This window comes from Equus caballus, chromosome 3 (assembly GCF_041296265.1).
Source record: "Equus caballus isolate H_3958 breed thoroughbred chromosome 3, TB-T2T, whole genome shotgun sequence".
Lineage (NCBI taxonomy): Eukaryota > Metazoa > Chordata > Mammalia > Perissodactyla > Equidae > Equus > Equus caballus.
The window spans coordinates 41,260,029-41,548,386 of record NC_091686.1 but is presented as its reverse complement, the minus strand read 5'-3'; the positions used below and the strand labels follow the sequence as shown (position 1 = coordinate 41,548,386).

The window sequence follows — 288,358 nt, the reverse complement described above, 5'->3', positions numbered from 1 at the left end:
TCCTGGAGGACATTATGCTAAGTGAAATAAACCAGCCACAGAAGAACAAGTAAGTACATTATTCCACTTACATGAGTTATCTAAAATAGTCAAACTCATAGAAGCAGAGAGAAGAATGGTAGTTGCCAGAGGTTGGGGGAGGGGGAAATTGGAGCTGTTATTCAATAGGTGTAAAGTTTTCGTTACGCAAGATGAAGACGTTCTAGAGATTTGCTCTACAACATGGCGACCATGGTTAACAATACTGTATTGTACACACGACAATTTATTAAGTAGATAGATCTCATATTAACTGTTGTTGCTACAATAAGAAAATTACACAATTGGGTACTAGCTAAACTTCAATAAGTATCTAAATTGATGTCCACAGCTCCAATAAATTTTCTTCCAACAAAATGCTCAAGAAACATCATTAAAAATAACTTTTAAGGGTACTCTTCCACTCGGTCTAAATTAGGACATTCATGAGTTAATGATAATTCATTTGTAGATTTTCCAAAATGGCATTTTGAGGTATGTTTTCCTTATGCTGATTATCATAAGATAAAGATTTTCTATAGGCAAACTACTGTTTAAGTACTTTATATACATTAAATAAAAACTATCATGAAGTAGATACTATTATAAGGCCAGTTTCAAAAGTGAAGGAACTGATGCACAGAGGGGTTAAGCAGCTTGCCCGAGGTTACATTGCTAAGACACAGAAGATCCACACAGTGTGGCTTCAAATTCTGTATTATTTAAAATTATGTTACATTGCCTCTGCCATTATATTTTGAAATATAACTCTTGCTGTCACTTCCTCAACAGTTAGCTAGTATCCTACTCTTCATAACCACCCAAAATTTTAGGGTATTATGGTTATACTTCTCCGGAAATGTAGTGCAACATGCAGCTCAGTCTAAACAAAACATTCAAAATCTCATCTCCTGAGAATGATTACTTATTCAGGTATGATGCATGACAAAATTGAGAAAATGAAACATGAGAAGATATTTTGAGAGAACTTCTGAAAAGAAGTTTCCTCAGTTTTTAAGAGTTTCCCAAAGCAAAACTGTATTTCTTCCCTTAGTAAGATTGCCAGATTTAGGAAGTAAAATACAGGATGACCAGTTAAATTTGAATTTTAGATAAACAATGAATAATTTTTCATAAGACATACTTATACCAAAAAAAAATGCTGTTTATCAGAAATTCAAATTTAACTGGGTGCTCTGAATTTCATCTGGCAATCTTACTCTTTAGTTCATTACAGAATAATGAAGATCTGGGAACTCTTGGCAGACATCTTGTAATCATAACGGTAAGTCAGTCTTCAGACGAAATGTCAGCTAGTAAAAGAGAGAGATGGAAACAAACAAGATAACAATGACATACTTTAACTGTTGAAACAAAACAAGCCCGAAGCCAACCTTACTTCATATTTTTCACTAACATGGCCAATATATTCCATTAGTGTTTTAGCTAGGCTAACTTGAGCACTATGTTACTATAATAAAATATACCTACTGTGATACACACAAAAGAATTATCATGGATTGTGATTGATCTAATACAGTTGTTCTGTTCTCCTGAACATGCTTCAGCTAGTCAAAGTTTACACTCTCCATACATGCAAAGAGAAGTGACTTGGGATCTACAGGCAGGTTACATCATATAATATAATTCCTTTGCTTTATTTGGCTCCTAAAACTTGAAAGTTCAAGACAGAAGGCCAAAGGCGTAATAAGAACTCTATTTTATACCATGCAGGGAACATCACTAATCAGTACCAAGGCCAGCAATATTCAAACATCATATCTTGATGTTAGAATAGTGTACAATTTGTTCCATCACTGCACATGACTGATGTTGTGTTTTGGTTGTTGTCATTGCTCTTTCCCTCAAATCACCTCTTGGCTCTGTATCTCTATGTTGTGTTAGATCTATTATTCAACTGCTATCTTTATTATCAGCTCATTATCTCACTGATGGCGTGATGTTTCCCTGGTGACGCTGGAATGGGTCTGCATAAAGATGTTCACACACTTGGGTTTTGGTTAGAATTAGAAAAACTTGACACCAGTATCCCCCCGAAACAGTGATAACCACTCTTTTATATGTGTGAGATGTGTTTCAGTGGAGGAATGTTAGAGATAATAGAGATGACTACTTAGTAATAAGTAGCTTGAGTAAGGAAACTCGGGTGAATATTTATTTTATTCAAATAGCCAGCTTTGTCTTTATATATTTTCAAAGTAGACAGCATAAAAAAAGACTAGCAAAAAAGTGTAACCAATCACATATCTTTTCTTCAAATGCAATCCTATTTTTCTCTTGTATTTACTAATACATATATATATATGTATATAGATATGTATATTGTCCCACTATCAGCCCATTTATTATCTTTCCCCTATAGGAATTCATATCTCATTGTCTTTCCCCTATAGGAATTCATATTAGTTGGCTGTTTTCAGGAACACTTCTCTAAAACTAGATTTAAACCCTGACAATCTCCTCTACTCTATATCGAAAAATGTTTTCTAGTTGCTCGCTTTTCTTGACCTAAAAATCAAATTTTATTTTGAACTTGTTATCACTCAATACTGACTTATTCCTAGGTTATTTTCGTAGTATTTGTATTTTCCTCTTCAGCTTCTCCTTTACGTTAGTGAACATATATTCACCAAATGCTTATATATCTGGTTACTCTTTCAATTGTGAAAAATAACATATTTCCATGGACTTTCTTTACACAGAATCTGAAAAGAATTCTTGTACATTTGTGGTAGATTTTATTATTCTTTTTTTCCTCTCATAAGAGTATATGTAATCAGTATTAAGGTACATCAAATAATCCAAAACCTGAGATTAAATGGTTAGTAAATATACTTGAGCTAGACAAGCACAGAGCTATTGCCAACAAAAAGAACATAGTAAAATCCAATTCAGTTCTTAGAAGCAATACAAATGAGCATTTTATAAGGGTAAATAGATAATGAGATGTACCCATATATTCATTTTTTAAAATTTTCCTACAAAGGAAACTTACTAACATTAAATGTGTACCCCAGAGTACTGTGTGCATATGTATGTAGGCATCCACATACACACTATGCACCACACACCTACACACACATATATATGCGTACATACACACTTTATATATATACCTAACAGACAAATATATATATGTACACATGAATGAAAATATATACATATAAATTTATTATTATTATTATTGAGGCAGATGTGCTAACATCTGCTACTAATCCTCCTCTTTTTGCTGATGAAGACTGGCCCTGAGCTAACATCCATGCCCATCTTCTTCTACTTTATATGTGGGACGCCTACCACAGCGTGGCTTGCCAAGCACTGCCACGTCCACACCCAGGATCCCAACCGGTGAACCCCGGGCCGCCAAAGCGGAACGTGTGAACTTCACCGCTGTGCCATCAGGTCTGTCCTATATATCTAAATTTGATGCATAGTATTATGTTGAAAATTATTAACCTAGCATCAATTTTATCATGAGAAAGGTGTTGAAAGCAACATTTTATTGGAAACTAGTTGAAAAATTATGAAAACTTCAGGAAGAATTGCCACTGCAATGATGAAAATGATGACCTTTAAGATTCATTTAAAAGAACAGCCTTAGTTTAGGCTTGTTTGAAATATATATATATATATATATATATATATATATATATATATATCAGAAAGGGCATATTGTTTGGTGAGATATTCTTCAGTGATATCTGCTTTTTTTCAGAGGAAAAATGTTAAATAGACTCTAATTCATAAAGACAAAACTGTGTCATGGGAATTAGGAATATTTATCTTGCTGCTCCCCATATGAACTTTCTGAATATTCCAGGAAGACAGAAACTTTTAGAAAGAAGAATGACAACTAAAAATAAAACAAATTAATATATATGTGTGTTAATATATATTATATATATATGTACATATAAAGTAGGTAAGAAAAGGATGAATAAACCATTAATATATGTCAAAGAGAGAACACTGCCTTAAAGATCTTGCCACAAAGGAAGTATGGCTGCATATTATTGTGAATTTAAAAAAAATAATAATGAAGCAATTATCTTTATAGAAGCGAATGAGTGGCTCACAGAAAAAATCTAGGAAAGGAATAACAAAATGAAATAGAATAATTCAAGAACAAATGTTGAAGAGTAAAATAAGGCCATCACAGAAAGGAAGGTCAAATCAGAAGTATGAGTAACAGAATAATCACTAATGAAAATAAGGCAAGTGCTTGAATAGTAGAGCCAAGGAAAGCATACACAATTAAGGTGAAATGAACAAAATATTAACATGAGTAGAAAGAAAATGGTAAACTGGCAAAGGGATATCAGCATGCACATTATTGGCACCTTTTAAGGAAAGAACTGTAATAATTAAACCAAAAATATAACCAGATATAAAAATCTAAGAAGCCTGAATTAAAAAGTTGAAAATGCACAATGTGTTCCAAGAAAAATAGAGGAGCAACTTCTATGAAAATTAAATATTTATGCATCTTTCATTCCGTCAATTCTTTTCTTAAGAACTGTCTGCTGGAAATAAAACGAGTATATATAAAGATAGATGATAAGTATATTTTTGAAATATTGGAGTCAAAGTGACTAGAATCAAAGTGACTATTAATCAATAAGGAATAGCACAAATTTTTGTGTTTCAAATATTTGAAAATGATAAATTAGCTCTACACCAGATAACGCTTAGAGATCTTCACCAGATATTGCTGAAGGGGAAAAGCTTGATTTAAAATAGTTTGTAATATCTTATTTTTATAGAAGTAACAATAAACTAAGAAATGAACATGCTCTATATGTGTAGGATTTTTCCCCTTTACTCTTCCCTCTGTTTTGTATATTTTCTAGAATAAACCTCTACTTTTGATAAAGATAAAAAGTTATTTTTGAAAATATAATAACTTCCAATTTTGTGCATGCATACACATTTATAGAGAAATATACTAAGCAATTTTCTTTGTATTATTAAATATATCTACTTTTAGCAAGAAATTCGAGTTCTTTTCTTAAAATTTCTCTTTAAAAAATAAAAATTCTAAGAAGTACTGCATTGAGGAAATATATTCTCTGAAGGCAGAGATCCAAATTTGGATAATCCCTCAGTGTATGATAGGGAACTTTTACTACTTATTCTCAACACTAAACAGTTTCTACTCATTAATAAAGTGAAATTGAAAGTTATTCCAGTACTTCGTGAAAGTACAAGTAATGTATAAGCAAAAGAGGAGAATAAAAATTTGGAAAAATCATTTAATATCAGTAATACCAGATTAATCTGGTTTTAATTTTTTAAAACCTTTCTGATGTTAAAAGACAGTTAAATAGAAGCTGCAATCTTTTCAGAAAGATTCAGAGTTAATGGTATTCTGAGGTACACCTGTTGGGATGAACAAGGCTTTTTAGTGGAGGTGATATCCTAAAGTTGAAAGTCTGCATTTGACTTCAGTTCACCTTTCATTATTTTCTCCCTAGTTACTTTTTAACTAACCTAATGAAACAATCTATAAACAAGGAGCATTTATAAAGCATGGGTAATTAACATAGGTCATGAGTTAATAGCAAGAAATAACCATCATTTAAATATTTACTTCTGTTGTAAAGGCAGGAAGATCAGGGAAATGAAAATCAAAACTACACTAAGATATCACCTTACACCTGTTAGAATATCCAAAACCAAGAGTGACAAATGTTGGAGAGGCTGTGGAGAAAAAGGAACCCTCATATACTGTTGGTGGGAATGCAAACTGGTGCAGCCACTATGGAAAACATTATGGAGATTTCTCAAAAAGTTAAGAATAGAAATAATTTATGACCCAGCCATGCCACTCCTGGGTATCTATCCAAAGAACTTGAAATCAGCAATTCCAAAAGTCCCATTCACCCCTATGTTCACCGCAGCATTATTCACAATAGCCAAGTCATGGAACCAACCTAAGTGCCAAGCAACTGATGGTTGGATAAAGAAGATATGATATGAGATATATATATATATATATATATACAATGGAATACTACTCAGCCATAAAAAAGAACAAAGTCGTCCCATTCACAACAACATGGATAGACCTTGAGGGTATTATGTGGAGTGAAATAAGCCAGACAGAGAAGGACGAACTCTGTATGACTCCACTCATAGGTGGTAGTTAACATAAAGACAAAGAGAACTGATCGGTGGTTACCAGGGGAAAGTGGGGTGGGGGGAGGGCACTAAGGGTGAAGTGGTGTACCTACAACATGACTAACAATAATGCACAACTGAAATTTCACAAGGTTGTTAACTATCATAATCTTAATTAAAAAAGTTAGGAATCATTACTCTGGTCATTTTCCTCATTTTATAAATGACTCACAGGGGCCACACCCATGGCCGAGTGGTTGAAGTTCCACGTGCTCTGCTTCAGCAACCCAGGCTCAGGGGTTTGGATGCTGGGTGTAGACCCACACCACTCGTCAGCCATGCTGTGGTGGTGACCCACATACGAAATAGAGGAAGACTGGCACAGATGTTAGCTCAGGGCTAATATTCCTCAAGCAAAAAGAGGAAGATTGGCAGCAGATGTTAGATTAGGGTGAATCTTCCTTGGCAAAAAAGAAATTAAAAAAAAGACCCATTTATAGTGTATCTACAAGCACATATATGAGATGGATCCCTGTCCTCACCCTCACTAGAGTCCTTTGCAAGAAGCTGGCAAGAAACTTGGTTTCCTGCCAAATGTGCCGTGATTAGGATAAAAATAAAACACAGGAGACAGCAGAGCACAGGTAACTGGAAGGCTGACAGTTTTGTTTTCGTTTTTAGGCAAGAAAAACTATTTAAAGATGAAGAAATAGGGCAGAAAAAAATCCACTGACATGCTCCTATGAAAGAAACAGGATGACCTTCTAAAAGAAAACAATGTGTAGGTCAATGTTGCCTGACACCTAAGACTGTTTTCCCTTAAAAATAATCTTTGGGGTCCATTGCCAGTAACATGGGGGCCAAAATCACCTGCAGGTCCTCCCACAGGGTGACACACTTAGAAATAAGGATTAAAAAACAGCAGCCTGTTAAACATACAGCTGAGTTTGCAAGTAACTGAAGAAACTCCTAGGGGTCCACGCCCAGAGCATTTAGCGGAGGTGGAGTTCAGCAGCTCTGAGGCTGTGCCGCGGTGGCTTGGTCATCTCCCTAGTGAGGTGCTTAGGTTCTGGTGGCCACGTGCAGGCAGGAGACAGAGACTTGGACCTCAGTAGGGCTGGGGGTTTGGAATCAAGACACCTGCAGAAAGTCGGAGCCTTCACAGGCCCACAGCTTCAGTGAGGGCGAGATAGAGGAGAACCGGCTCAGGAGCGTGGAGACAACCTGGGCCTGGGGAGTCGGAGGGAAAGGTCCCCCATGAGGACGGGGAGCTCCAAGCCTGCTTGCACGCGGGCCTGGGCCTCAGGATGTGTCTCTCCTGCAAGGTCCAGTGATCCTCCAGGTCAAAGTCAGCATGAAGGACCCCTCGCTGTTGGTCTCCCTCGAATCCCGCCAGAAGCAACAAAGATGGCTCCAGAGAGACATCTTTCCCATAGGATCCCCACAGGCAAAGCCGCCCTGAGCACGATGCACAAGAAAAACTCACAGAGCACACGACAGCGCCACCACAAGCCCCTGTGAGAACCAGCAGCCGCATTCGACGCCAGCCCTTCAGAAGGTGGAATCACCTGACACACAGGCTAAAACGGCCTTGTTAAAATGATTAAAGGTGTGGTGAAAACAGGAGGAAAGAACAGACTTTTGTTTTTAAAAAGACCAAGTAGTTTTGAAAGAGAATTCCAGAAATAAAAAAATGCTTAATATTAAAAACTCAATGGACAGGTTAAACCTCAGATTGAGCACACCTAAGGAGAAAAGTGGTGAAATGGAATATGGACACAGAACACAGCACAGAGAGAGAAACAGAAATAGGAAAGAGAGGGAAAGAGACACAGAGAGCTAAGGGAAAAAAGTCACCTTCACAGAAGCAGTGGGGAGAGTGTTCCCAGACAGATGGAGTGTGATGCGAATGCTCAGCTCAGGAAGTGACTCCTGAGCAGGAAGAACACAGCTGCCTTCACACCCAAGGCACTTAGGTGAGTCACCAGAACACCAGCACAAGTGATCACAGCGAGAACACAGCATCTCCTATGTGCTCAACGCTTTACTCAAAGATCATCCTTTTAATATATTGGCCTATTTCCTTCCAGTCTTTCATCTATGCATGTTTAGTACACATACAAAAATTTCAGGGGAAAATCAGATTGATACAGTACATATAATTTTGTATGTACTTTTTTTACTCAGCGTTTTCCCATGAGCATTTTCACAGGTCATTACGCAGCAGCAGCGGAACTGCATCAATAACAGCGAAGACTTGAGTTGTGGTTACGAACGTGGGATGTGAAGTCAAGTGTTCTGTGTCTGAGTCCCAGCTCACGACTCACCAGTTGTGTGACCTTGGGTAAGTTACTCGTCCTCTCTCTGCTCCCATTTTCTCATCTGTAAGTTAGTGTGAGTTGCTATTTACTAAGCTATCTGCCAGGCACTGTGCTAAAAACTTGAATAATCCCATTTGATTTTCACAAAACCCCTATGGATTACATGTGTTATTGGCCTTATTTTACAGACAAGAGAACTGGGCCTTAGAAAGAATGTGAAGTGATTTGCCCCAAATCACACGGTCACTGATGGTGCTTCGACTTGAATGCAGATGTGTCTGCAAAACCTGCGCCCTTGATGCCACACTCTTCTTCCATATGTTTGAAGAGGCTCAGAGTACGCACAGACCGTAAAGCTGATGACAAGAGGCCCCGAGTGCTGCATGTCTCCAATTATTTCCTATCACACACAGCCCAGGAAGAATGTCTTTGCCCATCAAACTCTGTGTGCACCTCAGGTTGTGCGTGCAGGGTGGTTACTCTGAAGTGGACTCACTGAGTTGAAAGGTGTGAACATTTCAAGGCTCTTAATCCATGCTGGCACACTGCTTTCCAGAAGCGACGAAACCATTTACAAACCCAGTGGCAGTTTAGGAGCATAAAACTGATTTATTCTGTTATTCACCTATTTAAATGCTTTGCCCAAGTTTCTTTAGATGTTCATTTGTCTAATTTGTATGTTGTATAGTTATATATTATGTTACATTATACATTATGGTATATGTATTATATGTTATGTGTGCATGTATGCATATATGTTATATATAATATATTAAGTTCTCTATTATGTTTTATATAGTTATATAGTATACGTATTAGCCAGTTTTATCAGGAACATGTTTAATAAACTTTGATTTTAGAACAGCTCTGGAGTTGCAGGAAAGTTGGGAGATAGTAGAGAGAGCTGTCACATGCCCCACACCCAGTTTCCCCGCTGTGAACACCTTCCGTGGGATGGCACATTTGCCGATATTAATGAACCAGTACTGACGCCCTATTTCGAGCTACAGTCCACACGTCACTCTATTTCCTTGTTCCCACCTATGGCCTTCACTGTCCCAGGGTCCCACCCCGGATGCCGCCACACGGTTAGCCACCAGGGCTCTCTGGGCTCCTCTGGCTGAGGCAGGTTTTGCCTAGCATTCATTTTTGCAAATCTTTCTTCCAATTTATAATTTCCCTTTCTCATTTGTGTGTGCTGTTTCCTGATGTATATGAAAAATAAACTCTATATTCAAATGGATCAGTCTTTTGTTCTGTGGTATCTTCTGCTGGATTTATTCTTAGAACGTTCTTCCCTACATCAGAATGGCAGAAATGTTTACCTATAGAGATTCTCACTGTTTCACGTTTTCACTTTTTATGTATATCTAATTCACCAAACCATATGGGATTTATTTTGGAATATGGTATGAGGGGGGTCTGATTTGCTCTTTTCCAAATAGTTACCATTCCTCTGAGCACCACCTCTTACAGAGTCCTTCCTTTGCCCCTTGATGTGTGACCCTCTGTTCCCTGTGAACGTTTGCTTCTGGGCTGCCCGCTCTTTCCCACGGCTATGCCAACCAGGCACCCCAGTGTGCTCAGGACTGTGTCAGTTTTAGCGCTGGCAGACCCGGTCCTGGGCACCCTCAGTCCCGGGCAAACTGGGACAGTTGGTCACCCACCCACGACCCAGCCTTGCACCACTGCCATGCTGTCCTGCTTACTGTTGTACGCCTTTTGTGGTCCCCCAAAGTGGGCTGTTTCTCTTCCATGAAATACAGAATATTTCACCAAATTGCAACATAAAAATCCTATGGGAACTGCAATACAGGGAAAAATAATTTGAGAGCAGACAGTGTTGCAGTATTGAGTCTCCTCCTGGGAACACGCAATGCCTCTGTCCAGCCTTCTTTATGTTTCTCAGTAAGACGCAAAGTTCTCTATATACAGGCCTCTACATCCACCTCATTCCCGGGCAAGCTAAAAGTTTACACTGCTATATTAAATGGCAACTTTTCCCCCATATTTGCTAAATAATTTTTAAAATATTCCATGTATATTCACACAGTTTTTCCTAGATGCACCAGTGTGAATATGCGCGTGCTTTATTGATCAACCACAGCCTTTTTTTCTTTTGCTTTTTGCTGGGTTACCCTAAGTCTTCTCCACTTCTACCCCCGCCCCACATCTCAACAAGCTAGTACGTATCTTTTTATTTTCCCCATACGTAGATACGCCTAGATAGACAGATGGATAGATAGGTAGATACATAAAGTAGGTATGTTTTTTGGATCATTGACTGTTTGGAAAAATGAGATGATATTACATGCATCTTTCAAATCTTTAATGCATCTCACCCGATTGCTTACCATGGCTGTAATGCTAAATATTTCTCCCATCAATGTGCCTGTACGGGAAAAACACTCTTCCTCCCGGGTGCCTCCTGACTCTCACACCACTGCCACACAGCACTCCTGACACCAGATGTGAGGGTGCTCCACACACCAAGCCATCCTCCGACCCCAGCTGGGTGTCCCACAATTCAACTCTGTTCTAACGCTGACTACTCAGAGTGGGCACCACAGCTCACAAGTTAAGGGCTAAGTCCCACGAGACCATCCTCACTGCAGATGCTAGTTGAAAAGGCCCAGGTTGTCACCTGCACTTCTGACTGACCAGCTATCAACTGGGGTACCCATGACCCCCTCCCTGAGTGTGACAATTTGCTAGAATGGCTCACAGAACTCAGGGAACACTTACATTGACGGGTTTATTAAAGGACATTATAAAGGATGTGAATAAAGAGCCAAATGAAGACATATATAGGGCGAGGTCAGGAAGGGCCTTGAGCATAGGAGCTTCTGTCCCTGTGGGTTTGGGATGTGCCACCCTCCTAGCATGTGAATGTGTTCACCAACTCAGAAGCTCTCCAAACCCTGTACTACTGGGATTTTTATGGAGGCTTCATCACATAGGCCTGATGGACACTACTTCCATTTCCTGCCCCTCTGCCCTTCCTGGAGGATGGGGTTGGACTGAAAGTGCCTAACTTCTAATCACCCCTTGGTCTTTCTGGTGATGAGCTCAGATCCTGAAGTTATTCAGGAGCCCACAAAGAGTCACCTCGTTAGAACAAATGATGCTGTTACCACCCAGGACATTACAAAGGATTCAGGATCTCCATGTCAGGAACCAGGCTCAAAGAACAAACACTAGAACAGACAATGCTACTGGTGCTTCTATCGTTTAGGAGAGCACAAGGGTTTGAGGAACTCTGTGCCAGGAACTGGGAGCAGAGGCCAAAATAGATATTTCCTATTATTTCAGAGTACTTTTTCCCCACACACCCAGCAGCAATAAATTTTGCCAGCAAGAGTCCATCATAAAAGATTTCCTGGATAAAATATGGTGCATTGGAGCAATGGAACCCCATGCAGCTGTCAAAGGAAATGAGGAAGGTTTCCATGTATTGCTACAGGCTGATCTCCAGGACATACCAGGACGGGAATGAGCAAGGTTCAGGACAGTGTTACAGGAGGTACTTTTCACGAAAGAAAAGGGGAAAATAAGACCAGATATAACTACTTGTTTATGTTTTCAAAATAAACAATGGCAGTAGGAACTAAGACCTAATAAAAATGGTTACCTCTAAGAAGAAGGAACAGGACGTTGGGGGTCAGGAGGGGAAGGTAGACTTCTCCGAATGTGTTTCATCATTTTCACTTTGGAATTATGTAATTTTTTTCACAATTATAAAAATTACACCAAAAATTCCTAAGACATGAAAAACAATAAAAACAACAAATGACTCCTAAACATACATCAGCTGTTGACAGGAGCAGCACAGAGAATTATTCCATGTTTCTTTAAGGCACAGTAATTGCACAAAACTGGTAGGAGACACCCCAAAGACAAAAGGAATCCAAAAGAAATTGTAAATGACATTCGATAATCATATTTGTTAATAATAATACTGGAATTGTTATTTTTAAGCTGTAAGATATATGTTGTAGAATAAAGTAAAGAAATAATTCTATCAATGTTATTAGCAACTGAGATTTCAGCATAAAAGAAATATGAATATAAAATTAAGGAAGTTGAGGGGCCGGCTCCGTGGCCGAGTGGTTAAGTTTGCGCGCTCCTCCGCGGAGGCCCAGGGTTCGGATCCTGGGCACCGCCATGGCACTGCTCATCAGGCCACGTTGAGGCGGCGCCCCACGTCCCACAACTAGAAGGACCTGCAACTAAGATACACAACTATGTACAGGGGGAGTTTGGGGAGATAAAGCAGAAAAAAGAAAAAAAAAAGATTGGCAACAGTTGTTAGCCCAGGTGCCAATCCTTAAAAAAAAAAAAAAAATTAAGGAAGTTGAGTACAAACCCTATAATCTTAATGTTGAACTGGAAATATCAGAATAAACTGATTTATATTTCTCTTTCTAAAAATACACTTTTAATGTTTATAGTTGAATAAGTCTCTCCTCTTTTCTGGAGCTTCTGGGTACTCGGTCTTCCCTAGAAAGAGTTCCTCTAGCCCTGCGCTGTACCCACTCTACCAGACTTGCCATGTTGACCATTTCACTTTGATATTCAGGATTAAGCAGGCTGAACTGAGTTCTCAAAATTGTGTGAGATAAGAATCCACTTTTCTTTTCTTCCAAATGGACAGTCCATTGTGCCAGTACCAACAATGACACATCTACGCTTTTCCTGCTGAACCGATCCATTGCCTTGCTCACACGTGAACTTTCACACATCCTAGGAACTCACTCTGGATGCTGTTCTGTTACACTGATCGAGTTGTCTAACCTTATATTCATATTCTGTCACCTTGATCACACTGGCTTCAGAGCATCCCGTGACACCTAGCGAGGCAAGGTATTTCTCAGAGTTCTTATTTTTCAGACTTTTCTTGACTACTCATTTGACCCAATTCCCACTCAAAAAATTTCACAAGGATTCTAACCAGAATTACATTACATTTATTTGTTAATTCTGGGAGAATTGGTATTTTTATGATATTAAGACTGCTCATTAAAGAACACTGCATGATCTTTTTCATGAGTTCACGAAGTTGTTTTATATTTATAAAATTTTTATAATGGTGGTTTATAGTTTTCTTCATATAGGTCCTGTGTCTTTCTGGTTAAATTTATTCAAAGTATTTTATGTTATTTTTACATTTTTTTTCCAGCTTTCCTAGGGTACACTTGACTAAACAAATTGTATATATATAAATATGGTGTAAGATGCAATGTTTGATATATGTATACTTTGTGAAATTATTACCACAATCAAGGTAATTAACATATCCACACCTCCCACAGTTATGATTTTTTTGTGCTGAGAACACTGAAGATTAACTATCAGCAAATTTCAAGAACACAATTCAGTATCCTGAGCTGCAGTCACCATGCTGGGCATTAGATCTCCAGCACGTGTTCATCCTACAGCCCAGGAGCTTTGTATCCTTTGACCCACATCTTCCCATTTCCCGCCAACCCCACTAGAGCCAGGGAACCACCACTCCACTCTGCTTTTATGAGTATGACTATTTTAGATTCCACACATTAAGTGAAATCAGGCAGTATATCTATTTCTGTGTCTGGCTTATGAGTTGTTTTTTCAGCTCTTGTAAATGTAATGATTGTCTCATTTCCCTTTCTAGGTGTATACAGCTATAACACAGATAATTAGTCGTTGTGTGTTTATCTTGGATCCAAATTTGCTCATTCATTAGAGATTTTTGTTACTAAAATCTCCTGGGTTGTTACGTATATAAACATATGTTAAGCAAAAGAGATGGATCATTTAATCTCATCTTTCATACTATATATACAGATATTCTTCTCTGACTTCATTCTCTAGAACAGCATGGCCCATGGAGTTTTCTCTGATGATGGAAACGTTCTATAGCTGTGCTAACACAGTAGCCACTAGGCACACGTAGCTGTAGAGCACTATCAATGTGCCTAGTGAGGGGCCACCCGGTGGTGCAGCGGTTAAGTGGACACGTTTTGCTTCAGCAGCCCGGGGTTCACCAGTTCACATTCCTGCTGCGGACGTGGCACCGCATGGCAAGCCATGCTGTGGTAGGCGTTCCACATAGAAAGTAGAGGAAGATGGGCACGGATGTTAGCTCAGGGCCAGTCTTCCTCAGCAAGAAGAGGAGGATTGGCAGCAGGTGTTAGCTCAGGGCTGATCTTCCTCAAAAAAGAAAAAGAAAAATTAAAAAAATAAATGTGCCTAGTGAGACTGAGAAACATTTTGAATTTTATTGAAGTTCAATTCCTTTACATGTAAACAGCCACATGTGACTAATAGCTACCCTAATGCACAGCACAGATCTAGAATATCTGAAACAATGTCAAATAATAATGAAATCGTAGGAACGTCTATATAGCCCCGGCTTTTAATCAAAATAGTTTGAGTCTTTTGCTACTTAGCGTACTCTTTGCTGTCAGTTTTTGGTAAACAGACTATCATATGTAGGCATTTTTTTCTATTTCTGTGTTACTTAGACTTTCTATTAAAAATTCTGGCTGAAGTTTAGCAAATTACTTTTCACTATTTATTTATGTGATTGTGGGACTTTCTCCCTCATTTTGGTGATATAATGGACTATGATGACAGATTTTTGAATATCTGACTAGTGCCAGTGCTGAAATAAGCCATATTTGGTCATAGTCTAACTTGTTTGTATGTGATTTGAAAGTAAAAATTATAAGGTGACTTTTAACTGGAAATTATGTTCCAGCTTCTTCAGCAGCACCTGACTCTTTCCGTTTCTTCCCCATCAGTGACAAGGGAGGACTCTGCCCTCCCTGTTGGGCAGAGACCACCCTCACTGCAGAGTCAAGAACATCACGATGTGGCCGCCTTCCCAGCATAACCAGTTCCTCATTCCGAAAGGAGGAAGGTATTTTCTCCCACTTAGTGGGTTGTCTTTTCATTTTGTTCGTGGTTTCCTTTGCCTCGTGGAAGCTTTTTAGTCTAACGTAGTCGCATTTGTTTCTTCTTTCTTTTGTCTCCCTTCCCTGAGTAGACATGGTATTCAAAAAGATACTGTTAAGACTGATGTCAAAGAGTGTACTGCTTCTGTTTTCTTCTAACGTTTTTATGGTTTCATGCCTTACATTCAAGTCTTTAATCCACTTTGGGTTGAGTTTTGTGTTTGGTGTAAGATAATGGTCTACTTTCACTCTTTGGTACGTGGCTGTCCAGTTTTCCCAACACCATTTCCAGAAGAGACTTTCCTTTCTCCGTTGAATGTTCTCGGCTCCATTGTTGACCACTGTCTATCCAAAGATGTGTGGTTTTATTTCCGGGCTTTCAGTTCTGCTCCATTGACCTGTGTGTCTGACACTGTACCACTGCCATGCTGTTTTGATTACTGTAGCTTTGTAGTATATTTCCAAGTCAGGGACCGTGATACCTCCAGCTTTGCTCTTTTTCCTCAGGATTACTTTGATTATTTGGGGTCTTTTGTTGTTCCATATAAATTCTATGATTCTTTGTTCTACATCTTGAAGAATGTCATTGGGATTCTGATTGGGATTGCACTCAATGTGAAGATTGCTTTTAGGTCATATGGACATTTTAACTATCTTTAGTCTTCCAATTGAGGAGCATAAAATGTCTTTCTGTTTCTTTAAGTCTTCTTTGATTTCTTTTAATAATTCCTTACATTTTTCAGTGTATAGGTCTTTCACCTCCTTGGTTAAATTAATTCCTAGGTATGTTATTCCTTTGGTTGAGACTGTAAATGGGATTCTATTCTTCATTTCTCTTTCTGCTAGTTCATTACTAATGCACAGAAATGCAACTGATTTCTGTATCTTGCTTTTGTATTTTGACTGTGCAACTTTGCTGTACTTTTCGATTATTTCTAATAGTTTTTCTCGGATTATTTAGGGTTTTCTATATATACAATTGTGTGAACAGACATTTGTTCAGAGAAGATATACAGGTGCCCGAGAGCCACATGAAAACGTGTTCAACATCACTAATTATTAGGGAAGTGCAAATCAACACTGCAATGAGATATCAATTCACACACATCAGAATGGCTATAATTAACAAGACAAGAAATAACAAATCTTGTTATTTGTTGAGAGGATGTGGAGAAAAGAGAACCCTCATACACTGCTAGTGGGAATGCAAACTCATGAAGCTACTATGGAAAACAGGATGAAGATTTCTCAAAAGATTAGAAATAGAAATACCATATGATCCAGCTATCCTGCTACTGGGTAGCAATCCAAAGATCAAGAAACCAACAATGGAAAGAAATGTATGCACCCCTGTATTCATTGCAGCATTATTCCCCACAGCCAAGATATGGAAGTAACCCAAATACCCATCAGCGGAAGAATGAATAAAGAAGATGTTGTACGTATATACAATAGAACACTACCCTCCCATAAAAATAGACAATTTGTGCCATTTATAACAGCATGGATGGACATTGAGGGTATTATGCTAAGCAAAATAAGCCAGACAGAGAGAGATGAACACCATATGATTCACTCATATGTGGAAGATAAACAGAACACATGGAGAAGGAGAAGAGATTAGTGGTTACCAGAGGGGAAGGGGGTGTGGGAAGGGCCAAAGAGATAAAGTGACACAAATGCACAGTGATGGATACAAACTAGACTATTGCTGGGGAACATGACTCAGTCTGTACAGAAACTAATTCCTGATGATAAACACCTGAACTTTACACAATGTTATAAGCCAATATGACTCATTAAAATAATTAAACTTTTTTTTAAAAATTAAGAAGATTAATGGGTGGAACAAACAAAAGGTAAATAAACCAAGAGCCCCTTCTCTAGACTTAGGCCAGGCAGTTCTTGTAAAAATGCTTAGGAGGACCAAGTTAACTACAATTTCCATGTGCCACAGACACTTTTTTCTAGGGTTTCAATACAAATAAAAATGGCTAATTAGTTCAATTCTACCTGGTAAATCCTAGGAATAAAGTAAGGAGCAGCAAAGTGCATGTAGAACATGTAAATTAAAGTAAAGAAAAATTTATTTCCTCTTTATTGCACAGGTACCAATTTAAGCAATGTTAGATGGCAGGCATTATATACGGGCAAATATTCATTGAAATATATAGTATTTTCCAAACACTCTAAAAAGTAAAATATCTCCTAAATAAAGAAAGAGGTCAGGGAAATAAAAGAACATTCTCAGCAGAAGTAAAACACTATCACCTAGAACTAATTTGGGAGTATCCACATTAGAAACAGGAATGAGGAAGATAAAAGAAAACTTAGGACGATACTAACAGGGGTCCCAGATAAAGCATCTTCGCGCTGCGTACCTGACTCACACTCAGTCCACCCAGGGCTTGTGAGGACAAAGGCACAGGCTAAAAAACCGGCAGCCTCTCCATTTCCTATGGCAAAGAAGACACGAAGTCCATGGATAAGTGAGGGAGGCGACTATAGACAAAACCTGGCGTGTCTGTAATATTCTTTACATTGACTATGCTTCTGAAAGTTCAGTCCAACCCATGTGAAGAATCAGAGCTCTTAAATAGAAACACGTGCTGCATAAACCCTGCATCACCTGGACCAGGCAGACAGATTTTGGGGCCTACCCGCCCTGCCCATCTCCTTGCCAATCAATTGTGCATAAAGCCTTTCTTCTTTCAAAGACCAGTGTGCCACAGTGTCAGCTTCTGTGCACAATGGATGGTGAGCCCTTGATTGGTAACTCTTTGCCTTACAAAACTTGAATAATATTATCTCACTTTGCTGGGTGAATTTGTCACGGACTAATTGCCCCAAGGAACTCAAGGGCGGGTTTGGAAGCATTTAACTATTTTCACAAATTATTTTTTCCCTTTGTTATGTTAAGGACATGCAATCACCAACCACCCTGAACCAGCTGAAGCCTCACCAGAAGAGCTAGCTTCTGACCTCTGCCTTATTTTGAATGCTGGGATCTCTCCAGGAGGAGGTTAGGCCTCATTGATACAGAAGCATGTGTTCCAACTGAGCCTGAGCAAGCGAATACCCACCCCTCCCTTTTGAATATTCATCTCCCACCTGAAATAGATGTCCCTGCTTTCCTTTGTTCCCAGACGCCATGACTTTGGAAATGATTCCACATGGCCTCCTGTTTGCTGCAAATATACTTTGTGAGACAACTACTTCCGGTGGAGAGTCTGATCTAACTCGCCAGGAGGGAACTCACTTTGGTTTCAGTAACAGATTGCCAATGTTGTTGCTAATTTTTCTATTTGGTTGTTTCTCTTTTTCTTACTCTTTAGGTACATCGCAGGGATTGACTCTTTTGGTGTCATTTGTTTCAAATATTCTTTCTCAATTTATCATGCGTATTCTGACTTTACTCACGGTTTTATGATATTTTGACATTCTTTAAAACTATTTTGCATTGGGGCCGGCCTGGTGGTGCAGCGATTAAGTTCACACGTTCCGCTTCAGTGGTCCTGGGTTCACCGGTTTGGATCCCGGGTGTGGACAAGGCACTGCTTGGCAAGCCATGCTGTGGTGGGCGTCCCACACATAAAGTAGAGGAAGATGGGCACGGATGTTAGCTCAGGGCTAGTCTTCCTAAAAGAAAAAAAAATTTTGTATTATCCATTATGTCTATCTATCTATGGCTTCTGGGTTTCCTGTCTTTCTTTAAATCATTTCCCCTTAGCCATACGTATATCCCAAACTTTCTTCTAAAATTTATTTTTTGTCTTTGCTGATTATACTGTGTAATACATGTCTGATCAATATCTGATTTAATTCCATGTGCAAACTCCATTTTGAATACCAGAAATCTTGTGTTTTGTTTGATGTTTGTTGTTTTTTAAATTATCATAACACCCAACCACCATTGCCAAAGTCAGTGATTATTGTTCCAGAAAGTGCTGATGTCTCCTTTATTATGGTTATCTGTATGCATGCCTCTTTCCTCTACTGGAATGTAAGCCCCTTGAGGACGGTTTCTTGCCATTTATTTTAATGTCCCTGTACTGGTCCTGAGCTTGTTTGCCCTCAGGCCCGTTTCTCCTCTCTCTCACCCCCAGACTGAGAAGCTGCTGTAAGAGGGCTGATGTCTGCGGCCTGCATCTCCTCTGCTTCCCTATCATCTGCCTCCAGCTGGGTTCAATTAATAGGAGGCACTAGGAGGAGACTGAAGAGTGGGAGGAAGGGAGAAGCCAGGGCATGCCTCCTCCTTCTCTGAGGCATCCAGCATCTCTGGAGACAGCTAACTCTCCTCCATGACCCCAGTTCCGTAACCCTGGCCACCAAGCTCCTATATGATCACCACCTCCCTTTGTACCCTCGGATGGTAGTGGCTTCCTGGTGTTGCTAATCTCTGGTTAGCATCCCTGTCCTCTCTTTGGCTTCTCAGCTTTCCCATCGTCTAAGTAAACCAGTTCCCTGCTTGAAATTTCCTATATTGATTCAGCCCTGATACACTCTCCAACAGTATTTAATCTTATGCCCTGATCAGAGGAAAATCTCAAATAAATATTTTTTTAGTGATGAGTATCATGATGGCCTTCCACACCTTAGCACAATTACTGGGAACTGCTCATTCTTAGCTATTCAATACCATATGCAATAGCATTAGCCAAGCATTGTTAATTATCTGGCAACCATCACCTCCAAAACTACATCATCCGGTTTCCCCATCACCACAGCAATGGTACTATCCTCATTAACAGATTCTGTACGTTCTGGATTCAGTTCAGAATTTCTCTGTCCTTCATTGCCATTCAACACCATCTTTTCACCTAGGATTCTACTAAATGGATTGGTTATTAAAATCTTTTTTCTTTGGGCCTCCATGGTCTCTACTACCCAAACCGAACCGTCAATATTTATTACGTGACTGAGCGAGTACCTATTGAGAGCCCAATATCTACCAAGCACTCTGCAAAGCAGAAGCTAGAAGATCACCAAGATATAGCCTTTCTGGGATCTTAATAAGTTGGCAATTATAATGCAATACACACTCTGTATAATCGCTTCCCCTTAAGTAAGGGCAGGATTTGAGAATATGGTGGGATAGTTACTCCCTTGACTGGGTTACATTTTATGTCAAAGGTAGTGGGTAATCACGCCCGTGATTATGTAATGTTGCATAAGACGATGTTCTTAGCAGACTGAGAGGAGACATTCTCCTGCTGGTCTTGAAGAAGCAAATTGCCATGTTGTAGAGAGGGCCATTGGCAAGGACCTGGGTTGAGAGTGGGCCCCAGCCAGCAGCTATTAAGAAAACAGCTGCAAGAAAATAAATTCTGCCAACAACCTAAGGGAGCTTGGAAGCTTAACTATCCCTAGTCGAACCTCCAGATGAGGACACAGATGTCCAAGATCTTGATCTTGGCTTTAGATCCTGAGCAGAGCATCCGGGACTCTCGACCCACAGAAACTGTGAGAAAATAAATTCTGTTGTTTCAAGCTGCTATGTTTCTTACACAGCAATAGACAAAGAAAACAAATAACCTCTGACAGGGGTTGACAGAGGATATTATTAGTACACACAGAGAAAGACCTAACCCAGCCTATGGTCAGGGATGACTTCCTAAGAAAGGCCTAAAGCTGAGACCTGAACACTCTGCCTGTGTTAGTCAAGGCAGCAGGAGGGGAGGGGGGAGAGGAGGGATAGAGAGATACTCCAGATAGAAAATCCCACAAGAGTGTGTGTGTGTTCGTGTGTGTGTGTGTGTGAGAGAGAGAGAGAAAGGAGAGAGAGAGAAACACAGATGACAAACTCCTCCTCTTTAGATCTCTAGTAGTGTGCTAATTTCCGCTGGCTTTAAGCCATACTTAAACCATATCCTTTAGGATGAAGGCTTCTCCTCCGTCCAACCACTCTCACTTCACCCTATATTTTAGCCAACAACTTCCACTTGTATTAGGAAAGATCTGTTTTTCTTACTTTGCAACTCCTATCCCAGAAATTTTGCCATAAATGTCCTAGCTACAGACAGCAGCTTCTTTGACTCACAAGAGGTCTTCGCCATCTGTTTCTCACAATAACTGTTCCATCATCTCCCGGACACTGCCCTAAGGTACATCCTTTTGGTCTCTACCCAGAATCCCACCCCTCACCCACAACAGCACAATTGTATAATGACTATGTGCGCACCTGTTCATGGTATCCTGGCTAGCTTGTCCCCTCCTTGGCCTCTCGAGGGCTTGGACCACGTCCATTTTACATTCTGTCTCATTTTAGTGTCTATCACATCATAAACACCTGCTGACTGACTGCTCCATTTTCTTACAAGCAAGGCTTAGTGACATCTGAGCTAATCGAAGCACAAAGAAACCTCTCTCACCCCCAGCCCCCAGACCACCTTTCAGATCTTCTCTCCTCATGGGATATTGTGGGGTTTGGAGAGATGGACAATGGGCTAGAAATTTCATTTTTGTCTTTGTTCAAATGTATGCATAGCTAAGTTTTTTGAGTGTGTATTAGGTGTCCGGCATTGTGTAAAGCTCTTTACATGGATTATCTCATCCCATGCTGCAGACATATGTGGTAATATATTCCCCATTATACAGATGAGGAAACTAAAGCTTAGAGAGATGCAGGGAGTAGCAGAGCACGGACACCAGCCCCAGCGCTGTGTGTCCAGGGCCCAGGTTCTCAATCACTACAGCACGGTGGCTTTCAGGTCCAACCTGGGTCTTACTCCATCCAGGAAGTCCCCCTTGACCACAGATGCAACCAAACAATGTTGGGCCTGGGAAGCTGTCTCCTCCTTGGGGGGTTTTACACTCTGGCACAGAGCTGGCATGTGAGTTGAGACTGCTTCGATTTAATGACATTCTGCCACCACCAACTTTGTGATCTTAATCCCTCAGCCTAAATTACTTCACCTGTAAAATGGGGATAATAACAACTACCTCATAGGGTAGCCACAAGAATTGAATAAGATAATGCACATAAAGTATTTATTCCCAGCATTAGCAGCTAGTAAGCACTCAAGAAAAATGTGATTACTATTATTCTGATCCTCAAGGAGGTAAAGCAGGTGCATACACTTAGGATAATGCACTTCCTACTAATGAAAGAGCAAAACTGCTGGGCACTAAGACGATAAACATCAGATATGTTGAAAGTTGAAATGTCTCTTTAAAACATTATTTTCACAATACTTTTTTTTTTTTGTTGGTGAGGTAGATTGGCCCTGAGCTAACATCTGTTGCCAATCTTCTTCTTTTTGCTCGAGGAAGACTGTCCCTGAGCTACCATGTGTGCTAGTCTTCCTCTATTTAGTATGTGGGATGCTGCCAAAGATGGCTTGATGAGCAGTGTGTAGGTCCATGCCTGGGATCCGAACCTGTAAAGCCCAGGCTGCCAAAGCGGAGCGTGCAGACTTACACACTAAGCCACCAGGCCAGTGCCTCATGGTACCATTCAAATTATGTATAATAAGCAGAAGGAGAGGGACTGTAAATGAGTGTTTTTACCTTTGTGATTATTTTTTCCAACTTTTAAAAATTTTATTGAGGTCATAATAGTTTATAACGTTGTGAAATTTCAGTTTTATATTATTGTTTGTCAGTCACCATATATATGTACCCCTTTCCCCTTACGCCCACCCCCAACGCCCTTCCTCTCTGGTAACCACTAATCAGTTCTCTTTGTCCATGTGTTTATCTTCCACATATGAATGAAGTCACATGGCATTTGTCTTTCTGTCTGAGTTATTTCGCTTAACATAACACCCTCAAGGTCCATCCATGTTGTTGTAAATGGGACCATTTTGTCTTTTTTTATGGCTGAGTAGTATTGAATTGTATATATATATACACCCACACCCCACATCTTCTTTATACATTCATCAGTTGATGGGTACTTGGGTTGCTTCCACATCTTGGCTATTGTGAATCATGCTGCAATGAACATAGGGGTGCACAAGTCTCTTTGAATTGTTGATTTCAAGTTCTTTGGATAAATACCCAGGAGTGGGATAGCTGGGTCATGTAGTATTTCTATTTTTAATTTTTTGAGAAATCTCCATACTGTTTTCCTTAGTGGCTGCACCAGTTTGCATTCCCATCAGCAGTGTATGAGAGTTCCCTTTTCTCCACAGCCTCTCCAACATTTGTTATTTTTTTGTCTTGGTAATTATAGCCTTTCTAATAGGTGTAAGGTGATATCTCATTCTAGTTTTGATTTGTGTTTCCCTGATTAGTGTTGTTGAACATCTTTTCATGGGCCTGTTGGCCATCCATATACCTTCCTTAGAGCAATATCTATTCATATCCTCTGCCCATTTTTAGATCAGGTTGTTTGCTTTTTTGTTGTTGAGTTGTATGAGTACTTTATATATTTTGGAGATTAACCCCCTGTCAGATATATGATTTGCAAGTATTTTACGCCAGTTGGTAGGTTGCCTTTTCGTTTTGTTCCTTGCAGAAGCTCTTTAGTCTGATGAAGTCCCATTTGTTTATTTTTGCTTTTGTTTCCCTTGCTCAGGTAGACACGGGATTTGAAAAGATCCCTCTAAAAGCAATGTCAAAGAGCGTACTCCCTGTATTTTCTTCTAGGATTTGTATGGTTTCACATCTTACCTTCAAGTCTTTGATCCATTTTGATGGATCCATTGTTAATTTTTGTGTATGGTGAAAGATAATGGTCTGCTTTCACTGTTTTGAATGTGGCTGTGCAGTTTTCCCAAAACAATTTGTTGAAGAGACTTTCCTTCCTCCATTGTATGTTCTTGGGTCCTTTGTTGAAGGTTAGCTGTGCGTAGATTGCATTGTTTTATTTCTGGGCTTTCAATTCTGTTCCATTGATCTGTGTGTCTGTTTTTGTATTAGTACCATGCTGTTTTGATTACCATAGCTTTGTAGTGTATTTTGAAGTCAGGGATTGTGATGCCTCCAGTTTTGTTCTTTTTTCTTGGGATTACTTTTAGCTACATGGGATCTTTTGTTACCCCATATGAATTTTAGGATTCTTTATTCTATTTCTGTGAAGAATGTCATTGGGATCAGATTAAGATTGCATTACATTGTAGATTGTTTTAGGTAATATGGACATTTTAACTATCTTTATTCTTCCAACCCATGTGCATCGAATATCTTTCCATTTCTTTATGTCATCAGTGATTTCTTTCAATAATGTCTTACAGTTTTCATTGCACAGGTCTTTCACCTTCTTGGTTAAATTTATTCCTAGATATTTTATTCTTTTGGTTGAAATTGTAAATGGGATTCTCTTCTTGAGTTCTCTTTCTGTTAGCTCATTATTAAAGTATAGAAATGCAGCTGATTTTTATAAGTTGATTTTGTATCCTTCAACTTTGCTGCAGTTGTTGATCATTTCTATTAGTTTTCTGACAAATTCTTTAGGGTTTTTCTATGTATAAAATCATATCATCTGCAAATAGTGAGGGTTTCACTTCTTCCTTGCCGATTCCTTTTATTTATTTTTCTTGCCTAATTGCTCTGGCCAAAACCTCCAGTATTATGTTGAATATGAGTGGTGAGAGTGGGCACCCTTGTCTTGTTCCTGTTCTCAGAGGGATGGCCCCTTTGAGTATGACGTTGGCTGTGGGTTTATCATATATGGCCTTTATTACATTGAGCGACTTTCCTTCTATACCCATTTTATACAGAGTTTTTGTCATAAATGGATGTTCGATCTTGTCAAATGCTTTCTCTGTATCTGTTGACATGATCATGTGGTTTTCATTCCTCGTTTTGTTAATGTGTGTATCACATCGATTGATTTTGCAGATGTTGAACCATCCCTGCATTCGTGGTATAAAGCCCACTTGATCACAGTGTATGATCCTGTTGATATATTTCTGTATGCAAGTTGGCAATATTTTGTTGAGGGTTTTTGCATCTATGTTCATCAGCAATATTGGCCTGTAATTTTCCTTCTTTGCGTTGTCCTTGTCTGGCTTTGTGATCAGGGTGATGCTGGCCTTATAGAATCTGTTAGGAAGTGTTCCGTCTTCTTCAATTTTTTGGAATAGTTTGAGAAGGATAAGTATTAAATCTTCTTTGAATGCTTGTTAGAATTCTCCAGAGCAGCCTTCTTGTCTTGGGCTTTTGTTTTTTGGGAGGTTTTTGATTACTGTTTCAATCTCTTTACTTGTGATTGGTCTATTCAGGTTCTCTATTTCTTCTTGATTCAGTTTTGGGAGATTGTATGAGTCTAAGAATTTATCTAATTCTTCTAGATTGTCCAATTTGTTGGCGTGTAGTTTTTCATAGTATGATCTTATAATCCTTTCTATTTCTGTGGTATCTGTTGTAATTTCTCCTCTTTCATTTCTAATTTTATTTATTTGAGCCTTCTCTCTTTTTTTCTTATTGAGCCTGGCTAAGGGTTTGTCAATTTTATTTATCTCCTACATGAACCAGCTCTTTGTTTCATTGATCCTTTCTACTGGTTCTTATTTTTCAATTTCATTTATTTCTGCTCTAATTATTATTTCTGCTCTTCTGCTGACTTTCAGCTTTGCTTGTTCTTCTTTTTCTAATTCCATTAAGTGTAGCTTAAGATTGCACACTTGAGATTTTTCTTATTTGTTTAGGTGGGCCTCTATTGATATGAATTTCCCTCTTAGGACCACTTTTGCTGTATCCCATCTGAGTTCCTATGGTATATTTTCATTTTCATTTGTCTCCAGATATTTTTCGATTTCTGCACTAATTTCTGGAGTGATCCATTGGTTGTTCAGTAGCATGTTGTTTAGTCTCCACGTATTTGTCATTTTCCCAGCTTTTTTCTTCTGGTTGATTGTTAGCTTCATAGCATTATGGTCAGAAAAGATGCATGATACGATTTCAATCTTCCTAAATTTATTAACGCTTGCCTTGTTTCCCAACATATGGTCTATCCTTGAGAATGTTCTATGTGCACTTGAGAAGAATGTGTATTCTGCTGGTTTTGGATGGAGTGTTCTGTATATATCTATTAAGTCCAACTGGTCTAGTTTTTTTATTTAATTCCACTTTTTCCTTGTTGATTTTCTGTCTGGGTGATTTATCTATTGATGTAAGTGGGGAGTTAAAGTCCCCTACTATTATTGTATTGCTGTTAATATCTCCCTTTAGGTCTATTACTAGTTACTTTATGTACTTTGGTGCCCGTGTTACATGCATATATATTTATAAGTGTTATGCCCTCTTGGTGGAGTGTCCCTTTTATCATTATACACTGCACCTTTTTGTCTCTCATTGCCTTTTATATCTTGAAGTCTACTTTGTCAGAAATAAATATGGCAACACTTACTTTCTTTTGTTTGCCATTAGCTTGGAGTATCATCTTCCATCCCTTCACTCTGAGCCTGTGTTTGTCTTTAGAGCTGAGGTGTGTTTCCTGGAGGCAGCATATTTTTGGCCCTTGTTTTTTCATCCATCTAGCTACTCTGTGTTTTGAGTGGAGAATTCAATCCATTTACATTTAGAGTGATTAGTGATATATGACTGCTTAATGCTGCCATTGTATCACTCATTTTCTGGTTGTTCTGTATTTCCCTTGTTTCATGTCCTGTGTATTTCAGACTACCAATTCAGTTTGGTAGTTCTCTATGATGGTTTTCTCAGTTTTCTATTTATTTATCATTGTGTCTCTGTTCCTATTATTTGTTTAGTGGTTACCTTAGGGTTTGTATAAAAAATCTTGTAGATGAGGTAGTCCATTTTCTGATAACCTCTTATTTACTTAGTCTAAGCCCATTCCATCCCTCTCTTATCCTTCTAAGTTGTTGTTGTCACAATTTATTCCATCTTGTGTTGTGAGTTTGTGGTTAAAACAATGAGATTATATTTATTTTTGATGTTTGCCTTCCCTTTACCCTTAATGTTATAATTAAGTGTTGCTAATCTGTTCTGATAGAGAGCTGCAATTTCCTGATTTTGTCTACCTATTTATCTCCTTGCTCAATGCTTTGTAAACTATTTCTTTTTTTTTCAGATATGAGGTTGTCCTTGATCAATTCTTGTAGGTAGGGGTCTTGTGGCAATGAACTCCTTCAGCTTTTCTTATTTGGGAAAGTTTTTATTTCTCTGTCATATCTGAAAGATATTTTTACTGGATAGAGCATTCTTGGCTGAAAGTTTTTGTCTTTCAGAATTTTGAATATATCATTCCACTCTCTCTTAGGCTGTAAGGTTTCTGCTGAGAAATCCACTGAAAGTCTGATGGGGGTTCCTCTGTAAGTTATTTTCCTGTGCATTGCTGCCTTCGGTATTTTTTCTTTGTCAACTTTTGCCAGTTTTACTACTATATGCCTTGGAGAAGACCTTTTTACATTGATGTAATTAGGAGTTATATTAGCTTCTTTTACTTGTATTTCCAGCTCCTTCTCCAGGTTTGGGAAGTTCTCAGCTAGTATTTCTTTGAACAAGCTTTCTGCTCCAACTAGCCCCCTACCTTCTCCCTCTGGAATACCTATAATCCTTATGTTGCATTTCCTAACTGAGGTATTTCTCAGAGAATTTCTTCATTTCTTTTTAGTCTTAGTCCTCACTGTTCCTCCATCTGAAGCATTTTTATATATCTGTCCATCAGACTGCTAATTCTGTCCTCCATAATTTCAGCTCTGTTATTCAGGGACTCTGGATTTTTCTTTATCTCATCCACTGTGGTTTTCATCTTCAATGTTTCTGATTGGTTTTTCTTCATAGTTTTGATTTCTTTTGTGGAGAATTTTCTCTGTTCATTAATTTTGTTCCTGATTTCATTGAACTGTCTATCTGTATTTTGTTGTAAATGGCTGAGTTTTTTTTTTTATTATTATTATAGCTATATTGAATTCTCTGTCATTTAGATTGTAAATTTCTGTGCCTTCAGGGTTGATTTCTGGGTTCTTGTCATTTTCCTCCTGGTCTGCAGTATTAACATATTTCGTCAGACTATTTGATGGCATGGATTTGTGCCTTCGCATAGTGATAGTATCTGGTTGCAGCTTCCACCTGCTGCCACTGTGGTGGGTGGTCAGGAGCTGTGTATTCTGAGCTCACTGTGATCCCTGGTGTCTGTGCCTGTCCTTAGAATCTATTCTGACAGGGCCCGTCTGCAATTTCTAGCTAGCTCGCTGATAGCTGATGCGTTTCTAACATATGTGTGGGTGCTCTGGCTGACTACTTGAGCTGGAGTGCCAGGCAGAGGGAGGGGCTCTTTCTTTTGTTCATGATCCCTGGGGCATTCTCACTCTGCCCTTGCTATTTGCTCTCCTAGGGTGCTGTCTTGATGGAGACACCCCTGCAATAGATTAGCCACCTCTGTGTGGGGCTTTCCCATGGGCTGTGAGGAAATTTGGAGAACAAGGGTGTTCCCATGGGGAGCTTCCCTTCCCCTCTCTTTTCTCAGAGCCTCATGTGATTCCATGCCCTGGATCACTGCCATTGGGGGAGGGAGAGGAGATCCCCTTATCTCCTTCCACTTCTTCTTAGGGTGTCCTGCACCTCCACCTTCAGACATATGGCCACATGGGTCTCTCAGACCTCTTTTATGTTGTGTGAATATCCTCTGTTGGTTTGTGAATGTCCTTTTCATTGTATCTTGGGGGGAGAGTCTAAGGGAAGAGCTCACTCCACCTTGATGCTGACGTCACTCATTGCCACAGTTTTACACCTACAAAAGCTGATCAGTCCTCCTTGGGATTCCTCTACTGGAGAAGGACAGAGAGAATTCAGAAACCACCCTCATCTGCTGTTCAGGAGCTATAGGCCTGAGATCACTGTAATGGCTGTTCATCATGCTATGGGCTTCCACTACCAGTGCTATCAGTTCAGGTTGGGCTCTGGGTTAACACCATTGTCCAGAGCCCAGCCTGCAGGCATTCTGTGCCTAATACATCCAAAAATCACCTTTGTGGTTTTTAATGGTGAATTTTAACATTGTTGTAAACTAGGAAATACTTCATCTGATTCCTAAATCCCCAATTAACTTTGTGATAAGGTAAGGAGGATGATATTCAACAGAGAGGCTCAGAGCAGCTACTCACTCAATACATCAGAGAGAGTGCAGTATGCTCAAGACAGGAGTCGAAATGGCTCTTTCAATATTTTCAATGTAGCTAATGAAGGACAAACCTCAGAATGTTCAGAGCTCCAGAACTTTTCAGATAAACACTGGAAATAGTGAGTATAATTCACGTCAGAGATTGATTTACTCAAATATACTCCATACAAAAATGGAGAGAAAATTTCAGCATTTTAATCTTTTCTAAATATGGTCTCCTTGAAATGCAGTGGGAAAGGTCTCATCTGCAAGCCAAGAGATGTGGGCTCCAGTGCTGGCTCTACTTAACTAGCTGTGTGGCCTTGGCAAGCTGCAGTGTCTCACTGGGCTTAGCATCCTTATCTTCACAAATGAGCAGTTGGGGAGCCCGACTGGAGGACCCCACAAGTTCCTTCCAGCTCTAATATCCAATGGAATAAATGACTTGGCATCTTCTATTTATTTTTGGTATCTTTTATTTTTAAAGCGGATAATCACCTTTGAAAGCATACACTTTAAATAAAACATGGATTTAAGGCATCTTGGAAAGGCATCTTGATGGCCACTGGCTGGAGGAAAACACACAGCAATTAGCAGCTGGAGTCAATGCAAAATTAATTCATGTAGCAAGAGTATTAAAATATTTTCTTAGGCATAAAAATGAAACTTTCAAGATTATCATTTTTAAAATCATAACTTTCAAAATGTACACAGTTAGTAGCCATGTGAAAAAATAAAGCACAGCATTATAAACAAAATGTATTTTACATGTAAACCTCAATTATAGAAAGCAAAGCCTTCCTATGAATTATTTTCAAACATTCAAATTAGGTTTTAATTCATAACAGCCAAAATTTCCAACCAACTGTATATTTGTATTATACTAGTATATGTGAATTAGTGCACATAGGCTTAGTGAATTTCAAAGCATTATACATTTATTTAAAGTAGGCTTCAGGGGCTGGCCAGGTGGTGTAGTGATTAAGTTCACACACTCCACTTGGGCAGCCTGGTGTTCACAGGTTCGGATCCCGCACAAGGACCTACACACTGCTCATCAAGCTCTGCTGTGGCGGTGTCCCACATACAAAATAGAGGAAGATTGGTGTGGATGTTAGCTCAGCAGTAATCTTCCTCAAGCAAAAAGAAGAAGATTGGCAACAGATGTTAGCTCAGGAACAATCTTCCTCACCAAAAAAAAAGAAAAAGAAAGAAACTAAAGTAGGCTTCAGTATAATTGTACTTCCGTGACTCATCTGTACATTTTTGCTTCAGGGAGCTGAGGAACCCAGGGACATGGCACCTCTTGGCAAGCCATGCTGTGGTGGGTGTCCTGCATATAAATAGAGGAAGATGGGCATGCATGTTAGCTCAGGGCCAGTCTTCCTCAGCAAAAAGAGGAGGATTGGCAGCAGATGTTAGCTCAGGGCTAATGTTCCTCAAAAAAAAAAAAAAAACTGATGAAAATGCACTTCCCATGGCAACTCATGTGAATTATGCTGGCACCTTCCAAAATCTGTGACTGATGCCTGGTTTATGAATCAACATTTTGCTTTTTGTTGCTATCACTGATACTGTTATTTGTCTTATTTTATTTTTGGTTTGGTTTTTCCCTCTCCCAAGAATTCTTATAATATGTTAATTTGTAGATATATTTTGAAACTGCATCTTTTTATCATTTTCTGTTACAAAATTATCTAATCCCTGATCCAAATTGTAATACAAATACCCCATCCTATTCTAGTCCTGGTGAAATCGAATAGCTTGGAAATATCTCTCAAATCCATTATCTGTCATCTCTGTGTTCCTCAAGGGACATTAGCTAAATTGCCAGACCTCTCCCTGGAGGTAACAATGAACCAGAGGAAGGTACCCCAACAAGTGAAAAGTAAGCAAATAAGAGAGATATTCCATACAGTGAGCACACACACATACACACCTACACACACATGGATGCTTATCTGTGTTTTGACCAAATGCCACCTTTAGGAAACATTAGGAAACTTTATATAGGTTATTCCTGTAAACATGGGATTGCTATAAATAATTATAATTCTGCAGTTACCAATAGTAAATGGTAATTGTGTGTCTTCTAGGTGGTCTTGTCAAAATCGGTTTCCTCTGATGGAAGGAGCTGCTTCCGACAGGGCTGATCTGCTACTTCTGAGCTCTTCCCTTTGGTTGCTCTGAGATGCTGAATGGTCATTTAATCAACCTTAAAGTACCCACTGAACAAGCTCTAAGGAGACCTTGTGATTTAAGTGCTGAGATTAGTGAGCTATCGCTCCAGGGAAATTGATGTCTTGAGTGTTTCTAGGGCAACAGTTAATCTCTCTTCCAGCAGCAAGTCGGCTAGAAAATAAGGGGACGGGGATATTGAAACCCTTTAAATTAAAGCAAACACCATGTTTGAAGATTAAGGTCGATGGAGAGATGCAATCAAACACACACTAATGATACAAAGGAGCATGCTGTTTAAGTAATGACATAGTTACTCAGAAAAGCAGAAATCAAGAAAATTTCGCTTGATTAAATAGTTTTTTGTTGGGGTAATTTTGGCTTGGTTCGGTTTGGTTTTCTAAGTTCCTTTCTGTGGTTTGTCGATACAGTTTAACTGCTGCGCTGCCCAGAGGTTTGGCTTCAGGAGAATCTGAAGCAATTGGGCAGCCTTGACAGCAACAGAGAGGACTCGAGGCGCAGAGCTGCAGAATATTTACACAAACGCAGAGAACAAAGGCTACTATTTATTCGCTCGTCTTTTTTCTGCTTTCAGTGATCCTCCCCTTCTTCTTAGGACTACCTTTCCTCTCTATTATTTAATCTCAATTACTGATAAACCTAGAAAACAGACATTCTTCTTTAACATATAATGTTCTCAATTGTAGTGGTTTTTTCTTCTTTTAAAGTCTGCAAAGGCTTAGATCAGGGACCAACAATCTCTCAGAAAGGAGAGTGTCCTCTTTATAGCTTTTTCCTCTCATTCACAGGGAGGCGTTTAGGAAGTGGAAGACACAAGTAGTTTGGGTTTTACCTACCTTGTCAGGGGAGGAAAGAAGCCTTTCCATCTGCAGGAATCCTGTTACATAATGCAGATGGGTAGGAAGGATCAAACTGTTATCAACTGACAGAATATTTCACTAGCTGATAGCACTCCAGAGGGAAGCAGAAGTTCAAGAGGCTTTACAGAATAATGAGGGCTGCTACCGAAGAACATCTGGGAAGGAAACTAAAGGGGAACAAAATCAGTCGCATAACCTGCCAACCACCAGATAGGTAATCTCCCTGGATGGGTAGTTTGTTTACTGTTTGTTTGTTTTGGTGGGGAGGGTCAGACCGGAGAGAGGACAGTTCTAAGCAGCCACAATACTCAATTCAAAGAAAGAAGAAAAGCTCATTGAACCCTTAACACTTGTCCTTATGCCTTCAAGGACAAGTAAGTCCTCAAGAAGCTTGTAGCTAGTAGAAAACGCAGCTTCAGAGGTTTCCAGGTAGGGGGAGTCCTCACTAGTTTAGTGCACAGCTCACCCCACCTTCTTTCTTCTCATCAGTTCATGTGCACCGTCTTCCTCCGACATCACCAAGAAATAAAAGCTCTGGTTTTCTTCTTTTTTACCAAAGTAGCTACAGATGGGGAAGTGCTTTATTTTGTTTAATAAGATAATTTGAAAAATATTTCCCTGAAGAATCAGAGTTTATTCTCAACATACAAAGAAACTACAACATAAGTGAAGGGACGTTTCCGACCAGTGCCTTGTGTGACTGGCTGACCTCCACAAGATGTGCGTCTGCTTGTTTTTCTTTATAACATATGTGCTGTTTTAACACCTACTCACTAATGGTAGCGATAAACATTTCCAACTGACTGCCGATGCAGAAGGATTGGGAAGAACAGGAATAATAATTTCCTCATAGATGGAAGGAAAAATTATTACTCATGATGTATTTAAAAGCAGCCCTTCTGCCAATCTTAGGTCCTTGGGGAAGGGAGAGTTCCCAGTGCTTTACAAAATAAAAATTAAAAATATCAATGCACTGAACATGCTTTACCTATCTGAACATCTTTTGAAGCCCAAGAAAGAAAGAATTTTCTTTCTTTTCTCTGATCCAATAATTTTTTTTAGAGATACTCTTCTTCCTGATTATTCTAGAGTATCACCGTGTAGGGGACTGGAATTGGCCACCCCAAGATATATCTCTTTGGCATGAGGATTATTTGGGGCTGGTTAATTTTAAAAACTGCAGACAGGAAAGAAACTCTGAAAAGTAGAATTTAGTTACCCTTTGTTGAGAGACATTTACATTTGTAAAGGAAATCTCCATCTGTAAAAGTGTCTCCCTCTCTGTACCAGGAAGGAGGGATGACCTTATTTCTAGAAACTCTTATCAATGTGGAAGGCAAGGACTCAAGTCTGCATAATAACCTGACTCTTGTTTACTGTACTTGTTTGGTAATCTCCCATGATTGACTCCCCTGACCCCCAACATCTCCCTTTGCCTTTAGCTGAAGAAGATATTTAAGGTGGTGGCTTCAGCCATTTTGGCAAGTTGCTCGGGTTGCCTGGGCCTCTCCCATGTATACATGTTATAAAACTTTGTTTAATTTTCTCCTGTTATTCTGTCTCATGTCAATTTAATTCGTTCTCCAGCCAGAAGAACCCAGAGCGGGTAGAGGAAATGTCTTCCTCCCCTACAACCGTTATGCCTCTCCTGTGTTAAAGAAAACACAAATAGATGAGAGAGGACTTGGCAAGTTAAAAAATATGAGCTTTTTTTTTTTTAAAGAAAAGAATACCTGGCAAAGATTGTCTGATTACGTGTTCTTTGGTAAATCTATTTCTTTGCTATACCTATTAAAAAAAATCATACCCAAGGACCACGTTGGAGTACATCTACTGTGAAAGCACTCCTTATCAGTTGCCAATTGAAAAAAAAACCTCAAGAGGCAATGAATTTAGTCAATATAGACCTTCTGAGTCCCAGGCCTGAGCTGCAGAAAAGAATGAATAAAGTTAAGAAGCTTTCACTTTTAACTTTTAATTCTGGCAGATTAAACAAACAACATCACCTCTTTTCCCTAAATTACTAACATTACCAGGCGTGGTGGGATTATTCAGAGGTTATTTTTCAAAAATTTCCCCCAACTCTGGCACAGGATTGGCACTGCCCTTGTAAATGTTTTCTTTTAAAGATTGGTGTTGAATCAGAAAAAAAATTGTTTTAGTTATACATTGTAAACAGTCTAGCTGACAAATAGCTTTCATGGGGATATTTGTTTTGGTGAAACAAAGTGGCATTGATGGAGAGAAAGTGATGTGAGGGAAAAGGAGGCCAATGAGGAAACAACAGAGGAATATAAATTAAAAAGTAATAAAAGGAGCGGTTTAGCGACTGGCAGTAAATTGTTTATTCATGGCCATTTATTGATGTTATATTTCCAAAAATATGCTATGTAATGCTAAAATCTTTATATTTTAGATGCACATTTAATATTTATCTCAAAGTCTTAAGAAACTTTTCACTTCATTTGACATACTTTTTCAACATATTTGATGTAAGATTCTGGAGAGAGCAAATATAGTAAAACTTTCCAATTCTTATCCCTACGATGTTTCCCTTCCTTTTTTACGGGTATTTGGAGGATCATAAGGCAGAATGTGAGATTCCATGTCCAGAGTGGGTAACTACTTTGGCAAACTCTTATATTCTGAGGATTGCTTCACGGTCTGTACAAATTTAGTCCTAGCCAGTGTGTGGGAGCTGGCTCATCTGCCTTGTGAGAGCCAACTGTAAAACTGTCAGGAGGTTTCTGAGCCAACTAACATTCCCCCGGGAGTTTGAAATTGGCCATGTGGGAGGATTTACACCACGTTAATTGTCAAATACTGTGAACGAGGACTCCCTAACCCTAGCCCGAGAGCTGGTTAACAAACGTTGACAAGCACACCATTAATCAGAGCTATTCTCTGACTTTTTTATCAAAGGCCAAGGAAAATAAAATCTATTATGCAATTCAGCTTTGACCGAAAAAACCCTTGAAGACAATTTATATTTATTTTCTAAATCAATAATTTAGGAATTTCAAGAATTGGTACTATTAAACTTAAGGAATATAGGCCAATCAAATCATATGAAATTAGGTTTAGCTGTTAATAATCCTACATGTTTTATAGTTGGAAATTACGTCCTTCAAAATCTCTCTTCGCTTTCCTCAGACACACCAAGCCAGCAAGCGCCCCGCATGTGCCAGTCCCCTCTTGCTGGCCCTCCTGTTTTGAGGATTTCACTCTATTGATTCAGAAATTCCACGTCCTGAGAACACATTTATCTTACAGGTAACTTTATACGTGAAAAAAAAATTTACATTTTTAGCCATCTAGCATTACTTTGTTGAAATAAGCCAAAAATTCAGAAGACAGTATAGTCAAATGCATAGAAATTTGAGTTAATATAAACATAAAACTAAAATCCTGAGGAGGAGACAGCTTCTGAGACTGAGACTCTTAATCTCAAATTTGTGTGCTGGATGTGCAGCAAGCCAAACCCTGACACATGGTGCTTGGAGATGGAGAAAGGCTCCATTCATGTTGACCAAGATGAGAAGGTGGGAGCCTGGTTTTGCTCAAATCTGCCTCCCCAAAAGCAGAAAGCAGGGAAGTTTTATAGAGCTAAGGGGCTTGACAGGAGGAACTTCAGGGAAACAAAGGGGTCACCCCCCATACGCCCCTGGGCAATCTGACCTCTGGATTTCAATGGTTGCTGAGGGCCAGCCATCTGATGATCACAACCTCCCCAAAGGCATTCTCTTTCTTCTTCAAAACAAACTCACAAATCCTTGAGACCTAAGTGACCTCTCAAATTAAACAAGAAAACAGCAGATTGACAAGATTTATCTGTGACTGTGTTGAGAACAAAGTCAAAGGGCAATCATATTCTTATTGAATATCTATAGGAACACTCAGGTACTGGCTTCACTTCCTAGGCCCAACGTTATTTGGTGACAGCTCTGGTCAGGAAGGACCTCCCCGGACGGACTAACGTGCAGGCTGAGCCCTGAGGAGACCCCATGCTATAGCGATTGAGACACACCCTCCTAAATTCCCAATGGACAACCAAAAGGTAGTAACACTGTTTGCACATGAGCCTATTAAAGTTTTCTTCAACTAAATTGTTATAAGGAAAACAAGGTTGTTTCATTCGTTTTGGCTTCAGTTTCACATTTGGGCAAAGAAGAATACTGGTACAGACATCTCTTATTTCTCTAGTGAAAAATAGGCCCTGGGTCTCTGCGTAATAAATATTTAGTGCCTTTGTGGCAGGGTTCGGTTCAAGCAAGATTATGAGAGTGTCTCCTACGTTTAAACACGGAAAGGGTTCACAGCGAGGTGAGAGATTTAAGCTTTTCTTTTTGCTGGGTTTGGCTCGTGCTTAGTATTCCTCAGGAAATGAAGTGTGCAGGGATGTGCTGCCACACCAGAATTCAGAAAGAAGAGACCTTAAAACCACCACAGTAAACCTTCCTCTGAGGAGAACGTAGCGGGCTGATTATGATGCATTTCATCACTGACCAACAGAACAGAAATAACTAAAGCCGTGGGCTCGTTCCACAAACATTTCTGACCAGTTTTTTTGAGCTTCAGTTTCATGGCTTCATATTTAATCACTTCAGTATTTTGCTGGTTAAACAACCCTGATGTGAAATATGAATCCCAGAAAGCATTGTTTCCTCCCAAACAGCTGGAAAATTGGTAATTCTTTTTTCCCTGCTACTTGTTATAGATTCAAAGAATCACTCCAAATCCCCACTCTTTATTCTGTTCAGTAAATTGTCTTGTTCTGTGGTTTTACAGAACTGTTAAACAGCAGTCCTAGCATCTCTTTGGAAATGTCTCAGTTTAGATAACTGCTTTAAACAGATAATCGAAGCTCAAACCCAAATTTAGGGTGGCGGATTCAGACTCAAGCCTCCAGAGCACTGGCATCTACACTCCACATAACACGCAGGATGAGTTTGTTAGCACAGGTGGGGCAAGACCTCCCATCAGTGAACTCTTACTCTTCTCTGATTCTCATCACCACCATTATTTACAATTTTTTTAAGAAATCAAGTATCTTTGTAAAATTGTAGATATTATAACACTACTCATTTTCTTTGCTAAAACCCTACATCAATGACTTTAATACTGAAAAGTTATAAAAGGCAAAGTGCTTTTTCTTAGAGCATGCAAGATACCAGCAACATTCCTACTTTCTCTGCACCAGTGACGTTCGTGAACTTGATCAACGTGTAATCGCTTAAGAATCCAAGATACGATATGAGCCAGTTGGTGTGAATCTGGCTGCGTCCACCACTTTTCATCCTCTGTGAAGGCAGTGGCCAGGTGTCGAGTACCACCGCTGGCTTCTCTCTGCAGAGAACGGCAGTGGCCCAGAGGGGACTGAAATGCAAGGCTTCCCTGCCCACGTGCCATCGATTCCGAGTGACTGGAGGCCATGGACTTTAGCACTGAACTCTCAGAGTCCAGATATGAGGTGGTCTAGCCCAGGCTGAATCCTAATCAAGTGAATCTCCAAGTGGGCAAGCAGAACCAGCCCTTTCTGTCCCTTTCCCGGGGGTCTGAGAACTGATGGCCTTGGAGAGCACACTCTAGCTCTAGCTCCAGTTCTAGGCCGCAGGTCTTGCTCTCTCATCTCCAGACCCATTTTTCAATTTCTAGGAAACTTTGGATAGACTACATTTGGACCACATATCTATATGATCATTCTCTGGATGTGTTTGGATTTTTCACTACGAAAAAGCCACCACAGATCCCATTTAGCCATCTAATTCCAGGTTGGTTCCCTGTTAGCTTCCAGGAATTTTGCTAAGCAGAGGAAGAAGCCCCACACAGTCGGTCTTATCCTTTGATGCAGCACATTTGTTCTAGGTGTCCCCACAGACCGAAGCAGCAGTAAGTCCGTTAGAACATTACATGAAACAGAAACCTTCTTCATGTTGGCAGTGACAGTTCTCATACTGAGAATATGATTAGGGTTTTTTCCTTCCTATTGTATTACATATTTTAGCAGTAATCTAAAAATCCCAATATTAATGTGTCTGTGCTGCGTAGTCAATGCCCGTAAGCTTGCACTGTCAGCATTTTGCATCACTATTTATCCTTCATATTTTTCTTTGGATGTGCCTTTGAATGAAACAAAGAAGGATAATTCTTCCTGTTTTTTGTTTTCCTTCCACATCTCCCTGTCCTTTGGGCTGCTATTTTACAGAACACTCTAATTCATAAAAGAATGGTCTCTCAGAAGTGACGAAGTATAAGAATTTTAAACCCCTTAATTGCTATGTTTATTTCAAACCTTACAACAATGAATTCTAATTTGTTCTTCAACAAATTAACATCCCAAGGATTCTTTTATCTAACAATGTTGCAAAATATCAAGTTGAAAGTCAATGCAAGAGGCATAACAGTCCCACACAATTTGGGGTTTGTTTTATGGTCAGGTGCCTGAGAGAACTCCAGAAAAAGGTTTGCTGTTTTCAGCTAACTTGTTTCCTTTCTGCAATCTATACCCAATTAAATAGAATTTTTAGCATTCTTTTTATTACCTACTAGATCTTCGTTTAGTGAAACACAGCATGTATATGAATATATGAGTTTATGTCTCATTTTCCCCAAATTTATGACACCATACTTTTAAGTTTACAGTCTAAAAGTGGAAAAAAGATTCACAAACATCGTTTATGTTTTCTTTTGCTTGACTAGTGGCAGTGGTATCACATGGCCTTGGCCAACACTTGGGGAAAGATGCCAAGTACAAACAGGCCAAACGTCACTAAAGATAAGCAAGTCACTGTGCACGGTCTGTGGTGGCACCAGACATCTGCATAAAATAATTCTTCAAAATAAAAGAAACTCACTGAAGAGAAGTGTAGCTTATATTAATAAACTTTCCTCTGGCAATTGATATCTTCTCATGAAATTCCAGAAACATCCAGCTGCGTAGCCATGATTGTTTGGACAGCTTCTCGTGTGAAGGCCCTAAGTCATAAGGAGGCACAGACTTGGTTCCCTCCACCCCACACAAAGAGAGCTGGGGACTCTTGAGTAATGCTGTGTGTTGTTACATTAACTTGGTGATAAATTAAAATTATTGTTAAGAAATAACAGATTTTTTAAAGAACTAGGCTTTGGTTGAATAAGCTGAGCTGTAGAAGTATGGATGTGCCTACAGTGACACTTGCGTGAATTTAACCCAGAGCAGCAACAACTTAACAGAAATGGATGAGACTGCATCAAAGCATTTCAACAAAATGCTTACTGACACTTTTATGTAGTTTGTTTTCAAACATGTTAACTCAGTCTTTGGAATTCTTTTTAAAAGATTTTATGTTTTTCCTTTTTCTCCCCAAAGCCCCCCGGTACATAGTTGTATATTCTTTGTTGTGGGTCCTTCTAGCTGTGGCATGTGGGACACTGCCTCAGTGTGGCTTGATGAGCAGTGCCATGTCCGCACCCAGGATTCTAACCAACGAAACACTGGGCCTCCTGCAGCAGAGTGGGCGAACTTAACCACTTGGCCACGGGGCCAGCCCCTCAGTCTTTGGAATTTTTAAAAATATTTTAATGTCTTCTATAACATAACTCTTTAAATAGAATAAACAGGTACTTACTAGACTCTAAGGTTAGGGTTACAGATTGAAATTATTGTTTTAATCACTTGATTTGAGACCATCTCTGCTTTTAGCACTTGAGCCAAAGGAGCAGGAAGGGCTATGCACCATAGTATGCCCTGACTTAAGCATTAACACGTGACTGACTCTAACTGACAGGCATCTCGTGATCCATCACCTCTCTCCCCCCACTCTCTCTGTCTTAGTCCCGACCTTCATTATCTCTAACATGGCCTCCGGGCCTCCAATCCCCCTCTCGCCCAGCTCACCCTCTACTCTGCAGGAATCTGCCCATTTGACAACTTTCCTTAAAGCTTTGCCAACTGTTCAATTGCCTTTAGTCTTCAAAGTTCAAACTCCTGATATAATAAACCAATTTCTTCACAATTTGTCTCCAACCTACTTCTTCAGCCTTGTCTCTAACCACCCCATATGGACTTTCAAGTACCTTAACCTGTAATTTTTATCACAATGGCTAATAACACAAGCTGTGTGATGGACTGTCTGGGCCCTAATCCCAGTGATACCACCCACAGATGTGTCAGCTAGAGACAAAGTACTTAGCTCCTCTAGATTTCAGTTTTCCTATCTGCAAAATGGGGATCAAAGAGTCGTCGTTAATATCAAATGACACATACTAATACTCAACAGAGTAGCTAGTATTAATCACAGCAAATAAACACTTTATTCATTCTTTTTTAAAAAAAAGATTGACACCTGAGCCAACATCTCTTGCCAGTCTTTTTTGTTTTTCCTTCTTCTTCTCCCCAAAGTCCCCCAGTACGCAGTTGTATATTCTAGTTGTAGGTCCTTCTGGTTGTGGCATGTGGGACGCCGCCTCAGCATGGCCTGATGAGTGGTGCCATGTCTGGACCCAGGATGCAAACCGGCGAAACCCTGGGCTGCCTAAGGGGAGCACACGAACTTAATCACTTGGCCACTGGGCCAACCCCACTTTATTCATTCTTACTTCCATGCCTTTACCCAAAGCCACTTGCCTGATGTGTCCCTCCCACCTGGCATCCCTCCATGATGAGCTCCTATTTGTCCCTCAAATCCTGGTTTAAATAACTGCCTTTGAAAGCCTTCCTTTACCATTTCACTTAGAAAAGGTCGTTGCCCCACTGCGGCACTTTTACTACATTTTGTGCACGTTGCACTATTACAAGCTGCATCTTCACAGCTCTACATATTTTGCCTTCTCCTGCATACGGTAGCAACTGCATGCAAAACAATGGCTTTGCATCCTTGTACTCTGTTATGGGTTTTATTGTGCCTGCCGTGAAAAAAGATATTTTGAAGTCATATTACCCAGTACCTCAAAATGTGACCTTTTTTAGAAATGGGTTGCTGCAGATGTCATTAGTTAAGACAGGGTCATACTCGAGTAGGGTGGGCCCCTAATCCAATGTGCCTGGTGTCCTTATAAGAAGACAGCTATGTGGAGACACAAAGAAAACACCATGTGAGGATGGAGGCAGAGACTGGAGGGAGGCATCTACAAGCCAAAGAACGCCAAGGGTTGCTGGCCTTCACCAGAAGCTAAGAGGCAAGGCAGGATTATTCCCAAGAGGCTTCAGGAGGAGTCTGGCCCTGCTCATGCCGTGATTTCAGGCTTCTAGCCTCCAGAACCATGAGACAACAGATTTCTGTTGTTCAGCGGACCTGTTTGTGGTGCTTTGTTATGACAGCCTTAGGAAACACACACATATTCCCAGACTCAGGAGACAAAACTCCAATATATTAGTGTTGAAGAAGTAATTGGCTTTAAGAATTTCACTTAATACATTTGGTCCTACATAGAAAAATAAGAGTATCCATAGAAGGCTATATTAGATCATCAAAAGTTCTGACTCTAAGAATCTATCGTTTTATGTGATTTCATATTTTAGTGTCGTATTTCAACTCCCCACCCTATCTAAAAATTTGAGATAGATTCTTAGGACTTAGAAAACTTTTCTATATTCCTCCTTGCCCTGTAACCTACATTGATTGCTCATAAAAAGGAAATTATTATTAACCATCACGGCAGTGATATAAAGGTTTTCAACACATGATTCATATAAATGACACAATTATTCATCTCTGTATGCTATCTCTAATCTGAGGATATTGTGTCTGAGACTTTAGAAAAATTTTTTTCAAAGAGTTTTTAATTACAACATGTTTCCTTTTAGTGTCGTATTTATCTATTACAATGCAATTATGCTGATATGTGCTTTACCCAGAAACATTTTATACGGAAATAACTGTGTAAAGATGGACAAAAGTAATCTTATATTCTAGGCCAGAATCAAGGTCTACTTTCTACTTTAGGAACTGTAGCTAAGAAAGAGGGAAAAAAATTCTGGAAGAATTTGGAAAGAAAAATGTAATTTCAGTCATTGTGGTTAGAAGAGACATTCATTGTATAATTGAAAATTCTGAAGTATACAGGGAAGGTAGAATGCCATACTATTTGGTGCCTAAAATAACACATTACTATAAAGTAAAGCAGTTTCATTTTGGGAGCATGGAAAAGCCAAGTGTGCTTTCTGAGATCTCTCTGAGCCTTGACTTCAAGAACAACCAGTGAAAGTACTAAATCTGTCATGAAATAGAAACTCTGCCCGCCCTGAGCCAAACACCCAGTTTTCTGACACCTACGCTAAGCCTGATTCTAAATAGATGCCTCGCCTTTTACTGTCCAGGTCTGTGAGCACCAGGCCCCACAGTGAAGGAACTGAGTATAGTCAAGGTCCAGTTGTCCAGCTTGTGGAACCTCTGCGAGTGTACATATTCAATCCAGTCATGCAATAACCCTGGGTTATGTTTTATCCCAGGCCACCACTGATTTGCTGTGGTGGCTTTGGGTAAGTTATTTTTCTCTGAAGTTCAGTTTCCCCATGGGTAAGTGAAGATAATGACAGGATCTGCTTCCCAGGATTAAATAAAAGAAGACTCAGGGTGCTTAACGTAGAGCCTGGTACATAATAATCACCCAAGAAAAGTTCATTATATCTTCATCATCATTATATTGGGGTGCATAATGGAACTAGTAAGCCAACTGAAGGTAGGACTATGCCCATTTCTTAATGGACACCCCATACTAATACTCTAGGCCCGTGATTAGCAACTGAAAGCCATGGGCCAAATCCAGCCCAATGCTGGATCCTGCAAAGAAACACCTACTGGAACAGTCACTCCCATTCTCTTACATGTGCTCCATGTCTGCTTTACCCTGAAGGTGTGAGCAGCGGTAAAAAAGACTGTATGGCCTTCGGATCTTAACATATTTATTACTGGGTCCTTCAAAGAATAGGCCAGTGCTACTTAAAGTGTGGTCTTCAGCTGGTCAGAATGCAGACACTCAGGCCCCCAGATCTACTGAATCAGACTCTGCACACTTTCACAAGATCCCCGAGTGATGCACACGCACGTCACAGGCTGAGAAGCACTGGGGTAGGCCAGAGGTCAGCAAACCTTTTCTGTAAAGGGCCAGACAGTAAATATTTTAACCTTTGTGGCAACACGTCTTTGTTGCACTTATTCAACTCTGCCCTTCTAATTCGAGAGAGCAGCCATGCATGCGCATGGTCCTATACCAGTGAAACTACTTGTGGAAACTGAAATGTTAATCTCATATAGTTTTCATGTTTCACAAAATATCCTTTTAATTTTTTCTAACACTTAAAAATGTTAAAATCTTTCTTAGCTCAGGGGCCACATGAACACAGGCAACAGGCTGGGCCTGCCCCCAGGCCATAATCCGCTGTCTGGTCTAGACAGCTGGGACGTCCCTGCCCAGCCAACACTTGGCTCCTCCCCCTCCTCACTCACTCTCCCCAAGACTAAACACCTATTTATATTTTCTAGCACATGTGACTTTAGAGAAAGTACCTGTTACTCATCTAAGTTATCCTAGAATATATTTCTGTTCCTCCCATATAATTTCTAACTTGTAACATAAACTTTCTGTGAAATGATGTGAAGATGGACTACATTCCTTCCTCATTAGCTGAATAGAACACAGCACAGAGAGGCTGCGCTGGGAACACACATACACTTGCCTCTGAAAAAATAGGAAACTGATCATAACAAAGAATTCTTTTGGCCCTAAATTCAAACCAACCATTTTGAGCACTTCTAAATATGCAATCAGAGTTCAAGGCTCTTTATCTGATATACAAATCTTATGATATACCAAGATTATACGCAAATCAGTTTCATAAAAGAAGCGTAGTTCATAAAAGCCTTTAATTTATGTTCAAACTTTACTGAAGCTGAGCTCAGTAGAGACCTGTCACTAATGATGGGTAGATAAGAGGCTTTGTTGAATTAAGACGGCATCAATAATTTAAGTTTAGCAATTTAAGAAACACAAAAGCACTCAAGATTTATCAGATGCACAAACTATATAAACTATTTGAACAGTCTTAGATAAAACATTTATATATACAGACATATATATATATATTTACAATATATAACCTTTACATTTTTCTTTTTCTTTTTTTTTTTGCACAGAAAGATTCACCCTGAGCTAACATCTGTTGCCAACATTCCTCTTTTTTTCCTCCCCAAAGCCCTAGTGAATGGTTGTATGTCCTAGTTGTAATTCCTTCTATTTCTTCTACGTGAGCTGTCACCACTGCATGGCAATTGACAGACAGGGGGTGTGGCTCTGACTGAGAAGCAAACCTGGGCCACCGAAGCGATGAGAATGCTGAACTTTAACCACTAGGCCATCAGGGCTGGTTCTACCTCTTTTTTTTTTTTTGAGGAAGATTAGCCCTGAGCTAACATCCACTGCCAATTGTCCTCTTTTATTTTGCAGAGGGAAATTGGCCCTGAGCTAACATGCATGCCCATCTTCCTCTACTTTGTATGTGGGATGTTTGCCACAGCATGGCTTGATAAGCAGTGCATAAGCCCGCACCCAGGATCTGAACCAGCAAACCCCCAGCCACCAAAATGGAGCACATGATCTTTACCACTGCACCACTGGGCCGACCCCTGCTTCTACATTTTTAACCTGAATGAATTTGTTAGAATAGGTTGACTCCTGGTTTAGGTTACTGCCACATCTTTATATTTTTTTTATTTTTACCTTAACACACTATTTTATCTTTCTACCGTCATCCAATTTTTGCTCTCCTTTCTAGGATAGTATATTTTGCGGGACAGGCTGAGATAAAGACTATTCTTAAGCTGACAAATCCTTCAACTGTAAATCAATCACTAATGAAATATTTCCCCAGTGTATTAATTAGAAGAACCTCAGGTAAAAGAAACAGAAAATCCTGGCTTAACTAGCTGAAACCTTAGGAAATTTATTCTCTCATCTAAGAAAGTCTGAGTCGAAGCAGCTCCAGGGCTGCTTAATTCAAGGCCTCCACAACATCAAGGACCAAGGATCTTTCCACTTGCCCATATTGTGTTTTTTAGGGTGTAGACTTGTCCTCAGGCTGACTGCCTTATTATTGTAACCAGACAAAGTAATATCCAATAAAAATACTATCTTTTCCTGTGTCTCTTTTCATTGTTACAAAATTTTTCCCTAAATCCTCCAGAAGATTCCACTTCATGGCTCATTGACCAGAAATGTAACATACCTATTGCTAAAATATGAACAGCCAGGAAGAAAGGGAGTACCATAATTGGATTAGGAAAGCATCTGGCCATGGGAAAAAGGTTAAATTACCTGAACAAAAATCAGTATTAGAACAGAGAAAGGGGCCAGAGTGTGTGAGCTATTGCTGAATAGTCACACAATACTCAATACTACAACCAGAATTAGTAATTAGCAAACTGCCACTGATAAAACTTATCCCATTCACCAACTAGGGTTAATGTGAAGTAGCTAATTACTTTTCATGGAGTGGATACCATTGGGAGATTCTGATTGGGACTATAAAACCTGATTATTGGAATAATATAGATCCGAAGGAGTGAAAATATAGTTGCACAATTAAAGGCACATACCATAATCTGAGAATCACTACAGAACGTGGCGAAACCTCACACCTCTCAGTAGACCAACGTCCAAGCAGACCATGTGATTCAGGCAGTTGGAATTTGTAACCTCCACTCAGGCTCCAGCCAACTTTCTCCATGATGTGATCATTTCCAATTCACATAATTGCTGACCAATTAGAATCTGCATTCTTTTTAGATCCCATTTTGTCCAGTTCAATCAAAATGTTTGTCATTTTAGTAACATTCCAGTGGATCCTAAATTCCTCTCACAATTTTGTTGTACTGTCAGTTCTTGATCACAACTTTACAGTCATCCTAAGTTTCACTATTTGTACTTGTCAACAGCAATCAACACTTCCCTTCACAGGTGGGGGATATTAGGGAGTGTACGGTCTGTGAAAAAATGGAAAGCATGTTCTCCACTCAAAGGACCAGATGCTTTTCAGCTTAGCTGACTGATGCTAGTGGAAATGTGGGCTCAATATTATGAGATTTTCCAACTTTTCAAAAGAAATCAGGAAGCTGGATATTTACATAGTAATATCTCAGTTTGTCAGTTTTGACAATTAATTACTGGGTGTTAATTACATAAAGGTGTTCACTTTGTGACAATTCCTTAAGCTGCACATTTTGATTTGTGTATTATTCTGTATCAAAGAATAACATGTACTTGAATACAGAGTTTACTTTAAAATAAGCAACAACAAAAATGAAAAAAGCAAAACTAAGTTAAAAAAATAAAACAAGAACACTCTGATATGACCTAGAGGCTATCAGTTTGTGACTATTCAGGGAGCTGTCTCTGACAGCTTCATTTCAGGGTGCTGCAGGTGGGAAGAAACATGACTTGGTCACTTGGCTGACAGGTGACAACAGACTGAGACAAGAAGAGAAGTTGGGGCATTCTCTTCTTTCTGTCCCTCGCTGTCCACCCTTAGTGTCTCCCCAGCAGCAGAAAGTACAGAAAGCTTAGCGAGGATGGAGCACTGTTTCTAAGACCCAGCTGCTGGAGGGTAACTATGCAGACAATTGCTATTTATTTTTTCTCAACTATTTCCTCAAGCAAGGAAACAAAAATCTATTCTAAATGTAATCTATTCTAAAACCATTCTATGTTTTCCAAATATAATATAAAAAGCATCTCAAACAAATTTCCTTTTTGTAATTTAAAAGTCTAAGCTGGAAACTGACTGATGTTTATTAACATAAATCAGAACATGATGAGTTTCAGAGAGAGTTATTTATCTTAACTTCTTGTTACGTTTTGCTCTTTTTTATAGCAATATAGTTATAGAGCGATTGGGTTATCTCTAAGTGGGCTTCACAACAAATAGTTTTGCTGCAGACTTACTTCTTTTAAGTACTTTACTGCTAAAACAGTGACAGAGTTCCTCCTTCCTTTTCCCATGAATGTCCTGAAGACACGTTTAAATGTTTTAACCTATGAGAAGCTGCTTACTTCCTCTGCAGAATATTGAAGGAGAAAAAGTTACCATTTGAACAGGAAAGAAGGAGGCATTTAAATATGATCAGATATCTAGAAATGAAATAGCACATTCCATGAAGAAACTGTGAGAAATCACAACAAAGATATATTGTAAATGAACGACTCACAAATGTAGTATAAGAGAATAGGAATATAAGTGATGTTATTATAATTCACTTATTAGAATAAGCAAAATGACACCAGATTAAATCTATTGGTTTTTCCTACATGGAATAGAGGAAAAAGTAAGATAAAAATTCATGGTATTAAATTTTGCCATTCTTTCAACTTAAGGGTGAATTATATAGCTTGAGAATTTTCTGAAAGTTTAATGAATAATTATTTCCCTTTAAAATCGAAGTTTTTCCCTTATAACTTTTTGGAGAACTATCTGCTCCTTGATAGTACTCAGTCTTGGCTCTTGAATAAGGCAAAAATAGTTTACGAGCGATGCAGTCTTTTATGTATGGATGTGTGTGTGTTGGTGTGTACGTGCATAACTGTTTATAATGGAAACATATTCAGAACAAGGATGAAATTACTGATTGAATTCTTAAAAGACATAACTACTGGGGCTGGCCCCGGGGCTGAGTGGTTAATTTCGCGCGCTCCGCTGCAGGCGGCCCAGTGTTTCCTTGGTTCGAATCCTGGGCGCGGACATGGCACTGCTCATCAAACCACGCTGAGGCAGCGTCCCACATGCCACAACTAGAAGAACCCACAACGAAGAATACACAACTATGTACCGGGGGGCTTTGGGGAGAAAAAGGAAAAAATAAAATCTTTAAAAAAAAAAAAAAGACATAACTACTGACTCAGAGCCTTGAGAAAACTTGCTCAGAAGCTGCCAGGATTCCAAGAAATCAACCAGGAAGTCTAAGGGCAAATGTAGGGAAATTTTAATTAAAACTTCACTATCTAATCTAAGGTGACTTGAGTACTTCTATAAATGTCTATGAGATTTTATCACATATCATAAAACACATGATTTATACACACAATAACCATATGAGTCAAACTCTCTAAACTTTTTAGTTATCATCCAGCTCACTTACCCTGATTTAGTACATTGCGCAGGATTCCTCCTGGATGGGAAAGATGAGATAGTAGGAAAGTAGCTAAAGGCACAGCCAAGCTGCTGACCTTTATGCTTTCTCTCTAAAGGGTATTTAACAGTACTCACCTGTCTCAGGCAGGCAAGATGTGGGTTTACGTATATTTTCATTTATATAAGGTGTTAAGACCTTGGAATTTGAAAGATCACTTTGGTCTTTCAAAAAATGAGGGGAAAGGGGCGCGGAAAGCACTCTCTGTAAGTGTGCTTGAATCAGTTACTTTTGCTACGTTGGCTTTTGGAATGGAAGATGAGATCCTGCTGGAGATCAGACCCTTCTATTACCTAGCTCACTTCTGAAGGCCCTTCCAGTCCTGCGAAGTACACGATGCCATGAATACTTGCACAGACCCTGACCACAGCAAATTCAAACTGTCCCATAATAAGACACCCTTCAAATAGAGACTCTTGCATTCGATCTGCCTTTTACTCAAAAACAAAATGCAAAGTATGAAATTTTTCAAGATCTCATTCTAAGATTTCTTGTCTACTATTACCCAAAGCTCCACATACCTTTAATTAAATTTCTTCTTAGACTGAGGAAAAGCTGAAATTTCCCCACCACTGATATCAACCCCTGTCATGGAGCCACAGGTGAGCAGCCTCGTGTGTTCACAAAGCACCTTACAGATCCGAACATTCTCGTGCAACCTTCTTCCCCTGCCTCAGACTCTCTGTCCACAGAAATCACTGAAGAAGCAAATTCACTCATCAATATGGTTTGTTGCTTTTTTTTTTTTAAAGATTTTACTTTTCCTTTTTCTCCCCAAAGCCCCCCAGTACATAGTTGTATATTCTTTCGTTGTGGGTCCTTCTAGTTGTGGCATGTGGGACGCTGCCTCAGCGTGGTTTGATGAGCAGTGCCATGTCCGCGCCCAGGATTCGAACCAACGAAACACTGGGCCGCCTGCAGCGGAGCGCGCGAACTTAACCACTCGGCCATGGGGCCAGCCCCTGCTTTGTTGCTTTTAACTAAGAAGACTCTTTGTGGTGTTATAGAGAGCATTTCACCAACACCATAAGTCATTCATGTGGCGTTCTAAAATAGGGAAAACAAAATCTGTATCCTTTTTAGGATCCCAAAATCAACATGCGGCTAAAAAAAAGTAATAACAAATATCTCCATTGTGAAACACAAATCAAGACATACTTCCTTAATTCATGCTGATTTCTGAAAAAATTTCCCTTCTATCTAGTTCTGGTACTTTAAGCCCAGTGGATGCGGGAAGAGCACAAACATGAAGCCGTTATAAAGCAACAGAGAGAACACAGCCCTATTTATTTGTTGATAAGAGTTCTAGAAGCTAGGAACGGAAAGCAAAATAGGAAATAGTAGTTTACTTATAAATAGCTTATAGCTTAAAAGCAAGAGCTGGTCCATATAAGTCCTAATTCAGTCCAATTCATTGTCAAAATAGCCCCCTATCTTACCTAGTTTACAGCTACTCCTAAATTTCCCTTTGCCTTTGTGACATTTCTCCTTCTTTGTTCTGGATCTCAACATGGTGCCTAAGTAATAAAGAGCTGAACCAGGATTGTAGGTGCCTCATGACCCAGATCTTTTTCTCACTGGCTTTGCCAGGCATGGCTTCTGCTCCCACTGTGACCCTCCTGGCTGTTGGACGTGGGCCTGTCCTTTCAACCACCCCCGACCTCTCCCTCTTCCCCATGTCATCTTTCAATTCCTGACACCCCTCTGGATGCTGTTTTGAATGAACTCTGGACCCCGCTTTTTGTTTTGTTTTGTTTTTTTATCTTCCTGGTTCTATGAATTTTATTTGCATTTGACCACACCAACCTGACCTTCCCACCCACCCCAGCGCCCATTCCCACCTTGTGAGTGACCTGAAATGACAGAAAGGAAAGTCCTGACAAACATCAAACTCCTATAGAGGGACGGAGCCCTGTAGACTTCACTTCCAGTGTGCCCCTCCCCGGGGGAACCGGGGTTGAGGCACTGAAGTGAAGGAGGATAAAGCCCAACACATAGTTGTTTTGTAGAGTTGAGCAGTAACAGCCAGAAATGGTGTTTTGCCAGAAATTCAGTTTTCCTTTCTATTCTCCTAAAGACCATTAATATTTTCCTAAAATTATGATGGATTTGCTAAGTAAATTTACTCCAAGAGTGTATGCATGTTTTATCTCCATTCATATAGCCCGAACTTTTAAGTCTCTTACAAAAAACAAATCCCCATCGTTGTACCCTTACCCCCATTTCCTGGAACATTCCATCACCAAGTGTTATCACAACCCTCTCCCTGTTGCTCCCAAGACTGTCTGATTTTTTCCCCCGGGGCAGGCATGGCTAGGATGCCAGACACACCTTGGCCCCAGCAGACAGTGGGCAGGTGAGGTTGGCAAGGCCCTGGTTTGCGTGGCACAGGAGCAGGCAGTGTCTGGAGGGTGCCTCCTCGGTGATGCAGCAAAGACAGACTGGGTCCAGCAGCCTGCCTCACGAGCCAGAGGGCTGTCAGCCAGCCACTCCCATTCGGGTGGTCTCCTGTCCCACAGCCCTTCACTTCTGATAGTGGGAAGGAACGGGTGCCTTCCTGTTGCTGAGACCTTGCTCCTCAGCAGGCGGGTATCAGTACCTGTTGCCCTGCCCTGCTTTCTGCCACCTGGGGACCCAGGGCCTGCTGAGAGCATTTGCGCAGGTGCAGTCTGTTCCGCAGGACCAGTGTGTGCCAGTTTGATCCAGTCAAGGCCTGTTGGACCAGATCCAGGTTCCGCACAGCTGGGCATCATCAGGGGCTAGATGCCATCCCACATACCCCGGACCCCCCTACCCATTGACTTGAGTGGTTGGAAAGATAGCTGGAGCTAGACCCCTTCCTGCCCTATCTGGGATGTAGAGAAACCAGAACCCCTATATATATATATATATATATATATATATATATATATGTATTTCACGGAAGCCACTGCCCTAAACATCAAGTTTCTTGTGCCGTCTCCACAGTCCAAACCTAACCCCGTCTATCAGTGGGGGACAGCAGAAGGAAGGCTTTTCACAGCCTCTGCGTGCCTCCCTACCAGGCTTCCCCCTCTTAACCCTGAGTCTGTCTACCTGTGGTCCACTGAAACGTGGCTAGGGACAAAGGCTGAGGAGACATGGGAAGCCCTCCTTGGGAGAACAGGAGGAGGAGGCGGGAGGACTTGATATCGCCACAGCCCATGTCCTAGGAGAACAGAGGTCAGCAAACAGTGTACGCCGTCCAGCCCCGAGGCCGGGGGAGAGATGATGACTCAGCTTGCTGCATAGGGAACAGAGGCTCACGTGAGGGAGGGACCGGGAGCTGGGGCAGCAACACGGGAAAAGCTCTTTTTGAGATCTTTTAGTGCTCATTTAGCCCCACTTCTAAGGCGAAGCTCTTCTGGGGTTTCTACTAAATGCATCATCTATTCATGAGGGTCTCTTTACTTTGGCTTGTGGAAACTTGAATGATTCTCAGACCTCTATGAGCGCTAGGAATTGTTCATGTTGCAGCTCCCTAACAATTGTTGTTTTCCCTGAAATTGTCCAAGGACGTACTTATAAATTGATATTCAGCCAAAGACTCAATGGGACTCCTGTGAAGATACCTGGGGCATGTCTGCATAGCCCCCTTCTCTTAGGCAGTCTGCACCACAAATTCTAGATGCCTCAGCTTCCCCAAATGATGATTTCCGTCTCAACTCAATGACATACCCAAGCTTTGTTTGGATTCCCCTTCCTGTACTTTCAGTAGAAATTACTTCCAGGCAGAAAACCTGGGCAAAGATAGGGTTCACCTCATTTGTTTTTCTTTCCTCCAGGATTATAGCCCTGTGCTGCCCACCATCGAGTATCTTAAAATAGTTGTTTCCTAAAATGTGTCTAGTTTTCTAGTTGTTTATGGACAGAGGGTAATTCCATATCCTTATTACCTCTTGTGGCCAAATTCTGACTTAACTTAGAATGGAGTTTGGTTTTAGAAAATCTTGAGATTTAATCTTTTGAAGTACAATAGAATTGAAAGTTACTTTAAGCTGTAAAAAAAAAGAAAGAAAGAAAGAAAGAAAGAAAGAAAGAAAGAAAGAAAGAAAGGAAAAGTAGCTGTCTTTATTATTTAATCTCACATGTCCTTTGGAGTCCAATTCCTTCTACTAACAGGAAAAAATAAATAAAATTGGCCAAATAAAATTAACTCACCTTCTTTTTTAATTGACTTATTTTTTCCCAAAATATTTTAAAATTAAGTTGGTCACAACAGTTTCTCCTCTTGTACAGAGACTTCTCTCTCTTTCCTCTACAGCTGGCTTCTGGGTTTGGGCCAGCACGGTGGTGTAGGAGAGATCTTTGGTCCACATGCTCTCTTCTGCTGGAATTTTCCCTTCCCTCCCTCGTCACTGGGTAACCTCCACCAGTGTGTCCTGAGGTCTGACTGATCTGGTCTTGTTCCATGGTGTCATCTGCTATTGATGCCGCTGGATCTTGTTGTGTTCCCTCATCCTAAGGTCCCCATAGTGGTTCTTGTCTGTTCTACTGGTTGTCTCAAATCTTTGACCCTCGTGGGAGACCCAAGAGCCGTCAGCCGATTTTCCACACCATGCACCAGGATGCAGAATTCTCTGAGGCAGCCTTCAAACACTTCCTCAAACACGGCTCTTCTGCCCAGAGACTACATGAACCAACACAAAGCTGAATGCAGGGCTTTGCTAAGGCGCTCAGAGCATTCCCTCTTCCCTCTCCCCAGGGCACTGGCACCCAAGGAAGTGAGTAGATCACTCATATCTATACTCTCTCACTTCTCTTCCTCCATTTTCCAAATCCTACTCATCTTAGAGAAAGAGAACCACCTTCCTGTCATAAGGAAACTTCCCTTGCAGTAGTCTCTGTTCTCTTTACGCTATAGCATCTTGTAAATACAGCTCTATAGGAATTGAGTGAACTGAGCCCAGACTTTTAATTGTAAAATGAAGCTTTTGGAATTTATAAAACACTCTTGTTCTTTAAAAATGAGACTTAAGTCTTGCAATGGATAAAAACATGTTAACTTGAGGACTCAAAGAGGAATAAAAGGCCTCTTTGTTCTGTACCTGCTCTCACTCTGAAGCAATAAATGTCATTGATTTAACAGATAGGGCAGCCACTAAACACCTAGGGACTAGGGAACACAAAATAAAGGAAACACTGAATTACTATATAAAAAATATTATCCTTTTTACCTCCTCCAAAGTAAATCTTTGTGTGAGAACTGACTTTCCTCATATCCTCCTCCTCCCTACTAGCATCTGCATGACCTGATTGTAACAATAGTAAGAGCTAAAAGGTAGTGATTTCATACAGTGTGTCAGGCGCTGCTCCAACTGCTTAAACTCACTTAATTCCTGTGACAATCCTGTGTGGTATGTATTTTCATTACCCCCACTTTACAGAAGGGACAGCTGAGACACGAAGAGCTTAAGTACCTTCCCTGAGATCACACAGACACTTTTTCTTAGAGAAAATTACTTACCCTTCAATTCTTAGAATTTTCAGCTACAGAATGAGGATAGCAATTACAGTAATAGAAATGAGGCAGTGTGTGTAGTAGCTAAGCTAAAGTGTCCCAGGTCCAGACCGCCTGGGTTCAAATTCTGTGTTTCGGAATTGCTAGCTGGTACCGTTGGGCTCCCTGACCTCTGACCCTCAGTCGCCTCAGCTATAAAGCAGGAAGGATGACAAATGCATCTGCCTCTGCGGATTATTGTGAGGATAAAGGAATCAATGTAAGTAGAGACTTGGACCCAAACCTGGCACACAGCGAGTTCTCAGTAAATGTTGGCTCTTTTCAAAAGCACCCCCTACCTTGTCTGAAATCCTAGAGATCAGGTGAATTTTGGAATTTGGAGACTTTTTAGAATGGCAATATGGAACATTACCCCAGGGGGTCTGAGAAACACCCCATGACCAAATATTAAGATTTCTACTGCAAAATGCATGAACTTTCACTTTAAGTGAGATAAGTAAAGACTGAAAATAGCCTCGTGTCAGTTCAGGTCAGATTTTGCTGCTGAATCAATTATTTCCAAGTTTTCGTTTGCAGAGATTTTTTTATTTTAGAGTTTGAGATGAGGCATTATAGACTGTTTTATTTCACATTGTTGTGAGGATTAAACGAGTTGATCTGTGGCACCTGAGCCAAGCGTGATGCCTGGCACATAGGAAGCTCTCCATAAATATGCATTTGTCATTTTATTGAAATTAAGACTATTACTATATTAAATCCACAAAACATTTACAGCTACAGCTGCATCTTCATAGTACCTTTACAGTATTCTCCTAGATATTTTCACAGATAACTTCCTATGAAGTTCCTGATTTCCATATTCTATCATATTTTATGCTTGGGCATGAAACTCATGTATCCCCTTTATCTACTCCACCTTCCTTGGTGAACAGTCCTTCATGGGATCCCACAGCTTTGTCACTGTCTCATCAGTCAGAGTGAGGGAAAGAACACAGTCTCATAGAAGAAAGGAAGAATAAAATGATTGTCATTTATTGAACATTTGCTCTGGGATCCATGCTAGATACTTTATATAATTATCTCATTTAATTCTCTCAACCACTTTGTGGAGTAAGTATTGTCATTCCCATTTTACAGATTGAGAAACTGAGACACAGAGAGGTTAGGTGATTGCCCAAGGACTTTAGAAAGAAGTCCCTGACCAGCTTCCCTGGTGAATTCTATGAAACATTCAAAGAAGACCTAACACCTATTCTTCTCAAATTCTTCCAAAAACGTTGAGGAGGAGAGGAAGCTTCACAACTCATTCCAAAAAGCCAACATTACCCTGATACTAAAATCAGACAAGGACAACACAAAAAAAGAAAATTACAGGCCAATATCACTGACGAACATCAATGCAAAAGTCCTCAACAAAATACTAGCAAATCAAATACAACAATACATTAAAAAGATCATACACCACGATCAAGTGGGATTTATTCCAGGGATGCGGGAATGGTTCAACATCCGCAAATCAATCAACGTGATACACCACATTAACAAAATGAAGAATAAAAGTGACGTGATCATCTCAACAGATGCCAAGAAAGCATTTGACAAGATACAGCATCCATTTATGAGAAAAACTCTAAATAAAATGCATATAGAAGGAAAGTACCTGAACATAATAAAGGCCATATATGACAATCCCACAGCTAATATCATTCTTAATGGAGAAAAACTGAAAGCTATCGCTCTAACAGCAAGAGCCAGACAAGGATGCCCACTTTCACCACTCTTGTTTAACATAGTATTTGATGTGCTAGTCAGAGCAATCAGACAAGAAAAAGAAATAAAAGGGATCAAAATTGGAAAGGAGGAGGTGAAACTGTCACTATTTGCAGATGATATGATTTTATATAGAGAAAACCTTAAAGAATCCACCAGAAAACTTTTAGAAATAGTAAATGAATACAATAAAGTTGCAGGATACAAAATCAACATACAAAGTTCAGTGTGTTTCTACACACTAACAACAAAGTAGCATAAAAGGAAATTAAGAATACAATCCCATGGGGCTGGCCCCGTGGCCAAGTGGTTAAGTTCACGCGCTCTGCTGCAGGCGGCCCAGTGTTTCATTGGTTCCAATCCTGGGCGAGGACATGGCACTGCTCATCAAACCACGCTGAGGCAGCATCCCACATGCCACAACTAGAAGGACCACAACGAAGAATATACAGCTGTGTACCGGGGAGCTTTGGGGAGAAAAAGGAAAAAAATAAAATCTTTAAAAAAAATAAAAATAAAAAAAGAATACAATCCCATTTTACAATTGTAACAAAAAGAATAAAATACCTAGGAGTAAACTTAATCAAAGAGGCAAAAGATCTGTACACTGAAAACTATAAAACGTTGAAAGAAATTGAAGAAGACACAAAGAAATGGAAAGATATTCTGTGCTCTTGGATTGGAAGAATTAACATCATTAAAATGTCCATACTTCCTAAAGCAATCTACAGATTCAATGCAATCCCTATCAAAGTTCCAAAAACATTTTTCACAGAAATAGAACAAAGAATCCTAAAATTTATATGGAAGAACAAGAGACCCAAATAGCCAAAGGAACCCTGAGAAAAAAGAACAAAGCTGGAGGTATCACACTCCCTGATTTCAAAATATACTACAAAATATACTACAAAGTAACCAAAACAGCATGGTGCTGGCACAAAAACAGACACACAGATCAATGGAACAGAATAAAAAACCCACACATCTATGAACACCTAATTTTCAACAAGGGAGCCAAGAACATACAATGGAGAAAGGAAAGTCTCTTCCATAAATGGTATTGGGAAAACTGGACAGCCACATGCAAAAGAATGAAAGTAGATCATGACCTTACACCATACACAAAAATCAACTCAAAATGCATTAAAGAATTGAAGGTAAGACCTGAAACCTTGAAACTTCTCAAAGAAAACATAGGCACTATGCTGTTCAACATTGGTCTTAGCAGCATATTTCCAAGTACCATGTCTGACCAGGCAAGGGAAACAGTAGAAAAAATAAACAGATGGGACTACATCAAACTAAGAAGCCTCCACATGGCAAAGGAAACCATCAACAAAATGAAAAGACAACCTAACAATTGGGAGAAGATATTTGCAAAGCATATATCTGATAAGCGGTTAATATCCAAAAATATGTAAAGAACTCATACATCTCAACAACAACGAAACTAACAATCCAATTAAAAAATAGGCAAAAGATCTGAACAGACATTTCTCCAATGAAGATATACAGATGGCCAACAGGTACATGAAAGGATGTTCAACATCAGGGAAATGCAAAACAAAACTACAATGAGACGTCACCTCATTTCCATCAGAATGACTATAATAAATAAGACAGGAAACAACAAGTCTTGGAGAGTATGTGGAGAGACAGGAACTCTCATACACTGCTGTGGGAGTGCAAACTGGTGCAGCCATTATGGAAAACAGTATGGAGATTCCTCAGAAAATTAAGAATAGATCTACCATATGATCCAGCTATTCTACTGCTGAGTATTTATCCAAAGAACATGAAAATGTGAATGTGTAAAGATGCATGGACCTCTATGTTCATTGCAACATTATTCACAATAGCCAAGACTTGGAAGCAACCTAGGTGCCCATCATGGGATGAATGGACAAAGAAGATGTGGTATATATACACAATGGAATACTACTCAGTCATAAGAAATGATGAAATCTGGCCATTTGTGACTACATGGGTGGAGCTTGAGGGTATTATGCTAAGCGAAATAAATCAGAGCAAGAAAGTCAAATACCATATGATCTCACTCATAAGCAGAAGATAAAAACAACAACAGTCACACAGAAACAGAGGTTAGGGTGGTGGGTACCAAAGGGGAAGGGGGGAGGGAGGAGGGCAAAAGGAGTGATTAGGCACAAGTGTGTGGTGATGGATTGTAACTAGTCTTTGGGTGGTGAACATGATGTAATCTACAAAGAAACTGAAATATATTGATGTACACCTGAAATTTATATCAAGTTATAATCCAGTGTTATCACAATAAAAAAAGAAAAGGAAAAAAGAAAGAAGTCCCAGAAATTATTCAGGTGCTTCTCCTCCCCTACCCCATGAGGAAGACTCATAGATTATTCACATTTCCTAAGGAATACACACTGTTCCAAAGCTTAAGAACCCTTGATGTCATAGATACTATAAAAATCCTAGATAATCTAGGTGCACTAATGAGTGCTATCAGATTCCAGATTCAGGCGGGATTTATTTACAAGTCCTCCCTTCAACCCAGGAAATACAACAGTGGTGCCTCTGTGCAGATGGGGATTAAAAGACACCCCAACAACAACATTTTGCTATTGCAGCCTTCCCTTCTCAGCTCACCTTCAACATTCTCCCCACAGCCTCTATCTCGTTCACTCTCTAAATCTGATTTGTGTGCTCCCTTCAGTCTGTCACCTTCACCAGATTAAATTCTCCTTTGAAAGCAGGGGCCATGTCTAATTCCGCCTTCCATCCATCCTCAAACTGCAATGTTTTACCCATAGTTACTTCTTAATATGCTTTTGATGAAACAGAAACTAAAGCAATATCTCAGGGGAAATCTCAGACTGCCATTTCAATGTCAGTTGCATCCTTATTTTATACATATGTCAGACTCAACATCCGCTACAGCCCTTACCTTCCTTTGAGTTCCCAGAAACTGAAGAATTTGGGGTTCTTGTCAAATAACTATAAAAGAACTTTTTAAACATTATAATAAGTATTTCTCCAGGCTTAATTCCTTAGTTACTCCTATTCTCCTGCCTTTGAAATTATCAAATGCACTCCGCTTTTCCTTCAGTCCCTACATGTGCGGGGTGTAGATGTCTAGAAGTAGGTGGTGGACAGAAATCCTCAAAAATTAAGCCCAAGTCAACATAAGAGTGAAAAAAAAAAACCCCACAGATAATCCCTATCATTTCCTTGTTTACAATACGTGGACAGCTTTCCTATAAAACACACATATATAGAATATGATAGACTAAAAGCTGTTTCAATGATATGACTTCATCCCATCATCCATAAAGTATACACTATAGAGCCATTTGAGTCTTTCTGTTTTCCAGAAAATCATCTGTCTCTTCCTTTAAGAAGGACTCTATTTGCATGATGCTTTGGGTCTTTAGGGAATACTGACAGTATTCTTTTCATTTTCTTCCAGGACAATGAACACTCAAATAAATGCATGTTTCTGTGTTAAACCACATGATCTCTCTACTGAAAAAAGTAACTAAAGTTTGAATTAATAAGCATTGAGAAATAGAAGGTATTTTTCCTTTGTTTATATATAGTTTAATGATTTTTTGTGACACAAGTCAATAGCTTATTGCAGGCGCTTCTTTTCTTTCTTTCTTTTTTCTATTTTTTCAAGGCCATATCCACTGATCCCAGTACATATTCTGGGTAATACAAAGATACCGGAAATTTCAGGGTAGAAAGTACATGCCTAGCCCTAAAGTTGGCCCATAAAACTCTTCAAATTGCATCCAGTAACTCTTGCCAAATGAGTTCATTGAAACAATAATATTAACTTAATCATATATTATTTTAGTTTTTATGATGAAATCGTTCCAAGGAATGTGATGGAGTAAATTCTTAGTTTTTTATTGGGAAATCCATTCTGTAATAATAATAACTAGGTACTCACATTTTTCTTAATGTCCAAGTAACATACTGAGGTTTGGATAGGGCAAATTAATTGTCTAAAGTCACTCAATAAAGGGCAAAAGTTTGGGGGAAAAAAGAGTTTCTTTTCCTGTTGTGAATAGTAAATCCACATCAACTGAATAAGTTAAGGAATAAAAAAATGAGCCATAAAGACTTTCAGCTTCCATTTCATCTTGTGTGCAACAAACATTAAATTCTAAGTTAGATATATTTCCTTCAATTTTTTAAAATAAAGAGATAAATGTCATCTATCAATGTTAAATAGATGATTATGAAGTACTTCTGATTTGTGTAATCAACTTTTAAATTAAAAATTTATCACAAAACTAATAAAAAAGAGAAGAGATAGCTTTAAAAAAAAAGTGGGTGGGACATTGTAGTTTCTCAGTTGAAAGGAACAGCACTTCCTTTTCTCATGATACCCAGAGCTCCCCGGATAGTGGATCATGTCTGATTAGAAAGTGTCTCTCCCTCCGGCAGAGCAGTGCCATTAGTTTTCCCAGCAGCCGATTGGGTCACTTCCCCTCAGGGCACTCAGCTGACCGCCAGGGTATTACATTCCCAAGACTGAAGACTCTCCTTTTTTCCCCATCACTTAATGCATCATTCGTCTCTGTAGAAACTCAAGCTCCTTCCTCTGAAAAGTAATACAGAAAGACAGCTGAATTATGGCTCTTTCAGACTGAAGCATGATCTATTTTCTCTTCTTTAGTTCCTGGAGAGTAAGGGGAAAAATACATTTAATTCCTGATGTAACTTTGACTCCCATTTTCTGAATTGATAGAGTAGACATTTGAAATTCTTGCATTGAAAAAAAAATTGATACACGGTGACTATATTTTAGCTTTATTTCAAGAGGACAAGAATTCCATTGGATTGAATATGGGTAACATTGGGGAATAAAGGACTCATTAAGCAGGAATTAGGTCACTAACCTAGTTTATTTTCGGTACCATAGATTCTACCAAAGAATGACCTTCTCTCCTAGCTTACACAAGAATGAATGAAAGTATGCGTGATGAGAGATCATTTTTGTGGCTTACAACTCTGGAAGGTTGTTTTACAGCCTGAGTGGAGAAATGAGGCTGAAAGTCTTTGATCTCTAAATTCCATCGATAGCTTTTAAACAAAAATAACAGTAGAGTGAGCTGTGGAAATAGTAACGAAAGAGAGAGGATGTTTCAAGGAAAATATTCACACAATTGTTTAACATTAAGGGGATCAAACAAAATAAGATCATGAGCCATTTTCTTCTAAGGAAGAAAAAAGGATGTTTACACTGTTAATTTTTCTTTTCATCTGAGTCCAATAATGAAGAATCCAAGAGTCTAAGACTTGCTGGATCTCCCAGTAATTCTTCAGAGAAACTTTCAATGAGGAATTAAGAAAACCAATAAAGGAAGCTGTTTTAATGGGAATGTGGAAATTTGGGGAGAAGGGGATGAGAAAATAAAACAATAAAGTCAAAAAGGGAAATAACTCCAAAAATATAAATTTTTTCTCTGTGGTTCTTAACCTGGCACTTCTGATGGAGATTTTTCATAACACAGTTGCCAAGGTGCCACTCTAGGCTCTCTAAATCAAAAACCCTCGAAGTGGAAGAGGAGCATGGATCTTTTTTTGCAAGTTCCACCAGTTATTCTGAAGCACACTTCAGCTGAAGGGCTACTTTTCCAGTGTAATCCACACTTACCCCAGGCCTCACCACTCTATGATTACAAAACTGCAATAACAGCAATAGCTCAAATCTCATGGTCCTCCACCTCCATGTTGATTGCAGGATCTCATCCACCTATTTTTGTAGCCCCCAAATGCATAGCACAGGGTTGGAAAGCACTCTTCCTGGATTTTTCTTGTTGCGTTCCTGGCTAGTAGAGTCACTTGAGAGTGGTACTTAACACTGGCTCCCTGCTCCAAGAGTGGACCCCTATCCTGGTTCTCCCAAAGAGCAAACTCTCAAGCCCAAACAGACTTTGTCATCTCAGAACCAAGCTATGGTATGCCTAGATGTGGCGAAAATGATGCTCCTTCACAGCCCAGAAAGCACAGGTTCACTAAAAGGCTGAGGCCTAATCGCAGGAATATAGAATGCTCCCCCTTCCCCATATGCCTCACCACCACATTGCTAGAACCTATTTACAGCAGTTCCTGTTACCAAGTACCTCACGCCTGGCTATCAAGAAAAAATTACAAGGCATACCAAAAGGCAAGAACACAATTTGGAGAAAGAGAGCAAGCATCCAAACCAGACATGGCAGGGATATTGGAATTATTAGAGAATCTAAAACAACTACGATTAATATGCTAAAAGCTCTAATGCATAAAGCAGAAAGCGTGCAAAAACAGATGGGCAATGTGAGCAGAGATGAACTTCTAAGAAAGAACCAAAGAGAAATGCTTGATGTAAAAAACACTGTAAGAGAAATGAAGAATGCCTTTGATAGGCTTACTAGTAGACTGCACATGGCTGAGGAAAGAATCTCTGAGCTTGAGGATATACCAACAGAATCCTCAAAAGCCAAAAAGCAAAAAGAACAAAGACTGAAAAAAATAGAACAGAATATCCGAGAACTGTGGGACAACTACAAAAGGTGTAACATTTGCATAATGGGAATTCCAGAAGAAGAAAGAGAAAGGAATATAAGAAATATTGGAAACAGAAATGGCTGAGAATTTCCCCAAATTAATGTGAGATGCCAAACCACAAATTCAGGAGGCTCAGAGATCACCAAGCAGGATAAACGACAGAAAAACGACACCTTCGCAATATCATTTTCAAATTACAGAAAATCAAAGATTAAGGAAAAAATCCTGAAAGAAATTGAGGGGGAAAACACCTCACCTGTAGAAGAACAAAAATAAGAATTACAGGGGCCGGCCCCGTGGCCGAGAGGTTAAGTTCACACGCTCCGCTGCAGTGGCCCAGGGTTTCACCAGTTCAAATCCTGGGCGCGGACATGGCACTGCTCATCAGGCTATGCTGAGGCGGCATCCCACATGCCACAACTAGAAAGACCCACAACTAAGAATATACAACTATGTACTGGGGAGCTTTGAGGAGAAAAAGGAAAAAAATAAAATCTTTAAATAAAAAAAAAAAAAGAATTACAGGGGCAGCCCCAGTTTGCACGCCCCACTTCGGCAGCCCTGGGTTTTGCCAGTTCAGATCCTGGGTGTGGACCTACTGCTCATGAGGCCATGCTGAAGCTGCGTCCCACATAGCAGAACCAGAAGGACTTACAACTGGAACATACAACTAGGTACTGGGGGGATTTGGGGAGAAGAAGGGGAAAAAAAAGAATTACATCTGAGTTCCCAGAAACCATGCAAACAAGAAGAGAGTGGAGTAAAATATTTGAAGTGTTGTGAGAAAATGATGCTCTTCCCTAACCAATTCCTGCTTCATCACCTTGGCCCCTAAGCCACATGATAGATGCCGCTGTGCTGGTGAAAGCAGATCCCCCAGATTCTTCTTGCAGCCTTCGTCTCCATCAGGGTTCAGATTCACTCCGTGGGACCCATTAATAAAAGAGAGAGCATCCTGTCCACTCGTGTCCTTTACCATCTCTGTTTCCGGACACCCTGTTCTTTGGAGACGCTTTCCTACTGATGGGGATTTTTAGGCTGCTTACTTTTAAAACAGTTTATGATGAGGATTTTTAGGCTGGTTACTTTTAAAACTACAGATAAGAAGCAGGCTCCAAGGAGTGGAATTTGTTTGCCCTTTTGATTAGAGACAATTGCAGTTGTAAAGGAAATCTGCATGCCTCCCTCTCTGGAATTTGTTTGCCCCTTGTTGGGAAAACATTACATTTCTAAGTGAAACATCTACCTGTGAAGATGCTTCCCCCTTGTTGAGAAAACATTTACACTTCTAAGGGAAACATCTATCTGTGGAGATGACTCCCCCTCTGAGCCAGGAGGAAGCGGGGATGGCCTTATCTCTGGAAACTGCCTGGCAACCTCATGTAACTGACCCTCACCCCAAAATCCTCCTTTGTCTTTAGTTGAAGATAATATTTGAGCGGTGACTTCTGCCATTTACTCAATCCGGTTTGATTCTTATCTTAAAGTTATGGGACCGCCAAATGGCCAGACCAAACGGGCACTAATAAAGAGATAACTCACTTACCTATGCCTTAAATTTGGCCCTAACCCTCAGTTCGGGGCAGCAGGAGCAGGAGCTCTGACTGCCCGTGGGTCCTGTCCCCACGCACCAGCTCTGCCTGCCCATGGGTCCTGTCCCCATGCCAGCGGGGGCAGCAGCAGCAGCTCTGCCTGCCCATGGGCTCTGTCCCCATGCCAGCGGGGGCAGCAGAAGCGGCGGCAGCAGAAGCTCTGACTGCCCATGGGTCCTATCCCCATGCTATTCTATACTATTCTCTAAATAAAAGAGCACTACTGCCAGATCTTGAGAGTCTAAGAAATCTTTCTTTCGACTCCTCGGCTCACCGACCCCGCATCACTACCATGTAACCTACTTCACCCAAATAGCCTCCGTGAGCTTTTAGCTGCAACTTTTCATCAAACACACACCAAAATTCCAAATCCCAGTTTAGGTTGAGACGAGATCCCTATTACACTAGTAATTCTTCTATGACAATATTCTTTCTCCCAAGTCACCTAAAATCTAGCTAAATCCAAGAAAATCACAAGGTCTTAGATCAAGTGAGTTGCTAAATGTCAACCTCTATAGTTACCTAGAAAATGGCAACATCTGCATTTCAAACCCAAGGCCCAAGTACCATTTGGATTGCCCCAGGGATAAGGGGAGGGAAGAGGGTGAGAGTATTTGATAGAAAATGTATTCTCAGATCTCCAGTCCTAAAAACTATCAAGGAAGATACAAGCCTGTATCATGTCAACACTTCATGATCCCCTCACTCCCTACACCCTTCCTCTGCTCCCTGTCCTACCCCCACTTTCCAAACCTTCTTGTCAGGACTTTTCATCTGAGCAAGTGGCTCTAACACTCAGCCAGTTCTTGTCAGCGAAAAATTGGTTGTCAACTTTGACTCTTCCTTCTCTTTCCTCTCACCTCCCACGACAAATTTATCACTAAGTCTCATTGGTTCTATACACTAACTTTCTATTGATTCTATTTTCTTCTTCTCAGCATTCTCATAGTCTCTAGTCTAGACTGATAGCATGACTTGCTGAGACTAACGCAGTAAGCCACAACTCATTTCCTCACGCTCACTTTTGTACCCTGAAATGCTTTTCTATTGTTTAATCAGAGTAACTTTTTAAAAATGTTTGCTTCCCTTCTCTTAAAAATCTTAAAATACTCTTGAATCCATTGCCAGGGTCTGCAACTGTAAATTGAGACAGTGATTTTTACATTGATGGTTATGGTAAGAATTTGAGAGAATATAAAATATATGTATAGAGGATATGTATATAAAAAGCTTTATATACAATAACTTTGAGCTACTTCAGCAATATGTTTCACCATCTTGTCACACAATATGAAAACGATGTGTACTCAGGGATGAATTGTAATAAAACTAGTGAATGTTTCTGTTTCATCAGAAAATTCTTAAATAAAACTTGCAGTTTTTCACGGAGAATATGTTGACATGAAGAATTCCGTGACTGTAAGCCTTAATTAGAGCTAAATTTCCAGACATTTACCCACTATTGCTTTTGCACCATCAGTGCAAATGTCAAAACAATTTAAAGGGCAAATAATATCTTAGCATTATCACGAAAATAATTTTTACCTTGTCCTAGTGTACTTTGAGAACAACTACTGTAGTCTAAAGTCACAAAGGTCTCTTGGTTTGGTTATTCCAATAGGTTCCCCACATCCATTCTGGCCACCTTGTAATCTGTTCACCAACAAACAGCCAAAGTGGACTTGTAATAAGGCAATTCTAATCATGTCACTCCCTACTCAAAACCTTTTTATGACTTCCCATTAGTCTTAGGATAAAATTAACAACCTTATGATGGCTGACGGAGCTTTCTACGATCGGGTCCCTGCCTACCTCTGCAACCTTATCTTCCTCTGTTCCCCTCTTCAATGTATTGGCAACAACCATACTAGCATCTTTCGGTTCTTCAGACACAGTAGATTTGCTCCTGTCCCAGGGTCTTTGCACATGCTCTTCTTAGTACTTGTAATGCTTCCTCCATGTTCCATTTGCCTGATTAACTTGACCCGTCCTGCAGCTGTCAATTTAAATCTCACCCTAAGAGGCTTTCCTTACCCGTCCTGCATTAGATTAGATCCCCCATCATAAGTTTTCACACTCCTGTAATTATATAATTAGTGTCCTACTTATTTTTGAGATCTGCCTTCTCTGTGAGACTGTGACTGTCCTCAAAGACGAAACTGTCTGCCGTGTTATCCACGGGATCCCGAAGGCACAGATTAGGGGCTTTGATTGTCTGATTTTATTGAGGGTGTCACCGAGCATAAAGACAAAAGGAACTGGAAGATGATCTGCATGTAAGTGTCAGTCTGTCTGCTCCTTAACCATGTGCAACACTGACCCTGTGGGCCTCAACTGAAGGAGCAACAGACCACCTTAATCCAGCACCAAAGTGCCTCACAAAGGCTTCCAACATTAAAAAAAAAACCGCACACACACACAAACAAGAGGTGCAGAGAACACATCACTCCTTCCCCACAGGACTAAGATTGCAGCCAGACCAGAGTGTCTGCACCCAAAACTGAAACTCCACTCCAATCATAAAGGTTGGATTACAGGGATAAATTCGCCAGACCTCGATTCCTCTTTCCCTTAACATGATGCCTTTCCAAGGAGGTTCCTAAATTCTCATTCAAATAGACTTCAAAGAATCTTCAGACACGTCCAGCAAATCTCTGAACTCTAGCAGCAAGCGTCGCTCAGCCCCAGATGTGGACTTCCACCACACTTTATTGGTGATTTTGTTACCTCTTCCGTCCCTCCATTTCGGGAAAAATATTGAACCATGAACGCGCTCTGAGTCAAGTCTGTAACTTCTAAACTTTCTGGAAAAATTATCCTACTCTCAAGCTTAACATCACAGTAAATTTTACCTCTAGAAAATATTGTGGCTCTCCCGTTAAAGAAAAATGTACCAGAAATTAAGTAACTCCAGGAGGCTCAAAGTTCTTCTTCAGAGTATACCCAATATGGCTTGCACATGTCTTACGCTGGGTGGATGACCAGCAGGTGACTGGAGACAGTAGCCAAAGAAGATACCGTTAGAAATTATAATTTTTTTTTCTTGCTGAGGAAGATTAGCCTTGAGCTAATACCTGTTGCCAGTCTTCCTGGTTGGTTTTTTTTTTTTTTTTTTTTTGCTTGAGGAAGATCAGCCTTGAGCTAACATCTGTGCCAGTCTTCCTCTACTTTATATTTGGGTCACTGCCACAGCATGGCTGATGAGTAGTGTAGGTCCACACCTGTGATCCAAACCAGCAAACCCAGGCCACCAAAGCAGAACTCGCCAAACCCAACCACTATGCCATGGGCCCTGCCCCAGAAATTATAATTTTCAGTATTTATTTTTTACTTAGTTCAAAATAAGTCACCCAAATGATCTGACTTCCTAAAATACTCCATTAATTCTACTCGAGATGAAATTGATTCATCTTACATAATGCTGTGTATGAACAATTCATAGTAAGTCATAAAGCTCAGGATTGCTTGGTGATGAAAAGTGGAAGTTTTGGTTAAATGGCTAAATATTTGATTCACAATGTCTCAGTTACATGTAGAAGAATGTGAGATAGTGTTTCCTTTTTCTATTTCCTGCAGTATTGCTCTCAAAGCTGAGTTTGTTTTAAAAAGACAAAGATTAAACACTGCAGTGAATTATGTCTACACCCATGTGCAAACACCTTTTTCTTTTTGCTGGTCTTTGTGGCTTTTTGAAATCTAATATTTACTACATTTTGTTTGAAAAAGAGACAGGTAAAATGCAGCTTAGAAAAGAAAATGGTAACAGTAAGAGATCTCATTACAGTGACTTACCGTAATTGGGTCAGCAAGAGGCCAGGAATGAATGTATTTGTAATGGAAATAGGAACTTTTCTGGAACATGTAAATAGCTGATACGGTGCCATTGCCTTGGAAACTGGCTTGGATGTAATCAGTCATTTTTTTAGGCTGGTTTGAGAAAGGAATACCAGATGGAAAAATTCAAAGTAGGAGGTTAATATCTAGAGACGAGCTAGTGGCTGTGCTTGGAAACCTAGCCATCAGGAGACCACTGGAAGGGCTGATTGCTGAGAGGAAGCGAGAGCCAGGAATCCCAATCCTGTAAGTGTGGACGCATCAAGGAAGAATTCCAACATCCGCAGCAGCCGCTCCACGCGGTTGCCGCTAGTGCAACTGAGGAACTGAATTTTTAATTGTATTTCATTTTAATCATTTTAAATTTAAATTTACATGGCCACGTGTAGCTAATAGCTACCGTGCGGGTTGCCACAGCTCTCGAAAATGCCTTTCTAGTTATCACAGTCAGCTGTACAATGTAATTTCATTAACTCCAAATCCACTAATTCAGAAACCACGATTATTCGACTTGGATTGAACTAGTCTATCAGCAACTTTTTGAACTACGAAGAAAATGGCTGATGATCAGATTAATAATGCAAAAAACTTTGTAGATCAAAAGTTTAACTTACACAGTGGCAGGCACTAGTTACAAGAAGTAGTTTATAACTATTAAAACTATTTGTTAATGAATATAGAGAGTAGACTTGTTAGACAATGAAGCACTTTTATTATTCATTGATCTGAAGCTGGTCTAAATGGACCTTTACTTGGAAACACTCTTTCAATGGTTCATTTTATGTCAACCCGGCTGGGCTAAGGGATGCCAGATAGCTGGTGAAGCACTGTTTCTGGGTGCGTCTGCGAGGATGTTTGTGGAAGAAGTCAGCATTTGAATCTGCAGACTGAGTGAAGCAGATCGCCCTCACCAGGGTGGGCGGGCATCACCCAATCCTGCAAGGGCCCGAATAGAACAGAAAGGTGAAGGAGGGCAGATTCTCGCTGTCTTCTTGAGCGGGACATCTCATTCTCCTGCCCCTGGACATCAGAGCTTCTGTTCTCTGACCTTCAGAGCAGATCTGGGAACACCAGCAGCTCCCCTAGGTCTCACGCCTTCAGACGAGGCCTGAATTAGACCAATTTTCCTGTCTCTCCAGCTTGCAGATGACAGACCTGGGACTTCTCAGCCTCTATAACCACATGAGCCAATTCCTATAATAAATCTCCTCTTACATATGTCTATATATATCCTGTTGGTTCTGTTTTTCTGCAGAACTCTGCCTGATGCTACTCTTTAATAATTAGTTATATATTTATTCACTTATTCAAATTGTATGCCACACACTAGACTAGTGCTGGAGACTTTTTTAAAAACTTACCCTTAAGGACCTCAATTTTACCCTGGAGATTAAATATGTATTTCTGACTTATTAGAGTTTAATAGATATTCATATATTTGTCACCTTAAAGATATGTAAGGACATTAAACCACTTAACCTCAAAAAAAAGCTCACTTTTATTTTTAAAGATTTCACCAGCGCATGATCTAATATAGTTCGTATTTCATATTTTTCACACAAATAATACTGAACTCTTCCCCGATTAGTACAAAATGATGCCATTTTTAATATTTTATTTAATTGTACTTTATACTAATTATTATTTATATGATTATGTTTCTTTAGTATAGTAGATTAGCATACAGTATATATAAATATATACGAAATAGTTTAAGGTTTTCGCCACATATTTAGTTAACGAGTTTAAAATTTCCCGGTATTTAAAATTTGATTTAATTTTATATATAGTACGTAGTACTAATGTACTAATAGAATACTAATTATATTCTATAAAACTAAGATACTAAGATAACCTGCCTCCTCTGCCACAGAGAATATATACTAATATAGGTACTATACTACTCATATAAGAATTATGTGTAATTATACTTATATAACCATAAGAATAACCGTGAGTATATATACTAGTATAAGGATAAATACTAATAGTTTCTTTTTTCTAATTTTCTGCGTAAGGTATTAACACCTAATATGTACTGTCAATAAAATAGCGAATTGATTTGCACTTAGTGAAAGGGGCTTAATCTGTTAACCTTTCCAGGAACATTGAGCGCGGGCTGTGGAGCTGGACTGCCACACTGTTGGACTCCCAGCTCCCCCCACACTAGTTATAACCTTGAGCAAGTCATTAAGCTTATCTGTGCTTCTACTCTTCACTGGGAAAGTGGGAAATAATAACTGCCCCCTAATGGGGTCATTGTGAGAGTTACATGAAAAGATTCGCGGAAAGTGCCTTACGGATTCCCTGACACATGGTGAGCGCGCAATAAAACTTCATCATTGTTATTATTATTGGAAATATATTGCAAGTTAAACTAAATAAATTTGACACCCTGTGTCACCTGCTTACAGGAGATCCTTGGGGAGAGGAGCTTACCAATGTCTGTGAGTTCTTATAGAAGGTCACGCAGGGTCTGTCCTCACACAAAACTAAACCAGAGTTTCATACTGGAAGATTTTTACTCACTGGTATCTAAATTTGTAGATAAAACCTTCAAGTATTTTCATTTTTATAGAATGTTAATATACTTATCTTTTTCCTTGAAGTACAAGATTGGAAAATGCACACTGTTTTGTACTTTTCGTACTTTATCTTGAAGAATATGCATTTGACGTGGAGTGATTGCAGAAGATGTTTGTCATGCTGAAAACAAATTGTTTTTTCTCTGAAAGAGGACTGTATGAAATTTGAAAATACGGCCTTTACCCAGCGTGCCTGTCAAAGCCCTTCTCTTGCAGAGGTGTGCTTCTGCTGATCACGGCTCTCCAAGTGGCATATAAAGAAGGATAATTTTATTCTTAAGTACATTCTATCACTTACCCTAAAACCAAATAAAGAAATTAAGTCAGGCAGGCCCCATGGCTGAGTGGTTAAGTTCACGCGCTCCACTTTGGTGGCCCGGGGTTTCGCCGGTTCGGATCTGGGGCACGGACGTGGCACCGCTTGTGCGGTCACACTGAGGCGACGTCCCATGTGCCACAACTAGAAGGACCCACAACTAAAAATATACAACTATGTACCAGGGTGCTTTGGGGAGAAAAAGGAAAAATAAAATCTTAAAAAAAAAATTCTTAAAAAAAAAGAAAAATTAAAAGCTATAAGACTCTACATACTGAATAAAAAACACAGATGGCGTTTCTACACTCTAACATCCTTTGCCCTTCAGAGTGGATTAGTAGGAATAAGAGAATTAAAAACTAGCAGCTGGAAATACAGGACACTACCTAACTTAAGACCAAAATGAAAACTAGAGTAGCCAGGAGACGTGGACCTCATATTCTCTCTTTTCCTGCCAGCCTATCACTTTCACTGGTGTTAAGACAAGTGTTAGCTTTATGGGAGGGGGAATTTTACATATACACCAATGCACACGAATTCTCCTGGGAAGCCTTGTAACTGTTGCATTTAAGATCCTTGGAAAATTTTGGCGTTGGAATATGTGAGCCCAACAAAATAATCCTAAAGAGTTTAACGTCATCAGTGATCAATGGTCCCCATCTCAAACCTGCCTCTTCTGCCACAGAGAATGAAATGCTGCCACAATGAAGCTTGAAGCTGATAGTGTTGGAGCACTCAATGGCTTTCTAACAAATTTAGACCTGACAGTTATTTTGTCTTTCTCTTGTCTTAGTGGATTAGTCCACAAGAGCACTGCCTGTTCTCTGGCTGCTCCCGGAATCCACACCAACCTACCTGCCTGCAGGTAGCTGGCCAGGATGCACACCCTACAGATTGGCTGAACCAACGCCAGCTGTTTGACAGCACGGGGAAGGATGTCCAGAGGCGATTGTGGGTGAATGCCAGGCCAGACTTCTCGACTTCTCATTAGTCTCCTTTTATAGTCCTGAGAGCTAACCACAAGCAGTTGCATGCTTTGATAAAAGTGGATCACAGAAATGGAAACGAATGCCATATCTGGCAGCTATTTTAGGCTCATTTCTTTGGACAATTGAACATAAACGGTTGTCTTTATGGGGCAGTAATGTCTAGTAGGTATTTTTAAAGGATTTATATGTTATCTAATAATATTGTATAAATTAAGCCCTTTTTCTGTAAAGTAAATAGCATCTGAATACTGGCATCTCGTTGTCACTGACCTGTAAAGTCATCTAGAAAAATTTGCTTCATTGTTAGAGCCTAAATTTTCCTGCTTATAAAAATAGCAATAATAAAAGTCATCTTTCTATTTCCTGTGTTGGCGGGAAAGCTATTGCACAGATAATGTAAAATATCACTTGGGCATGAATTAGCCCTGAAGGATGACGTGGGCCTGGGCTAGGAGACTACAGAACCTTATAGGGCGCCTTCTTGGGAGCCAAACTTAAAAGGCTAATTCATCTTCCTACCCTTGTTTATCTTTTTCTCTGATTTTACTACCTAGCTCTTTTAACTTGTTATGTGTATATATATATGTATACTTTGTAAGATACCTGCCCCAGATCCTTTTGGAATGAAATGAGGGTATAAAAACTAAAATTTTATTGAAATGCTATAAGCATTAGTTGGATTTTCTTGAGCACACACTGGGTGATTATGGGGACGATGAAACAAGGGAATCGTAGAAAATCCTCGTACATTTCTCAGGAACCCCAACTTGTTAACCACTTAAAATGCGTAAATCCCATACAAACAGACAGGCTTTCCTTGACATTTGGGAGAAATCTGAAAGCGAGAAGAATGCTGGATGTGAGAACTAAATATCTATTAATACACTTTTAGACTACATATTATGTGCCAGACACTATTCTGTTTGTTTTACATGTATGATGTATATCCTATTATTACCACCATCCCCATTTTACAGATGAGGAGACTGAGGGTCAGAGTGGCTAAGTACTTTGCCTAAAGTCACACTGGTAAAAAGTGGCAGCCTGGATCTGAAACCACTCAGGCTGCTTACGGGGTCCATTACACCATTACACAGCATCATCGATCCAGACAGCAGAAGACAGTTGAGGACACAGCTTTGTGATTCTCAACCTGAAGGTCCAGTAGCATTGTCTTTGGAAGGGGCAGAGGGGAGGTTAAAAACACATTCTGATGTCTGCGCCCCACTCAGAAAGCATCACGTCTATATTCTATAAGCCCCACGGGTAATTCTATTCTAGCACCCTGGGTTGAGAACTCCTGAAATAGACAAACCATCAATTTCAGCTCATAAACTACAGAGCAGCAAGGACTCCGAAGGGGTATTCTATATTCTGAGCAGACTCTTCCAAATCTTTAAAAGAGAGGAAGGAATGAGTAAAGTGAGTGCAGTGTCATAGTGATAAAACAGTTATGAGAATAATCATGACCCTGAGAAACCAAGCCCTACACAGGTCCCAAGTTGTCACTCTCCTGCCAACAAAAGACACCACAGTCGCAGTAATGGGGAGCTATATTCTCTCTTCAAGAGAACACGGAAATTTAAGCCCAGAGATGAAGGGAGGCAGATGGAGCAGTGCCTGTTTCACAGCATGTGCAGGTTACACTTTGCCTTAATAGAAATAGAAAGAAGCAATACTGTGAGAAAGCCACTCACTGAGCTACAAGCACAGCCACATACTCCACTGGTACGACACAAAGAAGAATGCCCTTTTAAACCTGTGTTTTATGGTCACAACTATGCAAAACATCTTTAACCACTTTATGTTGTGATAGACGATCACAGAGACTGAAGGTTAATTTACTGAGTTAATTTACTGAGTACTGTGTTCTCAAAAACAAGATGTTATTTGGAGAGAGAGCAAGAGTAAAGGAGCAAGAAAGATTAAATGAAAGAGGCTGAGACACGTATTACCAAGTAATAAATTAAAATGGAGGTGTGTGTTTCCCCTGGGAGTTGTCGATTCTGAGTGGAGACATCTGATGCTGTGCCTTTTAACGGCAACCCTCCCAACCCTTTCAGTTATTTCAGTTGCTGGAGTTTTCCAGATGCACAGAGGGTTGAACAAATTAGACAGACCGCAAATGTGAATTATCCACTGGACTCCTTTTGTGTATTTCATCCGTATCCACACTGCTAGATGCAAAGGCGTTAGGTGCCAAATTCCTGAAAAAAGGTTGTCGTCTGCTCAGTAACGGCTCAGTAACAGCTCAGATGCTTCATATCCTTTGGGGCATGACGGGGGTATAAAGAAATGAATTCATATTACATGTCCTCAAAGGCTACTTGTGTCTATTCCTGCACTAACATCAAACTGATTTGCTAATAAAGTGGCTTAAAGTAGTGGTTACAGTTTCTTACTCATGTTTGACTATGACATTCTTAACTTTAGGGAATAAACTGCTATTTGTGCCGAGAAACTCACTCTGATACCTAATTTTATCTTGACTGCCACGTGGTAAATAGTCCTCAGACTTTATTTGGCTAATTTTGTTCTTTCTTTCTCTTCAGACTTTGCCGTTTTACAGTCTGAAACTATAACATAGCGCCTGGAGAATCTGAGGAAGTCACCCCATATGAATTTGAGTCAGCGAAAGGGACAACATTGTGTACAATCCTCCAGGGAGGAGACACATTTGTGAGGTGTTATACTAACTTCTTTCATGCTAAGGGGGAAATCTACCAAACAATAAGAAAAATGATAACCAAAATGATTAATAATAATAATAATCTGGAAGCATGATCATTTGGGCGGGCTCTAGGTTGACATTTTCTCTATAGGACGTAAGTAGTTCGAAGAGACAGGCTGAACAGATTAATACTCCAGGTAAGATTACAGAGCAAATAGTATTCAAAATAAATATTTTCTCGGATGCTAAAAGCATCTGCTGATCGACAGGGCATTCTTTGGGGCAGGGGTTTGCCTGAGGCGGCTCATTGCACACAAGTCATGGGGGCTCATCCTGCTTCTTACAGTGTCTGCGTCTGCCAGGCAGGCCTGATGTCCTCCATGGGGCTGGCAGGGCAGGTGCACGTGGAGTCAGCCTTGCAGAGCCAGCTCCACCTGCCGAGGGGCTCCAAGGGCTCCGTTCTGAGACACAGGTATAGAACATTGCTGTTTTAACCTTGGGTCCCAGCTGCATATGCTGAGTCAGTGTTACCAGCCATTAGCACACAGACTCTTTGATCTTTTTCTCTTATTTGTGCCTACCTTCTACCACTTAGAACTCAGAGAAGAAAAGGAGTGGTTCATTGACTCCTAACTTCCAACGGCCTCCTTAGGCAAGTTGCTTCACCTTCTTACGTTTCTTAGATGTAAAACAAGGAGATTTCTCCATACTAAAGTCCCCTCCTGCTATTTCATTTACAACTTTCCTAGGCAACACCTTTTATTTTTTTTTGGTGAGGAAGATTGGCCTTGAGCTAACATCTGTTACCAATCTTCCTCTTTTTGCTTGAGGAAGATTGTTGCTGAGCTAACATCTGTACCCGTCTTCCTCTATTTTGTATATGGGATGCCAGCACAGCATGACTTGATGAGCAGTGTGTAGGCTCATGCCAGGGATCCGAAACTGTGAACCCCGGGCCCCAGAAGCAGAATGTGCAAATCTAACCACTACGCCTCCAGGATGCCCCGTTAACACATTTTTTTAAAGCCAGATTCAATTGGTTATAATCAAAAGTAGCTAAATGTGCATTTTTAAAAAACACTACAATTATGTTCAGGTCTTCAACAGAGGTCTGTCCAAATTTGTGAGACTTTAAAATAGGAATTAAAAATACAAAATAGAGTTCATCTACCTTACTTCTCTCTATTCCTTTAAGACAGTAGATCAAATAGTCAAATGTCTTCTTTCCCATTAAAGGAATTTTACAAATATTGCTGTCATTTTCTTATCCTATTTAGGATACACATTTCATCTAGAAGATTCAAAAAGAAAAAAAAAAGACTATGTGGAAAGATATATGAACCTAATATGTGTTTTCATGAAATAAACATCCCAGAGCCTGTCATCTCCAGATTGCTGGGAATCAAAAACTCAAATATGATTGCAAACAGTTGCCACGACCAAATTTGCCTGAAAAGGAAAAAGAAAGAGAAGAGAGCTTCATCTTCGGAACATCCAGATGTGCTAAATATGATGTTAGAGACATTTATATATCTATGTAGTTGAAATCTTTGCAACAGCTTTGTGAGGTAGATAATTTTATTTCCATTTTCACAGAAAAGTCCATTAAAATCCAGAGAGATTGAGCACGTGCCCAAGAGCACATTGTTAATGCCAGAGACTTCGAACCCCTATCTGATGAGCCCAGAAACCAAGTCTTTTCCGAACTTTCCCAAAGTGGTCTTTCACTTCTGACGCGATCAACTCCCTTCATACTCTCATCATCTGTGCTCTTTTTCAAAGAGCATCTCTTCAGTCATAAGCCTGACATCCTCAGGAAGCAGGCATCCCGTCATTCCCAGAGGACTGTCGTCTCCTTGCACGTTGGATGGAATGAGGTCACAAATCAGGCCCACGGGACTGGGCTTTGTTTAAGGTTTGATAACACATTTGTCTTAAGGTCAAATGGGCTTATTACCAGAACTCTGCTGAAACGTAAAAGGCAAATGGAAAAGTGACCAAAAGCAGTGGTCAGAATTCCAAAAAAAGAATACAGAATGTATTTGATGTAGAAAAGGAAAAAACCAGGGGATGAAAAAGCAGGAATACAGATGTATTTGACAAGCATCATAACGATTTGTTTAAAAAACAGATTTTAGTTTTGCAAGACAAGGGGATGAAATCAAGAAAATTCTTGCTTCTTTGCTGTTGAGGGAGAAAAACTAGTAACAGATGACATTAAAAACACAGATACTCTGGGGGCCAGCCCGGTGGCGCAGTGGTTAAGCTCACACGCTCCGCTTTGGCAGCCTAGGGTTCACCAGTTGGGATCCCAGGTGTGGACATTGCACTGCGTGGCAAAAGCCATGCTGTGGTAGGTGTCCCACATATAAAGTAGAGGAAGATGGGCACGGATGTTAGCTCAGGGCCAATCTTCCTCAGCAAAAAGAGGAGGATTGGCAGCAGATGTTAGCTCAAGGCTAATCTTCCTCAAAAGAAAAAAAAAAAACCCGACAGAGACTCCAAAGTATTTTACTCCTTCATATATTTTATTTTTTTACTGAAAAAAATAACATACATATAGGAAAGTATATGCATTCACTTACATATACACAAGTATACATTTCAGTGAATTTCCATAAAGTGAACACATCTAGGTAACCACCACTCAGATTCAGAAATAATACATTTCCAGGACTCTGGAGGTCTTCCTCACACCCCTGCCAGTTGTTACTCCCTCCCCTGCAAAAGTATCTATCCGGACTTGGAATACCCAGAATACTGAGATTTATCTGTTTTTGCCGTTCACATAAGCAGAATCATGTAATGTGTACTTCTTTGTGTCTGACTTCTTTTACTGAACACTATGTGAGATTTCACTCATATTGCTGTATGCAGCACTTGTTCATGCTCATTGTTGAGTAATATGTGGTCGAATGAATAAAACACAATTTATTTATCCATTCCATATTTATAGCTCTTTGGATTGTTCCAGTTTTGACTGTCATGATGCTTAAGAATATGCATATTTGCGTAGACGACTTTCTGTTGTCCACATATTTGTTCCATTTCTACCTAGGAGTGGAATAGCTGAACCATTGTCTGTGCATTTGGTCAGTTTTAACATTTACTGCCAAAAGGATTTCCAAAGTCGCTGTATCAATTTCCATTCCCACCAGCAGTGCGAGAGAGTTCCAGGTGCTCCAAACCATTGCCTGAGTTGGTATTGTCAATCTTTTTGATTTTAGACATTCTAGAGGGTGTAGAGTGGTATCTTATTTTGGTTTTAATTTGTATTTCCCTGATGAAAAACGAGATTGAGAACATTTTCATATGTTGCCAGCAATTGGATACGCTTTTTTGTGAAATGCCCGCATAAGTCTTTAGCAGTTTTCTTACTTTTTTACTTTCTCTTACTGATTTATTGGAATTTTTTTTTTGTATTCTGACTCTAAACCTGTTGGTTTATGCCTTGCAAATATCTTCCATTTTATGGCTTGCCTTTTTACTTTCTTAGTATTACATTTTTATCAACAGAAGTTTACAGTATGATTTATCAGTATTTTCCTTTATGATTAATGTTTCCTGTCTCCTGTTTAAGAAGGCTTTCCCTACTCCAAGTTCATGAAGCATTCTCCCGGGTCATCTCTGTAAACTTTATTATTTCATCTTTCACATTTAGATTTCAACATCACTTCAAATGGATTTCTGTGTATGGTAGAAGTTTCCTGTGTCTTTTGGAAAAAATATCAATTCTAGTCAATTATCCAGGACGAGAGATAGAAAGAAGCATTAAAATGAAACAAACATTTTAATTGTAAAGTCGTCTTAAAATATTATACACGTTTGGATTATTTGTGCTTGAAGATGGGCTCCTCATTTACAAAATATATCAGCAGCTGTCACTGTAGAGTCAGCAGCTTTATTATGAAAGTATAAGAAAGAGAAACAGAGTGACTGTTTTGAGACACCACAGAATACAAAATCTCGAGTGAGTTCAGGAGCTTTAGCAGGGGTTTTGGAGTCAAAAAGAACTGGGTTTGTATTTCAGCTCTGCCGCTCCCCAGCTCTTCCTGCTGCATTATGTAACTCTCCATGTTTCTCACCCGCACAATTAAAATCACACCCATCTCACTGGGTTAAAAGGAGGAGGCAATTAGACACCATATATGTTTTGTTCGTGGTTGTGTTTCCAGCACTTACAACAGCATATGTTGCATCGCAGGAGCTTAATGCTACATTCCTGTCTGTCCTACACTATCATTATTAGTTATTTACACTCTAATTAGGATAAATTTAGAGGCTCCAATGAGGGTGAAAAAGCAAGAGGTCACGAGGTAACTTGCAAAACCAGAGACTCTCTACTTTCACAATTTGGTCAAAGCAAAATTAGACAGCTTAATGTCGCTATCCAAGGAGAAAGTAGAACACCGTCATTGGGAAATGTCCTTGAGGAGCCGGAAATAGAGTAATTAGCATGCTTTTGCAGACCCAAATAGTTCTAGAAAGACCAATTTAATTTCCTTTCCTGATATATAACAAATATTGAAAAAGGGAAATCTGTAGATTCAATCTCTTTAATCATTAGGAAGCCCTTTCATTTCATCCTACCTAGTGCTCCTGCTAATACACTGGATTCTTGCTCCTCAAAGTCTGGGCCTTGGCCCCAGACCAGCAGCATCAGTATCACCTGGGAGCTCATTAGAAATGCAGCCTCTCAGGCCCTTCCCCAGACCTGCTGAATCAGAGCCTGCATTTCAGCAGAATTCCCAGGGGATTGTTATGCACTCTCGTTTTGAAAAGCACTGGACCAGACAGTAGATTAAAATATCTATTGATCTGATAATCCACATTTTAAAAATAAAGCTAGGAGTGGAAGAAAGGATAGAAAGAGGGGGTGTCAAACTGAAGAAATGGCAACCATCCTCTCTGAAGGTCAACTTCTTTGTTAGAAGGTCATTCTGCCTGTGTGGCTGGGGAAGTGGGCACGGCGTCCTTTCAGCCAGGATTATTTATCTTTCCACTTAACCTCATTTTTTGGCTCTTTTCTCCACAGTCTCAAATAAAAATCATGATGATTGTAGCTTACTTTTCCTTTTGATTTCTATCTTAGCTCAAAGAGGACTGCAGGCAAAAGGAAGGAAGAAGAAAATGGGGGACAGGAAGGAGACAAAGGCTTTAAAAGAAACTGCAGCTGACATCCCACGCTGATCTCTCATTCGGTCATTGATTCGGCCAAAAACCATTTTTCTTTTCAACCTCTGACTTGGAGCTCCAAACCCTCTATCTGTACCTTCCATTGAAGAAAATTCCATAGAATTTTCTCCCTTTGAAGAGAAAAACAGCATGAATGGCTTGGGCCACAGAGTCTCTAAAAGAAGTATTTTTTGTCAGTTGGTTTGTAGAAGTAAGCTCCGGTGAGTTTAATAATGATACGAGAGGGCGGGATTGCTGAAGTGGTCTGTGAACCCAAAAGTCTGCGAATTGCTAGATGGTTAAGGCCGTTCTGTTAAGTGAGTACCCCCAAAACTTACTGTTTAGGGTTAACTAACTTTGTTAAAGAATGTTTATAAAATAATGATAGTGGTAAAAACTACTAATATATATGGTTTGATTAATATGTGCTAGGACTATGCTAAGTGTCTTAGATACAGTCCCACATTTAGTTTTCTCATTAATATCATTAGATGATTTAGGGAGACCTCATATTAGTATTCATTTACTGAGTCCCAGTGGTTAAGAGGAAAGTAAAAGTCACAAAATATTCATTAATAAATTTGACCACTTATAGAATGAATTCCCACTCAAACAAACATGACTTCCATTTAATGCCAGCATCCAAGGACAAGAGCCAAAGCTTGTGTCCCTCAGTGTCCTGTTCATCGTATCAAACATCCAGCAACACAGCGAAAATCAACAGCAAAGTGCAATTGTAGATTCTGGAGCAGATGCCGATTTCATGAAGTTGGTGAAAAATATGTTGGAACACTGCTCAAATCACAGGCAAAACATTACTAAATAAGGATCTGGCAGAATTTAGAATAGTTAACAACTGAAAAAGAAAAATCAGCAAACTGTTGACGGGTTATGTTCTTTATATCACATGAGTGACTTAAATATCAAAAGATTCTGATCCTGCTCTCAAAGCCAGATCTGAAGTGAAGACTGTATATCATGCTATGATATAATTTTATCCCCCCAAAATTATGCCAAAAGTTAATACCTGATTCATTCTCTATTTATGCTAAGAATTAGTGTATCTTTGCAATGTTAATTATGAATTAAAATGAATTCAGCTTCAGGGCCAGCCTGGTGGCATAGTGCTTAAGTTCAAATACTTTGCTTTGGCGCCCCAGGGTTCCCGGGCTTGGATCCTGGGTGCAGACCTACACATCACTGATCAAGCCATGCTGTGGTGGTGTCCCACAAGCAAAAAAAGCAGATTGGCACCAGATGTTAGCTCAGTGCCAATCTTCCTCACCAAAAAAAAAAAAAAAAAAAGAAAGAAAGAAAAGAAAAAGAATTCAGTTTCACATACTTTGAGGAAGATTAGCCCTGAGCTAACATCTGCTGCCAATCCTCCTCTTTTAGCTGAGGAAGATAGGCCTTGAGCTAACATCCATGCCCATCTTCCTCTACTTTATATGTGGGACGCCTACCACAGCATGGCTTGCCAAGCAGTGCCATGTCTGCACCTGGGATCCAAACCGGGGAACCTGGGGCCGCCAAAGCAGAATGTGTGAAGTTAACCTCTGTGATACCAGGCTGGCTCCAGCTTGAATCTTTAAAGATGAATTTGTAAACTTCTTACAATTTGCTATAAAATGTATGACATTTGAAGTGGATTCATTTTGGGGGGGGGGGTTCTTCCAGTATCAACCCTGCTCAGGTAAGAAAGCTCTCCTCGTTTATTATCCATGTTACATGTCAGAAACCGAGGCTTTACACGGCTCTGTGACTCGACCAAGATCACAGCCATGCACGCAGTCTGCGACATCCAGTCTTGGTTCTACAGAGTCTTGCTACTAAAATCAAGATTCTAAAATCATTCTAATAATAAGAATTTGACCAATGAAGCCGGCAAGATGGGAGAGAGGAACTTTAAGTCCTTGACTTCTAAAGTTGTTGAAAGGAATATGATGGTGTAAGATATAGAATAGGATCTGTGGAACTCATTGAATTCATTATTTGGGGGTCAAGATGCCTCTTCTTCTTTAGAGAAAGTGAATACAGCTGGCACTGAAAGAAGCAGTTTTCTAAAAGTGTGTGTTCAGTGGATCTTTTAGTACAAAGCAGTTTTGAAAGATCAGAGAACATCTGGAACCATAAAGCCATGTCACCCAAGCCCAGTGCTACACTCTGCTCCAGTTCACGGGCTGTGAGCACGTGATTGATTGCACATGCAAACTGAAACAAATGATGAGTTTCCTATGGGAGCTCTGGGGACGAGCTTCCATTTACAGACACAGCTGTAAGTCCCTGACTTTATGGATGTACATGCTAATGGCAGCAGTGACAAATTCCCTCGTGATATAAACTGTACGATAAACGGTTATGAGGTGGACATCACCTCTTTTGATTCCAGTCGCTAAAGCATGTAGCTTTGTCCATTCCTCTTCTTCCTATATTTGAGGGAAGATAATTTGCCTCACATTTTTAGTTGGATAAGCAAAATATCCTTGGGGGAGCAGGGAGAGAGAACAATTTTTTATGGCCCATTATCAGCACTGCCACTGGCACAAATTAAATGCAATTTTGTTAGAGATAGAAATAACAAAAACAATAAATTTGACTCATGAGAAAGATATACATGAACTGAGGAAGTTAGTTGCTTGCCAGGATCAGTCTTAAGTTGACAATCAATTAAGAATGTTAACCCTCTTCTCAGGAAAAGTCGGTGTAACAAGGAAATTCCAAGACACAAAATAAAGTGTTTTATAATCAAAATGCATTAGTGGGTTAAACTGAGCCCTGACAACTCCTCACAGAAGAGACACATTCAAGCTAATGTAACTTCCAGCATTTATCGCGGTGTGTGAATTATTCTTCTGAATACATAATTTGCTTTCCTTCCTTTTTTACTCACTGTATATTAAGAGATAGAAATATGAATGCTTATTACTTTTGGCTTCTGGGACAGAATTAAACAATTGTGTATGATTGGGAAGATGAATTATACAGTGATTAATGTTTACTTGTGCATATTTGCAAAGGTGGAGAAACACTAGTTAAGCTGAGTGTTCATCTATGCGCTTGCATGAGGGTGAGAGTTATAATATTTAAGCTGGGCTAGCTAAGGTAAGGGTGTAGGGAATGGGTAGATTCGGTTATACACAACTACATAAACACATGGTAATTTGAAGGAAAGTCAGAGAGGTCTTTGAGGAGATGGGGTTTAATAATAATTATAATGATGAAAGTCACAGGCACACCACTATGGATCCTGGGTGAATAAATTGTAAATGAATGAATGAATGAAGGATTTAGTCAATGACTAAACTAAAAGCCTCCAAACGAAATGAAAAATGCTTAAAGTGTATGAACATGAGATCACTGGATGAATATTTACATAAGCCTGGAAAAAACAGAGCAACTGCCCCATCAAAGTCTATTTGGACATGTCAACGGAAGACTCTCAAAAGCCCGAACACTGCAGAAAATGGCCTGTAGCATCCGGCCATATGTGATTAGCTTGGGAAATCCATCTGGGCAAATCATTGTCACCAGGTTTTGTGTAAACTAGAATAATCCTCTCTTCAACTAGAGACTAGAGTGCTGGCCACGGTCACAGTCACCTCATTGGAAAGACTCGTCATCCAATGGAATGTGTGCATAAAGGTACAAACAGCCACTACACCAAATGTCACTCTACCTGCCACATGTTCAAGTAAATCATCCAATGTCTAAAACCTACCATCTATGCTGAATACAATACTGGGCAGCAGGAAGGAATCCACAGTATGTTTATTAAAGTTTTCAAATAATACTAAGTTGGGTGGGTTAAATGCAGACAAAAACAAGGTAATAGCTAGTAACCAGGAAAGACTGGCTAAGAAAAAATAATTTAAAAAAGTCTAAAGAATCACAAGGGCTGACAAATTAAACATGATGTCCCTAACCTTAGCCCTATACCGTCACACAATGCTTACATGTAAGATAGATAGGACAATCGGAGTGAGAAAGTATTTTCCCCTCAAAATTAACATACATCAAATCTTAATAAAGAGTGTTGCATTTGAGGGCCTTATATTCCCCAACAAACTGGGAAACAGGAGAGAATCTTGGCAGAATCTTAGGAATAATAAGAAATAATTTAAAATATACTAAGTCCTGTGAAACAGTAAAGATGTTTGTATAAGAAAAAAGAACTATTGTGTCTTCTGAGAGGCTTATCTCTCATTTATTTCCAAGTAATATAAAACAAAAGATTTGTTTACTGATTTTACATAGAATGGAACTCTTTATAACCCTTTAATGGGAGGATGATATCAAACCATGTATAATCACAATGAGATACCACTTGATATCCACCAGGAAGGCTATAATCAGAAAGATGGAGAGTAACAAGTGCTGACAAGGACATAGAGAAACGAGAACCCTCTTACATAGATTGTGGGAATGCAAAATTGTGCAATCACTTTGGAAGGCAATTTGGCAGTTCCTTACAAAGTTAAACAGAGCTATCATGTGATTCAGCAATTCCACTCCTTATATATACCTGAGAATTGAGAATATACGTCCACACAAAACCTTGTACATGAATGATAGAAGCGTTATTCATAATAGCCCAAAAGTGGAAAAACCCGAATGTCCATCAATTGAAGAATGAATAAACAAAATACAGTATATCCATACAATGGAATATTATTTACTCATAAAAAGGAATGATAGAAGCTACAACATGGAAGAACCTTGAAAATATTATGCTAAGTGAAAGAAGCCACACGTGAAAGGCCATATGTTATGTAATTTCATTTATATTAAATTGCCCAGAATAGGCAAACCTATAGAGGTAGAAAGTAGATTAGTTGGCATAGAGAGGGGATGAGGATGGAGAGTGACAGCTAATGAGGTCAGAGTTTCTTTTGGGGGTAATGAAAATGTTTTAGAATTAGAAATGTTCTGGAGGGGCCAGCCCGGTGGTGCAGTGGTTAAGTGCACACGTTCTGCTTCAGCGGCCCGGGGTTCGCTGGTTCGGATCCTGGGTGTAGACATGGCACGACTTGGCAAGCCATGCTGTGATAGGCGTCCCACATATAAAAGTAGAGGGAGGTGGGCACAGATGTTAGCTCAGGGCCAGTCTTCCTCAGCAAAAAGAGGAGGATTGGCAGCTGATGTTAGCTCAGGGCTAATCTTCTTTAAAAAAAAATAAAAAGAAATGTTCTGGAAACATATAGTGGTGATGATTGCATAACTCTGTCAATATACTGAAAACTAATGAATCATACACTAACTAATATTAGGAAAATAGCTATTATGTTTTAGGAAAAAAATGTCTTTTTATCTAAACTTATGCAGTTAAAAAAATTCACTTAAACGATAGTGCACATCAACTGTTCCCTCTTCTTTAGAAAAGATGAAACAAAGGTAAAAAGACTGAAATAAGATTAATAATACTTGTTCTCTGCCTGCATAGTCTGCAGTAAAGTAGACACACATACAGACAATTAAATTACACAAAATACATAGAAAAAATAAAGAGATCTATACAAGGTATAACACAGAGGAGAGAAGGTCTAATTTCGGATGGCATCAAGGAGCTTCGGAGAAAGTATAAATTGATCTGAGTCTTGAAGGACGAGTGCATATTCACCAGACGCACAGGGCATGGAAACACGCACACACCAAGAGGTCTGAAACAGCATGTCAGCTTCTCAGATCTGCCAGTCATTCCATTGGGACAGAACTTTTGAGTTTTTTCAGAAGAGCTGATGAGGCTCAAAAGGTTTTGTTTTTACAAAGAATAAAACTGTGAGCTTTGTTTCATAGGAGATGGAGAGCCATCAAAGATATTATTTGAGGAAGTGAACTATTCAGATTTCAATTTAGGTAGATCATGCTGGCAGCTTTGTGGGGCAAGGATTGCAGGAATACAAGGCTGGAGGCCAAGAGATGCATAGAGAATAAATGATTAAGGCAAGGCAATGACGAAGCAAGATTAGTAGGAATAGAGATCAGGTGGGCAGTTGGAGAGCTCCTTGGAAAGGCACCGTGAGCTGAGGGAAGAGTAGGAACTGAGAATGACTCATCTCTGACTTAGGCAGGAAGTGCGTCAAGGTGTGTTTGTGTTGGTTGAATTTCTAACAAAATTGTATTTAAATCGTAATGTTGAATTTGAAGTGTTCATTGCAGGCATAGAAATCTAGTCAGTAGGATTCTGAGTTTGCAGCTTGGGAGAGAAAGTCTGAGCTGGAGATGTATGTTTGAGGAGTCATTAGAACATACCTGAAGTAATGGGAATGGATAAGATTGAGCAAGAAGAACTGATAGAAAAAAGAAAAGAGAGCAAAGACCAGAAGCCATTAGAATCCTAGATTATGGATACGACAGCATAGAGCCTGGCACATATCGCTCAACGAGTGTTCGTCAAAGAAACAGACAAGTGAACACATTTGGTCCCTAGGATAGCAAGTAGGATGAGGAGACGAAAATGGAATCAAGAAAGAGGGATGCCACAGAATCTTCTTTTCTAGCTGTCTATGTATCACAATGAGAAATAAAAGTCAGCCTTGTTCTTCATTGGCTGGGCATATAATTTTGGAATTTTTCAGCTCAGAGGTGAGATGGCTGAGGAAATGAGTATGAAGAGAAAAGGGAGCTGAAGACTGAGTCCCAGTCAGGAAGAGGAGGCAGACTCAGCCACCAGAGAGACAGGCAGCCAGTGGGATGGGGGGAAAGAGAGATCAGAGTGTTGTCTTGGAAACCAAGTGAGGAACATGGAGAAGGGATGGTCACCTGCACCAAATGCTGCTGATTGAGGCAAGTTAGATGAGGACTGAGAATCTTACCCTGGATATGGCAATGTGAAGTCGTTTGTGACCTTAATAAGCGCTCTTCTGTGAAGTGGAAATGGGAGAAAGCCTGGATACAATGGGTTCAGGAGCAAGTGCTGTGGAGGGGCAAAGTAAGTGAGTTCCAGTAAAGGATCCAGGCAGAGAATGAGGAAGTGAAGAGAAGAGAAACAGGTATGGAGCTCCACCATAAAAGGGGCAGAGCTAGAGTGGGATGTGGAGTCAAGAGAGGGCTTGTTTTTAACAAGATGGAAGATATTCCACATGTTTTCATGTTGATGGGAATAATTTAGTGCAGAAAGAAAGGACGATGCAGAAGAGAGAAGGGGTCAACAGAGCCTCATAGAAGTTAAGGAGGAAGAGGACCTGGTACACAAGTGGACAGGTGGGAGGCAGGCTCCAGCAGGAAAGCAGAAGATGTGGCTCCGGATGCAGGAACATTGATAGAATTGATGGAATTTAATTTTGCAGATAAGAAAAAAAGAAAAGTAATAAGTAACTGCCCAAGAACGAGGAAGCCAGGATAGTTAATTTAATTTCTATCTAAAAATTAATGGGACATATGCTAAATGTTGGCCTAAATGGGACACAGTATCATTACTTAAAAATAATGCTATTATTTTCGTAAAGTAATTTGTCTCTTAGGAAGTGTAAGAATAAAATGCTATAAAAGTTTGAATATAGGAGGTAGTTGGTTTTTACATATCAAATAACGTGAAAGCAATTACATTGGAGTCCATGTAAAGGAAGCTTTAAGAAAACTGGACGATTTCTAGGGTCACTTGACTAGCCTGACATTAAGCAGGAAGCCACCAAGAGCAATATTCACTTTAGAAATTCATGTCCAAATCCAACGAGCTCAGAGGGTACGATTCCCGGCAAAATAGAAAATAAATGGCCTAATAGCTGTCTTCCTGGTCATAGTATATTTTCACGAAACACTTTTAAATAATTGCAATTTATTTTACACAGGAGGAACTCAAAAATCATTTCTCAATGAATACACGAATGGATGAACAAAGCTTGAAGAAACATTGAGGAGCTTTCTGGATCCTAGGAATGGTTGAATTATCCTTTCACACATGAGTTACCTCCCCTTCTAGAACACTGCCTGTTTGGGTCCTAAAGCAAAGCACACACACACACAAAAGTATAAGCTCTAAATCAAGTCACTTTTGTAGAAAAAATAATATAAGGGATAAATGTATCTGACTAGAGTCACATTTTTATAAGATACTGGAAAAAGGCTTGGGCAGGTAAGGTGATAGAGATTTCAAAAAGCATTAGGAAACATTTTATCTCCTAAATTCACTAAGTGAATGTTGGATATGGTTATCACTACTCATGTTTTCACTAACTTGTTTTGCAACTCGAGTTTCTTTAGTTTGTGATGAGGTTTTCTCTACTGTAAACAAGGCAGTGGGGAAACTGTGTCCACCTTATGAGGTGGTGATATGACTTAAACAACCTGGATTTTTATGTCCAGCAAGGAAAATAATAATATTTAAATACGGCACTTTGCACATGGTGATATTTAATAAATAATTATTAATTTGGTTTAAAGATTGCAGCCATTTCACATGAAGTAGTAAATATTTAACATCATAAGCTATCAGTCCGAGAACGAACTGGAAAATAGTTACTCTCAGATCAGCTGGGGACAATACAGTGATTAGATATGAACAAGCTCTGACCAACAGAACAGATATCCTGCAACTTACTCAATTAAAAAAATAGAATTATGTTTTTTTGCAAAATACCTAAATACAAAGTAAATGCAAAATACAAAGTAGAAATCTCTCTCGGACTCCAAAAATCAATACACTACCTTACTTGAGAGCTGGATCAGCTTTTTACCCCTTTACTCCTACGTAAAGTAATGTGTGCCATAAATGTTAGTTGGGAAGAAAAATAAGCAAACTTAAGAAATAATCTTTCTTTACATAAAAAGTAAATGGTTTTTTTTTGACAGTTAATCACTTGATTATAGACCATAAAAATCACTTAACAAATAAAACCATTTCAATTTTTAAAGTAAATTTGGGTCCTATTTTATACTCGAGAGCATATTTATTCAAGTCACGAGCATACTTCTGGAGTTTAAGACAAATGGTAATTCATAAGTTGCTAATTGTTCTTCCCTGCTGGGACGCTAAACAAAATGGATACATTATTTTAGGTTAATTGCTTGAGATAGTTCAATTTGAAACCCCGTATTGATAGTTCTGTGATCATTTAAATTCAGAATGCTTTCTAAAAATTACGTATACTGATACCATCTACTCATTGATCAAATGTTCTTTTTAAGGTGAGAAGTATCCTTACAACTTGTAATACATTTTAATGGCTCCGATTCGAGTGATTCTCTTTAAATGTGCCTAAAAAGTAATTCATGGCCTTTTCTTAATTTGGTGGATTTTTTAAATCTTATTTTTTTAAATTCTAATCATTTCATGTGGTGCTAAAAACAGGCAAATGTTCTACAGCAGTTCGTACACAAATTATATACCCCTCTTCCCTCTTCACTGTCCTTTCCAGGTAAATTATCTCTTGGGCTTCTTGCTATCCCTGCAAATGTGTAATTTCACAAAATATGCAATGTACAATGTTCAGAAACTGAAACTTGATGACTTCAGATGAACGGGCATTCTTGAATTGGCAAGATTTTTAGCTAAAGTAATCTGTACCGGGTGTTTATTTGGCTTGGCAGGCCCCTAAGTACAGACTTCTGGGTTTGCATGAGTCTCATCATTTTGATACCATGAGCAGGACTGTCTTTTTTATTCGTTTTATTGACTCTACACCAGAATTATATTTACACAATAAAATCTTGTAGTGTATAGGTTAGAATATTTTCAGCTGCAAATGGCAGAAAACCCAACTCAAACTAGCTTAAACAATCAGATATTTGTTGGCTCAATTAATTAGAAGAGAAGGAGGAGGGGCCATAGAGGTGACAGTCCTGTCACCTGCTAGAGTTCTTTGCCCCACTCTAAATAGAACCTTCATCTTCAGGGTAATAGCAAAGTAGTTGCAGAACAATCATGCAACGTCTGGAGAGAGGGTTACTCTGAGGATCTCTCACTGGGATGATGAGTCGTTCTCAGATGCCCCTTGGAAACCTCTCCTCACATTATTTTGGTCACACGTCCTCTCCCGTCACTTGCATTAGGGATGGAGTTAGCCTTGGATGCACCAGAGTCACCCGTGGAGCAGGTAGTGAGGTCTGCTTCTCCTGAGGTCCATTCGAGGTGTGAGGAAGGGGAAGACACTTGAATAAAGTCTGCAAAGGAACGGAGAAGCGAATGCTTGTGGACAGCAGAAATGTCTAGTTCAGGGGCTGGGCCGATGGCCGAGTGGTTAAGTTCTCGCACTCCCCTCCGGCGGTCCAGGGTTTTGCCAGTTTGGATCCTGGGAGTGGACATAGCACAGCTCATCAGGCCATGCTGAGGTGGCATCTCACATGCCACAACCAGAAGGACCCACAACTAGGATATACAACTATGTGCTGGGGAAATCTGGGGTGAAAAAGCAATTAAAAAAAGTTTGAAAACAAAAAAGAAATGTTTATTTCAAATGGTGATTGGCGATCATATATTAAATAAAGCCCTCCAAAAATCAAAGGTAAATAAAAACATTGAGAGAGCAATGCTCTTCTATATGTAAAGAATTTTTATTTTGTAGCTTTAGAAGTATACAGAGTCAGGAGACTTTTTGCAATCCTGTCTTTCAAATTCATAGTGTGTTTTCGACTTTTTGCAAAAAAGGAGTCATATACCAGGCGAGTCATTCTGTAGCTGCTATTTTTTAAATCAGGCTGTAACTTTAGAAATAATATCCAACATTTTTTCCTTTTTGCCTCCCCTATTCATTACTGTGCATTTCAGACGATGTTTTTGCTAACTTTTTATGCAACCAAACTTTACCTTTTCTTTTTTTTAACCAAACTTTAACAAGGACTTCCTGTATTCACAGTACGGTGCTAAGCACTCCTTCACACATCTTTCACACATTATTGGCATGTGTAGAGTTCATGTAATCAGTGGAGGAGGTAGAGTTTAAGGAGGATATGCTGGGCTATCTGACAATAGGATTTCTTTGAAGTGATTAATTGTAAGAAATAAGAGATATGCAAAGTGTTATATTACTTTTATATTTATGTTAAATCTCAGTTTAGTTGCTAGACGTATTCAAACATCCTACTAACATTCATGCTTCACTGGACACTTGATTTAAGTGTGATCTTAACTGATGCTTATAAAATCAATCATATGGTTAGAGATCCATCTATTATAACCACCTACAAGAAACTCCTGAGCCTATGAAGCTATTTCCTCCTTTATAAGATACCTCACCGAATTGCGGGAAGATCCCAGTGAGATGAGCTAGGTAAAATTGTAGAGCAATGTCTCTCATAAAGCAGGCTCTCTGTAAAGGTTAAGCAACTTCTGGAAAATGTCTGTTGATGGGGTCTCCCAATTAGAGAAGCTAACATTCAAAGGACGTGAGGCATGTACATGCAAATCCTGTAATTTTGCAGTATTACAAGATATTTTTTTTCAAAGATTGGCACCTGAGCTAACAACTCCTGCCAATCTTCTTTTTTTTTTTTCTGCTTTATCTTCCCAAACCCCCAGTACACAGTTGTATATCTTAGTTGCAAGTCCTTCTAGTTGTGGGATGTGGGACGCCGCCTCAACGTGGCCTGAGGAGCGGTGCCATGTCTGCGCCCAGGATCCGAACCCTGGGCCACCGCAGCGGAGCGCGTGAACTTAACCACTTGGCCACTGAGCCAGCCCCTACAAGATTGTTTGTTTAATGAAGGACAAAAGTAAAAAATATAGAAATTAGTACAGTGTCTGGCTGGGTGGCACAGCGGTTAAGTTCACATGTTCCGCTTCTCGGCAGCCCAGGGTTCGCTGGTTTGGATCCCAGATGCAGACCTGGCACCGCTTGGCACACCATGCTGTGGTAGATGTCCCACATATAAAGTAGAGGAAGATGGGTATGGATGTTAGCTCAGGGCCAGGCTTCCTCAGCAAAAAAAGAGGAGGACTGGCAGTAGTTAGCTCAGGGCTAATCTTCCTCAAAAAAAAAGAAAAAGAAATTAGTACAGTTTAAGTTCAGATTCCCAAAAATCTATAAAGAGGAAACCAAAAATTTTTTTAAATTTTTCTAACAGAACACAAACATGTGTGTCTAGTATGGTCTGCTCCATAAACCCGGAGGAAAAAAAATCAGCTACACGTATCTCTTATTTTGTTCCAATTAACCCCGTCAGTCAAAACAACACCTACAAGCAGGTAGCCCAGTAAACCTTAAACTCCACCTTATCCTCTCCTCCCACTCCCCACCCCTGTGACTACCTCCACTTCCCCACCTCCCACCCCACCCCATCACCATTTACCAGCAACCTCCAGGGATCACTCAGTGCCAGTTCGGTCAATCCTTGCTGAGAGGCTGAGTGGAGAGATGACTGAAGTCCAGTCGGCCCACTGCTACCGGTGTTTCTCACTGCCACACAGTGCCACTGTGGAAACCTGGTCCCCAGAGTTCCTCAGGTCCTTGTTAACCCTTGCTGAGCTGGTCCAAGCCCATGCTCTGGCTTCAGGGATGCCTCCTGCTTGGATTCCTGGAGTAGAGCTCTCATTATTTGTCTACAATGTCTTGCTTAGCCATTATTCCCCAAAAACATCATCTCTAGGCAGCTGGGTCCTGAGGGTCTTGTAACATACATCATCAGCTGTGTCAGATCAGTCGTCCCCCCAACAACACTTGGGATCTTATGTCGAGCCTGGATCGGCCAAGACCTGCTCCCTTTTCTAAGGACACTGTATCCCCAGGCATCCCATTGGCCCTCTCTGCTACTGTGTCTTGATGGGAACCCTCTGAGTCTACCCTGACAGCTCACTCTAACTCCAAATTTTGGGGTATGTGTCTTGGTCCCAGTCTTTCTGAGTCTGCTATCCTCTTCATGCAAATTTCACATCTGGGTTTGTAAGGAGTAACAACATGGAGTGAGTGTCGAAAGGACTCTATCCTCATGCATACCTCCTCACTCTATACTCACATAACTAGGGAAACCACAATTATTAGTTTCCTATGGCTGCTGTTATAAGTTATCACAAATTTGGTTTAAAACAATACAAATTTATTCTTTTATGGTTCTGGAGATCAGAGGTCTGAATAAAATCTTACAGGAACAAAATGAATGTTTCTGCAGAGCTAGTTCCTTTTGGAAGAGAATCCCTTCCTTACCTCTTCCATCTTCTAGAGGATGCCAGCATCCCTTGGTTGGTGGCCACATCACTCCAATCTGTACTTCCATTTTTACGTCATCTTCTCCTAACTTTAACACTCCTACCTCCCTCTTAATAGGACCCTCATGATTACATTGGAACCACTTGGATAATCCAGGATGATGTCCCTATCTCAAAATGTTTAATTTAATTATATCTGCAAAGTCCCTTTTACCATGTCAGGTAACATTTTAACAGGTCCTGGGGATTAGGACATGCACATCTTTGGGGACTCATTATACCATACCAATCAAGCCATTGCTTAGACAACAGAAATCTGCTTCAGGGGCACATTCTGTTTCCACCCTGTGCTTAGTGGACGGTAACAGGATTTTTTTTTTTTGAGGAAGATTAGCCCTGAGCTAACTACTGCCAATCCTCCTCTTTTTGCTGAGGAAGACTGGCCCTGAGCTAACATCCATGTCCATCTTCCTCTACTTTATATTTGGGACACCTACCACAGCATGGCGTTTGCCAAGTGGTGCATAGATCCATGCTGGGATCTGAACCGGTGAACCCTGGAGCACTGACGCAGAACATGTGAACTTAACTGCTGCGCCACGAGGCCAGCCCCAAGGATTTTTAAATATATGCCTCAGTGAACATTCCCTTAAAATCCACATTAACCAGCCTCTACCTCACACCTTCCTAGCTGCATGGCAGAGTGAGAAAAAAAACTCAAAAGCCTAGGATGTCTTTATCCAATAGGTTACTAAATAATATGTGATTAGAGGACAAGATGGTCAAAGGCATGATTTGAACATGGAATTCACAACTTCCCCTTCCTATGGTCTATCCTGAGTCTCCTCTTTCTCTCTTTCCTGCTGGGCCTCCCTGAAACCCTGCCTCAGGGCCACCCCTTACAGTTCTCTGCTTGGGTTCAAGGCTGTCCACCTTCGAAAGGCTAACTGCTAGGTAGGTTCGCCTATTTCAGTGGGGCGCCAGGTTCACACTGCCACGAGCTGTAGTGAGCAACATGCTAACCTCAAAAGTGTTGCTGACTTTAGGTTTTTGTCTTGCCTCATCCCTGAACAACGAAAAAATGTTTACTGTGGGCCAATTAGAATACCCATTCCACTTAAGTATTTTAGGCAATGCTAATACAGAAAATACTCAACAATAAAACAATGAGGAGCCACATTTTTAGTCATCTGATATGAACAGTTATCTAATACCAGCTTTATTGGAAAGTACCCAGAATATTAAGTTGAACTACACACAATTGCCTACTTTTCCAGTTTTTTTAACCTACAAAAATGGTAATTTCATAAGATAAAACAAAATAGAAAGTCTGTTAATGGAGGCCTCACAGACTCCAGCAGCATTCACCTGAAGCTCTATAAGGGACAACTGGTGACTCGCCAAAAACATACTCCTCCCTCCCCCACCCGGACCCTGGTGATATCTTGGTGTGTTGGGTACCTTCTGTTTGCCTGTCCAGACCCATTCTCCACCATCTCACCATCACCCTACTCCAGATCCTGGGAGACTGGTCTGGCCATACGGCCTTCAGGGGCGTTAGACATGGGGATCAGAGGGCAGGAGGACAATGAGGTGAGAAGGTTTAGTCACCCTCCTCCTACTCCCCCAGCTCATCCTTGGTTATCTGCCTCCCTCCCTAAAGGCCACAGACATTCTCTTCAAATAGCCTCAGGGTCCAATCAGTCCTGGGACAGGTAACGGCTCTCTCCTTGCTACTTCTGGAGTTCTACATAATCGCTTATTTTCGGTTTTTCTTAAACTCTCCCCATGCTTTTAAAAATAATCCTTTTACCTAGTTTGAACTTACTCTGTATTTTCTTCAGAAATCCTGACAAAAACATTTAAATAATCACCTAACCCAGGTTCTCCAAAATAATAACTCCCACACATTTCATTTTGTGGGTGGCATCTCCTCTAAGCACCCCCGGAACCAGAGAGAGGGTGGAGGGTTGTGAGGGGTATTGCAGGCTGCACATCCAGCTAGACCCGCCCAGGAGGGAAGGAGTCTTCAGATGATTCCAACCCCAAGCCTCCTCATCCTCCACCTGAGACTCGGGACATATAGGATTGGAGGGCCTGCTGTAGCCCATGTGAATTCCCCATCCACAGAAACCAGGAGACATAAAAACTTACTGTTGCTTTCAGCCACTGCATGTTGAAGCAATTTGTAACACAGCAACAGATAACTACTACACTTGTCCTCTCTAGTGTCTGCCCTGTGAGGAGCATCCAACCTCTCTCTCTTTCTCACTCTCCATCAGCTCTGCCCTCACTGAGGCTAACCATACAGCAGAGCAGCGCGACTCATTTCTCTGGTTTTCTAAATCTTTCCTGCAAGATTTAACGGCACAACACAGTGGTAAAGGGTGCACACTCTACATCTACCGTGTGGCTTCAAGCACCAGCTCGGCCACTTACTAGCTGTGAGCCCTCGTGCCAGCTATGTGATCTTTACATGCCCCCGTGTTTTCATCTGTAAAATAATAATAGCACATGGCTGATAAGGTTATTAGGAGAATTAAATGGGTTATTATTTGCAAAGGTCTTAGAAGAGTGCCTGGAAGATAGAAAGTGTCACATAACTGTTAGTTAAACAAAATAATGCAGTGCCCCAGAAAATGACCATTTTCCTCCCAAACAAAGCAAAATGGGTAAGATTCACTGAATCCAGAAAATCTTAAAGGAAAATCTTAAAAACCTAGTCTTTTCGAAAGTATTTCAATAAGGGTAAGATGCTAATTAACCGATGTAAGTCCTTGATATAAGTACACAGACATACTGTTTAGCTAGTGCAAATTTTTCTGTGGCTTTCTGAAGCATAATTTTGAACTTCCTTACATAGACTGTAGCTTTCTCCTCTGCTCTTTAATAAGTCTTGAGATGTGTATCACGTCTGGTAGATGAGCCAAGATTCCAATAGGAAACAGATGATACTCTCAAACTGGGTAATTCAAGAGAGTTTAATTAGGGAACTATTTTTAAAAGGTGGATAAGATTTAAGAAAGCCAAAAACAAAGGATAGTACAGCTAGTAATGGCAGGGAGCCATCACCTCCCACAAGCTGGATGGCAAGAAGAGCTCTGTGGAGAAGGCTGTCTTGAAGAGACTTTGGCAGAGGCACATAGCCCACCAGGGATGACCCAGTGGGAGGTTACCAGGTGCTTAGTTATTGGTTGCTGTGTAATGAACCACCCTCAAACCAACTAGGGTAAAACAATAATTATGTATTATGCTCACAATTTTGTGGGCTAGGAATTCTGGCAGGACACAGAGGAAATGGATCATTTTTGCTTCACAATGCCTCAAGCCTCAGCTGGGGTGGTTTGAACAGCTGGAGATGTCTGGGACAGCTCAATGGGGGTCATATATTTGGGGCCTCAGTTCTGCTGTTGGCTGTGTTTCTTGGTTCTTCTCCATGATATATCTGCTGGGGTTGGAATGTCCTCCAAGATGGTGTCTTTACTCACATATCTGCCCGGGAAGGCCGGAATAGCTGAGGGGGGACCAGCATTGCTCTCTTTCCACGGAGTCTTTCCCTGTAGCTTCCTCCAGCAGGGCAGTCACAGGGTAATCAAACTTCTTACATGACAGCTCAGAGCTCCAAGAGTGAGAGCTCCAAGATGGGGCTGCAAGGCTTCTTGTGATGACTTTGCCTCAGAAGTCCAAAAATGGCACTCTCTCTGCATTCAGTCATTCAAGCAAGCCACTTAGGCCAGTCCAGATTAATCGAGAGGGAGGAATTAGGCTCCATCTTTCACTGGGAGAAATAGCAGAGAATTTCCCACCATGTTTAGTCCACCATATCAGGTCAACGAAGATTTTGAGCTCATTCTCCTCCTGCCCCCCATCTCATACTGATGCTCCCTATCAAGGCAACCAGTAGCCAGAGGGCAAAGGAGTTTAATGAGGCGGTCCTTACAGGTCAGCCCTCTGGGGAACACAGTAGGACCTGGAGGGACAAACGGAAGATGTCCAGCACATCCAATGGCTCTCCTAATCCTCAAATGCTTGTCTTAGGTCTTTCAAGCACTGTGCCAGAGTTATACAGGGGTGTGTTCTTAAGAACATAAGGATGACCATGAGGAGAGAGCCATATAAGCCCTCCATTACCTACACTTGTATTTCCCATTATGGTCCCTTTTACTCTTACCGTCTTAATCAGTGTTCATATAGAGTTTTCATTTGGGATAGAGTTTCATCCTCAAAGCACACTCTCCATTTCTGGTACCTCAATTTCTCCACCTACAGGAAAAATAACCTTACTTCCAGTTGGAATCTGCCTATGGAATATTCTTACAAGTGATTCCTACACTAGAGCAGCGAGCACCGTGTCAGTCTGTGCGTGCCAGCGTGCTGAGGCTTGGGAGGCAGTGCGCTTGACCTACCAGCATCGTTGGACACTGGGTCCTCTTCCATCGTGAGGTTCAGTTTTCCAGACAAGTTTTTTGGTGGAGGGCAGGGAGTGGTAGAGTCTCAGGCAAAAGCCTCAAAAATCACACTCTACATCTTCTTCTCTTTGCTTTGTCTTAGGAGTCAAACAGTTAACACCTTCTTCAGCAAAGACTGGTAAAGTGGCATTTAGATTCCACTTCTTCCAGAATCTTTTGCTAACCATCAAATCAGTGACTTTAAAACATCTTGTAGTCTCATTTTAAACTAAGTCTCATCATAGTTTTCCAGGTTCCCCAAATAGAAAGAGCTTGTTTCTCTTGAATAGTCCACATACGTCTAGTGACAGGTGATACAGGGCACCACAGGAAATCTGGCCGTTTTTGTCCTGGGACCAGGGGATTCTGAAGAGTGGGCGGTAGGAATATTCTTGTAAGTCATTCCTGCACTAGGGCAGCTAGCAAAAACTTAACAATAAAAAGAATTGACTTTAAACCAGTTAAAGATGTCACCTTTAAACTAAACTAAACTAAACATATCTCTACCTCAACCTCCCCTTAGCTGGATCCCAAAATGGCTGCAGCCACTCCAGTGATGCTACTGAAGAAGTCCGAGATGGGAAGGTTGGGCTGGCGAGAGTCAGTTGTCTTCATCAGGCAGCAGTTAAACACACACAACCATGTGGACACATTGCTAGGGACCCACTCAGAGACTGAAGAAGGGGCCCTGTGAGCGAAGGACCCTAAAAGCTTCCTTAGCTTTGGGGTAAATCCACCTCCACCCTTTCTGCAGATGAGTTTTCCTGGGGGAGCCCTTGCTCGTCTCTGCCTCTGAGCCTAGGTCAGGGACACCCTGATTCAACTTGACAGATCCCCCATCCCCCCGTGCCAAATCACAGGGAACAAATTCACATGTTTGAGTTTCTCTCCTCCAGAAGTTCGAAGCTTCTTGTACAAATTAATCTAACTCTATCTCAGGGGCTTCCTTTGCTCACGGGTCTTAGAGAACGGCAGCCTTTTGTTTCAAGATCTTCCTTCCACTTCAGACAGGAGAAACCTTCCTATCCTACATTTACATAAATGTAGGCAAAACTTAGATAAGGGCAAAACTTCAAGTGATTCTTAGCAGAACAAAGATCTGATTCAAAGAAACTTTTTGCCTCCTTTTCCACAGGTTGGAGATGCTCACTTAATTTTTAATTCCCCCCCTCCAATGCCTACCCACAAGGATTGTCTGTCTGAAGAGGCTCCCTGTTACTCATCCATAATATTAACCTCTCTGAAAAGATACAAAGGTAGATACCAGCTTTTTGAAGGCAACTTCAACTAATATATGTATATATACCTATCAATTATATACTCTAACATTTCAGGTTAGAGGATGTGCAGCATATGCATTTTACTGTTCTCAGGGAATTTATAATCTGGAATTCAATACCTTACTAACATTAAGCATCCACTCTGTGCCAGGCAATATTGTAGGAGCTGAGAACCCACTGGTAAAAAATCAAACAAACTCAGTCTTACGGCGATTACAGAGATCAGGAATAAACAAACAAATGATAAATATAGACTATAATCTCCAGAACAGATAAATGCTATCAGGAAAAACACAGCTGTGTTTGGCCGTGGGGTGATTGTGTGTCTTATTTCCTTATGTGATCTGAGGAAACTTCTCTGAGATGGATGGTGAGCAGAGACCCACATTAAGAGAGAGGATTAGCTATGCATCTATTTGGGAGAAGGTATTGGTTTTTCCAAGGATTTCCAAGATTTAAAAAATAATCCTAATAGCAATAAAAATTGTTAATGAGTCACAAGAATAGTAAATAATGTGTCAGAAACATTATTTGTTCATTCATTCATGTAATAAATGATTACTGATCCCTTTTATGTTTCTAGGGGTACATATATGAACACCAGGTCCTGGGGGGGGCTCAACTAGGACCAGCATGAACATGACGCAGTGCCTTCCCTCCAGAAGCTCATGTTCCGATGTGGAAATAAATTTCAAATAAATAGAGCTTTACAATAAGGTGCAATGAGTGAGCGGGTGCTGTAAGATTACTTAAGAGAGATACCTAATGAGACTTGTGTGGGAGGTGGGGCCCAAAGTGGGCCTGGGAGTGTGTGCTTCCGGGAGCATCTGAACTCTAAATTAAACCCAGAGGAAACAGTAGGAGTTAGCCTGAAGCCAGAGTACGAGAGCATATTTTAGCCACATGCAAAGTCCTGGGAAAGCGAGAACATGCTACATTTATGGAATTGTGGCACTGATGCCTCCGCAGTAAACCGGGTTCAGAGGGCAAATGGCCTTATAGTTCTACTGAGAAGATTGTCCTTTACCAGAGGACAATGGGGAGGCGCTAAAGTGTTTCAGGAGGAATGCGACTCCACCAGGCTTACGCTTTAGAGAGCACTCTGCCTGCGACATGGAGAGTGCATGGATTCACAGGTTGAAAACAAGAAGTAGGATAGAGAAAAGGGGATGGATTTAAGAGTCATGATGAAAGATCAATCTTCAAGACTCCAAGATGGGTTGGAAAGAGAGAATTGCAAAATGAATTAGTTACACCAAAGAGGTGACTTCAGAGACTGGATTCGGAGTCAGTTTTGGATGATGCGCTGGATTTGAATAGATGGAGAAAGGAGTTTGATAGGAAGGAGGAGGCTGGAAGTCCCTTCATGTAGTTATTCTCTGAGCAAGAATTATTGAGCTCTAACTGTGTGCTGGGCACTCTAATTACTACTGTACATTTATTATGTCACTTAATAGTCACAACAAGTCTATGTGGGCTGTTGTTTACTCCTGTTACAAAGAAGGAAACTGAAGCATTGAGCAGTTGACTAAATTGCCCATGGACACAATGCCAGCATATGAAAAGGAGAATATAAACTTCCAATCTAGAGAACAAAAATCAGTCCCATGACTTTATAACCATTTCTCATTTTACAGAAAAAAAAATTGCATTTCCCACCAGTCCATAGGTAGAGTGACTTTTGGCTGTTTAAAATATATAAAGAAACAAATTCACTCTCAGCATAAAGTAAACCAAAATATTGTCACTAACGAAGAGATGCAAAAAGACTAATGCAGACTCTGAAAGTGTTCCAAAGAGGAATTTCCCGAGATGTTTTCAGCAATGGCAACACAGTGGATCAAAATAGATGGCCTTCCAAGGCAACTATTGCAAAGAGAAAATCACTGGCATTGATCAATTAGGGAGTTTTAAGACATTATTAAAACGTTTTTCAGATTCCCAGCCCTAATATGAAAGAGATTTTGCAGGCCTTACTCTCATGCTGGAATAGTTTGTGCAATGCTTCTAATTTATGCACCAGCTCAGTGAGCTCACAGAGAAGAATGAAAATAAGTGAACTGAAGGAATTGGGGCCTGTTATGAGGATGTAGTTCCTTCTTTCTATTGATTTACTGATTACTCTTCTTGGAAGTGCTATCACTTAAAGACAACATTCTCTGTAAGCACGGCTGGAAATTTTATCCTGGAACTTATAGATTAGTATGACTGCAAGTTATTCCCTTTCACTATATTGTTAATTTTCCTATAAGAAAGGAGTAGGGAAATTGAGTCACTATGACCGCATCTATAAAGAATGAACTTCTAGCTTAATCTATATCGCCATACAGCCTTTGTTTATTCAAAAATGTATTTTCAAGTCATGTATCAAACTTGAGTGAAAAATTTTGCACATTTTATAGTATTCCTAATTTTGGAATCTTGCGTGAGTTTTCATTGATTTTATTAAATTGTAAAATGTTGATTTTTGTTTTAAAAGAATTGATTCAAAGAAGTTTCTCCAAAGGTTACTCCTAAAAGATGAAAATTCTCTCCAGTCATGAGGTTCTTTCTTTTTCTCTGGCATGATAATTAAATCCTACTTTTTCTTACAAATTTGGGAGGAGGCAGGCTTCACAACGGTGTCTATGCAGCCATCTGAGATTTTTAAAATGAGACTCTGAGCATCAAGAATTTTTATCTATTAAAATAGGAAAGACAAGTGATTCTCTAGACTAGCAATCAAGATCAATAAATCTCTTTTCTCTTCATTTTCTTTTGAAAACACACATTTTTGTTCCTTCAGCCTTTAAAGAGTCTATTTTCAATGACCTACTTTTAAACTGGCTTTTAGTTAAGTGTGTCACACCTGGATGCAGTTGGCTTCACAGCGTTTCACTCGCCACTCTCTCTCTAAACTCATTATTATATTTTTAGTCATTCTGACTACTGCAGGATATTTTCTCTAGAGAAAGGAATCTCTTCTTTAACAGGAAAGTGGATGGGAAGTGTATAGATTTGTTCTGGGTATGAGCGTTTTATTTTTCTACGAGTGGTTCATATTATTTATCAATGAAAACAACATAATTCCTCTGTTTAACACACTCTCCATATGCAGGTGAAAGGGCAGAGGGGAACCTCAGGAGCTCCTGCAGTGATCTGCTTCTTAGAAGGGACCTCAAAGCATCATCAACAGATGGGTGTCCACCCCATTTGTGAGAACCTCTAGGGAAAAATTCCACAGTTGTTTTTCATCATGAATCCATCTGTACTACATCCCTCTGTCAGGGAAGTGTGTTTAGTATCTGTCCCAAATCCCTCCTGTTTTAATGTAAGGCCATTTCCTCTCTGTGTGGCCTTCATTGATACGAAGAACAGCTGCACACCATCCTCTGCGTAATGTCTTTTTACATGGATCAGCCTTTGTGTATCAAACTAAATTCTTGGCTGCTACAAGAGACTTGGGTAGAAAACCTCATGTTTGATTTGGGAAAGAAAATATTGTGTACTGATTGCAATCATTGCACTATAACACAGTTTTATTATTCATGAGTTGGCTCTGTCTTTGAGATTGAGAATTATGATCTGATTTAAATTCATGGATTTCAAGTACTAGGCTGATCTGTACTTTGCAACAACTTGAAACATGTACTCCAACACTATCCTCAGAAATCTGCTGTTTCACACAAGCCTAGTGCTGCTAAGAGTAAAAGGTGATCTTATTAAGTGTGATAAGACTTCCAAAGACCACTAAAAGAAGTAAAGAATTATTTATTCTTATCAAAGATTAATTGCTGATATCATTTACATACAATATGTATATAGAAATACTGCCCAAGGACTCTAAGAGAAAGCCGACATTTCTTAAATTGACCCAACAAAGATCTGCTGAACATACGCTATGACCCAGTCACCATGCTTTATCACAGTGTTATTCCAGATGGATTGCTGTGCTGGCCTCCACCATCCCCACCTCCTGGTTTTCACATCCTGGTGTGATCCCCTCCTCTTGTGTGAGGGCAGGATTTGACTTGTTTCCAACAAACACAATAAGGCGAAGGTGATAGGGTGTATGTGATTATGCGTATGTGATCGCATGATTATGTTACATAGGATTACAGTGCCTATCTTGCTGGAGTCTCTCTCTTGCTGGCTTTGAGGAACCAAGCAGCCATGTTGGGGAATTCCATGTGGCAAGGAAGTAAAGGTGGCTTCTAGAATCAGAGAGGGCTGGAAGCCAGCTAGAAGCTGGCAAGGAAAAGAATCCCTCAGTTCTACAATCGCAAGGAACTGAATTCTGTCAACAGCCTGAGTGAACTTGGATCTTTCTCCAGGTGAACTCAGATGAGACTGCAGCTCTGACTGACACATTGATTGTCTCATGAAACCCCCTGAGCAGAAGAGCTGGTTCAGCTGAGTCTTGACTTCTTATTCACAGAAACTAGAAGATGATGTAGGTATGTTGCTTTAAGCCACTAAAACTGTGGTAATATTGTTACATAGCAATAAATAACTAATATACACCTCTTTGGTCTTCATCTTTCTCAACCTGGGAATCTTTGAAGCATATAGGCCAGTTATTTTGTAGAAAGTCCTTCAAAATGGGTGTGTTTATGTGGAAATTCCTCAATCTAATCCTCATGATTAGATTCAGATTTTTGGCAGGACTAACACAGAAGTGATGTTGAGGCCTTCTCAGTATATCCTATTAAAAGGTATATATGGTTGGTTTCTCCAATAAAGCGATATCTAAATGATCACTTGGTTAGAGAGGTATCCACAAGGTCTCTTCATTGTACAGATACTATTTTCCATGGTAACTAATATGTAACTTGTGAGGAGATACCTTAAGATGATGTAAATATCGCAGTCATCACCAAACTTTCGCCTATTAGTTTCAGCAACTGTTAATGATTTTCTAACTATATGATTCCTTTTATGTTTATTACTTGGCATTCTACTGTAAGGGACATTCTCTTCTCTCCTATTTATTTACTTATCTAGTTATTCATATCAGTATAGAATCACAGTTTCTTTAGTCAATGGTTTATAATTTGTTACTACTACTATATATTTTGATATTCCAAGTGCTCCAGATCTGTCCATTGGAAACCCCCTTCTGTTATATCTTCTGTCCTTCTGATACATAATTGCCGTCATTTTTAAGCCTTTTTTATTTTCTGGCAAAACAAAATTTCTGGGCACTTGCACTTTCCCTGTCCTAGATGTGGAATATTTTCTCCAAAGGCTCTTAGTTTCTTTTAAAGTGGAGAATGGTATTTAGAAACCAAAATCTGGGTACTAAGGGTACTCATTGCTACTAGAAGATCATTGCTTCTAGTACTTCTCAGTGACACAGCTGGAATATAGATAGCTAGATAGATGGATAGATATATAGATAGATACATACATATATAAATTTAACAAAATATATGCAACACATATACATTAAAAACTACAAGACATTGCTGGGAGAAATTTTAAAAGACTGGAATAAATGAATAAACATACTATGTTCATGGATTGTAGGACTCAATATTATTAAGATAATTATGAAGATGACTTCTGCTTAGCATCTCACAAGGCTGCAATCCATGTATGGGCTGGGATTGTGGTCTCATCTGAGGTTTAACTGGGGAAATATCAGAGCTCACTCAGGTTGTTGGCAGATTTTACCTACTTGTAGTTAGAAGACTGAGGGATTCATTTTCTTGCTGGCCAGAGCTCCTTGTAGGCTGTCAACTGGAGGCTGCCCACAGCTCTTAGAAGCTGCCTGCGTTTCCTTGTTATGTGGGATTTCCCCACAGACAGACACACATACACACATACATTTTATTTTTAACCTCCAATTCCATTTCAACACCACAATGCACCTTCTAGTCTTACTCCTTCAACAGTGAGAAACCTAGATACCATTATATGTGCAAATATATTTACTCAATTTTATCGAGCCTAGAATACACAGGATTGCTGCAAGGGAGCAGAAGATATCGTGTGGCATTTAGAAAAATAACAAGGCAAGGCAAGAAAGATGTCATGACTCTTACAATTTGTGTTCTCTTTTTTGGAAAAGGAACTTGATCATCCATCATTTTGTTTGTTTATTCTGGTTGTGTGACCAAAGCCTTTAACAGTAGAGGTAGGTAAAAGTCACTCACGTAGAACTTCATAAGCCATGTTACAGAGTTTGGGTTTTATTCTAGTACAATGGGAATGCATTGGAGGGCTTTCTGTCAAGTCACATTTGTTTGTTGTAAATGGCATTAACAGCATTTTTCAAGTTATTTCCTGGTAATGTTTATTATTTACTCATTCTTCAACTCATTTTAAAACAAAATTTGAGATGCTTAGAGCAATCCATACCAATAAGTTAAAAACATAAAATAATTGAGCAAATTGGGATAGAATAAAATGGAGCTAAAAAACAAGAGGCCAGGGTGAGGTCTGTTCAAAATACACTTACCTTTAAGTACTTTAAAATTACAAGAGGTATTGTTACAATTTTTTTCTGAACTTTCTAGAGCATTCTAGAGCATATCCCTTGTATTATGCTCACCTCAGGTAAAAGACTTAAGTGGGAACCCCCAATCCACCATCTACACCACAGGGAATTGAGACTCACCGATGGGAAAATACATGGATTGCTTTTCTTGCAGTGAGTTTTTTAGAAACCTTCCTAATTTCTGATAATTTAACCCTTTCAGGTTAGGAGAGAAAAAAGGACACTTGGATAGAGCCTGTTTATTTAATCAAGGCAGCCAACCAAAGCAAATAATTCAAGCCAAAAATTGACTCCATCTTTAGTAGGTAAGTGGAGTTTTAAATTATAATTGACTTCCTGTTCGAAGAAACACATGGATTTCCACAGGGAAACACTGAGCAGTGAGGAGAAAGTCTCTACTTCAAGAGCACTGTCACCAGTATCACAGTAACACATGAAGAGAGAACTCTCATTTTAAAATCGGACACAATTTATCACGCACTACTTCACACACTACTGCTTTGCTTACTTTTTATTGGCTTGTGGTTACTTGCGTACCACAGTCAAGTTTTCGAGAAACTGAAGTTACAAAAGGACAATTCTTTAATGTGGGAAAGATACACCATTGCACTGGAGAAATGGAAGACCTTTTTTAACCTTCTCATATTATCAATTTAACTATGTGTTTCTATGTAGTGAGTAATGTCTTACGTTCTTGCCAAGAATGTTTTGAAAGGAGTTTGTAAAAGTATGTCAGTTCAATCACTTTTGGTATATCGCTGCTAATGGGGTCGTTCACACGTTGTGAAACACACAACGCCAGATTTAATTCTGCCCCAAAATTTAGGTCATTGCGAAATACCATACTAAAATTGCAAATGCAGGACAGGGAGATGGGGGTGAGGACAAAGCAGAGGAAGACACCAATTTCTTCCTGTAAAACATGACAGGGATGGGACAAAACAGAGAAGGAAGGCTGATCCCTTTTATAGGGATTCTTTTTCCAGAGTGTGTGTGTGTCCATGTTAATTCCAGTTAAATATAAATGAATTAATGTCAAGTGGGAAACTGGCTGCTCTGCTCTGTACCGGCTTAGCACCGGTGCTCTCAAGTTACCCTAATTGTAGAGAGATGTCCTTGTTTTCTGACTTCATTCACAAACCATCCCTGATTATTTCAGTTTACCTTTTTCTTTTTCCGGAAAATCTTTTTCTAGTCACGAAAAGGGTTTGTCTGATGCAAAGGCACTTAGCTTATAATGATTATTGTTGTTCTTATTAACATGAAGTACGGGAATGGCTTTGCTGGAAGTTACCCACCCAGACCCGGACATCTGTCTTGGCGGCACACGCCCCTCTCCTTACGCGGCCGCGGTCGGTGGCTGGGCGATTTGAGCCACCGCGCTGGCTGGGCTCCGAGGGAGATCGGTCCCCACTCTCCGCAGACCGGAGCGCTAGGCTGGAGGAAAGAGAGACGGGACAGTCATTGTTCTCCCAGGCCCAAGGAAAAGCGCCCAAGGTAGCACCACCTCTCACGTTCGGGCGAAACTTCCCCGAGCTCCCGCTTTCTGGGCTCGGGATGGGTCTCCACATGGCGACCTTCCCTTTCCTGGAGTCGGCCACTCTGAGAACACACTACAGTCACCTTTGCGCGCTCCCCGGGAGCCGGCATGGCACATAGCGCATCCCAGCGGCCGCGTGGCCTCCTTCTAGCCGTGACCACTTAGCTTCCGGAGAGCTTGCCAGTCGCCGCCGCAGCTGCCTCGGAATCTTGGGACTCGAGAGCCTGCGAGAGCCAGGCTCGGCCGGACCCCAAGGAGGGCGCGGGGCTGCGGCGCAGGGCCTCGCCCGGCACACCTGGGAGCCGTGAGGACTGGGAGACGCGGGGCGCGGCAGAAGGCTGGCCCGGTGCCGGAGCCGCTTCCCCGAAAGCCGGCCAGATTGGAGCAAGGCGAAGAGGGAGCGTCTCGCGGCAGCAGCCTGCTCCTCCGAGGGAGGAACCCCTGCTGGGGCGGCCGAGCAGCGCCCTCGAGCCGCAGAGACGCGCTGCGCCCATCGTGGAGCGGGCCGGCCTCGGCTCTGCGCCGCCGCCGCAGCAGCGGGAGCAGGACTCAGTGGAAGCCTGGCTGGACGATCACTGGGACTTTACTTTCTCTTACTTTGTTAGGAAAGCCACCAGGTAAGAAGAGCACCCAGGGAAGACGCGACCGGGGCGCGGAGCGTGACCTGGGGCTGATCTCTCCCCTCTTTTGAATTTTCCCCTTCGTTCACCATTAAACCCCCTCCGTTCCCAGGCCCTTCGCTTTTGAAGTAGGTCCTTGGTCCTGTTACGGTGTAGAGACCTCGACTTTAAGGCGAGTACAGTCAAAAAACCCAACCGTCGGATTCGATCCAACTTGCTCACAAAGTTCAAATACAAAAATGTACGTTCCGCCCCCGCGCCCGCCCCCAACCGTGATCGCCCTGGTATTCCCTGGGAGCAAGATTATTTTCATACAGCCGTGCTCCCGGGCCTTCCTCCAGCCCTTCTCTAGCCTCCTGGTTCCCCTAAATATCCTTAGCGAAACCAAATCAGTTTTTGAGCCCCTTCCCTGCAGCTCCGGAAGCACCATTTCCAACTCGGTCCCAGCGGCTCCGCTTCTCCCCCGCCCTGGCGGGGCGGGGAAGCCGGGGAAGGGGCGAGACCACGAGGAAGTCCAAAGGCAGCAACATGCCTGAACCTTCCCAGAGTGAGTGCCTTTTGCCCCCTTCCAGTCCCCCGATTGTCCCGCGCGCCTCCTTTCACTCGCTCTTGCGCCCAAGGCGGCGCCGCCAAAAGGGCTCTGCGGAGGGATCACGGCGCGCACACAAAGGGCGCGGGGGAGAGCGGCGGGCAGCGGACCCCGGGGGGCTGGCGGGTCTCGCGCGGCCCCAGCCGACCCCATGAGGCCGGCTCCTCCTGGTCAGGAGCCAAGCGCCGGGCGGCCGCGGCGGAGGGCGGGGAGGGAGCCTGTCCTTTGGGAGGCGGCGGCGCAGCGGGCAGTCGGGGCGCGCGTGGGAAACGCTTGCCGGAGAGTTGGGGAGGAACTGAGGCTGGAGCCGAGGGACGAGGAGGGTGGAGCGGAGAGCGCGCGGCGGGCGGGTCCTCCGAAGCCCGAGGAGTCGGTGCGAAGCCGGGGCGCGGGCGAGGCTGCTGCGCGCGGACTCGGGCCCACTCGAGGAGCCACGCCTTTGTAGAGGGGTCCCGAACCGCGCCCCGCCGGCTCTGGGCAGCGGCCATCGGGCAGCCCGCGCTGGCCGGCCCGGCCGCCCGCGAGGCGCGCACGGGGCGGTGATGGTGGAGGAGCCGGCCGGGACTGGGCGCTGGGCTCCCACCCGCCGGCGCGCGGCCTCGGCTCTGCAGGGCGCTCCCCGCCAGGGGGCGGCGGCGCGGCAGCGGGGGCGGTAGGGGACCCGGCTTCGAATCTGGGCCTCACCTGGGCGCGTCGTGGACCGCCGGCGCCTCCTGGAGTCCAGGGGGCCGCTGGGGCTGCAGGATCTGCACCTCGAAATTCCCGCGTTTGCTATGTTGCCCTTTGGAGACAAAACAAGGTACTTCCTTCAGCATCCCCCCTGTCCCACTTTCCCCTGGGGTGCGGGGGGGGGGGGCCGGGTGCTGGGTGGTGGCGCCGGGTCACACCGGTGGGGCGATGTTTCATTGAATATAGATTGTAAGACATTTTTGTCTTCCTTTAGTCTCTTGGGGATGTATTACTTTGGGGTGTTAGATGTGGCTCTTTTTAACCCTTTCTCCTAACGAGTTGTTGATTTGATCACTTTCGGGGTTTTTGGACAGAGGCGATGGCTTTGGGACAAATCTTATGTTTTGTTTAATTACTCCACCTTCGTTTTAAATCCTCTTTCCCTCTTTCTCTTTCTTCCTTCAAAATACTAAATCTGGAGCGACCAGAGTAAACCCGGAAAGGAAAGTGGTTTCTTCTCAAAGGGCACTTTTCTGTGAGTTTGGGGTGAGGCACTAAGGCCATCCAGGTCTGGAGTTATTGATTGCTGTCGTTTGACAGTGTTCAGATGTCACCTGCTACCCCAAGGCCATCTGTCCTCACTTTCCTTTCCCCCTACGTTTCCACCTTCTGCCCCCCGTGAATCCTAGCGCACAGAACGGGGAGTGGGCAGAGAACTGGGCTGAGTTTTTCAGCGTGTGTGGCTGTTCGCTGGAGGTGTTCTTTAGTCTGATTATTAACAGTTGAAAGAAAAAAGTCGTTTTATAAATCAGCATAAATGTCCTTCACCTCCCTCCCCCAATGGCATAAATTTGGGATTGTTTGTGGTAGTTTTTAATTAGTCATACACTTCACTTTCAAAGTCTGCCAAAACATTGAAAGTAACATATTATTGGAAAATAAATGAAAAGAGTTAAGTTACATTTCTTTTCGCATTACTTCTCCCAAGTAGTATAGGATTAAAACCCTAATTCTCAAAATTATACTGCTCTGTGTAAAATTTAGATCGTCTGAGACTATATACTGTTTCTCAGTTAAGGTTTTTATATTATAGTTGATGTTGACAACAGGCTGAACCCTTTCTATGATATATATGTGTGTACATATGGTCTTAAAAGAAGAGTTTATGTTGCGTATAAGTTGGAAAGCGAAAGTGTCCAATATTTGAGTAGTACAGGCCCTCATTTTAGGAGTTGCAAAGTGCTGAAAGTTGTCAGTGTAAAGAATATAATCTGAGAGCTTGTGTGTACCCAGAGGTTCTTCACAAAACAATATTCCAGTTTGGGCTGAAATTTGGTGGCATTAACTGGAGACTTAAGACTGAGAGTTTGGACGTTAGTTGATTATAAAAATGCCAAACAGCTAAATCCAGTAAGATTCACATGGTTTTGGTACAAACTTATCGCAGACATTTTAACTTTACAGCTAAGGTTTTATTTTTTAACTAGAAGCTCACATTGCTTTGCTTTTTTCCCTTTTATTACACTTTGTAAGTGTAAATGAATACCGTATGTGATTCAGGAACCCATGAAACAGGATAGTTCTGTAGAGGCATTTGGCATGTTTTAGGATTTGAAATACATTTGGATTCACTTAGATTGGCCATCTGTGCCTGTAAACAGGTGTGTTGATGGAACTATTTCTAGTTATTTGATTTAATTGTTGTCCTTTGACATTCATGCATGCACGCTTCTCTATCCTGTCCCTGGACATGAATGAGCTGCACTCAGTAGCAGTCATTGAACAGAATGGAGTTCCTGGCATTCCTAAATTCTCATTTAAACACCTGTGAATTCTGGTTGACCTTGAATGCAGTTGTGCTGCTCTGTTACAGTGTTTCTTGTAACTATCTTCAGCTCTGGAGCTAAGCACCCCATTAAAATCTGTAGCTTGGAGCCTAGAATACGTGCTTTTTAGTAATCACAGCCTGTTTATATGAATTTGAGAGAGTCAGTTGAACAAGTCATAATCTACTGGCATAAAAATGCATTTGAAACTAGTAACCGCAATATGTGGAAAACTTCCACCCTCACTATTGTAGACAACTTTGCAGTCCTCCAGGCCAGAGATCCTGTCTTAATTAAGGGCTCTTAAGGCTCATGCATTCACAACACAGCCTTCCCCTGCTAACGCCGCTTAACAGCTGTTGTTATTCTTGACAGCATATTAAAATAATGTTACCTTTCATTAGTTACTAATCAGCTCTGTGGTAGTGGGTGATATTTTAGGTCATTTAGTGTGGTAGGGGTAATATAATTGACTTTTTATTGCTTTGTTTTGTACTAGGCAAAAGCTTGAGAATATTTGGTATATACTGGAAATAGGAAATATTAAGTGAGGACAAGTTTTTATGACTGTTTGGATCAGAGCCCAGAACCTTCACACCCCGTGTAGTTTTCTGTTATAGACTTTTCATTCGACCCTGCAGGGCTGTGCTGAATTAGTTGACCTTCCAGGTCCTGTGTTTGATCCTTTCTTTTTGGTAATTTTTTTCTCATCTCTAACAGCTGAAACATCTTTGTTTGCAAGATATTTTTATTAAAATCAGATGATGGATATAAAATAAACATTGCTATGTGCTCTTAAAAGTGACTCTTTCTATAACTACATAGGGATAGAAACTTTTCACAATTTTCAGACAAATGGTTTGTTAAGCAGTCACTAGTATTAAAGATAAAACTCTGTGGGCATGGACTCAATCTGACTTCAATGTTATTTATAATATTTTTCGATGGTGCAATTACGGCCTTTTTTGCTTTTATTGTGTATAACCAGGGGTCCATACAGCCAGCTCTAAGCAGCCGTTAGTGACCTAAAAGTCCTCATGTGGATTGAATTCTTCCTTTCTGGAAGAATCCGTAGGAGCCCCTGAAAGGATATTTCTCATTGCCCTTCTAGCTCTAGTGTTCTCCAGGTTTCAAATGCAGATCCATTCAGATCTTGAAATACAAGATCATGATTCCTAAAATGTGGTAGAATTAATGCAGTCGCCATTAGTCATAGATGGAGATCTCTGTGTGCTTAGTATGACATCATCTAAATAGGCCTGTAGTACTATTCAGTAGCTTTTTTTTTTTCAGTTTGTGATCAGAAGATCTCTAGAAACTGCCAGTATTTTCACAAGGTCATGTCTTCAGCACCTCAAGATGGGCACTTTTTAGCATTTTGATTATGTCGTGTAACAAAATTTCCTTTTTAAGTAATTCCACCTAAATAGATGATTTGACTCTGGTCTCTGATATCATTTTCTTTTAAAATATTTGAAACTGCTTTCAAGTTGTATGGATAAAGTTTTCGTCTTCGCCTTTCATCTGATGACAGAGAACATGCCTTACTGAGATGCTCTCCTTCCTCTGGATTTGAAAACACAAATTCACTTAGAACTTTGTTTGAACTTCCCAGTGCCTTTTAATAATGCTTGGGAAAGATTTCTTTCATAATTGAAAAGGCTAATCGGAACTGCTCAGTATTTATTAGTTTATCCCCCAAACATTTTTCAACCTAATAATTTATTAAACCGTATAAGTTTATTATGTTGTATCGAGTTAGATTTGTTCTCTGTTCTCAGAGCTGATTGAAGGATAAAAACCTCTTCCTGGGATAAAAGCCTTTCGTAAAGACTGCAGGGCGATTAAATAAATCCCTGAGTTGGTTGATAGTGGAGGGTTGAACGATGACTGATTTCTGACTTTAGGATGCAGACTAGCTGCTGACTTGCAGGACTTCCTGTGAAATTAGTTTAACTGGACAGATGGACACTCAGTGGGTCAGTGTTACGGCGGATTGACGTGGCCTTGGCAATATCTGTTATGTCAGGTTCTCAGTGAAGAGTGCCCGTGAGCTACATACCTAGGAGTAAAAAATCGAAGAAAGTCTTTCCACATGAGTCATCTGTTTGATATTTAACTCTGTAATCTTATTTACTGACTCAGTAGTCTCATTTTATTTTGAATTATATATATATATATATTTCACAATGTAAGTGCTTTATTCATTTTCTCTAATTGGTAGGAGTTTATACTTATTGCCAACCAAATGTTTAAGACAGGTAAAGCGGTCTCAGAGTTAAGTTCATCAGAATCATTTAGATAATCATTCTAAAAAGCTTTTCAAAAGCCTTTAAAGAGATCTATGTATCTTTCCCTCGGTCTTCTGGTTTGTAGTTCGCAGGAAACATGCTTTTACAGTGTTCTTGTGCCATTGTTAGCGTCTGCATTCTTTGAGATTTTTCCCTTAATTCTGACTTGTAAAGTAAGATTAACTTTTTGCAAATTATCTTCTCTGAATAATTTTATTATATTTAAACTTGGGGGAGAAAAGATCCTCGCCTGATATTATACTTCTAGTGATAACTACAAAAAATAAGAATCATCATTTCCTCTCTGTTGAATACCTATGCTGAGGTCATAAGAAGAGAAAAGATCCTGATCTTTTAAGCTGGTGAAATAATTAAAACACACATACAGGATCTTTGAAATTTCAAGTTAGAGAGGATCATGTAATCCAGTGTTTCTCAAACTTAAGTAATGTTCCCCTGTTAAAGACACATCTTCTTATTGAGCTCTAGGATATTAGTTAGAAAGCTTTTGGTCACAAGTGACAGAAACCCAACTTAAACTCATATGAAATTGACTCACATAATTGAAGTGCCTGGGGATTGGTTTGGCTCTGAAATTCAGCTGATCAAATAATCTTGTCAAATTCTGTCTGTCTGTCTGTGTATCTAGCTAATCTATCTTTCCTTCTTTCAGTCCATGTATCCATCCATCCATTCATCCGTCCATCCATCCATCCATCCATCCATCCATCTTTTTTGCCCCTATGCTGTGTTTATTCTCCTGCATACTTTCTTCCTGTGCTAGAAAAGTTTTTCTTGGCAGATTTATGTGGGTCTTAAACTTCTGATTCTAGAGAAGTACCTTCTCATCTATATCAGTCCTCTCAAAATTACTCTGGCCATGTTTGGGTCCCATGCCTTCTCTGTACCAATCACGGTGTCCAGAAGAATAGGGCTACCTGATTACTTTGTTGGGGCAGGTAACCCATAGTTGGATATGTCATTGGGGGAGAGGGAATTCCCAAAAGAAAGTGATGAGGGCATACCCAGAAGTTCCAGATACCTGGGGATTGGTTTGGCTCTGAAATTCAGCTGATCAAATAATCTTGTCAAATTCTATCTGTCTGCCTGTATATCTAGCTAGTCTATCTGTCTTTCCTTCAGTCCATCCATCCATCCATCCATCCATCCATCCATCTTTTGGATGTGGACGTCCTTTTATTTTAATATTAGTTAAATATGGAATTCTTAAGAGTAGATATAATTTAATCACAGTTACAGCGTTTATGCAACTGTAATACCAAAATAAATTTATAATTTAATTATGAATAAAATGATAAAACTCCAGCCAAATGCAAATTGACAGCATTCGTTAACTCACCCTTGCAAAGTGAATGTGGACCTGACTGCCCGTTGGAGGGTCTGGTGAGGTCAGCTCACCTTTGCTGTGGCTGCCTTAGGAGGCATCCTTCACTGCTCCCACTGGGTCTCTGTGTGAACAGTCATGAAACTTTATTCCTATGGCACAGCATACCAGCGTTTGGGTTTTACTTGGTTTGAAAGCATATTTGCATATTATATTTACATCTTTTATTTTCTCTTTATCCTACAACCACTCGGCTGCACTGTGATTGTAAACACAAATATAAACCTGACTGCTAAAATTGTAGGACAGTACTTGGTAATAAGGTGGTCATCCCACTAATTTAAAGTATACTTCTTTTGCCTTTTTTTGGTTTTACTTGTCATCAGTGTGAAAACACAAAATTAAAAACATTTTCACAGAAAAAGTACAGATCTTCAAAACATACTTGTTTTGGATTCTCAGGACTTCTCAGACCTCAGATTGAGAAACGCCAATAGACCAGTCTCTCCCATATCTAAGCTGCAAAGCAAGTCAGTTTACACATTCACAGCATAGGTTTCAGTTACGATGTTTTTCCATTTAGATGTAAGTAGGTTTTCCTTAAAGGAACATTTTTCATACACGTGATTATGAATGCGCGGAGAATTATAAAACGGGTCTCTTCCAACTCTCGGTCAAATTTGAATGTAAAACCATATGAGGATATCACTTGGAGGTGCCCCAAATCTCCTGTTTCATTTAATACTGTTATAGTATGTTAATCTTTTATTCATCTAAACCGATGCTTCCCAAAGGGCAAGCTATTGGCATCTTGGTGGACCAAAAGCTTTCTAACTAATAAGACACTTTTTTTTGCTGTGAGAGACTGTTCAGCGCATTGCAGGCTGTTTAACGTCTCTGGGCCCCAGACACTAAATGCCAGGAGCACCCCCATCATTGTGATGCCATGGTCACAATGCGCCCTAAGGGCTGGCACCATGACTGAGTTGCGAGCCACTGTACAGAACCCTTTAAGATTTATTCCTGTTTATGGTGGGCCAGGGCCCCACGTAGGACAGACTCAGACTTCACCCCCAGAACTACCTCTTTCTGAGAGTATGCCCTTAGGTACTTTATTTGCTTTCTCTGTTGAATGGAAATAAGAGCATTCACTTCATAGAGTTGTTGAGAAATTTAAAGGAAATAACGCCTATTTCCTCACCTTTTTTAGAGTGATTTTCAGTTGTTTACTATTTTACCTTGAGAATCATCAATGCCTTAAATATAATCACCAACTGTGATGGTCATTCCCTTATTCTGGTAAATGGAAATTAGAAGAACAGAACAGGGGTTTTATAGACTTTAAGTGTCCTTCTCATTCTTTAGATGAATTTTTATTGATGGTTTGAACAGAACCTTTGTGGATTGTGTAAGGTCCTGGAAAGGTGACTGGAATGGGAGACCAGACTTCCCGAGTTTGTCCCCAGCTTTGTGACTGCCGCAAGTTAATAAACCTCCACTTTACAATGGGAGATGAGAGGAAATGAGAATCAAGGCAGACAGATTAATCAGTGAGCTTAAAAATCTCGTCCAGCTCTAAGCATTCTGGATTCTCACCAGGAGAGCAGAGTGTCGACTTCTCAGATTGAATAGTTTCCTCCTTTAAGTATTTTCCAAATACCTGTTGTGGATCCAGTTCAAATTATGCCAACTATGTAACTAAAACTGTATAGAATTAGGATCCAAGAGCAGAAAAATTTCTAACATTATAATGTGAGTTATTTTTATGTTTTTCCTACAGATAATTTTAGTAGATTTCCATATGAGTTATCAACTATCCCTTTCCAGACAGGAAATTAGTACACTCTTTGTAATTCTGGCTGTAGTGATTAATTCACATGACTGATGAAGAAAGCACTGGAGAGAAAGAAAAAGGGATGATGTTTTAATAGTAGATTTAAAAACACGAGAACTCGTGTTTTGTGGATCATTGAGGGCGTGCAACTTTTTGCTCTTGTTTTGTTCAAGGCACCCCACAAGTCTCCCCAAATGTTACTGCTCAAGGGACCTGCTATATGGCCATCCTTGAGGCCCATGCATCAGCCTGCTTACAGAATTTCCCCAAGTGAGCCCCCTTGGGTAGGAGCTCAAACAGATCAACTTTAATCCCCAAATCTGCTGTCGCAGAGTGTTAAAGCATTGTTTTATCATGTGTTAAAAACATTCTCCAACTTAGAATGACAGTTATTATGAAATACTGCTATGGTTTTCATCATAGTAATTAGTTGTATATTTTCTCAGTCAAAGGGTTTTATTTTATCTTTGATATTTTGGAAAAAAATCATCCCCCAAACCTATAACTTATTTTTTTTTTAAATTAATTTCTAAGTAGTAATGGAAAAACAAGTTACGTTCTTGCAATTATTTTTCTCAACTAAATGTTCAGCTCTTAATTTTTCTGTGTTACTCAGAACATCATGTCATATGTAAGTGTAGTCATTGGTCTAGGGACTCTATGTTTTTTCAGTACTAATTTGAGAAAATGCTAACGTTAAAACAACTGTTTCTTATGAGTGTTTCTGTAGAGAAATTAGTGCTTTTAAACTAGGAGCCACAATTGGCTAACATCTAGTTATTCTATAGAAGCCCATCGAATAAATTATTTTTATTTTTACAAAAAAAAAATCACTTTTGAGGCTGGCCACATGGTTTAGTGGTTAAGTTTGATGCACTCTGCTTCAGCGGCCCGGGTTCCTGGGCTGGGATCCTGGGCGTGGACCTGCACCACTCATCAGCCATGCTGTGGCGGCATCCCACATATAAAATAGAGGAAGACTGGCATGGATGTTAGATCAGGGCTAATCTTCCTCAAGCAAAAAAAATTAAAATAAATCACTTTTGAAAGTATACTCCATTTAATTGGTTAACTTAAAAACAGTAGCTATCATGTGTTAAACATTGTGTCCCAGGGGGCTGGCCCCGTGGCCGAGTGGTTAAGTTTGTGCACTCTGCTTCAGTGGCCCAGGGTTTTGTTGGTTCGGATGCTGGGCATGGACATGGCACCACTCGTCAAGCCATGCTGAGGTGGCATCCCACATGCCACAACTAGAAGGACCCACAACTAAAAATATACAACTATGTACCGGGGGTGTTTGGGGAGAAAAAGGAAAAATAAAATCTTTAAAAACATTGTGTCCCAGACTCCATGCTTTCATTTTATGGGCATCATTTCCTTTTTCTTAAGAACCCTATGAGGATTATTGCCATTATCTCCATTTTAGAGAGAGAGTAATGAATGTATCTAAGGTCTCACTCTTAGATAGTAGTAGTTCTGGGATTGAAGGCTAAGTCTTTGCCACCTGGGACCCTTAAGCACCATGCTCTGCTGGAATTCACTGTCCGTCTTCCTGGAAGCAAAGCAAGGCTCCTAGAGTTAATGTCATGTGACTCTCACTCAGGAAGAGGTGGAAGTTTCTCCTAGGGCCTCTTACTGTGCAAGCATCTTACTAAATGATGTGCCTAGAGACCTTGCCCAAGTGGGTTTAGTTTCCATATATAATTTGAGAGTATAAAAAGTGGGAACTCTCAAATGACTTTTTAAAATACAGTGGCTGACAGTTTAGGTACTAGGCCATTACAATTATATTTTTAGTATTAGAACATGAAATACCCAAAGTACAGTATATTTTCAAAATAATTTTTATCCTTTGATACATTATTTTAGGCAAGAGTACAAAATACATTAAACTAGTTGCTCTACAAGTAGGTTTCATCTAAAATCTAATTACATTTTTTTTTACAATTTTTTTTAAGATTGGCACATGAGCTAACATTTGTTGCCAATCTTCTTTTTTTTTTTTCTTCTCCCCACCAAAGCCCCCCGGTACCTAGTTGTATATTCTAGTTCTGAGTGCCTCTGGTTGTGCCATGTGGGATGCCGCCTCAGCATGGCTTGATGAGCGGTGCCATGTCCACGTCCAGGATCCGAACCCTTGAAACCCTGGGCCGCCGAAGCGGAGTGCATGAACTTAACCACTCGGCCATGGCGTGGTCCCTAATTAGATTTTTAACTCATGAGAGTTATTGTGTTTATATCACAATTTTACTTTACGTTGTAAGTTTTTCTTTTTCCTTACTTTTCTAGATGCCAAGAAATATTCTATAAAACCTAGGCAGCATATTTTAATTATTTTTCCCTTTCAAGACATCTGGAATATTGAATATGAATTTTTAGACATTTCTGTCTTTTTGAAGATTTCTTTTGTAAGATGAGTAAGCGGTTCAGCTTTAGTAGAAAGTAAAGTTATTGCTGCATGGAGCCCTTATGGACACAGGCAATAGTGTGTGTGTGTGTGTGTGTGTCCCTTTTGCTAATCATATTTGAAATGCCATGCAAGAGCTTGGGTCCCTCCTTCCTGTTGATAAGTTTTGCATATCCTATTTAATACTTCTAGATAGTAGGCATTTGGAGGAAGCTGTGACTTGTCTAGATTAGTAGTAAATTTCCAGAACACAAAATAAATTATAGTTTTCTTTCCTGTGATAGGTTTATAATAATCTTGAGTGAAAATGAGAAATTGGGAAAGGGGGAAAGTTTTGATTCTTAACAGGATGTGCCATATTTTCATTTTTTAACTGAATGTTACTGATCTATAAAATTTTTAGAAAGTATGAGATCAAGTGTACCCAATATACAAAACTTATTTAAATATCCCTAAAAAAGGTATTACTCGCTTGGCACCATGAAATTTAATCAATAACTTAATTGAGTCTATGATACACTTTTCATCTACCTAAAACATATGAGTACATAGGAAGTGTAGAATGGAATATATAGCGCTTTCTCTCTGCCATGTGTGTAATTTTGATGAAATAAGCCTTGTGTTACAACCATTGTAAAAAAAAGGACAGTTCACCTTCTAAGCTTCCTACCCCCCTAGAATTCCTTTGATGTTTTTTATCATTCAAGAATGAATGTATTCATCCCTCTGTGTGTTAGTAAAGACATAGCAAAATGTCCGGCCCTGGAAATGTCAAGTTCAGCTTTTGCCTGCAGCCACTGCTAGACCCTGGCTGCCTGGCCTTGTGAGCGTGTGAACTCAATTTAGTTTTGCAGGGCGCTCCACCCACATTGTAACACCGTCTTGAAGGGCGCAGTGCTGTTAGTGCTGTAAAGAAGCCTCATGAAATCAAAATGTGTTGAGCGTTATTCTTCATGACACTGATTTTTATATCAAACTGTCATTGCAGGAGCAGTTTGAGCTGCAAAAGTCTTCTCTGAAATAGAATATTAGGACAATAAACGGGGATTGATTGCATTCATTGTTCAAAAGAGATTTGAGATTTAAAATTCAAGTTACATTTTTGAAAACTTATAGCAAGTTTTTGGCAGCTTCCATTGGTTTTATTTCCTACTGTCTAATTCCTATCAGTGTTTTGGGTTCTTGACTTGCTCAGTGTGGGAAAGGGTCGTTCAGCGATCCTGCACAGCGTCTGTGGTATGCAGAATACAGGTTTGAAGCCACAGATAGGATTTGCATTTGTGTTACCTGAGCAGAATAACTCCCAACATTGATTTTTGGTCCCCTCTGAGATTTCTCCAGTTATTTTAAGACATATTGGAAAAAGTCTAAAACAAAACTAAATCTAATTTACCCACTTAAAATTGGTGTATAATACAACTCATTTATGAGGTAAGAACTTTTGTGTGTAATAAGATGAGGACGGAAATAAATGACTGGAGGATAATGAAACATGCGGTGAGGGGACAGGGAATGGTTTGGATGGGATGTTAAGCATGAGGATCTTGTCATTGATTATAAAGCCTTGGCATCAGTTTTCATCGCCTCTCCCTTGGGCATGGCTTTGTTTCCAGTGTCTAGGGCCTGTTGTCTTTCATTAAGAGCCTTGTAAACGTTAAATCAACTCAAAGACTTCAAGACGACCGCTCTGCTTGTGAGTGCTCCCAGGTTTGCAGGGCAGTGAGCAAGGACAGGCTTGCACATGGAAGTCAAGTCTCTGAGTTAACTAGTGCTGGTAGCAAAGGGTAAAATACCTTTGTGGAACAGATGTCCCCTTCGTTCTTTTTTCTCGGATGGCTAGGGTGTAACTTATGTAGAGTTAGGATGTAACTCTTCTTTTTTGGGGTAAAACTTAGGGAGAGTCTATAAAGAATGGCATTCTGAAGTATCTGCTTTGGCCAAGGACTTTGAGTCCTCAGGGTGCATGTAGTCAGCCTGTTTCCAGACCCCATGAAGCCCCCTCAGCCTGTGGGCCTGTACCCAGGAACACCACCTTTTTTCCCTTGTCTTTTCCCTGGTTCTCTTGGCAGAATTTTATGAGGAAATAGCCGTTGCTCCTTACCCCAGCCCTACATCTCCATTGGGATGAGTACTAAAGCATGTGAGACAGCAAAACGTTAAATACGTGGGAGAGATTTTGAAATGCTTCCACACGCGTTTCCTATCTGACTCGTATGTCAGCCCTGTGCGGTGAGTGAAGGAGTAAGGCTATGTAAAAATGAGGAAGCCAAGGGACAAAAAGAGGCTAAGGAAGTTGATTGACCTAATGATGCCCGCCTGGCCTTTGATACCGTAAGCCGTTGTGGGGTCTTCATGGCCTGTTAATACAGCTGCCCATTTTTACACCTGGAGAACCTGAACTCCAGAGAAATTGTAACTAGGTCACCCTCACATATGTGTCGTCTTGTAGCTGGAACTGGAATTATCTGCTGACCGCCAGTTTGGTATTCTTGACTTCATACCCTGCTGAAGTCAGCACCTTGCACTTCGAAAAGAAGTCAGAATAGGTGGTATTTGCCCTGTTTATAGAGGATGAAATTGAAATGCAGAAAGAGAAGTCTGCCACTGGTTACACATCCTGTTAGTAGCAAATGCTGACTAGATTAGAATTTAGGATTCATGGGTAAAAAACACAGCTTCTTACTGCTTTGTCGTCCCCCAAATTTTTAGCACTTAGTCAATCTGTCTTTTATATGTCGACCGCAGTTTGTTTTCTCTCTATTAAATATATTATATAGTATGGTTTTGAGAGTAACAGGAGAAAGCTTGATTTAAGGAGGAATTTTATGCCACAAATTATTAATCCAGGAGCTTTCAAAAGGTTCCTTTATCCATACACAGGAGCACAGTGTTGTATACAGGATCCTTTGTGCTCTTTTGATGATAAAATTAGTATTAGAGATTTGATAGCCTGGAACTCATTAGTATGCTGCATAGACCTTACCTTTTCTTTGTGGTCTTTCTGCCAACAATTCCAGTTGGGAAAAACAGAAGATAGAATGACTAGAGTGGCCGGCTAAAGTACAGGACACCCAGTTAAATTTGAATTTCAGATACTACTTATACTAAAAAATTATTCATTGTTTATATGAAACTCAATTTTAACTGAATGTCCTGTATTTTTATTTGCTAAATCAAGCAACCCTAAGAATGACTCTTGTCTCGAACACATTTATAATACATTCTGTTTAGTGCCTTGTCTTAGATTTCTTAAATGTGACCTGTTTTCAGAGAAATACAGACATGAGATTCAGGCAGGTTTTTTTAAGGACACTAACCTTAAGAATCTTTGTTCTCTTGAGTCCTCTGAGGCAGAGTTCTTACCTCCGTGGTTGAGTGCGCCATCCTTTTGTGATCTGGATGGAAAGAAGTTAGAGACTGTTATTGGAAGTGATCTTACTCTCCCTGGCCTGGTGTGCCTGAATTTGACTTTGACCCTTTCTGATGCAGCGGGAGGTTATGGAGGCCTTCTTCATGACAAGCACTGAGGTTCCCGAACTTTTGTATTCTTCCAGGCTGTAAGACTTGGAACAGGAGACCTGGTTTTGCTACCAAATAGCAGAGTATGTTTGGTTCAACCATTTAATTTAGCTTCATCATTGACAAAGCAGGATTGTTAATGCCTGCCTCACTAGGTTTAAATAAAAGGTGCTTTTTTCCCCTCAGTATCACTAATGTAAATAGTTTTCAAAGTCCCATACAATCAAGGAAGAGCAAGAAGGGAAAACAGAGATCGTATGCAAGGTCATAGGAGTGATTTGCCCGGTCAGAATCACCATGCAGCTTTCTTGAGTCCCATCTGGTACTTTTTACCCTTATATTTGACATGTTTACAGTCACCTTTTCCATCTTTATTCATTTGTGTGCATTTACATTTAATTTGATATGACAGCAAGATCCAATATATATATAAATTAACCTCTGAACACAAAATAAACTTCAGTTTGGGGAGGAGAGGTCAGTTAATAATTTATCTGAGGTTGCTCATTACCATTTCCCTGGTGCCCAGCCCTGCTCAGCGATCTTTACCTCATGAGAATAATTCATTCTAGACAAAAAGGACGCTTAAAAGTGAATTCAATTAAAATAGCAGTGAAAATGTTTTAATTGGAACTTTATCTTGAAAAATGGAACCGTAGATTATGAAAGTAAATTTATCTTATTTTAGATTTCATAAAATTGAGATTATAATGAAAACTCCTTGCTAATTTTTACAATAAACAATTGATTTTCTGACAAAACTATACCATAAACCATGGCACATGTCTATCATATAAATACATGTGTACCTCATGTTTGACTTTTGCAGCAGGATCATAAAGAGATTTTTTTCCCCCAAAAAATAGTTTTTTTGAATTAATATTTGAAAACTTCATCAGTTTTTCCAAGGGCCTTTCTTAGTCTAGAATGTAATTATTTGAACAGAATTCTCTTTTCAAGTATCTGTTATCTCATTATCCTGGTTGATTCTTTCTTCAGTTGTTAGCTGGTCTTTAATTGGGCCTAGCTCTTGTTCGTCAGTGGCTCTGTGTAATATTAGAATGCTTCTCCAGCATCACTTTTGTCTACTTCTGGAAATTCTGTATCTTGTATAGGAATTTCAATTTCAGTTTGCAGGTGATTTGTACTTGTATAGAGACTGAAGTATTAAAAACTCATCGGAAGAGGATAGAAGTTAGTCTTAAGAGGAGGGGCCCACTTCATCCAGCTACGTAGGCCATGCACTGCAACACTTCAGGGAGGCCTGACGAGGGAGGTGTGAGGGACGATTTAATTTGATCTGTGGTTGATTCATAAGTGATGGTTTTGATAACATGTGTTTTCACACTCAAGCATATAACCGCAGGGGCTCAGATAATCAACAATGTGGTCATGAGAAACTCCTTCCCTCCAGGACTGGTAGTTAATAAGAATTGTTGATTGAATGACTGAATATACTAGATCCATTTACCTGTGTCATTTAATACTGAGTTCATGTCTCCAAGAAAATATCTAGAGGTAAATCACTTGTGAGACAATTAACTATAGTAATAGACAACAGGTGAAGAATTTTTTTAAAAGATTGGCGCCTGGGCTAACAGCTGTTGCCAATCTTTTTTTTTCCTGCTTTATCTCCCCAACCCTCCCCCCCGTACATAGTACATAGCTGTATATCTTAGTTGTGGGTCCTTCTAGTTGTGGCATGTGGGACACCGCCTCAACATGACCTAACGAACAGTGTCATGCCTGCGACCAGGATCCGAACCCTGGGCTGCAGCAGCGGAGCACATGAACTTAACCACTCGGCCACGGGACCGGCCCCATGAAGAATTTTTGAACACTGGCTCTGAGACATGTAGTCGGCACTGCAGCGTATATGAGGATAAATTAGCCATGATCAGTTACGATGCTTCACGTCAGAGAGATGGTTAATAGATAAAACACAGTGTTGATTTTCTGTAACGAATATACTAGCATTCAGATATTCAAAAGACTGTTGTCCCTTTTGATGCAGTTGATTTAGGAGGCTTCATTTATTTATTCACTCACTTCACTCAAGAAATATTTACTGAGGACATACTGTGTAACAGGCATTTTCTATGTGACAGGGAATGCAGTAGTGAACAAGGGAGACAAGTAGCTCTGATGAAATTTACATCTGGTCAGGAAAGACAGGCAAACCAGCAGATGAATAAACAAGAAAAGTATCTAATAATGAGATGAGGAGGCTGTGATCAGCCGGCGCAGGGGAGGGGAGAGCATTCCAGACTGGGGGCAGTTGGAGCTAGTGTGCTTGAGGAGCACCAAGGAGGCCAGCATGGGTGAGAACAGCCGCGGTGGGGGTTTCAAAGAGTTTGGGTTTTATTCTCAGTTCATGGAGGAGCCAAGTTGGGTAGTTAAGCTCTTAAGGTTTACTTTGTTAAAAGATTACTCTGGCTGCTGTCTGGAGAATGGATTGAAAGGGGCATGTATGATATGAGAGAGAGCAGTTGGGGCTGTGGCCATAGTCCAGGTAGGATATGGTGGGGCTTGGACCAGAGCGGTAGGACAGGAGATAGAAATGAACAGGTTGGGATAGAAGGTTTTGTGAGTCAAGTAGATGCGACTTGGATTGGACGTGAGAATGGAAGGAAACGGAGATTGAGAGTAATTCCTAGGTGTCTGGTTTGAGTGACTGGGGAGGTGATGGTGCTATTTCTTACTGTGAGGGAGACTGGCTGGGAGTGAGGTGGGAGTGAGATGACGTTGGGAGGGGCATTAGGAATTGTTTCCCCCGTTTTCACCTGTCTGCTTAGATATCCACATGGAGTTGTTACGTATGTGGTTTGATTAAAAAATAAAAAGGTTGATCACCATTTTCCAATGAGAAGATAAGAAATAAGTTAGGGCAACGTTTTGGGTTTGTAGCTGAAATAGTTAAAATACCTATTTTCATATTGATTTCGCAATTTAAGTTACATGTACATATTTAAAAATCTCGTAAGTTCCATGAATTTACACGTACTGCTGTTTTCCTATCTTACATTTTACAAAACAATTTTATTTAAAAGCTTCCTATACATTTTTGACAGCTTTACATGTGTTTGTGACATCAATTGCCTTTGGCACTGCGGCTGCCATATAAGCATTTCCCAGAGTACCTCCCCCTCATTTCTCTCTGTTTTTAAGATACAGCATTATTTGAATCAGTGTATGTTGCTGTCACTGGAAAGTTTGTCCTAAGTCACAGCATGTCTTCATAAAGCATTAGGACAGTTATTTTTTAAAAACTCTGTGCGGTGGGTATATACTTGTGATCTGTGCTATGGACCTGTCTACTGTGTTACTTTTAAAAGAGAGCTTTAAAGGGGTTTTATAACTGCACCCAATGCTTGAAATTATGAGGGCATCCGGATAATATCTGTGTTATTTTTTTGCCCATTTCATTCTAGACTGGCACCATTTCAGAATAATATATATTTACCAAACAATACAGTGTTGTTCAAAGTAAAATAATTAAGGGAGCATCCCATAAATGAAAGACTTAGTGAAAACTCAGAAATAAGACAACCTCTTCTTTTCCCCTCAGCTTTCTTCTTTTTTCACTTAATAAATCTGGAGATTATTTGTATCAGTGCATATGACCATCTTTCACTGTCTGCCTAGTGGTCCATAGGATAAATGCGTTTAGCTAGCCTCCCATTGGTGTTATTAGGTTTCTTCTCACCTTCGCTAAAACAAATAGTACTACAGGAAATACCCTGGGCATTGGCAAGCTTTTTTTGTCTTGCCATTTGGTGAAAATAATCCCTATGTTATTGTAGGGTAGAGATTGTGTTGTTCTTATTATGGGCACATTCTTTTAAGTATTCTCAGCAGTAGCAAGTTTTTATCTTTTGAAGGTAAATTTGAGTTTTGGGGAAAGTCAAGTCTTGTGCATGAGCTAGATAGTAAGTTAGCTGTTAGTCTAGGTTTTTTTGGGTCTTTGTTTTTTGAGAGGACGGCTTAGTGAAAACCAAGATCTAACTTTTAGATAAAACTAATCTTATTTGGCTTACAAATTTTCTTAGAAGTTAGTTTCAAAAGAAGAGTTCCAAAAATGTCTAAAGTAATGGTAGTATCAATTGGTATAAGATTATGGCTTTCCAAGGGGAATTATTTGAAATGAATAATCACTTGGATGTGTATGATCTGGTATGTTTGTTTAAAAAAATCACCCACTGTGAAGGCTTTAGCTCAAATAGGTTTCTTCCACAGGAGATACATTAAAAACATAAATAATTTAAGTTTTCTTGGATTGAATTTTTAAAATTAGGTATTGCCTACTTTTTAACTTTCTTCCTTTATACCAGGAGTAGGTAATCTAGAATAAATCATTTTTACCATTCATCAAGCATTATTAGGATATTTACAGAAGTCTAGTCTTTCTATCAGATAAAATTGTTTGCATTTCCCATTTCCCCTTCTAAATCTAATCTATATATAGCAATATAGATAAAACTATCTAAAATCAAGCATATTGCTAGCCAAATTTAGATAAATATTTATCTTTAACTTTCAAATATTTAACTTCAGAACAAGTTGTATGTTTTAAACAGCAGATTAATTTCCCTATTTATGTTTTCTTAAGACTATTGTCAAATTTAGTGTCTTTTACTTTAATATAAACTGGTTTTGAGAAAAGCAGACTTGATGCTTGATGTGTTGTAAATCAGGTATCTGAAAATATATATATATGGGAGTCATACTTTATTAAAATTATTCATTGAAGCAATCGTCCCTTACAGTTTTTCAAAATAAAACTTTCTTAACCAAACCATCTTGTTTATATTTTCTATGACAAATCGAATTATGATCTGACCAGCTTACCGTGAGGGAATTTTTAGCAGCTGTCAGAGGCAGCACCTTTCCATCTGAAATATTTAATGTGTCACGTGTTCTGTTCTGCAGAGAGATGGTCAATTCATGGTTTGCTGACAGAGTTCACACCATCCCTGTCTGCAATGAAGGCGCCAGAGGCCACCCGGAATCCTGCTCTTCCCCCTTGCAGCAGACTTCCCATGCAGATAGCAGCGCCCCTGGGACACAAACCAGGAAAATCTCTGCCTCCGAATTTGACCGGCCTCTTAGACCCATTGTTGTCAAGGATTCTGAGGGAACTGTGAGCTTCCTCTCTGACTCAGAAAAGAAGGAACAGATGCCTCTAACCCCTCCAAGGTTTGATAATGATGAAGGGGACCAGTGCACAAGACTTGGAATTAGTGAAAGATGTTTCTAGTCTTTTGGATGTCACAGCCTTGTGTCACAAAATTTTCTTGCACATCCATGGACTCATTGCCGCTGACCACTATTCCCTGTTCCTCATCTGTGAGGACAGCTCCAACGACAAGTTTCTTATCAGCCACCTCTTTGATGTTGCAGAAGGTTCAACACTGGAAGAAGCTTCCAATAACTGTATCCACTTAGAATGTAACAAAGGCATTGTGGGTCATGTGGCAGCGCTTGGTAAGCCTTTGAACATCAAAGATGCGTATGAGGTAAATAGGGAGCCTTTGGAACCCTGGAAATGGGTTGGGGCGGGGAACATGGGTAGGCATTGGACAACTACTGTGAATGGGGGTGTTATTAAAAACTGAGATGTATGCAATAAGATAACTGAGAGGTAGTAATTTGTGTACTTAGTTAAAACTAGAATGTATGGTAGTAACTTTCCCATCTTTTAAATCTTTTTTACTGGTGGTTGAGTCAAGGATATGAACCTGAGAAAAATCTTATCTTGTTTTTCTCCTTAATGATAATTTAACATAGCTCATCTCACAGTTATATTCTCTCATCACTATACATTTTCCTATCTGTTATTTCCATGTCTGAGGATTTTACTGAGATTCCAACATGATAGGTCCAAAAACTGTCAAGAAACCAAACTCATAGGCTTTTCAAAATTCATTCATTCATTCATTCAATCATATTCACTCATTCAAAGTCTCATTGACACCAAAAAAGTTTGATTTTCTGTCTTTCCATCCTTTCTTCCGTGTAGTTGTATGTTATGTATAGTTGCTGTACATTGTGCTATAGTTATGTATAAGTCTTTAATTAAGGACCTAAAGATTATACTATATGATTCTTCAAACTTTCTATTTAAAATAATCCTTTTTATTGATAGAATTATGGGTTTTAAACAAAGCATCTTAATTGAATGACACTTGATATATTTATGAAATACTTTCTAGCACTTTGAAAGAACAATTATTCTAGCTACCTACCACATAGTACACCATAAAGGTTCCGGGATAATCCCAGCTCGACATTCTTATATGTAATTTGAGAGGTCACTGCTGTTTTATTCACCCCTGTATCACTGGTGCCTAATACAGTGCCTGGTGCATGGTTGAGTCTTAATAAGTATTGATTCAGTGAAACTTATAGTAGATAAGGTAGATAAGTAGAATAGAAAGCAGAGCATAATAGATGCCAAGGAAAATGTGGTAGGTTCATGGAAGCAGGAGATGACATTGAGTTGGGGAAATGGAGAAAGGTTTCTTTGAGGAAGTAATGCTGATAACAGATCCTGGAAAATAGATAAGATTTGAATAGATTGAGTTGCATGCACGGTGAGATCCAGATGTAAAGAGAAGCTGGAAGAAGAGACAGGGAAGTTGGATCGCATGGCACTTGTATGGAAATGTAGGGATATAGTCAGTATAGACATTAAGGAGCTGTTGGAGCAGAGCCCAGAGATTGCTGGGGTCTTGAATTCACCAGGTTGAGGAGTATGTATGTGGTCCGGGGCCATGGGGAATAATTGAAGATGGTTTGAAAAGTGGACTAGTATGATTCTGACTGTGCTTTAGAAAGATGAATTTTACAGTGGTCATAAAATGAATTAGAGGGGAAAATACTGGAAGCTGGGAGGATAGATTATTGTAATAGTGTGAAGAAGTGAGGACCTGAACCAGGGCATTGGCCTTAAAGATCAAAAGGAGGGAATGGACTTCAGATGAAGAAGCAGAATCTGCTGGACTTGAGAGCTAATGGGAGATGGAAGTGAGGAGGAAGAGAGGAGTCACAGGTGACTCAGGTTTCAAGTTGGGTAAATAAATGATGGTAACTGGTAAGGAACACTGAGGGCAGGGATTTGGGGAGAGATGTCGTAGCTCAGAAAGGTTAAATCCTGAGATATTTTTCAGAATCCATTCTGTACAAGCAGTTTCTTCAATTCGGATTCTTCATGGAGCTCTCTCCATGTCCTCTTTGAGCTCTGTAGTAACGTCACACGGTAGCTGACTCCAAGAGGGGGGTATTAAGGACACAGCTGAAGGACTGCTGCCAGATTTGCGGAATTCCCTTCCTGTCTTAGGTGACAGCTGTGTTTCCGCTTTTCATGGGCACTATAGTCTCAGGTACAGTAGGACCATAAATATGCTTCAGTTTTGCTGAGAAAGTTTTCATCTGTCCGTGTGCTTATGTTTCTCCAGCCTGGAGAATTTTTTCCCTTATAAGCATTTTGTTTCATCTGCTTACCATCTTTAAAGTTTTGACAATGTAATTTTTGTTTTGCAGTTAGTAATGATTTAATTCTTTTTTTTTTAAAAGATTTTATTTTTTCCTTTTTCTCCCCAAAGCCCCCCAGTACATAGTTGTATATTCTTCGTTGTGGGTCCTTCTAGTTGTGGCATATGGGACGCTGCCTCAGCGTGGTTTGCTGAGCAGTGCCATGTCCGCGCCCAGGATTTGAACCAACGAAACACTGGGCCGCCTGCAGCGGAGCGCGCGAACTTAACCACTCAGCCACGGGGCCAGCCCCGTAATGATTTAATTCTTGTACTGCTGTCTAAAAGAGGCCCCATGCCCTTGATCTGTGACGCTCCCAGAGTGAAGCCTCTTAGCATGTGGGTTCCTCATGTTGCCACTTCACTCTTGGCACCCTGATCTGTGTTTCTAGTGGCCTTGCAGAAGTTGTTTGTGTCCCAGGAATTTCAATAGAAGCTGTGGAGTTGATCTGTGACATGTAATTTACATTGGTATTAACAGTGGAAGTCAGTGGCTAATGAGTAATTCATTTCTCAGCCCCACCCATAATTTGAATAATCAAAATACTGTCTCATGGCCTTTGTGAAAGTAGTCAGAGTATGAAAATACATTCTAATGTTTTCTGAGTCCTCCCTCTTTAAAAATGCATCTGTAAAAATGACACTGTACAACAGTATTTCTTAAGCTTATTTGACCACAGAACACTTTAAAAGTTGTAATGTAGCAGAAGACCATGAGGTAGCCATGAAATATAGTAGTACTCAGACTGAAGCTAAAAATTAAAAAATAGTCTCAGACAAATTAATTGTAAGAAGGGGTCAACATTTGATTCGCTCTTTAAAACTTTGTAACAGAATGACCTAAATTTGGGGATTCAACCATTTTATTACTAGTAAAATTGCACATTCATATATTTAAAATCTAAGACAAGCTCCCCAACTTAGACCAGTAATTCTCAATTAGACCACAAATACCAATGATAGGGTTAGTTGGTAAATGCTGCCTATATATTGATGTTCAGTCACACCATCTCCTCCTGCATCAGCCCATCATTTATGCAGCTTTCTTGAATGTGGCACAGCATTTATGAATAATAAGATATTGACACATAATAATCAGAACAACTATATAAATGTGTTTTGGTGTTTTCTTTGTACAGTCATGGGTTGCTTAACCACAGGGATACGTTTTGAGAAATGCATCACTAGGCGATTCTGTTACATGAACATCATAGAGTACACTTACACAAACCTAGATGGTTTAGATTACACACCTAGGCCATGTGGTACTAATCTTATGGGACCGCCGTCGTATATGTGGTCTGTTGTTAACTGAAATGTTGTTATGCGGTGCAAGACTGTATATGAAAACTAGATATCATCCAATATCTAGATTGGATTGTGTATAAGGGTTCTTCAGAGAAACAGAACCAACAGGATATATATAGATATATTAGAGGAGATTATTATAGGAATTAGCTCAGTTGGAATTAGGTAGAACTTCCATGATCTTCCTGCTATCTGCAAGCTGGAGAACCAGGAAAGCTGGTGGTGTAATTCAGAGTCTGAAGGCCTGAGAATCGAGGGGCCACTGGTGTAAATCTGGTCTAGGTTTGAATCCGAAGGCCCAAGAGCCAGGAGCTCCGATAGAAGGCAGGTGGGCAGCAGAAGATGGATGTCTTAGCTCAAACAGAAAGAGCGAATTTGCCCTTCCTCTGCCTTTTTGTTCTGTTAAGGCCCTCAACAGATTGGATGATGCCTGCTCACATTGGTGAAGATCTTCTTTACTCAGTCTGCTGATTGAAATGCTAATCTCTTGAGGAGACATCCTCACAAACATACCCAGAACTAATGCTTCACTAGTGAATTGCGCATCCCTTAGCCTAGTCAAGTTGACATAGAAAATTAACCATCACAGATTGCCTTGAACCCCTAATTCCGTGACCTTAAGCCTAGCTAAGATTTCCTATGTCAAAGGATTTACATTGTCAAAACACCCCTCGTTCTCCCAAGTCAACTGGAGTACAAAACTTGGACACTTCTCCTGTTTCCATAGGCCAACCACTCCATGTATGCCATGATTTCTGGGAGAAAACTTGGAGGGTCTTAGGTAAGGGTCACATTCCACTTGTGTGGCCTTCACCACGTAGCTGCTAATTCCTTCCATCCTTCCATCATTCCTCCCTTGTCATTCTTTCTCCAGATAAATGAATCTTCCCCATCTCTCACCCTGTGGGTCTCACCTCTACTCCAAGGATTTATCAAGATATTTTTCTAAAGAAATATGAGCTCTCTCAAATGAATTTCTGATGAGTAAAATTATTTGCAAATTGAATTTTAGAAGAAAGAAATAACACTAGCAACTGTTTTAATTTTGATAAATCTACTAATCTGTCATGGCATAATTGTGCCCCAGGGAACACAGTTTGGGAGCTGCAATATTTGTCTTTGTTCAAAGTTCTAATAATCTTGGGGCAATGTCTTAAAAATGCCACTCTGGAAGAAAACCGGTGTATAATTTGGCAAGTCTACTCTGTTGTTTCCTTTTTTTGTTTTTTTATTTTTATATAATTTCGAACTTACAGAAGAGTTGCAAGACTGTATAAGACACTTCTGTGTACCCTTCACCCAGATTCTCTAGTTGTTTATGTTTTGCCCCATTTGCTTTATCATTTTCTTTTTCTATATATATTGCATATAAGTAATAATGCATATTATTTTTTTCTCAACCATCTAAGTTGGAGACGTTTTCACTAAATATTTCAGAGTATGTTTTCTAACAAGAATATTCTTTTACGCTATTGTAACACATTTATCAAAATCAGGAAATTTTATGATACAATACTATTATCTAACAATGCATAGTCAGGTTTTGTCAATCGTCCCATAAATGTCCTTTATAGTTATTTTTTCCCTCTGATCAAGGATCTAACCCAGGATTACATATTGTACATACCTGTCATGTCTCTTTAGTCTCCTTTAAATCCAGAATAGTTTGTTAGTGTTTATTTTTCTTGACATATATTTTGGAAGAATACAGGCCAGTTATTTAGTAGACTGTCTTTCCTGAATAGATTCAAGTTAGGCACTTTGGGCAGGAATACCACAGGTGTTGATGTTGAGACCTTGTTTGGTTTTCCAAACAACAGTCAATTCTTTCCTCTTACACCAGCTGGGGGTCCTACAATCTAGTTCAGTTCTGACTGTAACTACCTGGAATCAGCGCAGACCCCACGGGCTAAGGACTCAGTCCCACAAGATTGCCCCCACTTCAGACACCAGCCACAAATGGAGTCCCCAGGCTACCTGCACTTATGCCCAGCTGATTGAAAATTCAGGCGTTCCCCCCTCAAGTTCAGTTATTTGCTAGAATCACTCACAGAATTCAAGAGAGTGCTATATTTACAATTACAGTTTTATTATAAAGGAAACACTTTGGGAACAGCCAAATGGAAGAGATGCATAGGGTGAGGAATGGGATGTGGGGGACACAGAACTTACATGCCCTTTGCGGGGGGGCGTCATCCCAGCACATAGATATCTTCACCAACCTGGTCGCCAGTGCCCACTTCCCTCTCTGGAGGTCGGGGGTGGGTCTGAGAGTTCTAACCCTCCAGTCAATTGGTTGGTTTTTCTGGCAGCCAGCCCCCATCTTGAAGCTATCTGGGGCTCAATTACCCATGAATCATCTCATTCGCATGAACTAAGTTGTGCTTGAAAGGGGCTTGTTAGGAATATCAAAATATTCTCCTATCAACTCAGGAAATTTTAAGGGTTTTAGAAGCTCTGTGCCAGGAACCAGGGATAAAGACCAAATATATTTTTTATCATACCACAGACCTCCTCAGTGTATGTTATCAGGAAGCATGTGATATTAGTTTATCCCAGTATTGATGGTGTTAAATTTGATAACTTGGTTACAGTGGTGTCCACCGGGTTTCTCCACTATAAGGGTACAATTTCTCATTGTAAATAATAAGTAGCCAGCCCTGGTGGTCTAGTGGTTAAAATTTAGCATTCTCACCGCTGTAGCCCAGGTTCGTTTCCTGGTCAGGGAACCATACCACCCTTCTGTCGATCGTCATACTGTGGCGGCTGCGTGTTGCTGGGATGCTGAAAGCTATGCCACTGGTATTTCAAATACCAGCAGTCACCCATGGTGGACAGGTTTCACTGGAGCTTCCAGACTAACACAGACTAGGAAGAAGGACCTGGCCACCCATTTCCACAAAAATGGCCACGAAAACCCTGTGAATAGCAGTGCAGCATTGTTTGATACAGTGCTGGTAGGTGAGAGGACGGAGCAAAAAGACCCAGCAGGGTTCCGCTCTGCTGTACACAGGGTGACTAGGAGTCGGAGAGACTTGATGGCACTAAAAACAACAAATTAGAAGTATCTTATGGGGAGATACTTTGATATTATGTAAATATCCTATCCCTCATCAACCTACATTTACCAGTTTTGGCATCCAGTGATTTTCTAATGCCATCATACCTTCTATATTTATTAGTTGGCATTCTAATGTGAGGAAGAGTTTTGTCTTTTTTATTCATTCATTCATTCATGTATATCACTGAGGATTCATGGATTTTCATTTTGTTTATGAGTTATGATCTGTTATTATCTTTATTTATTTGGCTTCTCAAATTATATCAGATTTGCAGACTCCCATGTATTTTTGATATGCCCCCGTCACTACAATTTTCTTGCTTTCTGGTGGGGCTGAAAGTTCTTACTGCCTTAACAAGATGTTCCAGGCTATCTTAGACTTTCCCTGCCCTAGCCCTAGAATGTTTCCTTTTTCCAAGGAGCCTTGCTTCCAAGGAAAGGATGGTATTTAGAAACCAAGGTCTGGCCACTAGGTGAGCTCATTGCTTCTGATATGTGCTCATTGCTAATATGTTTGCAGACAGAGCTAGGAAAAAAATAAACAAATATACACACATACTATATTTTATTTATTTCTGTACCTATCTACTTATTATATTAAAAACAATGAATTCTTACTGATACCTCCAATTTCAATCCACATCTCAAGGTACATTTTTTTTTTCTGCTTCTTTTCTCTGTTAGGTGTTTCCTTCTCCAAAAGTGAAGAACCAGGCTTCCTTACTCTTTAAGCATATGCTCAAGCCAAGTTCTAACCTCTTCACTCCTTTCTGCAGGTTCCAGTATCTTTCCCTTTAGGCTGAAGAACTTCCATTAGCACTTTGTGTAGTGTGGGTCTGATGCTGACAAATTCTCTCATTTTTAGTTTATCTGAAAATGCCTTTATTTTGCTTGTATTCTTAAAAGATATTAGTTAATAGTAGTTTCTTTCAACACTTTAAAAGAGTTTTCCCACATTTTTCCTGTCTTCATTTTTCTCATGAGAAGTCAGCTATACTTTGTGTTTGCACCTCCTGTGGTGCTGTATTTCATTTTCACACCATGTGTATAAGTTTAAGGTTTTCAACAACTTTGAGAAATTTTTGGTTTAATTTTAAATATTTTTAATTGTATTTATTTAAATAAAATATTTAATTTTAAATATTTTCTGCTCCATTCTCTTTCTTCTTTTCGGGACTTCAATTACGTATATGTTAGATCACTTGATATTGTCCCAGAAAACACTGAGGCTCTGTTAACTTTTTATAGGTTTTTTCTTTTTCCCCTCTGAGTTCTTCTGATTAAATACTTTCTGTTGATCTATGGTCAGGTTCACAGACCCTTCAATGAACTTTTCATTTTAGACATTATACTTTTCAATTCTAGAATTTCCATGTGGCTTTATTTTTCTTTATAGTTTTTTCTTTCTTTGCTGAGATTCCTTATCAGTTCATTATTACCATATTTTCTTCTAAGTCCTTAAATACATTTATAGTAGCTGCTTTAAAATCTTTGTCTGTTAATTCCAACATCTGAATCATCTTGGGGTCCATTTTTATTGACTAGTTTTTCTCTTCATTATGGGTTGCAATTTCCTGTTTCTTCATGTGTCTTGATTTTTGATTTCATACTGGACATTGTGGATGTTTCATTGCAGGGCTTTTGGATCATTTCGTCTTCCTTTAAAATAAGGCTGACATTTGTTCTTGCAGTTGAGAGATCTTTGGTCTTGTTGGCCTTGGTATTATTATTTGTTAGGGTGGATGTATTTTACTTTTGAATTTAATCTTAGGGAGTGCCCCCTGAATCTAGGATATGGTTCTGTGTCTCAACTGAATGCCTGAGGTGCTTAGTAAGATCTCTCCTCTGGCTAGACTGGAAGTCCAGTGTCTCTAAACATTTCCCAAACTGGTGTCCCCGTTCTGATTTCAGACTTCAACAGGTCATTTTTGCAAGGGCAGAGTCTTGCTCTGTACGTGTCTGAAGTGAGTAGCTGCTCAGTCTTCTGCCACTCCTCCTTTAAACCCCTTTCCCCAACCCCCCAAGACAGCCTCTCTTATCAGGTACTTTGCCTTTCAAATTCCAGCCCCTTTAGAAGTCTCGAATTTCTTTCACTTCCATTTGGAACTGTTGTTCCACTTGGATGCTGCCTGCATTCTCCCCAGCACGAAAATGCCTCCAGGAAGAAAGCCGGAGTGTTGCATGGCAATCGTGCATTTCCGCTCTCCACTGTCTAGTAAAGCAGTAGGGCAAGTCTGGTACCAGTTGCTTTATCATGGCAAGTGGAGATCCAAGGCCTGTGTTTTTTTTACACTGACATGTTCTCATAAACAATAAAAGGAATAATCACAATAACAGTAGTGCTCCATTTTTTTTAAGGTGTTTCTTGGACCTAATGGGGTTAGAACTTCTCTCTGCGTATTGCCTCTGCAGTGAGTGCATTGTTAAAGGAAAATATTTTGAGATGCCAAAATTCACCTAAAGTGAATTTGAAGCATATGTTACTCCCGCCTCCTTCAATGAAGAGTGCAATCCAGGCTGCTGTTGATATTAAACTTCTACTATGCACAAAAATGTTGTGATAGTCCTGCTAATTTCAGTTTGTCAAACTCTATTGCTGTGATTAGATAGTTGGGTTTAATCGTCTTCATAAATTGGTCTTGTAATTCAAATATTCATTAACAAAATAATTGCTGAAGGTGCATTTTTATTCATATTTTGATTATTAGCTTGTAGAATAATTTACTGTATAAGTTAATAAATTTCTACTTCTTTAATTCATCAATATCAGAATTGCTTTTGATACTTTGCATACTAAAAGATGTTATTTAGGAACTATTTCTTAGAAACATTCAGCCCAGGTTTTCTCTGTGTCTCAATATAACTTGGAGTATGTTTGCAGAAAAAGCAAAAATGCGGTAGCGTTTATTTATAATATAAAATATTTAAACTGATTTTCCACCATTTTATAATTTTTCTTTTGCAGTTGTCCTTAATGTCGGGTTTGGCCCTCTCAGGGGAAAATTGGCCTCATTTCTGACCCCAATTGATGGAATCTAGTATAGTCATTTACTTCATTCACAGCTTTGGCTTTGCATGACTTTAGACTAATTTAAAAAAAAAAATAGAAATGACCTTCAAAGATGAGGATTTTCCAGTGTAGTGATTCCATATTCTCTGAAGGGAATTCCTACAGCAGAGTTTTGAGAGCAGTGATGCTGTCATTAGGTTAAACATGTAACTTCCCAAGGCTGTTGCTTTGAAGGAACAACACTCATTCAAATGTTTATGTTCTGGTTTGTTTTTTCCATTCTAATCTTTCCTCATATAGTGGTTATCTGTCCATTTCCTTTAGTATGTTTTCCCCCTACCTACAAGATTTAATTTAAACTATAATAAACTAAAAATGATCACAGTTGATAACTATGATATCACTTGTTGATGAATTCTTTCATTTATTTACCAAATGCTGTTGAGTTCCTGTGCTAACATTGGGAATACAGTGATGAACCCAAAAAAAGCCCCTCACAGAGTTTACAGCCTAAGTAACTTCAGTCTTCCCAATCTGGAGTTTAAGAGAAAATAGCCTGTACCTTTCTTTAGCTCACATTTAGAATTTTTACACGTGTCAGAGTCCTTTGCAATTACTGGATGTGCATGATATACTTTATAAAAGGGGAAAGAGATTCAAAAGATTGAGTTGTTTACAGTCTGATTGAGGCCATGCAGCTTTTTTACATATACAAAAAGAAAAAAGAAAAAAGATATAAATTCTTGTGAACACCTGAGATAGAACAGAATACTGAGGAATTATATAAATGACCATTACAAGGGAGTAAAGTCAATACTGGAAGTTTGTTTTGGAGGTGGTTCGTTTTATAGGAAAAGTTTCAGAGCAGAGATGCTTTCCTGTTGGATGGCATGGAAGAATCAGGTAGCGAGATGGGAACAGGCAAATTGTGTTACGGGGAGCAGAGTTGCCAGTCTTCCTAAATCTAAGTAAGGCTATCCAAATTGGTTAATATTTTGAATTTCCTTAATTTCTTTGAGTTTATTTCTTTGTTTATATTTCCTTTATATGTTTGAGTCTGTATTTTTTTGGTTCTCATAAACACTAGCTGCTAAAAAACACTTAAATTTATCTTTGTCAAAGATGATACGTACTTACATTCAGCAGTGCCTTTTACAATGATAAAATTGTCATTCAGAGCAACAAGGTAAGTCAAAGGTTAGATTTCTCTAATCCTATAAATGGGAAAAATCAAATCAATCTTTGAACAGGTCAGTCATTAAATTGAATTTCTTTTTCCCTACTAGGATCCTCGATTCAATGCAGAAGTGGACCAAATTACAGGCTACAAGACACAAAGTATTCTTTGTATGCCAATAAAGAATCATAGGGAAGAGGTAAGCCAATTTTCCATTTTATAAAAGGTTATTTGGAAACATTTCTCTTTTTGAAAAAAATTTTTACTTTACTTTGCACATTTATGAAATAATCCCATAGTGATTAAGTTAACTATGAAGTGCTTAAATGTTCTGCTCGATATTTTTTATTTGGACCTTAGTTACAGGGTTCAGTCCTGAAGGAGACTTTACTTTGACTCAGGAATAAACTTCAGACATTTTGCTTCCTTCCTGTCCTTCTCCCCCAGGACCTTATTCTATCCTAAGATATATAATTGTGGCTGCAGTTGGAATCAATTTATTTCATATTATAAGTGTCTGAATAATGCTCATTTCATAAATGGTTATCTAATTGCAATGGTCATAAGCCGATTCTTTTTGGATCCAAAATTAAGTTTTGAAAAAATGGAAATTGTAGCTAATTCCAAGTAAATTTCATTGTGAAGTTATAACAAGCAAAGGAAAATAGGTTGGTTTATATTTCACCTAACTAGAAGGTTTGGAGTCTGTTAGCACTGATTTCCTCTTCATTTATAATTATTTTTAAAAAATGGTTAATAAATTACCAATTAAACTGAATTTTTCAATTGAGTGTTCTCAACCCTGGCTGCACATTGCAATTGACTGAAGAACTTCTAAAATATTACCAATTAAATCATAATCTCTAAGAGCAACGTCTGGATACTGATATATTTTTAAAGCTCCCCAAGTAAACTGTAGCAAGGGTTGAAAATCACTACTCTAAGTGAAAACAAATAGATTGAAAGAGCCCATATTGGTGTTTCTTTACCTTGGCTGCACAGTAGAATCACATGGGAAGTAGTCTGAAATTCTAATGCCCAGGCTTCACCTTAAATCAGAGTCTCTGGGGTTGGGACCCAGGCATGAGTATTTTAAAGCTCATGGTGATCACAGTGCAGCTAAGGTTGAGAACCCCTGCCAAGAAGACTAGAAACACTTTGATGCTTCTACTTGATTTACATTCGGATTCTGACATCTTTCCTTTCTCTTCTCCATCTGGTCTGTTACCAAGTCCCATTGATTTTTTTCCATTAGAGTGTTTCTCATTTCAGTTTCTTTCTTTTCATTCCTGCCGCCTGCACCAGAATTCAGATCTTGAAGCAATGCCTGAACTTTTAAAATATTCTTGTAAGGGGTTTCTATACTTGCAGTCAGTTCCCCTTCAATCCACCCTGCATATGCCCTGGGAATTTTCCTAAAACCCAGCTTTCTAAATCAGTGCTCCTAAAATATTAATGTGTATGTGAATCACATAGGGATTTTGTTAAAATGCAGATTCTGAATTCAGTAGGTCTAGGTGGGACATGAGATTCTTTTCTAACAAGCACGAGGTTGATGCTGATACCCTGGGTCAATCACAATTTGATTAACAGGATCGAGAATCAGTCACTTCTGAGTATCTAAAATAAGTTCTCAGTGCCTTAGAGTTGCCACAAGGTTTCTTAAGAGGATAGTTACTAAAAATTCCTGCACCTAAAACATGAATATCAGATTAATTATTAAGTTAATTAAGGCAATGTATGGACTAATGATGATAGTGCTATTAATTGGGTTGCCAGATATAGGAAATAAAAAATACATCCCATGTAACATTTAGGACCTAGTTATACTAAAAAATTATTTGTTGTTCATCTGAAATTAAGTTTGCTTAGAGGTCTTCTATTTTATCAGGCAGCCCTAGTTGTAAACCAAGGACTATGATTCTGTGCTCTTAAGAAGACAATGTTCAGCTTTTAGTTAGTATTTATGCTTTAAAATCATGGCCCAAAACACAACTTTGTACTGGCCAAGAGACTCAGTTTGAATCCTACTCTGATTAAAGTCCTTCTAAATAGTGTGAACAGTCTCAACCTGTGTCATTGTGTGTAGCTGGACCCTCTGCTGGCTACATGCCTTGTCCCCTCACTAGAGCTGTCATGCAGGGGGGCTGGAAACCTTTCACACAGCTGTAGGGCTGACTGCATATTTTGTGGGGCCCATTGAAAAATGAACATTCAGAACCCCTTATGCAGGAAGCAGGGGGAAATACGCAGTTAAAGGTACCAAAATAGGAAGCATTTTCTTTTAAAATATCTTATTACTTATAAAACATAACAGGACTGAAAAAGACATGAATAACATAAATTTACACATTACAAGGCAATCTTATCAGTCTTACTTTATATAACATATACAGTACATGACACTTTCTCAATATTATGTTTAAACAGATAAGATTTTTCTGTCTCACTTATGCAAATTCGTTTATTATGTCATGAAAATATATAAAGTTAGTAACTTTTATTTTAAATTGATACAGTTGAAAGCGGTGTCTGTTATTTTTGGCAGATGCAAGATTGCAGATCACGTTCACTTATGCCGAGGAGAAGAGTCTGTGTTGGGGTAAACACTCGTGGAGCCGTGAAGAGTGTTTTATAGGCTATGACAACATTGGAGAGATTTCTGATAAATTATTTCAAAATACAAATTTTATTACACCTAGAGCTGATGATCCTTGTGGAAAAATTTTTCTAAGAAGATTTAACCCTTCAAACAAATCAATTTCATGCCATCTGAATTTAATTTTAAATGTAAATTTATACTTTGGCATTTCAGTGTTTCCTCTGACATTTCCCATAACTTATGGAGGGTGTATAAATAGCTGAAAGTGTGCTCTGCATTTGCATATAATTCAAAATGCCTTTTTATTCATCTACCATTGTGTCTTTGGTTACATGGAATATTAATTTTCTACTTGTGTTTCTTATTAACACGTGGTTCTTCTGAAGGTTCATGTGAAAAAAGTGTTTTCTGCTGACTGCAATGATCTTTTAATTTTCTTTACTATTTCTGTTTGTGGATATTTACTTTGCAACATTGCAGCAGTTGTGAAACCAGAGATATTAAATCTTTTGAATAATTCTAACACTCTTCAATTCTCTCCGATATGATTTATTGCAATGCCCAGTATCCACTTTTATTTTGCAGGAATTTCTTGATTGAGTTTGCTGCCTGAGTACCGCAGTTCGTGTCCTTGCATTCGGGCTGGACAATTGTATTTGGGCAGATGCCACGGGGACAGGCTCCTGGGACAGACAGACCAGCCAGCCTGCAACCGCGGGTCCTGGCACACCCCCGTGCAGTGGCCCTCCTTTCTCCTAAGGCTGAACCTGCCGCCGCCTCTGCTACCACCACCACTTGGGGCCCTCCTGCCCCTGGAAACATCCCCATCAGCAGCCAATCTCCTGAACGGCAGGGTTCTGGAAACCTCCCAGGGGTTTCTGCCAGGGGATGCGTCGTCAGGGGCTGCACCTTTCATCCAGGAGAAGGAGAGCTGAAGTACAGCGCTCCGGAGTCTGAAAAAAGGGCTGGGGAGCAGATGAGAGCCCCAGGGCACCCCGGCTGGTCTCTGGGGACTGGGGCACCAGCCCCTCCTATGGCATCTCCTTCAGGATCTGTGGGTCCCTGAGTTGTGGAAAGCCGCCCAGCCTTCTGAGCTGGGGGCCCGCAGGGTTAGCTCTGGTTGCTCTGGGCACTTGTGGGAGAGCAGGGTCAGAGCGGAGGGCAGCAGTTGGGGGCTGAATGATGGTGCCCACCACTGCACACCCCGCGGTGGGCGAGGCCGCCCCTGCCTCCCTCTCCAAGGAGCCGACCACGAAGTCCGGGAAGCAGAGAGGGGAGATGGGGAGGGAATGGCAGTGGGGCTGCAGGGCACGCTCGGGTCAGCGCTAACCGCTGGTGTAAAGGGACGAGTGGCCACTTCTGGCGGAACAACAGGCGGCGATGGAAGGCAGCGCTCAGGACGTCATCGGGCCTGCGGGGGACGCACTCACCAAGGACCAGCAGCACTTTCCAGCTACGCGCCGATGCGCACGGCAGAGCTCAGGGTCCGGCAGCGCCTCGCAGGCCGGCACCCGGGGCTCTGGCCCCGCCCGAGTACACGTGCGCGTCAGGCCCCGCCCCCAGGCGCCCTGGCCCCGCCCCTCGCTCAACCACTGCCCCTCGCTCAACCACTGCGCCTCCCGTGGACCCTGATGCGGTGATCTCAGGAGACCCCCAGCTGCTGCGGTTCCTGGTGAGTCCGCGGCGGCAGTGGGTGGCGTTGGGCCCAGGGAAGGGTAGGCGAGCTCCCGGGAGAAAAGCGGGGCCGCGGGGGGAGGCCGATGCGGGGCCCGGCGCAGGGGCCGAGGATGCGGGCGCCTTCCACGTGGACCCCGCTCCCCACCCACTGCGTCCCAACCCAGGTTCCCGCCTCCCTCGACCTTGGTGGAGCCCGCAGGCCATAGACTCTTAGGCAGCGTGGTGTCCCACCCTTAGACCCCAGGTTTCGCCGTAAGTGGCTTCGGGGTGGGGGCCACGTTGTGCCCAGAGCAGCCTCGCAGGGGCAGGGATGAGGGGCAGTCTGGGGCCAACTCTGTGCAGGTGGTGCCAGGATCCTACGGATGCTGTGCACTCTGAGTTAATCAAGGGGCCTTGAACTTCCCAGAACCAACTAGAACCCTTGGGGTCCCCTAGGATGCCAATGCCACAGGTGGGGGCGGGGGTAAGGCAAGGCCTCAATGGAAGACACCCCCTCCAGCGCTGCAGTCCCCTTAGTGGGTGGAAGTCTCCATGGCTGGCCTTTGCAAAGCCTCGGGCCCTCAGGGCCTCCAGTCCTCCCACCCACACCAGCCAGAGGAGGGAGCCCCCTGGACGCTGCTTCTCTCTGCACTGTGCCTCCTTAAATTCCCTGGGGAGGAAATAAAAAGAAGCAAGTAGATTTTCCTTGGAGGAAAAACTGAGTGTTTAGGCTTCTTATTGAGAAACTGTTTACCAGCTAGGGTTTGGGCAAGTGGGGTTCTGGGATTTGGGGCAGGGGTGTGGGGACACTCCATCTTTGGTGGAGGCCCCCTCTGCACAGGTTTCTGGCTTCCTGTCTCAGACCAGCAAGGGGGTGGGATGTAGGCCATCAGGCTCAGACCCCCTGGAGGGGAGACAGATTGTGCCTCTCCTGATGCGCTGGACCCCCGCCCTATTGCTGGGTCCTCTGAGGCCGGGACCCTGACTGCTGGTCTGTGTTGCCCCTGCTCCACCCCAGGCTGAGTGAGGCCAGGCCCTCAGGCTCCAGCATGGCCCTGCAAGACCACTGCTGCCCCCCTGCGGCCGTGCAGAGGAGGCTGCCCATCCTGCCATCCTGTTGGACTCTGAAGATGGACTTCATCACTGGACTTTCAGTGGGGCTCAAGGTCATTCCCCACACGCTGGCCTGTGCTGAGGTGGCCTGACTCCTGCCCCAGGTGAGATGTCTGCCCCTGCTGCTGGCCACATCCCCTCCCTGACCCCACACTTGGCCTCATCGCCTGCCCAGAAGCAGAGTAGAAATGCACAGTATCCCCTCCAGACAGCGGGGCACCCAGGGCTCCAGCCCCATGGGAACCAAGAAGCCTTGGTTTACAGTCTAGAGCATGTGACTGCCTTTGGGGAGACGCACGCTCTTATAACTTCTCTTGTCACACTTGTCACACACAGGTATCAGGGCAGTTCTGGGTTGTGTGATGGGGCCAGCAGGATGACTCACTGTAGCTTTAAGCATTATTTCTCAGGCTCACAGACTCACACAGAAACACGCAGGTCTTTGTGCTCCCGCAGGTGGCACCTGTGGCCCCACTTGGGTGCAGGTAGAAAAGAGGTCCCCTCATCACAGCAGGTCACACTCATGGATGATCGAGGGTGAGTGGTTACCCTGCCTGTGTGCGCTGGTATGCCCAAAGTACACAGTGGACACCGCAGACCCCTGTGCTCAGATGTCTACACCAGGGGCACCCTGGGTGTGCCATGTGCCTCCTGGGTGCTCATCACTCTCTCCCCAACAGTGTGGCTTCTACTCTGCCTTCATGGGTGCTTCGTGTAGTTCTTCCTGGTCACCTTCTGGCATATTACCCTGAGCCCACCTGTGCTGTGCTGCTGGCTTTTCTGTGGGCTGCATGCAGTTAGCCATGGGGTCCCTGTGCTTGGGTAAGACTCTCAGGCCTTCGGTCCATGGTGGGGGAGGTGTGGTTCTGCTCTTCCCAGAGTAGCGGGGCCCCTGCCTCCTGGGGATGGCCCTGCCCTCAGCATTTCCTTCTTTGCATTCCAAGGGCTACCCCTGTGTGTGTGTAGTAGGGGCAGGGGGACCCTCACCCCTCAGCCCTCCCCTATTCTGCTGAGAGGCCAGGACACTTGGAGAAGCTCCCAGAGCCTCAGACCCCAACCTCCCTTTCCTGCTCTCCAACCAGCCCAAACAGGGCATGTCATTCCAGTCCTCAGCCTCAGTCTCATCCACACTGCCTTTCCCCGCCATGTCCACCCATGTCCTCTGGGACCAGGCAGAGCTCTGACCAACACAATATTCCCTCTTGGCTGCCAGGGTTCCTGCTGGACTTCGTCTCCTGTGCCATCATTAAAAGTTTCACCTCTGCTGCTACCATCACCGTGGACTTCGGGCAGATCCAGGTAGGCTCACTGTTGGCACTGGGGCACCTGCAGGGTAGCAGGACCAAGGCCAGGTCCTGATATGTGTGGGTCAGTCGACCCCTTGCTTTCCAGAGCTGGAAGCACATGGTGCTCGCGTGAGTCTCCATCAATGAAAATGACCCTCAGGGCAGATGTTGGGTGAGGGTCAGATTGTGCAACAGGTAATCTGGGGGAGTGGTGATGACAACCCCGCTCTTGGAGATTTCCCACCAGTGCGCTTGGTTCCCGCACAGGGTGGTTTGTTCCGCTGCCTCTACTACCCACTCAGCCAGCAGCCTGCACAGCTCGTGAGCATCCTGCCTAGATTTTGACAAGCGGATTATACCTCCATGCTCATTTAGCTAGATGATTTCATTTTTTTTCCAATTTCTGTCGACTGTCTTTCAAATGGCTTGCTTCTTTATGTTTCTGTTTAAACCTCCATGAGAAGCTCTAGATCAGTGATCACTGGTTCCCCGAGGCCGTCATTGGTTCTCCTTTCCCTGGGTTCGATGATCCTGGGGGGCAGGAGCTGTCTTGCTCCCGACCGTGGCCCCCAGTGCTGTGCTTGGTATAAAGCAGGTCAGCGCTCAGGTGGCTGTGCAGAGTGGACCTGAACTGTCTTGTACAAATGAAGCTGTGGGGCCCCTGGCGGCAGACTCGGGGCCAGGCCTCTTTCTTGTGACCTGGTGTTCTCACCTGGGTCTGGTTCTCCAGGCTGGCCTGTGCAGTCTTCCCTGATGCAGGGCAGTGAGCAGATCAAGACCAGGAGGAGGCATGTGTGAGAATCCAGCAGCTGACATGTCTTCCCTCTCACTCTGTGCTGGGGCTGGATCCACACTTTCCCTGTGCTCGTTTCTCATCACACCCCTGGGACAGAGGTTTATCATCATCTGCATTTAGAGAGGAGGAAACCCCTTAAAAAGGTGGGTGAATGCGATTTATATATTATGTACACACACATCAGGGGAAGTTTGGCAAATGGTCTGTCCTAGGATAGTCTGTCCTTTATTCTAGAAACAATATCTTTCCTTTTTAGTGTCAGTAATGTTCCTTGATGTGATCATAATACGGGTAGAGGGCAGCTTCTTTGTGCATTCATTACCTGGCAACCCTACACCCACAATGTCATTAAAACCTTGACCATGTCATGACAGCCATCTGAGAGCCCCTAGGGTGGGGTGGGGTTCTCCTGACTGCCCAGGACAGAAGTGGAGGAGGCGGAGGTAGGAGGTGTCCCCTGGCTAAGTAGCCCAGACTTCCGTGGCACCAGTGCCTCAGTCACCTTGGCCCTGGCGAGCGGTGTCTGTGCTCAGGGGTGTATACTGTCGTCGGTGATAGTCATGTGAACTGAAGGGACACCAAAGGCTGGTATCGGGAACAGGCACACGCCTGGACAAATCCAGGATGTCTTTGTATTTGCTTTTGTTTAACCGTGAAAGGTGCATTAAAGCCTGATGAATTTTAATAGACACGTGCCCTGAAATATCCCGGCACACAGAGCTGAGTTTTCCACAGTTCCTTGTCACTCTACCTGCTGGTTGTGCTGCTCCTCGTTCACGTCTCTGATCTTATATAGAGTTTAGGGTCAGACTAAGCATCGAGAACAGCCTTTTACACATACTCTTGGACTCTTTTCAGTTTGATCCTGAAGGCATCTGCCACTTCTGGAATCCACTCAAACCACAAGGAGGAGAGTCACTCCAATGCCTATGAAATGGAACCTTCAGGAGTTTTTAGTTATAAATCTTGGAATCTGGAAGATTCAATTCATGATTGTAAAATATTTCCTAATATTTTGTTTTTTCATAAACTGATGCTTTTGAAAGAGATCTCATTAATTGGGCTGTTTGACTTTGACGTCTCTTTGGGGTGGAGCAGTAATAAACGTGGGTCCACTTTCATGTTCAGCGTGCACATCCACGTGATCCGAACTCTTCCACTTCTTTTCTATTTGATGGCTCCCTGTGTTCCCCTCCCCCTGGGTTATGATGATTCATTTCTGACACTTGTGAATATGTTTTTTTAAACTTTAGGTACCTTTTAAAAAAATTTAAAACATAGAAATCCTCATGGATGTTTCAGGTTGTCTTAGTACCTAGAACATTCGCTACTGGAATTCCTCTGCGTTTTCATTGCCCTGGTTGGGACCCTTTAATGTGAGTGAACGAGACTCTGTCCTCCCTTCTGGGGGATGTCTTCTGTGTTGCTGATGCACCGTGCAGTCTTTAGTCATCATTACAGCGTCAGTGAGATATAGTTCACATGTAATACGAGTCACACTGTAAGGTGTGTAAATCAGTGGTTTTAGTATACTCACAGAATTGTGCAACGTCACCACAATCGATTTTGGAAGCTTTCCATCACTGCTCCAGAAGAAACACTCTACTCGTTAGGAGACAGTCCCGTTTCTCCAAACCCTCAGGCCTAGGCAGACAGAAATTCATATTCTGTTTCTGTGGATTGGCCTATTTTGAACATTCCCTATAAATGGAATCATATGATGCGTGGCCTTTTGAGTCTGGCTTCTTTCACTCAGCATGACGGCTTCAGGGTCCACCCGTGTTGCCACATGTGTGAGCCCTCCATTTCTTTTCGATGCTGAATGGCATTCCATCGTGTGGCTGCAGCACAGTCTGTTTATTCCTCAGCTGATGGACATTTGGGTTATGTCTACTTTTTGGCTATTATGTATTTGTCTGCTATGAGCATTCGCGTACAAGGTTTTGTGTGGACACCTGCTTTCGTTTCTTTTGGGTCTGTACCCAGGAGTGGAATTGCTGGGTCACATGGTAACTCTTGGTGTCACTGTTTGAATACCTGCAAGGAATTTTCCCGAAGCAACTGCACCATCGAGTGCAGACCTGCAGGACGCTCAGGTGTGTCAGGTCTGTGGCCTGGTTGCAAGGACATGTGGCCAGCAGGGGGCACCGTGGGGCTATCTCAGAGGTGAGCCTGCCTGGCCCTGCCACCTGGGAAAGTCTCGCAGGCCAGAGGGAAGTGAGCAGTGAGTTCACTGAGCTGTGCTGTGATGAGACTGCAGCGGTCAGGACCTCCGGGACCCAGGGCCATGAAGGGCCAGGCTCTCTCACCACCTGGGGCCTGGGAGGGTGCAATTCTCTTCCTCCTCCTCTTCCTTCAGGCAACAGAGACTTTGCCTAGAGCTGAGGGGCGCTGCAGCGGGTCAGGGACCTGCACACATTTGAATGTAGGAACTGCTCCCCTGTTGGGTCTTGTAGATAATGAAAGAGATATGGGGGACCCCAGTGTCCCTGAAGGGGTCTTGGGAGGGGAGCTCTTGAGCACCTGCATGGTGCATTGGGCCCATTTCCCCATCTGCCTCCTCACTTTGCACAGGTGCGGGGGGCCTCTCCTGAGTGGAAGACTCTGGGGAGCTTCAGCTCACCTCTGCTTCCCCCTCACTCACTCAGCTCACTGTTCTCCCTGTGTCTCCCGCTATTGATTCTGGGTCCAGATGGGACTGACTCAGCCACCCTCAGGGACCAAGTCCCTGGGACAGACAGGCACACTCACCTGCATGGTAAACAGCAACAGTGTTGGCCAACAGGGGGCAGCATGGCTGCAGCAGCTCCCATGCCATGTCCCCAGACTCCTGAGCCACAGGAGTAACAGCTGGCTGTCAGGGGTATCTGAGAGATTCTCTGGCTCCAGGTCAGACAGTGTGACCTCCTAGATGTCACTGCAATGGCCCAATCCTTCATTCCTGAAAGGTAGGGACAATCAGTAGACCTGCCTGAATTGAGTTGTTGTCATTTTCCAGTGACATTAATCCCAGGGCATGGTAGTTGTAGGAGACACCCTAAGGGGTCTTCTGTGTTATAGACACCCTCTTCCTTACCTCCACTGTGAAATAATGGTCCAATTTCTCCTTGGTAAGGTAGTCAGGAGAAGTCACCCCATCCAGCACAGTGATTTCCTTCTTATCCTGTTGATTTAGAGGCACGAGGAGCCCACAGTGCCTAGCTGTCAGTCTTAACTTCCAGTTCAATGAGATCGTCGTTGTGTCTCCTGGTGGCAGCATATATCCCTTTGGAACTAAGAGCTTTAGGCTAACAGAACATAAGATCAAGGGGACAGAGGTTAAACACTTGGCTAGTGGGTCACTAGGAGTAATAGTTATGTCATTGCCATTTCCACTCCTTGATTCCTGGAACCCTGAATGCTGGATGTGGGAGAGAGAGCATCACATATCGATTAACGATTCAGTGCATTTAAAGCCTCCTGAAAAGCCATGCCCCAGCCCTACAAGGGATCGTCCCCTCGCCAACACTGTACTGGGAATTTAAAAGGCCACTGCACCATTCTGTCAAGCCAGCTGCTTCAGGACGGACAAGTGAATGGACAGGTAAAAATGATAAGCCAAGTGAATTCCATGAGCATGGGCACATTGTCTCACATCATCTGCTATGAACTGAGTTCCTTGATCAGAAGCAAGGCTATGTGGAAACCATAACTGTGGGAAAGAGATTCTGAGCTCACTAACGGTAGTTTGGGCAGAAACATTGTGTTCAGGGAAGGCAAGTCCATATTCACAGTGAGTGTCTGTTCGGGTAGAACAGCACACTGCCTCTTCCATTTTGGATGCAGTCCAGTGTCATCACCCTGACCCCAGGCAGCTGACTGATGGCTGTGGTGATGCTTGCTGTGTGAGTCACTCAGTGTGGGTCTCGGCTGTCAGCAGAGTGGGCGCCCAGCAGTGGCCGGAGCCAAATCAGTCTCTGTGAGTGGAAGTCCATGATGCTGAGCCCATGCAAAATGTCCATCCCTGGCACCGCGTCCATCCCTGCCACCAGGACCCCTTTGCTCATAGCTCATTGGGTGATGCCAGGGCTGCTGGGGAAGAGGCTGATTGGTATCCACAAACAGGCCATCCATTTGATTAAAATCCTCCTGTGCCGAGGTCACCCTTTGGGGAGCATTCACATGTGAAACAAATCTCTGCGCATTTTTTGCCCATTCAGAGAGACCTGTCTGCATTTTCTTGGTCAGCAGTTTTCCAACGGTATTGCTTCCAGGGACCTGACCATCAGGCCAAGCAGTTGGCCACAGCCCATGTGTCAGTGCATGATCCCAACCGTGGATCACGTTTCTTATTCCAAGCAAAGTGAGCAGCCAGGAGCGCTGCTGGAAGTCCTGCTCACTGGAAAGATTTCCCCTCATCACTGATCTTCGTGGATGCCCCAGAAAGGGGCACAGGGCTGCTGCTGTGCACCTTTGGGTGGGACCTGCGTATCACAGAGTGCTCTGGAAATCTGGCCCGAGGCTTCTCCTGCTCCCCAAGCTGATCACAGGGAACTCCTCACAAGGCTGTTTCCACAGGGGTTAGAGAGGCTGCCTCCACCGGCAAAGAAGATTCATCAGAATTTAGAGTTATTTTAAAGATTGGCGCCTGAGCTAACATCTGTTGCCAATATTGTCTTTTTTTTTCTCCTTCTCACCAAAGTGCCCCCAGTCCATAGTTGTACATTCTAGTTGTGAGTGCCTCTGGTTGTGCTATGTAGGATGCTGCCTCAGCATTGCCTGATGAGCGGCACCATGTACATGCTCAGGATCTGAACCCACGAAACCCTGGGCTGCTGAAGCAGTGGGCACGAACTTAACCACTCGGCTAGGGGCCTGCCCCTGGGGGTCTTTGTGTTGAAGGATCCGCAGGCTGGGGGGTTGCTGGGATGAGTGAGAGAGGTGCGTGGATGTCTCTAGGATGACTCATGTACACAGCTGGGGATGTGGACGGTTGATGAGAGCACAGATAAAAGAGCAGGTCTGGCACAGTGTCTCTATCCATGCTTCACCCTGTGTGGGAGGGGGAGAGGCATTTTTGTCTTTTTTGTTGACTCATTTATGTTTTCATTCAAAATTACTTTTGGACTGGCTACTACTAAGTCTCAGCACTCTCCCGGGTTTGAGTGCCACAGCAGTGAAACAACACTGTTAAGGCCACGGGCATCCTTTGGCTTTTAGTCTGACTCACTGGTAGAGAAGTTGAGCAGATGTTTTCTGTGACTCAGTCAGTTGGACACAGTCAGTACTTACAGGAATAGAGTGTAGAGGACTGAGGTCAAGAAGCAAGTGCTTGGCTAGAAATATATGTATGTAATCGGCTGAAGTTTATTAAAGCCATTGTAACTACACTTGTGGATCTGGTCACTGGGAGAAACAATTTTGTTAATGTTCATAAAGCATGTAGGATAATATCTAACACATGGCAGTGCCACAGAAGGATCTGTAGAGTAGGAAGAAATGATGCATGGGCTGCAAGTAGAGGATTTAGACAAGAAATCTGGGGACATCTGTGCCACCTTCCTCACCCATTTGCTTGCAGGTTCAGCCCCTCTGCACTTCCCCGGAGGTCCAGCCCTGTCCTAATGCACAGCCCGCATCGTGTGTGGGAGACCCATTCACCCTGCTGTCCACCCTCAGGGCTGTGGGTTCCTGGCTGCTTCCTGGGGGGACTGATGTCCCTGATCATCTTCCCCAGGGTGGACGAGCAACAGGAGAAGCAGGTCTCTCTCCTAAATAATAAAGGTTCTTCTGGAAGAATTCCTTGTGTGTAGTTATTAATGGACCCCTGCCCCACTGAGGGTAAAGGTGGGGACAAGTAAAGAAGGTTATGGAGACTGGCCTGCCGTTGCTGGAAGTGACCTGTGATGAGGGAGAGAGGAACTGGTCACCTCAGGCCCCCCACAGAGAGGGTGTGGAGGAGGGTTAATGCCCTCTGCCCTCTGCCCTCTGCTCACTGGCGGCAGGACACGGTCTCTCTGAGGGGTCAGTCACCCATGGCCCCAACACATAATTAACTAATGGTGGAAGGGGCAGAGGAGTGACTTTATACTGAAGAGGCCATATTTTTGAAGTAAGGAAAAGATGCGGTGACACCTGCAGCACAGCAAGGAGCTCCCTGGGGACGAGAAGCTCCGGCCCCTGTGTGGGGATGGGTGGGGTGCGAGGCAGGGCTGAGTCCAGAGTCTCTCTCTCTCCTTGCTCAGCCCTGGGGTATCCATCCCAGTCACAGGTGAATCTGGGCTCTGAGACAGCAGGGGGCGCTGTGGGCTTGTCCGGAGGGTCTGTGGGGTGATCTCAGCTGGGAACCCAGAGCCTGGAGCCCTGCCTTGTGCATCTGCTCTGTGCTTACTGGGGCCCAGCAGCTGGGAGCTCCCAGGGCCCTAGGAGAGGCTCCCCAGCCCCACCCATACTCAGCTTCCACCAAATGTGGGCCCAGGCACTCCAGGGGAGGGGGGTGGTTTGCATGAAGGGGCCCTCTCTGCTCTCCTGAGGGGAGAGATAAGAGGACTCTGCAGTTCCCTCACTCCTGAGGCTCCGAAGCAGAGCCTGGGTGTCTCCACTGTGGCCTGGACCCCTCTCCTCCTCGCCCTCCTCACTCACTGCTCAGGTGACTGGCTTTGGAAAGCAGGAGAAGTGATTATGGGGGACAATTTGGCTGCTCTTTAACCATAATTTTGTGCACATGCTGCGGGCAATAACCCCAGTCTCAACTCTCCGTGTCTCTACCTCCTCTGTTCCAGGGTCCTGGGCGCAGTCTGGGTGACACAGGAAGCCTCAGTGTCTGGGTCTGTGGGACAGAAAGTCACCCTCTCCTGCGCTGGAAATAGCAACAACGTTGAATATTTGATGTGGGCTGGTACCAAATTTCTCATGGTGCCCCCAAAACTGTGATGCTCAGAAGTTCTCGTCCCTCAGGGATCCCAGCTCGGTTCTCTGGCTCCAAGTCCGGCAACATGGCCTATCTGACCATCTCTGGGCTCCAGGCTGAGGATGAGGCTGATTATTACTGTTCAGCATGGGACGATAGCATCAGCAATAACACAGTGCTCCGGACCCATGGGGAACTGAGACCAAAACATGCCCCATTCCCTGAGATCACCTCCACACTGCCTCTTACAAACAGGGTTGACTGTGGCCCATCCTAGAGTGTCAACATCTGAGGGTCTGACTCTGAACACAGACCAACTTTAAAGAGTCAGTGGCAGAAGCTCCCTCTCACATTGTTTATAATTTTATTGAGATGTAGTCTGCATGTCATAAAGCTCCCCAGTGTAATGTCTACAGTAGTGCTCAGCATATTTACAGGGCTGTGTAACTGTCACTGTAATCTGCTTATAGATCATCTCCATCCTCCCTCAGAGAACGTCCCCACCCATTTGACATCACTCTTCCTGACTCTCTGCTCAACCTTAGGGAACCGCCCATCCACTGTCTGTCTTGATACATTCCCCTATTCTGGACATTTCATGTAGCTGGAACCAGGAAAATACGTGGCCCTTTGTGACCACCTTATTTCACTTATTTCATTTGTATAAGAGTTTTGATGTCCATCTATGCTGTGGCATGGCAAAGTAGTCCATTTTTAATTGCCAAATAATACTCCATTGTGTGAGCAAACCACCATTTGTTTATGCATTCACCTGTTGATGGGCATTTGAGTTGTTTGTCATCTTTCACTAGTATGCATGATGCTGCTAGCAACGTTCAGGTACAAGTCCTGTTTGCTTTGGTTTTGATGAATATGTGTCTTCATTTGCCGGAGAGGCACCCAGGAGCGGGATTGCTGAGACGTATGGTGCTTTACGTTACAGTGCTGAGGCGCTGTCAGATCTTTCCAATATGGCCACACTGGTTTACATTTCCACCAACACCATCTGCATGTTCTGATTCCCACACATCTTCCCCAACGATTGTTATTGTCTCTCATTGTTATCATAGCCCTTCTAGTCTGGGGGGAGTGATACCTCAGTGCATTTTGACGGGTATTCCCCTTATGCCCCATGGTGTTGAGCCTCTTTTCATGTGCTGTGTTGTTTTTCAAAAGTGATGAGCAACAGAGGCTCTGAGGCCCTTCCACAGATCACTGACACTAAGAAACTTTAGATTCAGCTGTTGCCAAAATCACACACTCAGCCTGTTCAGCTCAACTCAGCAGAAAATCTTTCTTCAGGAACAACATTCCTCTCAGAGGCAACCAGCAGCATGAGGCCACCTTCCCACGTGAGGACCATAAGATCAGGACATCCTGTGGAATCTGCCTGTGACAGGCACTGTAGCCTCAGGGCTCACACTCTTTTCCAGGACCGTCTATAGAGTCTCATTTCTGCGCATGTCTCACACTCAGTCACCTCTTCAGTAAAGCCCCAGGCCCAGCGTGTGTCTTCTGACACCTCAGCAGAGGCCGCTCTGCTGGGAACCAGGCTCGGGTGGAGCTTGAGTGCAGCCCCTTCTCCCTGCACACACAGCGCCGTCTTCATTAACCACAAGGACCGCAGAGACCGCAGGCAACCATCTGACACAGAATGCACACGGACACTCTGGGAAAAGATAAAAATTCCAACGGGGGGACCAAACACGACCTGAATAAATGTAAAAATAGACGTTGCTGAGAATGATTAATATCAAAAATATGAAATGTATGCTTATTTAATATATAAATATAATAATGTGTAGTATCAGTCAGAATATTCGGGAAACATGACATTTTTTCTAATATTTATGTGGGAAAAGTTAAGTCCAAGAATAGCCTAGAGCATTTTGTGAACAAATGAAAAGGAATTGGGATATAAATGATTAGATATCGAGATCTATTTGAACACACAGATAATTTAAAGAGTATGCAGTGGTTGCAGAAATGAAACAGAACAACCAACCACACAGAAATCAATGGAACTCAATTACCTGCCGAGGAGGAGGCCTGTGCGCACGCACAGCGGGCTCACGATGGGCTGTCCAAGTGCCACGCAGCAGTCACATCGTGAGCTCAGTTCTCAAACAGATCCACGCATCTTCAGGAAACACAGATGTCTTAATAAAAAAAGTGAGATTCAGAATAAGATCTCTGGAAACTACCATTTATGTAATTTTAAAACCACAAATAGTTGCAACCATGTTGGAATAACTGAAAAATGATTTAACTGCCCATTGCAAACAACTGGAAAAACCGATACATGTATAAAAGTTCTTTCAAACATTAGACAGCAGGCAGAACAAGATTATTATTTTTGTGAGGAAAAAAATGGCACAAGTTGTATCATCAGCCCATCTTTTTTGTGTGATGCACAGCCTGGCCCCTGGAGCAGAGAGGGGAGCTGAGGCAGCGCACAGCCTCTCACCGAGTGGAGCAGACGGAGACCTGAGCTCAGGGATCCAAGGCTCTTGGGAGCTGTGGGGATGAGTTCTGGAGAGGAGCGCCCTTCACAGAAAACATCTAGAAATCAGCATGGGGTTCCTCTCATCTTAGCTGAACCCTAAAATCCATGTGCATAGTGTGAAACTACACAAGGTCTGTCCACAGGGTGACCAGGAGCTGGTGGATGAGCAGTGTCCACGACTCACACAGGCTGCGAATTGTACACATTTCAAGCAGTCAGCTGTGGTCCTTGTTCATCACTTTGGGGCACTTAGTCGAGTTCACAGAAAAATACAGCAGAGGGGCTAAATGATTCTGAGACTATGCTGTTGTGGAGGAGCACTTACAGTCTACAGCAAGCCTCAGAAGGATCAAGCTGAGGCGTCAATATGCTCACAAGTGTTTCCAGCTGCTTTATTCATGATGGCCAACACTGGGAAGCAACCAATACGCCCTGCAACAGGTGAATGGATAAAGAAACACCGGTGCATCTATACAGTGGAACGTGATTCAAGGATAAAAATACATATCATTTGGCCCCCAAAAGGCATGGAGGAAACTGACATGCATGTTTCTATGTGAAAGAAGCCAATCAGAAGTGGCTGGATCTGCGAGGGGTCCGGGATGGAGAGGGCAGGAACCCTGATCGCCTGCTCCAGCTCAGATCACAAGTCTCCTGCATCCACCAGAGGGCGCTGGTGCTCCCCAGGTCCTCAGCTTTGAGCTCTTCTCTCCCCTGCGTCTTGGAAGTGTTCCTGTGTAATCCTTGCAGAGAAGCCCTTTCCTCTCCTACACTCTCCTTTTAGTAGATGCAGGCCAGGCTAACGTTGAAGGAGAGGCACCCACAGCCTCCAGAAATGGGAAGATTCGAGTGGAGACCTCCCACCCTGAGAATACAGGTAACATACAAGAAGGGTTGGTGGGCTCAGGCCTGGCGGTGGAACTCAGGAAGCAGAGTCTGGGTGCATCTCCACCATGGCCTGGGCTCTGCTCCTCTCACCCATATAGCTCACTGCACAGGTGGCTGCCTCCAGGGAATTCTGGGAGGACACCTGGACGTCTCCTGGCATGATGACCTCTTTCTCTTTCCTGGCAACGGAGTCTGTCCTGTCCTTACTGATCTCTGTGTTGCTCCCTCTTTGCAAGGTCTTGGGCTGAGGTTGTGCTGACTCAGACCAGCTCTGTGTTGGAGTCTCCGGGGCAGGAGGCCACCATCTCCTGCACCCACAGCAGTGGCTACATTGGGAGCAGATATGTGCACTGCTACCAGCAGTGCCCCCATCAGCGAAATCTACAAGAGTGACAAAGGACCCTCCAGGGTTCCTGATCAGTTTTCTGACTCCATAGCCAGCTCCCCTAGTGCCACCTGCCTGACCGTCTCTGAGCTGCAGCCTGAGGATGATGCCGACTATTCCGGTCAGTCTGATAACAGCAGCTATAAGCGCACAGTGCTCCAGACCCGTGGGGCAGTGAGATGGAAGTTCCCCAGGGCCTCCCCATGCTGGGTCTGCCCTCAATCTGTCCCCAGCAGAGATGGTTGTTCTTTCTTGTCTCCTGCTGGAATATCCATGTTGAGATTGCATGTTTATGAATCTATTTTTTTTTTCCAAAATTTCCCCCCATGTCTTGATGGATGATTTCCTACTTCCTTTGCAATCATTTCATGGAGGTGATTTGGTTCAAACAGGGTTTCTGAACCGCGGCACTACTGACAATGTGGCTGGGTCATTCCCTGTGCTGGGGCCGTTCTGCATATTGCAGGATGTTTAAAAACATTCTTTGGGGTCCGCACATCAGATAACAGCACCCTACTCTCCAAGTCATGACACACAAAAACACCTCCAGACATTCCCCAAAATGCCCTAGGGAGGGGGGCCAAATCACCCCAGTTTGGGATCCTCTGGGTTAGAAGAACATATTCTCAGCTCTTAGGAGGCCTTTGACGTTGAGACCTGTTCCCGACATTCAACTGGACAGAAGCCTGGATGTGTCACCTCTCTGTGCTTCCACTTTCCCATCTGTTATACAAAACAGGTGCACAGACTCAAATGAGGCCAGAGAACCTGTGAGCCAATCACACGGAATCTCCTCTCAACCAGAGTGTGGAGCACACATTTAGTCAGAATAGATGTGCAATTAATATTTTAAAGCTTTACACAATGCACATGAAAATGTAACAGATCCATCTTCATCTGTTCTCTTAGTGAGCATTTTTCAAGCATGGGATACAAAGATTAATAAAAACAGAGTCACATACCCTTGGAGTTTGCACTTAGTGTGGGTACGAGACAGCAGACAGAAGCAGCAGGTGGATGGTGGAGCGATTCTGAGCATAGAAGACAACCTCCAGGAGGAGAGGAACTGCCGGGAGCACGTTAGTTGTTTAAATGTCTGCTCACATTTCACTGAACTAAGAGCCTGTGAGACAATTGATTGTCACACAATACTAAATACACAGTTCAAAATCCACCATATGCTGAATGAAATTCAATATGCAACACCTTAGCCTCAAATCCGCCAGTGGAACCAGGTGGGAAAACTCATGAAAGAAGAATGACGGGTTTGAAATCTTAGTGTCCAAAAAAGACACGATTCTTGAAGTGTATGAATGGAGACCCATAGTAGACTGTCTGAGGATGGATGTGCTGGTCTGGACTTTCTTCTACTCAAATGTGTCATCCATGAACCTCACGGCTCCAAAACACAGGATGCCTTGCTCTTCCTTCACTTTCTCAGTCAGTACAACAAGCAAATAAGCTAACCATTCAGGAGATGACAACGCAAATACATTTATGTGAGAGTAGTCATGACGCATTGCTTTAATGGACAAGGGTTTTGGGACAGTAAAAATGCATGTGCATGATGAAGCATGGACCGATGATGCGGTACGGTGTTTGGAATTTGTTTTTATATTTAGGTATTAGGATGAGGCATAAAGAAGGGTGGGAGATTAAAGAAGTTGAGTCCTATTGATGACACTTGAGGTTGGGTGATGGGTGCAGGTCGTTCTTTGACTCATTCTCTGTAGTTTGTGTAACTTCAAAATTGTCCACAATATAGTTTTTAAATTCTCTACTCCTGTCTGATACTGTGGGTATGTCCTGCTAAGAGACACTCAGAGTTGCCAAAATGTGTGTTTTCACCATGATTTCAAGTTTAAGCCCATCTATTCCCAATAGACAGAAGACAAGTTGGCTTGGAAGCCATGAAAGGGACAGGAATGCCCACTTTTGAAACTATAGGCAAGTGAGGGAGGCTAGAGGTCTGAGAATAAGGAGAGGGGCTGGGAGGTGGCCCATGGAGGGGGCAGGGACCAGACCATGAAGTCACCTTAGGGGAGCTGAGGAGTTGAGTTTTATGCAAACAGAAGTGAGGAGTTACTGAAGGGTGTTAGGCAGGGGGTTGATCCACCTGAGCTGGGTGGGAAGGGTCCCTCTGAAGGCCTCGAGGAGAAAGTGTCTGAGGGGAGCAGAGGTCCTGGTCACAGGTCATTACTAAGAGGCCCTGTGAGTCTAGACATGTGGGGACCATGGGCACAGATCCAGCAGCGCTGGTTATGGGGTACAGTGCAGAAGTGATGGTTATAGGATTTAACTGTCCATCCACTACATCGGCAAAAACTTTAAAATCTCCCATTTAGCTTGCTACCAAACTAAGATGAGTAAGGAAATATAGGTAGGAAAGTTTTCTTTAAGATATAAACAAATTGTATGAGACCTAAGGCAGAATCCTGAAAAGAAATATATGACATAGATATGCAGAATAACACAAAGTTAAGAAAATACAACTCACTTCATAGAATAAAGAAGTACGTTCCATATTCACTGGTAAAGGTGAAGCCTAACAAGGCCATGCTTTTTTCCCAGTCGCTGAATCAAATCTAATCTCTATCAAGACTTTAAATGTGTTACATGACTTTCGGCATGATTGCTCAATTGTCCTCGCTGGAATAGATCACTGATTTTATCCCTGGAAAACTCCCGTCTACGTTATTTCCCTAAACAGTCCCTACACGCTCTTCAAACCAGCGTAACTGTCCCCTCATCTGTGACACCTGACCTGATGCACATCTGGGCCACCTGGCATTTTCTAGAATGAACGCTAAATAGTTATATATGTACATACAAGCATGTTCAAACAGGACTCCTTCTGGGACTGAGAAACTGCAGTAATCATGCTACATGTGTCAGAATACCCGTATCTAGGAATCTAACCATGGGTGTGTGAACAGAGACAGGGACCTGGTGAGCTGCAGAAACCAGCTGGGCTCTCAGGGCTTTTGGGCATGGTGAGCGGTGTGCCCTGAGACCAGAAGGGGGAGCTGTGGGAGTCCTTGTGGTTCCTACATAGCTGCTCAGTGAGGACCATTCACTCAAAGGAACCTGGACCTGGTAGCTGGGCCCTGTGCTCACTGATGGGGACTCAGCAGCTGTGCCCTCTCTGGCCTGGCAGAGTCCCCTGCGCAGGGACCTTCATGTTGCCTCAGCAGGTGCTTCCTCCCAGGGCTCTCCTAAGGGGTGAAGCCTGCCTCCATCCTCCTCAGTGTGTGGTGTTAGCTGAGCTCCAGCACCAGGGCTCAGGGAGGGGCTGGGCTTGCACTGGATGGAAACCCATTTGCATGGACAGCCCCTCCTGTGGCAGAGGGTAGAGAAGAAAAGGAGGCCTGGGGCATCCTAGCCCCACTGTGGGGACCAGGGGGCTGTGTGCACCATGGCCTGGACTCCTCTCCTCCTCGTGGTCCTCTCTCACTGAACAGGTACAGACAGGACTCCGAGTAGTAGACATCCCCAATTTTCACTCCGTTCCTTCTTAGAATGCTGAGAAACTTTACCCTGGTCCCTGCCCAGCACCCATATTTGTCTGTGTCTTCAGGTTCCCTCTCCCAGCCTGTGCTGACCCAGCTTCTCTCCCTCTCTGCATCTCCAGGAACAACAGCCAGACTCACCTGCACCCTGAGCAGGGGCGTCAGTGTGGCCAGCTATCCCAGTCTGTGCTGCTACTCAGACTCAAGCATGTGATTGGGATCAGCAGATCCCAGTTGCTTGTCTGGATCCAAAGATGCCTCGGCCAATGCAGGCTTTTTGCTTATCTCTGGGCTCCAGCCTGAGGACGAGGCTGACTCTTACCATCAGATCTGGCACAGTAGTGTCTCTCACAGTGACACACAGAGATGGGGAATTAGGGACAAAAACCTGGGCCTGCTCAGAGTCTTGTTCCATGACGGTTTTAAGTTTTAAAGTAACTCGCACATATACAAATGACATTCGGAAGTGCTTCTGCTTCATAGAGCGTCTACTCCCAATTTTTCATTCCATGTTTCTGAAGTGTCAGGAAAACTAAACACAAAAAGAAAAAGAAAACATTCATGATGACGCTGAAATGTTGCCTGGTTATTCATATGGAATAAAACCAGAGATTTTTTTTTTTCTCTTGAAATGAGGAAAATGAGACTTCCCTAGCTTTTACCGTCATCAGAGCCCAGGGACCCTGAAGACAGGTGGACAGACCAACACAGAATGGACTGTGCTCTGTGAGGGGTCAGAAGCCTTCCCATCCCCCAGGTTCCTGTGCCCAGGGACAGCGAGGCTCACTGTGTCCCAGAGATGACACACTGCAATGTGAGGTGCTGAGTGAGGAAAGAGCTTGGGGGGAATTTCAGGCACAGAGCTGGCCTGGAATCCTCACTTGGCACCGGAGCCTTCAGTTGTAAAGTCAGGGAGAGGGGCATTAGTCAAAGGGGCAGTTTGGGACTTGTGTCCAGGGAACCTCTTTATGGGTCATGAGAGGGTGGGGGATGCTCAAAGAATGCTGGAAAATGCCGAGCCTGCTCCAGAGGAGTTGGGTGAAGTAGGTCCATGGATAAGACCTTACAGCTGACACCACTCAGGACCCAAGGAGCCTTCCATGACTGGGTTTCCCTGAGCCCACAGCTATGACTTGTATCCACCTCTCCTCTCATACCTCACTGGAGCTTTCCAACAACCCAGGGCGTGGGGCGGGGCTGTGAACATCAGGCGCAGGGACTCCCCAGTGTGTGCTTGTGTGACTCCTCCTGTGAAGCTCCTGATGGGCCCAGATCCAAGGTCACCTTCTCCTGCACAGGGAGCAGCAGAGACATTGGGGGTCACCATGGCAATGGCACCAAGGACTCTCATGCAGAGCCCCTACTTGTGTGACCTAGGACAGCAGTGGGTACCTTCCAGGGTTTCCAGACTGATTCTCGAGATCCACATTTATTACTAGGACCTCTTTAGCCACCTCTGGGCTCCAGCCTGAGAACGAGGCTGATTATCACTGTTACAGAGCTAAATACAACCCCAATGCGACAAAAAGCTCCCGTTCCATGGGAAGTTGGAGATACTTAGCTCTCAATGCAAACAGAATTACTTTGTTTCCAGAAAGAAAATAGCCTCCACAGGGGCTGTTTGTGGATGAGAAGCGCTGAAGTACAGCGTTTATGACCTGGAAGAACCAGGTGATCTCACCCTAGTCCTGTGTATGTCTCCTGGTACCAGCCAGGGGTTAGTGGATAATTCTCTGAGCTCTGAAAACTTAAAGAAGCTGTACTTCTCACTTTCACCTGATTTCAGAACTTTGTGGGACTCCTGATTTCCAGGAGTTCTCCCCCTCATTGAGGAGAACCAAAGGAGACATGAGTGACATGGACAAATCAATGTCTCAACCCCAAACGTCACAGAGAAGACTTACTCAATCTACTGCCCTGGGCAGTGACATCATAAAAAACCCATCTGCAAAAGTCAGCAACCCCTTCCAGGACAGCTGGGTGGTGTCATAGGACATGGGCTCTGAGCCCAGCAGGGGACACTGTTGGACTGCTCCTGAGAGGACAGGGTTCTTCCCTGGGCCATCAAGGAAAATACTCTAATGCGTCTTTCATACTTTGGCAACAAGTGTCCACATTGAAGTTTTACTTCCTGCACCTGGGGCCCCCAGGAGCCACATTCAATCTTGGCTCTGACACACCCATTCATGTCTCATATTTCATTCTTTACATCTCGTGGAGACATTGTTCTGAGCTTATGTTCAAGAAGGTGTAGATGCACGATTACACAGCAGGAACAAATTTGCATGAAGAAACATGGCCTGTGAATCTCTCTGGGCACAGGACCAACACCACACTCCACACTCCAGCCCAGGAGCACAGGAGGTGACGTCCTGTGAGTGTCCCCACCATGGCCTGGACGGTGCTTCTTCTCCGGCTCCTTGCTTACAGCTCGGGTAAGGTGAAAGGACATTGCATCCTTGGGGGACACATAAAAGCTTGGTCTCAGGCTGACCCTTGTCTCTCATAACAACACTTGTCTCTCTCCCAGTGGTTTTAGGGGCGGATTCTCAGACTGTAGTGGTCCAGGAGCCATCACTCTCAGTGTCTCCAGGAGGGAAGGTGACACTCACCTGTGGCCTTAGCTCTGGGTCCGTCTTTTCCAGTAACTATCCTTTCAGGTACCAGCAAATCCTGGGCCAGGCTCCCCGCACAGTTATCTACAACACAAAGAACCGCCCTTCTGGGATCCCTGATCACTTCTCTGGGTCCATTTCTGGGAACAAAGTCACCCTCACCATCACGGGTGCCCAGCCTGAGGATGAGGCCGACTATTCCTGTGCTCTGTATATGGGTATTACACTGACACAGTGCTGTAAACCCATGGGGAAGTGCAACCAACACCTCCTCCTGTGCTCAGAATGGCTCAGCCCTTCGAGGCAGGAGAGCCAGTGAGAGGGTGGAGACAGTAACACCACCATCGGGGGAGGTCCATGGCCCCATCCTCCTATCCAAAGGTTCATCTCCATGTGCCTCCTCCAGCCTCTCCCAGGCTGTGTCCATCCCTCTAGGGTGACTCCTCCAAGACTTTCATTCCTTTCTCCCTCTCTGCCTGTGATGATGGGGGGAGGCTCAGCTCCAAAATACATCAACCGACAGTGAGACGCGGAGACGCCACCACGAGCTTTGAGACTCTTTTTATTCAAACAGCATTGACAGGCCTACTCTCATCCACTAATGATGATGGAGAACAAGTTAATATTTAACATTTCTTCATGAATATGCATAAGCTAGGTCCATAGCACATTGTTCTTCTGCTCCATATGCCAGATGCTTATCGTCATTACACAATGAAGATGAAGAAGGAAAAGAAGCATATGGGAAAGTTCAGGTTTAAGGATGTCAGCGAGATAGTTGATGCTCCCCTGATATCCATTTCTCACACTTTTCACCTCCTGTGATTTGGGGAATCACTCAATTAACTGTGACAGACATTTACCTTTTTATTAGTGTAATTTAAAACTTATCAAAACCTTGATATATAAACTATATGGTAGATTTTTATAATTTACTAATTTGGGGAAGTATTTGCTTTGCTTTCTGAGAAATTGAACAGTCAATTTATATCAGTATCTTGGCTCACAGTAGGGTGCATGGCCCATGGATGTTTGTGGTGACAGTGACCAGGTCTCAGGCCAGTGCCCCTGACATTATCTCCACCAGAGCTGAAGTCTGACTCAGGAGCAGAAGGGGGCGCTGTGGTTCTCCCCAGGGTCTGCACTGTGGGTGCCCCCGCTGTGTAATCCCCCAAACTTCCCAGGGCTGGGACATTGGTGCCTCCTGTGCTGATGGGGACCCTGCAGCTGTGTCCTGTCTGGGCTGGGCAGAGTCTCCTCACAGGGCTGAGAAAGGACCCAGCAGCTGCTTCCTCCCTGGTCCCTCCCTGGGGGCAAGTTCTGAGTCTCACTCATCTTACCCCAATTCCCAAAACTCACCCATCACTGGAGGGGAGTTGAAAAAGATCTTGTCTGAGATTTGGAAAAACAAACAAACAAAACTGGATTGAAAACCAGGCTCTTTCAGATAGAGGCTATGCATCATGCTCATGCTGCTGAATTGCTCTGTGTGCCACTGTCATTGCCTGGCAGGTGCCATCATGCCCCCCCCCCCAACCTGTAAGGAAGAGGACACGGGATGAGGAAGCCAGAGCAGCAAATGCAGATCTGGGCACAGAACAGCAACGAGAATGGTCAGTGCTGCCGCCAGCTCCAGGTCCCCTGAACCACCACTGAGCTCTCATGTCAGCCTGAGTCAGGGGTGGACTGAGGGGAAGCTGAGGGAGACACCAGGGCTCCCTGTTATCAGCTGCACACAGGGCCTTGGACACGGTGGAGACAGCACTGAAGGAGCCTCTTTGAAAGGAGAGGTGAGCGGAGTTTGGGCATGTGTGCAGATACTGATGAGGCCTCACACACCCGCTGTCTCCCAGAGGAATCCTGTCGGGGGCAAGAACAGATGGAGGTCAGCAGATCCCGCTGTCTGTGAGATACGGAAAGGCACTGTCTCCTCCACACACTGTGTCTTCAATGCCCCGGGTGCCCAGCCCTGATCTGTGTGAGGAGCGGAGGGGTCGTTAGAGCTGGAAGGGCTGGCAGCTTCATAAGGACCATGAATTTTACTTTTGAGGGAAGTGGAAATTCTGGAAGCACATCAATAAGGTTTCATTTGGGATTCCCAGTTTCTCAGTGGTTAGGAAGAAGTAGAAGCTTGAATCAGATTTCCACTATAATTTATTTATTGATTTTTCATAAATTCCTCTGAAAATGTCATCTAATCCTTACTGAGGGCCTGTTGTGGGCAAAAAGCAGCCCTAAATAACGGACAGACTGTCTAACCATCTAACTTCACTACCAGCTTTGTGGTCAGAATAATTACCTTTTCCTCCAACTTACTGAGCTGGAAAGCTAGGCTAGAGAGACGAAACAAGGTGCTCAGGGTTATCCCACCAGTAGTGACAAAACTAGGTCTTGACTAATCCGTAGTTGATGCCGAAGGCCATTTTAACCAGAACATAATTGCCTCTCACAAATATCTAATGAAAGTAAATCAATGTAATGTAAGTGACAGGACAAATTCAAAACGTTTTATTGCATTTTCTGAGTGCTTATACTGAATCTTTCTGGCTGGCCTCATAAATCATGAGTTATAGTCACCCAGCAATCACAGTCTGCAGGTGCTGTGGAAGGGTCTAGCCAGACACAGTCAAGATGCTGCTGACTGAGGAGGCAGGAGCCATCACATGTCCCTCCTGCGGCGGCCTTGGCCAGCCTTCCAACCATGATGAGGGAGAAAGGGTTTGAGAATGTCCTTCCCCTGCACTCCTCTCCCAGGAGCCGGCCAGAAAGCATCTGGGGGCAGCAGAGGCGAGACTGGGAGGAAGGGCAGTGGGGGCTGAAGGCCTCCTGGGTCAGCACAGAGCTGACCGCTGGTGGGGAGGGGCGAGTGGGGGCTTCCGGGGGCGACAGCAGGCGTCCAGGGAGGGCGGCGCCCAAGGCAGCAGCAGGTCCGCAGGACGCCCTCACCGAGGTTCAGCGGCACGTTTGTGGGCGCGCAGGAGATCCCAGGACAGGCGGAGCCAAGTGCAGGCGGTGGAACCCAGGGGTGGAACGAAGGCGAAGCCCAGGATGGGACAGACGGCGGAGCCCAAGGGTGGAACGAAGGCGAAGCCCAGGATGGGACAGACGGCGGAGCCCAGGACAGGACAGACGGCGGAGCCCAGGACAGGCGGAGCCAAGGGCAGGCGGTGGAACCCAGGGGTGGAACGAAGGCGAAGCCCAGGATGGGACAGACGGCGGAGCCCAGGACAGGCGGAGCCAAGGGCAGGCGGTGGAACCCAGGGGTGGAACGAAGGCGAAGCCCAGGATGGGACAGACGGCGGAGCCCAGGACAGGCGGAGCCAAGGGCAGGCGGCGGAGCCCAGGATGGGACAGGCGGCGGAGCCCGGCAGGCCTCCCCGGCCCCGCCCCGCGGTCACGTGCCCCGCAGGCCCCGTCCCTGAGCGCCGCAGTCTAGACCCCGCGCCTCGCTCCCCTGATTCTCAGACGCCTGAGGACTCGCTGTGGTCGTGTCCGGAGGCTCTCAGCTGAGACGGCGCCAGGTGAGTGCCCAGGGGTCGGCGTGCGGGGCCCAGGGGTGGGGGGCAGGCAGCGCGGGACGCGGGGTGCGGTGTGGCATCCCACGGGGCGGACGCCTCCCGCTCGGACCTCCATTCCCCACCCGCCATGTCTCCAGCAGGTCCCCGCTGCCCTCAGCCTTGCTGACACCCAGCCTTCAGGTCAAGCGCCTTCAGCGGGCTGGGAGCAGGATTCTGCCCAGAGCAGTGTCGCAGGGGTCTGGGGTGAGGGGTGGTCCTGGGCCAGCTCTAAATACGGGGAGCTGGGATCCTAGAGGATGCTGTGCACCTGAATTAATCAAGGAGCCTCTAAAGTTCTCCCGGACCAAATAGAACCCTGGGGCCCCTCTAGGGCCGCAGGTGGGGGTCGGCGGCCTCAGGATGAGTGACCGCCCTTCGTGCAGCGCTGCAGTGTCCTTTGTGGGTGGAGGCTGCCATGGTGGGCTCTTGGAAAATCTCAGGACCCTCAGCGCCTCCAGTCCCCCATCCCCACCCTGCCAACCAGAAGAGGGTGCCCCCTGCCCTTGCTTCTCTCTACACTGCTCCTGGTTAAATTCCTGGGGAAGGAAAGAAAAACAAAAAACTAATTCTCCAGGGAGAAATCCTGAGTCAGATTTGTGCTTAGACTTCTCACTGAGAACTTTGCTCATATTTTTCCTGGTGGACGTTGATGGAGGCAGAGCAGGCACCTCGCCTTTGGGCAGGGGGATTCAGGGAGCGCGGTGAGCAGGGCGTGGGGGTGCTCCACCTTTGCTGAGGTCCCTCTGCACAGCTTGTTGGCTTCCTCTCAGACCAGCAAGTTGGGGAGGCTCAGACCCCTGGAGGGGAGACAGATTGTGCCTCTCCTGATGCCCTGGACCCCTGCCTATTGCTGGGGTCTCTGGAGTCCTGACCTTGACTGCTGGTCTGTGTCCCCACACGCCCACCCCAGGCTGCCTCCTTCTGTGAAGGTGCTGGGTCAGGCCAGGCCCTCAGGTGCCTGCATGGCCCCATAGGCCGCTGCTGCCCCCCTGCGGCTGTGGAGAGGAGGCTGCCCGTCCTGGCCTGGCTGCCGGACTACTCCATGCAGTGGATGAAGAGGGACTTCATCCCTGGGCTCTCAGTCAGACTCATGGTCATTCCCCAGGCGCTGGCCTGTACTGAGGTGGCCTGACTCCTGCCCCAGGTGAGATGTCTGCCCCTGCTGCTGGCCACCTCCCCTCCCCAGGACCCAACCTCCCATGCCTCAGCACCCCACACAAGCAGAGTAGAAATGCACAGTTTCCACTCCAGACAAGCAGAACCCAGGGTTCCAGCCCCTTGGGAACCAAGAAGCCTTGGATTACAGTCTAGAGCATGTGACTGCCTTTGGGTGGATGCAGACCCCTGTAACTGCTCTTCTCACACCTGTCACACTCAGTTATCAAGGCAGTTCTCGATTGTGTGATGGGGCCAGGGGGTGACTCACTGTACCCTTAAGAACGCTTCCTCAGGGTCCGGCCCGATGGCAGAGTGGTTAAGCGTGCACTTCTGCTTCTCGGCGGCCCCGGGGTTCCGGTTCGGATGCCGGGGGCGGACATGGCACCACTTGGCAAAAGCCGTGCTGTGCTAGGCGTCCCACGTATAAAGTAAAGGAAGATGGGCACGGATGTTAGCTCAGGGTCATTCTTCCTCGGCAAAAAGAGGAGGATTGGCAGTAGTTAGCTCAGTGCTAATCTTCCTCAAAAAAAAAAAAAAAAAAACACCTTGAGGGACAATGATAGGCACCGCAGAAACAAAGGAAAAAGGCTAGAATCTTGGAAATTAAACAAAAGTTATAAATACAAACCAAAGGGAAGTTCCAGAACTAAAATTGCAATACATGAATAAAGACCTCCCTAGATGGGCTCAGGAACAGGTGACACTTAGATTGAATTTCAGGTATTGGGGAGGATGTTTAGTACAACTGGAGAAAAAAGTACCGACAAGGATTAGCAAAGACAGACAAGCAATGAATATGGTGTTATGTGCCAAATAAAGTGGAATAATGAAAATATTTTTAAAATATTTACGTACTGAAAGAAACAGGACCTTTTGTTCTGAATAATTCCCATCTTTGTTAATATTCTCTCGAGGATGTCACCAGGGGGCGCTGTCGGTCTGTTCCAGGTGAGCAAGGCCTGCAGCAAATTCAGGTTTAATGGACCCTACACCCAAGCTCAGAGGCCTGAGTTAGAGTTACAGCAGGTGCTTCCTCCCAAGGGACAAACTCAGAGCTCACAACACCCCAGCATTTCCTTCATCCTACACCACACTCAGTGGAGCCTTTTTATTATTATTATGGGAAATTTCAAATATACACTAAATAGGAGAAATTGAGTAATGAATCTACATACCCATCACCCATCTTCAACTCAATCAATGTTTTGCCAAATTTATTTCACATACTTCCCAACCCTGCACACATTGCTAGTTATTTCCTGAGGTATCTTTTAATGATATAAATCTCACTTACTTTAGCTGAGTTTTCATAGATTAACAAATCACATATCACCATAATCCAATATTAGAACATTTCCATCAGCCCAACTAGTTTGACAGCACCAGTTTGCAGTCAATTCATGTCCCACATCCAGCTCCAGGCAACCACTAACTCATTTCTGTTCCTGTAAATTTGACTTTTAAGGATATTTAATATAAACTGAATCATCATTGTGTAGTTTTTTGTGTCTGGCATTTTGCAAACCATGTTTTTGAGATTCACCCATGTTGCAGCATTTATCAATATTTAGCTCCTCTCCTTTGAGGAGTAGTTTTTCACTGTATGAATGGACCGCATCTTGTTATTTTTCTCATCAGTTGATGGGCATTTGGATTTTTTTTCCAGTTGTGGCTCAACTGAAAAGTAAACACCCCAGCGAGAATCTCCCAAATGCAGGAACTTGGGAAACTGTGCAAGATGCCTTGCTAAGTGAACAGAGCCATGGGAACAACTCTATCATAAAATACTGAGGGGGGTTATTTCTTAACAATGTATAGAGAAATTCCTGAAGGTACATTGAGAATTTATGGAATAGTGCCCAAGTAAATGTTTACAGAAGATATAGATATCTGTAGGGTAGAGGAGAGTTAAATGTTCATTTTACATCCTTCTAGACGATACAACTTTTTTTAATTAAAATATTATTTAAAAAATGTCCCCTGGCACCCCACTGGCCTGGCATGCCCTGCCTCCCACAGGACCCCATGGTGGCAAGGAGAGCAACTAGAAACACTGGTGTATTAGGTGTGGACTGCATATGCCACAAAACTAAGTATGCAAAATTATTACTTTCTTCAAGTTGAATGAGCACCATTTAATTTTTATTTCAATCTTTTATCCATGCTTGAAATAGATTTTTAAAGATCTGGTCAGATTAATCTACAAATGCTCGATTCCACAGGCATTTCAAGTTTAAATGCCACATTCTGCAGTTGCCACCTCTCCCCTGCCCTCCATCCTAAGTTCCACAACTACAATGAGGGAAGTTGGTGCAGGCAGGGGGTCCTCCCACTGCTGGATGGGCCCCGCCATGGCGTGCCCACTGTTCACAGGCCCATGTAGCACTTGGCAGAATTAGCCTCACAGGAACCCCTCACAAGGTCAGGTCACAGCAGGGGTTGGCCCCTCTCAGTTGCTGAGGTCACTCTGAGGCCTCTGTGAGGCTGACACAAGCTTCCTCTCCTGGCCCCTCTTTCTGAATGTCCCCTCACTGGCGCTGTCATCTGGGAGGGCTGGGGAGTTTTTAAACATCTGCACAGCTGAATAGAAACTCTGTAGGTTCAGTGCAAGATCAAAACGTTGGATCCCTTGTACAAGAAACCAGGGGGGTGTTCAGTTAAAAAGAATATAAAGCATATTCTTTTAAATTAATTATTACATATTAAATGTAATAAAAGTGATAATGATGCATGAATAAAAACATGAAGTTATACTTTACCAAGCAATAACCTTCCAAAGTCATACTTTATGTTATACAATAAATGATATTATTCTCACGATTCCTTCCAGAGGAATTGATAAAATTCACACGATGAAATGCCTAGAAGGACATTAACACAAGGACATATGCAGTAGTAAATTTGCAGTGATTTGTACAGCTGAGACTAACTGAGCGTTAGATGAAGAAGGAATGATCTTGGTGGTGGTCACTAAGGTGACTGCCTTATAATCATTTATTAAGTTCTCTCATATTTTGGTGCTTCTATATATATTTATTTTACCTCATATAAAATACTTTTAAGCATTTGCAATATATAAATATCAATTTATGTAAAAACCCCCAACAGGACTCTCTCTTTGACCTGGTCAATGCCAGGATTCCACTCAATGGGAATTGTCCTCTTGGTGACTTTAGAAAACTGATGGGAAATCATCATTAGTCAAAGATCCCAAAGCAGGTGTGGAACACACCAGTGAAAAAAGCATGGGCTTCTCCAGGATGATTTACCATTTATTGGTTTTCAATTGCAAATTTCTTAATCCCAGGAAGAAAATTTGTGCTGAGGACAAGTCCCTACCACACTGTTTGTCAGCTGATGCTCTTATTTGTGAATGTCCTCTTGAATCAGGCATCAGTTGATAAAAGAGTCACAGTTGACAACTCACCCCCAACAACGAAACTGTGTGTATCTTCTATCATGTACATTGTCAGATATTCATACAAGAGTTCAATTGAAAGAGAAATAAACTAACAAACCACCATATCTCTTTCAGACAAAGATGGGCAGCCTTATCTTGGCATTACATGGGGTCTCCACTCTCTCATGAGAAAGCTCCTCCAAAAGGCCCTCATGGGGAGTGAGGAGGACACAGATTAACTGTCAGTCATTGGTGGTGTTGCTCAGGAATTACTCAGGGACCCCTGCTTGATATGGATACAGAACTAGAGTGTATGGATGTGGTTGATTAACAAGCATAGAATAAGCTGCTGCTAGGTCATCCTCTTTGGCAGAAGAAGCATAGAAGAGAAGAGGAAAAGGAGAAGAATGAGACACAGAATCCTCAGCTTTGGAGCTAAAGACAGCTTAAACCAACATGCAGTGTTCCACTTACAAATGGAATTAAATACACGCTATGATTAAACGAATTCCCATCACTCTTCTTTCCCATGTTTAAATCCAGCTAACTGCCACTGGCTTCTTGACTTCCTTCAAACCATCTCAGCCTCCATGGAGCCATGTATGCTGCATTTCCCCTCGGTTGTATGAGATTTTCCAATTGATGAAAAGCAACCTTACACTGGGAGACTGATCTAATTCCAGGAAAATTTTTCTTTTCTTTATTCACTAAATATTTGCCATAAAGATAATCAATTTTAGAAATTTGGAAAATACGGATGTCCTACCATTTCAACTAAACATTATTACGCACGTGATATTTTCACTTCCAGTCTTGCTTCTCTAACTATATGTGTGTGTACATTGGTCAGCAGCCGGCCAGGTTCACACTAGCCAGCCAGGAGTGGGCAAGTTCATTACAGAGAGGAGGGCTGGGGTGAGCAGTGATGCTCTCTGACCGAGCTATACAAGAGAGTTACAATGAGTGACGGGCACCAGGGTAATAACCAAGTAGTACTGTTATTCTTATGTGACAATCTTCCCAGGGGTGATAGCTCACAGAATTTGAACACTTCTTAGCCATATTTTTATAATCTTATCAAATACCATTGAAATATCACCTATATTCTTATCTATTCTGGCCTAGATGCTGAGGAATGACCCCACACCATCAAAAGTTGGTGAGGTTGTTCTACACGGTGTCTGGATCTCTCAGAATCTGTGGCTGACCAGAAGCATGTGGGCTTTCTCCATGCTTTTTCTGCTAATTACTATGCCAACATTTGTGGTAATGTGCACCAATATATGATCTGTGTGATGTGACCACAGAGGCTACCTTATAATGAAGGACAGTGATTGAGACCTCTGTATGCCCAGGTGATTCAGGAACATGGATGGATGCTGGGACACCCTTGCACTGGAACTAATGATCCAATTGTGGAGTGATGAAGGCTATAAAGTAGTTCAGAGCCTCAACACTGGGGCCACAGCCCTGCATACACACTTAGACTCTTTCACACAGGAGCTCAAGAGCTTGGGTCACTCATCACTGCACCTCATTTTCTGAGGAGTGGGAACAGCAAACATACCCACAGATATGGCTGTGGTGAGTGATGAGCAAGTCAATGTATGTAAAGCATAGAGTGGCTATGGGGTTTTCTTTGAGGATGGTGGCACTTACAATTGTGCTGTGTAACTAGGACGTATCTCTGGAGAACTGACATTCTCTGTTATATGCACTCCCGACACATTCACAACAACATCCCACAGACTCACACACAGGCACCCCTAAGGCCCCCTGCACACAAATCCACACCCCTGAAGGGAACACAGCTTTTCCAGGGACTGCAGAATGTTGCCAGAGTTCTTTACCTGGGAAAACAGTTCTTACATCACACTCCCCATCCTCATTCCCAGCAGGAAGCTGGAATCATGGAGGCTCTCCAGACTAAGGCCAGCAAGAAAGCCCCACCTTTCTGTTCATTTGGATTTTTTCCTCAGCATGTAAGTGTTCCAGAATGCAGACCATTTTCACGTGTCATTGAAGTCACCTACAATCACAGAAAAGAAAACACTGAGGGTCAGATCATACTGTGTAGGTTTTATCAGATCTTGTGTCTTCTTAGTGAGTATAGAATACCAGAGAGAAAGCAGTAGTCAAGCCATGGGCACCAGAAGCATACAGGACATATGGAAAAATACTACCTTTTCCTATGGGCTGTAATTCTCAAGTCCATTTTGGTCTACAATTACAAAATTCTTAATCCAAAGAGAAATTGCTACTAAGGATAAGTCCCCCTTCCACACAGTTTATAACTTGATTCTGCCATTTCTTTTCCTTCCTCCCCAAAGCCCCAGTTCATAGTTGTATATCATAGTTGCAAGTCATTCCAGTTCTTCTATGTGAACCGCCCTCAAAGCACGGCAACTGGCAGACAGGTGGTGTGGTTCCGTGACCAGGAAGTGAACCCAGGCTGCTGAAGAGGTGGGCAGGGAACGTTAACCACGAGGCAATAAGGGATGGTTCAGTGATGCAGCCATTTTTAAATGCCCCCTTGAATCCTGCATCTGTGTGTAAGAGTTTGTGTTAGTCAGTTCAGACTGCTGTAACAAAACACCATGGACGGGGTGGCTTAAATAACAGACATTTATTCTTCATAGTTCTGGAGAGGAGGATGGGAAAGAACAAGGTGCCTGTGCACTCGGTGTGTGGTGAGGGCCTCTTCATGGCCTGTACACCACCCCCTTGTATCTGTTTTCTCACATGGTAAGGAGAAGGGAAGGTCTATTCTCTTGCTCTTCTTATGAGGATACTAACTCACCATGAGGGCTCCACCTTCATAACCTCATCCAAGGTTCCCTCCAAAAGACTCACCTCTTAATACATTTACATGCGAGTTTAGGGCTTTGGCATATGGATTTTTGGGGGAATGTAAATATTCAGTTTATAACCTTCTACCCTTCTATTCTCCCAAGATATGTATTCTAGCATAATTAATGTATATTGTCATATTTTCAAATTTGAAACTAAGTTTTAAAAATTCAAGAAGACAATATTTCTATGAGACACAACCTTATTTTGGCACTTCATGGAGCCTGTTTGTCTGCCCCGCCAGTAGGAAGCTCCTCCAACTTGTTGTCTTGGGGTGCTAGGGGGACTCAGAGTAACAGTCCTTCAGCGGTGGTGTTGCTCATGAAATACTCTTGGAGCTTTGCTTTATTTAGAGAAGTGGCTGGAGTGTACGGATGTGGTTCTTTAAAAAGCATAGACTGAACTGAGATTGGCCAGTCTTGCTTAGTGGAAGAAGGAGAGAGAAATGAAAACAGCAGAAAATAAATGAGAAAAAAAGTATTTAGCTTTGTAGAAAAAAAGCAGCCTAACGCAATGTGAAATAGTCACAAATGATCCTAAACTACATGCAATGATTCAGTTACACATTTCCATTACTCCTCTCACCTATTGTGAAATCCTGCTGAGCTGGTGCTATCTTCTTGTTACCTCCCAAAACAATTTCACTCTCCAAAGGTACATATATTTACCACTGCAATTATCCTCTTTTCTATATGATTTTTCATTTGATTATATGCAATATTTTCTTAGGTGACTGGATTCAATTCTAGGTAAAACATTCCATTGCAACTATTGGCTAATACTTTGTCCTAATCAATTATGGAAGATAGGTGAAGCACAGGGTGTTGTTAGGATAGTTAAATCAGCCTCCATGACAGTGTAATGGTGACATAAGACAGGATGTATTTGAATGTAGAATGTAGAAATGTACAGCAAAAGAATAAACCCTAATGTAAACTAAGGAATTGAGTTAACAGCAATGTGTAAATATTGGTTCATTAACTGTTCCATGCTCCACATTAACGCAAGATTTTAATGACAGTAGGAACTGGCAGGTGGGCGGAAGGATATGAAAACTTTATTATCTGCTAGATTTTTGTTGTTGTTATTAATATAGAACTGTTTTAAATAGTAAAGTCTACTAATTAAAGAATAATATGGCAGCAGTATTTCCATGAGAGATCTATTTTGGCTAATGCTAAGTGAGCAGCTGATATATAAATATTAGTTTGACACATGGTTTATTGTTAAATGTGAGCCAAATTTGGACAATAAATGCATCTTTACTCCTGTAGTTGAAACACTACTGATTGACTTGGTAAGTTAAACTTTTCCTATGTAAATGAAGAAAGACATGGCTTAGCATTTTTATAGTATTGTCTTGAAAAAGGGACATGGAAAAATTATGATGATTATCCTTAAATTAACTTACACATTGAATTTCCACAGCACCTTCAATGGAGTCCTGTGTGTGGTGCACCCTGGCATGTGACAAGATGCCCACTGTTCTTACCCACTGCTGGAATTGGGCTGTATCTTTCCTTAAACAAAGCACAATTTTCTCTTTGTATCCATAAGGTTAGATCCTGGGATATGCAATCACACTAGAGAGAGCTTTTGACATACTGCTGGCAGAAGACCACAGGAAAGTCAATAATAAGTTATTCTCAGTTCAAACTTTTGATACCATTATTCACAGGCTGCCCAACAGAACTACTTGCATTAAAGTTGTGCTTCCAGAAAAGCACGCAGTTTAGTGTTCACTTAAAACACTTGGATTGTGTGGGAAAATACTTTGATTTAGATGAGACAACACAAGCAGCAGAGCACAGTGACAGAGAGCATGGGTGCAGGTGCCTGATGACCTGGGTTGAAATCCCACTTAGATGTCACATGACCCTGGGAAAGTTACATAACTGCTCTGTGTCTCAGTTCTCTGCGCTGTCATATGAAAACTTGAAGGGCCCATTTATTACTATTATATTATAGGACTATCATTATTACAAACAAGTAAAGCTTTAAGACCAAGTACTGATTCATCACAAATGCTCAATAAGACTTCAGTTATTAAATGTCTGAAGAATAAGCTACATGTTGCTGGTGGTTGACTACAGAGAGGGGATGGCTACAGAACAGGGGAGGATGGAAGCTTATTCTCCAACCTTTACATGGGAAGGATGCCCACAGTTCATGGAGAATGTCTGTTTTCATCTCCTGTGATCCCCATTGTAACCCTATGCGGGGTGCAGAACAGGGGACATAGCACACCTCTTGCAGTTGAAGGCAATTAAATTTAGAGAGGTTAAGTGACCTGTCCGGAGTCACAACACTGATGAATGAGCGATCTGAGGCAGGAATGTAGTTGGTTCCCTGGGTACAGAAATCGGAAAACCTGAGACCAGTAGATCACACCCCAGATGCCTGAATCAAGATCCTCCATCATTCTCTTCCTGAAAACAACTTAATGACAGGTTTCTTTGGGGAAAAAGTTGATGCCCTGGATGATGTATCCAAACCAAAAGAAAAGTTGGTGGGGGCTAAATCCATGATCTGGCCTCTTGCCTCCACATTTCAATCCCTTATCCAAATATGAAGCAATTTACCTGGATTAAAGCCCCTCAGAAGGAAAAGGGATGTTCAAACTTGTGTTCAACCTTCCCCAGCATGCTTACACTGTCACCTGCCTCCTGATGAGCCTTCCTGATGGTTAGGGGACCACCCTGAGTGACCAGTATCTGTTTGGCTCTCTGCCTCAGAAGCCCAGACATTCCACCGCAACTGTCACATGACGGTTCTGACAAGAACTAGCTTTCAGTCAACTGACCAACCCTGGATGAGCAGTTAACGTAAACTAACTGGGAAAGTGGCTGTCTGAGCTGCTGCTTTGGTGGATTAATGAATTAAGTGTGTGACCCCAATATCCCGCTGACTATTAACCTGAGCTGCCCCTGTGCAGCCTGTGTAAAGGCCTGACTGAGAATCAGCTGTGGCTGCCCCAGCAGTGAGGGTGCACCTTCCTTGCTTGCTCCTTCCTCAACAAATCTCTACAATGAACTCTCTACAATCTCCTCACCCTCCTCTAGACCCTGCAGTGGCAGAGGAAAGTCCCATCTCCTCTTGGGAACTCCTCCATAGCCACAGCCTATGATCCTCACTCCAGGACTGTCACAGAGGATCACCCAGACACTCCATCCCTCTGTCACTACAAGAATACTCCAGGGATTGTAGAAACATAGTGGAATTTTGTTACTTGGAAAATCAACTTATTTGACTAAAACTGCGAGCATCATTCCCAACAGGTGGCTGGGGCCAGGGCGGCACTCCAGACAAAAGCCAGCATGTAAGCGCCACAATTCTTATATTTTTTCATCAGACAGTGAATCTACAATATATACCATTTTCATCAGAGTGAATCTACAATATATACCATTTTGTCTTTTTCTTGATGCCACCTGCAATTACAAAAAAGTAAACAGTCTTAGAAACAGATTACTCTGTGCACTGTTTGCACAGATCTTTTGCTCCCTTGGTGACTGAAAAATGAGATAGGAAAGTGTGGTCATGTCAAGGCCCACAAAAGCTAGAGGAGACAACACCTGTGGAAAAGGCAGGAGTTCGTCTTGGAGAATGTACCTGTCAGGGCCATTTTGGTTGACAGTTACAAAATTCTTAATCTGAAGAGGAAAAATCCCTACTGTAGAAAAGGCTAAGTAATGTACAGTTTTAATCTGATCCCACCAATTTTGCATCCATTCTTGAGTCAGGTGTCAATTGTAAGATCCTCCTCCTCAACCCCTTGACTAAACACTCTTAGGCAGTCAAAATTAGGGAGTGTGTAATGCATATGATTAGGTGTGTATATCAGAAATTGATTGAAAAAGAAAGGAACCAAGAAAATCACAATTCTACCTTAGGCAAAGAAAGTCTCTCTTAGCTTGGTAATGCATGGGACCTCCCATCTGCCCTGTGTTGATGAACATTCTCCACAAGATCTTTTTGTGGAGCAAGAAAGACACAGAATAACTAAGTTCAATGGTGGTGCTGCTCATCAATTACTCAGGGAACTTGACATAGACCAAGGACCAGTGTTTATGGATGTGGTTGGTTCACAGGCATGGATTGAGCCGCTGTTGTACCATCTACTTGTTGGAAGAAGAAAGGGCAAGGAGAGGTACAAGAAAGAAATGAGAATAGAGCCCTTGGTACTCTAGGTGATGACATACTAAAGCAACACAAAATAACCAATCTACAAATGTGTAAATACTAAAATACATGCTATGAATCCATGACAGAGTCCTGTCCCTTTCTGTCTTTTTTGAAGCCCAACGGAATTGTCTTCCAAGACTGTCTCCAAGGATCCACATACGTTTCCACTTCATTCATCATGTGCTGATTAGGAATTTGCCCTTGATTATTCACAAACTATTATTACGGAACTGGATTCAATATCAGACATAACATTTAATTTTATGTATTCACTAATCTTTTGTTATAAAAATAATCAATTATTGAAGACTAGAAAATACTGAAATACACACATTTTAAAACAACCACTATCAATCATACATTTTCCTCACAATCTTCCTTTTCTATGCCATGTGTTTGTTTTACTTTGTGGTTGTCTATGACCGGCCAACTAACAGTGGACAGAGCATGATTAGGAGCCGCCCCTGCTGAGCACTAATGCTCTTTAAACCATCCATGCAAGAGAGTGGTGATTTGAATATCTATACTGGAGAAATTTGTATTCAAATCCTTTGCCTAATTTTGAATTGGGTTGTCTGTGTTTTTTGTTGTTGAGTTTTAAGGGTTCCATACATTTTCTGGATAATAATCCCTTATTAAGTATATGACTTGCAAATATTTTCTCACATTTTGTGGATTTCCTTTTAATCTGTTGATAGTGTCTTTGATGCACATTTTACAAAAACATCGTGAATCCAGTTTGCAAATATATTTTGTTGTCTGCGCATTTGGTGTCACCTCTAAGAAATCATTATAAAATGCAGTGTTGTGAAGTCCTTAGAAAAATGCCTGTTACAGAGTCGGTGCTAATGATTGTTCAATTAATAAATCCAGAAGTAAATTGGAAATTTAACCATGTTTCTTCTAGTGGCAGAAGCTGGAAGGCTGTCAGGAAGGAAGGAGGAAACTCAGATTTTAATACACACACTTTTGTACATTTTGAGTTTTCTATGAGAGCATTATTCTTATTGCTATTACTGTACAAAACAAATCAACAAGGATAAAATTTTTAAATTTCCCCAAAATATTGGCATAAAAACACCACTTAATTTTGCTCATGGACACAAGATAGGAATTCAGACAAGACATAGTGGGGATGGCTTCTTTTTACTCTATGATGTTGGGACCTCAGCAGAGAAGACCCCCTGGCTGGGCCTGACTGGAAAACTAGGGGTTGGAATCCAGGGGAGGTGACTTCACTCCCATGTGTGTAGTTGATGCTGAATTTGGCTAGAGGACCTACGTGAGACCTCCCCAAGTGACCTGGGCTTCCTTGCAGCAGGGCAGTCCTAGGGCATTCAGATGAGGGTTCCACAGGGGAGTGACCTGAGTGACCAGACAGAGTCTCATGGTCATTTCAAACAAAACTTTAAGCATGACACAATGTCATTTCCAAGATATTGGTCAGTGACAAGGAGCACTAGAGTCAGCTCTGGGTAGAGGGAGGTACCTAGACCCCAGGTTTCAATGGGAGGAATGTCAGGTGGTAACGCAGCCCTCTCCCTGTGGCATCAGTAGAGAGCTTGTGGGTGCTGGATTTCCACTCTCCACCCAGCAGTGAAGGGGTGGGTGCTCCTCCACATACCCACAGAGGTAGACACAGAGCAGGCCAAGAGCAGAGTGGGGACCTTTATCACTACCATGTGGTAATGAGCTGGCCTGCCCTCCTGGAGTCAGTGTAGGCATATTTGCATCAATAAGGAGACACTCCTACCTCTCCCATCCAGGGAGTATCTGTGGAGGCTTGGTGGGAAGTCTGCACTCCTACCCCCTCCCAGCAGGGAAAAGATCTCCACCTGCAATGGGGAGTCTGAACATTTCCCCACACCTGGAAGGAATGAAGTGTTGCTCACCTCTTCTCCCCTGCTGGAGTGATGTAACAGAAAGCCAGCTAAGACAAAAAGTTTAAATACTACCCAAAGTCTCATAATACAATCCCCAAAATGTTCAGCTTTCAATTGAAAATAATTCTTCATACTAAGAATCAGGAAAACATCACACAGTGAAGAAAGACAAACAATAGATGCCAACACAGACATGACAAAAATGTTAGAATTACCTATCTGACAATGATTAAAAGCAACTATTAGCAAAATAAATTAACACATATGAATAAACTTGAAATAAATGGAATAATTGAAAGTCTCAGCAAGGAGATGCAAAATATGTGAAGCAAAACTGATATCAGTGAAAAGAGAAGTAGATCCACAAATACACCTTATGACTTCAATAAAGCCTTCTTAACATCTGATAAAAAAACTCAACAGAAAGTCAGCAAGAATATAAGAGAACTCAACGTGATGAACTGATAAGATCCAAGCAACATTCATAGACACTAAATCCAACAACATAGAAGACACATTAATTTAAAATGCACAAAAATATATAGACCGATATCCCTCACAATTATAGACATAAAATTCCCTAATATATTATCAAATTATATTTTGCAATATATAAAATGAATTATATAGCATGTCCAACGGTGTATTAATGCAGGGATGCATGCATAGCTCAATATGAAAAATCAATCAACGTAATTAACCATATGAAAAGATTAAAGAAGAAAAATCACATGATCACATCAATCAATATATAAAACAATTTGACAAAATTTAACACATGATTAAAAAAAATCTCAGTATGTTAGGCATAAAGAACAGCCTCACCCTGATAAAATTGATCCACAAAAACCTACAGCTATCAGTATCCCTAAGAAGGAAATATTTAACACTTTCCTGCTATCACTGAGAACAAGGCAAGGAGGCCCATCCTCACTGCTCTTATTTAATATCATACTGGAAGTTCCAGTGAGTGCAATGAGACAAGGAAAGAAAAGGCATACATATAGAAAAGGAAGAAATGCAACCATGCCTTTTTTGCAAAGGACATGACTGTTTCCATAGAAATTTCCACGGAATCTACAAATGAAAATATCTATCAGTAATAAGTGGCTTCACCAAATTTGGAGGCCACAAAATTAGTATACAAAAATCATTTGTATTTCAGTATACTAGCAATGACAGCATTGGCAGAAATTTAAAGTATATAATCAGTTACTATTCTTCAAAGATGAAAAACTTAAGTGTAATTCTAAGAAATACACAAAAAATCTGTAGAAGTCTTGTACAGATCTTGGATTCTGAGAACTTTCAAATGCAGATGAAATTAATCAAAAAAAGTCGATCTAAATAAATGGAGAGATGCAGTACATTCGTGAGTCGCAAAATTTAGTATTGTAAAGAAGTCAATTTTCTTTTAAATTGATATATGTATTTAATATAATTCCCATCAAAATCTCAACAAGACATTTTGTAGATACAGAAAAAATTATGCCAAAATGTGTATGGAAAAGCTAAGGAGCACGCATAGCTAAAACACTTAAATAAGAGAATAAAGTGGGAGAAATAAGGCCACAAGCTTGTACAAGTCAAAGTTAGAGCGTTCAGAGCTGAATGGTTTTGGTAGAAGGATAGACGCAGATCAAGAGCACACGGTAGGCGTGGTTGGCGGCATTTTGGATGTCCATCACGCAGCCCTGCACAGCCCTCCTGCATTACTCACCGCGACCAGAGAGGGCGCTAAAGGAACTGGCCCTGAGGTGAGAAGCGGATTCCCCCGCCAGCCGGAAGTCCGCGGTGGGCGTGTCGGGGGCGTGGTCGGCGCTTGGAGGCAGGGCCGCAGCGGCCAGCCCCTCCCCCAGGGCCCTCAGAGCCGGCGGCGGCGGCGGCAGTTGGGCGTCAGCGGACTTGGCAGCGGGGACGTTGGCGGCAGCGGCCCCTCAGAGCCTGGACCCTGGTGAGGGCGCCGACCCCGGTCGTGTGTGGCAGGTGACAGTCGCGGGCGCTGAGCAGGGACCAGACTCCGCTCGCGCTCCTCGTCCTGAACGCGCTGACTGACTGGAAGGTGTCGCCGCCCCGCGTGCCCCCCGAGGAGGATGTGCAGGTTTGTCCTCAGGGACCGAGTGCTCCAGGCCCGGCCGAGGGGGCACAGGGCGGGGCTCAGGGCGTCCGAGTGGCTCCTGAGCCCGGAGTCAGTGGGTTTGGCTCATTTAACTTGAGGCTTTGGGAAGCACGAGGGTAAAAATGGGCGAATTGTGCAGGATTTCAACTCTAAACAGCCTCGTCATTTAGGTCTTTTGGGTAATATTGAAATTTCAAAAACTGCAGAAAGTAGTTTGTCAACGGCTTTATCATCGATTGATGTGATAGCGATCACGGAAAATCTCTGTTTTGCAGTTGCATTTCCTGTCGTTGTCATTTGGGGCAGTTTTGAGAGAAAACTACAAACCATAGATGTGGTGGTTGAGAGGGTGGAACTGAAGGGCGGATGTCACTGACGTGAGAAGCTGGAGCAGGCGGATCAACGGTCAGAGAGCGGACCCGAGGGTCCCAGGGCCTGAGAGAGGGGGCTGGGCGTTCATGTTCAATGGGAACAGGGTTTGTATGAGATGGGGAATGTTCTGGAAAAGGGTAGTGGTCATGGCTGCACAGCATTGCGGATGGACTTAATGCCGCTGCGTGCAAACTTAAAGACGGTCGGAACGGTAAATTTTGGGTTATACATATTTTACCATAATGAAAACAGATGATTAGGAGTGGAGAGCCGTGCTTTTTGTGCCAGCTTGTCCTCAAAATGCTCCTTCCCGCTTTCCTGCGATCATTTGGGGCAGAGATCTCCTTTCTAGATCCATTATGCCTCCCAGGAAGTTTATCGTGGACATTTAAAGTGTAATTTCTTTTAAGTCTTAATAAGTTTGCAAAGAAATTGGCTATCTGGGATGAAAAGCCATAGGGAGTTAGGATTGGGGGAGAAAGGATTCCATCTTTCTTTCTTTCATATGGTAGTTCAAGTATTAGTTTTTGAGGCATCTCCATCCTGTTTTCCAAAGTGGCTACAACAGTTAACATGCCACCAGCAGTATATGAGGTTCTCCTTTCTCCACGTCCTAAAACACACTTGCTATTTCTTGTCTGTTTGAATAGCCATTCTGCTTGGGTGTGAGGGGGTATCTCACTGTAGCTTTGATTTGCATTTCCCTAATCGTTAGTGATGAACATCTTTTCAAGTGCCTGTTGTTCATCTTATATCTTCTTTGGAAAAATGTCTGTTCAGATCTTCTGCCCATTATTTAATTGGGTTTTACTGTTGATGTTGAGTTGTATGAATTCTTTATGTATTTTGGATACTAATCCAAATATTAATGCAAACATCTTCTCCTAACTTAGTTTGTCTTTGCATTTTGTTGATGGTTTCCTTTGCTATGCAGAAGGTTTTTAGTTTGATGTAGTCCCATGTGTTTATTTTTCCTTTTGTTACTCTTGCCTAAGGGTGCATGATATTCAAAAAGATACTAAAGCTGACATTTAAGAGTATATTGCTTGTGTTTTCTTCTAGGACTTTTATGATTTCAGATCTTACATTCAAGTCTTTAATCCATTTTGAGTTAATTTTTGTGTATGTTGTAAGATAATGGTCTACTTTCATTCTTTTCCATGTGACTGTCCAATTTTCACAGCACCATTTTTTGAAGACTTTCCTTTCTCTCTTGTACGTTCTTGGTTCCTTTGTCGAAAATTAGCTGCCCATGGATGCGTGGTTTATTTCTGGGCTCTCAATTCTGTTCCATTGATCTGAGTGTCTGTTTTTCTGCCACTACCAAGCTGTTTTGATTACTGTAGCTTTGTAGTCTATTTTGAATTCAGGAAGTGTGATACCTCCAGCTTTGTTCTTTTCTCTCAGGATTCCTTTGGCTATTCAGAGTTTTGTGTTGTTCCGTATAAATTTTAGGATTCATCATTGTATTTCCATGAAAAATGTTGTTGAGATTCTCATTCACAGTGCATTGATTCTGCAGATTGCTTTATGTAATAAAGACATTTGAACTATGTTTATTCTTCCAGTACATGTACGTGGAATAGCTTTACATTTCTTTGTGTCTTCTTCAATTTCTTTCAATAGTGTCATATTTTTCAGTGTATGGGTCTTTGACCTCCTTGGTTAAATTTATTCGTAGGTATTTTATTCACTTTTTTGAGACTGTAAATGGATTTTTATTTTTGATTTCTCTCTCTGCTAGTTCCTTGTTAGCGTATAGAAATATAACTGATTTTCATATGTTGATTTTGTACCCTGAAACTTTACTGTATTCATTAATTATTTCTAGTAGTTTTTGGTTAATTCTTTAGGGTTTTCTACATAGAAAATCATGCCATCCAAAAATAGTGACAGTTTAACTTCTTCCTTTCCAATTCAGATCCTTTTTATTTCTTTTTATTGCCTAAATTCTCTGGCTAGGACTTCTAATAGTATGTGGAATATAATGGTGAGAGTGTACATCCTTGTCTCGTTCCTGTCTTTAGAGGAATAGCTTTCACTTTTTCACCATTGAGTGTGATGTTTGCTGAGGGTTTGTGCTATATAGCCTTTTTTACATTCAGGTACTTTCCTTCTATTCCTACTTTATTGAGAGTCATTATCATAATTGGATATTGGATCTTGACAAGTGCTTTCTCTGCATCTATTGAGATGTTCATGAGTTTTTTATTCTTCATTTTGTTAATGTGGTGTCTCACATTGATTGTTTTGTGGATGATGTTGAACCATCCCTGCATCCCTGGAATAAATCCCAATTCATCATGGTGTACGATTCTTTTAATGTATTGTTGTATTTGATTTGCTAATATTTTGTTAGGGATTTTTGCGTCTGTGTTCATCAGCAATATCAGTCTGTAACTTTCCTTTTTCGCATTGTCCTTATCTGGCTTTAGTTTTAGGGTAATGTTGGCCTCATAAACTGAGTTAGGGAGTGTCCCATCCTCTTCAACTTTTTGGAAGAATTTCATAAGGATAAATATTAAGTCTTTGAAAGTTTGGTAGAATTCACCAGAGAAGCCATTTGGTCCTGGACTTTTGTTTTCTGGGAGGTGTGTCTTACTGCTTTAGCTTTCTTACTAGTGACTGATCTATTCAGGCTCTTTATTTCTTCTTGATTCAGCTGCAGGAGGTTATATGATTCTAAGAATTTATCTTATTCTTCTGGGTTATTCAATATATTGGCATATGGCTTTTCTTAGTATTTTCAAATAATCTTTTCTATTTCTGTAGTATCTGTTGTAATTTCTCTTCTTTCATTTCTCATTTTATTTGAACATTCTTTTTTTATTTGTGAGTCTTGCTAAGGGTTTGTCAATTTTGTTTTTCTTTTTGAAGAAGCAGCTCTTATTTTCGTGGATCCTTTCTTTTCTTTTTTTAGTCTATATTTCATTTATGTCTGATCTGATTTTTATTATTCCCTTCCTTCTGCTGACTTTGGGCTTATTTGTCTTTTTTCTCCTACTTCTTTTAGGTAGAGTTAGATTATTTATTTGAGATTTTTCCTGTTTTTTCTCCATACTGCTTTTACTGCATCCTGTAAGTTTTCGTATGTTGTGTTTTCAATTTCATTTGTCTCCGGGTGTTTTTTTGATTTCTCCTTTGATTTCTTCATTGATCCAATAGTTGTTCAGTAGCATGTAGTTTAGTCTCCATGTATTTGTGAGTTTTCTAGTTTTCTTCTCCTAGTTGTTTTCCAATTTCACACCACTGTGGTCAGAAAAGATGCTTGATATGATTTCAGTCTTCTTAAATTTATTGATGCTAATTTTTTTTTCCAACATATGGTCTTTGAGAATGTTCCATGTGCACTTGAGAAGAATGTTTAGAATATCTATGCTGGTACTTTTCAGTAGAATATTATATATATAGAGAGAAAGTCCATCTGGTCTAGTGTTTGCTTTAATGCCAGTGTTTCCTTGTTGACTTTCTGTCTGGATGATCTATCCATTATTGTAAGTAGGGTGTTAAAGTTCCCTACTATTATTCTGTTGCTGTCAATTTCTCTCTTTACTTCTGTTAATAGTTCCTTTATATCGTTTGGTGCTCCTATGTTTGATGCATACATATGAATATGTCATGTCTTCTGGGTGGAATGTCCCTTTTATCATTATAGAATGCTCATCTTTGTCTCTTGCTATCTTTTTTGGCTTGAAGTCTATTTCGTCTAATATAAGTGTGGTGACACCTACTGTCTTTCAGTTGCTATTTGCTTGGAGTATTATCTTCCATCCATTCATTCTGAGCCTTTGTGTGTCTTTAGACCTGACTTAGCTCTCTTGGAGGCAGCATATTATTGGGTCTTGTCTTTTAATCTATCCAGCCACTCTGTGTCTTTTGATTGATGAATTCAATCTATTCCCATTTAGAGTGATTATTGATATGCGAGGGTTTAATACTGCTATTTTATCTATTGTTATCTGGTTGTTCTATGTTTCCTTGTTTCTTTTTCCTTGTAATTCTGTCTGCAGTTTCAGTCTGCTGGGTTTTTGTGATGTTTTTCTCATTTTCCTTTTTATTTATGATTTATGACTCTGCTCTGATTTTCCAGTTTTGTGGTTAACATAAGGTTTGTATAAAAGATCTCCTAGATGAGAGGTCCTTTTTCTCCTGATAGCACTTTATCTCCATTAGCCTATGAAGATACTATCCTTTTCTTCATCCTGTTCTATGTTTTTATTGTCACAAATTATCCTTTATGTGTGGTGAGTTTGTTATATTAAAGTGGTTATAGTTATTTTTGATGTGTTTTTTTCCCATTTAGCCTTTATGGTATAACTGTTTACTTAGTATGATATAGAGTTGCAATTTTCTGATTCTGTCTGTGTCTTTATCACCAAGCTGAAATCTTGTCAACCTTTTCCTTTTAGTTTCAGGTACGATGCTCCTTTGAACTTTTCTTGTAAGGGAGGTCTACTGGTGATAAACTCTCTCAGATTTGTTTGTGAAAGCCTTTGTTTCTCCTTTATATCTGAAGGAGAACTTTGCTGGATAGAGTATTTTTGGCTGATAGTGTTTGTCTTTCAATATTTTTAATATATCATTCCACTCTCTCCTAGCCTGTAGAGTTTCTGCTGAAGAATTTGTTGATAGCTTCATGGGGGGTTCCCTTTGTAAATTATTTTCATCTCTCTGGCCACCCTCAATATTCTTTCCCATCATCGGCTTTTGACAGTTTTAATGTTACATGCCTTGGAGAGGTCTTTTTGCATTGAGATAATTAGGAGTTCTATTTCTTTCATGTACTGGTATATCCAGTTCTTTCCTCAGGATTGGGAAATTCTCAGCTATTGTTTCTTTGACTAAGCTCTCTGCTCCTTTCTCATTCTCTTCTCCTTCTGGGATACCTGTTATACTTATGTTGCTTTTCCTAATTGACTCATATATTCCTCATAGAATTTCTTTATTTTTTAAAAAATGTTAGTTCTCTCTCCTCTTCTGCTTGAATCATTTCTACATCTCTATCTTTGAGTTTGCTACTTCTCTCTTTGATATGGGCTGCTGTATTTCCAGTGCTTTCTACTTTATTTTTCATCTCATTTATCGTGTTCTTCTCCTGAATTTCTGTTTGTTTGTTTCTTGAAAGTTTGAGTCTCTTTGATGATGTACTCCTTCTCTTCATTAATTTTATTTCTGAGCTCATTGAATTGTCTGAGTTTTCTTGTAGCTCATTGAGTGTCTTCATGACAGCTATTTGAGTTCCCTGTCAGTCAGATGGCAGTCATCCATGACTTCCAGTTTGATTTCTAGAGACTTCTCATTTCCTTTTTGTTCTGCCTTGTTACTGTAGTTCTTCATGGTGCTTGATGAGTTGATCCTCTGCCAGTGCATTTGTGGCAGTAAACACCTTTCTTATTTGGGTAAGACTTTGGGTACTTTGATTCTAGGCTGCTTCTGCATGTTTTTGAGAGCCTGCACACTTCACCATCCACTGCCACTGCAGAGGCATTGTCAGTACCGTCCCTGTGCTGCTTGTGATTCCAAGGTTGTTGGTGCCTTGATGTTTATGATGTTCCTGCGTTCTCAGGTGTCACCATCAGGGTGACAGCCTGCAAACACTTCCTCTGCATTTGGAGTCTCCTGAGTGTCATATTTTCCCACTGGCTCTCCATGGGCTTGGGTGAGGCTGCCCTGTGCTTCACTTGTGCTGCTGTTCCCAGGTTTTATGGCAGCATTGCTGCCAGGAGCAGTAGGTTCACAGGTGTCACTGTCACTGCTGGGTGACCAGGGTCTTGTAGACATTCCCTGCTGCTGGTAGAGTGTGTGTCAGGAGTGCCACCACTGGGGGCTGGGTCGTGGGTTCTGCTGTGGCTCCTGAAGCCTCAGGTCTCAGGTGCCATTTGCCACTGCTGGAGAAAGGGCAAGGGCTAAGACATGAGTACTGTTGCTGCTCCTGCAGCATTTGGATGAGTTTGACTATTTTAGAAATCTCGTATAACTGGAACCGTGCCGTATTACAGTATTTGTCCTTCTGTGTCTGGCTTATTTCACTTAGCATAATTCCCCTTGAGGTTCATTCATGTTGTAGTATATGGCAGGATTTCCTTTTTGTTTTTTTTGGTTCCTCACTGAATTATATTCCATTGCATGTATATATTATTTTTTCCTTACTGTTTCATTTGTCAGAGGACATTTACATTGTTTCTACCTCATGAATATTGTGCGTAATGCTGCAATGAACACAGGAGTGAAATTTTCTCTTTGTGATCCTGATTTCAATTTTTTGGATAAGTACCCAGAAGTGGGAGAGCGGCATCATATAGTAGTTGTACTTTTGGTTTTTGAGGAAACCCTGTACTATTTTCCACAGTGGCTGCATCACTTTACATCAAACATTTACCCATTTTTCAATCAGGTTATTTGACTTTTTCTGTGATGTCATAGGTGTTCTTTTATGTAGTTTTTATAATAACCTCATATCAGATATATAGCTTACAAATATTCTTTTCCCATTCTATAAGTTGTCTTTTCACTTGCTGTTTCCTTTGCTGTGTATATTTTCAGATAATTGTGACCTCCCTTTTCTAATTTTTGTTTTTGTGTCCTGTGATTTTATGTCATGCCCAAGAAATCATTGCCAACACCAATGTCATTATCCTTTTATTCTGTTTTCTTCTAACACTTTTACAGTCTCCACTATTATGTTTAATTCTAATCCACTTGGAAATCATTTCTGTGTTTGGTGTTAGATCAGACTCCTCAGTTTTATTCTTTTGAATATGCATATTCAGTTTTCTGCAAACCTTTTTTGGAGAGCTATCGTTTCTCCATTGTGTATTCTTGGCAACCTTGTTGAAGATCAGTTGACCATCTATGTGTGACTTTATTTCTGGGCTCTCTATTCTGTTTCATTTGTATAGATGTCTGTCTTTCTTCCAGTGTAATACTTCATTGACTATTGTAGCTTTGCAATATGTTTTGAAATCAGGAATTATGAGACCTCCAGCTTTGTTCTTTCTCAAGATTGTTTTTTTCTGTTTGAGGTATTTCGTGGTTCCATGTAAAGTTTAGGGTCAAATATTTTTCTTTCTGTATCAGATAGCATTTGGATTTTGAAAGTAATTGCATTGAGTCTATATAACACCTTAGGTAGTATAGATGTTGTACCAATACTAATTTTTCCAATGGACATTGGATATCTTTCTGTTGATTTGTGTCTTTTTCAATTTATTTCATCAATGTTCTTTAGTTGTCACTGTGCAGATGTTTCAGTTCCTTGGTTAAATTTATTTCTAAGCGTTTTATTCATTTTGATGTCATTGTAAATGGGATTGTTTTCCAAATTTCTTTTGCAGGTAGTGTGTTGTTAGTGTGTGGAAGCACAACTGACTTTTGTATTTTGTTTTTGTATTCTGAAAATGTTCTAAATTTGTTTGTTTATTCTAACAGGTTTTGGTGGAGTCTTTAGAGTTGTCTATATATAATATCCTATCATCTGCAGAGACAATTTTAACTGTTCCTTTCTGATTTGGATGTCTTTTATTTCTTCTTCTTGCCTAATTGCTCTAGCCAGGACTTCCAGTGGTATAGTCAGTAGAAGTGGTGAGAGTGGGCATCCTTGTGTTCTTTCTGATCTTAGAGGAAAAACTTTCAGCTTTTCATCATCTGGTACAATGTTAGCTGTGATTCTGCCATATATGACCTTTATTATCTTGAGGTAGGGCCCTTCTATTTTGAGTTGGTTGAATTTTTTGGTCTTGTTTTTATCATGAAAGAGTGTTGAAACTTGTTGAATGCTTCTTATACATCAATTGAGAGGATCATGTGTTTTTTGTCCTTCATACTGTTAATGTACTATATTACACTGATTGATTTTCATATGTTAAACCATCCTTGCATTCTAGCAAATATCTTACTTGTTCACAATGTATAAATTTTTTAAGGTACAGTTGAATTTGGTTTGCTGGTATGTTTTTTTGGGGGGAGGTTGGACTTTTGTGTAAATATTTATTAAGGATATTTTTGTGTTGTTTTGTTTATTGGTTTGTGTTTTCTTTATCTATATCTTATTTCATTGAAGATGGTATTTAAGGTGCTGGCTTTGGCCATTTTGGTGAGTTACTCGGTTTTCCTGTGTTTATTTCATGTGTACATGTTATTGTACTTTGATTTTTCTCCTGTTATCCTGTCTCATGTCAACTTAATTCTTAGACTAACCAGAAGGACGTAGAGGGTAGAGGAATTGTCATCCTCCCCTACAGTGGGAACCCTGCCTGTCACTCTTCCCCAGGAAATACAGCACCTGATTCTTGGCTCCAGCTCCTCTGTGTGTTGAATTCAGTTATTTTGGGCTGGGTGTGTTCTCACTGTTTATATTCTCTGGAGGAGAGTGTTCAAGATTGGAATTAGGAAATTGTACATTTTTCTAAATGGATACACAATTTAACACAACCAATTTGAATGAAGTTTCAAAAATATAAACTGAGGAATAAAAGAAAATTATAAGACGCATTTATAACTCTGCATAATGTATTGGAGAAGGGGACATGAAAAGTAGTGTCAAATATTCTGAGAAGAGTTAGCCCATTTGTTGTCACCACATTCACAGAATCCTTGTGAACATACTTCTAGAGCAGCAGTGCTGGTTTCCCATCTTGGAGGACTCTTGGTATAAAGCTAAGAACTGTTCACCTGCCATCAAATCTGACCTCAGCACTGACAGAGTGACAAAATGGAGGACAAGGTGTCCATCAGCGCAGAACCACTGAGATGGGTCATCATAGGATTTTCAGAGTGAACGTATGCCCCACACTGTGGCGCCCACCTGGTGTTCTCTATATAAGTGTGTTTTTATATCTTGTAGTGCATCATTGAAGAGTAAATAGTTTGTTTGAAAAATTGAATAGAGTGTCACAATAATTGTTCTCTGTTTCTGGAAACGAGCTATATGTAGGAAATAGACCTGCACCTCAACTATAGTGGAGAGTGAAAATTTCAGAGTGAGAGGCCTAAAAGCTGACGTGATGGAAATAAATACAGTACATTTTTTTTTATTTGAAATACCAACCCACCCATTTCTACCATTTCTGAGATGTCACCTGACATTTCTAGGACAAAGAACAAAAAATTTGTTCCTATTTAAATGAAAAGTAGCAAATGGTATACATTTTCAGTATTAATATGAATAATTGCAGGGGCTGGCCCAGTGGCACAGCATTTAAGTTCGTGCACTCCGCTTCAGTGTCCCAGGGTTTGCTGTTTCGGATCCCAGGCACGGACCTACGCATCACTTGTCAAGCCGTGCTATGGCAGGCCTTCTACATATAAAGTAGAGGAAGATGGGCACGGATGTTAGCTCAGGGCCAATCTTCCTCTGCAAAAAGAGGAGGATTGGCGGCAGATGTTAGCTCAGGGATAATCTTCCTCAAAAAGAAAAAGATGAATAATTTCTGAGGCTCTAATATATAGCATGGTGACTATAGTTAATAATACATTGTTGAACACTTTAAACTTGTTAAGAGAGTAGATCTTAAGTATTCTCACCAAATACAAAAAGGTGATGGATGTGTTAATTAACTTATTGTGGTAATCATTTGAAAATGTGTGTGTATATATGTATTAAATCACATTTCACACCTTAAATATAATACAATATTTACTTGTTAATTATACCTCCACACATTTGGAAATAGAATCATTGGAAATTCCATTTGAAAAGCCATATTTATCTGAGTTATCAAATTATGTAAATTCTTCTCTAGTCATCTCTATATATTACCTACTTTTTCTCTCTATGCAGCGGAGACTGTGTATTTAGTGAACTTCCTATCTCTATGAATTCACTGAGAAATTTGTGTTCATTGTCACTGTGAAAGGCTAAATTATTCACTGAGAAATTAGTAAAGAAATATCACAATATTTTCACTAGTACAGTTCTGTTAGAGTGAACAGGTTGGGTAAAAAATTACATAATTATTTTGTAAATGGAGTATTTTAGTTACAAAAAAGAGTAAGATTAAAGCTGTGTTCTAGTTAATAAATTGATGCTCAATCACACACGTTTATTATTTTTTCATGAAAACTATACATAGAAAGAGAAGTGATGATACACAAAATACACAGAACAGGTAAAAATTTTAGGAAAAAAGTGAGAGAGTAGCCAAGTTTAAAGCAAAGTTGGTCTCTTTCATGGTATGAAATTCTTCAGTATGAATGCCCATCATGGCTGATTCATGACACATTTCTACCTATATTTGTGTGTGTGTGTGTGTGTGTGTGTTTGGAAGGGAGAGAGAAAGAAATAAAAGGAAAAGAGTAGGCAAAATACACCTTTCTGAATGTTTCCTTAAGAAGGTGCCTGGTGGGGATAAATAGAGGCAGCTGTGCAGGTCCCCCAGACCTCTAGCATGACCCCTGCTCAAAATAGCCCATCACCTCAGCTCCATCGGCTCTAATGTGTGCTCATTGTCATCTTCTGATGTGAGGGTCCCTGTGGGCCAGAGGATGGTGTGAAACTTCCCTTCTCCTGTCACTCAGCCATGGCTCAGTCACTCAAAGTCTGCTTTCCTTGTCTCCTGGGGTCTCAACCCTTAAGTCCCCTTCACTCCTCAGTCTCTCCCTCCTACAAGAGTCTCAGTTTCACCCTGGGGACGCTGCCCTCTTCGTGGAGCCCCATCCCCTTAGGTCCCAGGGCTGCAGCCCCAGCGTCATCCTGGACAGCTGTGCTGAGAGGTGGGTCCCAGAGCAGCCAACCTCTGTCTTTCTGAGGATGAAGAACAGCCTCTTCTCAATACCTCCCTGCCTTGTTCCTGTTGATGGACCCCCATCCCCACCAGGGGGGACATGAGAGGCATGAAGGGGGAGGGTCCAGGGGCCTGCACCTGCCTCAGTGGAAAGTGGGGTCAGAGAGAGGGGGAGTGCCTCCACCTTCCCAAACAGTGAGACGTAGCTGGTCTCAGGGCCTTTGTCCTTCTGCTGTGAGAAAGCAGCACAAATTGTCCCTCTGGGGCCAGTTCTCAGGGCCCTGCGCTCCACTGTGTAACAACTGAAGGGGCATCAGTGAGCCCACCATGTGAGGAGGCCTCTCTATGAAACTGAGGGGTCAGTGTGGGGAGGAGGTTGCAGCCCAGTGAAGGCCTGGGTGAGGGTCCCCCCCCTTTGTGAGGAGGGGACTGTGGAGAAGGCAATGCTTAGGGAGGCCCTGCCCTCCTGCAGTTGGGATGCTGACAGTGTATTCTGACATGGTGCAAAGCGCACCATGGCCAGCAGGGGGCGCGGTGGGCGTGTGTCTGAACCACATGTGATGAGAGAGAGCTGTGACCCAAGCACCTGGCTGCTTAGCTGGTGCCCTCTGCTCAGTGACCCCTGCGCCCCAGCAGATCCTTCCTCCCAAGGTCCCAGAAGAGCCCGTATCATAAGTTACCAGTTCCATGTCATCCAATGATAAACTCCAAGGCAAAGGGGATTGAATCTTGGTTCACAGAAAGGCTGGGAGAGGTGAGGGGAGGAGAAGGGGAAACAATTTGGATGAAGGGCTCTTGCTCCCATCAGAGTGAGGGAAGGGATGAGGGATAGATAATTGGGCAGCCCTGTGTCATCTGGGGGAGGGAGAGAGAGCTCTGGGGCGTCTCCGTCATGGTCCAGACCCCTCTCCTCACCCTCCTCACTCACTCACAGGTGACTGGACTCTGGGGTCAGGTCGGGTCCCTAGGAGGATACAGGGACGTTTCCTTCCCCTTGGTGTCCAGCCTGGGGTGTGGGAAGGGCCCTGACTCTCCACCTCTGTGACTCTGTGTCCCTCATTTCAGGGTCCTGGGCACGGTCTTTGCTGACCCAGCCATCTTTGGTGTCAGGGACCCTGGACCAGGAGGTCACCATCTCCTGCTCCGGGAACAGCAACATTGGATCCCATAGTGTGTGTTGGTTCCAGCTGTCAGTGGTGCTGCACCAAAACTCTGATTCTTGGAAGTACCAGGCCCTGAGAGATTCCAGATGATTCTCTGTCTCCAAGTCAGGCAATGTGGTCTCTTTGACCATCTGTGGGCTCCAGCCTGAGGACGAGGTGATTGTTACTGTCACACATATGACAGAGACCTCAGTGTACTCAGTGCTGTGTGCCCACGAGGAAGTGAGACATAAACCACCCCCCTGGGGCCCCTGATCACACCTTCACTCCTCTGTGATTGACGTCACTTCTGTCACCAGCATCTGAGGGTCTGAGCCCCCTACATGGGTCTGTCGATCTGAGCATGTCTGTTCCTCTGATCCCCTGTAGACTGAGCCATTCCCATCGATGCACCCTCTGCCTGCTCATGTCCACACAGGCAGGAACTCCTTTTCCAGGGCACCCGGTCTCTCCAGAGAGACAGTGATGGGGACAGAGGGAGGCTGACTCCAGTCATGTCAGAAACAAGAAGGACCTAGAGACTGCGCTGGAGCCGACACGGATCTCACACGATCCCAAGCTCCTGGTGATGACAGTGTTAGGAAAATAAGTGTATTAAATTGTTGGGGTCTAATTCTCATGAAAAACTGAAAGAGAAAATATTCTCCATTTTTGGACTTATAATCGATGATCTAATAAAATTCTGTGCATACTCTGCTGATGCAGCTGAAAGGCAAGCTGCTGTGGCCTCTTTGTAGTGACGGGGACATCCCTCAACCCACACCCCCGGTGTCTAGAATCCCAGCTGCCCAGGTCCCTCTCTGACACCAGGAGCAGCTTCATGAAGAGCATCGGGACAACAGTCCTCCTCTAACCGGAGGGCCCAGGTGTGTCAGAGAGGCCGGGTGGGGTGGGGTCTGAGGGCATGTGGGACAGTGTGGGACAATCCCGAGATGGCCCCTCCCAGCTGGGAAGACACCCAGGGCTCCAGGGGTTCAGCCATCAGTGTGCTCACTGGGCTGTGCTGACCTCCAGGACCCAGGGTCATCAAGAGCCAGGGCCTCCACCCCCTGGGGCAGCTCATCCCTCCTCTACCTCCATCTCCCTGTGAGGACCAGGGCAGGGAGGCCAGGGGCAGACAGAGAGCAAGGGCTGATTTGAGTGTATCCACTCCACCCCCGATGAAAGTTTCAGGAGATCCAGAGAGACTTAGGGCAGCTCCGTCTCCACAGCACAGCTCTAGGGCTCAGAGTCTGGGTCTCTCCCATGCCCTGGGCTCCTCTCTTCCTCACCTCCTCACTCCCCACACAGGTGAGAGTGACTTACCCTCGGGATGGAGATCCACTCCCAGCTCTGCCCCACGCCCCCACCCTCCTTCACAGTGAGCTGGGATCCTGCCCTCACACTCCTCTCTGTGCCCTACAGTGTCTGTGGCCCAGGCAGGGCTGACTCAGCCGCCCTCAGTGACCAAGTCCCCAGGACAGACGGCCACACTCACCTGCACTGGAAAGAGCAAAAATGTCGGCCATGAGGGGGCAGCATGGCTGCAGCAGCAACCCCAAGGCCATGTTCCCACACTCCTGACCAGCAGGAATAACATCTGGGCCTCTGGGGTCTCCGAGAGATTCTCTGGCTCCAGGTGAGGCAGTGTGGCCCCCTGAGCATCTCTGGGCTCCAGCCTGGAACGAGGCTGATTATTACTGCTCTGTGTGGGACAGCAGCCTCAGTGCGCACGCGGGGCCCCAGGCCAGTGGGGAAGGAGACGCAAACCCTGAGCTCCCCAGGCTCACCCAGCGCATGGGGACCTCCCAGAGCAGCATTCACTGCCAAGGAAAGGACAGGGACTGGGTTCCAGCTGACAATTGTGTGGCCTATTCAGGAGTATTAAAAATAATACAATAAGTGAAAATTTCTTCATTTGCATGATTAACAAATGTATAGGCAACATCATTGTGAATGCATTTGTGGCTATATGAAGATGCACGTTCATACACCTTAAAAATGTATAATAAAGGATTTCAAGGTTTAAGTAAGAGAATATTAATTTTTCGAGATTTTTCTTTTCTATTCCATTTGGAGGTGCTGGGTTCACCTGCTTAGAGGGTCTATCTCTCCGACCTCAAGAGGCCATCCACCAGCGTCACCAGCAACCAGCCTCCCCTCTTTTCCTGACCTCGGTACATGACCTGACCTCTGATTCGAAGGCTCTTCCAGTCTTTCCCAGGGTGATCACTTGACTCATCCCACAGATCCCAGCTTACATATCACAGCTTCGTCCAGGCTCCTTTGTCCCAATATCCCAGGGCACACCCCACATGCACACAGAGCCATGTGCACAACCCACAAGAAAACACAGAGCCATGTGCACAACCCACATGCACACAGGGCCGTGTCAGCATAGGTGTGTTCCTGTTGCACCCTTTCACTGTCCTCTCACACACCGAGGTCAGTGTCTGCCACAGCAGGCAAGGTTGGAGCTCTAGGGTGGAATGGACAGAGACTGACAGTTTGAAAATAATTATAGTTTTTCATGAAAATAGAAGTGCAGGTGTGAGAGCATCACTGTCCCCATGTAATCCTAGAAGGCCTTTCTCATTCCACTCTCTTGGGAGTAACGTTGGGGAAGACTGCTGTAAAATCGAACACTCTGCGTGGTGTGCTTAGGGATGTCACAGCGGCTGTGGGATGGGCAGTCACCAGCAGGGGCAGCAATGGAGTGTCCTCAGACTTAGGAGAGGCAGGTGTTGGGTCAGACAGATGTTCAACCACTCATTGGGCTCCAGGGCAGTTGGGCGACCTGTGTCCTCACTGATGTGGGACTTGCCTTCACCCATGAGGCTTCCCGTGACCCTGTGAGCGCCTGGTTTTGGCTTCCTAATTGATGGCTTCAAATGTAGGTCATTGCCTCCTTTTTCCTCAGGGAATCTTGAACAAGGTGGGGCTGACAGACCATTAGAAGCCCAAATGCACTTCCAAGGAGGAAGCGGGCTCCTGGGAAGACTGTGCAGAAGACAAACAGCTTGTGGGCGGAGTCCACACAGTGGACCCTCAGGAGACAGAGCTCAGTGGTGCCTCAACCAAATCCGGAAGTCTTGTTCTTCCAGCTTCTGGTAGGGGACCTTTACAAGATCTTAGGCACAGGACCTGCCTTCTCCTTGGTTCCACATGGAGCAGGTGCTGTGACACCAGACTCACAACGCCTGTCTCAGTGTGTTGGTCACTTGGGCAGAAACTTTCTGCCCTGGAAGTCTGCATGTGGCTTATTCTGGCTCTGAGACAGAAGCCCCATAAGTGTGATGACTGATGTTACTTGGGATGCAGTGTGAGTGGGATGCAGATGATTACCCCAGACCTCAGATGACTGCCTAATATCTTACAAGATGCTCTTCACTGCTGGGCAGGTGGACCAAGACCTCCCCTTTGCTCCCCCTGTTCCACTCACATGCCTCTGTCACTATCTGTTACCAGTACTAGTGAGTGTTAGTGACTAGTCATTCACTGGGGTGATCTCTGCTGTCACTTCTGCACCGGGACCAGAGTATCTAAGGCCACAACGTTCATTTGGATCATTAAGAATGTCTACTTCTTTGTTCCCATGAATTCTATGTCCAAACCATTGCTATCATTACTTTAATTGGATTTTCTCATGCTTGCAGAATACTGTGGAATATTAATGGAGGTACATGGGCAAAGGGAATCACCTTTGCCTATTGCTGATCTTTTTGGAAATGCTGCCCTTTACCACTCCATTGACTAAGATGCTGCCACTAGGATTTCATTATACGTGTGTGAGAGAGTGTGTCTGGCCGTATTATAAATGTTTCTGTTTGTGGCTTTTAGTTTTATGTGGCTTTTATTAGGAATTGATGCTAAATTTGGTCAAAATCCCTCCCAGTATCATTTGAGACCGTATGATCATATCTATATATATATATTTATATTGTGTGTTATATTAAAATATTTCTTACTATTGCATACAACTTGCATCATTGGAATCAATGCCACTTGGTAATAATTCATCAATTCATTAATCTAGTATTGAGATCTCTTCCTTAATATTCTATTTAGAACATTTGCGTAATATCTAATGTTCGTTTGCCATTTTTATTTTTCTGTAATTTAACTGTAACATGCATTATAACCGATATAACTGATCTCTAAAAGAACTGGTAAGTTTTCCATCCTTTTAAGTGTTATTTAAAAATAGAGCAAGTAGATTGGAACCCTCTGGTCTCTGATGTTTTTAGAGCTTCCATGTGAGAATATCTGTCTGTTCAGTCATTCTGTGGAGTGGGTCCATAACATTTTGTATTTCTATATTAAAATAGGTAAGCTTACTTGTTTTATTTCCAGTAGAGCCAATTTTGATCCTTCCTAGAAAAGCACGTATTTTACCTATTTTTCACAGACATTATCTCTTGCATTTTCGGCATTTTTCATTTTTCCACATATGACCAGCAGGGGGTGATGTGGGACTGCCCTGTGGTCCCTACACAGCGGCTCAGGGAGGATTTTTACTCAAAGCAGGGTGGGTACCAGCAGAATGCATGGTCCCCTTCCCAGCATCTCCTCTACTACCACACGGATTCAGAGAAGCACCAGGCTCCAGGTCCCCAGCTGCTTCTCTGGATCCAAAGATGCCTCGGCCAACGCAAGGATTCTGCTCATCTCTGGGCAGCAGCCAGAGGATAAGGCTGATTATTACTGTGTGATTGTGCACAATAGGGCTTCTCACAGTGACACAGGAAGATGGGAAATTGGGACAAATACCTCAGCGCACTCAGGCACTTGGAATAGACGCTTCTGCAATTTTACAGTAACTTGTAGATGCAGTAGCTGTGCCTGGAAGTAGTTTCTGGTTCACATCGGCTGTCTTCCCAATTTTCCAGTCAATATACCTGCAATCTCAGGTAAACAAACACCAAAATGAAAACTAAACCAAACAAAATACAAATCTCATGATGACACTGAATCTTTGCCTGGTGACCCATGTGTGATAAAATGAGAGCCTTTGTAGCTGGGCTGTTTGTCTTGACAGATGGGAAATTAGCCTTTGCTAGATTTCTTCTTGGTGGGAACCCAGGGTCCATCCAGCAGATACACAGTCCTCCACAGCAGGGACTCTGCTCTGTGAGGGGTCAGAGCGGAGACCTTCCCTCCCTCCCAGGCTCTTGTGCTCAGATCTGGCTGAGGCTCACTGTGTTCAAGCACAAAAGATTAAGATGTAAGATGTTGTGAGAAACATCCCAGGAGGAATTCCAGGCACAGAGCTGGCCTGACACACTTGCTGGGTGCCTGGACATACGGTTGTGATGTCAGCAAGAAGGGGAGACTAAAATGGTGAGCCTGCAGCATGGAAGCTGGGTGAAGTATGTCCCACAGTTGTGACTTTCCTACCGCCGATCCCCCTCAGGGCACATGGGACTCCCTCCGGTGTGTGATCTGGAGCCTACAGGTACACACTTGAGTTCTTCTCTCCTCTTGTATCTCAGTGGACCTTTCCAATTAGACAAAGTGTAAGAGAAGGACAGTGGAATATGAGCGAGCAGAAACTCCCCGATATGTGCATGAAGTCAATCCAACCCAGGAAGCTCTTTAGAAGGACCCAAACCGTCTCCTTTAAGGGAATCAACAGAAACATAGGTTACAATGGAAATCAGCATCAAGGATTCCCAGAAAGAGCTCCTAAGTGTGTGTCCTAGGACAGCAGGGGTTCCAGACCAATCTCCAGATCCAGGTCTGTAAAGATAACCTCCCTGACTACTGCAGGCTCCAGCCAGAGGATGAGGCTGATTGTCACTGTCAAACAGCTGCATGCAACCTCGATGCCAATCCTAGTCCGTGGGGAGTGAGATCCACTCCCCAGTCTGACCTAACTCTCCTCTGTCCCTGCCTGGAGGCAACACCAGCCCAGGTTTTGGCTTCTGCTGTCACTTGTGCTACTAAAACCAGAGGGTCTGATGCTTTTTAGTCCGTCCACCTGTATGGATGCAAAAAAAAAAAAAAAAAAACCCCATTTTATTACTGGTTTTCCAATGCAAGCAAATCATTTTCTCACCAGAACCTATACAAGCACCTCCCTGCCTCGTGCATGCATGGAGAAGAGAAGTCAGCCAGCGAGAGCCAGGAGACCCAGGTCCTCCTCTGCTCAGTCCCCTACATGTCCCATGAGCCTGGCCCAGGCTTTGCTGATCATGCCCTGAGTTCTCACACCCATCACCTCCTCTCTTTCCCCAGTTTAATCCCGCAAATCTTGCCGGTTTTACAGCTACAGATTTTTTGTGTGTTTATTTTGGAGGGGGAGATGTTTGAAAGCATCTCAGGTCATTGGGATCTAGAGCCTATGACCCAACCCTCCTTATCACAGAGAGCCCTGATATTACAAAACGATTTACAGACAGCCCTGTTCATTAATGACATCAGCATATGGAGCAGCTACCAAGTAAACCTGGTCAGGGCCCAGTGTGAGTTGTGTAACACATCTTGGATGCCACTAAGTCAAGGAGGGAGGACAGACCTCAAAAAAGAGAGATGCACATAGTAATGGTTTACTTATCAATCTTCAGACTAAAAACATTGACAAAACTTGACTAAAATGGGAAAAACTACCATAAATATATCACAGATTCAAAAGAAGAAAGAATAAATCTCCAGAACAGCCATTAAGGGCAAATGAGCCCAGAGTGATCAGCAGGAGGGAGGGCGCCTTTCTCCAACAGCGCCGTGTTCCAGTGGCCACTAGAGAAGGCATGACCAGCACTTGTGCAGTGGGGTTGGGGGGTCTAACAGGAATCCCTCACAACAACAACAGCAACAATAACGGTGACAACAACAACAGAAATCAGCCTGTCAGGATATCCCAGACAGATTTCTCACCAGTATGAACCAACAGAGTACACTGTAGAGTCTTATGCCTTGAACTTGGTTTAAGATGCTCCAGACATATGGCAGAAGCAAAGTAAAATGTTGGGTAAACCTGAAATATCTGGCGCCGTGAGGACTGTGCGATGCATCCCGTATTTATCCATCCGGAAGTCATTGGTTATCTACAGGCAATTAATGTCTCAGACTCAAATCCCATGAAACGACCTACTTGTTTTGCTCTTCTGGGTAGTGACATCACAATGATCTGTGAGCAAAATCAGGACATCCTCCAGGAGAGTTGAGTGGAGTCAGAGGCACTGGCCCCTGGATCTGAGACCAGCAGAGGTGCTGTTGGACAGGTCCTGAGAGGGCAGTGTTCTGGGAAAAGCAGGCACAGAGAATGCTCTACTGGCTCTTGCAGACTTGGGCATTGAGTTTTCTCATTGAAGTGTGGCTTTTTGATACCTTTGTTTGTTTGGCCTAAAACTAGGTTCTCATACCCAGTCTAGGGAACATGGTGTACAGCTTGTAGCCCCATCTTCTCAGTTTATGCTCCCAAAGCCCATCCTTGGCAGCAACAAGTTATCTGATCATCTCACATTCATCAGATATTCCTCAATGTCAAGGTCAGGCTGCCATGAGGCCAGAGTCCACGATGGGTCAGGGAAAAACCAGAGACACATAGTCTAGCTGTGTTTGATGCAGGATAGCCGAATGTTCATAGGTACATCCATCCACGCCATTTAGGAAACACCAACAATTGGCTGGGCTAGATGGGGAATAGGAACCATTAGAGGATTTGACATGGAATATATGAAATCTGATTAAGTTTATGAAGTCCTGATGCTACAAGGAAGATGAGTGGGTAGGTGGTGAGAGTGAAGGCAGAGACCTTTCGGGGGTTGTGGATTTGCTACAAAGATTAGACTGGCATCCTGGATGAAGAGTAGATCAGGAGAGGTGAAGAAAGATCATCAGCTACTGTGCAATTTTTGGAGGCAAGAGGTAAAGAATGGGATGTGGGGAAGAGGTTTGGAGTCTGGTTCTTGGAAAGAGGATGGGACCTGAGTGAGCTGTACCTCCTGGCTGAAGGTTCATGGACAATGATGTGGGGTTGAGGTCCTGAGCTCATCCCAGTGATGGAAATGTTGACAACAACCTTCCTGCTGTGTTCAGTGGTGACACAGGAAAGTTTTCTCTTTAGTTGTCAAGTGTGGAATCTCAATAAGCTTCACTCCTTCTTCTCTGAGATTCACTTGAGATGTTCTCTCTCCATTATCTCTTGTGTCCACAGGCTGATTTATCACATGGATCAAAAATGTCCCTGCAGTCCTAGGTATCGCATCCACACAACAAATCCTGTTGAATGAGAGAGACTTCCCTCCCTGATCCATTGAACAGGAATCCTGGTTGTCATGAGGTCCAGACCAGAGCACTTAGACCATTTCCCCTGATTCCGTCATGGCATCCCAGGAGGGGATTTTCTGATCGGTTTGGGAAATTAAAGGCCTATTTCTGGAGCTGCAGTGGGGGTTTTTCACATGCTCACCACATGGTTAGGAAATTAGGGGTCTAGAGAGGACAAGAAAAGGCAAAATGTTTGCCTAAGTGGTCCCCACCAAGCACATCACTCTGTCCTCCATTGCCATCATTAGTTCATGTTGATCCTAGCACTGTGGACACTGGGAGCTGAACCGGGGACACAGGCCACAGGTTCCTGTCTCACACAACTCTGCTTCTGGCTCCCAGACCTTCCTAATGGTCTGCAAAGGATCGATCTCAGGTAAAATCACACCCACTTCCATCAGTGAGGCATCAATCTGAAATTCAATATTCTCAGGAGAAGTAGAAAGAAGCAAAAATCCCTCATGAGGACATCCTCTCTCTAGAGGGAGTGAGAGGATGATTAAGGTTCAAGAAACCACAGTAGTAGCTGGTGCCAATCATCACATGCGCTCCTCTCCACCATCTACCGTGTCCCTCAGGTGAGGACGAGTCCCAGAGGGTCAGCTCCTGAATCTCTGGATGCATGCTCCATTCCTGGCCCCTTCTACCCCCATCCCCAAGCACATGCTCCACGAGGTCAGTGAGGGGTCATTGCTGAGATTCTCCACCTCATGGGGTCCAGGTGACAGGTGCTCTATCCCAGTCACCTACCACTTCTATGTTCGGGCGTTGGGATCAGAGTGACCCTGAATCAAAAAGGTAAACACCTGACTCTCATACAAGTATAGAATGAACCAGTGTAAAATATTTTATTCAACTCATACATTAGTGAGGAGACCAGTAAATGGTAAGTATTGGTCACAGAGCATAGCAAAAATCAAAGTCCTTATATTTCAGCAGGAATAGAAGCTTTGGAGCAAAGTTTTTGAGTGTTGGAGATGCACTGCTTAATCTCTAACAAGGGAGGGATCACATACGAGGAAAGAATCTGGGTCCTGCACAGAAGGGGACCTCCCTCCATGGGGCCGGTCACTGCTCTGTTCTTGATCCTGATCTAAGAGGAGTTTGATAAGAGACACCACCTCAGTCCTGACCGCTGAACAGCCAACGGCGACACGAACATGCTCACCCCTGAGGAGGCTGAGCAGAGCATAAAGACTGCCTTTGGGTGGTGGGGAGGCAACATGAGGGGCCACCTGGCCTGACCCTAAGGCAAGGGGAGAGTGGACAGAGCAGTGGGGACCAGAGCTGTTTCTAATTGGCTTTAGTCACTGTGTCACACCTGATGAATCATGGCCTGGACACCTGGGGGTGCTCAGTGCTTGTTCCTGAGGTTTTTGTGGCTGATCACAGCTGGGACCAGCCCCCTGGCACTGCCTGGTGCCCTGTGTTCAGGGATCACAGCTGTGAACTCCCCACTCCCTGGCCATCGTTAGGCAGTGAGACCTGAACCAAGGCCCAGTGAGAGATCAGAAAGCTGGGAGGGTCTGATGTGCATGTGTGGGCCCTCCCTCTGTTAGAGTATGAAGAGGGGAAGGGAGAGATCTGGGAGAAGCTCTGCTTCAGCTGTGGGGCCACAGACGGTGGGAATCGGTGATGACCTCCACCATGGCCTGGACCCGTCTCCTCACCCTCATTGTTCTCTGCACAGGTGACTAGTTATGGGGACAAGGGGCCCTGGGAAGATACATGTCACCCTGCTTTCTCATCTTGTTTCTAGACCCCAGCATCACCATCTCTGTGTCTTTCCCTCTTCTAGGATCCTGGGCCCAGTCTGTGCTGACTCAGCTGGCCTCAGTGTCTGGGAACCTGGGCCAGAGGGTCACCATCTCCTGCACTGGAAGCAGCTCCGACATCGGTGATTATGATGTGCACTGGTACCAACAGCTCCCGGGAATGGCCCCCAAACTCATCATCTATGATAACAGCAAACGGCCATCTGGGGTCCCAGAAGGATTCTCTGGCTCCAAGTCTGGCAACTCGGCCACCCTGACCATCACTGGGCTCAAGTCTGAGGACGACGCTGATTATTACTGTGAGTGCTATGATGACAGCCTGAGTGCTCACACAGTGCTCCAGGCCTGTGGGAAAGTGAGACAGAAACCTGCTTCCCCCCCAACCATGGGGCTTCCCTGCGCAGCCCCCACTCCTCGGCCACATCAGCTGCTTCCTTGGTTTGTTTGGCCCCAAACTTTCTATGACTCAATCCAGGGTGCTTTGTTTAGAGACTGTGTCCTCGTCCTCTCCCATTCTTCCCCCGCTGCCTGTGTCTGGTTTGAACACATTATTGATTTTCTCAAATCGAGCAAACATTCCTGGATGTGGGGGCAGGCTGCGCTGGCCACAGCATCCATGCAGTGTGTTAGTCCAGCAGGGCTGCCACAGCGAAAAAACACAGATGAGTTGGCTTAACCCAAAGAAAGGTATTTTCTCACAGTTCTGCGGGCTGGAAGTCCAAGATCAAGGTGCTGGCAGGTTTGTTTTTTCCTGAGGCCACCCTCCTTGGCCCACAGATGTGTACATTCTTACTGTCTCCTCACATGGCTTTTTCTCTGTGTACTTACCCCTGGTTTCTCTTCCTCTTTTTAGAAAGACACCAGCCCTATTTGCTTAGGAGAACCCCCCCATGAACTCTTTTACCTTAATTACCTCCTTTAATGCCTTATACCCAAAGACAGTCACACTGGGGGTTAGAGTCTCAACATAGGATTTTGAAGGACACAGTTCAGTCCATATCAAGCGGTCAGAAAAGAACCAAGGACACAGAGTCCAGCTATGTTTGACTCAGGATGACTGTCCAGATGATGTGCATCCACACAATTTATTGAACACCTATTATGTGTCAGACTTTGGTTAGGAGCTTAGGATAGTAGGTGGAAAATATGGGAAAGTCCCCATGCTCAGGAAGCTGACACTCTCAGGGGAAGAGAGAGAACAAACAAACAAAACATGCTTTGAAAGAAAGATGTCCTGGGAGAGTGAGGAGAGGCGTGGCGGTTGGTGGAGATGGGAGAATTAGGGGGGGTGAACAAGGAAACAGCAGAATGTGATTTAAGTGTATTTAATCCAGGTGCTGCATAGAAGGTGAACTAGGAGGAGGGGAGAGTGAAGGCAGGGACCAGGTGGGGGTGTGGATGATACGATGTCAGACTAGGAGCCCTGGAGGAGGGGAGGAGCAGGTGGGATGGAGAAGAAAGGTCAGGGTCCCCATGTCTTGAAGGTAGGAGGGACTGAAGAATGAAAATGGGAAAGAGAGGAACCGAGGCTGGGCTCTTGGGAACAGTGCGGGACGTAAGTGAGTCGATTACTTGAGACAACATGATGACCCCATATATTTATGACAGGATTATTTAAACCGTATATTTTCAGGAGACATGATCAGCTCCTGACAAATGGGGGCTGTTCACAAGAAGTCCTAGGAATGCACGTCTCCGGTTTACTTTCATCTCACATTTGATGTAAACTACACCTGTGCCTGTTAAACTTTCTCATGTTGTTGGAGGAATAGAATGTGAAGGATGAACTCAGTCCCCTCGTTCGCAATGCTGCCCCCATATTAGAAATCTTCCACTTTGGAAAAGATGAAAACCACAATTTCCACCAGATTACTTAATTTTAAACTCAATAAGTGGGATTCTGTAATAGGTTTGTGTTTACATGCTTCCAGAAAGTTCTTTTATGTATCATGAATAGATAACCCCTAATTGGCTACATCTGCCATTCTATTGATGAGAAAAATGAGCCAAGAGGAATGGACAGGCTGATGACCCTGAGACGACTCATTTGCAGATGCAACCCCAGGCCTCAGAGCAGGGGGTCTGCTCTCCCACTGGGCAGGGTCAAGGCAGACGTGTTCACACATCCTGATCCCAGTCATCCCCTGGGGGACGGGGAAGGATGTGCTGGGAAGCAGGTGTTAGGATGGGCTCATTAGGTCCCAGGATGAACACAGTCTAGTAGGAGAAATATAGAAAACTCTACTAGAAATCAAAATGTGATGGATGCACCTAAAGAAAGACAGCCCTTCACTGCAGGGATGAGGAGGGAGGCAGGACTTAGGCAATGCTTTACATTAGAACCAACTGAAAATAGTGAGAGGATTTTTCTAAGATATGTATGTCATGCTATCACTAGGTTAATCCGTTCATTCAGAAGATATGATTTTCCAGAAGTTCAATCAGTCCCTTCAATTGTTAAACACAACTGAGCTAAAGTGAGTTTAAAGTGGCCCTGAGCCAGGCACAGGGACCCCCGTCACGTAGGAGAGAACCTCATCTTGCAGGGGCTTTCAACCTGGCTGCTTAACAGTCTTTGGTCTGGAGAATTCTCTCCGAGGAAGGAGGGACAGAGGGATACTTTGGTCTGTTTAGAACCAGAAATTCAGGGTGGGCTACAAAGTTTGGATTGTGGTATCAGGAAGACAAATGGCAAAATTTCACAAGGACCAACTGTAAGCAGGGCTGATGAACGCTGCTGGATTCTCTGTGATTGTCTCTACATCCTCCATGAGTATATAGAGCGTCTCCAGGCTGTTTTCCCACATGGACCAAACTTGCCTCTGCAGTCCCAGGCATCATGTCCACACAACAATCAGTCCATAAGGAGAGAGACTTGCCCTCCCTGTTCCACTGATCAGGAAATCAGCTTTCAGGAGGGCTGGACGAGCTCACTTACACCATCACCCAGCTCCACCATGGTGAGAAGGGAGGGGATTGTCTGGCTGGTTTAGGTAACACAAGGGCTATCCAGGAGCATGTGTGGTCAATCCTAGGCCAACTGCATGTCTGGGAGACTTGGAGTCCAAATAGGAGAAGAAAATGATAGAAGTTTTACCAAATAGGTCTCTAACATTTCCTCACTCTTCCCTGCACCCTCATCGTCAGTTCAGGTTGGGGCATGTACTGTGGACACTCGGATCTGGGAAGGGGACACAGGCCAGACTGTTCCCGTATCATAAAGCCACAGCTTGGCTCCCTGGCCTTTCCGATATTCCTACAAGAGATCAATTCCGGGACAAGACAGATTCATTCCCATCCACAACGTGTTGATCTGAAATTTAGGTAGTCTCATGAGAGGAAGAAAGAAGAAAAAAAAAAGCTTTCTCTTGATGACCTCTTCTTCCCAGGTTTAGTAAGAAGGTAAAGAAGGCTCAAGAAACCTCCATGATGGCATCTTCCAAAGCTCACCGGACACCTCTCCCCGCCTTCACTCTCTCCAATGTGGACCAGACTCAGGGACCATCACATGAACCAATACCTCTGTCCACATGCTCCACATGGAAGTTCCTTTTGCTCCCAAACCACAGCAACTGCTCCCTTGGCCACCACTGTGTCATTTCTGGGAGTGTCCACGTCACAGAGTAAAGTTCCAAGGGAATGAGAGCACTCAGCCTGACGCTACCTCTGCTGTGACTCTGCCCATCGAGGACATAGAGAAAACTATTAAGAGCCTCAGTTGAACTGTCCTGGTTTTTCCTCCACCTGGACTCTACATGTCAAGGTCCTTCTGGAATGTCCTTTGTCTATCCAATCATATCATGTAATGTCCTCAGACCTAGAATCATTGATTTTTCCCAAATTCTACCATCTCTCTTATGTTCTCATTTCCTTTCCACCAGTCAGCTAATGACCCCAACCAAGCATCTTCAGCCCATTGTCACAAACGTGTGTCGGGGGTGGAGTTTTAGAAAAATATAGCATCAGAAAATCAGTTTTAGTTGTTCCTGGGAATCACTTCAGGACTCGAGAGAAGCGATTCCTGACCTTAAAGATTCCAGTCCTCAGTCACCACAGGGTCAATAGTTTAGATAGAAGGATCCTCTCAGAGATCTCAGTAAGTAACCTAAATTGTCAGGGAAAATTTTCCAAAAGTTAAACATATGGAGTAAGAACACGTGTCAAAAATTTATTCAACTTATATTTCATTGAGGAGACTAGTGAGACAGTAATAGATTTTAAAGAGTATTTTCTAAATATAGTACATTTATTCTACCAAGACTGGGCCAAGGAAGCCAGTTTTCTACGTTGGAAATAAACTGGTTAATGTCTTCAAGGGTAATAAATCTATGAGCTTTGGATTTCTGTTCTGTGTAAAAGTCTACAAATTAACGTGATTCCATTTACAAGAAACATATGGAGAAGGGCAGCTAGACTTTAGATTCCTCCATCTTACACTTCCCGTCCGATCTTTCCTAAAGGGGAATCTGTCCTCTCTCTGTTGACTCTCTCACCCACTCTTCATTTCTCACCTTCCTGACATATGGCCTCTCACTGTCTTCCTTTCCAGCACTCCCAGTAGGTCACGCTCAACTAGTGAGCAAGACCCTTCACCTGATAAACCAAACCACATCTGGGATTCCTAAGGCACTTGTCCTGCTAACTAATCCAATTTTTCCTAGTAGCCCATATCTCCGGGGTCATGTTATTTATCTCTGTCTTCCTCTGTTTGTATCCACTTTTTGGACTTCTCTACATCTTCACCTAAACCCAGGGAATCTTCAAGTCCTGCCCATGTCCTCTCAGCTCTCGTGTTGTCTCTGACTCCCTGCTCCCCTGTGATCCCACAAACCTTCAATCCCCCACAGACCCATGGGTGCAGCAGTGTCTGCTCTGGTCTCCTGCCTCCAGTGGTGAAAGTGAGGAAGGGAGACCCCCTGTATGCCTCCCACCATCGTGTTTCTTCTTCAGGTTCAGCTCTATGAGCAGGGATGAGGCTGTCTAGCACAGCCTAGAATTCCGCTGCCAACCCCCAGACTCAACACCAGATCGGTGTTCAGTAAACATTTGCTATTGAAGACATGCTCCTCACTACACAGGCCGAGTAGTACTGGATCAGGATGGGGCCTGAACTGGGAGAGAGTCAGCTGTGCCCGTGCTCCTCTCTCTGCCCTGAGCCTGAGAGCTGAGGGGGCCCCACCAGGGAGAGAGCATCCATGGGGAGAGGGGACACAGGCAGCCTCATCCTGTGTGTGAGAGACTAGGCAGACCTGCAAATCCTTGTTTATTGAAGTGGAAGGAAAAGCAAAATAAAATTCACAATGAACATTTCTGCATCATCAGAAAGGAAGCAGTGCCAAAAAAACTCAAGGTGCAAATATTTTGTAAAAATTAATTTCTGCTCAATAATGAAGAAAATTTCATAAAGTCCCTGTTGTGTGATTTAATCAAAATTGTTTAAAAATAACAAAACTTACAGAGAAAATAATATTTCAAGAGGTGGTATCATTGTAAATGCAAAATTAAAATAGAGCTTTTTTCCTCCAGGAAAATTCATTGACTACTCTTGATTAAATAATGACTTTAGATTTTCACTAATCCATTTAAACATTTTGGTGTATTAATATCTCAAGATAACGCAACCCCACTGTAACACACAGAGAGCACACCAAACTGATGGCCAGGATGTGCTCTCTGCCCCTAACAACTCCCCAGACTCAAGTGAGCTAAGAGTCTGGTGCATAGAATTCTCAAAGTTTTCTGGCTATAGAAATCTTATTATTTGATCTTATTATCTGCTTATTTTGTTTTATTTTATTTTGGTAAAAGTTTTTGTTTTTTTTTGTTTTATTTTTGGCTGGAGGTGATCTTTCTGGCAAAATCATGTAGAGTGGACATTTTGCCAGATAAAAGCATATAAATCGTTCTCGTTTTTAACCTCCCCACCCCTGCCCAGAGCTTTGGTTCTTGAGTATGAACCACATTCTTTTCAAAACTCTCTAATAAGAAAGATTGATCCTAATAGCTACGCATGTCACGTTCCCCTGGGCCCAGGCTCTGTTCACAATGATTCAGAGGTTTGAGGAAAATGCTTCAAAGAATGTCATTTGTGATGACATCCTGAAGAAAAGACATGGACTTTTTCCCAGATCTTTCCTCAGGAGTGCTCCTCACATCCCTTCTCCTCTCCCGACCTCTCTAGTCCCTTAGTTCCTAAGGACCCTCGAGTTTCCTGACTCTTCCAGCCACAGGAGTCCCTTCCCCTTCTCCTCCCTGGGCTTCTCCTCATTCCCCAGGGAGCTACCCAGTGTGCGCCTTCATCCTCGAAACTCTCACCCCCGTGTGTCCTCTGTGCGCATCTAGTGAGGGGTCAGGCAGGAGGAAAGGGACCTGGATTCCTGAGCAGCCTGGGAAGTGACTTCATGGCTGACCTGTCCCTGTTCTCAGCTAATGAATGTTTTCCTTCATGTAGGGTTTGCATATGAGGCCCCTTCCCCTGAGGACTCCTTGCAAAGGGGGTGAATTCTGTCTCTGATTCCTGCTGAGGAGGCCCAAGCAGACAACGACAGACTGAAATGAGGTGGGAGGCTGCCCCTGAGGAGGGCCTCGCTCTGCCCTCAGGGAATGGCAGTGATCAAAGCAGTGGGGGAGGCAGGAGCCTCTGGCAGGGTCACCTGTCCTCTGGTCACAGATATGATGGACCTGGGCCTGGGGCAGCAGGGGCGCTGTAGGCTTGCTGCCAAGGGATCTTTGAGAGCTGGGAAACCAGACACCTGTCCCCTGGTCTCTGCTCACTGCCCCCTGGGCCCAGGAGCTGTATGTCTCGGCGTTCCTGGTGATTCTCAGCCCAGTCTCAACCCAGGTCTACCCCTCCCAGAAATAATGATCTCAGGACATTGTGTGTGTGGTGGGAGAGGCAAACATGAACCAAGGAGGTGTTTGGTTGGCCAGGAGAAGAGGAGCAAATTTGTATGAAGGGCTCTATTCTCTGGGGATTGAGGAGGATGAGAGAGACCTGCAGCATTTCCATCTCAGCAGAGCTCCGGGGCGTCTGCACTAAGGCCTGGATTCCACTCTCCTCCCCTTCCTCCTGTACTGCTCAGGTCAGGATGGTCCTGATTCCCCAGCCCACTAAACTACCTCCCAACCACATGGAAGAAATGTCCCTCCCTCTTTCCCTCCCTCCACCATAATGGCTGTTTGTGTTTCCAGACTCAGTCAGCCTGTGTGACTCAGTTACTCTCCGCGTCTGCCTCCCTGGGAGCTTTGGCCATGCTCAGCTGCACCCTGAGCAGTGAGCAGAGCACCTTCTACATCGGATGGTGTCAACAGCACCCTAGGAAGACCCATCAGGATGTGACGTGCCTGAAGAGTGAAGGAAGCCACAGCAAGGGGCATGGAATTCCTGATCATTTCTGGGGCTCCAGCTCTGGGGCTGACTGCTACTCAACCATCCCCACCAGCCAGTCTGTGGAGCATCTCACTGCATTGCTGTGTCATTTGTTGAAGCAACAGTGATCCAGATGAATGGGGAAGTGGGATGATCCTGTTTCTTCTGACCTGCTACCGACACTGTCACATGGCTCCCAGAAAGAGTGTCTGGTGTCCTGACCATCAAAAGTGTTGGATTTTTTCTTCTTGTTTCTCCAGGGAAGAGCAAGGCATATAGCTTCCTACCATGAGCTCCCCAGGCAGCAGGCGGCTGGAAAGCTGCTACAGAGTGACCTGGTCCTGCAGTAATGGTGCAAATGTAGAAAGCAAACCTGGTGCACCCTGCTGTCTCGTGCGGTGTCATTCCCTAGGGGAGCAGGAATACTCTCCTCTCCAGGCGGAAACCCCAGGATGACGCCCCTCACTCCTGCCTCACTGGAGTTCATTGGAGTGACCACCTTAGAGGTATCTCACTGATCTTCTGGACCAAGGATTTTAGAACTCTCGCAATAAACTCAAAAGCACATGCTAATTTAAGGAGGAGAGAAAGAGACAGAGGCAGAGAGACATAGGAACAGTAAGAATGGTGGGAGTAAAAGCACTTGACTCTTTCTTATATCTTGAGACATTTTATCTCAGGTGTCCAGGACGTGGGTTTGGTGAGTGAGAGAGAAGGAGGAGGGACCGACCCCATCACAGTGAAGAAAAGAGGTGCTAATCCAGAAAAATGAGGGAGAAATGAGAAAGATGCATTAAGGCCACCTTGACACCCCTGAGACTGAAAGGCAGGACTCTGTGACCTGTTGAAAAGCACGCACTCCAGCCTCAGAGGCGGCCGGTGCAGCCGGAATCCTGCCTGCCCTTTCCTCCCCTCGCTCATCCACGGCCCGGCTCGGTGCTCACTGGGACCCACAGGGGGTGACTTCCTACCGCCCCTGGGGCCTGGGGACAGATGGTGCCCAAGGGACTGAGAGAGCCCTAGTTCCCTTGGAGCTTGGGTGACAAAAGACACACAGACTTGGGACAGCTCTGTCTGCACTGTGAGTCCTCAACAGGCCTGGGTGTGTCCACCATGGCCTGGTCACTTCTCCTCACCTTCCACACTAACTGCCCAGGTGTCATATGACACATGTGTGACCAAAATGGCTACATCAAAAGTACATTAATAATCGCTATTTTCACATGAAAAGAGAAACAATCCATTAAAATGGGCAAAAGATCTGAACAAACAATTCACAAAGGAAAATAAATAAAAAATTTTAGAAAGTGCTTGGCCTTATAAGTCATCAGCAAAAGGGAAATTCCAACTATAATGAGACCTGGACCAAAAGGTGGCCCATAGTGAGCCAATTAGCACAATCAGAGCTGCCTCGGCTTAATGGAGAGGAAGGACTATGCACCTACAGAAATTATGCACCTACTTGGGGCCGGCCTGGTGGCGCAGTGGTTGAATTTGCACCTTCCAATTTGACGTCCCTGGGTTCACTGATTTGGATCCTGGGTGTGGACATGGCACCTCTCAGCAAGCCATGCTGTGGCAGGGGTCCCACATATAAAGTAGCAGAAGATGGGCACGGGTCTTAGCTCAGGGCCAGTCTTCCTCAGCAACAAGAGGAGGATTGGCAGCAGATGTTAGCTCAGGGTCAATTTTCCTCAAAAAAAAAAAAAAAACGAAAAAGAAACTATGCACCTACAGAAACTGATGGAATGAGAAAGTCTAACAAACCAAATGTTGACAGGGATGTGGGGCCAGAGGAACTCACCTATATTACTCATTTGGAATGTGAGATGCTTTGAAACCTTTTGCCAATTTCTGATAAATTGAAATCTAAACATTTAGTTTGACTCAGCTTTTCCAGTTTTATATATTTAAGCAAAACAAAAAAGAAAGAAAGAAAACAATGTCATAAAGGGAAATATGTAAGAATGCTCACGCTGGAAAAGACCTTTTAGTTGCAACACCAGAAGCTCCAACCAAAAAAAGAAAAACCAAAAAAACAAATTGATAATTTGGAATTCATCAAAAATGAAATACCCTGCACTTTGAAAGTCACTGCTAATAGAAGGATAAGACAGCCATCGACTGGGAGAATATGCATGCAAATCACTTACCTAATAAAGGACTTGTGTGGATAATATGTTGCAGAGTTCTTTCCATTCAATAATTACAGGAGAGTTCAATTTAAAATTAGGAAAGATATTTCAACAGACACTGCACCAAAGATGATACATGATAGTAAATAAGCTCATGAAAAATTTTTCAACATCATTATATATTATGGAAATGCAAATTAAAATGGAAATTATATGCCACTAAACCTACATGAGAAGGGACAAAAGTACAATACTGAGAGGAGGCGGCACAGCTACTCTCACACGGCTGGTGGGAGCACGGAATCGACAAACTAGTTAGGAAAACAGTTGAGCAGTTTCTAAAAGGGGTAAATATATAGCTTCTTAAGACCCAGCTGCTCTGTTTCCCCAAGAAAAAATAAAGTGCATACTCATTCAAAGACTTGTACACAAATACTCAGCAGGTTTATTCATTTATAACATAAAGTTACATATTAAATTTTATTTTAACTACTTAATATGTGAAATTCACATATTAAATAAATGCAAACAAATAAATTTACTTCTAACATAAATAACGGCTTTATGTATAAATAGCCCAAAGTGTAAAAGACCCAAACGCTCATGAACAGGCGGATGGAGAAGCAGACTGCGGCCCGTCCATACTGTGCGCCCAGGAATGGCCTGTGGATAACTGTGAAAACAGGGATGGGTGTCAAAATACATATGCTCAATGAAGGAAGCCAGACAAGTAAAGCTGGAAAACCAGAACAAAGATTTGAATTATATAAAATTCTACACAATGGACATTAATTTATAGAGACAAAAGCAGATCAGCAATCACCTAGGGATTGGGGAGGGGATGGCGGGATGGAGTGGTTTCAAACTGGTGATGTCAACATAATGACAGATACAGTCATTGCCTTGATGGTGGTGATGGATTCACCAGTGTGTTCATATATTCATGAGAGCTTGCCAAATTACACACTTTAAAATGGTTGATTATTTGAAAATTAAACCTCACTAAAGCTGTCATAAATACATCTCAATCCCTTCTTGGTGAAAGAAAAAGTTCTTTCGAATCGGGCTCCAGCTCCCCTCAGAGCCACAGATTCAGTGCCGTAGACCACTGCAAAGGTCCCCTGTATGGTTTGCCACCCAACCACCAACCTAGTCTACTTAATGTCCCTGAGTATTTGCAAACACTGCTGATCTTCCAAGAATCAAGCACATTTCCTAGGAACAGTTATTGCTTTGTTCGTCCACCAGCAGAACCCCGGTCTCCATTCAGACCCAGGGCTCCAGTGGCTCCTCCATGTGGCCCCTGTGGAAGGAGCTGCTCGGGTCTTTGCTCCCAGAGCCCTCTGCTTCCTCACTCACTGCAGACTCAGTCTCACTGTCCTGTGGTCAGATTTCCACGTCTCTTCCTCCTAGCAGTCCAGGAAGCCCACAGTTAAACAGGTTGTTTATCAATATCACTTACGTGGGGGCAGAGCACGGGGTGTGGCGCATGGATGTTTGTGGACCCACAGTGACCAGGCTGTCAAGCCAGTGTCCCTGACATTATTTCCAACCTGAGACTGAAGTTAGAACAGTGAGCAGCAGGGGGCGCTGTGGGTCTTCCCCAAGGTTGCACCTTGGGTGCCCCCTGCTGGGTAATCCCTCAAATCCTCCAGGGCTGGGACATTGGTGCTTGTGTTTGCTGAGGGGTCTCGGTAGCTGTGTCCTCTCTGCTCACAGGTCTGAGTAAGGTCCCTCAGCTGCTTCCTCCCTGGTCCCTCTGATGGGGCAAACTCTGAACTCACCCATCAGCTCCTCCATCTAAGGAATCAAGCTCAGACTCAGCTGGTTCTCAGGACAAAAGTGGGATCATCATTAGGGGGAACAATTTTGTGTGAGCAGCCCCTTCTCTTTCAGGTCAATGGAGAAGAGCAAAGATTTGGGGGCCACCCAGCCCTGATCTGGGGCCCCAGCAGGCTGTGTGCACCACGGCCAGGACTCCTCTCCTCCTCATGCCTCTCTCTCCCTGCCCAGGTAGGGACAGTCTGCAGTGTCCAGAGTCAGCTCCTGAGCCTGTGTCAGCCCCCTGTGGCTGAGACCCTCTAGCTGCTTAACCTTAGTCTCTGCCTCATCATCCACGGGTGTCTGTGTCTGCAGGTTCCCTCTCCCGGCCAGTGCTGACTCAGCCACCTTGCCTCTGCATCACCTGGAGCATATGCCAGACTCACCTGCACTGCCAGCAGTGACATCAGTGTTGGTGGATACAGGATATTCTGGACCAGCCAAAGCCAGGGAGCCCCCAGGTATCTCTTGCTCTGCCACACAGACTCAAATGAGCATCAGGGCCCAGGACCCCCAGCCATTTCTCTGGATCCAAAGATGACACAACTAACTCTGGTGTTCTGCTCGTCCCCGGGCTGCGACCTGAGGACGAGGCTCACTATTACTGTAACACATGGCCCGGCGTCACTAATGCTCACATGTGCTCCAGACCCCCGAGGACGTGAGACACAAACCGCCCCCCCCCCCACTCTCCTGGTCTGGTGCGCTCGCCCCTCTGGTGGCTCAGGAGATGGCTTCTGCTGTCACATCTTAGACAAGACCTGATTTTCCTAGAACCAGAACAGTTGACAAAGTCATACCCTTTTCTTCATATCACGAAGAATATCATTGCTAATATATTCTTATCCAACTCATGTTTGCATAGACAAAAATTGCTTGTTGAGAGAGAAGATTCTCTCAGTGGAGACATTTGAGGAGGCCAAAAGAGATCGAGTCTGCCCATGCCCAGCGCAGGGTCGAGTGACTGCGATATGCTTCCGGTCTGACTCTTTCAGTTTGGATTTTCTGATAAAATGCCAAGATGCAGAAATTAATTGTATTCTATATAGCAGTAATGAACCTTCAATTTTTAAAAGAAAAACAATAACATACAACATTACTAATATTTAATGAAACGTGGATATATCTGAGAAAAATTGCAAATCTTGTATACTGAAAATTACAAAACCTTTCAAGAGAAATTTAAAAAATAAATGAATGAATAGATATTCCTAGTTTCTGGGTCAAAAAACTGACTGTCACTAAGATAACAGTTCTTTCCGAAATGATCCAAAGACTTGCTGCAAGGTCTTCAGGTAAAATGTAATCACGATGAACCATGAGGGAGAAGATCTCAGCAGAGAAAGAAAATGCTAAGAGCAGACATAAATGGCACACAGCCCTGGGATGCTCCTTCTCTCCCTCCTGGGGAGCCGATCCATCTGGGAAGGGAGGGGTGGAGCATCGTCTTTGAACTCCAGGAACAGAGAGGTTGTTTTTGATGATCAAGGTGAGGCAAGGAGAGCAGCGTTAGTCCCAGAAGAGTCAGAGGCCAGGTGGGGAACCTGCTCTGAGGGCTGACGGGCAGAGGGTGGGTGCAGCAGGCCAGGGCTGGATGCCACTGGGCCCTGAGCCCGTGCTGGCACCCACCATGTGCGCCGGGGGTGATGGGTTTCTTGTTGTCGCCTCACCACAAGGAGCACCTTCTGATCTGTCACCTGTGCATGAGGATTGTGACCCAGCGGCTCTAAAGAAGAAGGTGCTCCCAGGGTCCCTGACATCATTTCCAAGGCTCAGAAGTGGAACCTGCATCCATGAATCCTGGACAGGAAACCCAAAGGCCCTTCTCACAAAATCATGGATTACTGGTGATAGCTGCCTGGCCTGTCGCAGAAAGAGTGTGAATCCGTCCTTCAACAAATGGGGCGCCGACAGCCTGGTCTCGTGGGGTTGTGTACAGTGCACAACCATCCAGGAATATTCCTGGACCTCTGCTTCCCTGTGACCACGACCTCCTGAGGTCTGTGTAGGGCCCAGAGCACAGGCTGCCCTTGTGCCACCGCGTATCACAGATTGTTCCACAGGACAGGACCCTGCAAAGGGCCAGAACGAGCGAAGAGCAGGCAGAGATTTGGATGAAGGGCTGTGTACAACTTATGGTTCTCCTGAGCACAGAATCAGTAGGATGTGTCTCTCTCTCTCTTTATCCATGTATCTATGTATGTATCTGACTATCGTCTATCCATCTACCTATGTGTGTATGTATGTGTGTATCTATCTATGGAAATTTATTTTAAGAAATTGTTTCACATGATTATAGAGACTGGCAAGTCCAAAATGTGCAGAAGGCTGGCAGGCTAGAGACCCAGGGAAGGAAGAGTAGAAGTTACAGTTGGGTTCTGAAGGCAGTCAGCTGGCGGAATTCCCTCTTCCTAGGGGAGGTCAGTCTTCTATCAAGTCCTTCAACTGATTGGATGAGGCCCACCCACATTATGGATAGTAATCAATTTCAATCAATGTTTACTGATTTAATTATTAATCTCATTGAAAACATGCATTCACAGAAACTCTTAGAGTAATGTACGACCAAATATCTGGGTCCTGACCGAATATCATGGCATACGTAAGCTGACAAGTAACATGAACCTCCACAGGCCCCTCCCTTCCCTCTGGGTGTGGAGGAGGATGAGAGATGTGAGGTAGCTGTGCCTTAGCTTTGGGGCCTTAAGGAGCAGGGTTCAGGTTGTCCTCACCATGCCTTGGGTCCCCCTGTTCCTCACTGACCTTGAACACCACACCTTTAATGGCTCCCTGACACACGTGTAGGCACACTGCCCAGGGCTGCCCTGCTCCCTGCAGCGTGGACCTGTCCTGTGCGCACAGGACTCTTCTTCTCTCCCTGCTGAGCCGGCCTCCTGCGGGAACTGGGATTCCCGGATGGAAAGCCAAGATCTGCTGCCCCGGAAAAAAGCGCTGGATAGAATGGAGTGGTTTTGACACATCAGCCCCTGGGATATCCAGTTAAAGCTCCAGACCCATCGGAACAACCACACTCTCACAACCTCAGTTCTCTTCTCGGTCTCCACATGGCCCTCGGCCAACAGCTCTGGTTTCCAAGTCGAGGGTGAAGCTTAGCATCACTAACCAGCACAACCCAGATGCCAAAGTGCTCTTCCAGTGTGGGAGGGCTGGGGACCGAGAGTCACACTCCTTGGGCAGCAAGAGTCAACCCCCTTCAGTGCTAACGAGGGGCTGACTTTGTAGCATTATTATTAAATTTGCAGAGTGTCTCCTCACCTGATAGTGAAGACATGAAACACGAGTTGGGAGCTCCACCCCTCACAGTCTCCACAGCCAGAGCTTTCTTCTCAGTCAATGCTCAGGTTTTGTGGCTCCCATACTGGGTGACTTGGTTATCTTTGCAATTTCCCCCTCACTTATCATCCTCTCTGGCAATCCCAAACATCTGCTGTGAATCCTCAAGTGAGTCAGGCTGTGGACAACATGAGCAGGGACCCCAAACCTCCCCTTCTCCATCTTTTATGTGTTTCAGGCTCCTGCTTCCAAACTGTGCTCACACATCCATCTGTGGTGTCGGGTCAGGTCTCAGGAACAGGATCATCCACAGCAGAGAAAGCAGCACCTTGAGATGATCAGTGTGGCCTGGCGACAACAGCATCCAGGCAGAAGCCCTAGAAACGTGGACCCAGGTGTTCTTTTCTCACAGCATCTGAGACAGACCCACTGGCTTCAGGTCTGGCAGGAAAGCTTCCTGAGGGTCTCTTAGATCCTGTCCTAGGACGGGGTTGGCCACTGGGACCAGACATGAGATGATCTTGACACAGTGTCCAGATCTGTGAGGAATCACGATGCAGCCCCTCCCCCTCCCCCTGTGAGCCCGTCACTCTCTGGTCACTTCCTCATCTGAGTCTACATCCGGGTGACTCTGCCGTTCATCTGCTGCCATCCCTGAATGTCTGGAGACTTTGTGGGAGCTGTGGCTCTGAGGATGGCTGCGCCATTCCTGACAGCCTGTTCTCACCCTCATCACTGCTGCACAGACAGAAGCTTTATTTTCAGGGCACAAATTCTCTCTAGATAATTGACGGAAGAGTCAACAGAAGGGTGATGCCAATGTGTCCAGCCGAGTTAAGAACCTGCCAGTATCTGACCACAAGGAACCCATGTAATCCAATCCCAGATCTTTGTCAGAAACCAAAAATATGCCTCTATTTTCCTGTTTTACCCAATCCCAGGATGGTGGCCCTCTTCCTGTCCTCTTAAGGCCCAGAGCAGTCACTTCCATCCTGATCCCCTGGGCCTGACCCTCAGCTCTGTGCATCTTGCTCCCTGGGGGCTCCCTGCCCTCAGACCCTAGGCTCCCTTGTGAGGACTGACCTTCCTGCATGAACAGGAACCCAGGGACAAGGCTGCTCCGAGAGTCACAGGACCCACTTGGGCGGAGGGAAAGAGGGTACCTTGATGCCTGTGTGTCCACATCCTCGGGACGGTTTGTGTCCCTGACCTCAGGACTGTGTCAAGACTGCAAACGTGTGTTTCTCTAGCCAGATCAGGAGAAATCGGTGAGAGTTTATCAAGGCAAAGAAGAGACCACTGTTCATCATTTATCACTCAATGAAGGCACAGGCCTTAGGTCTGTCAGTTCCCTGGAAGATTCTGGAAATGGAAAAGAAGACTCCACAGCTGGTGTTGGAAATCGAACACAGAATTAGTGGATGTAAAGGTTTACCATAAGCCAAGAGAGACAGAAATGGGACTCAATCGTGAGAGTGAAATGAGTGGATTTGTTTCAAAACCATCCTTTTTTGGCTCCTTTCTCATTGCAAAGGTTTAAGTAGAAAAACACAGATGACGTTTTCAATAAACGCTTAAGAAGATGACAATTAAATTCATCTCCATGCCTGCCTTTGTAAAAATAAATATAGAAATAAAGCAATAAGGACTACTTCCTCAATGGCTTAAGGATGGTGTATCTTTAAACCAGAGAAAAGCGTTATCCCAGAACAGAGAAGACTAGAATTGTTCCATTTCGGTATTGGACCGCACGTGATGACTGCCGACACAGCTCTTCTGAAAGGTTTACCCTGAGCTTTGTGTCAAGTCAAGAATAGAAAAAAAGAGAAAACATTTAAATATGAAGAATTAGATTTTAATTATGAAAGCTATAAGTATGTACCTAGAAGTCTAGAGATTGTACTGAAAATTAATTAGGATGAATGAAAAAATTATCTGAGTCACAATGAATAAACATAGTATCTCATGTTAAAAGTATGTAATCTAAAATGTAGTTCAAAATGTATATGATTCTGTTTCCAGTATAAAAAATTAAAAATTTGACCGTATCTGTAGAAAAACAATTACAAATTTCAGCACATAATAAAATAAAAAATTGAACAAATGGTGGAATGTTTCCTTACATGAAAACAGAGTAAAAATGTCAGCAGTGAGTAGACAGGTTACATGGGCACCTTTATTATTTATGTTGTGACTTATTCATACGTGTTTCCCCTTGAGAAAGTGTGGGTTAGCATAAGCAGAGGTCACGGTGCACGTGACATGCCACCACTGCAGAGCCTGACATGGACCAGGCACAGTGACCCCGTGTGCTGCCCACTAACTGGCATTTGCTGCTAACCCATCCCTCCCTCTGATATCTGAGGGGCCGCACTGGAGCAGCACCCACTGTGGGGACAATGACGTCCTCCCTTCAGCACTTCCTCGCTTATGTCGTTCTGGAGCCTCTGCCCATAGGGAGCGAGGACTGAGGCTCAGCTTGACAGGAAGGAGAGGCTGGAGAGAAAACAGAGTGAGAGACAGAGACCAAATTTCTTGGGTCCCAAACTGTGAGTGCACAGGGTCAGATCTGTGGTGCCTTTGTGTTTTTATTCCCTGCGCTGGGGATGGGTTATGACACCCCACCTCAGCCCAGCAGTGGAATCAGTATGGGGACAGTGGAGACAGTTGTGGATGGTCCTCAGCGAGAAGGCCACAGCAGTGAATTCTGAGCTGAATGTGACCAAGAGGCTGCAGCCTGAGCAAGGCCTGGGTGTGGCCCCTTCCTGTGGGGAGTGAGAGGCAGAAGCTGAGCCAGGGGTGGAGGCAGGGGATCTCTGTCTGAGGGGCTCCTAACCCCTCATGTCAGGCCGAGAGGAATAAGGGCTGGGGCAGCAGGAGGCGCTGTGGGCCAGTCGCTGGAGGTTCCATGGGGTGATGGCAGCTAGGAAAACAGCCATCACCTGAGTCTGTGACCCATGTCCAGTGACCTCCATGCCAGGGTCCCAGAGCCTCAGGGCCTCCACCCAGCCCACTTCTCCCTCGGTCAGACACCGCATGTTTTTTGGAGGGAAGGAAGGGGATTTAGGAAGAGGTTTGGAGGCTGGTTCTCGGGGACTGGGTGAGATGTGAGTGAGCTGTACCTCCTGAATGATGGTCTATGGACACACGTGGGGGGTTGAGGTCCTGAGCTCATCCTTGTGATGGAAATATAGACAACAGCCTTCCTGCCTTGTTCAGTGGTGACAGGAAGGTTGTAGTTGTCAAGTGCATCATCTCAATGGACTTGCCTCCTTTTCTGAGATTTATCTGAGTTGTCCAATGTCCATGATCTCACATGTCCCTAGGCTGATATCCCACATGGGTCAAAAATGTCCCTGCAGTCCCAGGCATCACACCCACACAATAAACTCTCCTGAATGAGAGAGATTGCCCTCCCTGATCCATGGAACAGGAATCTCAGACTTCATGAGGACGGGACCGGAAGAGATACCTCACACTGTCTCCCCTGACTCCATCATGGTGAGCAGGGAGGAGATTGTCTGATTGGTTTGGAAAATGAAAGGCCTGTCCCTGGAGCTGGAGCTGGGGCAAATCACAGGCTCACCACATGACTGGGAGATTTGGGGTCGGAGAGGAGAGAAAAGGACAGAAGGTTTCCCTCAGTGGTCCCAGCATGTGCATCATCTGCTCTCCATCCTTGTCATTAGTTCATGTTGGGTCAACTACTGTGCACACTAGGAGCTGGGCAGGGGACACAGGCCAGGGGCACCTGTCTCATAAGACTCTGCTTCTGGTGCCCTGGTCTTTCTAATGTTCTGCAAAGGGTCAGTCTCAGGTGAAATGACACCAACTCCAATCAGGGAGGCCCCAGGCTGAAATTCAATACTCTCTGGAGAGGGAGAAAGGGGCAAAACTCCCTCATGAGGATGTCCTCTTCCCAGAGGGAGTGAGAAGAGTGATTACATCTCAAGAACCCACACTAGTGGCCATTGCCTGCCATCACCGGGCTCCTCCCCTGCAAGTGCCTCCTCTCTCAGGTGAGGACCTGTCCTAGAGGCCCAGCTCATGGATGTCTAGACACACACTCCAGTCCAGAGCCCTTCTGTCACGTTCCCCCAAACAAGTGATTCCTCAGGTCACTGAGGGCTGATTTCTGAGATTCTCCCCCTCACAGGGCCCAGGTCTCAGGGGCTCTGTCCCAGTTACGTTCCTCTTCTGTGTCCTGGAGCTTGGATCAGAGTTAGCCTGACTCAGAAAAGTGAACGGTTCACTCATACAAGTAGAGAATGAGCCATGTGAAATATTCTATTCAACTCATACATTAGTGAGGAGACCAGTGAATGGTAAGGATTGGTCCAAGAGAAGAGTGTAGCAAAAATCAAAGTACTTCCATTCCACCAGGAATAGGACCTCTGAAGCAAAGATTTGGAGTGTTGGAGACACGCTGCTTAATCTCTAACACGGAAGACATCACATAAGAGGAAAAGTGTCTGTGTCTTTCAATTACTGCCACCACTGCTTGTCCTTGGTTTCAATCCATTGTCTGTTTTTCTCTAATCGAGCAGACATTCCTGGATGCTGGGGCAGGCTGCCCTGGGGACAGAGTCCACCAGGGGTGTGTGAGTCTGCCAGGGCTGCCATAACATAACACCACAGATGGGGTGGATTAACCACAGATGTGTTTTCTCACATTTCTGCAGGCTGGAAGTCCAAGATCAAGGTGACGGCAGTTTGGTTTCTCCTTGGCTTGCGCGTGGCTGCCTTCTCACTGTGTCCTCACAGGGACCTTTCTCTGTGTGCTCATCCCTGGTTTCTCTTCTTCTTCTTATAAACACACCAGCCCCACTTGTTTGGGCACCACCCTCATGACCTCATTTACCTTAATTACCTCCTTCAATGCCTTATCTCCAGGGACAGTCACATCAGGGTTAGGGTCTCAAACTAGGATTTTGAGGGACACAGTTCAGTCCATATCAGGGAGTCAGGGCAGAATCAGGGAAACAAAGTCCAGCTCTGTTTGACTCAGGCTAGTTGACTCTCCATATTATGTGCATCCACACCATTTACTGAACACCTAATTTGGGTCAGACTTGGGTGTAGGGGCTCAGGATAGTAGGTGGACAAGATAGGAAGGGTTCACATGCTCAGAGTGGTGACACTGTCTAGGGGAAGAGAGAGTACAAACAAGCAAAATATACTGTACAGGAAAGCTGTTTTGGGAGAGTAAGGAGGGGTGAGCTTGGTGGGGTGGAGATGGGAGCATTAGAGGGGTTGTCAGGGGATCAACAGTATGTGATTTGTTTATGAGGCCCAGGTGCTGCATAGAAAATGAAGGAGGAGGAGGATTGGATGTAGGTAGGGACTAGGTAGGAACTGTGGACGACACAAATGTCAGACTGTGAGTCTAGCTAACCGGTGGAGCAGGTGGGATAGAGGAATAAGTTCGGATTCCCCATGTCTTGGAGGAAGGAAGTATTGAAGGATGGTGTTGGGAAAAAGAGGAACTGAGGCTGGGCTCTTGGGAAAAGTGCAGGTGTGGGGTGATTCAATCAATTGAGACAACATGATGGCTCCATCTAGTTGATAGAAGATTATTTGAAGCTCACATTTTCAGGAGATATGATCAGCTCTGACAAATGTGTCTACTCATTAGGAAGGCCAGGCCTGCGCATCTCTAGTTTACTCTCCTCTTACATTTGATGAAAACTTCACCTGTGCCTGTTCAATTTCAGCATCTTGTTAGAGGAACAGAACACTAAGGATGAACTCAGCCCCCTCCTTCTCAATGCTGCCCCCATATTAGAAACTTTCCACTTTTCAAAAGCCAGAAAATGACCCTTTCTACCAGATTAATTAATCTGAACTTCAGGAGCGGGATTCTGTAATGGGGTCATGTTAAAATGCTTCCAGAGGTTTATTTTATGCAAAAAAGATTGATAATGCCTACTTGGCTTCTCTTCTTATTTTCTTGAGGAAGAAAATTGGCCAACAAGACAGGACAGGCTGAAGAGGCTGAGACTTGGCTCCAGATGGGACCTCAGGCCTCATATGAGGGGGCCTGCTCTCCCACTGGGCAGGGTCCAGGAGGATGGTCCACACATCCTGATCCCAGTCATCCCCTGTGGGGGCTGAAAGGCTGTGCCTGGAAGCAGGTGTTAGGATGGCGTCATTTCCCAGGCAAGCAGAGTCTAGTAGGAGAAATCAAGAAGACTCTCCTAGAAACCAAAGTGTGATGGATGCATTTCAAGAAAGACAACCCCTCAGTGCAGTGAGAAGGAGGATCTAGGCAATGCTTTACCCCAAAATCAAGAGAAGATAGTGGATGGATGGGTGTGGCTCCCCCCTGGGCACTGGACAGTTTCCTTGTTGGGCAGGGTTGGCCCTGGGTCACAGCTGATAAGGGCTGTGCTGAGACAGAAGTCTGCTTCAGGGTCCACAGCTGGTATTAGTCTGAAGGCCTGCTTCCTGGGGCTTAAATGGGCCTGTCCCCAGCCCATTTCCTGCCCACAGACCACTCTGCACAGGGCTGGAGCCAGGGCACAGGGCTGCCTCAAGATTCCCATTCAGACTGAGGGCAGCAGGCCTGCCTCCAGGGGCACTGATGAGCATTTGTCTTGTGCAGTTCCTGGATGGGCAGGACTGCTCCTGGACTGTGGCTAAGAGGGGCTGGAACTGGATCACAGGCTGCTTCAGGGCTCACAGCCAGGGACACTGTTGTCAGGCCTGCTAACTGAGGCACAGACGGGAGTGACTCCTGCTGGGTCCATTGACAAATGGTGCAGGTGACAAGAAGAAGACAAAAAAAAGATGTGCCATGTTCACAGGGGTATGGCACTGATCTGGGCCTGTGGTCAGGACCCCCTGAGCGTGGGCCTGCCTTCTCAAACACCACTCCTCAGCCTTGGGTTCTGCCAGGATTTCACAGTCTCCTACCTGGATCCAGAAGCTCCCACAAAGGCACTTTTCTCCATTGATGGCCACCAAATCATGGTTGCTGAGTGAGGACACGAGTGGGGGACCGCCTATTCCATCATCTTGCTGATGTCACTCGCCTGTTAAGTGATATTTAAAAATTTTAGGTAATGCATTTTGTTCTCGTATGGTTAGTCATTTTTGTGTTCAACCTAGGAAGAATTTGTCTATTGCCAGGACATGAAGATGTTACTGTATTTTTTCTAGAACTCTTATGATTTTAACTTTTATATTGATGACTATGATTCAAATCAGATTGAGTTTTTCATATGGGACGAGTCAGTGGTCAGTGGTCACTATTTCCAGACCACAGGCTTGTGATCCATTAAAGAAAAGCCAGTGACTATTTCAACAGAAAAGAATTTGATAAAATTTCAGAACTTGTTTGTGATTTTGAAACAATCTCTCAGGAAACTGGAATCAAAGGGAAGTCCCATTCCCTGATGGAAGACAGGAAAATAAATAAATCATCAAAAATCATTATTCTAAGTCACTTTATGTTAGAATTTCTCTATTTAAAACAGAGATAAAACAAACGTCACACATCAGAAGAAGCGATCTGTTAGAATTGCTATGAGAGCAGCATCCTTGGTCCTTCAGAGGACGTTCTAGATTATGAGCTGCCCCACACGCAGGGACGTCCTTGTCTGTCACAGTTTTTAAATTAAATGATCATGAGGAATAGTCCTCCAGGCTCTCTAATGGGTCACATTTTTACAGATCGTCATATTAAAGTTGTTCTGGAATTCAAATGCTATAAAATCTCTTCTTACAACCCTTTATCCTAGATGTCTGACTCAGTCCAAGGATAATACTCCACCAACCAAATTGGAAATATGAAATGTTTAAATAAAAAGTAATAACACAATATACATCCACTTCTTTAGGGAATGTAAACAGGGTAAACTAATCAGAAAAACAAAATGATGATAAGAATCATAACTGCATTCTTTGTTCAGTATTTCTATGCTTAAATTTTATCTAAGAGAATATGCACAATGGGATCAGATGTAAGTGTGGAAATTTCCTAGTAAATTATTATAATAAAAACAGGTATTTGCTCATCTCAGCATGGTCAGTATCTCCAGCAGGTGATGTGAGAGCCTGGTCCTGATGGAAGGGGACAGCGGTGGGAAAGGAGGACCAGAAGTACCAAAAGGAGAAGGTGACACTGGGTTTCAGGGTTAAGCATCCTCTTAGCAAAGGGGCCCTACTTGTGCTTTTGTATAGGCTCCAGGGGAGAGGTGAGCCAAGAGGTTGGAAATAAAGATGGTCACATATACAGAGACTTTGAATGTGACACTCAACAGCTTTACATAATCTTGACAGCGAGAGAAATTGTGTGAAACGTTTAAGCAGGGAGGTGCCTTTATCAGATACATGCACTTCAAATATCGCTCTAAATACAGAGTGAAGAATGGAATACAGTGGGCAAACTGTGGGATGAGGCCACACTGAGGGACTCTGCAAGGCTGGGGGAGCAGGGCTGGGCTCCTGCACGTGGCACCTGGAATGGGGCAGAACCATGTGCAGCTGAGGGGAGGCTGGGGACACAGCACAGAGAATCTCAGCGTCCATGTCCTGAGGGAGATGAGGGGCTCTCAGCCAGCAGGAGCAGGCTCCAGATGCCCAGAGGAATTATGCGAGTCTATGCACTGCCTCTTTCTCCTGCTGGGATCTAACTTCCATGTGAATAGTTTCCCCCTCTTATGTCACTGCTGTATCTACAGAGCCCAGAAAACTGTGGCACAAAGGACAAACTCAGCCAGTGTTTGCTGAAAGAGTATTTGAATTCTCCTGAATTTCAAACCTTGTTGAAGAGCAGATCTGAGGCAAAGATAATGATTTCTGCTTTCTGGACAGCTTGAGCCTGGAGTTCTGAGTCGAATTAAGAGTAGAGGTTAAGTAATAATGGTGATCTCATTGTCTATAGGACAGAAGAGAAACTCCCCCTTGACCCTGGGGACAGTGACCAGGGAGATGGACTGGGTTCCACGGCTTCACGCAGAGAAAGAGAAGGATGCGCTGGGCCTACAGGGACTGAGGAAAAAACCATGGGGAGCAGGCGGAAGGGGGAACAAACTGTGAGCACAGGAGACAAGCTCCACGAGCAAATAAACTGCAGAGTGTGGGTGAACTTGATAGAAGTCAAATAACATTCCACTTAAGAACATGTATGATAGACATTTTTTTTTTAAGGATTGGCACCTGGGCTAACAACTGTTGCCAATCTTTTTTTTTTTCTGCCTTATTTCCCAAACCCCCCTGAACACAGTTGTATATCTTAGTTGCAGGTCCTTCTAGTTGTGGGATGTGAGACGTCGCCTCAACGTGGCCCGACTAGCTGTGCGCGCCCAGGATCCGAACACTGGGCCGCTGCAGCGGAGCACGCGAACTTAACCACTCGGCCATGAAGCCGGCCCCTAATGATAGACATTTGTTAACAAGATGTTAAATATAGAGCTCATGATCCAGCACAAGATCAATGAAATTTTAATACTCAATTTTTTAACCCAAAATCCTATGAAGGACCCTAGTGGGAAAACCTGTGAAGAGAGGATGATGGGGTTGGTAAGCTGTGTGTCCATAGAAGAGATGATTCTGAACAGGGAGAGATGGATGACAGAAGCCAACAAATGAGGGTCTAAGACTTTCTCTGCCAGGTTGGACTTTACTCTAATACAAGATGGCGTGATGGGAGCTGCACAGCTCAAATATTAGGATTCATTGTGCTTCTTTGATTTCTCACTAGTACAGGCAATAGATTACCTAAAAATTGGAGTTTAAAACACAGATAAGGTTATGTGAGATTATTTGGAATTCATTGCTTTATGCACAAGTGATGGAACACTGAACATGGATGCGCTCCCTAAACCACATTAAAATGAAGGGATATGATGTTTGCAACATCTTGTCTCATGGTTAAAACACTTTAAATTCCAATTTCTGTACATTTTTCCACCTTCCATGTGCACTGCCTTATGAGAGAGTGATACAAGAGTCATTGCCTCCAATGTATGTGAATGCCATTAACAGATGATCAGACCATGGATGTGTGAATAGAGACAGTGACCTGGTGAGCTGCAGAAACCAGCTGTGCTCTCAGGGCTTTGGCCCTGGTGAGGGGTGTGTCCTGTGACCAGGAGGGGGCAGTGCAGGACAGCCCTTTGGTCCCTACAAAGCTGCTCAGCAAGGACCATTCATTCAAAGGAGCCTGGGCCTGGGGGCTGGACACTGTGCTTACTGAAGGAGGCTGAGAAGCTCTGTCCTCTCTGGCCTGGCAGAGTCCCCTGAGCAGGGACCTTTGTGTTGTCTCGGTAGGTGCTTCCTCCCAGGGCTCTCCCAAGGGGTGAGGCCAACCTCCATCCTCCTCAGTGTGTGGTGTGAGCTGAGCTCCAGCACCAGGGCTCAGGGAGGGGCTGGGCAGTCACTGGATGGAAACCCATTTTCATGGGCAGCCCCTACTATGGCACAGGGTGGAGACAATGGGGATGTGTGCACCATGGCCTGGTCTCCCCTCCTCCTTGTGCTCCTCTCTCACTGCACAGTTGGGGACAGGCTTTGGGGACAGAGGGAAGCCCCCAACATCACTTCTCCCTTGCTTAGACTTCTGAGAAATTTCCCATGATTCTTGCCCAGCAACCATGCCTGTCTGTGTCTGCAGGTTCCCTCTCCCAGCCTGTGCTGACTCAGCTGCCCTCCCTCTGCATCTCCTGGAAAAACAGCCAGACTCTCCTGGACCCTGACCTCTCGCTTCAGTGTTGACGATTACTGGGTACGCTGGTACCAGAAGAAATCATGGAGACCGGGCAGAGAAAGGATCCTGTGGTGATGGAAATAAATGTCCTGTATCTTGACTGTATCAATGCTACTATCTTAATTATGGTATTGTACTATAGTTTAGAGAGATAGTACCATTCGGGGAACCAGGTAAAAGGTTGATGTAATTTCTCTGGGTTGTTTCTTACAACTTCCTGTGAATCTACAATTATCTCAAAGTAAATAGATTAGTTTTAAAAACTCAAAAGATGCAGGCAAAACCAGGGAAACAGATATGTCAGTTTGTCAGTTATGGCATGCGCCTTAGAACCCTAACATCATAACGGCCGGTGACCTTGACAACTCCAGAATCCTCAGGCTTCAGTGCCTAGTTTACAGTGCTCTGCCAAGTGCTGTAGACGTGCTCGATAGTCAGTGCCAAGAATTGAAGAAAACGGGATGTTTTCGTCAATCAAAAAGCGCTTTCAGCTTTCAGGCGGTCGTTCAAGGCTTCACCTCCGCAGGTAGTCTTTGAATATACTACTCTTGATCGTCCAAAGGGACTAGCAGTCACAGGAAGTGTTCTGTTTTGTTTCTCCTAAAACATGGGAACTGATTCTTACCTTCAGCACTGCTTTCATGAAAAGCTACTCATGTTCACAAGGTTCAGTGCTGCTGAGTACAGAAAGCAGGCTTTACATACTCAAGGGAGACTCTTTCTTGGCTCCATGAGAGAGAATTTTCTGTAGACCTATGACAATATCTCCCTATTCATGAAAGAGTTTTTGTGTCCTGTGAAATTTAGTTGTTTTACCTTTTATGACCAAAGAGTCATAGCTTAGAGGTTATAAGCTCAACAAAATAATATCTAAGACCCTGTTGTGTTTAGAAACTTATTGATGTTTCCAGTATTATTTGCTGATCTTTGAGAATTTCCCCCCAAAACTTGAATACTGATTTAGCTACGATTGGAGTCAATTTTCCAGAATCTTCAGTTATCTAAATTTTTATGTTAACATGAAACTAAATTGTAATTACTTTTTCACAAATCTCTAGGTCACTTTATTTTATCTGTCTCAGGCCACAAATTGTCCTGGGTTTTGGGGTTTTTTTTTTTTTTTTTACCTTCTTGTAATATTCTCAACCTTTGGCCTCTTGGTTCTCCCCTTCCCAACAGCTCGTGGCCATCTTTGCTTTGCTGCTGCCCCCTTCTCCCCACCTCTAAGAGTTGGCATGCTCCGGGGCATGTCCTGGAAGCTGTTCTCCATCTACCTCAACTCCCTGTGTGCCCTCATCTTTTTTAATAGCTTTCTGTAATTTGGAGACTTGAATTTGAGCTATAGAGTTCAGTTTTGGGGATCGAGGCTAATTTTTAGTGTCGTGTTAACCTTGACCTTTGGCACAAAACTCTATCAGGTATTTGATGGGTGACTGGTTGTCCTGTGGTATTTGTTGCTTTGCAGGGAAAACTCTTCTGTTGAGGTGGACACCCACAGTGAAAATGCTACGTCATCTGAGAGTGCCGGTCGCACTCTGCTGATCCACGGCCCCGTGGAACTCAAAAGAGGCTGGAGGAGGCAGAAGCGACACCTCTTCTTGCTCAGCGATCTGTTGCTGATAACTAACACCAAGTACGTGTACACTACAGGCTCTCCTGATTACCATCAGATTGCATTTTCACCAACCCTTACTGTGGGAAAATGTTAAGTGGATTTCTTCTTTTGCTTTTGCAAATGTTTTGATCCTCCCTTTAGTCAACAAGTATCGACAGAGGTCTTGTTCTGTGCCGTGTCCCTGTAGAGAAAACAATTGAGAATGTGACAGGCAGGGTCTCTCCTGCCTGGAGCTTCCGGACGGATGATAAAAATAAGAGGAGGGAAATTACACATTGAAGTTAGTGCTTCTCATAAGAGAGAGAAGAGGGTACCATGTGGAGAAGAAAATGGGACCATCCTAGAGAGGGGCTGTCTATGGAGGTCTCTCCGAGGTGGCAGCATTTAAACCAAACCTATGGGGTGAGAAGCAGCCGCATTCCTAGACTAGGTGGCTGAGCCTTCTAGGGTGAGGGACCAGCAGGACGCAGTGGGTGCAACTCAGCCCTCTGGAGGGAGGGGTTCAGGAAAGGCTGATGTGACTGGAGCCTTCAGTGTGGGGCACAATATCAGGTAAGATACTGTGGTCAGGGGTCCAGCCACACAGGGTCTCCACAGGCCACAAAAAAGGTTGAAATATTATGCTGAAGCATATTTAATTAAGCAAGTGACCATATCTGGTTTATATTTTTAGCATATTGTTCTGCCTATTGCTAGATAGCAGATTGGTGGGTAAGCAAGAGTGGACGCAGGGAGACTAGTTAGGGAGGCAGTGGTTCTGATGAAATATGACAGGGACTCCATCTTGGGAGTGGCAGTGAGAAGAAGCAGCAGACAGATTTGGAACATATGTTGGAGACAGAACCAAATGGATGCACTTTCTTCCCAACCCTGGACACAAATGTAACCAATATCCAGCCTAAAACATGGTAATTGCTCAATTAACGTCTAACGGTAGGTGGATGCAAGGTCATCTGTTTACTTTCTTCATCTCTGTTTTCATGATTTATGAAACACCATAAAAGACAAAGAATATTTCACCAAACAAACTATCAAGAAGCTTTTTCATTACTAGAGAAAATGAAAACTCTTTTCTTGGCTGCCCTCACCGCTAGCTCTCAGTTAGTTACGCCATGTCATAGGTAAGACACGCAAGTACCGACTTTGCAAAATGCTATATTTAATCTGAGCGATGTTAATAATAAGAAGCATGATTTATCAGAAGTTTTTTCTGTCAGGAATTATGCTGAGGACTTTATGTACCGAATCTTGTCTGAACCTTGCAACTACCCAGTGAGATGGGATCATTTTCCTTATCTTATGGAGGACCTTGATGCCCGGAGGTCTGCTGCCTTTCCCCAGGTCACCACCTTAGCAATTAGTGGAGTCCACGTTTGAAACTAGGTCTGTTAATTTCAGCACACAGTCTCTTACCCAACCTGTGGTGCTGCTGCCTCTATTCTCTCTTTTGTCTGGATTTCACAGAACACACCACAATCAACTAGTTTCTCTCTCATCCTTGAAATCAACCTTTCCTTTGTGGTGAGGAAATGGCTACCTCACATCCTGGTGAGAAATGGAACTGAGAAACAAATGAGAAGTCTAGCTATCAAAAAAAAAAATCAGAGGCCAAAATAAAGACGATAAAATATACTTAAGATGAGTGAAATTGCCTCCAGATGTAGGCTTGGAGATGACGATGTCATAAAGAGGACAGAGAGAAAAAGATTCTGTCCAGGGCTTGGCATGAGGTCCATTCAAGGCACTCTGCTCCTGATAGAGGGAATGAGGCATTATTTTAAAAAGTGTAGGCTAGTTACCAATCTCTTTATTTAAGCAAGGTTAGTATAGGAAACTGAAATTTCTTGGATGCATTCTTGGGACCACACGAGGAGCATCACAGATGGCTTGTTTAGTTTCCCCAATAGCCCTCCAAGGCAGGTACTGTCATCATCTCCAGGCTTCAGATAGGAAGACAAAGACTGAGGAAGGCTCAGGAACTGGCCCGATGTCATACACAGGAAAATGGTGGGAGAGACTGCACTGCAGGTCTGCCTTCATCCCAAGGCCATGCTCTTCCCGTCACACCATGTTGTATTCCTCTGTGCTCAACCTGAGACACACAAAAGCAAGCAACCACAACACTCATCTCCTGCTTGTCAGGACTTTGCAGACCACTCACATTCAATTTGTAAGGGGAATACGTTCTCCTTCACTTTTCTTTTCACCTTTGTAATTATTACAGTATTTAGGAGAGTAGGCGACCTTTGTTTTCCTACCAGAAGCCACTTGTCTCAGATACTGCTAACCTCTGAATGGGTCTGATAGAACCTACAGTACTCTGCCAAAAACATTTTATATTGATACAGTGTTCTTTTCTCCTAGCAAATTGCATCCATTTCAGAGCTGAATTTTTATTTTGGTTGGTCCATTATCACAGAAGATGCCCACCATCTTTCACATACTGCTTTTCAGAGAGCTCTCTGTGTCTGCTCAAGGGTTTCATAATGTGACACAATCTCTATCAATTTATTCAATAATATTCTTGTTTATGAGACTCAGTTCCTGCAAGATTACTTTTATATGCTTTCTACATCCATTGGGAATGTTGGAAAGTGTAGGTGATCTAAGGCATTTGATTTGCTTCAGAAGACCTTGATATAGAGAAAGCAGAGATTTTTGATAAGGTAACTGTCTTCATCTGGTCAGGCTGCCAAAACCAAATATCATCGACTGCTTGGCTTAAACCACAGAAATGTATTTACAGAGATTCATTTATTTATTATTAGCGCTTCAAGTGGCCCTCATGCCAAGCCCTGGACAGAGTCTTTTTCTCTCTGTCCTCTTTATGACATCACCATCTCCAAGGCTACACCTGGAAGCAATTTCACTCATCTTAAGTATATTTTCTTATCTTTATTTTGGCCTCTGATTTTTTTTTTGATAGCTAGACTTCTCATTTGTTTTTCAGTTCCCTGAGCATTCTGTTCCATTTCTCACCAGGTACCAAGCAGATGAGAGTTAGTCATTTCCTCACCACACAGAAAAGAAATTTATTTATTTACAGAAATTTGTCATGGTTCTGGAGACTGGAAATCTGAGATGAGGCTGTCAGCAGGGTCGGGTCCTCATGAGAGCTCCCCTCCCGGCTTGCAGATGGCCACCTTCTCCCCATGGGCTCGCATGCCTCTCCTCAGTGTGTGCCTGTGGAGAAAGAGCTCTCTCTCTTCCTCCCAATCCTATTGGATTAGGACCCCACTCTTATGACCTCATCTAACCTTAATTACCTCCTATAAGCTTTATCTCCCAAAACTGACATATTGGCTATTAGGGCTTCAAGGTATGAATTGGAGGGTGGGGAGTGGGGTGGGAGTTGGGGACACAATTCAGTCCATAGCAGGAAGCAAGCAGTACTCAATGCTGCCACCTTGTACAAGAGTTTACCACAGCTTTTAGAAAGCTGGCTACTAGATCATTTCCATAGTAAACATTTGGGGACATTCGTGATTACTGTTATATGAGAAAATTTATTTATTTTTTTCCTACCAAGAAATAACAACTTCAATGAAATAGCCACCCGCAACAAGCCGCTTATTTCCTTTCTGTCATGCCTCGCTCTCAGATGGAGGATTGTGTTATGTCCTGGATCGATCTGTTCAAGTTAATCACCTGAGTTTAGTGCCTGCTTTTTCTACTCAGGGAAGGGGGTGGAGTGACTTAGGTTCCGTTTTTCCTCAGTGTGTCTTGAGGCTTCAGTTGGAAACTCTTTCTTCTCCAGGTTGATGCTACAGAAACCAACACAAAGGGAGTAAATAGTTGACTGACTGCTGCGTATATATTAGTCAGACTAAATGAACTTTAGTTTGTGTGTAATAATAAAGGGGATTTATATGTCCTTTCTTCATGAGGAAATTATATTTCTCCCGTTGTGCTGGATGTTAATAACAGTCAGTGGAAATTGTTTGGAGATTTTTTTCATACTACATTAGAAACTTTGGTTCTCAAGAATTAAAGTCAGATGGGAACTTTGTTAACATTTTTGATTGTCATTAGAATGCTAAATAAGAAGTTATTTTTCAAATGAAATTATGACTTGTTTTTTTAAACAGCATCTACTTCATAAGATACTAATACTCGTAGAGGCCCATGGAGAACGTACAGAAAGGAAGAGACTGTACTTACTTAGCTCACACCCCCCTCAGACATCTCTGTCCTCATATTTAGTTATTAAAGAATATATAAACAACGAAATCCAATTTTGTTTAGGTCAAAAGATGAAGATGACTATTAGCTTATTATCAGTGGCATTACAAAGATTCTTGCAGAAGATACCATGACCCCTACTCCCAGCATCTAAGGGAACACCTGTGCCTTAGAATGAGGGGAATCTTCCTAGAATCTGTGACTTTCCACAGTTCACCGGGGCTCACGCTCCCGTGTCCAAGTTGAGGTAGAAGAAAGCAAGAGGGATACCATCATCTTAGCAGACCGATAGCAAGGGCCCATGCCGTAGAAATAAAAACTGCCTTTTTCCTCCTGCTCCCTTTGAGCCATGTTTTGTAAGGTTCATCACTTCTCATTTCTACTGATGTAATCTGAAGAGTCAGTCACTGAGAGCAGAGAAACGCGGTGAGATCTCAGGAGAATCCACTGTAGTACAAGCCTTTGTTGTAATACATTTTCAGTATTTCGAGGCTAGCATTTAGCTTTGTTGATAGAATGTCAGGAGATTGATCCTCTCACTCTCAAATGAGAGAACAATGCCATCAGAAAGCCTGATGGCTCTGGGGGGAGAAAGGAGGCTGAAGGTAGGAACGATGAGGAGGGCACTACGTGGAACTGTCCAGGTCAGCACTCATGGAGGCCGAGTGGTTGTGAGCATAGGCTCATGACTTAGGCTGTCTGGCTTCAAAGCCCATCTCTTGCTTTTGGCAATTTTCTTAATCTCTCTGTGAGTTTCCTCATCTATAAAACGGAGCTAATAGATATAGTGGATTGAGGATTAAGTGAAGCAATGTTTGTAAAATATGTAGAATAGTGCTTGGCATGTGGTGGGAGCTCAATAAATGTTATAGGAGACTGAAAACCAAACAGAAACTCCGTGGTTTGGTTTCAAGGAAGTGGATAATCTTGGGACTTCATGGAACTTTGGAGAGAATTAAAGAAACGACTCTTTCAGGTGCACATATTTGGAATTTTCCACACAGTACCTTAGGTGTCTCCACACATGGACATCTACATGACAAAACTTTTAAAATCTGTAAAAACAAGTAGACATGTGTCTCTCTTTCCTATCGGCAGTAGACTATTTTTAGCTTCGTAATGCTTTTAGAGTTACGATCTAGAACAATTATTTTATCTGAGAATTGATTGTGTTTCACACAAATATTCAAATACATCAACATAGGGTAAAAATGTGAAATAAATGTCTAAGAAGCCACCTGTGTCACAAGGCGTATTTGCATCCACTGTACCCTAACGTTTGAATCTAGGTCATCCTTCAGGTAGGCTTCCTGCAGAATTATTTTCGTTTCATAAATCCCATCAAAGCCTTTTTGCTTTAACTGTTCCATGAGTCAGCAGAGTCTTAGGGGTTTTTGAACCTGAGGTGTCTTGGATCTCATTTTAGCTTTAGCGTTTCCACATGTGGTTCTGAATAGGAGGCAATTCCGAAGTGGCGTGCCCGTGTTCCCTAGGCATCCTTCAGAGGACTTGTACCGTCTAAATCTCAGGCTCACCTGAGTGTTAAATTTGTGAGTTAACCGAGAGATATAGTGGTTTCCATGTCAGAGGTCAAAGGAGATTAGGCAGAAACTGTCGGAAAACCATTTCATTGCTGACAAAGCCGATCACCTTCCGATTCCTCAGAGATAAATGGGAAATATCTCCATGACTCACATGTAAGACCTCCTGGGCACTGATGTGGGACCAATCGATTGATTGGTTGAATTTTGAGCTCAGTCCGCGCGCTAACAGTTTTTCAGTTTGATCCGGAACCTGATAGAAAATGGTATGAATGAAATCTTAATAAAGGAAATTTAAAATAACCTATGCTTAAACGCTAGAAAATCTTTTAAAAAATTAAGGCTGAAAATGTATTTTAAATCCCTCTGATCCAAGCTTATTGCTGTTTTAGTCTGATTCTCAAGAAAAAAGTTGTATAATTATCTTTATAAATCATGTATCATGTATCTTTGTTCAGCTACTCAAAGGCTTTTTAAAGTAAGCAAGACATGAACAAATAATAAATTAATTATAGTAATAAATCATTAAGTAAATAAAATGATATATGTGAATATAATAACAAATATAACAATAATAAATGAATAATAAATGAATTAATGGTTCTCTAAAAAAGCTCTAAAATGTAGAGTATGGTCTGTACTCAATCCTCAACATGCAGAAAAATTGCTATTTGCTGCCATTGTGTTTTCAGGGCCTTCCTGGCCCAGGCATCACTCAGCACACACTTTGTAAAGACCCATCCAACCCCTGACTGTGCGGAGCACAGAGGGTCACAGAGCTAAAGGAGGCACGTTGCACCCTGGGGCAGTGAGAATTGGCATCTTACCATAAGCACAGCTGTTCCCATAACATTTAAGAAACAAACTAACAGAGGTCTTGTTTGGTTATCTTTCTAGTTACAAAAAACACTTTAAAATAAAAAATAAAGTACCCCTGAACACCATATGGATTGCCAACTGTTTGGACAAATTTGGAGAAGTGGACACCTCTGCCAAGAGGTCCTTTGTCTTGGGCTGGCCCACAGTGAACTTTGTGGCCACCTTCAGGTAAGACCTACAGCTTTTGTATTCAGTGACTCCTTTTCTTACCTCTCATAATGACACTTGTATGTACTTTCCCCCAAAAGGTTTTTATGTGCAAATTGATCATGAAAAATGGGAACTATTGGAGTAATTTCCTTTCCTTTTTGGATGAGTGCTTTTTCAAATGGGCTCTAGGAGCTACTTGGGGAGGTGGAAGTTCAGGGTACATGGAGTAAGGTTTAAGGCCCCTCTCAACATCCTGCCCCTAATCCCCAGTGAGTAGCTGTGTTTTTAAATCACTGGAATATCTTCCGTGAGCAAGTAGTATTAAATAGTCCAAGTCAGTTTGAAAAATTGCTTTTATACTCTCAAATTCATTCCCTTAAAAATAGTATTTAATTATGCAAATAAAATTAATCATGTCATCAAATACTGGGTTGCCTGAATTGCTGTGTATATATTGTCTTATTTGGTGTCTATAGAGAGGTGACAATTCAAGACAAAGGTATGGTCCAAGAGTACAAGTTAGTGTTCCGAGGCATGTTCTAAGACTGGCACGAGGATGGGGAATGTGGCCCCCTGACCCTGGACATCCTGAGTCTACACTTCTGGGTTCACAGGGGTTCTTTTTTATATTTGAATAGCACTGCCAGCTGCAGGAACGCTCTGAGGTATAATTAACCCTTTTCCTGTTCTGGAAACTGAAACTCAGAGTGGTTAATTGATTTGCCCGTGATCACATAGCTTGCCTCACATAGTTGCAATTATGTGTTTAGATTCCACACCAACTGCTCTCCCACTTTACGATCTATTTCCCATCGCTGTAACACTGCTTGGAAAACAGCAGGGCCCATCACATGCCCAACGATGAGGAGAGCACAACTGACACGCACATCCACGTCAGTGATAAACGGCTGCTGCTATTTTCATCTGCAATGGCAGTTCTAATATCTTAGTATAAGTATTTTATGTAGTTAATTTTTCTCCCTTTTTTTAAATTGCAGTTCTTCAGAACTAAAGGAAAAATGGCACTCTTCCCTTCAAAGGTATTTTTTCAGTATACATATTCTAAATCTTTGATCCACAATAAAAGATTGCAGATCTCTTCATGGCAGCACCCTCAAACTATTCTCCCTCTCTCTAGTAGAAGCTGTGCGAGCATCCTCAAACAACTCCTTGTTTAGATTTACCCGGCTGCTACTGCAAAAATGTCCTCTCACTTACATGCATGTTTTGCTTATTTTTGAGGAAGTTCTGCTTGTCACTCTCATCTTCCCCTTCTCTCCAACCTAATGATTGGATCCAACGTTACTCTCAAAACACACGCTCAATTTCCCTAAGTGCAGGTTACTCTACTGAGTGATTCTCAAAGCAGCTGCTACTTCCTACCCTTGAACCCAGGAAGGTGCTGGGCTCTCCAATCAGGCAGGAAAGCTCTGAGGACTGGATCTACTGCCAAATCTCACACGACAGGGGCAACCCGTTATTTTCTGGGTCATGTCTTACTTTCACGAAGTATTTTTGCATATTCTTCCAACTCATAATTTCGTTTTGCCGAGTCTATTTATATGCTTTCAAAAATAACCAAGTAGACTGAAAATATTAGCAGTATAGATTATTTGAAAAGAAGCTAATAGCTAATGCATCCTACTCTATTTTGGGTTATTATTGAATGTGATTAGGTGCATCAATCTAGCCAAAGAGAAGGACCAGCCAGAGAGCATTCCCCTCAAAATCATCACTGAGGACATTAAGAACTGTGTCTGTGTGAGTATTTTTAAGAGCAAAAATTAAATTAAATTCCAAGTTCTTTATTTGGGCAGAATGAAAGAGAAAGGCATAGACATAGAGAGAGATGGAGGTAGAAACAGAGAGAGAGAGAGAAAGGGAGAGAGAAGGAAAGAAAAACAGGAAGGGGAGATGAGGGGGAGGGAGGGAGAAAGGAAGAGAGGGGAAGAGAAAGAGAGAATTTAGAAGGTACCAAGTGGAAAACTCTATTTTCCCGTATCCATACTGTGACATAAAACGTGAATCCCAGGTGATATGAAGCAAGAGGAATCTATGATGGCTTCAGTGCTTAAGCATGAAAAGAATATTGCATGGTAAACGTTCCTAATGTTTCTCTGGATCCTGCTAATGGTAATTATAGTGGCTTGTTGTAATAAAGTGATTTTCACAACCAGGTATTTCCTATTAGAATGAAACATTTTTTCCAATTGTTGCTACATGCAGAGTGGCCTGGGTTGTTTCCACAGTTTTTTTCTTCCTAGGATGTTTTATTTAGAATAATTGTAAAGTTACAGAAAAGTTGCAAAAATACAAAAGGTATAAAGAACACCCATATACCCTTTAGCTAGATTCACCTATTTGGTTAACATTGTACTCCATTTGCTTTATCATTTATTTTGTTGTCTCTCTCTCCTTCTCCATATTGTGTATGAAGATACCTATTTTTGAGGGTCACACATAGGTCGTGGTCCTTTATCCTTAAACACTTGGGTATGTCCTAAGCATAAGGGTATTCCCTTCTATAACAGCATACAGTTAGCGCCTTTAGTACATTGAACATTGGTGTGATACTTGAAGCTACCATTCATGTTCCCATTTTGCCGGCTGGCCTCAGTAATGTCCCTCTTCTAGGAGAGAATCTACTGGAGGGTCAGGTATTAAAATGCGGAGAAGTTTTGAAAAGTCTTTCATTCTGAGGAATGTCAGCACTAATTGAACTGAAAAGTTTGAGACTTTTAAGAGATCAGTATATTTCTACCTTATTTTGTTGATGCCACTGGGGAAAAAAACCATTCACCTCAGTTGTTTCTATAGAATTTGATCTCTGAAACTGTAGTGCAGGAGCCAAGACATTGACCCTGAGGAGCAAATATTCTGGGTGTTTTTCATATCACTTTGTTCTGTTATCTGTTACGGGAGCTCTCGATCACACACGATAGTATGTGAAGGTGGAAAAAGAGGCAGTTTAAGACAGTTATTTCCTGGCCAGTAGGAAAGCCGTGCAAATATTCTGATCTGTTTCTGAGTATCGGAGAGATGCTCTGCTTGAGGAGATAAGACTGCAGAGTTCCCTAGGAAAGCACACAGCCTGCTCTCATTTCACTTAGGGCAGGGGTTGCAGTCAGAATTTTTCATGGAAAATCACCTTTAAATTTTTGAAAATGAACTTTAATTGCATAAACATTACACAAAACAAACATTTCTAATGTTCTTCATTCATTCCTGAAGATCCAAATTTCCCTCTAATTCTATTTCATTTCACCCTGGAGAAACTTTCCTTAGCATTTCTTGTTATGCAGATCTGGTGCCAACAGATTTTCTTAGTTCTTTTATCTGAAAATGTCTTTATTTCACCTTCACTCTTGAAAGATGTGTTTGCTGGATGTAGAATTTTGCCTGCAATTTTTTTTCTTTCGGCGCTTTAAAGATGTTCCACTGTCTTTTGGTCTTTATGCTTCTGATGAGTTGTCTGTGATCATTCAAACATTAATCATCTGCATATGATCTGTCATTTTTCTTCAGCTGCTTTCAAGATTTTTTCTGATTTTTGGTTTTTAGCAGTGTGGGTAAGTATCAGAGCATGGTTTTCCTTGAATCTGTTTTTTTGCCAAACAAAATCCTGTTTGGCATTTTATAAACTTCTTGAGTTTTTAAATTTATGTCTTTATGAATGTAAATTATGTCTAAAGTTTGGGAAATTTTGGTCATTATTTCCTCATTTTTTTCTTCCCCGTTTTTTCTCTTCTTTCTTTCTGAGATTCTAGTTACACGTATATCAGACACTTTGATGTTGTCCACAGGCCCCTCAGGTTCTGTTAATTTTTTCAATCTTCTTTTTTCCCCTTTACTCTTCACATTGGATAATTTGTATTCTCTACTTTCAAAATCATTTCCTCTTCCATTTGTCATCTTCATTATGCAATGTAGCCTGTGTAGTTTCAATTTTTTTTTTCAGATTTCAGATAAAAAATTTCTATTTTTCAATATTTTTAATTTCTATGCTGAGATTCCTATATTTTTGTTTATTATGACCATATTTTCATTTCTATAATTGAGCATAATTGTAATAGCTGTCTTTGGCTAATAATTTGAACGTTTAGATCATCTCAGGGTTGTCCTCAACTCTTGAGAATTGATCACATTTTCCTGGTTCTTCATATATCAAGTAACACTTTAGTTCTTATGAAAAAAAATCACATTTCCATTTTTTTCAAATTATTTGATGAAATAGTTTATTTTTTTTTAAGGTGTTTGTTTGCAAAGAGCTCTGTCTACTGGAATTTATCTGTTTTGGAGAACAGACAACATGCAGGAAGAAATACACACATCCCTGGAATGACTATTTTGAACATAATATGTTCCTTATGCCAGGAAAAACCGTTATCTTACAGACCAGATAAATTAGGGAGTGATGATTAGCATTTGAAAAGAGATTCTTTTACTTTAAAAACTCTTTCATGGGAGAGTTTTTGATTGTATTGAAGGGACTTCAGACATCTTAAAAACAGCAGCACCCTTACTTCTGGTTAGGTCCCGAGGGAAACCCCATGTTTGAATGCCCCCAGACACGTCAGCACAGGAAGCTCCCAGCATGCCTGCGTCTGGGCGCTCGGAACTCTACCACTGGGTTCTGAAGCACTTTCTCATAATCTTTAGGGCTACAAGTAGTTGGAAATCAATGAATGCTTTCATTGATAGAAGTCCCATTATAAGCAAGTTTCAGGGCCATCTGTCATATCAAGCAATTGAATTCATACGAAGAAAAATACAATGAAAGGACAAGGAATGAATTACGAAAGGATTCCCTTTGTTTTTAATGTCATCTTCAAGCCTCTGAGTGTCCCCTTATGCTGTCTGTCTTCTTTAAGCACCGTTGATTTAGGACAGGGGCCTTCCTGCCTGATAATACTCCAAAACTATGTGCGCAGTCAGTGTTCTTGGTTACCGTTTTTCTTCTTTTAAAATGTCTTTTGGAGTTCAGAGTTCAATAGATGTCTCAGAATCCTATTAATTGCTTTCGGGTACTTTTCTGTAAACTGTCTTCTTATTTTAATGGAGCAGTTTCTCACTGTGAGGTGTGGCAGGGAGCTATTGTGAATACCCTAGTCACTGGCAGAGTTTGGAATGGAACTTGAGTTTCTCAAATTTTCAGTCTAATTTCCTGGACTCATTGGTTTCAGTTAATTGTCTCAACATATCTTGACAATGAAAGCTTAGTGACCATCATGCCAGACACAAAGAAAGTACTCACTAAAGAATAGCTTTTAAAAATGCCTTTTATAGCCAGTTCTTCTGATTTTACCAACACCAAGTATGTAATTGCAAAGAAATAAAGCCATATTACAAAAGCACAACTCAGGAAGAGAAAGGGTTCAGCTCCTCCTTTTTAAACCACCCCCCCTCCATTACAGAAATAGCCTCAAGGTGCTGAGGACCAGCCCATGGGCCTGCCCGGAATTCTCAGTCTTTCTCCTTCTTGCTTAAGCTGTTATGTTTTTTGTGCCACAAATCCTTTCAGAGAAATGTTTGATTTACTGAAATGCTTCCTACTAGCCTCATGTTATACAAAGGAATGAAAGTAAATGGTATTTAGGGGTTCGTGCTCTGCATGTGCTGTGCTGTGTCACTACCTGAAAACAAGCTTGCCTTTAGAATACGGATAGTAATTTGACAGAAATTATTTAAATTTTTCAAATTTAAATTATAGCATTTTTTCACATTTATTTTTTACAGTCTGTAACTGTAACAGTGACCAATTCGGATACAGTGAATAACATTATCAACATGTCACTACCAATGCTTGGAATAACTGTAAGTTACCTGCAAACTATTTTTACTTAAAAACCAACTTTAATTTTTGAGATTTGTGTGTGTGTGTGTGTTTGCATAATGCACCACCCATCATGACAACTGATTATTATGGATTTCAAAGTCATATTTTGTCCCCCTTCAAATTTGGAAATTGAAGGCAGCAAAGCTATATTATTAACCTATATATGGTTGCTATTCTTGTATTCCCATTTTAAATTTTGTGCAAATGGAAAGTAATAGCATAATGAAATTGGGCTATAATTTTAGAGTGCTAATGGCAACATGCATTTTTATTGTATGTATTTTATACATGGACAATCACATAAGATTCTAAATATTTCCTCCTCCACTGGACTGTTCCTTCTGTATAATCTTTCCTGATTCCTCCCCTCCCATCGCCATTTGCCCTGGTTGTCATTCAAGGACTCAATCTCAGTATGATGAACCCTAAATAAGATGTTTTCTTGTGAACTTTGATATAAAGACCATCTGGCTATAGGCTCCACCCCATTGATGCAGACCCTGAGGATGAGTTGGCTGATGCCCTTTGTGAATTGGTAAAGGAGGAGACAAGTTCTGAATGAGACCACGAATCCGGGGGCATTTGTGTCCACATCACTTTCATCCTGTTCTGCTTTTAAGTGTCTGCTCTTTGATACTTTGATGGAGCTGGTGTGAGCTGTTGAAATTCTTTTTGGTGAGAGATACATATGTTTGAGGATGAGGTTGTGTCAGGGAAAAGAGAGGGAGAGTAACATGCAGATGGACAGAAAACAAGGAAGCACTTGTAAAGCACAGCTCCTCAAATAAAATTCTCTGGAAATGTAAAAATGCCCTGCTACAGTGACAGGGCGTAATTACAAGACTTGTATTTAAAATTTGCCTAACCCAATGGTATAATAAAGCCTCTTAAAAGCTAAGCGCAACCAGAATTTTCCATAAGGAGCCAATGATTTCTGTACAAACAGAATTAATAATAATACATTTTAAATGAATTGGAATTTATATGCATGAGTAAAGCACACTTCTGCATTGATTTCTAACCTAGAAGATATGTACACTCTGAATAACAATTAAACCTTGGAAGAGAGTGAGTGTTTTTAGGGATGAGGTTAGGGAGATTGATTAATGATATAGCTCATTTTATTTCATGATTTTAATTTTCCTTAGCGTAAAGTGATCAATCTCACTAGACAAAAAAATTTCTATTCTAACGAAGAGTTGAGCCTATTTGGCTATATATGTATGCCTGATTGAAGAGATTCCAACACAGTGTTTCCAATCCCTACCTTAAAAGAAAAGGTTTTTATTAGCTCTCATTTCCTATTTGCAACACAATTTTGAGCAGATTTAGCTGTGCAGGCACGTGTGTGTGCCTGTGTATGTGTGTGTGATGGCTGCCATAGCTGGGACTCTCCTTCAGAAGGGCTAGACTGATTTTTAATCGGGAGTCAAGGGCAAGCACGGTACCTATCACCAACAATTCCGTTTCAAACATCTTTTGCTTTATCCTCTCTTGGAGACCTCTTTAAAATAATTCAGCTGTCTTTATAATTTTGACTTGTTCGTTCCGAGTAGGCTTTACAGCATTACTGGCAACGATTCTGCTGGGAGTGGCTGTGCTCTGCATCTGACCTGTTCTCTCGGTTACAGTTCTTGTGGCTTCTTTCCAGCGTCTGCACCAGAGTCAGTGCGCTGACTTCGCTGGGCCATCTCCTCAAGGCCTCCTGGGCTTCCGCCTCCTTTAGCTCAGGGTTGCTGAGCCATCGAGGCCTTTCAAGCTTTACTTTCATGGAACAGTCATGGCAGGGTGTGTGGCTCTCTGGACAGCATGCTTGTCTGGGCAGGGACATTTGAAGGCAAAAGCCAACATTCTCCAAGGAGTTTGGAGATAGCAGAAGGCAGGACTCTCAAGATTAGACTTTTCCTCCTTAATAAAGGGGGCATAACTGTGATTTCTTTTGCTATCGGCCACGCCCAAATTGAGGGGCTGACTGCATTGTGGTTCCATAGATCCTTGGCCTTCATCAACAGGGACAAGAATCAGGGAGGGTCTATTGGAGGCTGTGAGAGGAATAAGGGGTTACTGAAATCGGCGCCATTGACTCCAAAAAACTGTAGCCACCCCCATTGACCAAATAGCATTTATACTGGCCCCAATTTTTTCTTTTTGGAAGCAGAAATGCTAAGGAACTGGTACCTGCTGTGAAAGATTTTGTGTGACACATAGTTCTTTTTGTTTCCAAGGGCTCTGAGAAAGATTACCAGCTGTGGGTCAGTTCCGGCAAGAAAGAGGCCCCATGCCCACTCACTGGTAAGTGTCTGGGAACATCTCAGAGGGGGCTGATTGGGTGGAAAACTGCAACTCTGAAGTCTCAAAGGAACGGTTGCTCAGTCTCAAGCTCCAAGACCCTTAAAAGTGAAAATCTTATGCAATATTCCTTCCTACATTTATTAAATAATTACTAAGCACTTACTCTATCCCAGGCACTGATAACATCTCTTCATTCCACGGCTTATGGTCTAGTTTGTGGGAAATGTGAGTTTTTCTTCTTTACTTTTTTACTTGACAAGCAGAGCTGTCTTGAAAAACTTATACATACTTACTTCCTCAGGTATGATGGCAACCTGGATCGGAATTTCTTTTCCCATCTATTTATTTTTTTATATTCCACTCTTGAATTCCTCTGTTCCATTTCCTAACTACTAAGTAGCCTCTATTTTGTGAGAATCTTAAAAAATCCAGCCATACCTCTGAATCCAAGTACAAATATTTATTTAATACTTGCTCTGTGACCAAAACTTTTCTCAGCATCATAAGAAAGATGAGATAATCACAGTTAACTCCTCACATCTTCACTGACTAAACCACTGGTACTTTGCTGTTTCTCAGGCCGAGTTTTCTAGCATTGTTCTTGAGGTTATTGATAAATCGATTACACCTCTCCTAAAATCGTTATTAGAGCAAGTGAGCTAAAAGAATAATAATAATTCTTGGATCAGCAAATTTGTTCAGTGTGGACAATAGAGGGACTAAGACAAGGGAAGGGACAGGCTCTGTCGCAGACCTGGCAGGATGTCTTCTCAGCCTTCACGGAATTGAAGAGAGTGAGGACCTTGCTCTGGATGAGCTTGGGCTGAAGGGAGTGTTGTGGCTGGTTTGATCTTCTATCCAGACCACTAACACTGTCTCCCTGTTGGCAATAAGGCTGTTTTGCTTTCTTCTCATTCATGTGTTCACTGCAGGAGCACTTTGAATTTCCTTCAAGAACTTTTCTTTTGCGTTCATGACTTGGCTAACTCTCTGGTGCCAGAGGACTAGCTCTCAGCCGCCTCAGCTTTCGACATGGCTTCCTCAGGAAGCTTAATCATTTCTCACTTTTCATTTAAGGTGAGAGGTGTGTGACTCTTCCTCTCATTGAACACTTAGAGGCCATTGTAGGGTTACTAGCTGGCCTAATTTCCATATTGTCATGTCTCAGGGAACAGGGAGGCCTGAGGATATGGAGAGAGAGGGGAATGTCAGGTCAGTGGAGAGGTCAGAACACACACACATTTATCCATTAAGGTCTCCATCTTAGATGGGCAGTGTTCATAGTGCCCCAAAACAATTACAATAGTACCATCAAAGACACTGATCACAGATCACCATAACAACTATAATAATCATGAAAAAGACTGGAATATTGCAAGAACTATCAAAATATGACACAGCGACATAAAGCGAGCAAACACCGTTGGAAACACGGTGCTGATCGATTTGCTTGACATAGGGTTGCCGGAAGTTCTCAATTTGTAAAAAGCACAGTATCTGTGAAATGCAATTAAGGGAAGCACAATAAAACTAGGCATGCCTGTATTCTTCAAGAATGAAATCCACACCACACTGTTGGGGAAAAGTGCAATTCTCCACAGAGAACTCTATGGAGAGGAAGCAATTTAAAGCATGGAAGAGCAAAACAAATCACATGGCAGGCAACTCCCGGTGATGTTGGGGGCAGTTTTCCACTCTGTAAACACTGTTTTGCACTTTGCTTCTGGGTTTCCAACACCATGCAGCCTTCCCTCTGATGGCTGCCTGGCAGGGCCCTGGGAGGGTGGGCAGCCGTGGGAGGGCAGCTAAAGGCACAGAGCCCTGCTGCTCTTGAGGAGCCCTTGTCTTTAGAACTGACAAAAGGAAACAAAAAATCTGTGTTAAAATGACATTACGAGTGAGACAACAGTGATCACAGCAATTCTGAACATATATGTTCCAATTCTTTAAAAACCATTGACCACCAATGTTTATTAATATATTTTCCTTGATCCTTATAAGTCTGTGTGAGGGTAAGCATTTAAAAGGATGAATGTCAGGCTCAGAGAGGTCAAGTAATTTGCCTCAGATGTACAGATCTAGTTAGTGTCAAGGCAGAAACTAGAAGGCATTAAATATTCTCGGAGGGAAACACAGCAAAAGTCAACATTGTGCAATGCACTTACGGATCTATGCATTCCAAAGAAAGCAACGTGGTTAAAAATCTTTTTCTCTTTCCATTTTAAACTCTTTTGCTTGGGCACCTGCTTTTTGCAAGGTGTCGCCCGTGAGGGTGCACGTGGCGCTCGCTCGGGAGCACAGCCTTCTTCATCCAGAAGCTGCAGGAGAATGGCAGCACACACTGGTGTGGCCCACACGCTCACAGTAAGGAGGTTTGATCCTAATCCATCACCATCATCCTGATGCATAGTTAGATTTTTCTCTGTACAGGACATGAGCATCCCTACATAATTAAAATGAACCATCATCCAGCCACTGGGCTCCTGCCACAGGGACCAGAGGGCTCCACCTTCCAGGAGTCCCCAGACACGCAAGGCCAATTCATCCTGAAGCCAAGGCACCCAGCCAGGAACCAGCAGAGGAAAGGTGAGCCCCTCCCCTCCGGCAAGCGCCTTCTCTTGGCTCATGTCTCCACTTCCCAAATGCGTGACACGGAGCTGATTTTCCATGTGTGGGTGGAGGGCCCGTGTGGACAGGAACCCAGTACCCGCCCAGAATCAAGCTTAGAGAAACTCCAAAGGTCTGAAATCAAGACCCAGCTCAATTCTAGGAAGGTGGTTTTTCTTTTTTAATTCTTCTAGGTAGACAGTTGCTCCCTTTTCTGTATCCCCAGAGCACTGTTGCCATATAGTTCTGTGTCTGCACATCCATGTGTCTTCTCAGAGCATGTGCTTCTACAACCCGAGAACGTGCCTTCCCGATCTCAGGGATTTGTCCAGTATCTCGGTCTGTCACGGGAGGGGACCAAATGACCACATGTCTTAGACACACCTGGAATCAAAACCTCCAGTGGAGCGAAGAGTTATGGAATTGAACTGGACTCTCTTCTGGGCTTCGGCTGAAGTGGCCTTGGGATTCCAGAGAGAACTGGACTCTCAAGTCTGTTCCCACAGCAAGCTCGCTTTCCACGTCTGCTTCAGACCCAGGGCGAGACCAAAACTAGACTGAATGTTTACGGTCAGGGCTTTTTTATCTTCCTTCTTGTCATTTTTTCCCCTACCACTCCAATATTTTCCCATTGATATTTCTTTCTCTGAAGAAGACGTTTTATTTATTTGGGAAGTATTTGAGCCAGAATAGAATTTCTACTTCAAAGTATTTTTATTATGATTGTTATTCTAGAAGGATAAATTTTCAAAAAATTTATTTTTTAATACACACACCCTAATTGGAGCATGAGGAAACACTAAACTAAATCTTGCCAGGACTGTTTAAAACTAGCTAGGTTTTGGGGGCCAGCCCGGTGGTGTAGTGGTTAAGTTCAGTGCGCTCCACTTCGGTGGCCCAGGGTTTGTGGGTTTGGATCCCAGGTGCTGACCTACACCACTTATCAAGCCAAGTGGTGGAGGCGACCCACATACAAAATATAGGAAGATAGGCACAGATGTCAGCTCAGGGCCACTCTTCCTCAAGCAGAAAGGAGATTGGCAACAGATGTTAGCTCACTGTCTATACTTTCTGTCTATGCTCATAGAGTAGCTGAATGTGTAGCTTTGTATCAAGGGATAGAGCACACTTCTTCAGAGCATTCTTGTTTAAGCTGAATAATGGAATACATTTGGATAGTTTTAGAAATAATAAAATCAGGTTAAGAGTAGGAAAACCAGGTTGCATACAACAACTCAACCTACATTTTAACGTGTATCTGAGACAAACATTTGTACATGCAGACATATAGAAATCTTCTCCTGGAGTTAAGAATGTATTGGCTTTCTTCTCTCTTTTTAAAATGGTAGGGGCATCAAATGCCAGGCAGGAAGAAGCCTTAGTTAGGGGAGTGGTGGCATTCCTTCATGACTGCTACCTTCTGGAGGCAGTGAAATCAAATGGAGAATGGGGGTGGGGTCTGCTTTGGGGGGAGGAGACAGATGTCTAGGCCTCCTTAGGCCTCTGAGTGAGGGAGATGAGATTTATCAAGGCTGCTATGAGCCATGCCTTATGCTGAGTGGGACCTTCTAGTATTTAGTCCAAAGAGGTGTAGGTAGCATCATTTACATTAAAGTTGACCAAACCAAAGCTCAAAGAGTTTTCAGTAAACTTATCCGACTAAGCGGCAGAACCAGGAGCCTTCTGTTTCTCAGATCCTGCTCTCTCTGGTCCAGCCCCAGGAGCACTGCATCCACGTGAGTGGACATGGAGATGCACTCACTCCTTCCCAGGAAGGCCGAGTGGTTGGACGTTGAAGGCTACTTGGTGAAATGTTGCTTCACTGTTTATCCTTCTACAACTTGGCTCCTCTGTTGACATTTTTAGTATTCGGTATAAACATGTGATTTAAACAAATGTTAAGGTACCTTCTTAGGTAAACATTCATAGCTGAGCAGTAGAAACTTGGAACTCAGCTTTTCCTTGCTGATCACCTTTCCTTTGAAAAGCATTCTTTTGACAGGGGCTGTTGGGTAGTTAATAATCATCTCTGGGTAGCTTTGTGGGGTGTCCGAAGAAACACGGCCACCTGGAATCTTACCACATAGCCAGCATTTAATGACCACTTCCCAAGGACCCTGACTGCTGATAGTCATCATGGAGCTGCCTGAGCATTGTGGACCCCAGAGCAGAGGCCAGAGGCCGGCTGAGAAGTGGGCTCAGGCAGGTTGTGTCTTGAAAGGCAGATCCTTTTGCTGAAAGAAAGTTGACCATGGTTGGGCGTTCAGAAAGCAAACAGGGAATCTAAGAGTGGGAGGAGACTTACTATGAAAGTAGATGATTGCCAAACTCCGCTTGATTTGAAAACCAAACCTGGTTAGCTTTCAAAATGTGATCTGTCACCTGAATCCACTGTTCATACTAAACATCAGAAAACACGGACAAGTACAAGTGAAGTGTCTCATGCAACAGGCAGGAGAGAGCACTGCCTAGGAAGCATTTCCCCTGGAAGAAGTGACCCCGAGTCTGAGCAAGCCTCTAGGTTTGCAGGATGAGGGGAAGAAGAGCACATTAACACCACAAGGATGCAGTTGGCCAATTTCCAAACGTGGGAAATTCTGTGCAAAAGCTGACTCAGTTCCTCTTTCTTCTTGCCATCGCAATGAATGTGCCGTAAGTAAATTAAACTAACTACTACTGATAATCTCACTTCTTCTTTGGATTCAGGCCAGAAGTCAGTGAGAATTAATTTTATGGGCAACTGGGCCCTCCGGCGTGGCTCCAGCACCTGCCAGGACCTTCTGCACGTGACGCCACCATCCCCAAAGCCAGGGCAGCTCTTCGGCGTCAGCCTCGGGGATGTGTGTGAACGCGACAGCCTGCCCCCTTCTCTTCTGGTGGGTCTCATTTTGGTCTTCTGTGGCTTTCCTGAGGAGGGAGAACTCTAAGAGGTCAAGTGTCTCGTTTAAATCTATCCCTAAATGGAGAAATCTTTAGACAGCCGCTGGCTTTGGGGGAAAAGCTTTGCTAATATTACGTCAAAGAATAAAATCTGATTTAGGTACTGCTGAGTCATAAAGCAAACACGACAAAGAAAAGATACCCATGTCCATTCCATAGGTTTCAGCAAAGACCCACATATGCCTGCTCAGATCAATGCAAATGGGCTCTATGTGGATGAGTCTCTGAGAGTCCACCCTGTCTCATCTTCTCTGAACTCCACAGTAGTCTTCAGCCTCCTTCAGCTGAGTCTACTCAATCTCACTCCTCAGAATCTCTCAGGTGATTTTGACCTGTATTTCCAGTGCTGAAGCATACAGACTCAGCCTCTGGCATATGTGGATCCTTTCATCCAAATAGAATGTGTCAAGTGACAGCCACAGAATTTGGCCTGTGTTAACTCAAGTTGGTGTATGGAATTGTCAGTTTCAACATTTATTGAGTGTCCAGTATCTCTCCAAGCACTCTACCAGATCTAGGGAATTTTAGGCTAACGATGAAGAAATGTGTCATGCCAGTCCCATGCTCCTACTACCTCAGTCCTTGCAAGTTTCACAGCAAATTTAGGGGGTAGCTATGATTATCATCATTCCCACTTCACAAATGAGAAAAAAAGTAACCTCACTAAAGTGTACACTGTGCCCAAGGCCACACAGCCAAGATGTAGCATCATAGGATTCGGGTCCCTTGGATTACCTGACTCCAATACCTAGAGCCTTTCTGCACCACAAGCAGAGGACATGAAGATGCAGCAAAAGGAAAGGAAAGAGTGATGAGAAGGGGATGTAATTAGAGGAGGAGGAGAGGGGTTTGGAGAGCCCGATTTGAAAGGAGGGAAAGCAATCCAGGAAGTAGAAATGGGGTATGCAGCCCCTTAAAGGGGAACGAACAATGGGACACGGGTATGGCACGAAGATTTCCATAGCTGGGGAAGAGCAGCTATATTAGGGCACGATGAGGAAAGATTGGTGGAGTAGGAGCGGGTGATTCCACAAAGGCCTGGAAGCAGGGAAGTTTGATTCAAAAGTGTCAGTTCACTGAAAAGGAAAATCTGACTTAACAACTGTTTGAAATGTTTCAGCATATGAATGTAGAAAGGATGGTTGGGTAGAAAATAGAGACACTGAGAAAAAAAATTCTACGTTTGCTTGCATGCCCCTCCCCCTCCAGCACTGCACCTCGCTTACCCCAGCTCAGACAAGGGGGGAGCTGGTGCTCTGGGCTCCTGGATACAAGGTGCCATTGATTTTTCCTTTCTCTTCTTCCCTATAGGATATGCTTTGCTTTCTTAAGCAAAAAGGGCCGCTCACAGAGGGCATATTCAGAAAATCGGCCAATATGAAATTATGCAGAGCCCTAAAGGAGACATTAAATGCTGGGGACAAAGTGAACCTGAACTGTGAATCTGTTCTTGTGGTCGCATGTGTCTTAAAGGTAGGGAAACTTCTAGCATTATCCACACACAGCGTAACTCTGAAGGTACATGATCAATTTCCTTCACTGTGATTGCCCAGGAACCATAATAGGCATAATAGATTGAGAAACTGAAAAACACTTCACGAAGTCCAAATTTAAGGGCGTTAGTTTGGGTGTTAAAAGCCCCAAATGTTAGATATACTTTCCTTTTTCATCACACACTACCTTCTCCTTCTTCATTCCTGAACATTATCCCAGAATAATAATAATAATAATTCTAAACACACACTTAGATATACAGAACGTTTACCAGAACAAACATCCTGTTTTTGATGACTTCTTCACCATTGTCCTAATGAAAGCAAAGTTTACAAAAGAAAATTCGTATGAAACATTTGAAAATAGATAGAGAGGTTGACCATAGTCAGTAAGCCAACATTTGTCATTCAATGAATCAAAAAATGCTCAATGAGTGACCAAAAGCTCCGTTCACTTCCTCATCCTTCTTTCGCCTGCCTCTTTTAATTTAAAAGTAGTGTAGGGGTGACTTCACTATTTTTTGCCTTCTTTCACCCTTACCAAATTTGGCATCCTTTATTAATGTTTGTTAAGCTTAACCCACCACCCACGATTATGGTCACACAGTAACAAGCTCCTACCACATGCTTCTTCTTATAAATCTGACTTTTAAAGTAGGTGCAGCAACGAAAATTTGTTTGGAATTCTGAAAATTCAATAGATTTATACAAAAAAGGTTTTTAAATGATACCGCTAAATCACAAATATCCAGTTATGTTTCTATGAGGGGAATCATAGAACAGGGAAAGAATTGACTCAATCCATCTTGGTATTTGTTAACAGCTGTAAAGAGGAATGTCATAAGTAGAAATGACTACAATAGGTTATTAAAATTCTCTTATAATCGAGATTCCATTTGGTCTTTCCTTGTTCCCCATGATTGTTCAGCTCTGTCATAAATAGGGACAGTTCAGAAGTGGCTTAGAGTCAACCACTGTGACACTGGGATGATTAGAAATATACTCTAGGCATACAAATAGCAAGTTGAGTGTTGCCTTCTGTGAGGTGCCCACCTGGAACTGATTTTCCAGCAAGAGTTAGAGTTGCCCATCAGCAGAGTCTTGCCTATCTTTCTGTTATAAGTACAGACTAGCAAGGGGGTGGCCACTCGTGGGTATAGTTCTTAGACATTCCTAAAGTTGACTGATCTTGGTGGGGAATCAGACTTTGCAACTTGGCTTTGATAATACCATGCCCAATGAACTGGGGTGTTGACCTAAACCAGAAATGAGTACATCATCAGGACCACATTGAGTTTGCCATTGAGCTGTCTAAAAACAGAGGTCCAGCAGTGAATACCCTTGGCATATTCTGCTCGGGTCATGTTCTGGCTTCACCACACTCAGCCTCACCAATGGGCTCCCACAGAACAGGGTTCAGGGAACAGAGAGGAGACACATGCTCCGAGTGCATGTAGTGTGGTACGCATGAGGCAAGGGCCCTCCTGCACGCTCCCAGACTCGAAGAGCCGGCCAGAGTTGGACTGCTTCCTCCCTCCAAATATATTGGAAGCACTCCATAGGAAACACGGTGAAAAGCACTAACTACCATGACTAGCTACAATACCATGGGTACCACACACCAATCAACATAGTCAAAGTGAGAGGACTGGGACTCTGTCCATTGGCTTCTCTGCTCTGTCCCCAGTGCTCACAATAGTGCCTGGCACTAACAGCAGCTCAATAGGGATTAGCATGAGTGAACCATTATTAGATTCTAATTAGGATAGTTGCCCTGAGGCACTTCTCGAGCAAGCCACCACTAAGAGAAGGCATGTGCTGCTGAGTGAGAACAATGGAAGCTAGGTGTGCTTGGAAGCTAGCAAGACAAAGTGACAACTTCCCCTCAGTCTTGCACAAACATTAAAGCTTCGTAAATTTTAATAGGCCCAATTCTACGATGTTAAACTTGTTCCTCAGCCCTCTAAAGTGACAGATGTTCCAGGCCTCCACTTAGGAAGCTGACATTTGTGCGTCTGTAGCCCTGATACTCAGAGGCCTGAAGTTGCAATGTATCTAAGTTTTTAGTAAGTTTCTTCTTTTGGAAGGATCTGTATGTCCCACTCACAGACTGTAAGGGGTAACACATTGTTACCCATTGGGGATTTTAATATATTTCCAATGTCTGCTGCTTCCCAGTCTGCAGGATCGAACGTTCATACAGTTAAAACCAGGATGAACGAGGCTATTGTGACGCAGTGTTCTCCCAAGGAGCACACATACCTCAAGTCAGAAGGCTCAGTTCTCTCTTAATATGTGTGCGAGAGCACGAGGGTGTGCGCGTTTGGTTTGTTTCAGAACTTCTCTTGCTTGAGTTAAGAGCAAGCACTGTGTCTCAAACGGGGATGGGTATTTCTTCTCAAGAAACTAGCAGGATTGAGGATGACGTCTCACCGGACCTTGTCAGTTTCTACTAGTTTACTAAAATGGACACCAAGAGGAAGTTCCAGGTGATAGAAGGGGGCTTTCTCTTCTCTCCCACTGTGGCCCACTCTGCTTTGGTGCTTCTAAGTTTTAGAAGTCCAAGCACCCACTTCAGGGTGTGCAAGTCAGTGGAGAGGTGGAGCTGAGCGCTGCGTGGGTCACAGTGTGGAGAGTCTGAGAAGGAAGTGGGGACAGAAACTCAACTTTTCAACTCCATGTTTTCCCTGTAATTTGTCCAATATGTATTTGCCATAAGAATAATACTCTTCTTTTGATGTGTGTAAGGATTTTCTTCGAAACATCCCAGGGAGCGTCTTTACATCTGACCTCTATGCTAAATGGGTCAGTATAACTGATGGAGAGAACGAGGAGGAGAAAATCGCTGCCACTCAGAGGTAACGATGCCATGATTACTCTACTGGGGCACACCTCCAAAGTACAATCAACATACTCTTAGGAAAATATTAGCTTATACTTTACAGCTTTGTCCACTAAAATAATGACCAATGCCAAAGAGTTTGATTTGACCACTCCCACGGAGGCCAGTTCAAAAACAGTGGCATGCCTTACTGCTCTTATTGAGTTCTTGTTCTTCTCCTAGTCTTGTTAATAAGGAATCCTTGACCATTTTCTACCTTCTGAATATGTTGTCGATGAGAATAATCCATAACCAATCAATAAATGAAAATTTGGGTGAGTTTATTCTGAGCTTAAATTTTAGGATTATAACCCGGGAGGTCTTTCCACAAAGGAACAGAGCACTCCAAAGAAGTGGGGGTACATAGGGTGGTTATATACCCTCAAAGAGGGTGTTTCACATGATTGAAATGTCCCTCCCACAATAGCCACAAGAGTGCCCTGTCGGCACAGCACTTGATGGACACAGCAGGTAGTGGGTCTGCTATCTCCAAGGGCGCAGCAGGAGGCAAGTCTATTGTCTCAAGCTGGGCGGTCACAGGTGAGCGCAGCAATCAGTTTCTAGCCTAAGGAAAGATGCTTAATCCTTAAGGAGACACCAACGTTGGCAGGGGGAGGGAAGTTGCACCTTTATCTCAAGGGCCTTTTGCTCTTGCCATAGGGAATCTCTAAAGCAGATAGACAATGCATGCTCAACGGCCTTGGTCAGGCCCTTTTGGAAAGACAAGGTCAGGTCCGAATTAGGTTTACACCAAAATGGCTTCCTCATATATTCCAATATATCCTATTACTTGCCATTTTTATTTGACAATATGAAACTGAGAGCAGATGAAATCCTTTGGTCCAAGAGAGATGCTAAAGGACCAATCTGCCAGGGATATGGTCTTACCTTTGTCAAACACTTAACTAGCCAGAGAAGTTCTTATCTGGCTCAGGAACTGAACTCAATGAGACATTTTTGCCTGGAACTTTGCTGGGATCTTACCCTGAGACAGTGTTCCTATATTGCTACCTTCAAAACAAAGGGAGCCTTTGAAATTTCATCGCTGTTTAATTTAATCAATGAGCTTTTGTGAACTTTAATTGAAGAGTTTCTGCAATGTTTCAGAGTTTTAAAATATATTTACATTAAATTCGATGTTAATAAGATGTGCCCAAATGAGAACACGTTCTAGGCGTTTCAGGGAAAATATTTCAGGCAGCATGTTTAGGAGGGCCATTTCTGCATTCTCGTGCATGTTCACTGGGCTTTGTGCCTGCTCTACAAAGAAGTCCTCTGTTCCCTTTCTCTGTATTTCCAACTTCCTGAGCAAAATGACGTGCTGTCTTTAAAGGTCCATTTTTGTGTCTTTAGGCTTTTGGATGAGCTGCCCAGAGCCAATGCAGAGCTCCTGCGCTATCTTTTTGGAGTGCTGCACAACATTCAGCAGCATTCGTCCGTCAATCAGATGACAGCTTACAACTTAGCCACCTGCATAGCCCCAAGCATTCTTTGTTTGCCCAATGCCTGCAGCGCAGAATTAGAAAGTGACATCACAAGAAAGGTAATGAAAGCTCTCATTTGCGTGCCCTAGGGGTCAGAGTCCCCACTTGGAACCCAAAATGGACGGTGTTAACTCTGACAGACCAGTTTTTGAAAGTGTATCCGTTGAGTGGCAGAGTCATTTATCCTCCTCTGTGGGGATGGGAAGGAGGGTTGTTAAGGGGGAGCTGTGAGCAATTGAGTCTCTCCTCCCTTCCTGTCCATGAGACTAAACTCTGGACGGACTGAACAGCAGAGAGAGGAGTGGCCCGATATGACATGACAGAAAAGAACCTGGGCTTTGGAGTGTGACAAGCCAAGGTTCAACTCTCAGCCTAATCACTGAGGGATGTGTAACCCTGGGCAAAGTTTCCAAGCCATGGTTTCTTCACCACACGATGCCGACAACACCCAGCTCCTCTGGTCATTACTGGCACATCCTAGGCAGCTTGGGCAATATGAGCACCCATGGCTCCACACACTTTGGCCTTCCTCTGCCAGCTTTGGCTCATTCAGAAAAATACTTGGCTACTATTTTGCCTCTGCTATAGGGTGAGGAAACTAGTAAAAGATTCCAGAACATCCTATCAGAGCTACAACATGCCCAAGAAGATCATAGCTGTTTCCCAAGAGAGTTTCCCAGAAAGTAAGGGTGGGGCAGGCAATGCAAGAGGAGGGGCTGCAGCCAGACAAACTGAATGGTGTCTCTCCAGCTGCTTTCTTCCCTCACAAAAACCCACAGAAATCTCTGCTGCCCAAGTTTAAGCAGCACCTAAACTTACAAATGAATTTCACGTATCCGTGTCTATTGGGTGCTTTATAAATTTTCCTAAGATGCGATATGTCTATTATATCTCAACAAAACTGGAAAAAATGTTTAATGAAAATGAATAGATAAAATTTCATAAGAGACTATACATCTTCCCCCAAACATCCTATGTGGGTTACATTTGAAAATTGCCTTTGTTTTCAAGATGTAACCATTGATATAAAAATGTTAGCTTTTAAACTAGACCGCAAATTATGCCTTTAGTCCACTGATGAAAAGTATTTTAAAACCTGTGCCCAAAGTACTCACGAAAGTATCACAGTTCGTTCTTAGAGAAAACTGGTTCTCTGAATTTTTCTTAGTATTCTTTCACAATTTTTGTTAGAGCCAAGATTCATGTATGAAATGTGATTTATAACTATGCCATATGAAAAAGAACACCCCGTTTTTACCCTTTTGTGTTGCAGATTTCTCTTGTGCAATTTTTGATTGAGAATTGCCTCCAGATCTTTGGAGAAGACATTGCTTCCCTCCTGGGGGAGAGCTCCATGCATTGTGATGGCAGCGAGAAGGCTGCAGATCCTTCGACTGACCTCGGAGAAGACATTGCTTCCCTCCTGGGGGAGAGCTCCATGCATTGTGATGGCAGCGAGAAGGCTGCAGATCCTTCGACTGACCTCGGAGAAGACATTGCTTCCCTCCTGGGGGAGAGCTCCATGCATTGTGATGGCAGCGAGAAGGCTGCAGATCCTTCGACTGACTTCGGAGAAGACATTGCTTCCCTCCTGGGGGAGAGCTCCATGCATTGTGATGGCAGCGAGAAGGCTGCAGATCCTTCGACTGACTTTGGTGAGAAACAGGCAGCGAGGCCGCCAGGGGTCATGGGAGATACCTAGACGGGGGATCCCAGAGCACATCCCAAGGGCAGTGATTCCCATCTGCTCCTCCTTCCACAGGCTGGCTCACAGGTCAGGCAGGGTTGCACACTGTTGTGAGACCAAAGAAAGAAGAAGTCGAGGTCTCTGACTTCAAGAAGTTGCTGGTGCAGCTCGTAACAGCTTTAGGAGACATCATGGGATAATAGAGTGTCTGGGAACATTTTCAAACAAAACTTCAAATCTATTATGTGTATAATAGACGTCCTCTGGTTGAAACCAGAGTGAGGGCCCCGAGGCGCTGCTGCTCAGTGGTCCCTGAAGCACCGAGGAATTCCAGTGCTCTTTGAAACAGATTAAGAGGAGCAGCATCATTGAGAAAAAAGGAGCTGACTTGATGTCAGACAACCTTTCAGAGTACTGCAGACTCCTGTGCTACCATTTCCTGGCTGTTTGATCTTTGTCCAATTATTCTAGCTCGTTTTCAGTTTCTTCATCTCTAAACTGTGGGGGGTAATAATGTTTAAATCTTAGGAGTGTTGTAAAGATTAAGTAAGATAATGGATGTAAAATAAATTTGTGAAAAAGTATTTAAGAAGGCTAGTAGAAGTGCCCCTGATGCTAGAGCTGGTATTATTGGCGCCTCGCTAATCACAGCTAACGGGCAGGAGTCCATTCTAGAAGGTAGAGTTTAGATTCAGAACCTGGGGGCCTGTATCATGAGCCCCTTCCTATTTTTGACGTTTCTTGGTTTCAGACATTTACCTCAATGCTCTGAGGAAGTCTTTAGGAAAATCCATTTCATCGCAATGAGATGAGTCTAGTATCTGAGAATATGCTTATACTAAGACAATCGTTGGTTTTTCATTTCAGGAGTGTCAACCAAGCAACCTGTTGAATCCAAGCCAGTGAGAGTGATAGTGACTTACAAAAAGGCACAACTGCAGAATGACGCCGAGGCCCCACGTGGCGTGGGTCCACCCAGCTCCCTGTCTGCAATGCTTTCAGTCACTGAAGATTAGAGTCTCCATAATCATACTCGACACTTTCCTTTCCTTTCCTTCCTGTAATATCCCACCAAGAACGCTTTCTCCAAAATTCTACTACCTCCGTTATGTTCTCATCACGTAGACACCAGTCAGCTAATGCCCCCGAAATCATTTTCAGCCCCTTGTAACAAAAAAGTGTGTGGGGGTGGTGAATTTCTAGAAAAATACAGGGTCAGAAAAGGAAAGTTTTCGTAGCTCCTGGGAATCACCTCAGGACTCAAGAACAGTAATTCCTGAGCTTGAAGATTCCAGTCCTCAGTCACCACAGGGTCAGTAGATTAGATGGAAGGATCCTCTCAGACATCTCAGGAAATACGCTCCCAACTTGTAAGAGACCAATTTTCACAAAGTTAAACACATGAATCTCACACACTAGAGTCTAAACTTGAGTCCAAATGTTATTCAACTCATCTTACTGAGGAGACCAGTAAGGTGGTAAAGAATGTTTTTGAGTATAGTACTTTTATGGCACCAAGCTGGGGCCAAAGAAGCAAATTTTCTTTGTTGGACATAAACAGTTAATGTTTTAAAGGGTAATCAATCTATAAGCTTTGAATTTATCTTCTCCTGTGACAAAAATCTACAAATTAACATTATTCTATTTTTATGACACACAGTGAAGGACATCCAGATTTGGACTCCTCCATCTTACACTTCCCATGCAAGGTTTCCTGGAGGGGAATCTGTCCTCCCTCTGTCAACTCTCTCACCCACCCTTCACTTCTCACCCTGCTGACATGTGGCCTCTCCCTGTCTTCCTTTCCAGCAGCCTCAGTAGATCACATTCAACCGATGACCAAGCCCCTCCACCTGACAAATCAAAGCACATCTTCTGGGATTCCTAAGGCACTTGCCCTGCCAGGGTCTCGTAATTCCTGAATTCTAATCTCATTTCCCTGGTAGTTCACTTCTCCCAGGTCATGTTGTTTATCTCCATCTTCCTCTGTTTATATCATTTCATGGACTTTTCTACATCTCCGCCTAAACCCGAGGACTCTTCACGTCATTCCCAGGTGCCCTCAGCTCTCGTGTTGCCTCTGATTCCCTGCTCTCCTATCATCCCACCAACGCTCATCCCATCACAGACCCATGAGTGCAGCAGTGTCCTCTCTGGCCTCCCTGTCTCCAGTGGTGAAGTTGGGGAAGGATGGCCCCATGTCTGCCTCCCACCCTAATGTTCCTACTTCAGGGCAAGCTCCCTGAGCAGGGATGAGGCTGTCTAGCACAGCCTGGCATTCCACTGCCAACCACCAGACTCAACACCAGGTAGGTATTCAGTAAATATTTGCTATTGAAGACATACCCCTCGCTATATAGGTCACGTGGTACTGCATCAGGATGAGGCCTGAACTGGGAGAGAGTCAGCTGTGCACATCTTCCTTTTTCTGCCCTGATCCTGAGAGCTGAGGGGCCATCAACCAGGGAGAGACCTGTGCATGGAATTCCTTCCTAAAGTGCACAGTATGGAAAGAGGGGGCAGTAACTTTGCAGTGGAGAAAATGGACAAGCACTACCTTAGCCAGGCGATCAAGGTCAACATCAACAGTCATACATCTAGTTAATAACAATGAACCTGTATAATTTCATCTGTTGTAACCAATATCCCCGATTGAGGTAAGATGCTAGTAATAGCAAACCAGAACAGAGGTGTATGGGAACTCTCTGTGCTGTCTTTCTTAAATTTTCTATCAATCTCAAAACTGTTCTAAAAAGTAAAGTCTATCTTTTAAAGAGTTCCCATTAAGTATAGATGAAAAATGGTATCTTGGGTTTTCTTTAATTGGACATGCTTTGTTTACTAATGCAGGGAAGTCTGTCCACATTTGGGTTGGCTACTTACATTTGTTCTTCTGTGGATTGCTGATTGTCATGTGCCCCTAAGGTTTATGGTTATCTGTTATGTGACATTAGTGTAGTCATAGCTCACTGACACAGTCTCATGAACTACCAGAGTCCGAGGAAGTATTAACTGCCTGCTTTTCATTATCCAAATACCCATTTTACTGATGAAGAAATGGAGATTCAGAGAGGCTGAAAAATTGAACCAAGTCCACATTTAGTGTCACACCTAGACCTTGAACTCATATCTGTCTGACTCCAGAATTCCCTAAACACCACACTATACTGGGAAGTACCAAGTGTGTGACATTGGCAGGAGGAGGGGGGGATCCTGACAGCTGGCTGGGTGTCCAGTGACAAACTTTAATTCTGTATTTTAATGAAGTGATGACACCCCAACGGGGGGCACCATCCAGGCAAACTAGAAGTATGTAGGAAGTCCCTGAGTGGCTGCTGTGAGAAATGGCTCATGAGGGCAATGAGCTTTGTGTTCCAAGCAGAGGGACTAGAGTAGGTCACTCCAGACCTACTGAGAACAGCAAAATGGATCCTCTGTAGTCGCCCTCAGAAGAAATGCAACTTTCAGGGGCCAGCAGGGGACACAATCTCATGTCATACATCATCATAATTTAATGTTGGCACTGAAAACTGAAGCCAGGAAGGGGTATCGCCTCTCCTCAGAATTCTTAAACAGCATCCAAGCTGTGGGGGACCCCATTCACCAGCACTTGCTTGTCAGGTCTTGACCTCAAGAAATTGGGCAGAAATCCAAAGGCTCTGGACTCAAGGGAGGGGATTTGACCTCTGGCTTGGCTGCCTGTCTTGTACAACCTTGAGCAAATCAATTCACCACTGGGGTCCTTGCTTTGTTCATATCAAAACAGGAACCACTGCCCTACTGACCTCATAGAATTTTCCAGCAGATGAATAATAGTACTGATGGCTAACAGTTACTGCACAGTCACTACAGACCGGTATTTTGCAGGCATCATCGCATTTAATACTCACGGCAATCATGCTGGCCACGTACTTATATTATCCTTATTTTATAGATTGGAAAACAGCTCCAGAGGAAGGATATCGTTTGTTTGAGGTCACCCGGTTTGCGAAGATGAAGTCAGAATTTAGAGCCCATGTTGTTCACCGATGAGTTACGTCACTAACCACGTTCCAAAGTGACGCTAGATGGAAAGAATGCTGGTGCTTCAGAGTCCTGGGGCAACCTTGAGAAGCTGCAGAGGAGTGGATGACCACGAGGTGGGGCTTGGTATTTATCACTGGGTGGATATGCAAGCTGAGGGGGTTTGGAGAAGAAAGATGCAGAGAGAAATGAGCTTGACTGGGGAAAACGAGCAGAGAGGGAGAAGAGAGAGTTGGGGCAGCTGCCAAAAGGAATGGAAATCTAGGAAGACAGAGCTACTCGAAGGGGATTTTGAAGAAGCTTTGCTCTCAGGTGTACTTTGTGATAGCTATTCTCTGGCCTCCACTAAACCTTCAGGAAAATCCCTACTTTTCCTCAATGCCTTTAGGGGTGGATCCAGGGTTACTCATTGTACTGCTCATGGATGGCAGTGCTTCATTTTCATATTCCCACCTGCCTCAATACTTGTTATCCTACTGTTTCAAGATAGGAAAACCAACTCCTATCATAACCCCTAATGGGTTCTATCTGGTATCTCCTACGGGATTTAAGGGTAGTAATACTCTACAAAAATCAGTTGGTTTTCTAATTAACAACAAAGAACAAGATTAAGAGGATATTAAGAAAGCAGTTCCATTTCCAAAATCATCAAAAATAATAAAATAGAAAAGGCTGTAAACTGAAAAATACAAACATTACTGAAAAAAACGAATTTAAATAAGTGAAAGGGCAGCCATGTTCACGGACTGGATGACAATACTGCACAGGTATCCATCAATACCACCCACAGCGATCTCCACATTCAATGCCATCTCATTCAGTGCTCACCTCCCTCAGGTCAATCCACAACGTCTCCTGCTCTTCCCTGTGGTTCCTTGGTTGGGAAAGTTCTGGATAAACATCTGTTCTTTTGGATTCAGATCCTAGACACCTAACACTCAATAATTCCATGGAGCTCTTAAAAAAATCTTGATTAGGGCCCAGTACATTACAGTCACAGGCTATGAGAGTTTTTAGTACAGCAATGGGAGAAGAGCCCTAAAATAGGGAGGAGGTTCCATTGTAGTAACGTTCCTGTTCTATCAGCTCTCACACTGAGTAAAACTACAGAACTCGATTAAAAATATATTAGCTACATCAAACAGTCATATAAAGTAAGGAATTTATATTTATTTTAAACTAATATGCATATTATAAAATTACATATAAAAACATAAATATATGTAATGTATTATATGGAGAGAACTTCGTATGTAAAATGCATTATAATGTATGAAATGCTACATATTGCATATTATGTGTTACATGTTGCATCTTATATATGTTGTATATTATATGTTACATATAGAGAGAGAGAAAAAGAAGAGAGGATGTAGGGCAATTTCATTTTCCGATTCTAGGAAAATAATGAAACCCAAACCATCAGGAACGGTATCACTTGAGCAGAGCATAGGTGCAAGTACCATCCGTGGTATATGCAGAAACATTCACCTTGACCCCAGGGGGCATCTGGGCTGAGACTAGATGACTGGAATCTCTGGGCGATGGTGAACACAGAATTGGGGGACAGCAGATATGAAGACGCACTGAGCCACATGCCAGACGCCCCAAGCGCAGAGAGAGCTTGTGAGCTTCTAGCGGTGGAGACTTGACACACTGTGGGAGAGGAAAATGAAGTTACTGGACCCACTGAAACAGGACTCATTGATCCTCTAGCCCATGGTGGGCAGTGTGCATCAGCGTGGTCCTTCAGATGTAAACAGCACAGCCCAGGGAAAGCTCTGACCTGGGTCAAGCAGCATCACCCAACAGCCACCAGGGGGAGCTCCTCCCTGCACTTTCCTGCTCTGTGAAGGGCCCCTGAGCCCCGGGTTCTTCTCCCATATCCAGCTTCCCAATCCCTCCATTCACCACTGGCTCCACACCTTCCCTATAGGAAGGAATGATTCTGACCCATGATGCCTTGAGAGTGTCTGAGACAGTTTCTGGGGTTGGGTGAGGGCTCCCTGCAGAGGTCAGGGGTCCTGGCTCATTACTATGGCCTCCCAACTTATTTGTGATGGAATATATAATAAATGCGTTGGCTCTAAAAATGTCCTAATTTTAGTAGCTATTTATAAGTAGTATGTCATTAGTCATTTATTTCTATATTTTACAGTGACTTATGAAAGCTGATATTATTTGTGTTTTTCAGATAATTCAATTATTTTTTCTAATTCTTCCTTTTCCTCTTAAGTTTTAGATGCTCCTTCTCTTCAAATTTCGTGCTCATCAAAGTACATATTTTTCTGCACTGTATCAAAGAATCCTTTGTTTAATAGAAGACACAGAATAATTCAGTATGGACCTTTGTCTGAGGTGAGTTGGGGCTTTCAAATACAGATGACGGGAAAGGAAACAATAACCCTGCACATTTTATGAAACGATGTGCTAGCAATCCTGGAATGAACATAAAATCATATTTGATTTCACGCTGTGAGAACGCCAATGTGGTGGTTAAATTGCAAAGATTACTGGAGAAGTTTTGTCTTCCTCCTACTCCTCTCTAATTCCAAATCCCCTCAGCTGCTCTGCCCGTTCCTTCTGCCCCAGATAACACTGCTGAGGGAAAAGGGCATTTAAAATGCTGCATAACGTTCACACCAGCTCGGTCAGACTCATTTCAGTGTCATTCTTTACATAATACAATAAATAATATTCTTCTCATGATTCATTCCAGAGACATTGATGAACTCCACACAATGAAATGCCTAGAGAGACAGTAACATAGGGACACAGGAAGTACTAATTTGCAGTCTCCTGTACAACTAAGACTGAACAAATGTCACAGAGGACAGGAATGACCTTGGTGGTGGTCAATAGGGGGACTGCCTTATAACCATTTATTAAGCTCTGCCCGTATTTTGGTGCATATTTTCAAATTTATTTTGCGTATATTTTTAAAGCATTTGTAATATATAAATATTGTTTTATGTAAAAACCCCAACAGAACCTGTCTCAGACCTGGTCAGTATCAGGATTCAAGTTACTGGGAGTTGTTCACTTGGTGAATTTAGAAAATCAGATGGCAATTATTTGTTCTCTGGCCAGAGTTTCATTTGTCATCTGAGAGAGAGAGGCTGCATGGGGCTCACACCATTTGGCCCAAACAGAAGTCTGCAGTCGCTTGTCAAATAAATGTCTTTATGTTGTTGCATATGCAAAATACCCTTCTCTTTTCAGGCTGAGTAATATTTCTTGGCATTATCGTTATCTATTCATCTGTCGATGGACACTAAGCTGTTTCCATATCTTGGCTCTTGTGAACAAGGCTACAGTCAACACAAGAATGCAGATGTCTCTTTGAGATTCTGATGTCAATTCCGGTGGATATATACCCCAAAGTGGGATCGCTGGATTGTGCTGAGTGAAATAAGCCAGTCACAGAAGGACAAATATTGTGTGATTCCACTTATGCGAGCTATCTGAAACGGTTCAACTCACTATAGTTGACAACACTGCATTGTGTCATTGAAATTTGCGAAGAGAGAACTTAAATATGCTCCCAAGAAAAAGAAAGAGAAGAAAAGAGAAACCTGTGTGGTCACGGATGTATTATTTATCCTGATGAGGGGAATCCTTTTGCAATGTATCAAATCATGTCATTGTAAAGAGATAACACGTTTATTTGGCAGTGATGCCCTATTAAAACTGGAAAAATACCCCCCCAAACCAAAAAAGAAAAAAAGTCAAACTCACAGAAACAGAGGAGAACGGTGATTGCCAGGAGCTGGGGGAAGAGGAAAGAGGGAGCTGCTGTCCGACAGGCACAAAGTTTCAGTCGTGCAAGATGAGTAAGTTCTAGAGAGCTGCTCACAGCTCTGTGCCCAGAGTTCCCGGTACTGCAGTGTGCGCTTATGACTTGGTTAAGTGGGCCGACCATAGGGTAAGGGTTCTTACCACAATAAAAAAAAAAAAACTGGGCAATTTCTGGTGATCACAAAATGCTTAGAGTATATAACTGAAGGAGTAGTACATGAAATATCAAACTTCAAAATTAGATAATTTCGAAGAAATGAAAACTAGAATTGTTTGACATTGAAAGAATTAATATCTCACTAAATGTATTCTCTGAAAAAGATGTACAGTGTTTATAAATGCAGCGTTGAGAGGATCTGATGGGGTGACATTTTAATAAACTACTTGACGTTTAGTGGATACTCAATAAATGGTCATTCTCCTTTCATTTCTGGTAACTTTGGACCCAATTCCTTCCCAGAGGCATCAGAAGAGATCACATCCATGTGCTTAGAGAACGTCACGTGTGCTCTGCGTCCTCCACGTAGGCAGGGCGGGATGGCTGAAGTGGGCTGGAGTCCCCACAGGTAGGTGTGTCCCTGGTCAAACCTTAGCACGTCAGGTTCTAGTAAAATAGTTTCTCCTTAGAGCAGACATTTTAAGAACAGAATGCTCTAGCATATTTCAAAATTGTTAATTTTTTCTTTCCTCTGTGAGAAGCACAATATTTTTTCTCAGACATTCACTGTAAGAAGCAGGTCCAGCTGCTGGAGGCAAAACTCACAAAAGTTTGGGCCCCTGTGACCAGGTCCTCCTGGAGTTTTAACTCTCTGAGGGTCCACACTTGTCCACACTGGGCCTCCTGCAGATTGTCCATTACAGGTTAGGCTTCCCTGCCCCAGCACTGGTCCCCTCGGGGGCTCAGTTGTGATTCTCTGCGTTCACCTGTGAGTCTCCCCAATCTGGGGGCGGCAATTTGCCCTATGACCTCACTGCTCTTATGAACCTAAGAACAGCTGGAGCCTTTTCAGTTTGTTCAGCTGTTTAGTGTTTGGGGATGGAGTGGAGACTTCCAGGCTCCTAACATCATGGACCAGAAGCCAGAAGTCAAGCCAACACCTTATTTGTTTTATTTATAGCTCTTCTAATTAATACGGACTGGACATATAATAAAGGGTCCATATTTGAAATGCATAATTTGATACCTTTTGACAATTTATACCCCTTTGAAAACATCAGCACAATCAAGAGAGTGAACATTTCCACCCTGGCACAGTGCTTGTCCTAGGCTGTGCTGCTGGCGCTTCCTGCCCCAGCAGTGGCAGGCTCTAATCTGGGCAGTGCTCTGCCCTGCTTGGGTGTCCAAAGGCCTGGCCACTGGGTGGGTGCCTCCAGTCCGGAAGTGTTGAGCCTGGTGCCTGGACCACCCAAAAAGAAATGGTCCTAGTTCCTGAGAGCAGGTGTCTGATTCGGTCCTCTCTTCTCTCCCCAGGTGGCTGGAGATGCTCATGTTCTATCCCAGGACCAACAACCAGAACCAGAAGAAGAAGCAGAAAGTCGAGCCACCCACGCCATAGGTAGGCAGTGGGTTTGCCAGTTGGTGTCCACTTTGTGGTTTCAGAGATGAGGAGCTGGGGCAAAGCGAGAGTACCCCAGAAGATTCAAGGGCTTCAGGACCCAGCCTAAAATTAGGGGTGAGGGAAGGAGTCAGGTCAGGGCTGAGGTGGTCACCAGCCCTGCACGTTGTCTCCATCCTTCCAGTGGTCTGTGGGCTACAATCTGCATGCTCCTCTTCAAGCCACAGGGCAGGACCCACTACAGGGACAGGGTGGCCTGCTTGTGTGGTCTGGGGCTGCCCCAGGAGGCTTCCAGCCAGGGGGCAGGTGCTGAGAACCAGTAGCAGAGCGTGTGTCTCTTCTCCTGGCTGTCCTTCCAGCTGCTGGGAGGCAAAGAGCATGCCAGGAGGGGTTGCTGGCTGCACACACTCCTCATGCGCCACAGTCCAAGGAAGGACTCAGCTCGGTTCCACTTTCTACACAGAGATGCTCTTGCAGAGAGCAGGCTGAGAAAGGGGAGCCAAGTGAAGGGCAATTCGGGGACCCCACTCTTGCTCTGGGGCCTTGACCATAAATGGAAAAAATTGGTGCTGGTCTTGATTTTTGTGCCCCTGCTCTGACTCCCATGTGACCAGAGTGGGAGGTGGCTGGGGTGGTCCCACCAGGTCCAGTCCTTCCCCAAAGACCCCTCTCCTCTTCCTTCTCTTCCCCAGCCAGTGTCCAGGGGCTCAGGGCACCAGGAAAGGTTCTGAGCCTCAGTGAACTGATTTGCAAAATGGGCTTGTTTTGATCCGGTTATAGGATTATTTGTGAGCTTGAAAGGAGGTCTTGGGCCCAGTGTGGGTGCTCAGTAAATGTTATTCCTTTCCTCTGCGCTCAGGCTTCACTGTTACCAAGTGTTCTTGCCTGATCGAGCCTCGCAGTAACCCTGAGAATGAGCAGAGTGGAGATTGGGGGTCCCTTGGGCATCTTGCAAGGCCCAGAGCCTGGCAGAGGTCCAGGCATAGCAGAACATGGCTACCCCCAGGGTTCAGTAGTCCTTCCTGGTGCTCTCTCCTTCACTGAGTGGCAGAGATCAGCCTGGGTGGAACTGGGTCCCCCTTCTCCTCTACGCCCCCCGGGTCTCCCCTGGATTTGCCTGCCCTGGGCTGCTGCACAAACCCTCCTACTAGTAGAGTGCAGCTCTGGGCCTGCTCTCAGCTGATGGTCATTGTCTGCCCTCTGTCTACCCTCCCCAAGGAGTCCTAGGCTAGCATCCTCTGGAAGGTAGTGTCCCTGGTAAAATCAAATGGGAGTTGTTCCTGGAGACTGAACAGCTTCCTGCTGGGGAACAGCAGACACACATGCAAATCCCCCAAAGCTGGCTGGTTTGAGAGAAAAAACTCCCAGGCAGAATAACAGCGTTCAGGGTTACGCTGCGTTTCCATAGTAATACCTTGGAAATAGTGCCGTAGCAGACCTCCTGCCTCCAAATAAGGCAACTGCACGTGCAGGAGACACGCTCGGCCCAGACCAGGGAATTTGATGGTGCTCCTGCTCCCTAGCCGTTCCCTCCCCTGTGACGTCCCCTCCCCCAAATAATGCTGGCCTTGGCCAAGCTTCACCTTTTCTGTTGGTAGCAGGAGCCATGTGATCACAGGGTGGGAAGAGCCCCCACTTCCCTGAGGGTCTGTTAGAGCCCGGGCGGTCTGGGGTCCCAGCCTCGTCCACTCAACCCCTCCCAAGCCCCAGCAGAAGCCAACCAGGCAGAGTCTCTTTTCCTTTGCCCCTTGCTCCTCAGAGCATCACCTTGAGGCTGCTGGTTTCTGGAAGCTGTGAACTTTCATCAGGGCCACGCTGCTGTGAGTCAGTCTCATGGGGTGAGGTGGGGCCTTTCCAGAGGAGAGCTGCTGATCTCTGAGAAAGCCTCCCTTCCTCAGCCTGATGCCAGAGTCATTCTAGTGCACCAGAGGAAGCTGAGGGGGAAGCCTAAAGCCTTTGGGGCCCCCGTAAAGGCAAGAACCCAAGACCCCATACCTGGCCTCTGTCTCCATGGCCTGGGAGTTTCAGATCAAACCAATGGGGAGCTGCTACACCCCATTCCAGGCCAGAACCCTCCTTCTCATTGGGTTCCTGCTCAGTTTCTGTGGCCAGGAAGTAGAAAGAAAGGCTGTCCATGAAACCCCTTCCAGAGAGGGGGCCTGCTTAGCACATGGAGGTGACGGAGGCCGCTTGGCCCGGGCCTGCCTTCCTACCCTATTTCCTCTTTCCTCTTGCTTTGCAAACCCTTTCTGAGTAGCCAGATAAATAGCACAGACTTCATTATAGCGTTGACATCCCTGAGCAGTGCCGCTGTCCTGGCCACACAGGGACATAGAAAACCTGGTGCCTCCACTCCTTCCTTGTGCACAGGCACTCAGGGTCTCTGTCGGCATGAGCTCCAGCATCCCTCTCCACCACAGTAGTGACAGTGTGCGGAGCGGTAGCAGTGCCATGTGGCCCTGGCCTGGCCTGTGAGGCATCTTACTATCCACATACCTGCTTTGGAGAAGAGAAGCAACTTTCCCTAGAGACCAGGCTTCCTCCCATCACCCACCCAGCCCCTCTCCTGGAAGCCAGCATGGCTTTTCTGCTGCCAGACTGTCCTTCAGTCCCCGCTGACTTGATCAGGCTTTGGCTGCTGTTCATGGCCCCCATTCTCTGGGAAGAGTCCTCCAGAAGCAGGGAATGTGGGGAGGGATCTGGGGATGCAGCCAGCCCTGCACAGGTTGGGGGGCCCTTGGTGTGGGAAATGCATGCATTTCCCTTGCATTTGAGGCCTGGAATTTCCTCTGCCTCTTGCAAAAATTAAGCATAGATCTACCATATGATCCAACTATCCCACTGCTGGGTATTTATCCAAAGAACTTGAAAGCACAACGGCATAAAGATACATGCACTGCTATGTTCATTGCAGCATTATACACAATAGCCAAGACATGGAAGCAACCTAGGTGCCCATCAAGGGACAAATGGATAAAGAAGATGTGGTATGTATACACAATGGAATACTACTCAGCCATAAGAAATGATGAAATCCGGCCATTTGTGACAACATGGGTGGTCCTTGAGGGTATTATGCTGAGTGAAATTAGTCGGAGGGAGAGTCAAATACCGTATGATCTCACTCAGAAGACAAAAATAACGACAAACAAATACCTAGCAACAGAGATTGGATTGGTGGTTCCCAGAGGGGAATCGGGGCTGGAGCAGGGCAAAAGGGGTGATTAGGTTCACATGTGAGGGGGTGGACTATAATTCATTTTTGTGTGTTGAACATGATGCAGTCTACACAGAATTTGAAATATATCACGATGTACATCTGAAAGCTATATAATGTTATAATCCAATGTTACTGCAACTAAAATGATAAAAAATAAAAACATAAATTAAATTTTTTTTTAAATAATGAAAATTTGCTACCAAAACAACACAGTAATGATTCATAGAGGCAACATATTAAGAGGATACCAAAAGTGCAAATGGAATATTTACCACATATATATTTTTTTATTCCCAGACTGTGCTTTGTGACCTGCCTTTGCCTGGAGGAGTCACACCTTGCATGCTGATAACAATTCTGGGCACAGTGAAGCGCAATGCAAACAGGTGAACAGCAAGATTAGCAAGTCTGTCGTATTTGCTGATTGGTTTAGAATTTTTAAAACTACACATTTAGAATCTTGGCTATACCACAGTACGGGATTATCCCATAAATCAATATGTATTCCCAATACGGGGACAACGTTTCCCTCACTGAATCTTAAACCAGAAGAATCAAGAATAAAACAGAGTCCTACTTTCTGAGGACAAAGAGGAAGAGCAGGAAACCCATTCTGTTGGTGTTTCCTGGCAGTGAAAGCCTTAGAGCTCAAGGAAATGTGGAGCTTTTGTAATGTGATGCCTGGCCGTCTCTCCACCTCTGCGCCATACATTGTGTAAAAAACCAAGCATGCACATTATGTCTACATGCCCATCAAAAACAAGGTGTGAAAACAAAAAGACCCCACTGGAGATTGTTCTGAGTTGGTCTGAGCACTTGAAAGTGATGCCACTCTGTCCTGATGTGCGTACAAACCTCCCCACAGTTGTGCAGGTCACAGTGCAGTCTCGGACCTTGCGAGCTCAGCTGCCATTTCTATCTTCATAGTGGGGGCAACAGCAGGGTCACAGATTCCTATGGTGTTAGCCTAGTCTACAGCTGACAAGTGGCAGGATGGAGAACCCCAGTTTTCTGAGCAGACTCTATATACTTAGAAGATTTGAACAGATCCCTCAAGTTACAAGACTTCCTCAAAATAAATCAACCTTTGCCATTGGAACTGGTTTGACTGAGGTGAGCTAGGATGGGGTAAGATTGGAGCTAACAGGTAAATCCGTGCTGATCCATGGCTGCCCTGGGATGCCTGGGCCTGGTGATCACCACTGGTTATACCTATGTGTAAAACAAGAAGGCTAAGGATATCCTGAAGCTGTCCAGTACGCCCGTCCCTGAGGTCAGTGGTGCCACTAAAGCTACTGCAGCCATTAATTCATCTGTGTTTCTGGGTCTTATGACCAGGACACAAAAGGCACAAAGTCAAGCTATGCACACAGGTTTATTCAATAATTTGCAAACAGACTCCATGAGTGTCTGTCACCTTTTTCCTGGTGAATCAAAGGGAGCCACCTCCCCTGTTAGCAGGAGATAGACTCAGCTCTGATCTGATCATTTTACATCCAAATGGTCCACTCACTCCAACCTCCAGCCAGCTTCCTCTGGTTCCGCATGAAGGTCACCACCCTAAGCCAACTGCTACTTCCACACAGCCTGTACAGCTTCTGATGGCACAGTTCTTCCCTGCACAATAAAGCTTGCCTCACAGCAAAGTACAAAACATATATACCCTCTGCCTATGTCCTCGTCCATCTTTCCTCCCAACATAAGGTAGGACCCAGCACACCTTACCCTGTGCACACAGCACTCATGATTTGTTAATATCTGCTCTCCTCCCTGTACGACCCCTCTCATGCAGGACCACACTGATATACATATCTTTGCTTTATTTAGGGTTATTGCACTGGAAACTTTAGCTCCAGGAACACTAGAGATGCAGACTGACACTGCGGCCACTCAGAACTAATTCTGGTTGAAGTGGTTAAGGTGGTCTAAACTGAAAAAATTATTGCTTGGTCCTGCAAATTCTATGTGAGGAATTACAAGAAAAAAAGAACACTGAAGGCAGTAGAGATGACAGTATCTTGCTTTTCACTGCAGAGGAAATATAGGCATTGGATTTTCAGTCAAATACAAATTCTATTGCCATTGGCTATCTTGGTCTTTTCCCTGTGAATTTAATCATTGGAAGACACAGTGTGGTGTATGAGTTCATTACTGGGTGAATTAAAACATACAGAGAATCATTGTTAAAAGGTCTAGAGTGCAGACGTTGCTTTAAAACCAGAGCACATGCTGATTCTGTCAGTGCTCTATGGGGTTCGCTGAGACACTGAGGGAAAGAGTTAGTGATTCGACAGCCAGGACTTGTGTTTGCCTTGACATCCAAGTGCAGGAACTGGGGTCAAAAAGCCAAGCAGCACTTTCGTGGGGTTGGCCCCGTGGCCGAGGGGTTAGGTTCCTGCGCTCCTCTGCATGTGGCCCAGTGTTTCGTTGGAGCGAGTTCTGGGTGCGGACATGGCACTGCTCATCGAGCCACGGTGGGGCAGTGTCCCACATGCCACAACCGGAGGGACCCACGGCTAAGAGTATACAGCTATGTACCGGGGGGCTTTGGGGAGAAAAAGGAAAAAATAAAATCTTTGAAGAAAAAAAAAAAAGCCAAGCAGCACTTTCATTAGTTCCACTTGACATCATGGAATGTTTACCACATTTATTGTCATGACTTTACAACTTAGCATCGGAATACTGAACTTTAACGATGTTGTCTAGCTCTTGCTGTGTCAGGACTTGGCTTTTGGTTAACTATGAGGAAGCCGAGTATTTGAAGGCTCTTATTTACCATTAATAGGGATTAAAAGCAGGCTGGCAGGGCAGGAAGGAGGTAACCGTTATTCTCTGCAAAGTAAAGCATAAAGTGCCCTCAAAGTGGCCCGAAAACCTCTGTGAGAAAACCTTGAAGACCTTTCATGGGTAGGGGTGGTAAAGACGGAATGACAGCTGACTAGAATGACGTGACCAAGACAACGAGGCAAAAAACTCAGCACGTTGTCTTGCTTCCTGTCAGATGCTCATGTATTACATCCAGTCCTTGGCCCAGTGTACCGTCAGTGTGATTTCTGTTTAGAAAATCGTCAGGTATTTATACAATGATTTGCTCTTTAGAAAGTTGCATGTTCTTCACTTGATACAAATGCACAGCTTGAATCATTTTACTAACTCTGGTCTTTGGTTTAAAACAGGCTTGCTTGAGATTTCAAGAGAGGGCATGAGTTCGCCTTCCACTGTAACCCGCGCTTCAGTGAGAACAACAGGGGAGCCATTGTTTGCATTACAAAGCTGGATAATATCTGTGGAAAGGAAGAAAGACAGGCAGATTTCCCCTTTGAAAGTGGTAAACCAAAGTAAGTTATTGCTACTATGAGATATTGAAAATGTCTGTTGCTCATGGGACTCGCTCTAAACCACAATGCTCTTGAAATGAATTTTCATCAGCTCTCCTGAGACACCTAACTAGGACATCTCCTCCCCATCCCAGGGGACCAGGCACTGCAGGCTGGAACAGGGCAGGAGCGCTGACCACAGGACCTTGGCACATGTCAGGATTTGGAGATGGCTCTTTAAGGAGGTGAAATGAGGTCCTGATGCAACGGGACTGGGGTCCTTATGAGAAGAGGAGACACAGATGCAGAGGAGCAGCCCTGTGAGGACGGAGGCAGAGACGGGAGGGAAGCAGCCACCAGCCCAGGGACCCTGGAGCCCCAGACACTGGAAGAGGCCGGAGGGACCCTCCCGTGGAGCCTCCGGAGGGAGCACAGCCCTGCAACCCTTGACCTCAGACTCTGGGCTCCAGGATGGGGTAGGACGGATCCCTGGGGTTCAAGCCCCTGAACGGCCCTTCACCTGGAACTCTCCGGACCTGCACTCTGCCTCACCCATCCAATCCCGTTTTGCAGACTTGGCCACCCCTCAGCCTGATTCCCAGCCCCTGAGTGGCCCAGGGAGCCCCGACAGGGCGGGCCGATGACCTGGGTGGGGGGACCGGAGGCAACTGCCCCCCACTAACGATTCCCCTAAACCCCATCTTCCCTCCGGCATCTGATACGCAGACGCCCTCGGCTCACGCCCCATTCCTTTATATCCAGGCCGATGACACCCGGCACCCCCCAGGGCACCCCGGCCGAGCGCTCGGTGTCCGGTGGTGATTAACGCCCAGCTTGCTGCGTGAAAGATGTGAGTCCTGACTCGGTTGGGGGCAAGCGGCCCCAATTAACACAGCAGTGGCTTTCATGTTCACCTCAATTAAGCCGGCTGCCGTTTCCTGAGTCGTTTCCCGGGCAGCGTCCCGCGGTGTCGGCCACACATCAAAGGGCCTCGCGGGCCACGCAGCAGGTGACGCTCATTTGCACACTGACCCAGGCAGGCGGGGGCGGGGGGTGCTCTGCGAGGGACCCGGAGCTGGTTGGGGTGAAGGGTCATGGGTCGGGTCCTCCAGGGAGGGTCCCTCCTGCCTCTTCTGCTCATCAAACCATGTGAGGCAGCATCTTGCATACAAAATGCAGGAAAACGGGCATGGATGTGAGTTCAGGGCCACTCTTCCTCAGAAAAAACTGATCTCTGATTCAAAGGATGACTCGGGTCTTGAGTCAGAGGCTGCTTCCCCCTTTGATGAGCCTGGTGGTGGGGAGAAAGGGGTGGAAATGTATAAATGTATAAATTTTGCATTGTTTGACAGGCATCTTTACTTCTTTCAGTTTTTAAAAGAGTGCCATTCCTGTCTTCCATTGTAAAGACCAGGGAAATAAAAATCTAATGTTGAGACATAAAAGAGAAGCTTGAACAAAAGTTGACCTTTTAAAAGATGTTAATTGAAGGATTATGTATAATAGGAAAATTAGAAATAGCTTAAATAGCTAATACGAAGAGAGTGATTGATTTGTAATATATAGTATATGTAAAACATAAAACATATACAGCAATTAATTAAAACATTTTCTTTTAAAGAAAGATGTGGGTTTTTAATAACTGAAAATTTAACATTTAATTAGATCATCAGGGACATAATTAGATTGAGCTATTTGCAGGAATTTTTAAACTATTTTTTTTGTATAAAAACCATTATTACAATGCTGGTGGAAATTAAAACACAAGAAAGGGTCACGCGATCTTGCCACATCACCCAGCTCCTCCCAGGCTTTGTCAATATGTGTGTGTGACTTGTAAATAATTGCAGTCTGTCAACTCTGTATTTATACATTTTCAGAGATGATTTTGGAGATGTGTGTTTAAATTTTACAGAGATTTTTTAGCAATGTTTTTAATCATATTTTATGAGTTCTAAAGCACCATAAAAGAAAAATATTTGTCACCTTATATAAAACATCTACATAATAAAAATGCCAATTAACATATTTATTGTATTTCTGCTATGTTTTCTCAGACAGTTTCTGAGGGAAGAATCATCAACAGCTTTTAATTATTGCTGGAAGAAAGCAGCAATAAGTGGATGAGAAAAGAAAAGTTTGAGTGAGTTCTACTTTCTTTAAGTCTCCAAATGGACACTTAAGGGGGAAAATGCTGATCCAAAGCAATGGCTGACAGTGTTCCGGATTAAGTGAGAGCCTATTCATCCTCTAAACATGTAAGACTGATTGGGAAAATCTCTATATTTGTTTTCTAGAAAGACTCCACAGTTTATACTTGTGGCCAACTAATGTTAAATTTTGTAATTCTTACTAATTTTTTATAGCAATACCTCTTGCTCTTGATGTCTCAATACTTTAACTAAAAATGCTCATAATTTCTAATGGTAGATCCAAGGATATTGTTATTATTGTTGTTGTCATTATTAGTATTTTAAAGTACCATTTATTGAAAATCTACTATTTGCCAGGTACTGTAATATAATTTATCTTAAAACTCCATGGAGAAGAGACTGTTATCAAACTGAGGTTTATGAAGGATTACGTCTCTTGCCCAAGCCCATATATGGCCTTCAACCTTTGGATTTAAAACAGTGGCAGGGTAGAGATTAAAACCCAAGTCAAAGCCCACACTCTTTGCCACTATCCTGTACACATCTTGGGCCACTGCTAGACACACCGGAACCACCTGTTGGATATGCCAGAAACATCTGCCGGATACGCTGAAACCACCTGCCAAATATGCCAGAATCAGGTCCCAGACATGGTGGAAACACCTGCCAGAGACGTCCAAATCACCTGTCAGATACGCCAAAACCATGTGCCACACATGCCGGAACCACCTCGTGGACACATCTGCTGGATACTCCAGAAACAGGAAAACCACAGGACGGAACCAGGTGCCAGACAAGTGTGAAGCCCCTTCCAGACTAGCCTGAACCACTTGCTGGACCAGCCTGAATCACTTTATGGACATTCCAGAACCACATGCCCAGCACGCTAAAACCGAGTGACTGACATGCCACAACCACCTGCTGAGCACACCTGAACCGGTCACTGTGAAACCACCTGCCGGATACACCAGAACCAGGTGCCGCACATGCCAGAACCACCTGCCAGATACACCAGACACAGGTGTCGCACATGCTGAAACCAGGTTCCCAACATGACTGAACCACCTGCCAGACATGTTGGAGCCACCTGCCGGATATGCCAAAAACAGCTGTTGCACATGCTGGAACCAGGTGCTGGACACACCTGAACCACCTGCTGGACAAGCTTCAACCACCTGCTAGACACAAGGGACCCACTTGCCGGACATGCCGTCATCACCTTCAGGAAATGCCAGAACCATCAAGTGAACATGCCGGAAGCACCAGCTGAACATGCCAGAGCCAGGTGCTTGACACGCCATATCTGCCTGCCAGACACACTGAAATCACCTGCCAGATATGCCAGAACCAGGTCCCTGATACGCCAGAACCAACTTCCAGGCAAGCCAGAAAAATCTGCCGGACACGCCAGAACCACCCCTCAGACTGGCCAAAACCACGAAAGTGAAATGACGGGATCATGTCCTGGACATGTTGTAGCCACATGTCAGACACGCTGGAATCAACCGCTGGACATGCTGGAACCAACTGCTGGACACCCCGGAAGCACCCACCGCACATGTCAGAACCACCTTCTGGACATACTGGAAACTCATGCCAGACAACAGGAATGCCCTGCCTGACAAGCTGGAACCACCTGAATGACATGCCAGTACCATTGGTCGGACATGCCAAAACCAGCTGCAAGACAAAACTGAAACACCTGCCAGACAAGACTGAACCACCTGCTGGATACACCTGAACCACTTGACAGACACTCCAGAACCGCATTCCAAGCATGCCGGAACCACATGTCCGATATGCCAGAAGCAGGTTCTGGAGGTGCCGAAACCACCTTCAGGACAGGCCTGAACCACCTGCTGGACATGCCTGAACCACCTGACCGACATGCTTCAACCACCTGCTTGACTCCCCGGAACCACCTGCTGGACACCTGTTGGATATGCCAGAACCAGGTGCTGCATACACTGAAACCACCTGCCAAATGCCCCAGAACCAGGTGCCAGACATGGCGGAACCAACTGCCAGACATGTCCAAATCACCTGTCAGATATGCCAAAACCATGTGCCGGTCACACCAAAAGCACCTCCCGGACACGCCAGAACGAACTGCCAGATACGCCAGAAACAGGTACAGCTAGGGTGGAACCAGGTGCCAGATAAGCCCGAAGCAGCTGCTGGACTAGCCTGAACCACCTCCTGGATGAGCCTGAACCACCTGCTGGACCATCCTGAACCACTTTACGGACATTCTGGAACCACATTCCAGGCACGCTGTAACCAGCTGCCCAACACGTAAGAACCACCTGCTGAACACGCCTGAACCACCTGCCCGACACGTGGGAACCACCTGCCAGATACACCAGAAACAGGTGTCACACATGCCGAAACAAGGTGCCGGACATGACTGAACCACCTGCCAGACATGCTGGAGCCACTTGCTGGATATGCTAAAAACATGTGTTGCACACCCCGGAACCAGGTGCTGAACACGACTGAACCACCTGCCGGACAAGCCTCAACCACCTGCTGGAAGTGACTGAACCACTTGCAGGACATGCCATCACCAACTTCAGGACACACCAGATCCATCTGGTGGACACGCCAGAAGCACCAGCTGAACATGCCGGAGCCAGGTGCTGGACACACCAGAACTGCCTGCTGGACACACCAAAATCACCTGCCGGATATGCCAGAACCAGGTCCCGGTTACACCAGAACCGACAACCAGAGAGGCCGGAAAAACCTGCCAGTCACATCGGAACTACCAGTCAGATATGCCGAAACCACCACCCCAATTTGACTGGATCAGGTCCTGGACATGTCGTAGCCAGCTGCTGGACACACTGCAATCACCTGCCAGACATGGGGGAACCAACTACCGGACACCCCAGAAGCACCCACTGGACACGTCAGAACCACCTTCTGGACATACTGGAAACTCATGCCAGACAACAGGAATCCCCTGCCTGACATGTTGGAACCACCTGAATGACACACCGGTACCACTGGCCGGATATGCTGGAACCACGTGCCAGACCAAACTGAACCACCTGCCAGACAAGACTGAACCACCTGACAGATACCCCTGAACCACTTGACAGACACTCCAGAAACACATGCCAAGCACGCCAGAACCACCTGTCAGGTATGCCAGAACCAGGTGCCGGACACGCTGGAACCACCTTCCAGACATACCTGAACCACCTGCCGGATATGCTGAAATCACCTGCCAGATACCCTAGAACCAGGCCCCTTATATGCCGGAACAACCAGCCAGACATGCCGGAATCACCCACCAGAAACAGTGGAACCACCACACAGATATATCAGAACCACCCACCAGACCCGCCAGAAACACACCCCAGACACGCCGGAACCACCTGGAACCACCCACTGGACACACTGGAACCACTACTCAGACATGCTGGAACCACCAACCAGACACACCGAACCAACTTCCGGACACAGCAGAAGCACCCACCAGACACCCCAGAACCATCTTCCAAACGTACCAGAACCACATACCGGACACACCAGAACCACCTGTTGGATATGCCAGAACCAGGTGCCGGATACACTGAAACCACCTGCCAAATAAGTCAGAACCAGGAGCCGGACACGACAAAAACACCTGCCAGACAAGCCGGAACCACCTGCCTAACATGCCAGAACAAACTGCCGGACATGCCGAAATCACCTTCTGGACACGCCAGAAAGAGTTCCTGGATATGCCAGAACCAATTTCCATAAAATGCTAGAACAACCTGCTGGACATGCTAGAATCAACCACCGGACACATCGGAGCCACCTTCCTGACATACCAGAAACTCATGCCAGACACACAGGAACCCCCTGCCTGTCATGCCGGAACCACCTGAATGACATGCCAGTACCATCGGCCAGACATGCCATAACCACCTGCCAGAGAAAACTGAACCACCTGCCAGAAAAGACTGAGCCACCTGCTGGACATGCCTGAACCACTTGACGGACATTCCAGAACCACATGACAAATACGCTGGAACCACCTGCAGTACAGGCCTCAACCACCTACTGGACACGCCTGAACCACCTGGTGGACACACCGCAACCACCTTCTGGATGCGCCAGAACCATCTGGTGGACATGCTGGAACCACCTGAATAACATGCTGGAACCACCTAACATGCCGGAACCACGTGCCAGACACGCCAGCACCACCTGCTGGAAACCCCGGAACCACAGCCCAGACATACTGGAAGGACATGCTGGACATGCAGGAACCAATTGCTGCACACACCTGGACCACTTGCTGGACACCACCAAAGCACATCCTGGAGAGGCCTGAATCAGCTGCTGGACACGCCCAAACCACCATTTGGACACTTCAGGACCATGTTTCAGAAATGCCTGTACCACAGGACGGCCATGTCTGGACCATGTGACAGACGTGCCTGAACAACCAGCTGGACACCCCAGAACTACCTGCCAGGCATACCGGAACCATCCACTGGAAACGCCTGAATCACCTGCCTGATATGTTGGAACCAACTGCCGGAAATGTTGGAAACAACACCCGGACAATCTGCAACCACGCATTGGAGACACTAGAATCAGATCCTGGACACGCTGGAGCACCTGCCGGACACTCTGGAACCACCTTCTGGAACCACTGGAATCACCCACCGGATACGAAGGAACCACCTTCCAGACACACCAGAACCACTTGTCAGATTCGGTGGAACCAGGTGCTGGACATGATGAAACCACCTGTCGGATATGCCAGAACCAGGTGCCAGACACGAGAGACCCACCTGCTGGACAAGCCGGAACCACCTGCCTGACATGCTGGAACAACCTGCCGAACACGCCAAAATCACCTGCCTCATACACCGGAACCAGGTCCTGGAAAAACCTGCCAGACACACCGAAACCACCACCTGCACACTCCGAAACCACCAACCCGATTCTGGCAGTTCCTGCAGGTGGTTCCAGCGTGTCTGGCAGGTGCTTTTGGTGTGCTGGGACCTGATTCTGCCATCTCCGGTGGGTGGTTCCAGAGTGTCCTTGTGGTGGTGTCCAGCAGTTGGTTCCAGCGCGTCAGGCAGGTGGTACAGGCATTTCTGGGAGGTGCTTTGGGGGTGTCTGGCGAGTGGTCCGGGTGTGTCTGGCAAGTGGTTCCAGCATGTCTGGCGTGTCCTTCCAGTATGTCTGGCCTGTAATTCCTCATGTCCAGCCAGTGGTTCTGGCGTGTCCGTCACCTGGTTCTGGCATGTTTGGCAGGTGGTTCTGGCAAGTCCACCAGATGGTTCTGGCTCATCCTGAAGGTGGTTATAGCATATCTGGCAGGTGGTTCAATCATGTCCAGCAGGTGGTTCAGTCTTGTTCAGCAGGTGGTTCAGTCGTGTCCAGCACCTGCTTCTGGCATGTGAGAAAGCTGTTTCTAGCATATCCAGCAGGTGGCTCCAGTGAGTCCAGCAGGTGGTTCAGTTGTGTCCAGCACCTTGTTTCTGTGCGTGCGACACCTGTTTCTGGCATATCGGGCAGGTATTTCTGGCATGTCCAGCAGGTTTTTCACTCAAGTCTGGCAGTTGGTTCAGGCGTGTCCAGCAGGTGGTTCTGGCGTGTTGGGCACCTGGCTCCAGCATGCCCAGCATGTGATTTGGGAATGTCTGTAATGTGGTCCTGGCTGGTCCAGCAGTGGTTCAGACTAGTATGGCAGCTGCTTCAGGCTTGTCTGGCACCTGGTTCTGGCCTGTCCTGGACCTGTTTCTGGTATATCTGGCAGATGGTGCCGGTGTGTCTAAGAAGTGGTTCTGGTGTGTCTGGCAGATGGTTTTGGTGTACTCAGCAGGTGATTTGGAAGTGGCCGGCAGGTGTTTCCTCCATGTCTGGCAACTGGTTCTGGCGCATTTGGTAGGTGGTTTCAGTGTATCCGGCACCTGGTTCCCCCATATGCAAAAGTTGGTTCCAGCATGTCTGGCAGGTGGTTCCGGGGTGTCAGACCAGAGATTCCACCATGTTTTGCAGATGGATCAGTGCTGTCCAGCAGGTGGATCAGTCGTTCTGGCAGTGGGTTGCAGCATATCTGGCAGTGGTTGTGGCGTGTCCAGAAGGTGGTTCTGTCGTGTTCGGCAGGTGGTTCTGGTGAGTCAAGCAGGTGGTTATGGCATGTTTGGCAGGTGGTTCAGGCGTGTCTGTCAGCTGGTCCAGGTGCATCTGGCACATGGTCCAGGCATGGCCGTCCCGTGGTCCAGGCATTTCTGAAACATGGTTCTGACATGTCCGAAAGATGGTTTGGGCGTGTCTGACATCTGATTCAGTCCTCTCCGAGAGGTGCTTTAGGGGTGTCCCACAGGTGGTCCTGGTGTTTCCGGCCAGTGGTTCAGCGTGTCTGGCACGTCATTCGAGTATGTCTTGTCTGGGGTTCTGGTTTGTATAGCAGGCAGATCCAGCGTGTCTGGCACCTGGCTCCGGCATGCTTGGCAGGTGGTTCTGGCATGTCCGCCAGATGGTTCCGGTGCATCCTGAAGGTGGTTATGGCGTGTCCAGCAGGTGGTTCAGGCTTGTCCGTCACTTGGTTCCGTCGTGTCCAGCACCTGGTTCCAGCATTTGCGTCACCTGTTTCTGGCATATCTGGCAGGTGGCTCCAGCGTGTCCAGTGGGGGGTTCAGTCATCTCCTGCACCTGGTTATGGCATGTGCAACAACTTTTTCTAGCGTATCTGGCAGGTGATTCCAGCATGTCTAGCAGGTGGTTCACGCTAGTTTGGCAGGTGTTTTGGGTGTGTCCAGCAGGCGGTTCTGGCCTTAGGGCACCAGGTTCCGCTGTGTCCAGCACTTGGTTCTGGCATATCCTGCAGGTGGTTTCAGTGTATCTGGCCCCTGGTTCCAGCATATCCAACAGGTGGTTCCGGTGTGTCTAGCAGGTGGTTCAGGTGTGTCTGGGAAGTGGTTCTGTTACATTCGGAAGGTGCTTCCGGCGTGTCTGGTGGGTGAGTCCAGTGTGTCTGGCAGTTGGTTCCAGCATGTGTGGCTGGTGGTTCCATCGTGTCTGTTTGCTGGTTCTGATGTGTCCGGTGGGTGCTTCTGGGGTGTCCGGCAGCTGCTTCCCACATGTCCAGAGGATGATATCACCACATCCAGCAGGTGGCTATGGCGTGTCCAGGATCTGAATCCATCAAGTTGGGTGGTGGTTTTGGTATGTTTGGGTGGTGGTTCCTGCGTGTCCAGCAGGTGATTTTGGCGTGTCTGGCAGGTGGTTCCAGTGAGTCAAGTAGGTTGTTGCAGCGTGTCAGGCAGGTGGTTCAGGCCTGTTCGGAAGGTGGTTTCGGCGCATCCAGCACCTGGTTCTGGCATATCTGACATGTCGTTCCAGCGTGCCCAGCATGTGATTCCAGATTGTCCATCAAGTGTTTCAGGCGTATCCAGCAGGTGTTTCAGTCTTTTCTGGCAGGTGGTTCCAGCATGTCCTGACAGGGGTACTGGCGTGTCATTCAGGTAGTTCCAGCGTGTCAGGCAGGGGCTTATAACATGTCCAAGACCTGATTCTGGCATCTCCAGTGCATGGTTCCAGAGTGTCCGGGTTGTGGTTCCGATGTGTCAAGCAGTTGGTTCCAGCATGTCAGGCAGGTGGTTCAGGCGTTTCCAGGGGATGGTTCCGGTATGTCCAGCAGGTAGTTCAGGTGTGTCCAGCAGGTTGTTCAGGCATGTCTGTCAGCAGGTTCAGTTGCATTTGGGACATTGTCCTGGCATGGCCATCCCGTGGTCCAGGCATTTCTGAAACGTGGTTCTGACGTGTCCAAAAGGTGGTTTGGGCGTGTCCAGCATCTGATTCAGGACTGTCCAGGAGGTGCTTTGGTGGTATCTGGCAGGCGGTCCAGGTGTGTCCAGCATTGATTCCGGCATGTCCAGTGTGTCTTTCTAGAATGTCTGGACTTTGGTTCTGGGACATCCAGTGGGCGATTCCAGTGTGTCCAGCACCTGGCTTTTCAGTAGGTGGTTCCTGCATGTCCACCACATGGTCCCAGCGTGTCCTGAAGGTCATTCTGGCATGTCCAATAGGTATTTCAGTCCTGTCCAGCAAGTGCTTCAGGCTTGTTCGGCAGTTGGTTCAGTCGTGTCCAGCACCTGGTTCCAGCATGTGTGACTCCTGTTTCTGGCATTTCTGGCAGGTGATTCTGGTGTGACCAGCAGTTGGTTCATGCAAGTCTGGCAGGTGATTCAAGCGTGTCCAGCAGGTGGCTCTGGCATGTCAGGCAGCTGGTTCCACCTTGCCCAGCATGTGGTTCCAGAATGTCCGTAAAGTGGTTCAGGGTGGTCTAGCAGATGGTTGAGGCTAGTCATGCAGCAGCTGCAGGCTTGTCTGGCACCTGGTTCTGGCCTGTGCTGGACCTGTTTCTGGTGTATCCGGCAGGTGGTTCTGGCATGTCCTGCACATGGTTTTGGTGTATCTGACAGGTGATTTGGACGTGTCTGGCAGGTGTTTCTGCCATGTCTGGCACCTGATTCTGGTGATTTCGGCAGGTGGTTTCAGTGTATTTGGCACCTCGTTCCGGCATATCCAACAGGTGGTTCCAGTGTGTCAGGCAGGTGGTTCAGGTGTTTCTGGCATGTGATTCTGGTATGTCTGTAAGGTGGTTCTGGGGTGTCCAGTGGGTGCATCCAGAGTGTCTGGCAGTTGGTTCCGGCATGTCTGGAGGGTGGTTCTGGATGTCTGAGTGGTGGTTCCAGTGTGTCCGGTGGGTAGTTCTGGCATGTCTGTTGGGTTGTTCCGGCGTAAAAGAGGCCAGGTTCCGGCGTATCTGGCAGGTGATTTTGGCGTGTCCAGCAGGTTGTTCCGGCGAGTCAAGCAGATGATTGCGGTGTGTCCCAGTAGGTTGTTCAGGCATGTGCAAAAGGTGGTTCAGGTCTGTCCTGAAGGTGGTTTCTGCACGTCTGGCACCTGGTTCTGGCATATCTGACATGTGGTTCCAGCGTGCCCGGCATGTGGTTCCAGATGTCTGTAAAGTGGTTCAGTAATATCCGACTGGTGGTTCAGTCTTGTCTGGTGGGTTGTTCAGCTTTCTCTGGCTTGTGGTTCCGGCATGTCCTGCCAGTGGTACTGGCGTGTCATTCAGGTGGTTCCAGCATGTCTGGCAGGGGTTTCCTGAGTGTCTGGTATGAGTTTCCAGTGTGTCTGGAAGGTGGTTCTGATGTGTCAGGAGGGTGCTTCTGGGGTGGCTGGCAGTTGGTGCCCGCATGTCCAGTGAGTGATTCCAGCGTGTGCAGCAGGTGGGTACAGAGTGTCCAGGACCTGATTCTGTCATGTCGGATGGTGGCTTTGGCATCTTTGGGTGGTGGTTCCGGCGTGTCCAGCAGGTGATTTCAGCATGTATGGCAGGTTTTTCCACCCTGTGTGGAAGTTGGTTCTGGTGTATTCAGGACTTGGTTTTGGGGTATCCAGAAGTTGATTTTGGCATGTCTGGCAGGCTATTCTGGTGTGTCTGGCACGTGGCTCTGGCTTGTCTGGCAGGTGGTTCTGGCATGTCCACCACCTGGTTCTTGTGTATCCGGTGGGTGGTTTCATGGTGTCCAGCACCTGGTTCTGCTGTATCTGACAGGAGGTTCTGGCGTGACTGTCAGGTGTTTCCAGGGTCTCAGGCAGGTGGTTCTGGTGTGTCTGGCTGGTGGTTCAGCTGTGTTTGGCAGGTGGATCAGTGCTGTCCAGCAGGTGGATCAGTCATGTCTGGTGGTTGGTTTCAGCATATCTGGGGGTGGTTCCAGCGTTTTCAGAAGGTGGTTCTGGCATGTCGAGAAGGTGGCTCCATCGTGTCTGGCTGGGGCCCAATAACCTGCATCCCTTGGCAGACAGTCCAGAACCACCTGCCAGGCACGCCAGCACCACCTGCCAGCTAAGCCAGCACCAGGTGCCAGACACGACTAAACCACCTGCCGGACAACTTGAACCACCTGCTGGAGAGGTCTGAGCCACCTGCCAGACATGCCAGAACCATGTCCTGGGCACGCCAGAACCACCGGCTGAACAGGAAGGGAAAAGCTGACAGACAGCCCCAATCCACCCAACGGACATGCCATAACCACAGTCCAGACATGACAGCATCACCTTCTGGACATGACAGAACCACATTCTGGACATGCCAGAACCACTCCTCAGACACACCAGAACCACCCACCGGACATGGCAGAACCACCTTCCAGACACGTCGGAACCACCTGACTGACACACTGGAGCCACCTTACTGACACGCAGGCATCACCCAATGGACATGCCGGAACCACCTGAGGGACACGCTGGCACCACCTGCTGGTTACACCAGAATGAGGTGGCAGGAATGCCAGAACCAGCTGCCACTCAAGCCTGAAAAATCTGTCAGACCAGCCTGAACCACCTGCTGGACATGCCTCAATCACCAGGCAGACACACTTCATCCACCCGATAGACATGCCAGAACCAACTGCAGGACCCACCGGAACCACCTGTCGGACCCACAGGAACCAAATTCCAGTCACATGGGAACCACCTGTCGGATACACTGGAACCAGGTGCCTGGTTCACTGAAACAACAAGCTGGATACGCCGGAACCAGGTGCCAGACATGCTGAAACCAGGTACCAAATATGCTAAACCCACCTTCTGAATATGCCAAAACCAGGTGCTGGACACTCCCAAACCACCTGCTGGACACAGCCAGACCACCTTTCGGACATGTCAGAACCACATTTCAGAAACACCTGGACCACGGGATGGCCATGTCTGGAACATGTGCCAGGTGCACCTGGCCTACCTGACGGACATGCCTCAACAACCTGCTGGACACGCCCGAACTATCTGCCAGACATAGTGAAATGATCCACTGGAAATGCCAGAACTGCCCAGCAGACATGACAGAACCACCTTCCGGTCTTGCCCCAGCCACATGCTGGACACTCTGGAACCACCAGCCAGACAAGATGGAACCTCCTGCCGGATATGCCTTAACCGCTGGAGGGACAATCTGGAACCACCTGCCTGGCACGCAGGATCCACCTGCCAGATATGCCAGAACCAGGTGCTGGACTCGCTGGAACCACCCGCTGGACTGGAGGGAACCACCACCCGGACATGCCAGAACCACCTGCTGGACAACCCTTAACCACCAGCCAGACATGCTGGAACCACAGACCAGATATGCAGGAAGGTCATGCTAGACACAGCAGAGCCACCTGCCATACCTACCTGGACCACCTGCCACACACGCCTGAAGAACCTACTAAACACTTCCGAACTGCCTCCAGACAAACCCAAACCACCATTCTGACATGTCAGAAACACGTTTCAGAAATGCCTGGACCACGGGACTGCCATGCCTGTAGCAGGTGCCAGAAGCACCTGCATCACCTGACGGGCATGCCTGAACAATCTGCCAGACATGCCAGAACCACCTGATGGACATGCGAGAACCACTTCCCTGAGATGATGGAACTACTTTTCTGACAAGCAGGAACCATGCCCCGGACACACAGTAACCACATGCAGGACATAATGATCCACCAGCTGGACACAACTGATCCATCCACAAAACGCAGCTGAATCACCCACGGGACACACCAGAATCACCTGCCAGACATGATGGAACCACCTTCCGGACATGCTGGAACCACTCATTGGACACACCGGAACTACCCACTGGACATGACAGAATCACCTTCTGGGCATGCCAGAACCACCTGACTGACATGCAGGAACTAACTGACTGAGACACCAGAATCACCCGCCAGTCATGCCAGAACCTCCTGCGGGACACACCACAACCCCCTGCCAGTTACAGCAGAACCAGCTGGCAGGAACACCAGAACTGGCAGATGGACAAGCCTGAACAACCTGCCGGAGCAGCCCGAATCACCCACCGGACATGACTGAACCATCTGCCAGACATGCCAGAAGCACATGCTTGACTCGCCAGAACAACTTACTGGATGTGCTGAAATCACCTGACGGATACTCAAGAACCAGGCCACTTATATGCAGGAACCACATGCAGGACAAGCTGGAATGACCCAACGGGCAGCCTGAACCACAACTCAGACACACCGGAACCACCCACCAGACACACCAGAGTCAGGCCTGG

At 43.3% G+C, this 288,358-nt stretch overlaps 1 protein-coding gene and 3 long non-coding RNA genes across 23 annotated transcripts; 3 read left to right on the top strand and 1 right to left on the bottom strand.

Annotated features, from left to right (window-relative positions):
• The first annotated feature begins 106,135 nt into the window (after nucleotides 1–106,135).
• Nucleotides 106,136–146,107, top strand: LOC138915078 (uncharacterized). 6 transcript variants are annotated; one of them, XR_011437451.1, is made up of 10 exons: nucleotides 106,136–107,034; nucleotides 126,447–127,033; nucleotides 137,715–137,804; nucleotides 140,154–141,879; nucleotides 142,882–143,080; nucleotides 143,433–143,513; nucleotides 143,657–143,798; nucleotides 144,190–144,275; nucleotides 144,993–145,201; nucleotides 145,917–146,107. It is a non-coding gene; the product is annotated as an uncharacterized lncRNA (long non-coding RNA). The 6 variants fall into 6 exon arrangements; XR_011437453.1 differs by having other exon boundaries at nucleotides 106,275–107,034; nucleotides 140,793–141,879; XR_011437454.1 differs by lacking the exon at nucleotides 106,136–107,034 and adding an exon at nucleotides 107,324–107,584 and having other exon boundaries at nucleotides 140,793–141,879.
• Nucleotides 146,108–148,506: 2,399 nt separating this feature from the next.
• LOC138923607 (uncharacterized) lies at nucleotides 148,507–150,836 on the top strand. Of its 2 annotated transcripts, none has more exons than XR_011437465.1 (2): nucleotides 148,507–148,629; nucleotides 150,619–150,836. It is a non-coding gene; the product is annotated as an uncharacterized lncRNA (long non-coding RNA). The 2 variants fall into 2 exon arrangements; XR_011437466.1 differs by having other exon boundaries at nucleotides 148,522–148,641.
• Nucleotides 150,837–152,294: 1,458 nt separating this feature from the next.
• On the bottom strand, nucleotides 152,295–175,565 carry LOC138923605 (uncharacterized). 8 transcript variants are annotated; one of them, XR_011437461.1, is made up of 8 exons: nucleotides 175,398–175,536; nucleotides 171,816–171,994; nucleotides 161,848–161,934; nucleotides 160,393–160,525; nucleotides 159,377–159,767; nucleotides 156,689–156,792; nucleotides 153,981–154,106; nucleotides 152,295–153,658 (listed from the first exon to the last, which is right to left on the bottom strand). It is a non-coding gene; the product is annotated as an uncharacterized lncRNA (long non-coding RNA). The 8 variants fall into 8 exon arrangements; XR_011437462.1 differs by having other exon boundaries at nucleotides 152,295–153,616; XR_011437460.1 differs by lacking the exon at nucleotides 156,689–156,792 and having other exon boundaries at nucleotides 175,398–175,565.
• Nucleotides 175,566–180,710: 5,145 nt separating this feature from the next.
• LOC138923604 (rho GTPase-activating protein 20-like) lies at nucleotides 180,711–276,763 on the top strand. 7 transcript variants are annotated; one of them, XM_070263306.1, is made up of 24 exons: nucleotides 228,954–229,139; nucleotides 230,079–230,246; nucleotides 236,849–236,998; nucleotides 237,979–238,020; nucleotides 238,657–238,741; nucleotides 242,717–242,794; nucleotides 245,042–245,108; nucleotides 247,539–247,694; nucleotides 250,422–250,591; nucleotides 251,967–252,128; nucleotides 254,897–255,006; nucleotides 256,383–256,572; nucleotides 257,787–258,168; nucleotides 259,068–260,509; nucleotides 262,135–262,339; nucleotides 264,466–264,581; nucleotides 266,482–266,587; nucleotides 267,493–267,577; nucleotides 271,095–271,183; nucleotides 273,974–274,135; nucleotides 274,270–274,590; nucleotides 274,877–275,123; nucleotides 276,172–276,257; nucleotides 276,625–276,763. In XM_070263306.1, exons 1-14 carry the CDS (start codon nucleotides 229,075–229,077, stop codon nucleotides 259,214–259,216), a joined length of 1,974 nt encoding a protein of 657 aa, XP_070119407.1. In that variant the 5' UTR covers nucleotides 228,954–229,074; the 3' UTR covers nucleotides 259,217–260,509; nucleotides 262,135–262,339; nucleotides 264,466–264,581; nucleotides 266,482–266,587; nucleotides 267,493–267,577; nucleotides 271,095–271,183; nucleotides 273,974–274,135; nucleotides 274,270–274,590; nucleotides 274,877–275,123; nucleotides 276,172–276,257; nucleotides 276,625–276,763. The 7 variants fall into 7 exon arrangements, with proteins under 7 accessions (XP_070119411.1, XP_070119407.1, XP_070119406.1 ...); XM_070263305.1 differs by lacking the exon at nucleotides 276,625–276,763 and having other exon boundaries at nucleotides 276,172–276,541; XM_070263307.1 differs by lacking the exons at nucleotides 274,270–274,590; nucleotides 274,877–275,123; nucleotides 276,172–276,257; nucleotides 276,625–276,763 and adding an exon at nucleotides 270,492–270,564 and having other exon boundaries at nucleotides 273,974–274,108.
• The last annotated feature ends 11,595 nt before the right edge of the window (nucleotides 276,764–288,358 follow it).

What these genes read in the sequence shown, in the direction of transcription:
- LOC138923604 (XM_070263306.1), top strand. Translation starts at nt 229,075, where the DNA reads ATGTTTTCGTCAATCAAAAAGCGCTTTCAGCTTTCAGGCGGTCGTTCA. An exon ending in AAAATCGCTGCCACTCAGAG is followed by an intron (nt 255,007 to 256,382) that starts GTAACGATGCCA and finishes TTGTGTCTTTAG; the next exon opens with GCTTTTGGATGAGCTGCCCA. An exon ending in AGATCCTTCGACTGACTTTG is followed by an intron (nt 258,169 to 259,067) that starts GTGAGAAACAGG and finishes TTTTCATTTCAG; the next exon opens with GAGTGTCAACCAAGCAACCT.